The sequence below is a fragment of the Mixophyes fleayi genome, chromosome 1 (genome assembly GCF_038048845.1).
Source record: "Mixophyes fleayi isolate aMixFle1 chromosome 1, aMixFle1.hap1, whole genome shotgun sequence".
Classification (NCBI taxonomy): Eukaryota; Metazoa; Chordata; class Amphibia; order Anura; family Limnodynastidae; genus Mixophyes; species Mixophyes fleayi.
The window spans coordinates 241,936,479-242,153,425 of record NC_134402.1 but is presented as its reverse complement, the minus strand read 5'-3'; the positions used below and the strand labels follow the sequence as shown (position 1 = coordinate 242,153,425).

At 32.7% G+C, this 216,947-nt stretch overlaps 70 non-coding genes across 70 annotated transcripts; all 70 read right to left on the bottom strand.

The window, feature by feature from the left end:
• Positions 1–8,862: 8,862 nt before the first annotated feature.
• On the bottom strand, positions 8,863–8,945 carry TRNAL-CAG (transfer RNA leucine (anticodon CAG)). The gene has a single exon. It is a non-coding gene; the product is annotated as a tRNA-Leu (tRNA).
• Positions 8,946–15,170: 6,225 nt separating this feature from the next.
• Positions 15,171–15,253, bottom strand: TRNAL-CAG (transfer RNA leucine (anticodon CAG)). The gene has a single exon. It is a non-coding gene; the product is annotated as a tRNA-Leu (tRNA).
• An 818-nt stretch (positions 15,254–16,071) lies between these two features.
• Positions 16,072–16,154, bottom strand: TRNAL-CAG (transfer RNA leucine (anticodon CAG)). Its single transcript has one exon. It is a non-coding gene; the product is annotated as a tRNA-Leu (tRNA).
• A 3,522-nt stretch (positions 16,155–19,676) lies between these two features.
• Positions 19,677–19,759, bottom strand: TRNAL-CAG (transfer RNA leucine (anticodon CAG)). The gene has a single exon. It is a non-coding gene; the product is annotated as a tRNA-Leu (tRNA).
• A 1,719-nt stretch (positions 19,760–21,478) lies between these two features.
• On the bottom strand, positions 21,479–21,561 carry TRNAL-CAG (transfer RNA leucine (anticodon CAG)). Its single transcript has one exon. It is a non-coding gene; the product is annotated as a tRNA-Leu (tRNA).
• An 818-nt stretch (positions 21,562–22,379) lies between these two features.
• TRNAL-CAG (transfer RNA leucine (anticodon CAG)) lies at positions 22,380–22,462 on the bottom strand. The gene has a single exon. It is a non-coding gene; the product is annotated as a tRNA-Leu (tRNA).
• Positions 22,463–24,181: 1,719 nt separating this feature from the next.
• Positions 24,182–24,264, bottom strand: TRNAL-CAG (transfer RNA leucine (anticodon CAG)). The gene has a single exon. It is a non-coding gene; the product is annotated as a tRNA-Leu (tRNA).
• Positions 24,265–26,884: 2,620 nt separating this feature from the next.
• Positions 26,885–26,967, bottom strand: TRNAL-CAG (transfer RNA leucine (anticodon CAG)). Its single transcript has one exon. It is a non-coding gene; the product is annotated as a tRNA-Leu (tRNA).
• A 2,620-nt stretch (positions 26,968–29,587) lies between these two features.
• TRNAL-CAG (transfer RNA leucine (anticodon CAG)) lies at positions 29,588–29,670 on the bottom strand. Its single transcript has one exon. It is a non-coding gene; the product is annotated as a tRNA-Leu (tRNA).
• An 818-nt stretch (positions 29,671–30,488) lies between these two features.
• Positions 30,489–30,571, bottom strand: TRNAL-CAG (transfer RNA leucine (anticodon CAG)). Its single transcript has one exon. It is a non-coding gene; the product is annotated as a tRNA-Leu (tRNA).
• Positions 30,572–33,191: 2,620 nt separating this feature from the next.
• TRNAL-UAG (transfer RNA leucine (anticodon UAG)) lies at positions 33,192–33,274 on the bottom strand. The gene has a single exon. It is a non-coding gene; the product is annotated as a tRNA-Leu (tRNA).
• Positions 33,275–34,993: 1,719 nt separating this feature from the next.
• Positions 34,994–35,076, bottom strand: TRNAL-CAG (transfer RNA leucine (anticodon CAG)). Its single transcript has one exon. It is a non-coding gene; the product is annotated as a tRNA-Leu (tRNA).
• Positions 35,077–38,598: 3,522 nt separating this feature from the next.
• On the bottom strand, positions 38,599–38,681 carry TRNAL-CAG (transfer RNA leucine (anticodon CAG)). Its single transcript has one exon. It is a non-coding gene; the product is annotated as a tRNA-Leu (tRNA).
• A 1,719-nt stretch (positions 38,682–40,400) lies between these two features.
• On the bottom strand, positions 40,401–40,483 carry TRNAL-CAG (transfer RNA leucine (anticodon CAG)). Its single transcript has one exon. It is a non-coding gene; the product is annotated as a tRNA-Leu (tRNA).
• An 818-nt stretch (positions 40,484–41,301) lies between these two features.
• On the bottom strand, positions 41,302–41,384 carry TRNAL-CAG (transfer RNA leucine (anticodon CAG)). Its single transcript has one exon. It is a non-coding gene; the product is annotated as a tRNA-Leu (tRNA).
• A 1,719-nt stretch (positions 41,385–43,103) lies between these two features.
• Positions 43,104–43,186, bottom strand: TRNAL-CAG (transfer RNA leucine (anticodon CAG)). Its single transcript has one exon. It is a non-coding gene; the product is annotated as a tRNA-Leu (tRNA).
• Positions 43,187–45,806: 2,620 nt separating this feature from the next.
• On the bottom strand, positions 45,807–45,889 carry TRNAL-CAG (transfer RNA leucine (anticodon CAG)). The gene has a single exon. It is a non-coding gene; the product is annotated as a tRNA-Leu (tRNA).
• A 2,620-nt stretch (positions 45,890–48,509) lies between these two features.
• TRNAL-CAG (transfer RNA leucine (anticodon CAG)) lies at positions 48,510–48,592 on the bottom strand. The gene has a single exon. It is a non-coding gene; the product is annotated as a tRNA-Leu (tRNA).
• Positions 48,593–50,311: 1,719 nt separating this feature from the next.
• On the bottom strand, positions 50,312–50,394 carry TRNAL-CAG (transfer RNA leucine (anticodon CAG)). The gene has a single exon. It is a non-coding gene; the product is annotated as a tRNA-Leu (tRNA).
• Positions 50,395–52,113: 1,719 nt separating this feature from the next.
• Positions 52,114–52,196, bottom strand: TRNAL-CAG (transfer RNA leucine (anticodon CAG)). Its single transcript has one exon. It is a non-coding gene; the product is annotated as a tRNA-Leu (tRNA).
• An 818-nt stretch (positions 52,197–53,014) lies between these two features.
• On the bottom strand, positions 53,015–53,097 carry TRNAL-CAG (transfer RNA leucine (anticodon CAG)). Its single transcript has one exon. It is a non-coding gene; the product is annotated as a tRNA-Leu (tRNA).
• A 2,620-nt stretch (positions 53,098–55,717) lies between these two features.
• On the bottom strand, positions 55,718–55,800 carry TRNAL-UAG (transfer RNA leucine (anticodon UAG)). The gene has a single exon. It is a non-coding gene; the product is annotated as a tRNA-Leu (tRNA).
• Positions 55,801–57,519: 1,719 nt separating this feature from the next.
• TRNAL-CAG (transfer RNA leucine (anticodon CAG)) lies at positions 57,520–57,602 on the bottom strand. Its single transcript has one exon. It is a non-coding gene; the product is annotated as a tRNA-Leu (tRNA).
• A 1,719-nt stretch (positions 57,603–59,321) lies between these two features.
• Positions 59,322–59,404, bottom strand: TRNAL-CAG (transfer RNA leucine (anticodon CAG)). Its single transcript has one exon. It is a non-coding gene; the product is annotated as a tRNA-Leu (tRNA).
• Positions 59,405–60,222: 818 nt separating this feature from the next.
• TRNAL-CAG (transfer RNA leucine (anticodon CAG)) lies at positions 60,223–60,305 on the bottom strand. The gene has a single exon. It is a non-coding gene; the product is annotated as a tRNA-Leu (tRNA).
• A 1,720-nt stretch (positions 60,306–62,025) lies between these two features.
• On the bottom strand, positions 62,026–62,108 carry TRNAL-CAG (transfer RNA leucine (anticodon CAG)). The gene has a single exon. It is a non-coding gene; the product is annotated as a tRNA-Leu (tRNA).
• Positions 62,109–64,729: 2,621 nt separating this feature from the next.
• Positions 64,730–64,812, bottom strand: TRNAL-CAG (transfer RNA leucine (anticodon CAG)). Its single transcript has one exon. It is a non-coding gene; the product is annotated as a tRNA-Leu (tRNA).
• Positions 64,813–67,432: 2,620 nt separating this feature from the next.
• Positions 67,433–67,515, bottom strand: TRNAL-CAG (transfer RNA leucine (anticodon CAG)). Its single transcript has one exon. It is a non-coding gene; the product is annotated as a tRNA-Leu (tRNA).
• An 818-nt stretch (positions 67,516–68,333) lies between these two features.
• Positions 68,334–68,416, bottom strand: TRNAL-CAG (transfer RNA leucine (anticodon CAG)). The gene has a single exon. It is a non-coding gene; the product is annotated as a tRNA-Leu (tRNA).
• A 1,720-nt stretch (positions 68,417–70,136) lies between these two features.
• TRNAL-CAG (transfer RNA leucine (anticodon CAG)) lies at positions 70,137–70,219 on the bottom strand. Its single transcript has one exon. It is a non-coding gene; the product is annotated as a tRNA-Leu (tRNA).
• Positions 70,220–71,038: 819 nt separating this feature from the next.
• TRNAL-CAG (transfer RNA leucine (anticodon CAG)) lies at positions 71,039–71,121 on the bottom strand. Its single transcript has one exon. It is a non-coding gene; the product is annotated as a tRNA-Leu (tRNA).
• A 3,235-nt stretch (positions 71,122–74,356) lies between these two features.
• Positions 74,357–74,439, bottom strand: TRNAL-CAG (transfer RNA leucine (anticodon CAG)). The gene has a single exon. It is a non-coding gene; the product is annotated as a tRNA-Leu (tRNA).
• A 1,720-nt stretch (positions 74,440–76,159) lies between these two features.
• TRNAL-CAG (transfer RNA leucine (anticodon CAG)) lies at positions 76,160–76,242 on the bottom strand. Its single transcript has one exon. It is a non-coding gene; the product is annotated as a tRNA-Leu (tRNA).
• An 818-nt stretch (positions 76,243–77,060) lies between these two features.
• On the bottom strand, positions 77,061–77,143 carry TRNAL-CAG (transfer RNA leucine (anticodon CAG)). Its single transcript has one exon. It is a non-coding gene; the product is annotated as a tRNA-Leu (tRNA).
• An 818-nt stretch (positions 77,144–77,961) lies between these two features.
• TRNAL-CAG (transfer RNA leucine (anticodon CAG)) lies at positions 77,962–78,044 on the bottom strand. The gene has a single exon. It is a non-coding gene; the product is annotated as a tRNA-Leu (tRNA).
• An 819-nt stretch (positions 78,045–78,863) lies between these two features.
• On the bottom strand, positions 78,864–78,946 carry TRNAL-CAG (transfer RNA leucine (anticodon CAG)). Its single transcript has one exon. It is a non-coding gene; the product is annotated as a tRNA-Leu (tRNA).
• Positions 78,947–80,666: 1,720 nt separating this feature from the next.
• TRNAL-CAG (transfer RNA leucine (anticodon CAG)) lies at positions 80,667–80,749 on the bottom strand. The gene has a single exon. It is a non-coding gene; the product is annotated as a tRNA-Leu (tRNA).
• A 1,721-nt stretch (positions 80,750–82,470) lies between these two features.
• TRNAL-CAG (transfer RNA leucine (anticodon CAG)) lies at positions 82,471–82,553 on the bottom strand. Its single transcript has one exon. It is a non-coding gene; the product is annotated as a tRNA-Leu (tRNA).
• An 819-nt stretch (positions 82,554–83,372) lies between these two features.
• On the bottom strand, positions 83,373–83,455 carry TRNAL-CAG (transfer RNA leucine (anticodon CAG)). The gene has a single exon. It is a non-coding gene; the product is annotated as a tRNA-Leu (tRNA).
• Positions 83,456–84,274: 819 nt separating this feature from the next.
• On the bottom strand, positions 84,275–84,357 carry TRNAL-CAG (transfer RNA leucine (anticodon CAG)). The gene has a single exon. It is a non-coding gene; the product is annotated as a tRNA-Leu (tRNA).
• An 805-nt stretch (positions 84,358–85,162) lies between these two features.
• On the bottom strand, positions 85,163–85,245 carry TRNAL-CAG (transfer RNA leucine (anticodon CAG)). The gene has a single exon. It is a non-coding gene; the product is annotated as a tRNA-Leu (tRNA).
• Positions 85,246–87,867: 2,622 nt separating this feature from the next.
• TRNAL-CAG (transfer RNA leucine (anticodon CAG)) lies at positions 87,868–87,950 on the bottom strand. Its single transcript has one exon. It is a non-coding gene; the product is annotated as a tRNA-Leu (tRNA).
• An 819-nt stretch (positions 87,951–88,769) lies between these two features.
• TRNAL-CAG (transfer RNA leucine (anticodon CAG)) lies at positions 88,770–88,852 on the bottom strand. Its single transcript has one exon. It is a non-coding gene; the product is annotated as a tRNA-Leu (tRNA).
• Positions 88,853–89,670: 818 nt separating this feature from the next.
• TRNAL-CAG (transfer RNA leucine (anticodon CAG)) lies at positions 89,671–89,753 on the bottom strand. Its single transcript has one exon. It is a non-coding gene; the product is annotated as a tRNA-Leu (tRNA).
• Positions 89,754–91,473: 1,720 nt separating this feature from the next.
• Positions 91,474–91,556, bottom strand: TRNAL-CAG (transfer RNA leucine (anticodon CAG)). The gene has a single exon. It is a non-coding gene; the product is annotated as a tRNA-Leu (tRNA).
• A 1,719-nt stretch (positions 91,557–93,275) lies between these two features.
• On the bottom strand, positions 93,276–93,358 carry TRNAL-CAG (transfer RNA leucine (anticodon CAG)). Its single transcript has one exon. It is a non-coding gene; the product is annotated as a tRNA-Leu (tRNA).
• A 1,720-nt stretch (positions 93,359–95,078) lies between these two features.
• TRNAL-CAG (transfer RNA leucine (anticodon CAG)) lies at positions 95,079–95,161 on the bottom strand. The gene has a single exon. It is a non-coding gene; the product is annotated as a tRNA-Leu (tRNA).
• Positions 95,162–96,880: 1,719 nt separating this feature from the next.
• Positions 96,881–96,963, bottom strand: TRNAL-CAG (transfer RNA leucine (anticodon CAG)). The gene has a single exon. It is a non-coding gene; the product is annotated as a tRNA-Leu (tRNA).
• Positions 96,964–98,682: 1,719 nt separating this feature from the next.
• On the bottom strand, positions 98,683–98,765 carry TRNAL-CAG (transfer RNA leucine (anticodon CAG)). Its single transcript has one exon. It is a non-coding gene; the product is annotated as a tRNA-Leu (tRNA).
• Positions 98,766–100,484: 1,719 nt separating this feature from the next.
• TRNAL-CAG (transfer RNA leucine (anticodon CAG)) lies at positions 100,485–100,567 on the bottom strand. The gene has a single exon. It is a non-coding gene; the product is annotated as a tRNA-Leu (tRNA).
• An 818-nt stretch (positions 100,568–101,385) lies between these two features.
• Positions 101,386–101,468, bottom strand: TRNAL-CAG (transfer RNA leucine (anticodon CAG)). The gene has a single exon. It is a non-coding gene; the product is annotated as a tRNA-Leu (tRNA).
• Positions 101,469–107,697: 6,229 nt separating this feature from the next.
• Positions 107,698–107,780, bottom strand: TRNAL-CAG (transfer RNA leucine (anticodon CAG)). Its single transcript has one exon. It is a non-coding gene; the product is annotated as a tRNA-Leu (tRNA).
• Positions 107,781–109,501: 1,721 nt separating this feature from the next.
• Positions 109,502–109,584, bottom strand: TRNAL-CAG (transfer RNA leucine (anticodon CAG)). Its single transcript has one exon. It is a non-coding gene; the product is annotated as a tRNA-Leu (tRNA).
• An 819-nt stretch (positions 109,585–110,403) lies between these two features.
• TRNAL-CAG (transfer RNA leucine (anticodon CAG)) lies at positions 110,404–110,486 on the bottom strand. The gene has a single exon. It is a non-coding gene; the product is annotated as a tRNA-Leu (tRNA).
• Positions 110,487–112,206: 1,720 nt separating this feature from the next.
• TRNAL-CAG (transfer RNA leucine (anticodon CAG)) lies at positions 112,207–112,289 on the bottom strand. Its single transcript has one exon. It is a non-coding gene; the product is annotated as a tRNA-Leu (tRNA).
• A 2,622-nt stretch (positions 112,290–114,911) lies between these two features.
• TRNAL-CAG (transfer RNA leucine (anticodon CAG)) lies at positions 114,912–114,994 on the bottom strand. The gene has a single exon. It is a non-coding gene; the product is annotated as a tRNA-Leu (tRNA).
• A 2,622-nt stretch (positions 114,995–117,616) lies between these two features.
• Positions 117,617–117,699, bottom strand: TRNAL-CAG (transfer RNA leucine (anticodon CAG)). Its single transcript has one exon. It is a non-coding gene; the product is annotated as a tRNA-Leu (tRNA).
• Positions 117,700–118,518: 819 nt separating this feature from the next.
• Positions 118,519–118,601, bottom strand: TRNAL-CAG (transfer RNA leucine (anticodon CAG)). The gene has a single exon. It is a non-coding gene; the product is annotated as a tRNA-Leu (tRNA).
• Positions 118,602–119,420: 819 nt separating this feature from the next.
• Positions 119,421–119,503, bottom strand: TRNAL-CAG (transfer RNA leucine (anticodon CAG)). The gene has a single exon. It is a non-coding gene; the product is annotated as a tRNA-Leu (tRNA).
• Positions 119,504–120,322: 819 nt separating this feature from the next.
• Positions 120,323–120,405, bottom strand: TRNAL-CAG (transfer RNA leucine (anticodon CAG)). Its single transcript has one exon. It is a non-coding gene; the product is annotated as a tRNA-Leu (tRNA).
• An 819-nt stretch (positions 120,406–121,224) lies between these two features.
• TRNAL-CAG (transfer RNA leucine (anticodon CAG)) lies at positions 121,225–121,307 on the bottom strand. The gene has a single exon. It is a non-coding gene; the product is annotated as a tRNA-Leu (tRNA).
• Positions 121,308–122,126: 819 nt separating this feature from the next.
• TRNAL-CAG (transfer RNA leucine (anticodon CAG)) lies at positions 122,127–122,209 on the bottom strand. Its single transcript has one exon. It is a non-coding gene; the product is annotated as a tRNA-Leu (tRNA).
• Positions 122,210–123,028: 819 nt separating this feature from the next.
• Positions 123,029–123,111, bottom strand: TRNAL-UAG (transfer RNA leucine (anticodon UAG)). Its single transcript has one exon. It is a non-coding gene; the product is annotated as a tRNA-Leu (tRNA).
• Positions 123,112–124,832: 1,721 nt separating this feature from the next.
• Positions 124,833–124,915, bottom strand: TRNAL-CAG (transfer RNA leucine (anticodon CAG)). Its single transcript has one exon. It is a non-coding gene; the product is annotated as a tRNA-Leu (tRNA).
• Positions 124,916–125,734: 819 nt separating this feature from the next.
• TRNAL-CAG (transfer RNA leucine (anticodon CAG)) lies at positions 125,735–125,817 on the bottom strand. Its single transcript has one exon. It is a non-coding gene; the product is annotated as a tRNA-Leu (tRNA).
• Positions 125,818–126,633: 816 nt separating this feature from the next.
• On the bottom strand, positions 126,634–126,716 carry TRNAL-CAG (transfer RNA leucine (anticodon CAG)). Its single transcript has one exon. It is a non-coding gene; the product is annotated as a tRNA-Leu (tRNA).
• A 3,070-nt stretch (positions 126,717–129,786) lies between these two features.
• On the bottom strand, positions 129,787–129,869 carry TRNAL-CAG (transfer RNA leucine (anticodon CAG)). Its single transcript has one exon. It is a non-coding gene; the product is annotated as a tRNA-Leu (tRNA).
• An 819-nt stretch (positions 129,870–130,688) lies between these two features.
• On the bottom strand, positions 130,689–130,771 carry TRNAL-CAG (transfer RNA leucine (anticodon CAG)). Its single transcript has one exon. It is a non-coding gene; the product is annotated as a tRNA-Leu (tRNA).
• A 1,266-nt stretch (positions 130,772–132,037) lies between these two features.
• Positions 132,038–132,120, bottom strand: TRNAL-CAG (transfer RNA leucine (anticodon CAG)). Its single transcript has one exon. It is a non-coding gene; the product is annotated as a tRNA-Leu (tRNA).
• Positions 132,121–136,994: 4,874 nt separating this feature from the next.
• TRNAL-CAG (transfer RNA leucine (anticodon CAG)) lies at positions 136,995–137,077 on the bottom strand. Its single transcript has one exon. It is a non-coding gene; the product is annotated as a tRNA-Leu (tRNA).
• Positions 137,078–216,947: the final 79,870 nt, after the last annotated feature.

Below are 216,947 nucleotides of genomic sequence, written 5' to 3'. Positions count from 1 at the left end.
AACCCACGCCTCCAGGAGAGACTGCGACCTGAACGCAACGCCTTAGACCGCTCGGCCATCCTGACATACAAAAGCTTAGGTTTTCGAAAAGTTGAATATAACAAAAAAGACAGCATATAGCTCTGCTGTTTATGTTGCTGTTAAGACTTTTGATTTAAAGTATGGGTACAAATTGATTTTACAATCATTTGCACAGAAATATGTTCCTACTTGGCTAAATGACAGACATCTTGTACAAATAACATCGAAAAAGCTTTTTTAGTCATAGTTTAGCTTTTTCTAATTTGAATTTCCAATTGAATTTGGTATATGATGTACTTTTTTTCCCAATTCTTACAATGTCATGGGTTAAGACAGTATAGTTTTCTTTTAATTTTCAGCATTGTGAAGCTTGTGCCAGAGTTTGTTGCTTAATCCATATTCATGCACCATTGAAATAGAATTTGGGAATCTTTAAAGAGCTGGCTAATGAATTTGGCTTATATGCTTGGTAGGATTGCTTTGTGGCGACACCAGTGGGATTTGAGGCCATGAGCTCTGTTTTACAAGAGCAATGCTCTGACCAATAATCATTGGAGCCCTCATTCGTAATGTGGAAGGTATTTTATCTTGCAAGGAAAATATATGAGGAAATGTAGATGATAAAAATGTAATGGAATAGGAGATGGAAATCAGAAGTACGATTGAAGACCTTATTTCCAAGGAAGGCTGCAACCTGAATTGTGGTTTGTTTCAAAGGGGTAATTATGTTGTGAGCGCTCGAGATTTCCGTGGTGGAAATTGAAACTGAGGTGTGAAGTGAGTGTTTGTCCAATTTTTAGGATGTTTTGTTACCTTTAAATTAGTATGAGGATATATAGAAGAAAGATAAAATGTAACCTTACTGTCAGGAGTGGGATTTGAACCCACGCCTCCAGGAGAGACTGCGACCTGAACGCAACGCCTTAGACCGCTCGGCCATCCTGACATACAAAAGCTTAGGTTTTCGAAAAGTTGAATATAACAAAAAAGACAGCATATAGCTCTGCTGTTTATGTTGCTGTTAAGACTTTTGATTTAAAGTATGGGTACAAATTGATTTTACAATCATTTGCACAGAAATATGTTCCTACTTGGCTAAATGACAGACATCTTGTACAAATAACATCGAAAAAGCTTTTTTAGTCATAGTTTAGCTTTTTCTAATTTGAATTTCCAATTGAATTTGGTATATGATGTACTTTTTTCCCAATTCTTACAATGTCATGGGTTAAGACAGTATAGTTTTCTTTTAATTTTCAGCATTGGGAAGCTTGTGCCAGAGTTTGTTGCTTAATCCATATTCATGCACCATTGAAATAGAATTTGGGAATCTTTAAAGAGCTGGCTAATGAATTTGGCTTATATGCTTGGTAGGATTGCTTTGTGGCGACACCAGTGGGATTTGAGGCCATGAGCTCTGCTTTACAAGAGCAATGCTCTGACCAATAATCATTGGAGCCCTCATTCGTAATGTGGAAGGTATTTTATCTTGCAAGGAAAATATATGAGGAAATGTAGATGATAAAAATGTAATGGAATAGGAGATGGAAATCAGAAGTACGATTGAAGACCTTATTTCCAAGGAAGGCTGCAACCTGAATTGTGGTTTGTTTCAAAGGGGTAATTATGTTGTGAGCGCTCGAGATTTCCGTGGTGGAAATTGAAACTGAGGTGTGAAGTGAGTGTTTGTCCAATTTTTAGGATGTTTTGTTACCTTTAAATTAGTATGAGGATATATAGAAGAAAGATAAAATGTAACCTTACTGTCAGGAGTGGGATTTGAACCCACGCCTCCAGGAGAGACTGCGACCTGAACGCAACGCCTTAGACCGCTCGGCCATCCTGACATACAAAAGCTTAGGTTTTCGAAAAGTTGAATATAACAAAAAAGACAGCATATAGCTCTGCTGTTTATGTTGCTGTTAAGACTTTTGATTTAAAGTATGGGTACAAATTGATTTTACAATCATTTGCACAGAAATATGTTCCTACTTGGCTAAATGACAGACATCTTGTACAAATAACATCGAAAAAGCTTTTTTAGTCATAGTTTAGCTTTTTCTAATTTGAATTTCCAATTGAATTTGGTATATGATGTACTTTTTTCCCAATTCTTACAATGTCATGGGTTAAGACAGTATAGTTTTCTTTTAATTTTCAGCATTGGGAAGCTTGTGCCAGAGTTTGTTGCTTAATCCATATTCATGCACCATTGAAATAGAATTTGGGAATCTTTAAAGAGCTGGCTAATGAATTTGGCTTATATGCTTGGTAGGATTGCTTTGTGGCGACACCAGTGGGATTTGAGGCCATGAGCTCTGCTTTACAAGAGCAATGCTCTGACCAATAATCATTGGAGCCCTCATTCGTAATGTGGAAGGTATTTTATCTTGCAAGGAAAATATATGAGGAAATGTAGATGATAAAAATGTAATGGAATAGGAGATGGAAATCAGAAGTACGATTGAAGACCTTATTTCCAAGGAAGGCTGCAACCTGAATTGTGGTTTGTTTCAAAGGGGTAATTATGTTGTGAGCGCTCGAGATTTCCGTGGTGGAAATTGAAACTGAGGTGTGAAGTGAGTGTTTGTCCAATTTTTAGGATGTTTTGTTACCTTTAAATTAGTATGAGGATATATAGAAGAAAGATAAAATGTAACCTTACTGTCAGGAGTGGGATTTGAACCCACGCCTCCAGGAGAGACTGCGACCTGAACGCAGCACCTTAGACCGCTCGGCCATCCTGACATACAAAAGCTTAGGTTTTCGAAAAGTTGAATATAACAAAAAAGACAGCATATAGCTCTGCTGTTTATGTTGCTGTTAAGACTTTTGATTTAAAGTATGGGTACAAATTGATTTTACAATCATTTGCACAGAAATATGTTCCTACTTGGCTAAATGACAGACATCTTGTACAAATAACATCGAAAAAGCTTTTTTAGTCATAGTTTAGCTTTTTCTAATTTGAATTTCCAATTGAATTTGGTATATGATGTACTTTTTTCCCAATTCTTACAATGTCATGGGTTAAGACAGTATAGTTTTCTTTTAATTTTCAGCATTGGGAAGCTTGTGCCAGAGTTTGTTGCTTAATCCATATTCATGCACCATTGAAATAGAATTTGGGAATCTTTAAAGAGCTGGCTAATGAATTTGGCTTATATGCTTGGTAGGATTGCTTTGTGGCGACACCAGTGGGATTTGAGGCCATGAGCTCTGCTTTACAAGAGCAATGCTCTGACCAATAATCATTGGAGCCCTCATTCGTAATGTGGAAGGTATTTTATCTTGCAAGGAAAATATATGAGGAAATGTAGATGATAAAAATGTAATGGAATAGGAGATGGAAATCAGAAGTACGATTGAAGACCTTATTTCCAAGGAAGGCTGCAACCTGAATTGTGGTTTGTTTCAAAGGGGTAATTATGTTGTGAGCGCTCGAGATTTCCGTGGTGGAAATTGAAACTGAGGTGTGAAGTGAGTGTTTGTCCAATTTTTAGGATGTTTTGTTACCTTTAAATTAGTATGAGGATATATAGAAGAAAGATAAAATGTAACCTTACTGTCAGGAGTGGGATTTGAACCCACGCCTCCAGGAGAGACTGCGACCTGAACGCAACGCCTTAGACCGCTCGGCCATCCTGACATACAAAAGCTTAGGTTTTCGAAAAGTTGAATATAACAAAAAAGACAGCATATAGCTCTGCTGTTTATGTTGCTGTTAAGACTTTTGATTTAAAGTATGGGTACAAATTGATTTTACAATCATTTGCACAGAAATATGTTCCTACTTGGCTAAATGACAGACATCTTGTACAAATAACATCGAAAAAGCTTTTTTAGTCATAGTTTAGCTTTTTCTAATTTGAATTTCCAATTGAATTTGGTATATGATGTACTTTTTTCCCAATTCTTACAATGTCATGGGTTAAGACAGTATAGTTTTCTTTTAATTTTCAGCATTGGGAAGCTTGTGCCAGAGTTTGTTGCTTAATCCATATTCATGCACCATTGAAATAGAATTTGGGAATCTTTAAAGAGCTGGCTAATGAATTTGGCTTATATGCTTGGTAGGATTGCTTTGTGGCGACACCAGTGGGATTTGAGGCCATGAGCTCTGCTTTACAAGAGCAATGCTCTGACCAATAATCATTGGAGCCCTCATTCGTAATGTGGAAGGTATTTTATCTTGCAAGGAAAATATATGAGGAAATGTAGATGATAAAAATGTAATGGAATAGGAGATGGAAATCAGAAGTACGATTGAAGACCTTATTTCCAAGGAAGGCTGCAACCTGAATTGTGGTTTGTTTCAAAGGGGTAATTATGTTGTGAGCGCTCGAGATTTCCGTGGTGGAAATTGAAACTGAGGTGTGAAGTGAGTGTTTGTCCAATTTTTAGGATGTTTTGTTACCTTTAAATTAGTATGAGGATATATAGAAGAAAGATAAAATGTAACCTTACTGTCAGGAGTGGGATTTGAACCCACGCCTCCAGGAGAGACTGCGACCTGAACGCAGCACCTTAGACCGCTCGGCCATCCTGACATACAAAAGCTTAGGTTTTCGAAAAGTTGAATATAACAAAAAAGACAGCATATAGCTCTGCTGTTTATGTTGCTGTTAAGACTTTTGATTTAAAGTATGGGTACAAATTGATTTTACAATCATTTGCACAGAAATATGTTCCTACTTGGCTAAATGACAGACATCTTGTACAAATAACATCGAAAAAGCTTTTTTAGTCATAGTTTAGCTTTTTCTAATTTGAATTTCCAATTGAATTTGGTATATGATGTACTTTTTTCCCAATTCTTACAATGTCATGGGTTAAGACAGTATAGTTTTCTTTTAATTTTCAGCATTGGGAAGCTTGTGCCAGAGTTTGTTGCTTAATCCATATTCATGCACCATTGAAATAGAATTTGGGAATCTTTAAAGAGCTGGCTAATGAATTTGGCTTATATGCTTGGTAGGATTGCTTTGTGGCGACACCAGTGGGATTTGAGGCCATGAGCTCTGCTTTACAAGAGCAATGCTCTGACCAATAATCATTGGAGCCCTCATTCGTAATGTGGAAGGTATTTTATCTTGCAAGGAAAATATATGAGGAAATGTAGATGATAAAAATGTAATGGAATAGGAGATGGAAATCAGAAGTACGATTGAAGACCTTATTTCCAAGGAAGGCTGCAACCTGAATTGTGGTTTGTTTCAAAGGGGTAATTATGTTGTGAGCGCTCGAGATTTCCGTGGTGGAAATTGAAACTGAGGTGTGAAGTGAGTGTTTGTCCAATTTTTAGGATGTTTTGTTACCTTTAAATTAGTATGAGGATATATAGAAGAAAGATAAAATGTAACCTTACTGTCAGGAGTGGGATTTGAACCCACGCCTCCAGGAGAGACTGCGACCTGAACGCAACGCCTTAGACCGCTCGGCCATCCTGACATACAAAAGCTTAGGTTTTCGAAAAGTTGAATATAACAAAAAAGACAGCATATAGCTCTGCTGTTTATGTTGCTGTTAAGACTTTTGATTTAAAGTATGGGTACAAATTGATTTTACAATCATTTGCACAGAAATATGTTCCTACTTGGCTAAATGACAGACATCTTGTACAAATAACATCGAAAAAGCTTTTTTAGTCATAGTTTAGCTTTTTCTAATTTGAATTTCCAATTGAATTTGGTATATGATGTACTTTTTTCCCAATTCTTACAATGTCATGGGTTAAGACAGTATAGTTTTCATTTAATTTTCAGCATTGGGAAGCTTGTGCCAGAGTTTGTTGCTTAATCCATATTCATGCACCATTGAAATAGAATTTGGGAATCTTTAAAGAGCTGGCTAATGAATTTGGCTTATATGCTTGGTAGGATTGCTTTGTGGCGACACCAGTGGGATTTGAGGCCATGAGCTCTGCTTTACAAGAGCAATGCTCTGACCAATAATCATTGGAGCCCTCATTCGTAATGTGGAAGGTATTTTATCTTGCAAGGAAAATATATGAGGAAATGTAGATGATAAAAATGTAATGGAATAGGAGATGGAAATCAGAAGTACGATTGAAGACCTTATTTCCAAGGAAGGCTGCAACCTGAATTGTGGTTTGTTTCAAAGGGGTAATTATGTTGTGAGCGCTCGAGATTTCCGTGGTGGAAATTGAAACTGAGGTGTGAAGTGAGTGTTTGTCCAATTTTTAGGATGTTTTGTTACCTTTAAATTAGTATGAGGATATATAGAAGAAAGATAAAATGTAACCTTACTGTCAGGAGTGGGATTTGAACCCACGCCTCCAGGAGAGACTGCGACCTGAACGCAACGCCTTAGACCGCTCGGCCATCCTGACATACAAAAGCTTAGGTTTTCGAAAAGTTGAATATAACAAAAAAGACAGCATATAGCTCTGCTGTTTATGTTGCTGTTAAGACTTTTGATTTAAAGTATGGGTACAAATTGATTTTACAATCATTTGCACAGAAATATGTTCCTACTTGGCTAAATGACAGACATCTTGTACAAATAACATCGAAAAAGCTTTTTTAGTCATAGTTTAGCTTTTTCTAATTTGAATTTCCAATTGAATTTGGTATATGATGTACTTTTTTCCCAATTCTTACAATGTCATGGGTTAAGACAGTATAGTTTTCTTTTAATTTTCAGCATTGGGAAGCTTGTGCCAGAGTTTGTTGCTTAATCCATATTCATGCACCATTGAAATAGAATTTGGGAATCTTTAAAGAGCTGGCTAATGAATTTGGCTTATATGCTTGGTAGGATTGCTTTGTGGCGACACCAGTGGGATTTGAGGCCATGAGCTCTGCTTTACAAGAGCAATGCTCTGACCAATAATCATTGGAGCCCTCATTCGTAATGTGGAAGGTATTTTATCTTGCAAGGAAAATATATGAGGAAATGTAGATGATAAAAATGTAATGGAATAGGAGATGGAAATCAGAAGTACGATTGAAGACCTTATTTCCAAGGAAGGCTGCAACCTGAATTGTGGTTTGTTTCAAAGGGGTAATTATGTTGTGAGCGCTCGAGATTTCCGTGGTGGAAATTGAAACTGAGGTGTGAAGTGAGTGTTTGTCCAATTTTTAGGATGTTTTGTTACCTTTAAATTAGTATGAGGATATATAGAAGAAAGATAAAATGTAACCTTACTGTCAGGAGTGGGATTTGAACCCACGCCTCCAGGAGAGACTGCGACCTGAACGCAGCACCTTAGACCGCTCGGCCATCCTGACATACAAAAGCTTAGGTTTTCGAAAAGTTGAATATAACAAAAAAGACAGCATATAGCTCTGCTGTTTATGTTGCTGTTAAGACTTTTGATTTAAAGTATGGGTACAAATTGATTTTACAATCATTTGCACAGAAATATGTTCCTACTTGGCTAAATGACAGTATAGTTTTCTTTTAATTTTCAGCATTGGGAAGCTTGTGCCAGAGTTTGTTGCTTAATCCATATTCATGCACCATTGAAATAGAATTTGGGAATCTTTAAAGAGCTGGCTAATGAATTTGGCTTATATGCTTGGTAGGATTGCTTTGTGGCGACACCAGTGGGATTTGAGGCCATGAGCTCTGCTTTACAAGAGCAATGCTCTGACCAATAATCATTGGAGCCCTCATTCGTAATGTGGAAGGTATTTTATCTTGCAAGGAAAATATATGAGGAAATGTAGATGATAAAAATGTAATGGAATAGGAGATGGAAATCAGAAGTACGATTGAAGACCTTATTTCCAAGGAAGGCTGCAACCTGAATTGTGGTTTGTTTCAAAGGGGTAATTATGTTGTGAGCGCTCGAGATTTCCGTGGTGGAAATTGAAACTGAGGTGTGAAGTGAGTGTTTGTCCAATTTTTAGGATGTTTTGTTACCTTTAAATTAGTATGAGGATATATAGAAGAAAGATAAAATTTAACCTTACTGTCAGGAGTGGGATTTGAACCCACGCCTCCAGGAGAGACTGCGACCTGAACGCAGCACCTTAGACCGCTCGGCCATCCTGACATACAAAAGCTTAGGTTTTCGAAAAGTTGAATATAACAAAAAAGACAGCATATAGCTCTGCTGTTTATGTTGCTGTTAAGACTTTTGATTTAAAGTATGGGTACAAATTGATTTTACAATCATTTGCACAGAAATATGTTCCTACTTGGCTAAATGACAGACATCTTGTACAAATAACATCGAAAAAGCTTTTTTAGTCATAGTTTAGCTTTTTCTAATTTGAATTTCCAATTGAATTTGGTATATGATGTACTTTTTTCCCAATTCTTACAATGTCATGGGTTAAGACAGTATAGTTTTCTTTTAATTTTCAGCATTGGGAAGCTTGTGCCAGAGTTTGTTGCTTAATCCATATTCATGCACCATTGAAATAGAATTTGGGAATCTTTAAAGAGCTGGCTAATGAATTTGGCTTATATGCTTGGTAGGATTGCTTTGTGGCGACACCAGTGGGATTTGAGGCCATGAGCTCTGCTTTACAAGAGCAATGCTCTGACCAATAATCATTGGAGCCCTCATTCGTAATGTGGAAGGTATTTTATCTTGCAAGGAAAATATATGAGGAAATGTAGATGATAAAAATGTAATGGAATAGGAGATGGAAATCAGAAGTACGATTGAAGACCTTATTTCCAAGGAAGGCTGCAACCTGAATTGTGGTTTGTTTCAAAGGGGTAATTATGTTGTGAGCGCTCGAGATTTCCGTGGTGGAAATTGAAACTGAGGTGTGAAGTGAGTGTTTGTCCAATTTTTAGGATGTTTTGTTACCTTTAAATTAGTATGAGGATATATAGAAGAAAGATAAAATGTAACCTTACTGTCAGGAGTGGGATTTGAACCCACGCCTCCAGGAGAGACTGCGACCTGAACGCAGCGCCTTAGACCGCTCGGCCATCCTGACATACAAAAGCTTAGGTTTTCGAAAAGTTGAATATAACAAAAAAGACAGCATATAGCTCTGCTGTTTATGTTGCTGTTAAGACTTTTGATTTAAAGTATGGGTACAAATTGATTTTACAATCATTTGCACAGAAATATGTTCCTACTTGGCTAAATGACAGACATCTTGTACAAATAACATCGAAAAAGCTTTTTTAGTCATAGTTTAGCTTTTTCTAATTTGAATTTCCAATTGAATTTGGTATATGATGTACTTTTTTTCCCAATTCTTACAATGTCATGGGTTAAGACAGTATAGTTTTCTTTTAATTTTCAGCATTGGGAAGCTTGTGCCAGAGTTTGTTGCTTAATCCATATTCATGCACCATTGAAATAGAATTTGGGAATCTTTAAAGAGCTGGCTAATGAATTTGGCTTATATGCTTGGTAGGATTGCTTTGTGGCGACACCAGTGGGATTTGAGGCCATGAGCTCTGCTTTACAAGAGCAATGCTCTGACCAATAATCATTGGAGCCCTCATTCGTAATGTGGAAGGTATTTTATCTTGCAAGGAAAATATATGAGGAAATGTAGATGATAAAAATGTAATGGAATAGGAGATGGAAATCAGAAGTACGATTGAAGACCTTATTTCCAAGGAAGGCTGCAACCTGAATTGTGGTTTGTTTCAAAGGGGTAATTATGTTGTGAGCGCTCGAGATTTCCGTGGTGGAAATTGAAACTGAGGTGTGAAGTGAGTGTTTGTCCAATTTTTAGGATGTTTTGTTACCTTTAAATTAGTATGAGGATATATAGAAGAAAGATAAAATGTAACCTTACTGTCAGGAGTGGGATTTGAACCCACGCCTCCAGGAGAGACTGCGACCTGAACGCAACGCCTTAGACCGCTCGGCCATCCTGACATACAAAAGCTTAGGTTTTCGAAAAGTTGAATATAACAAAAAAGACAGCATATAGCTCTGCTGTTTATGTTGCTGTTAAGACTTTTGATTTAAAGTATGGGTACAAATTGATTTTACAATCATTTGCACAGAAATATGTTCCTACTTGGCTAAATGACAGACATCTTGTACAAATAACATCGAAAAAGCTTTTTTAGTCATAGTTTAGCTTTTTCTAATTTGAATTTCCAATTGAATTTGGTATATGATGTACTTTTTTCCCAATTCTTACAATGTCATGGGTTAAGACAGTATAGTTTTCTTTTAATTTTCAGCATTGGGAAGCTTGTGCCAGAGTTTGTTGCTTAATCCATATTCATGCACCATTGAAATAGAATTTGGGAATCTTTAAAGAGCTGGCTAATGAATTTGGCTTATATGCTTGGTAGGATTGCTTTGTGGCGACACCAGTGGGATTTGAGGCCATGAGCTCTGCTTTACAAGAGCAATGCTCTGACCAATAATCATTGGAGCCCTCATTCGTAATGTGGAAGGTATTTTATCTTGCAAGGAAAATATATGAGGAAATGTAGATGATAAAAATGTAATGGAATAGGAGATGGAAATCAGAAGTACGATTGAAGACCTTATTTCCAAGGAAGGCTGCAACCTGAATTGTGGTTTGTTTCAAAGGGGTAATTATGTTGTGAGCGCTCGAGATTTCCGTGGTGGAAATTGAAACTGAGGTGTGAAGTGAGTGTTTGTCCAATTTTTAGGATGTTTTGTTACCTTTAAATTAGTATGAGGATATATAGAAGAAAGATAAAATGTAACCTTACTGTCAGGAGTGGGATTTGAACCCACGCCTCCAGGAGAGACTGCGACCTGAACGCAACGCCTTAGACCGCTCGGCCATCCTGACATACAAAAGCTTAGGTTTTCGAAAAGTTGAATATAACAAAAAAGACAGCATATAGCTCTGCTGTTTATGTTGCTGTTAAGACTTTTGATTTAAAGTATGGGTACAAATTGATTTTACAATCATTTGCACAGAAATATGTTCCTACTTGGCTAAATGACAGACATCTTGTACAAATAACATCGAAAAAGCTTTTTTAGTCATAGTTTAGCTTTTTCTAATTTGAATTTCCAATTGAATTTGGTATATGATGTACTTTTTTCCCAATTCTTACAATGTCATGGGTTAAGACAGTATAGTTTTCTTTTAATTTTCAGCATTGGGAAGCTTGTGCCAGAGTTTGTTGCTTAATCCATATTCATGCACCATTGAAATAGAATTTGGGAATCTTTAAAGAGCTGGCTAATGAATTTGGCTTATATGCTTGGTAGGATTGCTTTGTGGCGACACCAGTGGGATTTGAGGCCATGAGCTCTGCTTTACAAGAGCAATGCTCTGACCAATAATCATTGGAGCCCTCATTCGTAATGTGGAAGGTATTTTATCTTGCAAGGAAAATATATGAGGAAATGTAGATGATAAAAATGTAATGGAATAGGAGATGGAAATCAGAAGTACGATTGAAGACCTTATTTCCAAGGAAGGCTGCAACCTGAATTGTGGTTTGTTTCAAAGGGGTAATTATGTTGTGAGCGTTCGAGATTTCCGTGGTGGAAATTGAAACTGAGGTGTGAAGTGAGTGTTTGTCCAATTTTTAGGATGTTTTGTTACCTTTAAATTAGTATGAGGATATATAGAAGAAAGATAAAATGTAACCTTACTGTCAGGAGTGGGATTTGAACCCACGCCTCCAGGAGAGACTGCGACCTGAACGCAACGCCTTAGACCGCTCGGCCATCCTGACATACAAAAGCTTAGGTTTTCGAAAAGTTGAATATAACAAAAAAGACAGCATATAGCTCTGCTGTTTATGTTGCTGTTAAGACTTTTGATTTAAAGTATGGGTACAAATTGATTTTACAATCATTTGCACAGAAATATGTTCATACTTGGCTAAATGACAGACATCTTGTACAAATAACATCGAAAAAGCTTTTTTAGTCATAGTTTAGCTTTTTCTAATTTGAATTTCCAATTGAATTTGGTATATGATGTACTTTTTTCCCAATTCTTACAATGTCATGGGTTAAGACAGTATAGTTTTCTTTTAATTTTCAGCATTGGGAAGCTTGTGCCAGAGTTTGTTGCTTAATCCATATTCATGCACCATTGAAATAGAATTTGGGAATCTTTAAAGAGCTGGCTAATGAATTTGGCTTATATGCTTGGTAGGATTGCTTTGTGGCGACACCAGTGGGATTTGAGGCCATGAGCTCTGCTTTACAAGAGCAATGCTCTGACCAATAATCATTGGAGCCCTCATTCGTAATGTGGAAGGTATTTTATCTTGCAAGGAAAATATATGAGGAAATGTAGATGATAAAAATGTAATGGAATAGGAGATGGAAATCAGAAGTACGATTGAAGACCTTATTTCCAAGGAAGGCTGCAACCTGAATTGTGGTTTGTTTCAAAGGGGTAATTATGTTGTGAGCGCTCGAGATTTCCGTGGTGGAAATTGAAACTGAGGTGTGAAGTGAGTGTTTGTCCAATTTTTAGGATGTTTTGTTACCTTTAAATTAGTATGAGGATATATAGAAGAAAGATAAAATGTAACCTTACTGTCAGGAGTGGGATTTGAACCCACGCCTCCAGGAGAGACTGCAACCTGAACGCAACGCCTTAGACCGCTCGGCCATCCTGACATACAAAAGCTTAGGTTTTCGAAAAGTTGAATATAACAAAAAAGACAGCATATAGCTCTGCTGTTTATGTTGCTGTTAAGACTTTTGATTTAAAGTATGGGTACAAATTGATTTTACAATCATTTGCACAGAAATATGTTCCTACTTGGCTAAATGACAGACATCTTGTATAAATAACATCGAAAAAGCTTTTTTAGTCATAGTTTAGCTTTTTCTAATTTGAATTTCCAATTGAATTTGGTATATGATGTACTTTTTTCCCAATTCTTACAATGTCATGGGTTAAGACAGTATAGTTTTCTTTTAATTTTCAGCATTGGGAAGCTTGTGCCAGAGTTTGTTGCTTAATCCATATTCATGCACCATTGAAATAGAATTTGGGAATCTTTAAAGAGCTGGCTAATGAATTTGGCTTATATGCTTGGTAGGATTGCTTTGTGGCGACACCAGTGGGATTTGAGGCCATGAGCTCTGCTTTACAAGAGCAATGCTCTGACCAATAATCATTGGAGCCCTCATTCGGAATGTGGAAGGTATTTTATCTTGCAAGGAAAATATATGAGGAAATGTAGATGATAAAAATGTAATGGAATAGGAGATGGAAATCAGAAGTACGATTGAAGACCTTATTTCCAAGGAAGGCTGCAACCTGAATTGTGGTTTGTTTCAAAGGGGTAATTATGTTGTGAGCGCTCGAGATTTCCGTGGTGGAAATTGAAACTGAGGTGTGAAGTGAGTGTTTGTCCAATTTTTAGGATGTTTTGTTACCTTTAAATTAGTATGAGGATATATAGAAGAAAGATAAAATGTAACCTTACTGTCAGGAGTGGGATTTGAACCCACGCCTCCAGGAGAGACTGCGACCTGAATGCAGCGCCTTAGACCGCTCGGCCATCTTGACACACAAAAGCTTAGGTTTTCGAAAAGTTGAATATAACAAAAAAGACAGCATATAGCTCTGCTGTTTATGTTGCTGTTAAGACTTTTGATTTAAAGTATGGGTACAAATTGATTTTACAATCATTTGCACAGAAATATGTTCCTACTTGGCTAAATGACAGACATCTTGTACAAATAACATCGAAAAAGCTTTTTTAGTCATAGTTTAGCTTTTTCTAATTTGAATTTCCAATTGAATTTGGTATATGATGTACTTTTTTCCCAATTCTTACAATGTCATGGGTTAAGACAGTATAGTTTTCTTTTAATTTTCAGCATTGGGAAGCTTGTGCCAGAGTTTGTTGCTTAATCCATATTCATGCACCATTGAAATAGAATTTGGGAATCTTTAAAGAGCTGGCTAATGAATTTGGCTTATATGCTTGGTAGGATTGCTTTGTGGCAACACCAGTGGGATTTGAGGCCATGAGCTCTGCTTTACAAGAGCAATGCTCTGACCAATAATCATTGGAGCCCTCATTCGTAATGTGGAAGGTATTTTATCTTGCAAGGAAAATATATGAGGAAATGTAGATGATAAAAATGTAATGGAATAGGAGATGGAAATCAGAAGTACGATTGAAGACCTTATTTCCAAGGAAGGCTGCAACCTGAATTGTGGTTTGTTTCAAAGGGGTAATTATGTTGTGAGCGCTCGAGATTTCCGTGGTGGAAATTGAAACTGAGGTGTGAAGTGAGTGTTTGTCCAATTTTTAGGATGTTTTATTACCTTTAAATTAGTATGAGGATATATAGAAGAAAGATAAAATGTAACCTTACTGTCAGGAGTGGGATTTGAACCCACGCCTCCAGGAGAGACTGCGACCTGAACGCAACGCCTTAGACCGCTCAGCCATCCTGACATACAAAAGCTTAGGTCTTCGAAAAGTTGAATATAACAAAAAAGACAGCATATAGCTCTGCTGTTTATGTTGCTGTTAAGACTTTTGATTTAAAGTATGGGTACAAATTGATTTTACAATCATTTGCACAGAAATATGTTCCTACTTGGCTAAATGACAGACATCTTGTACAAATAACATCGAAAAAGCTTTTTTAGTCATAGTTTACCTTTTTCTAATTTGAATTTCCAATTGAATTTGGTATATGATGTACTTTTTTCCCAATTCTTACAATGTCATGGGTTAAGACAGTATAGTTTTCTTTTAATTTTCAGCATTGGGAAGCTTGTGCCAGAGTTTGTTGCTTAATCCATATTCATGCACCATTGAAATAGAATTTGGGAATCTTTAAAGAGCTGGCTAATGAATTTGGCTTATATGCTTGGTAGGATTGCTTTGTGGCGACACCAGTGGGATTTGAGGCCATGAGCTCTGCTTTACAAGAGCAATGCTCTGACCAATAATCATTGGAGCCCTCATTCGTAATGTGGAAGGTATTTTATCTTGCAAGGAAAATATATGAGGAAATGTAGATGATAAAAATGTAATGGAATAGGAGATGGAAATCAGAAGTACGATTGAAGACCTTATTTCCAAGGAAGGCTGCAACCTGAATTGTGGTTTGTTTCAAAGGGGTAATTATGTTGTGAGCGCTCGAGATTTCCGTGGTGGAAATTGAAACTGAGGTGTGAAGTGAGTGTTTGTCCAATTTTTAGGATGTTTTGTTACCTTTAAATTAGTATGAGGATATATAGAAGAAAGATAAAATGTAACCTTACTGTCAGGAGTGGGATTTGAACCCACGCCTCCAGGAGAGACTGCGACCTGAACGCAGCGCCTTAGACCGCTCGGCCATCCTGACATACAAAAGCTTAGGTTTTCGAAAAGTTGAATATAACAAAAAAGACAGCATATAGCTCTGCTGTTTATGTTGCTGTTAAGACTTTTGATTTAAAGTATGGGTACAAATTGATTTTACAATCATTTGCACAGAAATATGTTCCTACTTGGCTAAATGACAGACATCTTGTACAAATAACATCGAAAAAGCTTTTTTAGTCATAGTTTAGCTTTTTCTAATTTGAATTTCCAATTGAATTTGGTATATGATGTACTTTTTTCCCAATTCTTACAATGTCATGGGTTAAGACAGTATAGTTTTCTTTTAATTTTCAGCATTGGGAAGCTTGTGCCAGAGTTTGTTGCTTAATCCATATTCATGCACCATTGAAATAGAATTTGGGAATCTTTAAAGAGCTGGCTAATGAATTTGGCTTATATGCTTGGTAGGATTGCTTTGTGGCGACACCAGTGGGATTTGAGGCCATGAGCTCTGCTTTACAAGAGCAATGCTCTGACCAATAATCATTGGAGCCCTCATTCGTAATGTGGAAGGTATTTTATCTTGCAAGGAAAATATATGAGGAAATGTAGATGATAAAAATGTAATGGAATAGGAGATGGAAATCAGAAGTACGATTGAAGACCTTATTTCCAAGGAAGGCTGCAACCTGAATTGTGGTTTGTTTCAAAGGGGTAATTATGTTGTGAGCGCTCGAGATTTCCGTGGTGGAAATTGAAACTGAGGTGTGAAGTGAGTGTTTGTCCAATTTTTAGGATGTTTTGTTACCTTTAAATTAGTATGAGGATATATAGAAGAAAGATAAAATGTAACCTTACTGTCAGGAGTGGGATTTGAACCCACGCCTCCAGGAGAGACTGCGACCTGAACGCAGCGCCTTAGACCGCTCGGCCATCCTGACATACAAAAGCTTAGGTTTTCGAAAAGTTGAATATAACAAAAAAGACAGCATATAGCTCTGCTGTTTATGTTGCTGTTAAGACTTTTGATTTAAAGTATGGGTACAAATTGATTTTACAATCATTTGCACAGAAATATGTTCCTACTTGGCTAAATGACAGACATCTTGTACAAATAACATCGAAAAAGCTTTTTTAGTCATAGTTTAGCTTTTTCTAATTTGAATTTCCAATTGAATTTGGTATATGATGTACTTTTTTTCCCAATTCTTACAATGTCATGGGTTAAGACAGTATAGTTTTCTTTTAATTTTCAGCATTGTGAAGCTTGTGCCAGAGTTTGTTGCTTAATCCATATTCATGCACCATTGAAATAGAATTTGGGAATCTTTAAAGAGCTGGCTAATGAATTTGGCTTATATGCTTGGTAGGATTGCTTTGTGGCGACACCAGTGGGATTTGAGGCCATGAGCTCTGCTTTACAAGAGCAATGCTCTGACCAATAATCATTGGAGCCCTCATTCGTAATGTGGAAGGTATTTTATCTTGCAAGGAAAATATATGAGGAAATGTAGATGATAAAAATGTAATGGAATAGGAGATGGAAATCAGAAGTACGATTGAAGACCTTATTTCCAAGGAAGGCTGCAACCTGAATTGTGGTTTGTTTCAAAGGGGTAATTATGTTGTGAGCGCTCGAGATTTCCGTGGTGGAAATTGAAACTGAGGTGTGAAGTGAGTGTTTGTCCAATTTTTAGGATGTTTTGTTACCTTTAAATTAGTATGAGGATATATAGAAGAAAGATAAAATGTAACCTTACTGTCAGGAGTGGGATTTGAACCCACGCCTCCAGGAGAGACTGCGACCTGAACGCAACGCCTTAGACCGCTCGGCCATCCTGACATACAAAAGCTTAGGTTTTCGAAAAGTTGAATATAACAAAAAAGACAGCATATAGCTCTGCTGTTTATGTTGCTGTTAAGACTTTTGATTTAAAGTATGGGTACAAATTGATTTTACAATCATTTGCACAGAAATATGTTCCTACTTGGCTAAATGACAGACATCTTGTACAAATAACATCGAAAAAGCTTTTTTAGTCATAGTTTAGCTTTTTCTAATTTGAATTTCCAATTGAATTTGGTATATGATGTACTTTTTTCCCAATTCTTACAATGTCATGGGTTAAGACAGTATAGTTTTCTTTTAATTTTCAGCATTGGGAAGCTTGTGCCAGAGTTTGTTGCTTAATCCATATTCATGCACCATTGAAATAGAATTTGGGAATCTTTAAAGAGCTGGCTAATGAATTTGGCTTATATGCTTGGTAGGATTGCTTTGTGGCGACACCAGTGGGATTTGAGGCCATGAGCTCTGCTTTACAAGAGCAATGCTCTGACCAATAATCATTGGAGCCCTCATTCGGAATGTGGAAGGTATTTTATCTTGCAAGGAAAATATATGAGGAAATGTAGATGATAAAAATGTAATGGAATAGGAGATGGAAATCAGAAGTACGATTGAAGACCTTATTTCCAAGGAAGGCTGCAACCTGAATTGTGGTTTGTTTCAAAGGGGTAATTATGTTGTGAGCGCTCGAGATTTCCGTGGTGGAAATTGAAACTGAGGTGTGAAGTGAGTGTTTGTCCAATTTTTAGGATGTTTTGTTACCTTTAAATTAGTATGAGGATATATAGAAGAAAGATAAAATGTAACCTTACTGTCAGGAGTGGGATTTGAACCCACGCCTCCAGGAGAGACTGCGACCTGAACGCAACGCCTTAGACCGCTCGGCCATCCTGACATACAAAAGCTTAGGTTTTCGAAAAGTTGAATATAACAAAAAAGACAGCATATAGCTCTGCTGTTTATGTTGCTGTTAAGACTTTTGATTTAAAGTATGGGTACAAATTGATTTTACAATCATTTGCACAGAAATATGTTCCTACTTGGCTAAATGACAGACATCTTGTACAAATAACATCGAAAAAGCTTTTTTAGTCATAGTTTAGCTTTTTCTAATTTGAATTTCCAATTGAATTTGGTATATGATGTACTTTTTTCCCAATTCTTACAATGTCATGGGTTAAGACAGTATAGTTTTCTTTTAATTTTCAGCATTGGGAAGCTTGTGCCAGAGTTTGTTGCTTAATCCATATTCATGCACCATTGAAATAGAATTTGGGAATCTTTAAAGAGCTGGCTAATGAATTTGGCTTATATGCTTGGTAGGATTGCTTTGTGGCGACACCAGTGGGATTTGAGGCCATGAGCTCTGTTTTACAAGAGCAATGCTCTGACCAATAATCATTGGAGCCCTCATTCGTAATGTGGAAGGTATTTTATCTTGCAAGGAAAATATATGAGGAAATGTAGATGATAAAAATGTAATGGAATAGGAGATGGAAATCAGAAGTACGATTGAAGACCTTATTTCCAAGGAAGGCTGCAACCTGAATTGTGGTTTGTTTCAAAGGGGTAATTATGTTGTGAGTGCTCGAGATTTCCGTGGTGGAAATTGAAACTGAGGTGTGAAGTGAGTGTTTGTCCAATTTTTAGGATGTTTTGTTACCTTTAAATTAGTATGAGGATATATAGAAGAAAGATAAAATGTAACCTTACTGTCAGGAGTGGGATTTGAACCCACGCCTCCAGGAGAGACTGCGACCTGAACGCAACGCCTTAGACCGCTCGGCCATCCTGACATACAAAAGCTTAGGTTTTCGAAAAGTTGAATATAACAAAAAAGACAGCATATAGCTCTGCTGTTTATGTTGCTGTTAAGACTTTTGATTTAAAGTATGGGTACAAATTGATTTTACAATCATTTGCACAGAAATATGTTCCTACTTGGCTAAATGACAGACATCTTGTACAAATAACATCGAAAAAGCTTTTTTAGTCATAGTTTAGCTTTTTCTAATTTGAATTTCCAATTGAATTTGGTATATGATGTACTTTTTTCCCAATTCTTACAATGTCATGGGTTAAGACAGTATAGTTTTCTTTTAATTTTCAGCATTGGGAAGCTTGTGCCAGAGTTTGTTGCTTAATCCATATTCATGCACCATTGAAATAGAATTTGGGAATCTTTAAAGAGCTGGCTAATGAATTTGGCTTATATGCTTGGTAGGATTGCTTTGTGGCGACACCAGTGGGATTTGAGGCCATGAGCTCTGCTTTACAAGAGCAATGCTCTGACCAATAATCATTGGAGCCCTCATTCGGAATGTGGAAGGTATTTTATCTTGCAAGGAAAATATATGAGGAAATGTAGATGATAAAAATGTAATGGAATAGGAGATGGAAATCAGAAGTACGATTGAAGACCTTATTTCCAAGGAAGGCTGCAACCTGAATTGTGGTTTGTTTCAAAGGGGTAATTATGTTGTGAGCGCTCGAGATTTCCGTGGTGGAAATTGAAACTGAGGTGTGAAGTGAGTGTTTGTCCAATTTTTAGGATGTTTTGTTACCTTTAAATTAGTATGAGGATATATAGAAGAAAGATAAAATGTAACCTTACTGTCAGGAGTGGGATTTGAACCCACGCCTCCAGGAGAGACTGCGACCTGAACGCAGCGCCTTAGACCGCTCGGCCATCCTGACACACAAAAGCTTAGGTTTTCGAAAAGTTGAATATAACAAAAAAGACAGCATATAGCTCTGCTGTTTATGTTGCTGTTAAGACTTTTGATTTAAAGTATGGGTACAAATTGATTTTACAATCATTTGCACAGAAATATGTTCCTACTTGGCTAAATGACAGACATCTTGTACAAATAACATCGAAAAAGCTTTTTTAGTCATAGTTTAGCTTTTTCTAATTTGAATTTCCAATTGAATTTGGTATATGATGTACTTTTTTCCCAATTCTTACAATGTCATGGGTTAAGACAGTATAGTTTTCTTTTAATTTTCAGCATTGGGAAGCTTGTGCCAGAGTTTGTTGCTTAATCCATATTCATGCACCATTGAAATAGAATTTGGGAATCTTTAAAGAGCTGGCTAATGAATTTGGCTTATATGCTTGGTAGGATTGCTTTGTGGCGACACCAGTGGGATTTGAGGCCATGAGCTCTGCTTTACAAGAGCAATGCTCTGACCAATAATCATTGGAGCCCTCATTCGTAATGTGGAAGGTATTTTATCTTGCAAGGAAAATATATGAGGAAATGTAGATGATAAAAATGTAATGGAATAGGAGATGGAAATCAGAAGTACGATTGAAGACCTTATTTCCAAGGAAGGCTGCAACCTGAATTGTGGTTTGTTTCAAAGGGGTAATTATGTTGTGAGCGCTCGAGATTTCCGTGGTGGAAATTGAAACTGAGGTGTGAAGTGAGTGTTTGTCCAATTTTTAGGATGTTTTATTACCTTTAAATTAGTATGAGGATATATAGAAGAAAGATAAAATGTAACCTTACTGTCAGGAGTGGGATTTGAACCCACGCCTCCAGGAGAGACTGTGACCTGAACGCAACGCCTTAGACCGCTCAGCCATCCTGACATACAAAAGCTTAGGTCTTCGAAAAGTTGAATATAACAAAAAAGACAGCATATAGCTCTGCTGTTTATGTTGCTGTTAAGACTTTTGATTTAAAGTATGGGTACAAATTGATTTTACAATCATTTGCACAGAAATATGTTCCTACTTGGCTAAATGACAGACATCTTGTACAAATAACATCGAAAAAGCTTTTTTAGTCATAGTTTACCTTTTTCTAATTTGAATTTCCAATTGAATTTGGTATATGATGTACTTTTTTCCCAATTCTTACAATGTCATGGGTTAAGACAGTATAGTTTTCTTTTAATTTTCAGCATTGGGAAGCTTGTGCCAGAGTTTGTTGCTTAATCCATATTCATGCACCATTGAAATAGAATTTGGGAATCTTTAAAGAGCTGGCTAATGAATTTGGCTTATATGCTTGGTAGGATTGCTTTGTGGCGACACCAGTGGGATTTGAGGCCATGAGCTCTGCTTTACAAGAGCAATGCTCTGACCAATAATCATTGGAGCCCTCATTCGTAATGTGGAAGGTATTTTATCTTGCAAGGAAAATATATGAGGAAATGTAGATGATAAAAATGTAATGGAATAGGAGATGGAAATCAGAAGTACGATTGAAGACCTTATTTCCAAGGAAGGCTGCAACCTGAATTGTGGTTTGTTTCAAAGGGGTAATTATGTTGTGAGCGCTCGAGATTTCCGTGGTGGAAATTGAAACTGAGGTGTGAAGTGAGTGTTTGTCCAATTTTTAGGATGTTTTGTTACCTTTAAATTAGTATGAGGATATATAGAAGAAAGATAAAATGTAACCTTACTGTCAGGAGTGGGATTTGAACCCACGCCTCCAGGAGAGACTGCGACCTGAACGCAGCGCCTTAGACCGCTCGGCCATCCTGACATACAAAAGCTTAGGTTTTCGAAAAGTTGAATATAACAAAAAAGACAGCATATAGCTCTGCTGTTTATGTTGCTGTTAAGACTTTTGATTTAAAGTATGGGTACAAATTGATTTTACAATCATTTGCACAGAAATATGTTCCTACTTGGCTAAATGACAGACATCTTGTACAAATAACATCGAAAAAGCTTTTTTAGTCATAGTTTAGCTTTTTCTAATTTGAATTTCCAATTGAATTTGGTATATGATGTACTTTTTTCCCAATTCTTACAATGTCATGGGTTAAGACAGTATAGTTTTCTTTTAATTTTCAGCATTGGGAAGCTTGTGCCAGAGTTTGTTGCTTAATCCATATTCATGCACCATTGAAATAGAATTTGGGAATCTTTAAAGAGCTGGCTAATGAATTTGGCTTATATGCTTGGTAGGATTGCTTTGTGGCGACACCAGTGGGATTTGAGGCCATGAGCTCTGCTTTACAAGAGCAATGCTCTGACCAATAATCATTGGAGCCCTCATTCGGAATGTGGAAGGTATTTTATCTTGCAAGGAAAATATATGAGGAAATGTAGATGATAAAAATGTAATGGAATAGGAGATGGAAATCAGAAGTACGATTGAAGACCTTATTTCCAAGGAAGGCTGCAACCTGAATTGTGGTTTGTTTCAAAGGGGTAATTATGTTGTGAGCGCTCGAGATTTCCGTGGTGGAAATTGAAACTGAGGTGTGAAGTGAGTGTTTGTCCAATTTTTAGGATGTTTTGTTACCTTTAAATTAGTATGAGGATATATAGAAGAAAGATAAAATGTAACCTTACTGTCAGGAGTGGGATTTGAACCCACGCCTCCAGGAGAGACTGCGACCTGAACGCAGCGCCTTAGACCGCTCGGCCATCCTGACACACAAAAGCTTAGGTTTTCGAAAAGTTGAATATAACAAAAAAGACAGCATATAGCTCTGCTGTTTATGTTGCTGTTAAGACTTTTGATTTAAAGTATGGGTACAAATTGATTTTACAATCATTTGCACAGAAATATGTTCCTACTTGGCTAAATGACAGACATCTTGTACAAATAACATCGAAAAAGCTTTTTTAGTCATAGTTTAGCTTTTTCTAATTTGAATTTCCAATTGAATTTGGTATATGATGTACTTTTTTCCCAATTCTTACAATGTCATGGGTTAAGACAGTATAGTTTTCTTTTAATTTTCAGCATTGGGAAGCTTGTGCCAGAGTTTGTTGCTTAATCCATATTCATGCACCATTGAAATAGAATTTGGGAATCTTTAAAGAGCTGGCTAATGAATTTGGCTTATATGCTTGGTAGGATTGCTTTGTGGCAACACCAGTGGGATTTGAGGCCATGAGCTCTGCTTTACAAGAGCAATGCTCTGACCAATAATCATTGGAGCCCTCATTCGTAATGTGGAAGGTATTTTATCTTGCAAGGAAAATATATGAGGAAATGTAGATGATAAAAATGTAATGGAATAGGAGATGGAAATCAGAAGTACGATTGAAGACCTTATTTCCAAGGAAGGCTGCAACCTGAATTGTGGTTTGTTTCAAAGGGGTAATTATGTTGTGAGCGCTCGAGATTTCCGTGGTGGAAATTGAAACTGAGGTGTGAAGTGAGTGTTTGTCCAATTTTTAGGATGTTTTATTACCTTTAAATTAGTATGAGGATATATAGAAGAAAGATAAAATGTAACCTTACTGTCAGGAGTGGGATTTGAACCCACGCCTCCAGGAGAGACTGTGACCTGAACGCAACGCCTTAGACCGCTCAGCCATCCTGACATACAAAAGCTTAGGTCTTCGAAAAGTTGAATATAACAAAAAAGACAGCATATAGCTCTGCTGTTTATGTTGCTGTTAAGACTTTTGATTTAAAGTATGGGTACAAATTGATTTTACAATCATTTGCACAGAAATATGTTCCTACTTGGCTAAATGACAGACATCTTGTACAAATAACATCGAAAAAGCTTTTTTAGTCATAGTTTACCTTTTTCTAATTTGAATTTCCAATTGAATTTGGTATATGATGTACTTTTTTCCCAATTCTTACAATGTCATGGGTTAAGACAGTATAGTTTTCTTTTAATTTTCAGCATTGGGAAGCTTGTGCCAGAGTTTGTTGCTTAATCCATATTCATGCACCATTGAAATAGAATTTGGGAATCTTTAAAGAGCTGGCTAATGAATTTGGCTTATATGCTTGGTAGGATTGCTTTGTGGCGACACCAGTGGGATTTGAGGCCATGAGCTCTGCTTTACAAGAGCAATGCTCTGACCAATAATCATTGGAGCCCTCATTCGTAATGTGGAAGGTATTTTATCTTGCAAGGAAAATATATGAGGAAATGTAGATGATAAAAATGTAATGGAATAGGAGATGGAAATCAGAAGTACGATTGAAGACCTTATTTCCAAGGAAGGCTGCAACCTGAATTGTGGTTTGTTTCAAAGGGGTAATTATGTTGTGAGCGCTCGAGATTTCCGTGGTGGAAATTGAAACTGAGGTGTGAAGTGAGTGTTTGTCCAATTTTTAGGATGTTTTGTTACCTTTAAATTAGTATGAGGATATATAGAAGAAAGATAAAATGTAACCTTACTGTCAGGAGTGGGATTTGAACCCACGCCTCCAGGAGAGACTGCGACCTGAACGCAGCGCCTTAGACCGCTCGGCCATCCTGACATACAAAAGCTTAGGTTTTCGAAAAGTTGAATATAACAAAAAAGACAGCATATAGCTCTGCTGTTTATGTTGCTGTTAAGACTTTTGATTTAAAGTATGGGTACAAATTGATTTTACAATCATTTGCACAGAAATATGTTCCTACTTGGCTAAATGACAGACATCTTGTACAAATAACATCGAAAAAGCTTTTTTAGTCATAGTTTAGCTTTTTCTAATTTGAATTTCCAATTGAATTTGGTATATGATGTACTTTTTTCCCAATTCTTACAATGTCATGGGTTAAGACAGTATAGTTTTCTTTTAATTTTCAGCATTGGGAAGCTTGTGCCAGAGTTTGTTGCTTAATCCATATTCATGCACCATTGAAATAGAATTTGGGAATCTTTAAAGAGCTGGCTAATGAATTTGGCTTATATGCTTGGTAGGATTGCTTTGTGGCGACACCAGTGGGATTTGAGGCCATGAGCTCTGCTTTACAAGAGCAATGCTCTGACCAATAATCATTGGAGCCCTCATTCGTAATGTGGAAGGTATTTTATCTTGCAAGGAAAATATATGAGGAAATGTAGATGATAAAAATGTAATGGAATAGGAGATGGAAATCAGAAGTACGATTGAAGACCTTATTTCCAAGGAAGGCTGCAACCTGAATTGTGGTTTGTTTCAAAGGGGTAATTATGTTGTGAGCGCTCGAGATTTCCGTGGTGGAAATTGAAACTGAGGTGTGAAGTGAGTGTTTGTCCAATTTTTAGGATGTTTTGTTACCTTTAAATTAGTATGAGGATATATAGAAGAAAGATAAAATGTAACCTTACTGTCAGGAGTGGGATTTGAACCCACGCCTCCAGGAGAGACTGCGACCTGAACGCAACGCCTTAGACCGCTCGGCCATCCTGACACACAAAAGCTTAGGTTTTCGAAAAGTTGAATATAACAAAAAAGACAGCATATAGCTCTGCTGTTTATGTTGCTGTTAAGACTTTTGATTTAAAGTATGGGTACAAATTGATTTTACAATCATTTGCACAGAAATATGTTCCTACTTGGCTAAATGACAGACATCTTGTACAAATAACATCGAAAAAGCTTTTTTAGTCATAGTTTAGCTTTTTCTAATTTGAATTTCCAATTGAATTTGGTATATGATGTACTTTTTTCCCAATTCTTACAATGTCATGGGTTAAGACAGTATAGTTTTCTTTTAATTTTCAGCATTGGGAAGCTTGTGCCAGAGTTTGTTGCTTAATCCATATTCATGCACCATTGAAATAGAATTTGTGAATCTTTAAAGAGCTGGCTAATGAATTTGGCTTATATGCTTGGTAGGATTGCTTTGTGGCGACACCAGTGGGATTTGAGGCCATGAGCTCTGCTTTACAAGAGCAATGCTCTGACCAATAATCATTGGAGCCCTCATTCGGAATGTGGAAGGTATTTTATCTTGCAAGGAAAATATATGAGGAAATGTAGATGATAAAAATGTAATGGAATAGGAGATGGAAATCAGAAGTACGATTGAAGACCTTATTTCCAAGGAAGGCTGCAACCTGAATTGTGGTTTGTTTCAAAGGGGTAATTATGTTGTGAGCGCTCGAGATTTCCGTGGTGGAAATTGAAACTGAGGTGTGAAGTGAGTGTTTGTCCAATTTTTAGGATGTTTTGTTACCTTTAAATTAGTATGAGGATATATAGAAGAAAGATAAAATGTAACCTTACTGTCAGGAGTGGGATTTGAACCCACGCCTCCAGGAGAGACTGTGACCTGAACGCAACGCCTTAGACCGCTCAGCCATCCTGACATACAAAAGCTTAGGTCTTCGAAAAGTTGAATATAACAAAAAAGACAGCATATAGCTCTGCTGTTTATGTTGCTGTTAAGACTTTTGATTTAAAGTATGGGTACAAATTGATTTTACAATCATTTGCACAGAAATATGTTCCTACTTGGCTAAATGACAGACATCTTGTACAAATAACATCGAAAAAGCTTTTTTAGTCATAGTTTAGCTTTTTCTAATTTGAATTTCCAATTGAATTTGGTATATGATGTACTTTTTTCCCAATTCTTACAATGTCATGGGTTAAGACAGTATAGTTTTCTTTTAATTTTCAGCATTGGGAAGCTTGTGCCAGAGTTTGTTGCTTAATCCATATTCATGCACCATTGAAATAGAATTTGGGAATCTTTAAAGAGCTGGCTAATGAATTTGGCTTATATGCTTGGTAGGATTGCTTTGTGGCGACACCAGTGGGATTTGAGGCCATGAGCTCTGCTTTACAAGAGCAATGCTCTGACCAATAATCATTGGAGCCCTCATTCGTAATGTGGAAGGTATTTTATCTTGCAAGGAAAATATATGAGGAAATGTAGATGATAAAAATGTAATGGAATAGGAGATGGAAATCAGAAGTACGATTGAAGACCTTATTTCCAAGGAAGGCTGCAACCTGAATTGTGGTTTGTTTCAAAGGGGTAATTATGTTGTGAGCGCTCGAGATTTCCGTGGTGGAAATTGAAACTGAGGTGTGAAGTGAGTGTTTGTCCAATTTTTAGGATGTTTTGTTACCTTTAAATTAGTATGAGGATATATAGAAGAAAGATAAAATGTAACCTTACTGTCAGGAGTGGGATTTGAACCCACGCCTCCAGGAGAGACTGCGACCTGAACGCAGCGCCTTAGACCGCTCGGCCATCCTGACATACAAAAGCTTAGGTTTTCGAAAAGTTGAATATAACAAAAAAGACAGCATATAGCTCTGCTGTTTATGTTGCTGTTAAGACTTTTGATTTAAAGTATGGGTACAAATTGATTTTACAATCATTTGCACAGAAATATGTTCCTACTTGGCTAAATGACAGACATCTTGTACAAATAACATCGAAAAAGCTTTTTTAGTCATAGTTTAGCTTTTTCTAATTTGAATTTCCAATTGAATTTGGTATATGATGTACTTTTTTCCCAATTCTTACAATGTCATGGGTTAAGACAGTATAGTTTTCTTTTAATTTTCAGCATTGGGAAGCTTGTGCCAGAGTTTGTTGCTTAATCCATATTCATGCACCATTGAAATAGAATTTGGGAATCTTTAAAGAGCTGGCTAATGAATTTGGCTTATATGCTTGGTAGGATTGCTTTGTGGCGACACCAGTGGGATTTGAGGCCATGAGCTCTGCTTTACAAGAGCAATGCTCTGACCAATAATCATTGGAGCCCTCATTCGGAATGTGGAAGGTATTTTATCTTGCAAGGAAAATATATGAGGAAATGTAGATGATAAAAATGTAATGGAATAGGAGATGGAAATCAGAAGTACGATTGAAGACCTTATTTCCAAGGAAGGCTGCAACCTGAATTGTGGTTTGTTTCAAAGGGGTAATTATGTTGTGAGCGCTCGAGATTTCCGTGGTGGAAATTGAAACTGAGGTGTGAAGTGAGTGTTTGTCCAATTTTTAGGATGTTTTGTTACCTTTAAATTAGTATGAGGATATATAGAAGAAAGATAAAATGTAACCTTACTGTCAGGAGTGGGATTTGAACCCACGCCTCCAGGAGAGCCTGCAACCTGAACGCAGCGCCTTAGACCGCTCGGCCATCCTGACACACAAAAGCTTAGGTTTTCGAAAAGTTGAATATAACAAAAAAGACAGCATATAGCTCTGCTGTTTATGTTGCTGTTAAGACTTTTGATTTAAAGTATGGGTACAAATTGATTTTACAATCATTTGCACAGAAATATGTTCCTACTTGGCTAAATGACAGACATCTTGTACAAATAACATCGAAAAAGCTTTTTTAGTCATAGTTTAGCTTTTTCTAATTTGAATTTCCAATTGAATTTGGTATATGATGTACTTTTTTCCCAATTCTTACAATGTCATGGGTTAAGACAGTATAGTTTTCTTTTAATTTTCAGCATTGGGAAGCTTGTGCCAGAGTTTGTTGCTTAATCCATATTCATGCACCATTGAAATAGAATTTGTGAATCTTTAAAGAGCTGGCTAATGAATTTGGCTTATATGCTTGGTAGGATTGCTTTGTGGCAACACCAGTGGGATTTGAGGCCATGAGCTCTGCTTTACAAGAGCAATGCTCTGACCAATAATCATTGGAGCCCTCATTCGTAATGTGGAAGGTATTTTATCTTGCAAGGAAAATATATGAGGAAATGTAGATGATAAAAATGTAATGGAATAGGAGATGGAAATCAGAAGTACGATTGAAGACCTTATTTCCAAGGAAGGCTGCAACCTGAATTGTGGTTTGTTTCAAAGGGGTAATTATGTTGTGAGCGCTCGAGATTTCCGTGGTGGAAATTGAAACTGAGGTGTGAAGTGAGTGTTTGTCCAATTTTTAGGATGTTTTATTACCTTTAAATTAGTATGAGGATATATAGAAGAAAGATAAAATGTAACCTTACTGTCAGGAGTGGGATTTGAACCCACGCCTCCAGGAGAGACTGTGACCTGAACGCAACGCCTTAGACCGCTCAGCCATCCTGACATACAAAAGCTTAGGTCTTCGAAAAGTTGAATATAACAAAAAAGACAGCATATAGCTCTGCTGTTTATGTTGCTGTTAAGACTTTTGATTTAAAGTATGGGTACAAATTGATTTTACAATCATTTGCACAGAAATATGTTCCTACTTGGCTAAATGACAGACATCTTGTACAAATAACATCGAAAAAGCTTTTTTAGTCATAGTTTACCTTTTTCTAATTTGAATTTCCAATTGAATTTGGTATATGATGTACTTTTTTCCCAATTCTTACAATGTCATGGGTTAAGACAGTATAGTTTTCTTTTAATTTTCAGCATTGGGAAGCTTGTGCCAGAGTTTGTTGCTTAATCCATATTCATGCACCATTGAAATAGAATTTGGGAATCTTTAAAGAGCTGGCTAATGAATTTGGCTTATATGCTTGGTAGGATTGCTTTGTGGCGACACCAGTGGGATTTGAGGCCATGAGCTCTGCTTTACAAGAGCAATGCTCTGACCAATAATCATTGGAGCCCTCATTCGTAATGTGGAAGGTATTTTATCTTGCAAGGAAAATATATGAGGAAATGTAGATGATAAAAATGTAATGGAATAGGAGATGGAAATCAGAAGTACGATTGAAGACCTTATTTCCAAGGAAGGCTGCAACCTGAATTGTGGTTTGTTTCAAAGGGGTAATTATGTTGTGAGCGCTCGAGATTTCCGTGGTGGAAATTGAAACTGAGGTGTGAAGTGAGTGTTTGTCCAATTTTTAGGATGTTTTGTTACCTTTAAATTAGTATGAGGATATATAGAAGAAAGATAAAATGTAACCTTACTGTCAGGAGTGGGATTTGAACCCACGCCTCCAGGAGAGACTGCGACCTGAACGCAGCGCCTTAGACCGCTCGGCCATCCTGACATACAAAAGCTTAGGTTTTCGAAAAGTTGAATATAACAAAAAAGACAGCATATAGCTCTGCTGTTTATGTTGCTGTTAAGACTTTTGATTTAAAGTATGGGTACAAATTGATTTTACAATCATTTGCACAGAAATATGTTCCTACTTGGCTAAATGACAGACATCTTGTACAAATAACATCGAAAAAGCTTTTTTAGTCATAGTTTAGCTTTTTCTAATTTGAATTTCCAATTGAATTTGGTATATGATGTACTTTTTTCCCAATTCTTACAATGTCATGGGTTAAGACAGTATAGTTTTCTTTTAATTTTCAGCATTGGGAAGCTTGTGCCAGAGTTTGTTGCTTAATCCATATTCATGCACCATTGAAATAGAATTTGGGAATCTTTAAAGAGCTGGCTAATGAATTTGGCTTATATGCTTGGTAGGATTGCTTTGTGGCGACACCAGTGGGATTTGAGGCCATGAGCTCTGCTTTACAAGAGCAATGCTCTGACCAATAATCATTGGAGCCCTCATTCGTAATGTGGAAGGTATTTTATCTTGCAAGGAAAATATATGAGGAAATGTAGATGATAAAAATGTAATGGAATAGGAGATGGAAATCAGAAGTACGATTGAAGACCTTATTTCCAAGGAAGGCTGCAACCTGAATTGTGGTTTGTTTCAAAGGGGTAATTATGTTGTGAGCGCTCGAGATTTCCGTGGTGGAAATTGAAACTGAGGTGTGAAGTGAGTGTTTGTCCAATTTTTAGGATGTTTTGTTACCTTTAAATTAGTATGAGGATATATAGAAGAAAGATAAAATGTAACCTTACTGTCAGGAGTGGGATTTGAACCCACGCCTCCAGGAGAGACTGCGACCTGAACGCAGCGCCTTAGACCGCTCGGCCATCCTGACATACAAAAGCTTAGGTTTTCGAAAAGTTGAATATAACAAAAAAGACAGCATATAGCTCTGCTGTTTATGTTGCTGTTAAGACTTTTGATTTAAAGTATGGGTACAAATTGATTTTACAATCATTTGCACAGAAATATGTTCCTACTTGGCTAAATGACAGACATCTTGTACAAATAACATCGAAAAAGCTTTTTTAGTCATAGTTTAGCTTTTTCTAATTTGAATTTCCAATTGAATTTGGTATATGATGTACTTTTTTTCCCAATTCTTACAATGTCATGGGTTAAGACAGTATAGTTTTCTTTTAATTTTCAGCATTGGGAAGCTTGTGCCAGAGTTTGTTGCTTAATCCATATTCATGCACCATTGAAATAGAATTTGGGAATCTTTAAAGAGCTGGCTAATGAATTTGGCTTATATGCTTGGTAGGATTGCTTTGTGGCGACACCAGTGGGATTTGAGGCCATGAGCTCTGCTTTACAAGAGCAATGCTCTGACCAATAATCATTGGAGCCCTCATTCGTAATGTGGAAGGTATTTTATCTTGCAAGGAAAATATATGAGGAAATGTAGATGATAAAAATGTAATGGAATAGGAGATGGAAATCAGAAGTACGATTGAAGACCTTATTTCCAAGGAAGGCTGCAACCTGAATTGTGGTTTGTTTCAAAGGGGTAATTATGTTGTGAGCGCTCGAGATTTCCGTGGTGGAAATTGAAACTGAGGTGTGAAGTGAGTGTTTGTCCAATTTTTAGGATGTTTTGTTACCTTTAAATTAGTATGAGGATATATAGAAGAAAGATAAAATGTAACCTTACTGTCAGGAGTGGGATTTGAACCCACGCCTCCAGGAGAGACTGCGACCTGAACGCAACGCCTTAGACCGCTCGGCCATCCTGACATACAAAAGCTTAGGTTTTCGAAAAGTTGAATATAACAAAAAAGACAGCATATAGCTCTGCTGTTTTTGTTGCTGTTAAGACTTTTGATTTAAAGTATGGGTACAAATTGATTTTACAAACATTTGCACAGAAATATGTTCCTACTTGGCTAAATGACAGACATCTTGTACAAATAACATCGAAAAAGCTTTTTTAGTCATAGTTTAGCTTTTTCTAATTTGAATTTCCAATTGAATTTGGTATATGATGTACTTTTTTCCCAATTCTTACAATGTCATGGGTTAAGACAGTATAGTTTTCTTTTAATTTTCAGCATTGGGAAGCTTGTGCCAGAGTTTGTTGCTTAATCCATATTCATGCACCATTGAAATAGAATTTGGGAATCTTTAAAGAGCTGGCTAATGAATTTGGCTTATATGCTTGGTAGGATTGCTTTGTGGCGACACCAGTGGGATTTGAGGCCATGAGCTCTGCTTTACAAGAGCAATGCTCTGACCAATAATCATTGGAGCCCTCATTCGTAATGTGGAAGGTATTTTATCTTGCAAGGAAAATATATGAGGAAATGTAGATGATAAAAATGTAATGGAATAGGAGATGGAAATCAGAAGTACGATTGAAGACCTTATTTCCAAGGAAGGCTGCAACCTGAATTGTGGTTTGTTTCAAAGGGGTAATTATGTTGTGAGCGCTCGAGATTTCCGTGGTGGAAATTGAAACTGAGGTGTGAAGTGAGTGTTTGTCCAATTTTTAGGATGTTTTGTTACCTTTAAATTAGTATGAGGATATATAGAAGAAAGATAAAATGTAACCTTACTGTCAGGAGTGGGATTTGAACCCACGCCTCCAGGAGAGACTGCGACCTGAACGCAACGCCTTAGACCGCTCGGCCATCCTGACATACAAAAGCTTAGGTTTTCGAAAAGTTGAATATAACAAAAAAGACAGCATATAGCTCTGCTGTTTATGTTGCTGTTAAGACTTTTGATTTAAGTATGGGTACAAATTGATTTTACAATCATTTGCACAGAAATATGTTCCTACTTGGCTAAATGACAGACATCTTGTACAAATAACATCGAAAAAGCTTTTTTAGTCATAGTTTAGCTTTTTCTAATTTGAATTTCCAATTGAATTTGGTATATGATGTACTTTTTTCCCAATTCTTACAATGTCATGGGTTAAGACAGTATAGTTTTCTTTTAATTTTCAGCATTGGGAAGCTTGTGCCAGAGTTTGTTGCTTAATCCATATTCATGCACCATTGAAATAGAATTTGGGAATCTTTAAAGAGCTGGCTAATGAATTTGGCTTATATGCTTGGTAGGATTGCTTTGTGGCGACACCAGTGGGATTTGAGGCCATGAGCTCTGCTTTACAAGAGCAATGCTCTGACCAATAATCATTGGAGCCCTCATTCGGAATGTGGAAGGTATTTTATCTTGCAAGGAAAATATATGAGGAAATGTAGATGATAAAAATGTAATGGAATAGGAGATGGAAATCAGAAGTACGATTGAAGACCTTATTTCCAAGGAAGGCTGCAACCTGAATTGTGGTTTGTTTCAAAGGGGTAATTATGTTGTGAGCGCTCGAGATTTCCGTGGTGGAAATTGAAACTGAGGTGTGAAGTGAGTGTTTGTCCAATTTTTAGGATGTTTTGTTACCTTTAAATTAGTATGAGGATATATAAAAGAAAGATAAAATGTAACCTTACTGTCAGGAGTGGGATTTGAACCCACGCCTCCAGGAGAGACTGCGACCTAAACGCAGCGCCTTAGACCGCTCGGCCATCCTGACACACAAAAGCTTAGGTTTTCGAAAAGTTGAATATAACAAAAAAGACAGCATATAGCTCTGCTGTTTATGTTGCTGTTAAGACTTTTGATTTAAAGTATGGGTACAAATTGATTTTACAATCATTTGCACAGAAATATGTTCCTACTTGGCTAAATGACAGACATCTTGTACAAATAACATCGAAAAAGCTTTTTTAGTCATAGTTTAGCTTTTTCTAATTTGAATTTCCAATTGAATTTGGTATATGATGTACTTTTTTCCCAATTCTTACAATGTCATGGGTTAAGACAGTATAGTTTTCTTTTAATTTTCAGCATTGGGAAGCTTGTGCCAGAGTTTGTTGCTTAATCCATATTCATGCACCATTGAAATAGAATTTGGGAATCTTTAAAGAGCTGGCTAATGAATTTGGCTTATATGCTTGGTAGGATTGCTTTGTGGCAACACCAGTGGGATTTGAGGCCATGAGCTCTGCTTTACAAGAGCAATGCTCTGACCAATAATCATTGGAGCCCTCATTCGTAATGTGGAAGGTATTTTATCTTGCAAGGAAAATATATGAGGAAATGTAGATGATAAAAATGTAATGGAATAGGAGATGGAAATCAGAAGTACGATTGAAGACCTTATTTCCAAGGAAGGCTGCAACCTGAATTGTGGTTTGTTTCAAAGGGGTAATTATGTTGTGAGCGCTCGAGATTTCCGTGGTGGAAATTGAAACTGAGGTGTGAAGTGAGTGTTTGTCCAATTTTTAGGATGTTTTATTACCTTTAAATTAGTATGAGGATATATAGAAGAAAGATAAAATGTAACCTTACTGTCAGGAGTGGGATTTGAACCCACGCCTCCAGGAGAGACTGTGACCTGAACGCAACGCCTTAGACCGCTCAGCCATCCTGACATACAAAAGCTTAGGTCTTCGAAAAGTTGAATATAACAAAAAAGACAGCATATAGCTCTGCTGTTTATGTTGCTGTTAAGACTTTTGATTTAAAGTATGGGTACAAATTGATTTTACAATCATTTGCACAGAAATATGTTCCTACTTGGCTAAATGACAGACATCTTGTACAAATAACATCGAAAAAGCTTTTTTAGTCATAGTTTACCTTTTTCTAATTTGAATTTCCAATTGAATTTGGTATATGATGTACTTTTTTCCCAATTCTTACAATGTCATGGGTTAAGACAGTATAGTTTTCTTTTAATTTTCAGCATTGGGAAGCTTGTGCCAGAGTTTGTTGCTTAATCCATATTCATGCACCATTGAAATAGAATTTGGGAATCTTTAAAGAGCTGGCTAATGAATTTGGCTTATATGCTTGGTAGGATTGCTTTGTGGCGACACCAGTGGGATTTGAGGCCATGAGCTCTGCTTTACAAGAGCAATGCTCTGACCAATAATCATTGGAGCCCTCATTCGTAATGTGGAAGGTATTTTATCTTGCAAGGAAAATATATGAGGAAATGTAGATGATAAAAATGTAATGGAATAGGAGATGGAAATCAGAAGTACGATTGAAGACCTTATTTCCAAGGAAGGCTGCAACCTGAATTGTGGTTTGTTTCAAAGGGGTAATTATGTTGTGAGCGCTCGAGATTTCCGTGGTGGAAATTGAAACTGAGGTGTGAAGTGAGTGTTTGTCCAATTTTTAGGATGTTTTGTTACCTTTAAATTAGTATGAGGATATATAGAAGAAAGATAAAATGTAACCTTACTGTCAGGAGTGGGATTTGAACCCACGCCTCCAGGAGAGACTGCGACCTGAACGCAGCGCCTTAGACCGCTCGGCCATCCTGACATACAAAAGCTTAGGTTTTCGAAAAGTTGAATATAACAAAAAAGACAGCATATAGCTCTGCTGTTTATGTTGCTGTTAAGACTTTTGATTTAAAGTATGGGTACAAATTGATTTTACAATCATTTGCACAGAAATATGTTCCTACTTGGCTAAATGACAGACATCTTGTACAAATAACATCGAAAAAGCTTTTTTAGTCATAGTTTAGCTTTTTCTAATTTGAATTTCCAATTGAATTTGGTATATGATGTACTTTTTTTCCCAATTCTTACAATGTCATGGGTTAAGACAGTATAGTTTTCTTTTAATTTTCAGCATTGTGAAGCTTGTGCCAGAGTTTGTTGCTTAATCCATATTCATGCACCATTGAAATAGAATTTGGGAATCTTTAAAGAGCTGGCTAATGAATTTGGCTTATATGCTTGGTAGGATTGCTTTGTGGCGACACCAGTGGGATTTGAGGCCATGAGCTCTGCTTTACAAGAGCAATGCTCTGACCAATAATCATTGGAGCCCTCATTCGTAATGTGGAAGGTATTTTATCTTGCAAGGAAAATATATGAGGAAATGTAGATGATAAAAATGTAATGGAATAGGAGATGGAAATCAGAAGTACGATTGAAGACCTTATTTCCAAGGAAGGCTGCAACCTGAATTGTGGTTTGTTTCAAAGGGGTAATTATGTTGTGAGCGCTCGAGATTTCCGTGGTGGAAATTGAAACTGAGGTGTGAAGTGAGTGTTTGTCCAATTTTTAGGATGTTTTGTTACCTTTAAATTAGTATGAGGATATATAGAAGAAAGATAAAATGTAACCTTACTGTCAGGAGTGGGATTTGAACCCACGCCTCCAGGAGAGACTGCGACCTGAACGCAACGCCTTAGACCGCTCGGCCATCCTGACATACAAAAGCTTAGGTTTTCGAAAAGTTGAATATAACAAAAAAGACAGCATATAGCTCTGCTGTTTATGTTGCTGTTAAGACTTTTGATTTAAAGTATGGGTACAAATTGATTTTACAATCATTTGCACAGAAATATGTTCCTACTTGGCTAAATGACAGACATCTTGTACAAATAACATCGAAAAAGCTTTTTTAGTCATAGTTTAGCTTTTTCTAATTTGAATTTCCAATTGAATTTGGTATATGATGTACTTTTTTCCCAATTCTTACAATGTCATGGGTTAAGACAGTATAGTTTTCTTTTAATTTTCAGCATTGGGAAGCTTGTGCCAGAGTTTGTTGCTTAATCCATATTCATGCACCATTGAAATAGAATTTGGGAATCTTTAAAGAGCTGGCTAATGAATTTGGCTTATATGCTTGGTAGGATTGCTTTGTGGCGACACCAGTGGGATTTGAGGCCATGAGCTCTGCTTTACAAGAGCAATGCTCTGACCAATAATCATTGGAGCCCTCATTCGGAATGTGGAAGGTATTTTATCTTGCAAGGAAAATATATGAGGAAATGTAGATGATAAAAATGTAATGGAATAGGAGATGGAAATCAGAAGTACGATTGAAGACCTTATTTCCAAGGAAGGCTGCAACCTGAATTGTGGTTTGTTTCAAAGGGGTAATTATGTTGTGAGCGCTCGAGATTTCCGTGGTGGAAATTGAAACTGAGGTGTGAAGTGAGTGTTTGTCCAATTTTTAGGATGTTTTGTTACCTTTAAATTAGTATGAGGATATATAGAAGAAAGATAAAATGTAACCTTACTGTCAGGAGTGGGATTTGAACCCACGCCTCCAGGAGAGACTGCGACCTGAACGCAACGCCTTAGACCGCTCGGCCATCCTGACATACAAAAGCTTAGGTTTTCGAAAAGTTGAATATAACAAAAAAGACAGCATATAGCTCTGCTGTTTATGTTGCTGTTAAGACTTTTGATTTAAAGTATGGGTACAAATTGATTTTACAATCATTTGCACAGAAATATGTTCCTACTTGGCTAAATGACAGACATCTTGTACAAATAACATCGAAAAAGCTTTTTTAGTCATAGTTTAGCTTTTTCTAATTTGAATTTCCAATTGAATTTGGTATATGATGTACTTTTTTCCCAATTCTTACAATGTCATGGGTTAAGACAGTATAGTTTTCTTTTAATTTTCAGCATTGGGAAGCTTGTGCCAGAGTTTGTTGCTTAATCCATATTCATGCACCATTGAAATAGAATTTGGGAATCTTTAAAGAGCTGGCTAATGAATTTGGCTTATATGCTTGGTAGGATTGCTTTGTGGCGACACCAGTGGGATTTGAGGCCATGAGCTCTGTTTTACAAGAGCAATGCTCTGACCAATAATCATTGGAGCCCTCATTCGTAATGTGGAAGGTATTTTATCTTGCAAGGAAAATATATGAGGAAATGTAGATGATAAAAATGTAATGGAATAGGAGATGGAAATCAGAAGTACGATTGAAGACCTTATTTCCAAGGAAGGCTGCAACCTGAATTGTGGTTTGTTTCAAAGGGGTAATTATGTTGTGAGTGCTCGAGATTTCCGTGGTGGAAATTGAAACTGAGGTGTGAAGTGAGTGTTTGTCCAATTTTTAGGATGTTTTGTTACCTTTAAATTAGTATGAGGATATATAGAAGAAAGATAAAATGTAACCTTACTGTCAGGAGTGGGATTTGAACCCACGCCTCCAGGAGAGACTGCGACCTGAACGCAACGCCTTAGACCGCTCGGCCATCCTGACATACAAAAGCTTAGGTTTTCGAAAAGTTGAATATAACAAAAAAGACAGCATATAGCTCTGCTGTTTATGTTGCTGTTAAGACTTTTGATTTAAAGTATGGGTACAAATTGATTTTACAATCATTTGCACAGAAATATGTTCCTACTTGGCTAAATGACAGACATCTTGTACAAATAACATCGAAAAAGCTTTTTTAGTCATAGTTTAGCTTTTTCTAATTTGAATTTCCAATTGAATTTGGTATATGATGTACTTTTTTCCCAATTCTTACAATGTCATGGGTTAAGACAGTATAGTTTTCTTTTAATTTTCAGCATTGGGAAGCTTGTGCCAGAGTTTGTTGCTTAATCCATATTCATGCACCATTGAAATAGAATTTGGGAATCTTTAAAGAGCTGGCTAATGAATTTGGCTTATATGCTTGGTAGGATTGCTTTGTGGCGACACCAGTGGGATTTGAGGCCATGAGCTCTGCTTTACAAGAGCAATGCTCTGACCAATAATCATTGGAGCCCTCATTCGGAATGTGGAAGGTATTTTATCTTGCAAGGAAAATATATGAGGAAATGTAGATGATAAAAATGTAATGGAATAGGAGATGGAAATCAGAAGTACGATTGAAGACCTTATTTCCAAGGAAGGCTGCAACCTGAATTGTGGTTTGTTTCAAAGGGGTAATTATGTTGTGAGCGCTCGAGATTTCCGTGGTGGAAATTGAAACTGAGGTGTGAAGTGAGTGTTTGTCCAATTTTTAGGATGTTTTGTTACCTTTAAATTAGTATGAGGATATATAGAAGAAAGATAAAATGTAACCTTACTGTCAGGAGTGGGATTTGAACCCACGCCTCCAGGAGAGACTGCGACCTGAACGCAGCGCCTTAGACCGCTCGGCCATCCTGACACACAAAAGCTTAGGTTTTCGAAAAGTTGAATATAACAAAAAAGACAGCATATAGCTCTGCTGTTTATGTTGCTGTTAAGACTTTTGATTTAAAGTATGGGTACAAATTGATTTTACAATCATTTGCACAGAAATATGTTCCTACTTGGCTAAATGACAGACATCTTGTACAAATAACATCGAAAAAGCTTTTTTAGTCATAGTTTAGCTTTTTCTAATTTGAATTTCCAATTGAATTTGGTATATGATGTACTTTTTTCCCAATTCTTACAATGTCATGGGTTAAGACAGTATAGTTTTCTTTTAATTTTCAGCATTGGGAAGCTTGTGCCAGAGTTTGTTGCTTAATCCATATTCATGCACCATTGAAATAGAATTTGGGAATCTTTAAAGAGCTGGCTAATGAATTTGGCTTATATGCTTGGTAGGATTGCTTTGTGGCGACACCAGTGGGATTTGAGGCCATGAGCTCTGCTTTACAAGAGCAATGCTCTGACCAATAATCATTGGAGCCCTCATTCGTAATGTGGAAGGTATTTTATCTTGCAAGGAAAATATATGAGGAAATGTAGATGATAAAAATGTAATGGAATAGGAGATGGAAATCAGAAGTACGATTGAAGACCTTATTTCCAAGGAAGGCTGCAACCTGAATTGTGGTTTGTTTCAAAGGGGTAATTATGTTGTGAGCGCTCGAGATTTCCGTGGTGGAAATTGAAACTGAGGTGTGAAGTGAGTGTTTGTCCAATTTTTAGGATGTTTTATTACCTTTAAATTAGTATGAGGATATATAGAAGAAAGATAAAATGTAACCTTACTGTCAGGAGTGGGATTTGAACCCACGCCTCCAGGAGAGACTGTGACCTGAACGCAACGCCTTAGACCGCTCAGCCATCCTGACATACAAAAGCTTAGGTCTTCGAAAAGTTGAATATAACAAAAAAGACAGCATATAGCTCTGCTGTTTATGTTGCTGTTAAGACTTTTGATTTAAAGTATGGGTACAAATTGATTTTACAATCATTTGCACAGAAATATGTTCCTACTTGGCTAAATGACAGACATCTTGTACAAATAACATCGAAAAAGCTTTTTTAGTCATAGTTTACCTTTTTCTAATTTGAATTTCCAATTGAATTTGGTATATGATGTACTTTTTTCCCAATTCTTACAATGTCATGGGTTAAGACAGTATAGTTTTCTTTTAATTTTCAGCATTGGGAAGCTTGTGCCAGAGTTTGTTGCTTAATCCATATTCATGCACCATTGAAATAGAATTTGGGAATCTTTAAAGAGCTGGCTAATGAATTTGGCTTATATGCTTGGTAGGATTGCTTTGTGGCGACACCAGTGGGATTTGAGGCCATGAGCTCTGCTTTACAAGAGCAATGCTCTGACCAATAATCATTGGAGCCCTCATTCGTAATGTGGAAGGTATTTTATCTTGCAAGGAAAATATATGAGGAAATGTAGATGATAAAAATGTAATGGAATAGGAGATGGAAATCAGAAGTACGATTGAAGACCTTATTTCCAAGGAAGGCTGCAACCTGAATTGTGGTTTGTTTCAAAGGGGTAATTATGTTGTGAGCGCTCGAGATTTCCGTGGTGGAAATTGAAACTGAGGTGTGAAGTGAGTGTTTGTCCAATTTTTAGGATGTTTTGTTACCTTTAAATTAGTATGAGGATATATAGAAGAAAGATAAAATGTAACCTTACTGTCAGGAGTGGGATTTGAACCCACGCCTCCAGGAGAGACTGCGACCTGAACGCAGCGCCTTAGACCGCTCGGCCATCCTGACATACAAAAGCTTAGGTTTTCGAAAAGTTGAATATAACAAAAAAGACAGCATATAGCTCTGCTGTTTATGTTGCTGTTAAGACTTTTGATTTAAAGTATGGGTACAAATTGATTTTACAATCATTTGCACAGAAATATGTTCCTACTTGGCTAAATGACAGACATCTTGTACAAATAACATCGAAAAAGCTTTTTTAGTCATAGTTTAGCTTTTTCTAATTTGAATTTCCAATTGAATTTGGTATATGATGTACTTTTTTCCCAATTCTTACAATGTCATGGGTTAAGACAGTATAGTTTTCTTTTAATTTTCAGCATTGGGAAGCTTGTGCCAGAGTTTGTTGCTTAATCCATATTCATGCACCATTGAAATAGAATTTGGGAATCTTTAAAGAGCTGGCTAATGAATTTGGCTTATATGCTTGGTAGGATTGCTTTGTGGCGACACCAGTGGGATTTGAGGCCATGAGCTCTGCTTTACAAGAGCAATGCTCTGACCAATAATCATTGGAGCCCTCATTCGGAATGTGGAAGGTATTTTATCTTGCAAGGAAAATATATGAGGAAATGTAGATGATAAAAATGTAATGGAATAGGAGATGGAAATCAGAAGTACGATTGAAGACCTTATTTCCAAGGAAGGCTGCAACCTGAATTGTGGTTTGTTTCAAAGGGGTAATTATGTTGTGAGCGCTCGAGATTTCCGTGGTGGAAATTGAAACTGAGGTGTGAAGTGAGTGTTTGTCCAATTTTTAGGATGTTTTGTTACCTTTAAATTAGTATGAGGATATATAGAAGAAAGATAAAATGTAACCTTACTGTCAGGAGTGGGATTTGAACCCACGCCTCCAGGAGAGACTGCGACCTGAACGCAGCGCCTTAGACCGCTCGGCCATCCTGACACACAAAAGCTTAGGTTTTCGAAAAGTTGAATATAACAAAAAAGACAGCATATAGCTCTGCTGTTTATGTTGCTGTTAAGACTTTTGATTTAAAGTATGGGTACAAATTGATTTTACAATCATTTGCACAGAAATATGTTCCTACTTGGCTAAATGACAGACATCTTGTACAAATAACATCGAAAAAGCTTTTTTAGTCATAGTTTAGCTTTTTCTAATTTGAATTTCCAATTGAATTTGGTATATGATGTACTTTTTTCCCAATTCTTACAATGTCATGGGTTAAGACAGTATAGTTTTCTTTTAATTTTCAGCATTGGGAAGCTTGTGCCAGAGTTTGTTGCTTAATCCATATTCATGCACCATTGAAATAGAATTTGGGAATCTTTAAAGAGCTGGCTAATGAATTTGGCTTATATGCTTGGTAGGATTGCTTTGTGGCAACACCAGTGGGATTTGAGGCCATGAGCTCTGCTTTACAAGAGCAATGCTCTGACCAATAATCATTGGAGCCCTCATTCGTAATGTGGAAGGTATTTTATCTTGCAAGGAAAATATATGAGGAAATGTAGATGATAAAAATGTAATGGAATAGGAGATGGAAATCAGAAGTACGATTGAAGACCTTATTTCCAAGGAAGGCTGCAACCTGAATTGTGGTTTGTTTCAAAGGGGTAATTATGTTGTGAGCGCTCGAGATTTCCGTGGTGGAAATTGAAACTGAGGTGTGAAGTGAGTGTTTGTCCAATTTTTAGGATGTTTTATTACCTTTAAATTAGTATGAGGATATATAGAAGAAAGATAAAATGTAACCTTACTGTCAGGAGTGGGATTTGAACCCACGCCTCCAGGAGAGACTGTGACCTGAACGCAACGCCTTAGACCGCTCAGCCATCCTGACATACAAAAGCTTAGGTCTTCGAAAAGTTGAATATAACAAAAAAGACAGCATATAGCTCTGCTGTTTATGTTGCTGTTAAGACTTTTGATTTAAAGTATGGGTACAAATTGATTTTACAATCATTTGCACAGAAATATGTTCCTACTTGGCTAAATGACAGACATCTTGTACAAATAACATCGAAAAAGCTTTTTTAGTCATAGTTTACCTTTTTCTAATTTGAATTTCCAATTGAATTTGGTATATGATGTACTTTTTTCCCAATTCTTACAATGTCATGGGTTAAGACAGTATAGTTTTCTTTTAATTTTCAGCATTGGGAAGCTTGTGCCAGAGTTTGTTGCTTAATCCATATTCATGCACCATTGAAATAGAATTTGGGAATCTTTAAAGAGCTGGCTAATGAATTTGGCTTATATGCTTGGTAGGATTGCTTTGTGGCGACACCAGTGGGATTTGAGGCCATGAGCTCTGCTTTACAAGAGCAATGCTCTGACCAATAATCATTGGAGCCCTCATTCGTAATGTGGAAGGTATTTTATCTTGCAAGGAAAATATATGAGGAAATGTAGATGATAAAAATGTAATGGAATAGGAGATGGAAATCAGAAGTACGATTGAAGACCTTATTTCCAAGGAAGGCTGCAACCTGAATTGTGGTTTGTTTCAAAGGGGTAATTATGTTGTGAGCGCTCGAGATTTCCGTGGTGGAAATTGAAACTGAGGTGTGAAGTGAGTGTTTGTCCAATTTTTAGGATGTTTTGTTACCTTTAAATTAGTATGAGGATATATAGAAGAAAGATAAAATGTAACCTTACTGTCAGGAGTGGGATTTGAACCCACGCCTCCAGGAGAGACTGCGACCTGAACGCAGCGCCTTAGACCGCTCGGCCATCCTGACATACAAAAGCTTAGGTTTTCGAAAAGTTGAATATAACAAAAAAGACAGCATATAGCTCTGCTGTTTATGTTGCTGTTAAGACTTTTGATTTAAAGTATGGGTACAAATTGATTTTACAATCATTTGCACAGAAATATGTTCCTACTTGGCTAAATGACAGACATCTTGTACAAATAACATCGAAAAAGCTTTTTTAGTCATAGTTTAGCTTTTTCTAATTTGAATTTCCAATTGAATTTGGTATATGATGTACTTTTTTCCCAATTCTTACAATGTCATGGGTTAAGACAGTATAGTTTTCTTTTAATTTTCAGCATTGGGAAGCTTGTGCCAGAGTTTGTTGCTTAATCCATATTCATGCACCATTGAAATAGAATTTGGGAATCTTTAAAGAGCTGGCTAATGAATTTGGCTTATATGCTTGGTAGGATTGCTTTGTGGCGACACCAGTGGGATTTGAGGCCATGAGCTCTGCTTTACAAGAGCAATGCTCTGACCAATAATCATTGGAGCCCTCATTCGTAATGTGGAAGGTATTTTATCTTGCAAGGAAAATATATGAGGAAATGTAGATGATAAAAATGTAATGGAATAGGAGATGGAAATCAGAAGTACGATTGAAGACCTTATTTCCAAGGAAGGCTGCAACCTGAATTGTGGTTTGTTTCAAAGGGGTAATTATGTTGTGAGCGCTCGAGATTTCCGTGGTGGAAATTGAAACTGAGGTGTGAAGTGAGTGTTTGTCCAATTTTTAGGATGTTTTGTTACCTTTAAATTAGTATGAGGATATATAGAAGAAAGATAAAATGTAACCTTACTGTCAGGAGTGGGATTTGAACCCACGCCTCCAGGAGAGACTGCGACCTGAACGCAACGCCTTAGACCGCTCGGCCATCCTGACACACAAAAGCTTAGGTTTTCGAAAAGTTGAATATAACAAAAAAGACAGCATATAGCTCTGCTGTTTATGTTGCTGTTAAGACTTTTGATTTAAAGTATGGGTACAAATTGATTTTACAATCATTTGCACAGAAATATGTTCCTACTTGGCTAAATGACAGACATCTTGTACAAATAACATCGAAAAAGCTTTTTTAGTCATAGTTTAGCTTTTTCTAATTTGAATTTCCAATTGAATTTGGTATATGATGTACTTTTTTCCCAATTCTTACAATGTCATGGGTTAAGACAGTATAGTTTTCTTTTAATTTTCAGCATTGGGAAGCTTGTGCCAGAGTTTGTTGCTTAATCCATATTCATGCACCATTGAAATAGAATTTGTGAATCTTTAAAGAGCTGGCTAATGAATTTGGCTTATATGCTTGGTAGGATTGCTTTGTGGCGACACCAGTGGGATTTGAGGCCATGAGCTCTGCTTTACAAGAGCAATGCTCTGACCAATAATCATTGGAGCCCTCATTCGGAATGTGGAAGGTATTTTATCTTGCAAGGAAAATATATGAGGAAATGTAGATGATAAAAATGTAATGGAATAGGAGATGGAAATCAGAAGTACGATTGAAGACCTTATTTCCAAGGAAGGCTGCAACCTGAATTGTGGTTTGTTTCAAAGGGGTAATTATGTTGTGAGCGCTCGAGATTTCCGTGGTGGAAATTGAAACTGAGGTGTGAAGTGAGTGTTTGTCCAATTTTTAGGATGTTTTGTTACCTTTAAATTAGTATGAGGATATATAGAAGAAAGATAAAATGTAACCTTACTGTCAGGAGTGGGATTTGAACCCACGCCTCCAGGAGAGACTGTGACCTGAACGCAACGCCTTAGACCGCTCAGCCATCCTGACATACAAAAGCTTAGGTCTTCGAAAAGTTGAATATAACAAAAAAGACAGCATATAGCTCTGCTGTTTATGTTGCTGTTAAGACTTTTGATTTAAAGTATGGGTACAAATTGATTTTACAATCATTTGCACAGAAATATGTTCCTACTTGGCTAAATGACAGACATCTTGTACAAATAACATCGAAAAAGCTTTTTTAGTCATAGTTTAGCTTTTTCTAATTTGAATTTCCAATTGAATTTGGTATATGATGTACTTTTTTCCCAATTCTTACAATGTCATGGGTTAAGACAGTATAGTTTTCTTTTAATTTTCAGCATTGGGAAGCTTGTGCCAGAGTTTGTTGCTTAATCCATATTCATGCACCATTGAAATAGAATTTGGGAATCTTTAAAGAGCTGGCTAATGAATTTGGCTTATATGCTTGGTAGGATTGCTTTGTGGCGACACCAGTGGGATTTGAGGCCATGAGCTCTGCTTTACAAGAGCAATGCTCTGACCAATAATCATTGGAGCCCTCATTCGTAATGTGGAAGGTATTTTATCTTGCAAGGAAAATATATGAGGAAATGTAGATGATAAAAATGTAATGGAATAGGAGATGGAAATCAGAAGTACGATTGAAGACCTTATTTCCAAGGAAGGCTGCAACCTGAATTGTGGTTTGTTTCAAAGGGGTAATTATGTTGTGAGCGCTCGAGATTTCCGTGGTGGAAATTGAAACTGAGGTGTGAAGTGAGTGTTTGTCCAATTTTTAGGATGTTTTGTTACCTTTAAATTAGTATGAGGATATATAGAAGAAAGATAAAATGTAACCTTACTGTCAGGAGTGGGATTTGAACCCACGCCTCCAGGAGAGACTGCGACCTGAACGCAGCGCCTTAGACCGCTCGGCCATCCTGACATACAAAAGCTTAGGTTTTCGAAAAGTTGAATATAACAAAAAAGACAGCATATAGCTCTGCTGTTTATGTTGCTGTTAAGACTTTTGATTTAAAGTATGGGTACAAATTGATTTTACAATCATTTGCACAGAAATATGTTCCTACTTGGCTAAATGACAGACATCTTGTACAAATAACATCGAAAAAGCTTTTTTAGTCATAGTTTAGCTTTTTCTAATTTGAATTTCCAATTGAATTTGGTATATGATGTACTTTTTTCCCAATTCTTACAATGTCATGGGTTAAGACAGTATAGTTTTCTTTTAATTTTCAGCATTGGGAAGCTTGTGCCAGAGTTTGTTGCTTAATCCATATTCATGCACCATTGAAATAGAATTTGGGAATCTTTAAAGAGCTGGCTAATGAATTTGGCTTATATGCTTGGTAGGATTGCTTTGTGGCGACACCAGTGGGATTTGAGGCCATGAGCTCTGCTTTACAAGAGCAATGCTCTGACCAATAATCATTGGAGCCCTCATTCGGAATGTGGAAGGTATTTTATCTTGCAAGGAAAATATATGAGGAAATGTAGATGATAAAAATGTAATGGAATAGGAGATGGAAATCAGAAGTACGATTGAAGACCTTATTTCCAAGGAAGGCTGCAACCTGAATTGTGGTTTGTTTCAAAGGGGTAATTATGTTGTGAGCGCTCGAGATTTCCGTGGTGGAAATTGAAACTGAGGTGTGAAGTGAGTGTTTGTCCAATTTTTAGGATGTTTTGTTACCTTTAAATTAGTATGAGGATATATAGAAGAAAGATAAAATGTAACCTTACTGTCAGGAGTGGGATTTGAACCCACGCCTCCAGGAGAGCCTGCAACCTGAACGCAGCGCCTTAGACCGCTCGGCCATCCTGACACACAAAAGCTTAGGTTTTCGAAAAGTTGAATATAACAAAAAAGACAGCATATAGCTCTGCTGTTTATGTTGCTGTTAAGACTTTTGATTTAAAGTATGGGTACAAATTGATTTTACAATCATTTGCACAGAAATATGTTCCTACTTGGCTAAATGACAGACATCTTGTACAAATAACATCGAAAAAGCTTTTTTAGTCATAGTTTAGCTTTTTCTAATTTGAATTTCCAATTGAATTTGGTATATGATGTACTTTTTTCCCAATTCTTACAATGTCATGGGTTAAGACAGTATAGTTTTCTTTTAATTTTCAGCATTGGGAAGCTTGTGCCAGAGTTTGTTGCTTAATCCATATTCATGCACCATTGAAATAGAATTTGTGAATCTTTAAAGAGCTGGCTAATGAATTTGGCTTATATGCTTGGTAGGATTGCTTTGTGGCAACACCAGTGGGATTTGAGGCCATGAGCTCTGCTTTACAAGAGCAATGCTCTGACCAATAATCATTGGAGCCCTCATTCGTAATGTGGAAGGTATTTTATCTTGCAAGGAAAATATATGAGGAAATGTAGATGATAAAAATGTAATGGAATAGGAGATGGAAATCAGAAGTACGATTGAAGACCTTATTTCCAAGGAAGGCTGCAACCTGAATTGTGGTTTGTTTCAAAGGGGTAATTATGTTGTGAGCGCTCGAGATTTCCGTGGTGGAAATTGAAACTGAGGTGTGAAGTGAGTGTTTGTCCAATTTTTAGGATGTTTTATTACCTTTAAATTAGTATGAGGATATATAGAAGAAAGATAAAATGTAACCTTACTGTCAGGAGTGGGATTTGAACCCACGCCTCCAGGAGAGACTGTGACCTGAACGCAACGCCTTAGACCGCTCAGCCATCCTGACATACAAAAGCTTAGGTCTTCGAAAAGTTGAATATAACAAAAAAGACAGCATATAGCTCTGCTGTTTATGTTGCTGTTAAGACTTTTGATTTAAAGTATGGGTACAAATTGATTTTACAATCATTTGCACAGAAATATGTTCCTACTTGGCTAAATGACAGACATCTTGTACAAATAACATCGAAAAAGCTTTTTTAGTCATAGTTTACCTTTTTCTAATTTGAATTTCCAATTGAATTTGGTATATGATGTACTTTTTTCCCAATTCTTACAATGTCATGGGTTAAGACAGTATAGTTTTCTTTTAATTTTCAGCATTGGGAAGCTTGTGCCAGAGTTTGTTGCTTAATCCATATTCATGCACCATTGAAATAGAATTTGGGAATCTTTAAAGAGCTGGCTAATGAATTTGGCTTATATGCTTGGTAGGATTGCTTTGTGGCGACACCAGTGGGATTTGAGGCCATGAGCTCTGCTTTACAAGAGCAATGCTCTGACCAATAATCATTGGAGCCCTCATTCGTAATGTGGAAGGTATTTTATCTTGCAAGGAAAATATATGAGGAAATGTAGATGATAAAAATGTAATGGAATAGGAGATGGAAATCAGAAGTACGATTGAAGACCTTATTTCCAAGGAAGGCTGCAACCTGAATTGTGGTTTGTTTCAAAGGGGTAATTATGTTGTGAGCGCTCGAGATTTCCGTGGTGGAAATTGAAACTGAGGTGTGAAGTGAGTGTTTGTCCAATTTTTAGGATGTTTTGTTACCTTTAAATTAGTATGAGGATATATAGAAGAAAGATAAAATGTAACCTTACTGTCAGGAGTGGGATTTGAACCCACGCCTCCAGGAGAGACTGCGACCTGAACGCAGCGCCTTAGACCGCTCGGCCATCCTGACATACAAAAGCTTAGGTTTTCGAAAAGTTGAATATAACAAAAAAGACAGCATATAGCTCTGCTGTTTATGTTGCTGTTAAGACTTTTGATTTAAAGTATGGGTACAAATTGATTTTACAATCATTTGCACAGAAATATGTTCCTACTTGGCTAAATGACAGACATCTTGTACAAATAACATCGAAAAAGCTTTTTTAGTCATAGTTTAGCTTTTTCTAATTTGAATTTCCAATTGAATTTGGTATATGATGTACTTTTTTCCCAATTCTTACAATGTCATGGGTTAAGACAGTATAGTTTTCTTTTAATTTTCAGCATTGGGAAGCTTGTGCCAGAGTTTGTTGCTTAATCCATATTCATGCACCATTGAAATAGAATTTGGGAATCTTTAAAGAGCTGGCTAATGAATTTGGCTTATATGCTTGGTAGGATTGCTTTGTGGCGACACCAGTGGGATTTGAGGCCATGAGCTCTGCTTTACAAGAGCAATGCTCTGACCAATAATCATTGGAGCCCTCATTCGGAATGTGGAAGGTATTTTATCTTGCAAGGAAAATATATGAGGAAATGTAGATGATAAAAATGTAATGGAATAGGAGATGGAAATCAGAAGTACGATTGAAGACCTTATTTCCAAGGAAGGCTGCAACCTGAATTGTGGTTTGTTTCAAAGGGGTAATTATGTTGTGAGCGCTCGAGATTTCCGTGGTGGAAATTGAAACTGAGGTGTGAAGTGAGTGTTTGTCCAATTTTTAGGATGTTTTGTTACCTTTAAATTAGTATGAGGATATATAGAAGAAAGATAAAATGTAACCTTACTGTCAGGAGTGGGATTTGAACCCACGCCTCCAGGAGAGCCTGCAACCTGAACGCAGCGCCTTAGACCGCTCGGCCATCCTGACACACAAAAGCTTAGGTTTTCGAAAAGTTGAATATAACAAAAAAGACAGCATATAGCTCTGCTGTTTATGTTGCTGTTAAGACTTTTGATTTAAAGTATGGGTACAAATTGATTTTACAATCATTTGCACAGAAATATGTTCCTACTTGGCTAAATGACAGACATCTTGTACAAATAACATCGAAAAAGCTTTTTTAGTCATAGTTTAGCTTTTTCTAATTTGAATTTCCAATTGAATTTGGTATATGATGTACTTTTTTCCCAATTCTTACAATGTCATGGGTTAAGACAGTATAGTTTTCAATTAATTTTCAGCATTGGGAAGCTTGTGCCAGAGTTTGTTGCTTAATCCATATTCATGCACCATTGAAATAGAATTTGGGAATCTTTAAAGAGCTGGCTAATGAATTTGGCTTATATGCTTGGTAGGATTGCTTTGTGGCAACACCAGTGGGATTTGAGGCCATGAGCTCTGCTTTACAAGAGCAATGCTCTGACCAATAATCATTGGAGCCCTCATTCGTAATGTGGAAGGTATTTTATCTTGCAAGGAAAATATATGAGGAAATGTAGATGATAAAAATGTAATGGAATAGGAGATGGAAATCAGAAGTACGATTGAAGACCTTATTTCCAAGGAAGGCTGCAACCTGAATTGTGGTTTGTTTCAAAGGGGTAATTATGTTGTGAGCGCTCGAGATTTCCGTGGTGGAAATTGAAACTGAGGTGTGAAGTGAGTGTTTGTCCAATTTTTAGGATGTTTTGTTACCTTTAAATTAGTATGAGGATATATAGAAGAAAGATAAAATGTAACCTTACTGTCAGGAGTGGGATTTGAACCCACGCCTCCAGGAGAGACTGCGACCTGAACGCAGCGCCTTAGACCGCTCGGCCATCCTGACACACAAAAGCTTAGGTTTTCGAAAAGTTGAATATAACAAAAAAGACAGCATATAGCTCTGCTGTTTATGTTGCTGTTAAGACTTTTGATTTAAAGTATGGGTACAAATTGATTTTACAATCATTTGCACAGAAATATGTTCCTACTTGGCTAAATGACAGACATCTTGTACAAATAACATCGAAAAAGCTTTTTTAGTCATAGTTTAGCTTTTTCTAATTTGAATTTCCAATTGAATTTGGTATATGATGTACTTTTTTCCCAATTCTTACAATGTCATGGGTTAAGACAGTATAGTTTTCTTTTAATTTTCAGCATTGGGAAGCTTGTGCCAGAGTTTGTTGCTTAATCCATATTCATGCACCATTGAAATAGAATTTGGGAATCTTTAAAGAGCTGGCTAATGAATTTGGCTTATATGCTTGGTAGGATTGCTTTGTGGCAACACCAGTGGGATTTGAGGCCATGAGCTCTGCTTTACAAGAGCAATGCTCTGACCAATAATCATTGGAGCCCTCATTCGTAATGTGGAAGGTATTTTATCTTGCAAGGAAAATATATGAGGAAATGTAGATGATAAAAATGTAATGGAATAGGAGATGGAAATCAGAAGTACGATTGAAGACCTTATTTCCAAGGAAGGCTGCAACCTGAATTGTGGTTTGTTTCAAAGGGGTAATTATGTTGTGAGCGCTCGAGATTTCCGTGGTGGAAATTGAAACTGAGGTGTGAAGTGAGTGTTTGTCCAATTTTTAGGATGTTTTATTACCTTTAAATTAGTATGAGGATATATAGAAGAAAGATAAAATGTAACCTTACTGTCAGGAGTGGGATTTGAACCCACGCCTCCAGGAGAGACTGTGACCTGAACGCAACGCCTTAGACCGCTCAGCCATCCTGACATACAAAAGCTTAGGTCTTCGAAAAGTTGAATATAACAAAAAAGACAGCATATAGCTCTGCTGTTTATGTTGCTGTTAAGACTTTTGATTTAAAGTATGGGTACAAATTGATTTTACAATCATTTGCACAGAAATATGTTCCTACTTGGCTAAATGACAGACATCTTGTACAAATAACATCGAAAAAGCTTTTTTAGTCATAGTTTACCTTTTTCTAATTTGAATTTCCAATTGAATTTGGTATATGATGTACTTTTTTCCCAATTCTTACAATGTCATGGGTTAAGACAGTATAGTTTTCTTTTAATTTTCAGCATTGGGAAGCTTGTGCCAGAGTTTGTTGCTTAATCCATATTCATGCACCATTGAAATAGAATTTGGGAATCTTTAAAGAGCTGGCTAATGAATTTGGCTTATATGCTTGGTAGGATTGCTTTGTGGCGACACCAGTGGGATTTGAGGCCATGAGCTCTGCTTTACAAGAGCAATGCTCTGACCAATAATCATTGGAGCCCTCATTCGTAATGTGGAAGGTATTTTATCTTGCAAGGAAAATATATGAGGAAATGTAGATGATAAAAATGTAATGGAATAGGAGATGGAAATCAGAAGTACGATTGAAGACCTTATTTCCAAGGAAGGCTGCAACCTGAATTGTGGTTTGTTTCAAAGGGGTAATTATGTTGTGAGCGCTCGAGATTTCCGTGGTGGAAATTGAAACTGAGGTGTGAAGTGAGTGTTTGTCCAATTTTTAGGATGTTTTGTTACCTTTAAATTAGTATGAGGATATATAGAAGAAAGATAAAATGTAACCTTACTGTCAGGAGTGGGATTTGAACCCACGCCTCCAGGAGAGACTGCGACCTGAACGCAGCGCCTTAGACCGCTCGGCCATCCTGACATACAAAAGCTTAGGTTTTCGAAAAGTTGAATATAACAAAAAAGACAGCATATAGCTCTGCTGTTTATGTTGCTGTTAAGACTTTTGATTTAAAGTATGGGTACAAATTGATTTTACAATCATTTGCACAGAAATATGTTCCTACTTGGCTAAATGACAGACATCTTGTACAAATAACATCGAAAAAGCTTTTTTAGTCATAGTTTAGCTTTTTCTAATTTGAATTTCCAATTGAATTTGGTATATGATGTACTTTTTTCCCAATTCTTACAATGTCATGGGTTAAGACAGTATAGTTTTCTTTTAATTTTCAGCATTGGGAAGCTTGTGCCAGAGTTTGTTGCTTAATCCATATTCATGCACCATTGAAATAGAATTTGGGAATCTTTAAAGAGCTGGCTAATGAATTTGGCTTATATGCTTGGTAGGATTGCTTTGTGGCGACACCAGTGGGATTTGAGGCCATGAGCTCTGCTTTACAAGAGCAATGCTCTGACCAATAATCATTGGAGCCCTCATTCGTAATGTGGAAGGTATTTTATCTTGCAAGGAAAATATATGAGGAAATGTAGATGATAAAAATGTAATGGAATAGGAGATGGAAATCAGAAGTACGATTGAAGACCTTATTTCCAAGGAAGGCTGCAACCTGAATTGTGGTTTGTTTCAAAGGGGTAATTATGTTGTGAGCGCTCGAGATTTCCGTGGTGGAAATTGAAACTGAGGTGTGAAGTGAGTGTTTGTCCAATTTTTAGGATGTTTTGTTACCTTTAAATTAGTATGAGGATATATAGAAGAAAGATAAAATGTAACCTTACTGTCAGGAGTGGGATTTGAACCCACGCCTCCAGGAGAGACTGCGACCTGAACGCAGCGCCTTAGACCGCTCGGCCATCCTGACATACAAAAGCTTAGGTTTTCGAAAAGTTGAATATAACAAAAAAGACAGCATATAGCTCTGCTGTTTATGTTGCTGTTAAGACTTTTGATTTAAAGTATGGGTACAAATTGATTTTACAATCATTTGCACAGAAATATGTTCCTACTTGGCTAAATGACAGACATCTTGTACAAATAACATCGAAAAAGCTTTTTTAGTCATAGTTTAGCTTTTTCTAATTTGAATTTCCAATTGAATTTGGTATATGATGTACTTTTTTTCCCAATTCTTACAATGTCATGGGTTAAGACAGTATAGTTTTCTTTTAATTTTCAGCATTGGGAAGCTTGTGCCAGAGTTTGTTGCTTAATCCATATTCATGCACCATTGAAATAGAATTTGGGAATCTTTAAAGAGCTGGCTAATGAATTTGGCTTATATGCTTGGTAGGATTGCTTTGTGGCGACACCAGTGGGATTTGAGGCCATGAGCTCTGCTTTACAAGAGCAATGCTCTGACCAATAATCATTGGAGCCCTCATTCGTAATGTGGAAGGTATTTTATCTTGCAAGGAAAATATATGAGGAAATGTAGATGATAAAAATGTAATGGAATAGGAGATGGAAATCAGAAGTACGATTGAAGACCTTATTTCCAAGGAAGGCTGCAACCTGAATTGTGGTTTGTTTCAAAGGGGTAATTATGTTGTGAGCGCTCGAGATTTCCGTGGTGGAAATTGAAACTGAGGTGTGAAGTGAGTGTTTGTCCAATTTTTAGGATGTTTTGTTACCTTTAAATTAGTATGAGGATATATAGAAGAAAGATAAAATGTAACCTTACTGTCAGGAGTGGGATTTGAACCCACGCCTCCAGGAGAGACTGCGACCTGAACGCAACGCCTTAGACCGCTCGGCCATCCTGACATACAAAAGCTTAGGTTTTCGAAAAGTTGAATATAACAAAAAAGACAGCATATAGCTCTGCTGTTTTTGTTGCTGTTAAGACTTTTGATTTAAAGTATGGGTACAAATTGATTTTACAAACATTTGCACAGAAATATGTTCCTACTTGGCTAAATGACAGACATCTTGTACAAATAACATCGAAAAAGCTTTTTTAGTCATAGTTTAGCTTTTTCTAATTTGAATTTCCAATTGAATTTGGTATATGATGTACTTTTTTCCCAATTCTTACAATGTCATGGGTTAAGACAGTATAGTTTTCTTTTAATTTTCAGCATTGGGAAGCTTGTGCCAGAGTTTGTTGCTTAATCCATATTCATGCACCATTGAAATAGAATTTGGGAATCTTTAAAGAGCTGGCTAATGAATTTGGCTTATATGCTTGGTAGGATTGCTTTGTGGCGACACCAGTGGGATTTGAGGCCATGAGCTCTGCTTTACAAGAGCAATGCTCTGACCAATAATCATTGGAGCCCTCATTCGTAATGTGGAAGGTATTTTATCTTGCAAGGAAAATATATGAGGAAATGTAGATGATAAAAATGTAATGGAATAGGAGATGGAAATCAGAAGTACGATTGAAGACCTTATTTCCAAGGAAGGCTGCAACCTGAATTGTGGTTTGTTTCAAAGGGGTAATTATGTTGTGAGCGCTCGAGATTTCCGTGGTGGAAATTGAAACTGAGGTGTGAAGTGAGTGTTTGTCCAATTTTTAGGATGTTTTGTTACCTTTAAATTAGTATGAGGATATATAGAAGAAAGATAAAATGTAACCTTACTGTCAGGAGTGGGATTTGAACCCACGCCTCCAGGAGAGACTGCGACCTGAACGCAACGCCTTAGACCGCTCGGCCATCCTGACATACAAAAGCTTAGGTTTTCGAAAAGTTGAATATAACAAAAAAGACAGCATATAGCTCTGCTGTTTATGTTGCTGTTAAGACTTTTGATTTAAGTATGGGTACAAATTGATTTTACAATCATTTGCACAGAAATATGTTCCTACTTGGCTAAATGACAGACATCTTGTACAAATAACATCGAAAAAGCTTTTTTAGTCATAGTTTAGCTTTTTCTAATTTGAATTTCCAATTGAATTTGGTATATGATGTACTTTTTTCCCAATTCTTACAATGTCATGGGTTAAGACAGTATAGTTTTCTTTTAATTTTCAGCATTGGGAAGCTTGTGCCAGAGTTTGTTGCTTAATCCATATTCATGCACCATTGAAATAGAATTTGGGAATCTTTAAAGAGCTGGCTAATGAATTTGGCTTATATGCTTGGTAGGATTGCTTTGTGGCGACACCAGTGGGATTTGAGGCCATGAGCTCTGCTTTACAAGAGCAATGCTCTGACCAATAATCATTGGAGCCCTCATTCGGAATGTGGAAGGTATTTTATCTTGCAAGGAAAATATATGAGGAAATGTAGATGATAAAAATGTAATGGAATAGGAGATGGAAATCAGAAGTACGATTGAAGACCTTATTTCCAAGGAAGGCTGCAACCTGAATTGTGGTTTGTTTCAAAGGGGTAATTATGTTGTGAGCGCTCGAGATTTCCGTGGTGGAAATTGAAACTGAGGTGTGAAGTGAGTGTTTGTCCAATTTTTAGGATGTTTTGTTACCTTTAAATTAGTATGAGGATATATAAAAGAAAGATAAAATGTAACCTTACTGTCAGGAGTGGGATTTGAACCCACGCCTCCAGGAGAGACTGCGACCTAAACGCAGCGCCTTAGACCGCTCGGCCATCCTGACACACAAAAGCTTAGGTTTTCGAAAAGTTGAATATAACAAAAAAGACAGCATATAGCTCTGCTGTTTATGTTGCTGTTAAGACTTTTGATTTAAAGTATGGGTACAAATTGATTTTACAATCATTTGCACAGAAATATGTTCCTACTTGGCTAAATGACAGACATCTTGTACAAATAACATCGAAAAAGCTTTTTTAGTCATAGTTTAGCTTTTTCTAATTTGAATTTCCAATTGAATTTGGTATATGATGTACTTTTTTCCCAATTCTTACAATGTCATGGGTTAAGACAGTATAGTTTTCTTTTAATTTTCAGCATTGGGAAGCTTGTGCCAGAGTTTGTTGCTTAATCCATATTCATGCACCATTGAAATAGAATTTGGGAATCTTTAAAGAGCTGGCTAATGAATTTGGCTTATATGCTTGGTAGGATTGCTTTGTGGCAACACCAGTGGGATTTGAGGCCATGAGCTCTGCTTTACAAGAGCAATGCTCTGACCAATAATCATTGGAGCCCTCATTCGTAATGTGGAAGGTATTTTATCTTGCAAGGAAAATATATGAGGAAATGTAGATGATAAAAATGTAATGGAATAGGAGATGGAAATCAGAAGTACGATTGAAGACCTTATTTCCAAGGAAGGCTGCAACCTGAATTGTGGTTTGTTTCAAAGGGGTAATTATGTTGTGAGCGCTCGAGATTTCCGTGGTGGAAATTGAAACTGAGGTGTGAAGTGAGTGTTTGTCCAATTTTTAGGATGTTTTATTACCTTTAAATTAGTATGAGGATATATAGAAGAAAGATAAAATGTAACCTTACTGTCAGGAGTGGGATTTGAACCCACGCCTCCAGGAGAGACTGTGACCTGAACGCAACGCCTTAGACCGCTCAGCCATCCTGACATACAAAAGCTTAGGTCTTCGAAAAGTTGAATATAACAAAAAAGACAGCATATAGCTCTGCTGTTTATGTTGCTGTTAAGACTTTTGATTTAAAGTATGGGTACAAATTGATTTTACAATCATTTGCACAGAAATATGTTCCTACTTGGCTAAATGACAGACATCTTGTACAAATAACATCGAAAAAGCTTTTTTAGTCATAGTTTACCTTTTTCTAATTTGAATTTCCAATTGAATTTGGTATATGATGTACTTTTTTCCCAATTCTTACAATGTCATGGGTTAAGACAGTATAGTTTTCTTTTAATTTTCAGCATTGGGAAGCTTGTGCCAGAGTTTGTTGCTTAATCCATATTCATGCACCATTGAAATAGAATTTGGGAATCTTTAAAGAGCTGGCTAATGAATTTGGCTTATATGCTTGGTAGGATTGCTTTGTGGCGACACCAGTGGGATTTGAGGCCATGAGCTCTGCTTTACAAGAGCAATGCTCTGACCAATAATCATTGGAGCCCTCATTCGTAATGTGGAAGGTATTTTATCTTGCAAGGAAAATATATGAGGAAATGTAGATGATAAAAATGTAATGGAATAGGAGATGGAAATCAGAAGTACGATTGAAGACCTTATTTCCAAGGAAGGCTGCAACCTGAATTGTGGTTTGTTTCAAAGGGGTAATTATGTTGTGAGCGCTCGAGATTTCCGTGGTGGAAATTGAAACTGAGGTGTGAAGTGAGTGTTTGTCCAATTTTTAGGATGTTTTGTTACCTTTAAATTAGTATGAGGATATATAGAAGAAAGATAAAATGTAACCTTACTGTCAGGAGTGGGATTTGAACCCACGCCTCCAGGAGAGACTGCGACCTGAACGCAGCGCCTTAGACCGCTCGGCCATCCTGACACACAAAAGCTTAGGTTTTCGAAAAGTTGAATATAACAAAAAAGACAGCATATAGCTCTGCTGTTTATGTTGCTGTTAAGACTTTTGATTTAAAGTATGGGTACAAATTGATTTTACAATCATTTGCACAGAAATATGTTCCTACTTGGCTAAATGACAGACATCTTGTACAAATAACATCGAAAAAGCTTTTTTAGTCATAGTTTAGCTTTTTCTAATTTGAATTTCCAATTGAATTTGGTATATGATGTACTTTTTTCCCAATTCTTACAATGTCATGGGTTAAGACAGTATAGTTTTCTTTTAATTTTCAGCATTGGGAAGCTTGTGCCAGAGTTTGTTGCTTAATCCATATTCATGCACCATTGAAATAGAATTTGGGAATCTTTAAAGAGCTGGCTAATGAATTTGGCTTATATGCTTGGTAGGATTGCTTTGTGGCAACACCAGTGGGATTTGAGGCCATGAGCTCTGCTTTACAAGAGCAATGCTCTGACCAATAATCATTGGAGCCCTCATTCGTAATGTGGAAGGTATTTTATCTTGCAAGGAAAATATATGAGGAAATGTAGATGATAAAAATGTAATGGAATAGGAGATGGAAATCAGAAGTACGATTGAAGACCTTATTTCCAAGGAAGGCTGCAACCTGAATTGTGGTTTGTTTCAAAGGGGTAATTATGTTGTGAGCGCTCGAGATTTCCGTGGTGGAAATTGAAACTGAGGTGTGAAGTGAGTGTTTGTCCAATTTTTAGGATGTTTTATTACCTTTAAATTAGTATGAGGATATATAGAAGAAAGATAAAATGTAACCTTACTGTCAGGAGTGGGATTTGAACCCACGCCTCCAGGAGAGACTGTGACCTGAACGCAACGCCTTAGACCGCTCAGCCATCCTGACATACAAAAGCTTAGGTCTTCGAAAAGTTGAATATAACAAAAAAGACAGCATATAGCTCTGCTGTTTATGTTGCTGTTAAGACTTTTGATTTAAAGTATGGGTACAAATTGATTTTACAATCATTTGCACAGAAATATGTTCCTACTTGGCTAAATGACAGACATCTTGTACAAATAACATCGAAAAAGCTTTTTTAGTCATAGTTTACCTTTTTCTAATTTGAATTTCCAATTGAATTTGGTATATGATGTACTTTTTTCCCAATTCTTACAATGTCATGGGTTAAGACAGTATAGTTTTCTTTTAATTTTCAGCATTGGGAAGCTTGTGCCAGAGTTTGTTGCTTAATCCATATTCATGCACCATTGAAATAGAATTTGGGAATCTTTAAAGAGCTGGCTAATGAATTTGGCTTATATGCTTGGTAGGATTGCTTTGTGGCGACACCAGTGGGATTTGAGGCCATGAGCTCTGCTTTACAAGAGCAATGCTCTGACCAATAATCATTGGAGCCCTCATTCGTAATGTGGAAGGTATTTTATCTTGCAAGGAAAATATATGAGGAAATGTAGATGATAAAAATGTAATGGAATAGGAGATGGAAATCAGAAGTACGATTGAAGACCTTATTTCCAAGGAAGGCTGCAACCTGAATTGTGGTTTGTTTCAAAGGGGTAATTATGTTGTGAGCGCTCGAGATTTCCGTGGTGGAAATTGAAACTGAGGTGTGAAGTGAGTGTTTGTCCAATTTTTAGGATGTTTTGTTACCTTTAAATTAGTATGAGGATATATAGAAGAAAGATAAAATGTAACCTTACTGTCAGGAGTGGGATTTGAACCCACGCCTCCAGGAGAGACTGCGACCTGAACGCAGCGCCTTAGACCGCTCGGCCATCCTGACATACAAAAGCTTAGGTTTTCGAAAAGTTGAATATAACAAAAAAGACAGCATATAGCTCTGCTGTTTATGTTGCTGTTAAGACTTTTGATTTAAAGTATGGGTACAAATTGATTTTACAATCATTTGCACAGAAATATGTTCCTACTTGGCTAAATGACAGACATCTTGTACAAATAACATCGAAAAAGCTTTTTTAGTCATAGTTTAGCTTTTTCTAATTTGAATTTCCAATTGAATTTGGTATATGATGTACTTTTTTCCCAATTCTTACAATGTCATGGGTTAAGACAGTATAGTTTTCTTTTAATTTTCAGCATTGGGAAGCTTGTGCCAGAGTTTGTTGCTTAATCCATATTCATGCACCATTGAAATAGAATTTGGGAATCTTTAAAGAGCTGGCTAATGAATTTGGCTTATATGCTTGGTAGGATTGCTTTGTGGCGACACCAGTGGGATTTGAGGCCATGAGCTCTGCTTTACAAGAGCAATGCTCTGACCAATAATCATTGGAGCCCTCATTCGTAATGTGGAAGGTATTTTATCTTGCAAGGAAAATATATGAGGAAATGTAGATGATAAAAATGTAATGGAATAGGAGATGGAAATCAGAAGTACGATTGAAGACCTTATTTCCAAGGAAGGCTGCAACCTGAATTGTGGTTTGTTTCAAAGGGGTAATTATGTTGTGAGCGCTCGAGATTTCCGTGGTGGAAATTGAAACTGAGGTGTGAAGTGAGTGTTTGTCCAATTTTTAGGATGTTTTGTTACCTTTAAATTAGTATGAGGATATATAGAAGAAAGATAAAATGTAACCTTACTGTCAGGAGTGGGATTTGAACCCACGCCTCCAGGAGAGACTGCGACCTGAACGCAGCGCCTTAGACCGCTCGGCCATCCTGACATACAAAAGCTTAGGTTTTCGAAAAGTTGAATATAACAAAAAAGACAGCATATAGCTCTGCTGTTTATGTTGCTGTTAAGACTTTTGATTTAAAGTATGGGTACAAATTGATTTTACAATCATTTGCACAGAAATATGTTCCTACTTGGCTAAATGACAGACATCTTGTACAAATAACATCGAAAAAGCTTTTTTAGTCATAGTTTAGCTTTTTCTAATTTGAATTTCCAATTGAATTTGGTATATGATGTACTTTTTTTCCCAATTCTTACAATGTCATGGGTTAAGACAGTATAGTTTTCTTTTAATTTTCAGCATTGTGAAGCTTGTGCCAGAGTTTGTTGCTTAATCCATATTCATGCACCATTGAAATAGAATTTGGGAATCTTTAAAGAGCTGGCTAATGAATTTGGCTTATATGCTTGGTAGGATTGCTTTGTGGCGACACCAGTGGGATTTGAGGCCATGAGCTCTGCTTTACAAGAGCAATGCTCTGACCAATAATCATTGGAGCCCTCATTCGTAATGTGGAAGGTATTTTATCTTGCAAGGAAAATATATGAGGAAATGTAGATGATAAAAATGTAATGGAATAGGAGATGGAAATCAGAAGTACGATTGAAGACCTTATTTCCAAGGAAGGCTGCAACCTGAATTGTGGTTTGTTTCAAAGGGGTAATTATGTTGTGAGCGCTCGAGATTTCCGTGGTGGAAATTGAAACTGAGGTGTGAAGTGAGTGTTTGTCCAATTTTTAGGATGTTTTGTTACCTTTAAATTAGTATGAGGATATATAGAAGAAAGATAAAATGTAACCTTACTGTCAGGAGTGGGATTTGAACCCACGCCTCCAGGAGAGACTGCGACCTGAACGCAACGCCTTAGACCGCTCGGCCATCCTGACATACAAAAGCTTAGGTTTTCGAAAAGTTGAATATAACAAAAAAGACAGCATATAGCTCTGCTGTTTATGTTGCTGTTAAGACTTTTGATTTAAAGTATGGGTACAAATTGATTTTACAATCATTTGCACAGAAATATGTTCCTACTTGGCTAAATGACAGACATCTTGTACAAATAACATCGAAAAAGCTTTTTTAGTCATAGTTTAGCTTTTTCTAATTTGAATTTCCAATTGAATTTGGTATATGATGTACTTTTTTCCCAATTCTTACAATGTCATGGGTTAAGACAGTATAGTTTTCTTTTAATTTTCAGCATTGGGAAGCTTGTGCCAGAGTTTATTGCTTAATCCATATTCATGCACCATTGAAATAGAATTTGGGAATCTTTAAAGAGCTGGCTAATGAATTTGGCTTATATGCTTGGTAGGATTGCTTTGTGGCGACACCAGTGGGATTTGAGGCCATGAGCTCTGCTTTACAAGAGCAATGCTCTGACCAATAATCATTGGAGCCCTCATTCGTAATGTGGAAGGTATTTTATCTTGCAAGGAAAATATATGAGGAAATGTAGATGATAAAAATGTAATGGAATAGGAGATGGAAATCAGAAGTACGATTGAAGACCTTATTTCCAAGGAAGGCTGCAACCTGAATTGTGGTTTGTTTCAAAGGGGTAATTATGTTGTGAGCGCTCGAGATTTCCGTGGTGGAAATTGAAACTGAGGTGTGAAGTGAGTGTTTGTCCAATTTTTAGGATGTTTTGTTACCTTTAAATTAGTATGAGGATATATAGAAGAAAGATAAAATGTAACCTTACTGTCAGGAGTGGGATTTGAACCCACGCCTCCAGGAGAGACTGCGACCTGAACGCAGCGCCTTAGACCGCTCGGCCATCCTGACATACAAAAGCTTAGGTTTTCGAAAAGTTGAATATAACAAAAAAGACAGCATATAGCTCTGCTGTTTATGTTGCTGTTAAGACTTTTGATTTAAAGTATGGGTACAAATTGATTTTACAATCATTTGCACAGAAATATGTTCCTACTTGGCTAAATGACAGACATCTTGTACAAATAACATCGAAAAAGCTTTTTTAGTCATAGTTTAGCTTTTTCTAATTTGAATTTCCAATTGAATTTGGTATATGATGTACTTTTTTTCCCAATTCTTACAATGTCATGGGTTAAGACAGTATAGTTTTCTTTTAATTTTCAGCATTGTGAAGCTTGTGCCAGAGTTTGTTGCTTAATCCATATTCATGCACCATTGAAATAGAATTTGGGAATCTTTAAAGAGCTGGCTAATGAATTTGGCTTATATGCTTGGTAGGATTGCTTTGTGGCGACACCAGTGGGATTTGAGGCCATGAGCTCTGCTTTACAAGAGCAATGCTCTGACCAATAATCATTGGAGCCCTCATTCGTAATGTGGAAGGTATTTTATCTTGCAAGGAAAATATATGAGGAAATGTAGATGATAAAAATGTAATGGAATAGGAGATGGAAATCAGAAGTACGATTGAAGACCTTATTTCCAAGGAAGGCTGCAACCTGAATTGTGGTTTGTTTCAAAGGGGTAATTATGTTGTGAGCGCTCGAGATTTCCGTGGTGGAAATTGAAACTGAGGTGTGAAGTGAGTGTTTGTCCAATTTTTAGGATGTTTTGTTACCTTTAAATTAGTATGAGGATATATAGAAGAAAGATAAAATGTAACCTTACTGTCAGGAGTGGGATTTGAACCCACGCCTCCAGGAGAGACTGCGACCTGAACGCAACGCCTTAGACCGCTCGGCCATCCTGACATACAAAAGCTTAGGTTTTCGAAAAGTTGAATATAACAAAAAAGACAGCATATAGCTCTGCTGTTTATGTTGCTGTTAAGACTTTTGATTTAAAGTATGGGTACAAATTGATTTTACAATCATTTGCACAGAAATATGTTCCTACTTGGCTAAATGACAGACATCTTGTACAAATAACATCGAAAAAGCTTTTTTAGTCATAGTTTAGCTTTTTCTAATTTGAATTTCCAATTGAATTTGGTATATGATGTACTTTTTTCCCAATTCTTACAATGTCATGGGTTAAGACAGTATAGTTTTCTTTTAATTTTCAGCATTGGGAAGCTTGTGCCAGAGTTTGTTGCTTAATCCATATTCATGCACCATTGAAATAGAATTTGGGAATCTTTAAAGAGCTGGCTAATGAATTTGGCTTATATGCTTGGTAGGATTGCTTTGTGGCGACACCAGTGGGATTTGAGGCCATGAGCTCTGCTTTACAAGAGCAATGCTCTGACCAATAATCATTGGAGCCCTCATTCGGAATGTGGAAGGTATTTTATCTTGCAAGGAAAATATATGAGGAAATGTAGATGATAAAAATGTAATGGAATAGGAGATGGAAATCAGAAGTACGATTGAAGACCTTATTTCCAAGGAAGGCTGCAACCTGAATTGTGGTTTGTTTCAAAGGGGTAATTATGTTGTGAGCGCTCGAGATTTCCGTGGTGGAAATTGAAACTGAGGTGTGAAGTGAGTGTTTGTCCAATTTTTAGGATGTTTTGTTACCTTTAAATTAGTATGAGGATATATAGAAGAAAGATAAAATGTAACCTTACTGTCAGGAGTGGGATTTGAACCCACGCCTCCAGGAGAGACTGCAACCTGAACGCAGCGCCTTAGACCGCTCGGCCATCCTGACACACAAAAGCTTAGGTTTTCGAAAAGTTGAATATAACAAAAAAGACAGCATATAGCTCTGCTGTTTATGTTGCTGTTAAGACTTTTGATTTAAAGTATGGGTACAAATTGATTTTACAATCATTTGCACAGAAATATGTTCCTACTTGGCTAAATGACAGACATCTTGTACAAATAACATCGAAAAAGCTTTTTTAGTCATAGTTTAGCTTTTTCTAATTTGAATTTCCAATTGAATTTGGTATATGATGTACTTTTTTCCCAATTCTTACAATGTCATGGGTTAAGACAGTATAGTTTTCTTTTAATTTTCAGCATTGGGAAGCTTGTGCCAGAGTTTGTTGCTTAATCCATATTCATGCACCATTGAAATAGAATTTGGGAATCTTTAAAGAGCTGGCTAATGAATTTGGCTTATATGCTTGGTAGGATTGCTTTGTGGCAACACCAGTGGGATTTGAGGCCATGAGCTCTGCTTTACAAGAGCAATGCTCTGACCAATAATCATTGGAGCCCTCATTCGTAATGTGGAAGGTATTTTATCTTGCAAGGAAAATATATGAGGAAATGTAGATGATAAAAATGTAATGGAATAGGAGATGGAAATCAGAAGTACGATTGAAGACCTTATTTCCAAGGAAGGCTGCAACCTGAATTGTGGTTTGTTTCAAAGGGGTAATTATGTTGTGAGCGCTCGAGATTTCCGTGGTGGAAATTGAAACTGAGGTGTGAAGTGAGTGTTTGTCCAATTTTTAGGATGTTTTGTTACCTTTAAATTAGTATGAGGATATATAGAAGAAAGATAAAATGTAACCTTACTGTCAGGAGTGGGATTTGAACCCACGCCTCCAGGAGAGACTGCGACCTGAACGCAGCGCCTTAGACCGCTCGGCCATCCTGACACACAAAAGCTTAGGTTTTCGAAAAGTTGAATATAACAAAAAAGACAGCATATAGCTCTGCTGTTTATGTTGCTGTTAAGACTTTTGATTTAAAGTATGGGTACAAATTGATTTTACAATCATTTGCACAGAAATATGTTCCTACTTGGCTAAATGACAGACATCTTGTACAAATAACATCGAAAAAGCTTTTTTAGTCATAGTTTACCTTTTTCTAATTTGAATTTCCAATTGAATTTGGTATATGATGTACTTTTTTCCCAATTCTTACAATGTCATGGGTTAAGACAGTATAGTTTTCTTTTAATTTTCAGCATTGGGAAGCTTGTGCCAGAGTTTGTTGCTTAATCCATATTCATGCACCATTGAAATAGAATTTGGGAATCTTTAAAGAGCTGGCTAATGAATTTGGCTTATATGCTTGGTAGGATTGCTTTGTGGCGACACCAGTGGGATTTGAGGCCATGAGCTCTGCTTTACAAGAGCAATGCTCTGACCAATAATCATTGGAGCCCTCATTCGTAATGTGGAAGGTATTTTATCTTGCAAGGAAAATATATGAGGAAATGTAGATGATAAAAATGTAATGGAATAGGAGATGGAAATCAGAAGTACGATTGAAGACCTTATTTCCAAGGAAGGCTGCAACCTGAATTGTGGTTTGTTTCAAAGGGGTAATTATGTTGTGAGCGCTCGAGATTTCCGTGGTGGAAATTGAAACTGAGGTGTGAAGTGAGTGTTTGTCCAATTTTTAGGATGTTTTATTACCTTTAAATTAGTATGAGGATATATAGAAGAAAGATAAAATGTAACCTTACTGTCAGGAGTGGGATTTGAACCCACGCCTCCAGGAGAGACTGTGACCTGAACGCAACGCCTTAGACCGCTCAGCCATCCTGACATACAAAAGCTTAGGTCTTCGAAAAGTTGAATATAACAAAAAAGACAGCATATAGCTCTGCTGTTTATGTTGCTGTTAAGACTTTTGATTTAAAGTATGGGTACAAATTGATTTTACAATCATTTGCACAGAAATATGTTCCTACTTGGCTAAATGACAGACATCTTGTACAAATAACATCGAAAAAGCTTTTTTAGTCATAGTTTACCTTTTTCTAATTTGAATTTCCAATTGAATTTGGTATATGATGTACTTTTTTCCCAATTCTTACAATGTCATGGGTTAAGACAGTATAGTTTTCTTTTAATTTTCAGCATTGGGAAGCTTGTGCCAGAGTTTGTTGCTTAATCCATATTCATGCACCATTGAAATAGAATTTGGGAATCTTTAAAGAGCTGGCTAATGAATTTGGCTTATATGCTTGGTAGGATTGCTTTGTGGCGACACCAGTGGGATTTGAGGCCATGAGCTCTGCTTTACAAGAGCAATGCTCTGACCAATAATCATTGGAGCCCTCATTCGTAATGTGGAAGGTATTTTATCTTGCAAGGAAAATATATGAGGAAATGTAGATGATAAAAATGTAATGAAATAGGAGATGGAAATCAGAAGTACGATTGAAGACCTTATTTCCAAGGAAGGCTGCAACCTGAATTGTGGTTTGTTTCAAAGGGGTAATTATGTTGTGAGCGCTCGAGATTTCCGTGGTGGAAATTGAAACTGAGGTGTGAAGTGAGTGTTTGTCCAATTTTTAGGATGTTTTGTTACCTTTAAATTAGTATGAGGATATATAGAAGAAAGATAAAATGTAACCTTACTGTCAGGAGTGGGATTTGAACCCACGCCTCCAGGAGAGACTGTGACCTGAACGCAACGCCTTAGACCGCTCAGCCATCCTGACATACAAAAGCTTAGGTCTTCGAAAAGTTGAATATAACAAAAAAGACAGCATATAGCTCTGCTGTTTATGTTGCTGTTAAGACTTTTGATTTAAAGTATGGGTACAAATTGATTTTACAATCATTTGCACAGAAATATGTTCCTACTTGGCTAAATGACAGACATCTTGTACAAATAACATCGAAAAAGCTTTTTTAGTCATAGTTTACCTTTTTCTAATTTGAATTTCCAATTGAATTTGGTATATGATGTACTTTTTTCCCAATTCTTACAATGTCATGGGTTAAGACAGTATAGTTTTCTTTTAATTTTCAGCATTGGGAAGCTTGTGCCAGAGTTTGTTGCTTAATCCATATTCATGCACCATTGAAATAGAATTTGGGAATCTTTAAAGAGCTGGCTAATGAATTTGGCTTATATGCTTGGTAGGATTGCTTTGTGGCGACACCAGTGGGATTTGAGGCCATGAGCTCTGCTTTACAAGAGCAATGCTCTGACCAATAATCATTGGAGCCCTCATTCGTAATGTGGAAGGTATTTTATCTTGCAAGGAAAATATATGAGGAAATGTAGATGATAAAAATGTAATGGAATAGGAGATGGAAATCAGAAGTACGATTGAAGACCTTATTTCCAAGGAAGGCTGCAACCTGAATTGTGGTTTGTTTCAAAGGGGTAATTATGTTGTGAGCGCTCGAGATTTCCGTGGTGGAAATTGAAACTGAGGTGTGAAGTGAGTGTTTGTCCAATTTTTAGGATGTTTTGTTACCTTTAAATTAGTATGAGGATATATAGAAGAAAGATAAAATGTAACCTTACTGTCAGGAGTGGGATTTGAACCCACGCCTCCAGGAGAGACTGCGACCTGAACGCAGCGCCTTAGACCGCTCGGCCATCCTGACATACAAAAGCTTAGGTTTTCGAAAAGTTGAATATAACAAAAAAGACAGCATATAGCTCTGCTGTTTATGTTGCTGTTAAGACTTTTGATTTAAAGTATGGGTACAAATTGATTTTACAATCATTTGCACAGAAATATGTTCCTACTTGGCTAAATGACAGACATCTTGTACAAATAACATCGAAAAAGCTTTTTTAGTCATAGTTTAGCTTTTTCTAATTTGAATTTCCAATTGAATTTGGTATATGATGTACTTTTTTCCCAATTCTTACAATGTCATAGGTTAAGACAGTATAGTTTTCTTTTAATTTTCAGCATTGGGAAGCTTGTGCCAGAGTTTGTTGCTTAATCCATATTCATGCACCATTGAAATAGAATTTGGGAATCTTTAAAGAGCTGGCTAATGAATTTGGCTTATATGCTTGGTAGGATTGCTTTGTGGCGACACCAGTGGGATTTGAGGCCATGAGCTCTGCTTTACAAGAGCAATGCTCTGACCAATAATCATTGGAGCCCTCATTCGTAATGTGGAAGGTATTTTATCTTGCAAGGAAAATATATGAGGAAATGTAGATGATAAAAATGTAATGGAATAGGAGATGGAAATCAGAAGTACGATTGAAGACCTTATTTCCAAGGAAGGCTGCAACCTGAATTGTGGTTTGTTTCAAAGGGGTAATTATGTTGTGAGCGCTCGAGATTTCCGTGGTGGAAATTGAAACTGAGGTGTGAAGTGAGTGTTTGTCCAATTTTTAGGATGTTTTGTTACCTTTAAATTAGTATGAGGATATATAGAAGAAAGATAAAATGTAACCTTACTGTCAGGAGTGGGATTTGAACCCACGCCTCCAGGAGAGACTGCGACCTGAACGCAGCGCCTTAGACCGCTCGGCCATCCTGACATACAAAAGCTTAGGTTTTCGAAAAGTTGAATATAACAAAAAAGACAGCATATAGCTCTGCTGTTTATGTTTCTGTTAAGACTTTTGATTTAAAGTATGGGTACAAATTGATTTTACAATCATTTGCACAGAAATATGTTCCTACTTGGCTAAATGACAGACATCTTGTACAAATAACATCGAAAAAGCTTTTTTAGTCATAGTTTAGCTTTTTCTAATTTGAATTTCCAATTGAATTTGGTATATGATGTACTTTTTTTCCCAATTCTTACAATGTCATGGGTTAAGACAGTATAGTTTTCTTTTAATTTTCAGCATTGGGAAGCTTGTGCCAGAGTTTGTTGCTTAATCCATATTCATGCACCATTGAAATAGAATTTGGGAATCTTTAAAGAGCTGGCTAATGAATTTGGCTTATATGCTTGGTAGGATTGCTTTGTGGCGACACCAGTGGGATTTGAGGCCATGAGCTCTGCTTTACAAGAGCAATGCTCTGACCAATAATCATTGGAGCCCTCATTCGTAATGTGGAAGGTATTTTATCTTGCAAGGAAAATATATGAGGAAATGTAGATGATAAAAATGTAATGGAATAGGAGATGGAAATCAGAAGTACGATTAAAGACCTTATTTCCAAGGAAGGCTGCAACCTGAATTGTGGTTTGTTTCAAAGGGGTAATTATGTTGTGAGCGCTCGAGATTTCCGTGGTGGAAATTGAAACTGAGGTGTGAAGTGAGTGTTTGTCCAATTTTTAGGATGTTTTGTTACCTTTAAATTAGTATGAGGATATATAGAAGAAAGATAAAATGTAACCTTACTGTCAGGAGTGGGATTTGAACCCACGCCTCCAGGAGAGACTGCGACCTGAACGCAACGCCTTAGACCGCTCGGCCATCCTGACATACAAAAGCTTAGGTTTTCGAAAAGTTGAATATAACAAAAAAGACAGCATATAGCTCTGCTGTTTTTGTTGCTGTTAAGACTTTTGATTTAAAGTATGGGTACAAATTGATTTTACAAACATTTGCACAGAAATATGTTCCTACTTGGCTAAATGACAGACATCTTGTACAAATAACATCGAAAAAGCTTTTTTAGTCATAGTTTAGCTTTTTCTAATTTGAATTTCCAATTGAATTTGGTATATGATGTACTTTTTTCCCAATTCTTACAATGTCATGGGTTAAGACAGTATAGTTTTCTTTTAATTTTCAGCATTGGGAAGCTTGTGCCAGAGTTTGTTGCTTAATCCATATTCATGCACCATTGAAATAGAATTTGGGAATCTTTAAAGAGCTGGCTAATGAATTTGGCTTATATGCTTGGTAGGATTGCTTTGTGGCGACACCAGTGGGATTTGAGGCCATGAGCTCTGCTTTACAAGAGCAATGCTCTGACCAATAATCATTGGAGCCCTCATTCGTAATGTGGAAGGTATTTTATCTTGCAAGGAAAATATATGAGGAAATGTAGATGATAAAAATGTAATGGAATAGGAGATGGAAATCAGAAGTACGATTGAAGACCTTATTTCCAAGGAAGGCTGCAACCTGAATTGTGGTTTGTTTCAAAGGGGTAATTATGTTGTGAGCGCTCGAGATTTCCGTGGTGGAAATTGAAACTGAGGTGTGAAGTGAGTGTTTGTCCAATTTTTAGGATGTTTTGTTACCTTTAAATTAGTATGAGGATATATAGAAGAAAGATAAAATGTAACCTTACTGTCAGGAGTGGGATTTGAACCCACGCCTCCAGGAGAGACTGCGACCTGAACGCAGCGCCTTAGACCGCTCGGCCATCCTGACATACAAAAGCTTAGGTTTTCGAAAAGTTGAATATAACAAAAAAGACAGCATATAGCTCTGCTGTTTATGTTGCTGTTAAGACTTTTGATTTAAAGTATGGGTACAAATTGATTTTACAATCATTTGCACAGAAATATGTTCCTACTTGGCTAAATGACAGACATCTTGTACAAATAACATCGAAAAAGCTTTTTTAGTCATAGTTTAGCTTTTTCTAATTTGAATTTCCAATTGAATTTGGTATATGATGTACTTTTTTTCCCAATTCTTACAATGTCATGGGTTAAGACAGTATAGTTTTCTTTTAATTTTCAGCATTGGGAAGCTTGTGCCAGAGTTTGTTGCTTAATCCATATTCATGCACCATTGAAATAGAATTTGGGAATCTTTAAAGAGCTGGCTAATGAATTTGGCTTATATGCTTGGTAGGATTGCTTTGTGGCGACACCAGTGGGATTTGAGGCCATGAGCTCTGTTTTACAAGAGCAATGCTCTGACCAATAATCATTGGAGCCCTCATTCGTAATGTGGAAGGTATTTTATCTTGCAAGGAAAATATATGAGGAAATGTAGATGATAAAAATGTAATGGAATAGGAGATGGAAATCAGAAGTACGATTGAAGACCTTATTTCCAAGGAAGGCTGCAACCTGAATTGTGGTTTGTTTCAAAGGGGTAATTATGTTGTGAGCGCTCGAGATTTCCGTGGTGGAAATTGAAACTGAGGTGTGAAGTGAGTGTTTGTCAAATTTTTAGGATGTTTTGTTACCTTTAAATTAGTATGAGGATATATAGAAGAAAGATAAAATGTAACCTTACTGTCAGGAGTGGGATTTGAACCCACGCCTCCAGGAGAGACTGCGACCTGAACGCAGCGCCTTAGACCGCTCGGCCATCCTGACATACAAAAGCTTAGGTTTTCGAAAAGTTGAATATAACAAAAAAGACAGCATATAGCTCTGCTGTTTATGTTGCTGTTAAGACTTTTGATTTAAAGTATGGGTACAAATTGATTTTACAATCATTTGCACAGAAATATGTTCCTACTTGGCTAAATGACAGACATCTTGTACAAATAACATCGAAAAAGCTTTTTTAGTCATAGTTTAGCTTTTTCTAATTTGAATTTCCAATTGAATTTGGTATATGATGTACTTTTTTTCCCAATTCTTACAATGTCATGGGTTAAGACAGTATAGTTTTCTTTTAATTTTCAGCATTGGGAAGCTTGTGCCAGAGTTTGTTGCTTAATCCATATTCATGCACCATTGAAATAGAATTTGGGAATCTTTAAAGAGCTGGCTAATGAATTTGGCTTATATGCTTGGTAGGATTGCTTTGTGGCGACACCAGTGGGATTTGAGGCCATGAGCTCTGTTTTACAAGAGCAATGCTCTGACCAATAATCATTGGAGCCCTCATTCGTAATGTGGAAGGTATTTTATCTTGCAAGGAAAATATATGAGGAAATGTAGATGATAAAAATGTAATGGAATAGGAGATGGAAATCAGAAGTACGATTGAAGACCTTATTTCCAAGGAAGGCTGCAACCTGAACTGTGGTTTGTTTCAAAGGGGTAATTATGTTGTGAGCGCTCGAGATTTCCGTGGTGGAAATTGAAACTGAGGTGTGAAGTGAGTGTTTGTCCAATTTTTAGGATGTTTTGTTACCTTTAAATTAGTATGAGGATATATAGAAGAAAGATAAAATGTAACCTTACTGTCAGGAGTGGGATTTGAACCCACGCCTCCAGGAGAGACTGCGACCTGAACGCAACGCCTTAGACCGCTCGGCCATCCTGACATACAAAAGCTTAGGTTTTCGAAAAGTTGAATATAACAAAAAAGACAGCATATAGCTCTGCTGTTTATGTTGCTGTTAAGACTTTTGATTTAAAGTATGGGTACAAATTGATTTTACAATCATTTGCACAGAAATATGTTCCTACTTGGCTAAATGACAGACATCTTGTACAAATAACATCGAAAAAGCTTTTTTAGTCATAGTTTAGCTTTTTCTAATTTGAATTTCCAATTGAATTTGGTATATGATGTACTTTTTTCCCAATTCTTACAATGTCATGGGTTAAGACAGTATAGTTTTCTTTTAATTTTCAGCATTGGGAAGCTTGTGCCAGAGTTTGTTGCTTAATCCATATTCATGCACCATTGAAATAGAATTTGGGAATCTTTAAAGAGCTGGCTAATGAATTTGGCTTATATGCTTGGTAGGATTGCTTTGTGGCGACACCAGTGGGATTTGAGGCCATGAGCTCTGCTTTACAAGAGCAATGCTCTGACCAATAATCATTGGAGCCCTCATTCGTAATGTGGAAGGTATTTTATCTTGCAAGGAAAATATATGAGGAAATGTAGATGATAAAAATGTAATGGAATAGGAGATGGAAATCAGAAGTACGATTGAAGACCTTATTTCCAAGGAAGGCTGCAACCTGAATTGTGGTTTGTTTCAAAGGGGTAATTATGTTGTGAGCGCTCGAGATTTCCGTGGTGGAAATTGAAACTGAGGTGTGAAGTGAGTGTTTGTCCAATTTTTAGGATGTTTTGTTACCTTTAAATTAGTATGAGGATATATAGAAGAAAGATAAAATGTAACCTTACTGTCAGGAGTGGGATTTGAACCCACGCCTCCAGGAGAGACTGCGACCTGAACGCAACGCCTTAGACCGCTCGGCCATCCTGACATACAAAAGCTTAGGTTTTCGAAAAGTTGAATATAACAAAAAAGACAGCATATAGCTCTGCTGTTTATGTTGCTGTTAAGACTTTTGATTTAAAGTATGGGTACAAATTGATTTTACAATCATTTGCACAGAAATATGTTCCTACTTGGCTAAATGACAGACATCTTGTACAAATAACATCGAAAAAGCTTTTTTAGTCATAGTTTAGCTTTTTCTAATTTGAATTTCCAATTGAATTTGGTATATGATGTACTTTTTTCCCAATTCTTACAATGTCATGGGTTAAGACAGTATAGTTTTCTTTTAATTTTCAGCATTGGGAAGCTTGTGCCAGAGTTTGTTGCTTAATCCATATTCATGCACCATTGAAATAGAATTTGGGAATCTTTAAAGAGCTGGCTAATGAATTTGGCTTATATGCTTGGTAGGATTGCTTTGTGGCGACACCAGTGGGATTTGAGGCCATGAGCTCTGCTTTACAAGAGCAATGCTCTGACCAATAATCATTGGAGCCCTCATTCGTAATGTGGAAGGTATTTTATCTTGCAAGGAAAATATATGAGGAAATGTAGATGATAAAAATGTAATGGAATAGGAGATGGAAATCAGAAGTACGATTGAAGACCTTATTTCCAAGGAAGGCTGCAACCTGAATTGTGGTTTGTTTCAAAGGGGTAATTATGTTGCTGTTAAGACTTTTGATTTAAAGTATGGGTACAAATTGATTTTACAATCATTTGCACAGAAATATGTTCCTACTTGGCTAAATGACAGACATCTTGTACAAATAACATCGAAAAAGCTTTTTTAGTCATAGTTTAGCTTTTTCTAATTTGAATTTCCAATTGAATTTGGTATATGATGTACTTTTTTCCCAATTCTTACAATGTCATGGGTTAAGACAGTATAGTTTTCTTTTAATTGTCAGCATTGGGAAGCTTGTGCCAGAGTTTGTTGCTTAATCCATATTCATGCACCATTGAAATAGAATTTGGGAATCTTTAAAGAGCTGGCTAATGAATTTGGCTTATATGCTTGGTAGGATTGCTTTGTGGCAACACCAGTGGGATTTGAGGCCATGAGCTCTGCTTTACAAGAGCAATGCTCTGACCAATAATCATTGGAGCCCTCATTCGTAATGTGGAAGGTATTTTATCTTGCAAGGAAAATATATGAGGAAATGTAGATGATAAAAATGTAATGGAATAGGAGATGGAAATCAGAAGTACGATTGAAGACCTTATTTCCAAGGAAGGCTGCAACCTGAATTGTGGTTTGTTTCAAAGGGGTAATTATGTTGTGAGCGCTCGAGATTTCCGTGGTGGAAATTGAAACTGAGGTGTGAAGTGAGTGTTTGTCCAATTTTTAGGATGTTTTGTTACCTTTAAATTAGTATGAGGATATATAGAAGAAAGATAAAATGTAACCTTACTGTCAGGAGTGGGATTTGAACCCACGCCTCCAGGAGAGACTGCGACCTGAACGCAGCGCCTTAGACCGCTCGGCCATCCTGACATACAAAAGCTTAGGTTTTCGAAAAGTTGAATATAACAAAAAAGACAGCATATAGCTCTGCTGTTTATGTTGCTGTTAAGACTTTTGATTTAAAGTATGGGTACAAATTGATGTTACAATCATTTGCACAGAAATATGTTCCTACTTGGCTAAATGACAGACATCTTGTACAAATAACATCGAAAAAGCTTTTTTAGTCATAGTTTAGCTTTTTCTAATTTGAATTTCCAATTGAATTTGGTATATGATGTACTTTTTTCCCAATTCTTACAATGTCATGGGTTAAGACAGTATAGTTTTCTTTTAATTTTCAGCATTGGGAAGCTTGTGCCAGAGTTTGTTGCTTAATCCATATTCATGCACCATTGAAATAGAATTTGGGAATCTTTAAAGAGCTGGCTAATGAATTTGGCTTATATGCTTGGTAGGATTGCTTTGTGGCGACACCAGTGGGATTTGAGGCCATGAGCTCTGCTTTACAAGAGCAATGCTCTGACCAATAATCATTTAAGCCCTCATTCGTAATGTGGAAGGTATTTTATCTTGCAAGGAAAATATATGAGGAAATGTAGATGATAAAAATGTAATGGAATAGGAGATGGAAATCAGAAGTACGATTGAAGACCTTATTTCCAAGGAAGGCTGCAACCTGAATTGTGGTTTGTTACAAAGGGGTAATTATGTTGTGAGCGCTCGAGATTTCCGTGGTGGAAATTGAAACTGAGGTGTGAAGTGAGTGTTTGTCCAATTTTTAGGATGTTTTGTTACCTTTAAATTAGTATGAGGATATATAGAAGAAAGATAAAATGTAACCTTACTGTGAGGAGTGGGATTTGAACCCACGCCTCCAGGAGAGACTGCGACCTGAACGCAGCGCCTTAGACCGCTCGGCCATCCTGACATACAAAAGCTTAGGTTTTCGAAAAGTTGAATATAACAAAAAAGACAGCATATAGCTCTGCTGTTTATGTTGCTGTTAAGACTTTTGATTTAAAGTATGGGTACAAATTGATTTTACAATCATTTGCACAGAAATATGTTCCTACTTGGCTAAATGACAGACATCTTGTACAAATAACATCGAAAAAGCTTTTTTAGTCATAGTTTACCTTTTTCTAATTTGAATTTCCAATTGAATTTGGTATTTGATGTACTTTTTTTCCCAATTCTTACAATGTCATGGGTTAAGACAGTATAGTTTTCTTTTAATTTTCAGCATTGGGAAGCTTGTGTCAGAGTTTGTTGCTTAATCCATATTCATGCACCATTGAAATAGAATTTGGGAATCTTTAAAGAGCTGGCTAATGAATTTGGCTTATATGCTTGGTAGGATTGCTTTGTGGCAACACCAGTGGGATTTGAGGCCATGAGCTCTGCTTTACAAGAGCAATGCTCTGACCAATAATCATTGGAGCCCTCATTCGTAATGTGGAAGGTATTTTATCTTGCAAGGAAAATATATGAGGAAATGTAGATGATAAAAATGTAATGGAATAGGAGATGGAAATCAGAAGTACGATTGAAGACCTTATTTCCAAGGAAGGCTGCAACCTGAATTGTGGTTTGTTTCAAAGGGGTAATTATGTTGTGAGCGCTCGAGATTTCCGTGGTGGAAATTGAAACTGAGGTGTGAAGTGAGTGTTTGTCCAATTTTTAGGATGTTTTGTTACCTTTAAATTAGTATGAGGATATATAGAAGAAAGATAAAATGTAACCTTACTGTCAGGAGTGGGATTTGAACCCACGCCTCCAGGAGAGACTGCGACCTGAACGCAGCGCCTTAGACCGCTCGGCCATCCTGACATACAAAAGCTTAGGTTTTCGAAAAGTTGAATATAACAAAAAAGACAGCATATAGCTCTGCTGTTTATGTTGCTGTTAAGACTTTTGATTTAAAGTATGGGTACAAATTGATGTTACAATCATTTGCACAGAAATATGTTCCTACTTGGCTAAATGACAGACATCTTGTACAAATAACATCGAAAAAGCTTTTTTAGTCATAGTTTAGCTTTTTCTAATTTGAATTTCCAATTGAATTTGGTATATGATGTACTTTTTTCCCAATTCTTACAATGTCATGGGTTAAGACAGTATAGTTTTCTTTTAATTTTCAGCATTGGGAAGCTTGTGCCAGAGTTTGTTGCTTAATCCATATTCATGCACCATTGAAATAGAATTTGGGAATCTTTAAAGAGCTGGCTAATGAATTTGGCTTATATGCTTGGTAGGATTGCTTTGTGGCGACACCAGTGGGATTTGAGGCCATGAGCTCTGCTTTACAAGAGCAATGCTCTGACCAATAATCATTTAAGCCCTCATTCGTAATGTGGAAGGTATTTTATCTTGCAAGGAAAATATATGAGGAAATGTAGATGATAAAAATGTAATGGAATAGGAGATGGAAATCAGAAGTACGATTGAAGACCTTATTTCCAAGGAAGGCTGCAACCTGAATTGTGGTTTGTTACAAAGGGGTAATTATGTTGTGAGCGCTCGAGATTTCCGTGGTGGAAATTGAAACTGAGGTGTGAAGTGAGTGTTTGTCCAATTTTTAGGATGTTTTGTTACCTTTAAATTAGTATGAGGATATATAGAAGAAAGATAAAATGTAACCTTACTGTCAGGAGTGGGATTTGAACCCACGCCTCCAGGAGAGACTGCGACCTGAACGCAGCGCCTTAGACCGCTCGGCCATCCTGACATACAAAAGCTTAGGTTTTCGAAAAGTTGAATATAACAAAAAAGACAGCATATAGCTCTGCTGTTTATGTTGCTGTTAAGACTTTTGATTTAAAGTATGGGTACAAATTGATTTTACAATCATTTGCACAGAAATATGTTCCTACTTGGCTAAATGACAGACATCTTGTACAAATAACATCGAAAAAGCTTTTTTAGTCATAGTTTAGCTTTTTCTAATTTGAATTTCCAATTGAATTTGGTATATGATGTACTTTTTTCCCAATTCTTACAATGTCATGGGTTAAGACAGTATAGTTTTCTTTTAATTTTCAGCATTGGGAAGCTTGTGCCAGAGTTTGTTGCTTAATCCATATTCATGCACCATTGAAATAGAATTTGGGAATCTTTAAAGAGCTGGCTAATGAATTTGGCTTATATGCTTGGTAGGATTGCTTTGTGGCGACACCAGTGGGATTTGAGGCCATGAGCTCTGCTTTACAAGAGCAATGCTCTGACCAATAATCATTGGAGCCCTCATTCGTAATGTGGAAGGTATTTTATCTTGCAAGGAAAATATATGAGGAAATGTAGATGATAAAAATGTAATGGAATAGGAGATGGAAATCAGAAGTACGATTGAAGACCTTATTTCCAAGGAAGGCTGCAACCTGAATTGTGGTTTGTTTCAAAGGGGTAATTATGTTGTGAGCGCTCGAGATTTCCGTGGTGGAAATTGAAACTGAGGTGTGAAGTGAGTGTTTGTCCAATTTTTAGGATGTTTTGTTACCTTTAAATTAGTATGAGGATATATAGAAGAAAGATAAAATGTAACCTTACTGTCAGGAGTGGGATTTGAACCCACGCCTCCAGGAGAGACTGCGACCTGAACGCAGCGCCTTAGACCGCTCGGCCATCCTGACATACAAAAGCTTAGGTTTTCGAAAAGTTGAATATAACAAAAAAGACAGCATATAGCTCTGCTGTTTATGTTGCTGTTAAGACTTTTGATTTAAAGTATGGGTACAAATTGATTTTACAATCATTTGCACAGAAATATGTTCCTACTTGGCTAAATGACAGACATCTTGTACAAATAACATCGAAAAAGCTTTTTTAGTCATAGTTTACCTTTTTCTAATTTGAATTTCCAATTGAATTTGGTATTTGATGTACTTTTTTTCCCAATTCTTACAATGTCATGGGTTAAGACAGTATAGTTTTCTTTTAATTTTCAGCATTGGGAAGCTTGTGTCAGAGTTTGTTGCTTAATCCATATTCATGCACCATTGAAATAGAATTTGGGAATCTTTAAAGAGCTGGCTAATGAATTTGGCTTATATGCTTGGTAGGATTGCTTTGTGGCGACACCAGTGGGATTTGAGGCCATGAGCTCTGCTTTACAAGAGCAATGCTCTGACCAATAATCATTGGAGCCCTCATTCGTAATGTGGAAGGTATTTTATCTTGCAAGGAAAATATATGAGGAAATGTAGATGATAAAAATGTAATGGAATAGGAGATGGAAATCAGAAGTACGATTGAAGACCTTATTTCCAAGGAAGGCTGCAACCTGAATTGTGGTTTGTTTCAAAGGGGTAATTATGTTGTGAGCGCTCGAGATTTCCGTGGTGGAAATTGAAACTGAGGTGTGAAGTGAGTGTTTGTCCAATTTTTAGGATGTTTTGTTACCTTTAAATTAGTATGAGGATATATAGAAGAAAGATAAAATGTAACCTTACTGTCAGGAGTGGGATTTGAACCCACGCCTCCAGGAGAGACTGCGACCTGAACGCAGCGCCTTAGACCGCTCGGCCATCCTGACATACAAAAGCTTAGGTTTTCGAAAAGTTGAATATAACAAAAAAGACAGCATATAGCTCTGCTGTTTATGTTGCTGTTAAGACTTTTGATTTAAAGTATGGGTACAAATTGATTTTACAATCATTTGCACAGAAATATGTTCCTACTTGGCTAAATGACAGACATCTTGTACAAATAACATCGAAAAAGCTTTTTTAGTCATAGTTTACCTTTTTCTAATTTGAATTTCCAATTGAATTTGGTATTTGATGTACTTTTTTTCCCAATTCTTACAATGTCATGGGTTAAGACAGTATAGTTTTCTTTTAATTTTCAGCATTGGGAAGCTTGTGTCAGAGTTTGTTGCTTAATCCATATTCATGCACCATTGAAATAGAATTTGGGAATCTTTAAAGAGCTGGCTAATGAATTTGGCTTATATGCTTGGTAGGATTGCTTTGTGGCGACACCAGTGGGATTTGAGGCCATGAGCTCTGCTTTACAAGAGCAATGCTCTGACCAATAATCATTGGAGCCCTCATTCGTAATGTGGAAGGTATTTTATCTTGCAAGGAAAATATATGAGGAAATGTAGATGATAAAAATGTAATGGAATAGGAGATGGAAATCAGAAGTACGATTGAAGACCTTATTTCCAAGGAAGGCTGCAACCTGAATTGTGGTTTGTTTCAAAGGGGTAATTATGTTGTGAGCGCTCGAGATTTCCGTGGTGGAAATTGAAACTGAGGTGTGAAGTGAGTGTTTGTCCAATTTTTAGGATGTTTTGTTACCTTTAAATTAGTATGAGGATATATAGAAGAAAGATAAAATGTAACCTTACTGTCAGGAGTGGGATTTGAACCCACGCCTCCAGGAGAGACTGCGACCTGAACGCAGCGCTTTAGACCGCTTGGCCATCCTGACATACAAAAGCTTAGGTTTTCGAAAAGTTGAATATAACAAAAAAGACAGCATATAGCTCTGCTGTTTATGTTGCTGTTAAGACTTTTGATTTAAAGTATGGGTACAAATTGATTTTACAATCATTTGCACAGAAATATGTTCCTACTTGGCTAAATGACAGACATCTTGTACAAATAACATCGAAAAAGCTTTTTTAGTCATAGTTTAGCTTTTTCTAATTTGAATTTCCAATTGAATTTGGTATATGATGTACTTTTTTCCCAATTCTTACAATGTCATGGGTTAAGACAGTATAGTTTTCTTTTAATTTTCAGCATTGGGAAGCTTGTGCCAGAGTTTGTTGCTTAATCCATATTCATGCACCATTGAAATAGAATTTGGGAATCTTTAAAGAGCTGGCTAATGAATTTGGCTTATATGCTTGGTAGGATTGCTTTGTGGCGACACCAGTGGGATTTGAGGCCATGAGCTCTGCTTTACAAGAGCAATGCTCTGACCAATAATCATTGGAGCCCTCATTCGTAATGTGGAAGGTATTTTATCTTGCAAGGAAAATATATGAGGAAATGTAGATGATAAAAATGTAATGGAATAGGAGATGGAAATCAGAAGTACGATTGAAGACCTTATTTCCAAGGAAGGCTGCAACCTGAATTGTGGTTTGTTTCAAAGGGGTAATTATGTTGTGAGCGCTCGAGATTTCCGTGGTGGAAATTGAAACTGAGGTGTGAAGTGAGTGTTTGTCCAATTTTTAGGATGTTTTGTTACCTTTAAATTAGTATGAGGATATATAGAAGAAAGATAAAATGTAACCTTACTGTCAGGAGTGGGATTTGAACCCACGCCTCCAGGAGAGACTGCGACCTGAACGCAGCGCCTTAGACCGCTCGGCCATCCTGACATACAAAAGCTTAGGTTTTCGAAAAGTTGAATATAACAAAAAAGACAGCATATAGCTCTGCTGTTTATGTTGCTGTTAAGACTTTTGATTTAAAGTATGGGTACAAATTGATTTTACAATCATTTGCACAGAAATATGTTCCTACTTGGCTAAATGACAGACATCTTGTACAAATAACATCGAAAAAGCTTTTTTAGTCATAGTTTACCTTTTTCTAATTTGAATTTCCAATTGAATTTGGTATTTGATGTACTTTTTTTCCCAATTCTTACAATGTCATGGGTTAAGACAGTATAGTTTTCTTTTAATTTTCAGCATTGGGAAGCTTGTGTCAGAGTTTGTTGCTTAATCCATATTCATGCACCATTGAAATAGAATTTGGGAATCTTTAAAGAGCTGGCTAATGAATTTGGCTTATATGCTTGGTAGGATTGCTTTGTGGCGACACCAGTGGGATTTGAGGCCATGAGCTCTGCTTTACAAGAGCAATGCTCTGACCAATAATCATTGGAGCCCTCATTCGTAATGTGGAAGGTATTTTATCTTGCAAGGAAAATATATGAGGAAATGTAGATGATAAAAATGTAATGGAATAGGAGATGGAAATCAGAAGTACGATTGAAGACCTTATTTCCAAGGAAGGCTGCAACCTGAATTGTGGTTTGTTTCAAAGGGGTAATTATGTTGTGAGCGCTCGAGATTTCCGTGGTGGAAATTGAAACTGAGGTGTGAAGTGAGTGTTTGTCCAATTTTTAGGATGTTTTGTTACCTTTAAATTAGTATGAGGATATATAGAAGAAAGATAAAATGTAACCTTACTGTCAGGAGTGGGATTTGAACCCACGCCTCCAGGAGAGACTGCGACCTGAACGCAGCGCTTTAGACCGCTTGGCCATCCTGACATACAAAAGCTTAGGTTTTCGAAAAGTTGAATATAACAAAAAAGACAGCATATAGCTCTGCTGTTTATGTTGCTGTTAAGACTTTTGATTTAAAGTATGGGTACAAATTGATTTTACAATCATTTGCACAGAAATATGTTCCTACTTGGCTAAATGACAGACATCTTGTACAAATAACATCGAAAAAGCTTTTTTAGTCATAGTTTACCTTTTTCTAATTTGAATTTCCAATTGAATTTGGTATTTGATGTACTTTTTTTCCCAATTCTTACAATGTCATGGGTTAAGACAGTATAGTTTTCTTTTAATTTTCAGCATTGGGAAGCTTGTGTCAGAGTTTGTTGCTTAATCCATATTCATGCACCATTGAAATAGAATTTGGGAATCTTTAAAGAGCTGGCTAATGAATTTGGCTTATATGCTTGGTAGGATTGCTTTGTGGCGACACCAGTGGGATTTGAGGCCATGAGCTCTGCTTTACAAGAGCAATGCTCTGACCAATAATCATTGGAGCCCTCATTCGTAATGTGGAAGGTATTTTATCTTGCAAGGAAAATATATGAGGAAATGTAGATGATAAAAATGTAATGGAATAGGAGATGGAAATCAGAAGTACGATTGAAGACCTTATTTCCAAGGAAGGCTGCAACCTGAATTGTGGTTTGTTTCAAAGGGGTAATTATGTTGTGAGCGCTCGAGATTTCCGTGGTGGAAATTGAAACTGAGGTGTGAAGTGAGTGTTTGTCCAATTTTTAGGATGTTTTGTTACCTTTAAATTAGTATGAGGATATATAGAAGAAAGATAAAATGTAACCTTACTGTCAGGAGTGGGATTTGAACCCACGCCTCCAGGAGAGACTGCGACCTGAACGCAGCGCCTTAGACCGCTCGGCCATCCTGACATACAAAAGCTTAGGTTTTCGAAAAGTTGAATATAACAAAAAAGACAACATATAGCTCTGCTGTTTATGTTGCTGTTAAGACTTTTGATTTAAAGTATGGGTACAAATTGATGTTACAATCATTTGCACAGAAATATGTTCCTACTTGGCTAAATGACAGACATCTTGTACAAATAACATCGAAAAAGCTTTTTTAGTCATAGTTTAGCTTTTTCTAATTTGAATTTCCAATTGAATTTGGTATATGATGTACTTTTTTTCCCAATTCTTACAATGTCATGGGTTAAGACAGTATAGTTTTCTTTTAATTTTCAGCATTGGGAAGCTTGTGCCAGAGTTTGTTGCTTAATCCATATTCATGCACCATTGAAATAGAATTTGGGAATCTTTAAAGAGCTGGCTAATGAATTTGGCTTATATGCTTGGTAGGATTGCTTTGTGGCGACACCAGTGGGATTTGAGGCCATGAGCTCTGCTTTACAAGAGCAATGCTCTGACCAATAATCATTGGAGCCCTCATTCGTAATGTGGAAGGTATTTTATCTTGCAAGGAAAATATATGAGGAAATGTAGATGATAAAAATGTAATGGAATAGGAGATGGAAATCAGAAGTACGATTGAAGACCTTATTTCCAAGGAAGGCTGCAACCTGAATTGTGGTTTGTTTCAAAGGGGTAATTATGTTGTGAGCGCTCGAGATTTCCGTGGTGGAAATTGAAACTGAGGTGTGAAGTGAGTGTTTGTCCAATTTTTAGGATGTTTTGTTACCTTTAAATTAGTATGAGGATATATAGAAGAAAGATAAAATGTAACCTTACTGTCAGGAGTGGGATTTGAACCCACGCCTCCAGGAGAGACTGCGACCTGAACGCAGCGCCTTAGACCGCTCGGCCATCCTGACATACAAAAGCTTAGGTTTTCGAAAAGTTGAATATAACAAAAAAGACAGCATATAGCTCTGCTGTTTATGTTGCTGTTAAGACTTTTGATTTAAAGTATGGCTACAAATTGATGTTACAATCATTTGCACAGAAATATGTTCCTACTTGGCTAAATGACAGACATCTTGTACAAATAACATCGAAAAAGCTTTTTTAGTCATAGTTTAGCTTTTTCTAATTTGAATTTCCAATTGAATTTGGTATATGATGTACTTTTTTTCCCAATTCTTACAATGTCATGGGTTAAGACAGTATAGTTTTCTTTTAATTTTCAGCATTGGGAAGCTTGTGCCAGAGTTTGTTGCTTAATCCATATTCATGCACCATTGAAATAGAATTTGGGAATCTTTAAAGAGCTGGCTAATGAATTTGGCTTATATGCTTGGTAGGATTGCTTTGTGGCGACACCAGTGGGATTTGAGGCCATGAGCTCTGCTTAACAAGAGCAATGCTCTGACCAATAATCATTGGAGCCCTCATTCGTAATGTGGAAGGTATTTTATCTTGCAAGGAAAATATATGAGGAAATGTAGATGATAAAAATGTAATGGAATAGGAGATGGAAATCAGAAGTACGATTGAAGACCTTATTTCCAAGGAAGGCTGCAACCTGAATTGTGGTTTGTTACAAAGGGGTAATTATGTTGTGAGCGCTCGAGATTTCCGTGGTGGAAATTGAAACTGAGGTGTGAAGTGAGTGTTTGTCCAATTTTTAGGATGTTTTGTTACCTTTAAATTAGTATGAGGATATATAGAAGAAAGATAAAATGTAACCTTACTGTCAGGAGTGGGATTTGAACCCACGCCTCCAGGAGAGACTGCGACCTGAACGCAGCGCCTTAGACCGCTCGGCCATCCTGACATACAAAAGCTTAGGTTTTCGAAAAGTTGAACAGCATATAGCTCTGCTGTTTATGTTGCTGTTAAGACTTTTGATTTAAAGTATGGGTACAAATTGATGTTACAATCATTTGCACAGAAATATGTTCCTACTTGGCTAAATGACAGACATCTTGTACAAATAACATCGAAAAAGCTTTTTTAGTCATAGTTTAGCTTTTTCTAATTTGAATTTCCAATTGAATTTGGTATATGATGTACTTTTTTTCCCAATTCTTACAATGTCATGGGTTAAGACAGTATAGTTTTCTTTTAATTTTCAGCATTGGGAAGCTTGTGCCAGAGTTTGTTGCTTAATCCATATTCATGCACCATTGAAATAGAATTTGGGAATCTTTAAAGAGCTGGCTAATGAATTTGGCTTATATGCTTGGTAGGATTGCTTTGTGGCGACACCAGTGGGATTTGAGGCCATGAGCTCTGCTTTACAAGAGCAATGCTCTGACCAATAATCATTGGAGCCCTCATTCGTAATGTGGAAGGTATTTTATCTTGCAAGGAAAATATATGAGGAAATGTAGATGATAAAAATGTAATGGAATAGGAGATGGAAATCAGAAGTACGATTGAAGACCTTATTTCCAAGGAAGGCTGCAACCTGAATTGTGGTTTGTTTCAAAGGGGTAATTATGTTGTGAGCGCTCGAGATTTCCGTGGTGGAAATTGAAACTGAGGTGTGAAGTGAGTGTTTGTCCAATTTTTAGGATGTTTTGTTACCTTTAAATTAGTATGAGGATATATAGAAGAAAGATAAAATGTAACCTTACTGTCAGGAGTGGGATTTGAACCCACGCCTCCAGGAGAGACTGCGACCTGAACGCAGCGCCTTAGACCGCTCGGCCATCCTGACATACAAAAGCTTAGGTTTTCGAAAAGTTGAATATAACAAAAAAGACAGCATATAGCTCTGCTGTTTATGTTGCTGTTAAGACTTTTGATTTAAAGTATGGCTACAAATTGATGTTACAATCATTTGCACAGAAATATGTTCCTACTTGGCTAAATGACAGACATCTTGTACAAATAACATCGAAAAAGCTTTTTTAGTCATAGTTTAGCTTTTTCTAATTTGAATTTCCAATTGAATTTGGTATATGATGTACTTTTTTTCCCAATTCTTACAATGTCATGGGTTAAGACAGTATAGTTTTCTTTTAATTTTCAGCATTGGGAAGCTTGTGCCAGAGTTTGTTGCTTAATCCATATTCATGCACCATTGAAATAGAATTTGGGAATCTTTAAAGAGCTGGCTAATGAATTTGGCTTATATGCTTGGTAGGATTGCTTTGTGGCGACACCAGTGGGATTTGAGGCCATGAGCTCTGCTTAACAAGAGCAATGCTCTGACCAATAATCATTGGAGCCCTCATTCGTAATGTGGAAGGTATTTTATCTTGCAAGGAAAATATATGAGGAAATGTAGATGATAAAAATGTAATGGAATAGGAGATGGAAATCAGAAGTACGATTGAAGACCTTATTTCCAAGGAAGGCTGCAACCTGAATTGTGGTTTGTTACAAAGGGGTAATTATGTTGTGAGCGCTCGAGATTTCCGTGGTGGAAATTGAAACTGAGGTGTGAAGTGAGTGTTTGTCCAATTTTTAGGATGTTTTGTTACCTTTAAATTAGTATGAGGATATATAGAAGAAAGATAAAATGTAACCTTACTTTCAGGAGTGGGATTTGAACCCACGCCTCCAGGAGAGACTGCGACCTGAACGCAGCGCCTTAGACCGCTCGGCCATCCTGACATACAAAACCTTAGGTTTTCGAAAAGTTGAATATAACAAAAAAGACAGCATATAGCTCTGCTGTTTATGTTGCTGTTAAGACTTTTGATTTAAAGTATGGGTATAAATTGATTTTACAATCATTTGCACAGAAATATGTTCCTACTTGGCTAAATGACAGACATCTTGTACAAATAACATCGAAAAAGCTTTTTTAGTCATAGTTTAGCTTTTTCTAATTTGAATTTCCAATTGAATTTGGTATATGATGTACTTTTTTCCCAATTCTTACAATGTCATGGGTTAAGACAGTATAGTTTTCTTTTAATTTTCAGCATTGGGAAGCTTGTGCCAGAGTTTGTTGCTTAATCCATATTCATGCACCATTGAAATAGAATTTGGGAATCTTTAAAGAGCTGGCTAATGAATTTGGCTTATATGCTTGGTAGGATTGCTTTGTGGCGACACCAGTGGGATTTGAGGCCATGAGCTCTGCTTTACAAGAGCAATGCTCTGACCAATAATCATTGGAGCCCTCATTCGTAATGTGGAAGGTATTTTATCTTGCAAGGAAAATATATGAGGAAATGTAGATGATAAAAATGTAATGGAATAGGAGATGGAAATCAGAAGTACGATTGAAGACCTTATTTCCAAGGAAGGCTGCAACCTGAATTGTGGTTTGTTTCAAAGGGGTAATTATGTTGTGAGCGCTCGAGATTTCCGTGGTGGAAATTGAAACTGAGGTGTGAAGTGAGTGTTTGTCCAATTTTTAGGATGTTTTGTTACCTTTAAATTAGTATGAGGATATATAGAAGAAAGATAAAATGTAACCTTACTGTCAGGAGTGGGATTTGAACCCCCGCCTCCAGGAGAGACTGCGACCTGAACGCAGCGCCTTAGACCGCTCGGCCATCCTGACATACAAAAGCTTAGGTTTTCGAAAAGTTGAATATAACAAAAAAGACAGCATATAGCTCTGCTGTTTATGTTGCTGTTAAGACTTTTGATTTAAAGTATGGGTACAAATTGATTTTACAATCATTTGCACAGAAATATGTTCCTACTTGGCTAAATGACAGACATCTTGTACAAATAACATCGAAAAAGCTTTTTTAGTCATAGTTTACCTTTTTCTAATTTGAATTTCCAATTGAATTTGGTATTTGATGTACTTTTTTTCCCAATTCTTACAATGTCATGGGTTAAGACAGTATAGTTTTCTTTTAATTTTCAGCATTGGGAAGCTTGTGCCAGAGTTTGTTGCTTAATCCATATTCATGCACCATTGAAATAGAATTTGGGAATCTTTAAAGAGCTGGCTAATGAATTTGGCTTATATGCTTGGTAGGATTGCTTTGTGGCGACACCAGTGGGATTTGAGGCCATGAGCTCTGCTTTACAAGAGCAATGCTCTGACCAATAATCATTGGAGCCCTCATTCGTAATGTGGAAGGTATTTTATCTTGCAAGGAAAATATATGAGGAAATGTAGATGATAAAAATGTAATGGAATAGGAGATGGAAATCAGAAGTACGATTGAAGACCTTATTTCCAAGGAAGGCTGCAACCTGAATTGTGGTTTGTTTCAAAGGGGTAATTATGTTGTGAGCGCTCGAGATTTCCGTGGTGGAAATTGAAACTGAGGTGTGAAGTGAGTGTTTGTCCAATTTTTAGGATGTTTTGTTACCTTTAAATTAGTATGAGGATATATAGAAGAAAGATAAAATGTAACCTTACTGTCAGGAGTGGGATTTGAACCCACGCCTCCAGGAGAGACTGCGACCTGAACGCAGCGCCTTAGACCGCTCGGCCATCCTGACATACAAAAGCTTAGGTTTTCGAAAAGTTGAATATAACAAAAAAGACAGCATATAGCTCTGCTGTTTATGTTGCTGTTAAGACTTTTGATTTAAAGTATGGGTACAAATTGATTTTACAATCATTTGCACAGAAATATGTTCCTACTTGGCTAAATGACAGACATCTTGTACAAATAACATCGAAAAAGCTTTTTTAGTCATAGTTTACCTTTTTCTAATTTGAATTTCCAATTGAATTTGGTATTTGATGTACTTTTTTTCCCAATTCTTACAATGTCATGGGTTAAGACAGTATAGTTTTCTTTTAATTTTCAGCATTGGGAAGCTTGTGTCAGAGTTTGTTGCTTAATCCATATTCATGCACCATTGAAATAGAATTTGGGAATCTTTAAAGAGCTGGCTAATGAATTTGGCTTATATGCTTGGTAGGATTGCTTTGTGGCGACACCAGTGGGATTTGAGGCCATGAGCTCTGCTTTACAAGAGCAATGCTCTGACCAATAATCATTGGAGCCCTCATTCGTAATGTGGAAGGTATTTTATCTTGCAAGGAAAATATATGAGGAAATGTAGATGATAAAAATGTAATGGAATAGGAGATGGAAATCAGAAGTACGATTGAAGACCTTATTTCCAAGGAAGGCTGCAACCTGAATTGTGGTTTGTTTCAAAGGGGTAATTATGTTGTGAGCGCTCGAGATTTCCGTGGTGGAAATTGAAACTGAGGTGTGAAGTGAGTGTTTGTCCAATTTTTAGGATGTTTTGTTACCTTTAAATTAGTATGAGGATATATAGAAGAAAGATAAAATGTAACCTTACTGTCAGGAGTGGGATTTGAACCCACGCCTCCAGGAGAGACTGCGACCTGAGCGCAGCGCCTTAGACCGCTCGGCCATCCTGACATACAAAAGCTTAGGTTTTCGAAAAGTTGAATATAACAAAAAAGACAGCATATAGCTCTGCTGTTTATGTTGCTGTTAAGACTTTTGATTTAAAGTATGGGTATAAATTGATTTTACAATCATTTGCACAGAAATATGTTCCTACTTGGCTAAATGACAGACATCTTGTACAAATAACATCGAAAAAGCTTTTTTAGTCATAGTTTAGCTTTTTCTAATTTGAATTTCCAATTGAATTTGGTATATGATGTACTTTTTTCCCAATTCTTACAATGTCATGGGTTAAGACAGTATAGTTTTCTTTTAATTTTCAGCATTGGGAAGCTTGTGCCAGAGTTTGTTGCTTAATCCATATTCATGCACCATTGAAATAGAATTTGGGAATCTTTAAAGAGCTGGCTAATGAATTTGGCTTATATGCTTGGTAGGATTGCTTTGTGGCGACACCAGTGGGATTTGAGGCCATGAGCTCTGCTTTACAAGAGCAATGCTCTGACCAATAATCATTGGAGCCCTCATTCGTAATGTGGAAGGTATTTTATCTTGCAAGGAAAATATATGAGGAAATGTAGATGATAAAAATGTAATGGAATAGGAGATGGAAATCAGAAGTACGATTGAAGACCTTATTTCCAAGGAAGGCTGCAACCTGAATTGTGGTTTGTTTCAAAGGGGTAATTATGTTGTGAGCGCTCGAGATTTCCGTGGTGGAAATTGAAACTGAGGTGTGAAGTGAGTGTTTGTCCAATTTTTAGGATGTTTTGTTACCTTTAAATTAGTATGAGGATATATAGAAGAAAGATAAAATGTAACCTTACTGTCAGGAGTGGGATTTGAACCCACGCCTCCAGGAGAGACTGCGACCTGAACGCAGCGCCTTAGACCGCTCGGCCATCCTGACATACAAAAGCTTAGGTTTTCGAAAAGTTGAATATAACAAAAAAGACAGCATATAGCTCTGCTGTTTATGTTGCTGTTAAGACTTTTGATTTAAAGTATGGGTACAAATTGATTTTACAATCATTTGCACAGAAATATGTTCCTACTTGGCTAAATGACAGACATCTTGTACAAATAACATCGAAAAAGCTTTTTTAGTCATAGTTTACCTTTTTCTAATTTGAATTTCCAATTGAATTTGGTATTTGATGTACTTTTTTTCCCAATTCTTACAATGTCATGGGTTAAGACAGTATAGTTTTCTTTTAATTTTCAGCATTGGGAAGCTTGTGTCAGAGTTTGTTGCTTAATCCATATTCATGCACCATTGAAATAGAATTTGGGAATCTTTAAAGAGCTGGCTAATGAATTTGGCTTATATGCTTGGTAGGATTGCTTTGTGGCGACACCAGTGGGATTTGAGGCCATGAGCTCTGCTTTACAAGAGCAATGCTCTGACCAATAATCATTGGAGCCCTCATTCGTAATGTGGAAGGTATTTTATCTTGCAAGGAAAATATATGAGGAAATGTAGATGATAAAAATGTAATGGAATAGGAGATGGAAATCAGAAGTACGATTGAAGACCTTATTTCCAAGGAAGGCTGCAACCTGAATTGTGGTTTGTTTCAAAGGGGTAATTATGTTGTGAGCGCTCGAGATTTCCGTGGTGGAAATTGAAACTGAGGTGTGAAGTGAGTGTTTGTCCAATTTTTAGGATGTTTTGTTACCTTTAAATTAGTATGAGGATATATAGAAGAAAGATAAAATGTAACCTTACTGTCAGGAGGGGGATTTGAACCCACGCCTCCAGGAGAGACTGCGACCTGAACGCAGCGCCTTAGACCGCTCGGCCATCCTGACATACAAAAGCTTAGGTTTTCGAAAAGTTGAATATAACAAAAAAGACAGCATATAGCTCTGCTGTTTATGTTGCTGTTAAGACTTTTGATTTAAAGTATGGGTACAAATTGATTTTACAATCATTTGCACAGAAATATGTTCCTACTTGGCTAAATGACAGACATCTTGTACAAATAACATCGAAAAAGCTTTTTTAGTCATAGTTTAGCTTTTTCTAATTTGAATTTCCAATTGAATTTGGTATATGATGTACTTTTTTCCCAATTCTTACAATGTCATGGGTTAAGACAGTATAGTTTTCTTTTAATTTTCAGCATTGGGAAGCTTGTGCCAGAGTTTGTTGCTTAATCCATATCCATGCACCATTGAAATAGAATTTGGGAATCTTTAAAGAGCTGGCTAATGAATTTGGCTTATATGCTTGGTAGGATTGCTTTGTGGCGACACCAGTGGGATTTGAGGCCATGAGCTCTGCTTTACAAGAGTAATGCTCTGACCAATAATCATTGGAGCCCTCATTCGTAATGTGGAAGGTATTTTATCTTGCAAGGAAAATATATGAGGAAATGTAGATGATAAAAATGTAATGGAATAGGAGATGGAAATCAGAAGTACGATTGAAGACCTTATTTCCAAGGAAGGCTGCAACCTGAATTGTGGTTTGTTTCAAAGGGGTAATTATGTTGTGAGCGCTCGAGATTTCCGTGGTGGAAATTGAAACTGAGGTGTGAAGTGAGTGTTTGTCCAATTTTTAGGATGTTTTGTTACCTTTAAATTAGTATGAGGATATATAGAAGAAAGATAAAATGTAACCTTACTGTCAGGAGTGGGATTTGAACCCACGCCTCCAGGAGAGACTGCGACCTGAACGCAGCGCCTTAGACCGCTCGGCCATCCTGACATACAAAAGCTTAGGTTTTCGAAAAGTTGAATATAACAAAAAAGACAGCATATAGCTCTGCTGTTTATGTTGCTGTTAAGACTTTTGATTTAAAGTATGGGTACAAATTGATTTTACAATCATTTGCACAGAAATATGTTCCTACTTGGCTAAATGACAGACATCTTGTACAAATAACATCGAAAAAGCTTTTTTAGTCATAGTTTACCTTTTTCTAATTTGAATTTCCAATTGAATTTGGTATTTGATGTACTTTTTTTCCCAATTCTTACAATGTCATGGGTTAAGACAGTATAGTTTTCTTTTAATTTTCAGCATTGGGAAGCTTGTGTCAGAGTTTGTTGCTTAATCCATATTCATGCACCATTGAAATAGAATTTGGGAATCTTTAAAGAGCTGGCTAATGAATTTGGCTTATATGCTTGGTAGGATTGCTTTGTGGCGACACCAGTGGGATTTGAGGCCATGAGCTCTGCTTTAAGGAGAAATGCTCTGACCAATAATCATTGGAGCCCTCATTCGTAATGTGGAAGGTATTTTATCTTGCAAGGAAAATATATGAGGAAATGTAGATGATAAAAATGTAATGGAATAGGAGATGGAAATCAGAAGTACGATTGAAGACCTTATTTCCAAGGAAGGCTGCAACCTGAATTGTGGTTTGTTTCAAAGGGGTAATTATGTTGTGAGCGCTCGAGATTTCCGTGGTGGAAATTGAAACTGAGGTGTGAAGTGAGTGTTTGTCCAATTTTTAGGATGTTTTGTTACCTTTAAATTAGTATGAGGATATATAGAAGAAAGATAAAATGTAACCTTACTGTCAGGAGGGGGATTTGAACCCACGCCTCCAGGAGAGACTGCGACCTGAACGCAGCGCCTTAGACCGCTCGGCCATCCTGACATACAAAAGCTTAGGTTTTCGAAAAGTTGAATATAACAAAAAAGACAGCATATAGCTCTGCTGTTTATGTTGCTGTTAAGACTTTTGATTTAAAGTATGGGTACAAATTGATTTTACAATCATTTGCACAGAAATATGTTCCTACTTGGCTAAATGACAGACATCTTGTACAAATAACATCGAAAAAGCTTTTTTAGTCATAGTTTAGCTTTTTCTAATTTGAATTTCCAATTGAATTTGGTATATGATGTACTTTTTTCCCAATTCTTACAATGTCATGGGTTAAGACAGTATAGTTTTCTTTTAATTTTCAGCATTGGGAAGCTTGTGCCAGAGTTTGTTGCTTAATCCATATCCATGCACCATTGAAATAGAATTTGGGAATCTTTAAAGAGCTGGCTAATGAATTTGGCTTATATGCTTGGTAGGATTGCTTTGTGGCGACACCAGTGGGATTTGAGGCCATGAGCTCTGCTTTACAAGAGTAATGCTCTGACCAATAATCATTGGAGCCCTCATTCGTAATGTGGAAGGTATTTTATCTTGCAAGGAAAATATATGAGGAAATGTAGATGATAAAAATGTAATGGAATAGGAGATGGAAATCAGAAGTACGATTGAAGACCTTATTTCCAAGGAAGGCTGCAACCTGAATTGTGGTTTGTTTCAAAGGGGTAATTATGTTGTGAGCGCTCGAGATTTCCGTGGTGGAAATTGAAACTGAGGTGTGAAGTGAGTGTTTGTCCAATTTTTAGGATGTTTTGTTACCTTTAAATTAGTATGAGGATATATAGAAGAAAGATAAAATGTAACCTTACTGTCAGGAGTGGGATTTGAACCCACGCCTCCAGGAGAGACTGCGACCTGAACGCAGCGCCTTAGACCGCTCGGCCATCCTGACATACAAAAGCTTAGGTTTTCGAAAAGTTGAATATAACAAAAAAGACAGCATATAGCTCTGCTGTTTATGTTGCTGTTAAGACTTTTGATTTAAAGTATGGGTACAAATTGATTTTACAATCATTTGCACAGAAATATGTTCCTACTTGGCTAAATGACAGACATCTTGTACAAATAACATCGAAAAAGCTTTTTTAGTCATAGTTTACCTTTTTCTAATTTGAATTTCCAATTGAATTTGGTATTTGATGTACTTTTTTTCCCAATTCTTACAATGTCATGGGTTAAGACAGTATAGTTTTCTTTTAATTTTCAGCATTGGGAAGCTTGTGTCAGAGTTTGTTGCTTAATCCATATTCATGCACCATTGAAATAGAATTTGGGAATCTTTAAAGAGCTGGCTAATGAATTTGGCTTATATGCTTGGTAGGATTGCTTTGTGGCGACACCAGTGGGATTTGAGGCCATGAGCTCTGCTTTACAAGAGCAATGCTCTGACCAATAATCATTGGAGCCCTCATTCGTAATGTGGAAGGTATTTTATCTTGCAAGGAAAATATATGAGGAAATGTAGATGATAAAAATGTAATGGAATAGGAGATGGAAATCAGAAGTACGATTGAAGACCTTATTTCCAAGGAAGGCTGCAACCTGAATTGTGGTTTGTTTCAAAGGGGTAATTATGTTGTGAGCGCTCGAGATTTCCGTGGTGGAAATTGAAACTGAGGTGTGAAGTGAGTGTTTGTCCAATTTTTAGGATGTTTTGTTACCTTTAAATTAGTATGAGGATATATAGAAGAAAGATAAAATGTAACCTTACTGTCAGGAGGGGGATTTGAACCCACGCCTCCAGGAGAGACTGCGACCTGAACGCAGCGCCTTAGACCGCTCGGCCATCCTGACATACAAAAGCTTAGGTTTTCGAAAAGTTGAATATAACAAAAAAGACAGCATATAGCTCTGCTGTTTATGTTGCTGTTAAGACTTTTGATTTAAAGTATGGGTACAAATTGATTTTACAATCATTTGCACAGAAATATGTTCCTACTTGGCTAAATGACAGACATCTTGTACAAATAACATCGAAAAAGCTTTTTTAGTCATAGTTTAGCTTTTTCTAATTTGAATTTCCAATTGAATTTGGTATATGATGTACTTTTTTCCCAATTCTTACAATGTCATGGGTTAAGACAGTATAGTTTTCTTTTAATTTTCAGCATTGGGAAGCTTGTGCCAGAGTTTGTTGCTTAATCCATATCCATGCACCATTGAAATAGAATTTGGGAATCTTTAAAGAGCTGGCTAATGAATTTGGCTTATATGCTTGGTAGGATTGCTTTGTGGCGACACCAGTGGGATTTGAGGCCATGAGCTCTGCTTTACAAGAGCAATGCTCTGACCAATAATCATTGGAGCCCTCATTCGTAATGTGGAAGGTATTTTATCTTGCAAGGAAAATATATGAGGAAATGTAGATGATAAAAATGTAATGGAATAGGAGATGGAAATCAGAAGTACGATTGAAGACCTTATTTCCAAGGAAGGCTGCAACCTGAATTGTGGTTTGTTTCAAAGGGGTAATTATGTTGTGAGCGCTCGAGATTTCCGTGGTGGAAATTGAAACTGAGGTGTGAAGTGAGTGTTTGTCCAATTTTTAGGATGTTTTGTTACCTTTAAATTAGTATGAGGATATATAGAAGAAAGATAAAATGTAACCTTACTGTCAGGAGTGGGATTTGAACCCACGCCTCCAGGAGAGACTGCGACCTGAACGCAGCGCCTTAGACCGCTCGGCCATCCTGACATACAAAAGCTTAGGTTTTCGAAAAGTTGAATATAACAAAAAAGACAGCATATAGCTCTGCTGTTTATGTTGCTGTTAAGACTTTTGATTTAAAGTATGGGTACAAATTGATTTTACAATCATTTGCACAGAAATATGTTCCTACTTGGCTAAATGACAGACATCTTGTACAAATAACATCGAAAAAGCTTTTTTAGTCATAGTTTAGCTTTTTCTAATTTGAATTTCCAATTGAATTTGGTATATGATGTACTTTTTTCCCAATTCTTACAATGTCATGGGTTAAGACAGTATAGTTTTCTTTTAATTTTCCGCATTGGGAAGCTTGTGCCAGAGTTTGTTGCTTAATCCATATTCATGCACCATTGAAATAGAATTTGGGAATCTTTAAAGAGCTGGCTAATGAATTTGGCTTATATGCTTGGTAGGATTGCTTTGTGGCGACACCAGTGGGATTTGAGGCCATGAGCTCTGCTTTACAAGAGCAATGCTCTGACCAATAATCATTGGAGCCCTCATTCGTAATGTGGAAGGTATTTTATCTTGCAAGGAAAATATATGAGGAAATGTAGATGATAAAAATGTAATGGAATAGGAGATGGAAATCAGAAGTACGATTGAAGACCTTATTTCCAAGGAAGGCTGCAACCTGAATTTTGGTTTGTTTCAAAGGGGTAATTATGTTGTGAGCGCTCGAGATTTCCGTGGTGGAAATTGAAACTGAGGTGTGAAGTGAGTGTTTGTCCAATTTTTAGGATGTTTTGTTACCTTTAAATTAGTATGAGGATATATAGAAGAAAGATAAAATGTAACCTTACTGTCAAGAGTGGGATTTGAACCCACGCCTCCAGGAGAGACTGCGACCTGAACGCAACGCCTTAGACCGCTCGGCCATCCTGACATACAAAAGCTTAGGTTTTCGAAAAGTTGAATATAACAAAAAAGACAGCATATAGCTCTGCTGTTTATGTTGCTGTTAAGACTTTTGATTTAAAGTATGGGTACAAATTGATTTTACAATCATTTGCACAGAAATATGTTCCTACTTGGCTAAATGACAGACATCTTGTACAAATAACATCGAAAAAGCTTTTTTAGTCATAGTTTAGCTTTTTCTAATTTGAATTTCCAATTGAATTTGGTATATGATGTACTTTTTTCCCAATTCTTACAATGTCATGGGTTAAGACAGTATAGTTTTCTTTTAATTTTCAGCATTGGGAAGCTTGTGCCAGAGTTTGTTGCTTAATCCATATTCATGCACCATTGAAATAGAATTTGGGAATCTTTAAAGAGCTGGCTAATGAATTTGGCTTATATGCTTGGTAGGATTGCTTTGTGGCGACACCAGTGGGATTTGAGGCCATGAGCTCTGCTTTACAAGAGCAATGCTCTGACCAATAATCATTGGAGCCCTCATTCGTAATGTGGAAGGTATTTTATCTTGCAAGGAAAATATATAAGGAAATGTAGATGATAAAAATGTAATGGAATAGGAGATGGAAATCAGAAGTACGATTGAAGACCTTATTTCCAAGGAAGGCTGCAACCTGAATTGTGGTTTGTTTCAAAGGGGTAATTATTTTGTGAGCGCTCGAGATTTCCGTGGTGGAAATTGAAACTGAGGTGTGAAGTGAGTGTTTGTCCAATTTTTAGGATGTTTTGTTACCTTTAAATTAGTATGAGGATATATAGAAGAAAGATAAAATGTAACCTTACTGTCAGGAGTGGGATTTGAACCCACGCCTCCAGGAGAGACTGCGACCTGAACGCAGCGCCTTAGACCGCTCGGCCATCCTGACATACAAAAGCTTAGGTTTTCGAAAAGTTGAATATAACAAAAAAGACAGCATATAGCTCTGCTGTTTATGTTGCTGTTAAGACTTTTGATTTAAAGTATGGGTACAAATTGATTTTACAATCATTTGCATAGAAATATGTTCCTACTTATCTAAATGACAGACATCTTGTACAAATAACATCGAAAAAGCTTTTTTAGTCATAGTTTAGCTTTTTCTAATTTGAATTTCCAATTGAATTTGGTATATGATGTACTTTTTTCCCAATTCTTACAATGTCATGGGTTAAGACAGTATAGTTTTCTTTTAATTTTCAGCATTGGGAAGCTTGTGCCAGAGTTTGTTGCTTAATCCATATTCATGCACCATTGAAATAGAATTTGGGAATCTTTAAAGAGCTGGCTAATGAATTTGGCTTATATGCTTGGTAGGATTGCTTTGTGGCGACACCAGTGGGATTTGAGGCCATGAGCTCTGCTTTACAAGAGCAATGCTCTGACCAATAATCATTGGAGCCCTCATTCGTAATGTGGAAGGTATTTTATCTTGCAAGGAAAATATATGAGGAAATGTAGATGATAAAAATGTAATGGAATAGGAGATGGAAATCAGAAGTACGATTGAAGACCTTATTTCCAAGGAAGGCTGCAACCTGAATTGTGGTTTGTTTCAAAGGGGTAATTATGTTGTGAGCGCTCGAGATTTCCGTGGTGGAAATTGAAACTGAGGTGTGAAGTGAGTGTTTGTCCAATTTTTAGGATGTTTTGTTACCTTTAAATTAGTATGAGGATATATAGAAGAAAGATAAAATGTAACCTTACTGTCAGGAGGGGGATTTGAACCCACGCCTCCAGGAGAGACTGCGACCTGAACGCAGCGCCTTAGACCGCTCGGCCATCCTGACATACGAAAGCTTAGGTTTTCGAAAAGTTGAATATAACAAAAAAGACAGCATATAGCTCTGCTGTTTATGTTGCTGTTAAGACTTTTGATTTAAAGTATGGGTACAAATTGATTTTACAATCATTTGCACAGAAATATGTTCCTACTTGGCTAAATGACAGACATCTTGTACAAATAACATCGAAAAAGCTTTTTTAGTCATAGTTTAGCTTTTTCTAATTTGAATTTCCAATTGAATTTGGTATATGATGTACTTTTTTCCCAATTCTTACAATGTCATGGGTTAAGACAGTATAGTTTTCTTTTAATTTTCAGCATTGGGAAGCTTGTGCCAGAGTTTGTTGCTTAATCCATATCCATGCACCATTGAAATAGAATTTGGGAATCTTTAAAGAGCTGGCTAATGAATTTGGCTTATATGCTTGGTAGGATTGCTTTGTGGCGACACCAGTGGGATTTGAGGCCATGAGCTCTGCTTTACAAGAGCAATGCTCTGACCAATAATCATTGGAGCCCTCATTCGTAATGTGGAAGGTATTTTATCTTGCAAGGAAAATATATGAGGAAATGTAGATGATAAAAATGTAATGGAATAGGAGATGGAAATCAGAAGTACGATTGAAGACCTTATTTCCAAGGAAGGCTGCAACCTGAATTGTGGTTTGTTTCAAAGGGGTAATTATGTTGTGAGCGCTCGAGATTTCCGTGGTGGAAATTGAAACTGAGGTGTGAAGTGAGTGTTTGTCCAATTTTTAGGATGTTTTGTTACCTTTAAATTAGTATGAGGATATATAGAAGAAAGATAAAATGTAACCTTACTGTCAGGAGTGGGATTTGAACCCACGCCTCCAGGAGAGACTGCGACCTGAACGCAGCGCCTTAGACCGCTCGGCCATCCTGACATACAAAAGCTTAGGTTTTCGAAAAGTTGAATATAACAAAAAAGACAGCATATAGCTCTGCTGTTTATGTTGCTGTTAAGACTTTTGATTTAAAGTATGGGTACAAATTGATTTTACAATCATTTGCACAGAAATATGTTCCTACTTGGCTAAATGACAGACATCTTGTACAAATAACATCGAAAAAGCTTTTTTAGTCATAGTTTAGCTTTTTCTAATTTGAATTTCCAATTGAATTTGGTATATGATGTACTTTTTTCCCAATTCTTACAATGTCATGGGTTAAGACAGTATAGTTTTCTTTTAATTTTCCGCATTGGGAAGCTTGTGCCAGAGTTTGTTGCTTAATCCATATTCATGCACCATTGAAATAGAATTTGGGAATCTTTAAAGAGCTGGCTAATGAATTTGGCTTATATGCTTGGTAGGATTGCTTTGTGGCGACACCAGTGGGATTTGAGGCCATGAGCTCTGCTTTACAAGAGCAATGCTCTGACCAATAATCATTGGAGCCCTCATTCGTAATGTGGAAGGTATTTTATCTTGCAAGGAAAATATATGAGGAAATGTAGATGATAAAAATGTAATGGAATAGGAGATGGAAATCAGAAGTACGATTGAAGACCTTATTTCCAAGGAAGGCTGCAACCTGAATTTTGGTTTGTTTCAAAGGGGTAATTATGTTGTGAGCGCTCGAGATTTCCGTGGTGGAAATTGAAACTGAGGTGTGAAGTGAGTGTTTGTCCAATTTTTAGGATGTTTTGTTACCTTTAAATTAGTATGAGGATATATAGAAGAAAGATAAAATGTAACCTTACTGTCAGGAGTGGGATTTGAACCCACGCCTCCAGGAGAGACTGCGACCTGAACGCAACGCCTTAGACCGCTCGGCCATCCTGACATACAAAAGCTTAGGTTTTCGAAAAGTTGAATATAACAAAAAAGACAGCATATAGCTCTGCTGTTTATGTTGCTGTTAAGACTTTTGATTTAAAGTATGGGTACAAATTGATTTTACAATCATTTGCACAGAAATATGTTCCTACTTGGCTAAATGACAGACATCTTGTACAAATAACATCGAAAAAGCTTTTTTAGTCATAGTTTAGCTTTTTCTAATTTGAATTTCCAATTGAATTTGGTATATGATGTACTTTTTTCCCAATTCTTACAATGTCATGGGTTAAGACAGTATAGTTTTCTTTTAATTTTCAGCATTGGGAAGCTTGTGCCAGAGTTTGTTGCTTAATCCATATTCATGCACCATTGAAATAGAATTTGGGAATCTTTAAAGAGCTGGCTAATGAATTTGGCTTATATGCTTGGTAGGATTGCTTTGTGGCGACACCAGTGGGATTTGAGGCCATGAGCTCTGCTTTACAAGAGCAATGCTCTGACCAATAATCATTGGAGCCCTCATTCGTAATGTGGAAGGTATTTTATCTTGCAAGGAAAATATATAAGGAAATGTAGATGATAAAAATGTAATGGAATAGGAGATGGAAATCAGAAGTACGATTGAAGACCTTATTTCCAAGGAAGGCTGCAACCTGAATTGTGGTTTGTTTCAAAGGGGTAATTATTTTGTGAGCGCTCGAGATTTCCGTGGTGGAAATTGAAACTGAGGTGTGAAGTGAGTGTTTGTCCAATTTTTAGGATGTTTTGTTACCTTTAAATTAGTATGAGGATATATAGAAGAAAGATAAAATGTAACCTTACTGTCAGGAGTGGGATTTGAACCCACGCCTCCAGGAGAGACTGCGACCTGAACGCAGCGCCTTAGACCGCTCGGCCATCCTGACATACAAAAGCTTAGGTTTTCGAAAAGTTGAATATAACAAAAAAGACAGCATATAGCTCTGCTGTTTATGTTGCTGTTAAGACTTTTGATTTAAAGTATGGGTACAAATTGATTTTACAATCATTTGCATAGAAATATGTTCCTACTTGGCTAAATGACAGACATCTTGTACAAATAACATCGAAAAAGCTTTTTTAGTCATAGTTTAGCTTTTTCTAATTTGAATTTCCAATTGAATTTGGTATATGATGTACTTTTTTCCCAATTCTTACAATGTCATGGGTTAAGACAGTATAGTTTTCTTTTAATTTTCAGCATTGGGAAGCTTGTGCCAGAGTTTGTTGCTTAATCCATATTCATGCACCATTGAAATAGAATTTGGGAATCTTTAAAGAGCTGGCTAATGAATTTGGCTTATATGCTTGGTAGGATTGCTTTGTGGCGACACCAGTGGGATTTGAGGCCATGAGCTCTGCTTTACAAGAGCAATGCTCTGACCAATAATCATTGGAGCCCTCATTCGTAATGTGGAAGGTATTTTATCTTGCAAGGAAAATATATGAGGAAATGTAGATGATAAAAATGTAATGGAATAGGAGATGGAAATCAGAAGTACGATTGAAGACCTTATTTCCAAGGAAGGCTGCAACCTGAATTGTGGTTTGTTACAAAGGGGTAATTATGTTGTGAGCGCTCGAGATTTCCGTGGTGGAAATTGAAACTGAGGTGTGAAGTGAGTGTTTGTCCAATTTTTAGGATGTTTTGTTACCTTTAAATTAGTATGAGGATATATAGAAGAAAGATAAAATGTAACCTTACTGTCAGGAGTGGGATTTGAACCCACGCCTCCAGGAGAGACTGCGACCTGAACGCAGCGCCTTAGACCGCTCGGCCATCCTGACATACAAAAGCTTAGGTTTTCGAAAAGTTGAATATAACAAAAAAGACAGCATATAGCTCTGCTGTTTATGTTGCTGTTAAGACTTTTGATTTAAAGTATGGGTACAAATTGATTTTACAATCATTTGCACAGAAATATGTTCCTACTTGGCTAAATGACAGACATCTTGTACAAATAACATCGAAAAAGCTTTTTTAGTCATAGTTTAGCTTTTTCTAATTTGAATTTCCAATTGAATTTGGTATATGATGTACTTTTTTTCCCAATTCTTACAATGTCATGGGTTAAGACAGTATAGTTTTCTTTTAATTTTCAGCATTGGGAAGCTTGTGCCAGAGTTTGTTGCTTAATCCATATTCATGCACCATTGAAATAGAATTTGGGAATCTTTAAAGAGCTGGCTAATGAATTTGGCTTATATGCTTGGTAGGATTGCTTTGTGGCGACACCAGTGGGATTTGAGGCCATGAGCTCTGCTTTACAAGAGCAATGCTCTGACCAATAATCATTGGAGCCCTCATTCGTAATGTGGAAGGTATTTTATCTTGCAAGGAAAATATATGAGGAAATGTAGATGATAAAAATGTAATGGAATAGGAGATGGAAATCAGAAGTACGATTGAAGACCTTATTTCCAAGGAAGGCTGCAACCTGAATTGTGGTTTGTTTCAAAGGGGTAATTATGTTGTGAGCGCTCGAGATTTCCGTGGTGGAAATTGAAACTGAGGTGTGAAGTGAGTGTTTGTCCAATTTTTAGGATGTTTTGTTACCTTTAAATTAGTATGAGGATATATAGAAGAAAGATAAAATGTAACCTTACTGTCAGGAGTGGGATTTGAACCCACGCCTCCAGGAGAGACTGCGACCTGAACGCAACGCCTTAGACCGCTAGGCCATCCTGACATACAAAAGTTTAGGTTTTCGAAAAGTTGAATATAACAAAAAAGACAGCATATAGCTCTGCTGTTTATGTTGCTGTTAAGACTTTTGATTTAAAGTATGGGTACAAATTGATTTTACAATCATTTGCACAGAAATATGTTCCTACTTGGCTAAATGACAGACATCTTGTACAAATAACATCGAAAAAGCTTTTTTAGTCATAGTTTACCTTTTTCTAATTTGAATTTCCAATTGAATTTGGTATATGATGTACTTTTTTCCCAATTCTTACAATGTCATGGGTTAAGACAGTATAGTTTTCTTTTAATTTTCAGCATTGGGAAGCTTGTGCCAGAGTTTGTTGCTTAATCCATATTCATGCACCATTGAAATAGAATTTGGGAATCTTTAAAGAGCTGGCTAATGAATTTGGCTTATATGCTTGGTAGGATTGCTTTGTGGCGACACCAGTGGGATTTGAGGCCATGAGCTCTGCTTTACAAGAGCAATGCTCTGACCAATAATCATTGGAGCCCTCATTCGTAATGTGGAAGGTATTTTATCTTGCAAGGAAAATATATGAGGAAATGTAGATGATAAAAATGTAATGGAATAGGAGATGGAAATCAGAAGTACGATTGAAGACCTTATTTCCAAGGAAGGCTGCAACCTGAATTGTGGTTTGTTTCAAAGGGGTAATTATGTTGTGAGCGCTCGAGATTTCCGTGGTGGAAATTGAAACTGAGGTGTGAAGTGAGTGTTTGTCCAATTTTTAGGATGTTTTGTTACCTTTAAATTAGTATGAGGATATATAGAAGAAAGATAAAATGTAACCTTACTTTCAGGAGTGGGATTTGAACCCACGCCTCCAGGAGAGACTGCGACCTGAACGCAGCGCCTTAGACCGCTCGGCCATCCTGACATACAAAAGCTTAGGTTTTCGAAAAGTTGAATATAACAAAAAAGACAGCATATAGCTCTGCTGTTTATGTTGCTGTTAAGACTTTTGATTTAAAGTATGGGTACAAATTGATTTTACAATCATTTGCACAGAAATATGTTCCTACTTGGCTAAATGACAGACATCTTGTACAAATAACATCGAAAAAAGCTTTTTTAGTCATAGTTTAGCTTTTTCTAATTTGAATTTCCAATTGAATTTGGTATTTGATGTACTTTTTTTCCCAATTCTTACAATGTCATGGGTTAAGACAGTATAGTTTTCTTTTAATTTTCAGCATTGGGAAGCTTGTGCCAGAGTTTGTTGCTTAATCCATATTCATGCACCATTGAAATAGAATTTGGGAATCTTTAAAGAGCTGGCTAATGAATTTGGCTTATATGCTTGGTAGGATTGCTTTGTGGCGACACCAGTGGGATTTGAGGCCATGAGCTCTGCTTTACAAGAGCAATGCTCTGACCAATAATCATTGGAGCCCTCATTCGTAATGTGGAAGGTATTTTATCTTGCAAGGAAAATATATGAGGAAATGTAGATGATAAAAATGTAATGGAATAGGAGATGGAAATCAGAAGTACGATTGAAGACCTTATTTCCAAGGAAGGCTGCAACCTGAATTGTGGTTTGTTTCAAAGGGGTAATTATGTTGTGAGCGCTCGAGATTTCCGTGGTGGAAATTGAAACTGAGGTGTGAAGTGAGTGTTTGTCCAATTTTTAGGATGTTTTGTTACCTTTAAATTAGTATGAGGATATATAGAAGAAAGATAAAATGTAACCTTACTGTCAGGAGTGGGATTTGAACCCTCGCCTCCAGGAGAGACTGCGACCTGAACGCAACGCCTTAGACCGCTCGGCCATCCTGACATACAAAAGCTTAGGTTTTCGAAAAGTTGAATATAACAAAAAAGACAGCATATAGCTCTGCTGTTTATGTTGCTGTTAAGACTTTTGATTTAAAGTATGGGTACAAATTGATTTTACAATCATTTGCACAGAAATATGTTCCTACTTGGCTAAATGACAGACATCTTGTACAAATAACATCGAAAAAGCTTTTTTAGTCATAGTTTAGCTTTTTCTAATTTGAATTTCCAATTGAATTTGGTATATGATGTACTTTTTTCCCAATTCTTACAATGTCATGGGTTAAGACAGTATAGTTTTCTTTTAATTTTCAGCATTGGGAAGCTTGTGCCAGAGTTTGTTGCTTAATCCATATTCATGCACCATTGAAATAGAATTTGGGAATCTTTAAAGAGCTGGCTAATGAATTTGGCTTATATGCTTGGTAGGATTGCTTTGTGGCGACACCAGTGGGATTTGAGGCCATGAGCTCTGCTTTACAAGAGCAATGCTCTGACCAATAATCATTGGAGCCCTCATTCGTAATGTGGAAGGTATTTTATCTTGCAAGGAAAATATATGAGGAAATGTGGATGATAAAAATGTAATGGAATAGGAGATGGAAATCAGAAGTACGATTGAAGACCTTATTTCCAAGGAAGGCTGCAACCTGAATTGTGGTTTGTTTCAAATGGGTAATTATGTTGTGAGCGCTCGAGATTTCCGTGGTGGAAATTGAAACTGAGGTGTGAAGTGAGTGTTTGTCCAATTTTTAGGATGTTTTGTTACCTTTAAATTAGTATGAGGATATATAGAAGAAAGATAAAATGTAACCTTACTGTCAGGAGTGGGATTTGAACCCACGCCTCCAGGAGAGACTGCGACCTGAACGCAACGCCTTAGACCGCTCGGCCATCCTGACATACAAAAGCTTAGGTTTTCGAAAAGTTGAATACAACAAAAAAGACAGCATATAGCTCTGCTGTTTATGTTGCTGTTAAGACTTTTGATTTAAAGTATGGGTACAAATTGATTTTACAATCATTTGCACAGAAATATGTTCCTACTTGGCTAAATGACAGACATCTTGTACAAATAACATCGAAAAAGCTTTTTTAGTCATAGTTTAGCTTTTTCTAATTTGAATTTCCAATTGAATTTGGTATATGATGTACTTTTTTCCCAATTCTTACAATGTCATGGGTTAAGACAGTATAGTTTTCTTTTAATTTTCCGCATTGGGAAGCTTGTGCCAGAGTTTGTTGCTTAATCCATATTCATGCACCATTGAAATAGAATTTGGGAATCTTTAAAGAGCTGGCTAATGAATTTGGCTTATATGCTTGGTAGGATTGCTTTGTGGCGACACCAGTGGGATTTGAGGCCATGAGCTCTGCTTTACAAGAGCAATGCTCTGACCAATAATCATTGGAGCCCTCATTCGTAATGTGGAAGGTATTTTATCTTGCAAGGAAAATATATGAGGAAATGTAGATGATAAAAATGTAATGGAATAGGAGATGGAAATCAGAAGTACGATTGAAGACCTTATTTCCAAGGAAGGCTGCAACCTGAATTTTGGTTTGTTTCAAAGGGGTAATTATGTTGTGAGCGCTCGAGATTTCCGTGGTGGAAATTGAAACTGAGGTGTGAAGTGAGTGTTTGTCCAATTTTTAGGATGTTTTGTTACCTTTAAATTAGTATGAGGATATATAGAAGAAAGATAAAATGTAACCTTACTGTCAGGAGTGGGATTTGAACCCACGCCTCCAGGAGAGACTGCGACCTGAACGCAACGCCTTAGACCGCTCGGCCATCCTGACATACAAAAGCTTAGGTTTTCGAAAAGTTGAATATAACAAAAAAGACAGCATATAGCTCTGCTGTTTATGTTGCTGTTAAGACTTTTGATTTAAAGTATGGGTACAAATTGATTTTACAATCATTTGCACAGAAATATGTTCCTACTTGGCTAAATGACAGACATCTTGTACAAATAACATCGAAAAAGCTTTTTTAGTCATAGTTTAGCTTTTTCTAATTTGAATTTCCAATTGAATTTGGTATATGATGTACTTTTTTTCCCAATTCTTACAATGTCATGGGTTAAGACAGTATAGTTTTCTTTTAATTTTCAGCATTGGGAAGCTTGTGCCAGAGTTTGTTGCTTAATCCATATTCATGCACCATTGAAATAGAATTTGGGAATCTTTAAAGAGCTGGCTAATGAATTTGGCTTATATGCTTGGTAGGATTGCTTTGTGGCGACACCAGTGGGATTTGAGGCCATGAGCTCTGCTTTACAAGAGCAATGCTCTGACCAATAATCATTGGAGCCCTCATTCGTAATGTGGAAGGTATTTTATCTTGCAAGGAAAATATATGAGGAAATGTAGATGATAAAAATGTAATGGAATAGGAGATGGAAATCAGAAGTACGATTGAAGACCTTATTTCCAAGGAAGGCTGCAACCTGAATTGTGGTTTGTTTCAAAGGGGTAATTATGTTGTGAGCGCTCGAGATTTCCGTGGTGGAAATTGAAACTGAGGTGTGAAGTGAGTGTTTGTCCAATTTTTAGGATGTTTTGTTACCTTTAAATTAGTATGAGGATATATAGAAGAAAGATAAAATGTAACCTTACTGTCAGGAGTGGGATTTGAACCCACGCCTCCAGGAGAGACTGCGACCTGAACGCAGCGCCTTAGACCGCTTGGCCATCCTGACATACAAAAGCTTAGGTTTTCGAAAAGTTGAATATAACAAAAAAGACAGCATATAGCTCTGCTGTTTATGTTGCTGTTAAGACTTTTGATTTAAAGTATGGGTACAAATTGATTTTACAATCATTTGCACAGAAATATGTTCCTACTTGGCTAAATGACAGACATCTTGTACAAATAACATCGAAAAAGCTTTTTTAGTCATAGTTTACCTTTTTCTAATTTGAATTTCCAATTGAATTTGGTATTTGATGTACTTTTTTTCCCAATTCTTACAATGTCATGGGTTAAGACAGTATAGTTTTCTTTTAATTTTCAGCATTGGGAAGCTTGTGTCAGAGTTTGTTGCTTAATCCATATTCATGCACCATTGAAATAGAATTTGGGAATCTTTAAAGAGCTGGCTAATGAATTTGGCTTATATGCTTGGTAGGATTGCTTTGTGGCGACACCAGTGGGATTTGAGGCCATGAGCTCTGCTTTACAAGAGCAATGCTCTGACCAATAATCATTGGAGCCCTCATTCGTAATGTGGAAGGTATTTTATCTTGCAAGGAAAATATATGAGGAAATGTAGATGATAAAAATGTAATGGAATAGGAGATGGAAATCAGAAGTACGATTGAAGACCTTATTTCCAAGGAAGGCTGCAACCTGAATTGTGGTTTGTTTCAAAGGGGTAATTATGTTGTCAGCGCTCGAGATTTCCGTGGTGGAAATTGAAACTGAGGTGTGAAGTGAGTGTTTGTCCAATTTTTAGGATGTTTTGTTACCTTTAAATTAGTATGAGGATATATAGAAGAAAGATAAAATGTAACCTTACTGTCAGGAGTGGGATTTGAACCCACGCCTCCAGGAGAGACTGCGACCTGAACGCAGCGCCTTAGACCGCTCGGCCATCCTGACATACAAAAGCTTAGGTTTTCGAAAAGTTGAATATAACAAAAAAGACAGCATATAGCTCTGCTGTTTATGTTGCTGTTAAGACTTTTGATTTAAAGTATGGGTACAAATTGATTTTACAATCATTTGCACAGAAATATGTTCCTACTTGGCTAAATGACAGACATCTTGTACAAATAACATTGAAAAAGCTTTTTTAGTCATAGTTTAGCTTTTTCTAATTTGAATTTCCAATTGAATTTGGTATATGATGTACTTTTTTTCCCAATTCTTACAATGTCATGGGTTAAGACAGTATAGTTTTCTTTTAATTTTCAGCATTGGGAAGCTTGTGCCAGAGTTTGTTGCTTAATCCATATTCATGCACCATTGAAATAGAATTTGGGAATCTTTAAAGAGCTGGCTAATGAATTTGGCTTATATGCTTGGTAGGATTGCTTTGTGGCGACACCAGTGGGATTTGAGGCCATGAGCTCTGCTTTACAAGAGCAATGCTCTGACCAATAATCATTGGAGCCCTCATTCGTAATGTGGAAGGTATTTTATCTTGCAAGGAAAATATATGAGGAAATGTAGATGATAAAAATGTAATGGAATAGGAGATGGAAATCAGAAGTACGATTGAAGACCTTATTTCCAAGGAAGGCTGCAACCTGAATTGTGGTTTGTTTCAAAGGGGTAATTATGTTGTCAGCGCTCGAGATTTCCGTGGTGGAAATTGAAACTGAGGTGTGAAGTGAGTGTTTGTCCAATTTTTAGGATGTTTTGTTACCTTTAAATTAGTATGAGGATATATAGAAGAAAGATAAAATGTAACCTTACTGTCAGGAGTGGGATTTGAACCCACGCCTCCAGGAGAGACTGCGACCTGAATGCAGCGCCTTAGACCGCTCGGCCATCCTGACATACAAAAGCTTAGGTTTTCGAAAAGTTGAATATAACAAAAAAGACAGCATATAGCTCTGCTGTTTATGTTGCTGTTAAGACTTTTGATTTAAAGTATGGGTACAAATTGATTTTACAATCATTTGCACAGAAATATGTTCCTACTTGGCTAAATGACAGACATCTTGTACAAATAACATTGAAAAAGCTTTTTTAGTCATAGTTTAGCTTTTTCTAATTTGAATTTCCAATTGAATTTGGTATATGATGTACTTTTTTTCCCAATTCTTACAATGTCATGGGTTAAGACAGTATAGTTTTCTTTTAATTTTCAGCATTGGGAAGCTTGTGCCAGAGTTTGTTGCTTAATCCATATTCATGCACCATTGAAATAGAATTTGGGAATCTTTAAAGAGCTGGCTAATGAATTTGGCTTATATGCTTGGTAGGATTGCTTTGTGGCGACACCAGTGGGATTTGAGGCCATGAGCTCTGCTTTACAAGAGCAATGCTCTGACCAATAATCATTGGAGCCCTCATTCGGAATGTGGAAGGTATTTTATCTTGCAAGGAAAATATATGAGGAAATGTAGATGATAAAAATGTAATGGAATAGGAGATGGAAATCAGAAGTACGATTGAAGACCTTATTTCCAAGGAAGGCTGCAACCTGAATTGTGGTTTGTTTCAAAGGGGTAATTATGTTGTGAGCGCTCGAGATTTCCGTGGTGGAAATTGAAACTGAGGTGTGAAGTGAGTGTTTGTCCAATTTTTAGGATGTTTTGTTACCTTTAAATTAGTATGAGGATATATAGAAGAAAGATAAAATGTAACCTTACTGTCAGGAGTGGGATTTGAACCCACGCCTCCAGGAGAGACTGCGACCTGAACGCAGCGCCTTAGACCGCTCGGCCATCCTGACATACAAAAGCTTAGGTTTTCGAAAAGTTGAATATAACAAAAAAGACAGCATATAGCTCTGCTGTTTATGTTGCTGTTAAGACTTTTGATTTAAAGTATGGGTACAAATTGATTTTACAATCATTTGCACAGAAATATGTTCCTACTTGGCTAAATGACAGACATCTTGTACAAATAACATTGAAAAAGCTTTTTTAGTCATAGTTTAGCTTTTTCTAATTTGAATTTCCAATTGAATTTGGTATATGATGTACTTTTTTTCCCAATTCTTACAATGTCATGGGTTAAGACAGTATAGTTTTCTTTTAATTTTCAGCATTGGGAAGCTTGTGCCAGAGTTTGTTGCTTAATCCATATTCATGCACCATTGAAATAGAATTTGGGAATCTTTAAAGAGCTGGCTAATGAATTTGGCTTATATGCTTGGTAGGATTGCTTTGTGGCGACACCAGTGGGATTTGAGGCCATGAGCTCTGCTTTACAAGAGCAATGCTCTGACCAATAATCATTGGAGCCCTCATTCGTAATGTGGAAGGTATTTTATCTTGCAAGGAAAATATATGAGGAAATGTAGATGATAAAAATGTAATGGAATAGGAGATGGAAATCAGAAGTACGATTGAAGACCTTATTTCCAAGGAAGGCTGCAACCTGAATTGTGGTTTGTTTCAAAGGGGTAATTATGTTGTGAGCGCTCGAGATTTCCGTGGTGGAAATTGAAACTGAGGTGTGAAGTGAGTGTTTGTCCAATTTTTAGGATGTTTTGTTACCTTTAAATTAGTATGAGGATATATAGAAGAAAGATAAAATGTAACCTTACTGTCAGGAGTGGGATTTGAACCCACGCCTCCAGGAGAGACTGCGACCTGAACGCAGCGCCTTAGACCGCTCGGCCATCCTGACATACAAAAGCTTAGGTTTTCGAAAAGTTGAATATAACAAAAAAGACAGCATATAGCTCTGCTGTTTATGTTGCTGTTAAGACTTTTGATTTAAAGTATGGGTACAAATTGATTTTACAATCATTTGCACAGAAATATGTTCCTACTTGGCTAAATGACAGACATCTTGTACAAATAACATTGAAAAAGCTTTTTTAGTCATAGTTTAGCTTTTTCTAATTTGAATTTCCAATTGAATTTGGTATATGATGTACTTTTTTTCCCAATTCTTACAATGTCATGGGTTAAGACAGTATAGTTTTCTTTTAATTTTCAGCATTGGGAAGCTTGTGCCAGAGTTTGTTGCTTAATCCATATTCATGCACCATTGAAATAGAATTTGGGAATCTTTAAAGAGCTGGCTAATGAATTTGGCTTATATGCTTGGTAGGATTGCTTTGTGGCGACACCAGTGGGATTTGAGGCCATGAGCTCTGCTTTACAAGAGCAATGCTCTGACCAATAATCATTGGAGCCCTCATTCGGAATGTGGAAGGTATTTTATCTTGCAAGGAAAATATATGAGGAAATGTAGATGATAAAAATGTAATGGAATAGGAGATGGAAATCAGAAGTACGATTGAAGACCTTATTTCCAAGGAAGGCTGCAACCTGAATTGTGGTTTGTTACAAAGGGGTAATTATGTTGTGAGCGCTCGAGATTTCCGTGGTGGAAATTGAAACTGAGGTGTGAAGTGAGTGTTTGTCCAATTTTTAGGATGTTTTGTTACCTTTAAATTAGTATGAGGATATATAGAAGAAAGATAAAATGTAACCTTACTGTCAGGAGTGGGATTTGAACCCACGCCTCCAGGAGAGACTGCGACCTGAACGCAGCGCTTTAGACCGCTCGGCCATCCTGACATACAAAAGCTTAGGTTTTCGAAAAGTTGAATATAACAAAAAAGACAGCATATAGCTCTGCTGTTTATGTTGCTGTTAAGACTTTTGATTTAAAGTATGGGTACAAATTGATTTTACAATCATTTGCACAGAAATATGTTCCTACTTGGCTAAATGACAGACATCTTGTACAAATAACATCGAAAAAGCTTTTTTAGTCATAGTTTAGCTTTTTCTAATTTGAATTTCCAATTGAATTTGGTATATGATGTACTTTTTTCCCAATTCTTACAATGTCATGGGTTAAGACAGTATAGTTTTCTTTTAATTTTCAGCATTGGGAAGCTTGTGCCAGAGTTTGTTGCTTAATCCATATTCATGCACCATTGAAATAGAATTTGGGAATCTTTAAAGAGCTGGCTAATGAATTTGGCTTATATGCTTGGTAGGATTGCTTTGTGGCGACACCAGTGGGATTTGAGGCCATGAGCTCTGCTTTACAAGAGCAATGCTCTGACCAATAATCATTGGAGCCCTCATTCGTAATGTGGAAGGTATTTTATCTTGCAAGGAAAATATATGAGGAAATGTAGATGATAAAAATGTAATGGAATAGGAGATGGAAATCAGAAGTACGATTGAAGACCTTATTTCCAAGGAAGGCTGCAACCTGAATTTTGGTTTGTTTCAAAGGGGTAATTATGTTGTGAGCGCTCGAGATTTCCGTGGTGGAAATTGAAACTGAGGTGTGAAGTGAGTGTTTGTCCAATTTTTAGGATGTTTTGTTACCTTTAAATTAGTATGAGGATATATAGAAGAAAGATAAAATGTAACCTTACTGTCAGGAGTGGGATTTGAACCCACGCCTCCAGGAGAGACTGCGACCTGAACGCAGCGCCTTAGACCGCTCGGCCATCCTGACATACAAAAGCTTAGGTTTTCGAAAAGTTGAATATAACAAAAAAGACAGCATATAGCTCTGCTGTTTATGTTGCTGTTAAGACTTTTGATTTAAAGTATGGGTACAAATTGATTTTACAATCATTTGCACAGAAATATGTTCCTACTTGGCTAAATGACAGACATCTTGTACAAATAACATCGAAAAAGCTTTTTTAGTCATAGTTTAGCTTTTTCTAATTTGAATTTCCAATTGAATTTGGTATATGATGTACTTTTTTTCCCAATTCTTACAATGTCATGGGTTAAGACAGTATAGTTTTCTTTTAATTTTCAGCATTGGGAAGCTTGTGCCAGAGTTTGTTGCTTAATCCATATTCATGCACCATTGAAATAGAATTTGGGATTCTTTAAAGAGCTGGCTAATGAATTTGGCTTATATGCTTGGTAGGATTGCTTTGTGGCGACACCAGTGGGATTTGAGGCCATGAGCTCTGCTTTACAAGAGCAATGCTCTGACCAATAATCATTGGAGCCCTCATTCGTAATGTGGAAGGTATTTTATCTTGCAAGGAAAATATATAAGGAAATGTAGATGATAAAAATGTAATGGAATAGGAGATGGAAATCAGAAGTACGATTGAAGACCTTATTTCCAAGGAAGGCTGCAACCTGAATTGTGGTTTGTTTCAAAGGGGTAATTATGTTGTGAGCGCTCGAGATTTCCGTGGTGGAAATTGAAACTGAGGTGTGAAGTGAGTGTTTGTCCAATTTTTAGGATGTTTTGTTACCTTTAAATTAGTATGAGGATATATAGAAGAAAGATAAAATGTAACCTTACTGTCAGGAGTGGGATTTGAACCCACGCCTCCAGGAGAGACTGCGACCTGAACGCAACGCCTTAGACCGCTCGGCCATCCTGACATACAAAAGCTTAGGTTTTCGAAAAGTTGAATATAACAAAAAAGACAGCATATAGCTCTGCTGTTTATGTTGCTGTTAAGACTTTTGATTTAAAGTATGGGTACAAATTGATTTTACAATCATTTGCACAGAAATATGTTCCTACTTGGCTAAATGACAGACATCTTGTACAAATAACATCGAAAAAGCTTTTTTAGTCATAGTTGAGCTTTTTCTAATTTGAATTTCCAATTGAATTTGGTATATGATGTACTTTTTTTCCCAATTCTTACAATGTCATGGGTTAAGACAGTATAGTTTTCTTTTAATTTTCAGCATTGGGAAGCTTGTGCCAGAGTTTGTTGCTTAATCCATATTCATGCACCATTGAAATAGAATTTGGGATTCTTTAAAGAGCTGGCTAATGAATTTGGCTTATATGCTTGGTAGGATTGCTTTGTGGCGACACCAGTGGGATTTGAGGCCATGAGCTCTGCTTTACAAGAGCAATGCTCTGACCAATAATCATTGGAGCCCTCATTCGTAATGTGGAAGGTATTTTATCTTGCAAGGAAAATATATAAGGAAATGTAGATGATAAAAATGTAATGGAATAGGAGATGGAAATCAGAAGTACGATTGAAGACCTTATTTCCAAGGAAGGCTGCAACCTGAATTGTGGTTTGTTTCAAAGGGGTAATTATGTTGTGAGCGCTCGAGATTTCCGTGGTGGAAATTGAAACTGAGGTGTGAAGTGAGTGTTTGTCCAATTTTTAGGATGTTTTGTTACCTTTAAATTAGTATGAGGATATATAGAAGAAAGATAAAATGTAACCTTACTGTCAGGAGTGGGATTTGAACCCACGCCTCCAGGAGAGACTGCGACCTGAACGCAACGCCTTAGACCGCTCGGCCATCCTGACATACAAAAGCTTAGGTTTTCGAAAAGTTGAATATAACAAAAAAGACAGCATATAGCTCTGCTGTTTATGTTGCTGTTAAGACTTTTGATTTAAAGTATGGGTACAAATTGATTTTACAATCATTTGCACAGAAATATGTTCCTACTTGGCTAAATGACAGACATCTTGTACAAATAACATCGAAAAAGCTTTTTTAGTCATAGTTTAGCTTTTTCTAATTTGAATTTCCAATTGAATTTGGTATATGATGTACTTTTTTCCCAATTCTTACAATGTCATGGGTTAAGACAGTATAGTTTTCTTTTAATTTTCAGCATTGGGAAGCTTGTGCCAGAGTTTGTTGCTTAATCCATATTCATGCACCATTGAAATAGAATTTGGGAATCTTTAAAGAGCTGGCTAATGAATTTGGCTTATATGCTTGGTAGGATTGCTTTGTGGCGACACCAGTGGGATTTGAGGCCATGAGCTCTGCTTTACAAGAGCAATGCTCTGACCAATAATCATTGGAGCCCTCATTCGTAATGTGGAAGGTATTTTATCTTGCAAGGAAAATATATGAGGAAATGTAGATGATAAAAATGTAATGGAATAGGAGATGGAAATCAGAAGTACGATTGAAGACCTTATTTCCAAGGAAGGCTGCAACCTGAATTTTGGTTTGTTTCAAAGGGGTAATTATGTTGTGAGCGCTCGAGATTTCCGTGGTGGAAATTGAAACTGAGGTGTGAAGTGAGTGTTTGTCCAATTTTTAGGATGTTTTGTTACCTTTAAATTAGTATGAGGATATATAGAAGAAAGATAAAATGTAACCTTACTGTCAGGAGTGGGATTTGAACCCACGCCTCCAGGAGAGACTGCGACCTGAACGCAGCGCCTTAGACCGCTCGGCCATCCTGACATACAAAAGCTTAGGTTTTCGAAAAGTTGAATATAACAAAAAAGACAGCATATAGCTCTGCTGTTTATGTTGCTGTTAAGACTTTTGATTTAAAGTATGGGTACAAATTGATTTTACAATCATTTGCACAGAAATATGTTCCTACTTGGCTAAATGACAGACATCTTGTACAAATAACATCGAAAAAGCTTTTTTAGTCATAGTTTAGCTTTTTCTAATTTGAATTTCCAATTGAATTTGGTATATGATGTACTTTTTTTCCCAATTCTTACAATGTCATGGGTTAAGACAGTATAGTTTTCTTTTAATTTTCAGCATTGGGAAGCTTGTGCCAGAGTTTGTTGCTTAATCCATATTCATGCACCATTGAAATAGAATTTGGGATTCTTTAAAGAGCTGGCTAATGAATTTGGCTTATATGCTTGGTAGGATTGCTTTGTGGCGACACCAGTGGGATTTGAGGCCATGAGCTCTGCTTTACAAGAGCAATGCTCTGACCAATAATCATTGGAGCCCTCATTCGTAATGTGGAAGGTATTTTATCTTGCAAGGAAAATATATAAGGAAATGTAGATGATAAAAATGTAATGGAATAGGAGATGGAAATCAGAAGTACGATTGAAGACCTTATTTCCAAGGAAGGCTGCAACCTGAATTGTGGTTTGTTTCAAAGGGGTAATTATGTTGTGAGCGCTCGAGATTTCCGTGGTGGAAATTGAAACTGAGGTGTGAAGTGAGTGTTTGTCCAATTTTTAGGATGTTTTGTTACCTTTAAATTAGTATGAGGATATATAGAAGAAAGATAAAATGTAACCTTACTGTCAGGAGTGGGATTTGAACCCACGCCTCCAGGAGAGACTGCGACCTGAACGCAACGCCTTAGACCGCTCGGCCATCCTGACATACAAAAGCTTAGGTTTTCGAAAAGTTGAATATAACAAAAAAGACAGCATATAGCTCTGCTGTTTATGTTGCTGTTAAGACTTTTGATTTAAAGTATGGGTACAAATTGATTTTACAATCATTTGCACAGAAATATGTTCCTACTTGGCTAAATGACAGACATCTTGTACAAATAACATCGAAAAAGCTTTTTTAGTCATAGTTTAGCTTTTTCTAATTTGAATTTCCAATTGAATTTGGTATATGATGTACTTTTTTCCCAATTCTTACAATGTCATGGGTTAAGACAGTATAGTTTTCTTTTAATTTTCAGCATTGGGAAGCTTGTGCCAGAGTTTGTTGCTTAATCCATATTCATGCACCATTGAAATAGAATTTGGGAATCTTTAAAGAGCTGGCTAATGAATTTGGCTTATATGCTTGGTAGGATTGCTTTGTGGCGACACCAGTGGAATTTGAGGCCATGAGCTCTGCTTTACAAGAGCAATGCTCTGACCAATAATCATTGGAGCCCTCATTCGGAATGTGGAAGGTATTTTATCTTGCAAGGAAAATATATGAGGAAATGTAGATGATAAAAATGTAATGGAATAGGAGATGGAAATCAGAAGTACGATTGAAGACCTTATTTCCAAGGAAGGCTGCAACCTGAATTGTGGTTTGTTACAAAGGGGTAATTATGTTGTGAGCGCTCGAGATTTCCGTGGTGGAAATTGAAACTGAGGTGTGAAGTGAGTGTTTGTCCAATTTTTAGGATGTTTTGTTACCTTTAAATTAGTATGAGGATATATAGAAGAAAGATAAAATGTAACCTTACTGTCAGGAGTGGGATTTGAACCCACGCCTCCAGGAGAGATTGCGACCTGAACGCAGCGCCTTAGACCGCTCGGCCATCCTGACACACAAAAACTTAGGTTTTCGAAAAGTTGAATATAACAAAAAAGACAGCATATAGCTCTGCTGTTTATGTTGCTGTTAAGACTTTTGATTTAAAGTATGGGTACAAATTGATTTTACAATCATTTGCACAGCAATATGTTCCTACTTGGCTAAATGACAGACATCTTGTACAAATAACATCGAAAAAGCTTTTTTAGTCATAGTTTAGCTTTTTCCAATTTGAATTTCCAATTGAATTTGGTATATGATGTACTTTTTTTCCCAATTCTTACAATGTCATGGGTTAAGACAGTATAGTTTTCTTTTAATTTTCAGCATTGGGAAGCTTGTGCCAGAGTTTGTTGCTTAATCCATATTCATGCACCATTGAAATAGAATTTGGGAATCTTTAAAGAGCTGGCTAATGAATTTGGCTTATATGCTTGGTAGGGTTGCTTTGTGGCAACACCAGTGGAATTTGAGGCCATGAGCTCTGCTTTACAAGAGCAATGCTCTGACCAATAATCATTGGAGCCCTCATTCGGAATGTGGAAGGTATTTTATCTTGCAAGGAAAATATATGAGGAAATGTAGATGATAAAAATGTAATGGAATAGGAGATGGAAATCAGAAGTACGATTGAAGACCTTATTTCCAAGGAAGGCTGCAACCTGAATTGTGGTTTGTTACAAAGGGGTAATTATGTTGTGAGCGCTCGAGATTTCCGTGGTGGAAATTGAAACTGAGGTGTGAAGTGAGTGTTTGTCCAATTTTTAGGATGTTATGTTACCTTTAAATTAGTATGAGGATATATAGAAGAAAGATAAAATGTAACCTTACTGTCAGGAGTGGGATTTGAACCCACGCCTCCAGGAGAGACTGCGACCTGAACGCAGCGCCTTAGACCGCTCGGCCATCCTGACACACAAAAACTTAGGTTTTCGAAAAGTTGAATATAACAAAAAAGACAGCATATAGCTCTGCTGTTTATGTTGCTGTTAAGACTTTTGATTTAAAGTATGGGTACAAATTGATTTTACAATCATTTGCACAGCAATATGTTCCTACTTGGCTAAATGACAGACATCTTGTACAAATAACATCGAAAAAGCTTTTTTAGTCATAGTTTAGCTTTTTCCAATTTGAATTTCCAATTGAATTTGGTATATGATGTACTTTTTTTCCCAATTCTTACAATGTCATGGGTTAAGACAGTATAGTTTTCTTTTAATTTTCAGCATTGGGAAGCTTGTGCCAGAGTTTGTTGCTTAATCCATATTCATGCACCATTGAAATAGAATTTGGGAATCTTTAAAGAGCTGGCTAATGAATTTGGCTTATATGCTTGGTAGGATTGCTTTGTGGCAACACCAGTGGAATTTGAGGCCATGAGCTCTGCTTTACAAGAGCAATGCTCTGACCAATAATCATTGGAGCCCTCATTCGGAATGTGGAAGGTATTTTATCTTGCAAGGAAAATATATGAGGAAATGTAGATGATAAAAATGTAATGGAATAGGAGATGGAAATCAGAAGTACGATTGAAGACCTTATTTCCAAGGAAGGCTGCAACCTGAATTGTGGTTTGTTACAAAGGGGTAATTATGTTGTGAGCGCTCGAGATTTCCGTGGTGGAAATTGAAACTGAGGTGTGAAGTGAGTGTTTGTCCAATTTTTAGGATGTTATGTTACCTTTAAATTAGTATGAGGATATATAGAAGAAAGATAAAATGTAACCTTACTGTCAGGAGTGGGATTTGAACCCACGCCTCCAGGAGAGACTGCGACCTGAACGCAGCGCCTTAGACCGCTCGGCCATCCTGACACACAAAAACTTAGGTTTTCGAAAAGTTGAATATAACAAAAAAGACAGCATATAGCTCTGCTGTTTATGTTGCTGTTAAGACTTTTGATTTAAAGTATGGGTACAAATTGATTTTACAATCATTTGCACAGCAATATGTTCCTACTTGGCTAAATGACAGACATCTTGTACAAATAACATCGAAAAAGCTTTTTTAGTCATAGTTTAGCTTTTTCCAATTTGAATTTCCAATTGAATTTGGTATATGATGTACTTTTTTTCCCAATTCTTACAATGTCATGGGTTAAGACAGTATAGTTTTCTTTTAATTTTCAGCATTGGGAAGCTTGTGCCAGAGTTTGTTGCTTAATCCATATTCATGCACCATTGAAATAGAATTTGGGAATCTTTAAAGAGCTGGCTAATGAATTTGGCTTATATGCTTGGTAGGATTGCTTTGTGGCGACACCAGTGGAATTTGAGGCCATGAGCTCTGCTTTACAAGAGCAATGCTCTGACCAATAATCATTGGAGCCCTCATTCGGAATGTGGAAGGTATTTTATCTTGCAAGGAAAATATATGAGGAAATGTAGATGATAAAAATGTAATGGAATAGGAGATGGAAATCAGAAGTACGATTGAAGACCTTATTTCCAAGGAAGGCTGCAACCTGAATTGTGGTTTGTTACAAAGGGGTAATTATGTTGTGAGCGCTCGAGATTTCCGTGGTGGAAATTGAAACTGAGGTGTGAAGTGAGTGTTTGTCCAATTTTTAGGATGTTTTGTTACCTTTAAATTAGTATGAGGATATATAGAAGAAAGATAAAATGTAACCTTACTGTCAGGAGTGGGATTTGAACCCACGCCTCCAGGAGAGACTGCGACCTGAACGCAGCGCCTTAGACCGCTCGGCCATCCTGACACACAAAAACTAAGGTTTTCGAAAAGTTGAATATAACAAAAAAGACAGCATATAGCTCTGCTGTTTATGTTGCTGTTAAGACTTTTGATTTAAAGTATGGGTACAAATTGATTTTACAATCATTTGCACAGCAATATGTTCCTACTTGGCTAAATGACAGACATCTTGTACAAATAACATCGAAAAAGCTTTTTTAGTCATAGTTTAGCTTTTTCCAATTTGAATTTCCAATTGAATTTGGTATATGATGTACTTTTTTTCCCAATTCTTACAATGTCATGGGTTAAGACAGTATAGTTTTCTTTTAATTTTCAGCATTGGGAAGCTTGTGCCAGAGTTTGTTGCTTAATCCATATTCATGCACCATTGAAATAGAATTTGGGAATCTTTAAAGAGCTGGCTAATGAATTTGGCTTATATGCTTGGTAGGATTGCTTTGTGGCGACACCAGTGGAATTTGAGGCCATGAGCTCTGCTTTACAAGAGCAATGCTCTGACCAATAATCATTGGAGCCCTCATTCGGAATGTGGAAGGTATTTTATCTTGCAAGGAAAATATATGAGGAAATGTAGATGATAAAAATGTAATGGAATAGGAGATGGAAATCAGAAGTACGATTGAAGACCTTATTTCCAAGGAAGGCTGCAACCTGAATTGTGGTTTGTTACAAAGGGGTAATTATGTTGTGAGCGCTCGAGATTTCCGTGGTGGAAATTGAAACTGAGGTGTGAAGTGAGTGTTTGTCCAATTTTTAGGATGTTTTGTTACCTTTAAATTAGTATGAGGATATATAGAAGAAAGATAAAATGTAACCTTACTGTCAGGAGTGGGATTTGAACCCACGCCTCCAGGAGAGACTGCGACCTGAACGCAGCGCCTTAGACCGCTCGGCCATCCTGACACACAAAAACTTAGGTTTTCGAAAAGTTGAATATAACAAAAAAGACAGCATATAGCTCTGCTGTTTATGTTGCTGTTAAGACTTTTGATTTAAAGTATGGGTACAAATTGATTTTACAATCATTTGCACAGCAATATGTTCCTACTTGGCTAAATGACAGACATCTTGTACAAATAACATCGAAAAAGCTTTTTTAGTCATAGTTTAGCTTTTTCCAATTTGAATTTCCAATTGAATTTGGTATATGATGTACTTTTTTTCCCAATTCTTACAATGTCATGGGTTAAGACAGTATAGTTTTCTTTTAATTTTCAGCATTGGGAAGCTTGTGCCAGAGTTTGTTGCTTAATCCATATTCATGCACCATTGAAATAGAATTTGGGAATCTTTAAAGAGCTGGCTAATGAATTTGGCTTATATGCTTGGTAGGATTGCTTTGTGGCAACACCAGTGGAATTTGAGGCCATGAGCTCTGCTTTACAAGAGCAATGCTCTGACCAATAATCATTGGAGCCCTCATTCGGAATGTGGAAGGTATTTTATCTTGCAAGGAAAATATATGAGGAAATGTAGATGATAAAAATGTAATGGAATAGGAGATGGAAATCAGAAGTACGATTGAAGACCTTATTTCCAAGGAAGGCTGCAACCTGAATTGTGGTTTGTTACAAAGGGGTAATTATGTTGTGAGCGCTCGAGATTTCCGTGGTGGAAATTGAAACTGAGGTGTGAAGTGAGTGTTTGTCCAATTTTTAGGATGTTTTGTTACCTTTAAATTAGTATGAGGATATATAGAAGAAAGATAAAATGTAACCTTACTGTCAGGAGTGGGATTTGAACCCACGCCTCCAGGAGAGACTGCGACCTGAACGCAGCGCCTTAGACCGCTCGGCCATCCTGACACACAAAAACTTAGGTTTTCGAAAAGTTGAATATAACAAAAAAGACAGCATATAGCTCTGCTGTTTATGTTGCTGTTAAGACTTTTGATTTAAAGTATGGGTACAAATTGATTTTACAATCATTTGCACAGCAATATGTTCCTACTTGGCTAAATGACAGACATCTTGTACAAATAACATCGAAAAAGCTTTTTTAGTCATAGTTTAGCTTTTTCCAATTTGAATTTCCAATTGAATTTGGTATATGATGTACTTTTTTTCCCAATTCTTACAATGTCATGGGTTAAGACAGTATAGTTTTCTTTTAATTTTCAGCATTGGGAAGCTTGTGCCAGAGTTTGTTGCTTAATCCATATTCATGCACCATTGAAATAGAATTTGGGAATCTTTAAAGAGCTGGCTAATGAATTTGGCTTATATGCTTGGTAGGATTGCTTTGTGGCGACACCAGTGGAATTTGAGGCCATGAGCTCTGCTTTACAAGAGCAATGCTCTGACCAATAATCATTGGAGCCCTCATTCGGAATGTGGAAGGTATTTTATCTTGCAAGGAAAATATATGAGGAAATGTAGATGATAAAAATGTAATGGAATAGGAGATGGAAATCAGAAGTACGATTGAAGACCTTATTTCCAAGGAAGGCTGCAACCTGAATTGTGGTTTGTTACAAAGGGGTAATTATGTTGTGAGCGCTCGAGATTTCCGTGGTGGAAATTGAAACTGAGGTGTGAAGTGAGTGTTTGTCCAATTTTTAGGATGTTTTGTTACCTTTAAATTAGTATGAGGATATATAGAAGAAAGATAAAATGTAACCTTACTGTCAGGAGTGGGATTTGAACCCACGCCTCCAGGAGAGACTGCGACCTGAACGCAGCGCCTTAGACCGCTCGGCCATCCTGACACACAAAAACTTAGGTTTTCGAAAAGTTGAATATAACAAAAAAGACAGCATATAGCTCTGTTGTTTATGTTGCTGTTAAGACTTTTGATTTAAAGTATGGGTACAAATTGATTTTACAATCATTTGCACAGCAATATGTTCCTACTTGGCTAAATGACAGACATCTTGTACAAATAACATCGAAAAAGCTTTTTTAGTCATAGTTTAGCTTTTTCCAATTTGAATTTCCAATTGAATTTGGTATATGATGTACTTTTTTTCCCAATTCTTACAATGTCATGGGTTAAGACAGTATAGTTTTCTTTTAATTTTCAGCATTGGGAAGCTTGTGCCAGAGTTTGTTGCTTAATCCATATTCATGCACCATTGAAATAGAATTTGGGAATCTTTAAAGAGCTGGCTAATGAATTTGGCTTATATGCTTGGTAGGATTGCTTTGTGGCGACACCAGTGGGATTTGAGGCCATGAGCTCTGCTTTACAAGAGCAATGCTCTGACCAATAATCATTGGAGCCCTCATTCGGAATGTGGAAGGTATTTTATCTTGCAAGGAAAATATATGAGGAAATGTAGATGATAAAAATGTAATGGAATAGGAGATGGAAATCAGAAGTACGATTGAAGACCTTATTTCCAAGGAAGGCTGCAACCTGAATTGTGGTTTGTTACAAAGGGGTAATTATGTTGTGAGCGCTCGAGATTTCCGTGGTGGAAATTGAAACTGAGGTGTGAAGTGAGTGTTTGTCCAATTTTTAGGATGTTTTGTTACCTTTAAATTAGTATGAGGATATATAGAAGAAAGATAAAATGTAACCTTACTGTCAGGAGTGGGATTTGAACCCACGCCTCCAGGAGAGACTGCGACCTAAACGCAGCGCCTTAGACCGCTCGGCCATCCTGACACACAAAAACTTAGGTTTTCGAAAAGTTGAATATAACAAAAAAGACAGCATATAGCTCTGCTGTTTATGTTGCTGTTAAGACTTTTGATTTAAAGTATGGGTACAAATTGATTTTACAATCATTTGCACAGCAATATGTTCCTACTTGGCTAAATGACAGACATTTTGTACAAATAACATCGAAAAAGCTTTTTTAGTCATAGTTTAGCTTTTTCCAATTTGAATTTCCAATTGAATTTGGTATATGATGTACTTTTTTTCCCAATTCTTACAATGTCATGGGTTAAGACAGTATAGTTTTCTTTTAATTTTCAGCATTGGGAAGCTTGTGCCAGAGTTTGTTGCTTAATCCATATTCATGCACCATTGAAATAGAATTTGGGAATCTTTAAAGAGCTGGCTAATGAATTTGGCTTATATGCTTGGTAGGATTGCTTTGTGGCGACACCAGTGGGATTTGAGGCCATGAGCTCTGCTTTACAAGAGCAATGCTCTGACCAATAATCATTGGAGCCCTCATTCGGAATGTGGAAGGTATTTTATCTTGCAAGGAAAATATATGAGGAAATGTAGATGATAAAAATGTAATGGAATAGGAGATGGAAATCAGAAGTACGATTGAAGACCTTATTTCCAAGGAAGGCTGCAACCTGAATTGTGGTTTGTTACAAAGGGGTAATTATGTTGTGAGCGCTCGAGATTTCCGTGGTGGAAATTGAAACTGAGGTGTGAAGTGAGTGTTTGTCCAATTTTTAGGATGTTTTGTTACCTTTAAATTAGTATGAGGATATATAGAAGAAAGATAAAATGTAACCTTACTGTCAGGAGTGGGATTTGAACCCACGCCTCCAGGAGAGACTGCTACCTGAACGCAGCGCCTTAGACCGCTCGGCCATCCTGACACACAAAAACTTAGGTTTTCGAAAAGTTGAATATAACAAAAAAGACAGCATATAGCTCTGCTGTTTATGTTGCTGTTAAGACTTTTGATTTAAAGTATGGGTACAAATTGATTTTACAATCATTTGCACAGCAATATGTTCCTACTTGGCTAAATGACAGACATCTTGTACAAATAACATCGAAAAAGCTTTTTTAGTGATAGTTTAGCTTTTTCCAATTTGAATTTCCAATTGAATTTGGTATATGATGTACTTTTTTTCCCAATTCTTACAATGTCATGGGTTAAGACAGTATAGTTTTCTTTTAATTTTCAGCATTGGGAAGCTTGTGCCAGAGTTTGTTGCTTAATCCATATTCATGCACCATTGAAATAGAATTTGGGAATCTTTAAAGAGCTGGCTAATGAATTTGGCTTATATGCTTGGTAGGATTGCTTTGTGGCGACACCAGTGGGATTTGAGGCCATGAGCTCTGCTTTACAAGAGCAATGCTCTGACCAATAATCATTGGAGCCCTCATTCGGAATGTGGAAGGTATTTTATCTTGCAAGGAAAATATATGAGGAAATGTAGATGATAAAAATGTAATGGAATAGGAGATGGAAATCAGAAGTACGATTGAAGACCTTATTTCCAAGGAAGGCTGCAACCTGAATTGTGGTTTGTTACAAAGGGGTAATTATGTTGTGAGCGCTCGAGATTTCCGTGGTGGAAATTGAAACTGAGGTGTGAAGTGAGTGTTTGTCCAATTTTTAGGATGTTTTGTTACCTTTAAATTAGTATGAGGATATATAGAAGAAAGATAAAATGTAACCTTACTGTCAGGAGTGGGATTTGAACCCACGCCTCCAGGAGAGACTGCGACCTGAACGCAGCGCCTTAGACCGCTCGGCCATCCTGACACACAAAAACTTAGGTTTTCGAAAAGTTGAATATAACAAAAAAGACAGCATATAGCTCTGCTGTTTATGTTGCTGTTAAGACTTTTGATTTAAAGTATGGGTACAAATTGATTTTACAATCATTTGCACAGCAATATGTTCCTACTTGGCTAAATGACAGACATCTTGTACAAATAACATCGAAAAAGCTTTTTTAGTCATAGTTTAGCTTTTTCCAATTTGAATTTCCAATTGAATTTGGTATATGATGTACTTTTTTTCCCAATTCTTACAATGTCATGGGTTAAGACAGTATAGTTTTCTTTTAATTTTCAGCATTGGGAAGCTTGTGCCAGAGTTTGTTGCTTAATCCATATTCATGCACCATTGAAATAGAATTTGGGAATCTTTAAAGAGCTGGCTAATGAATTTGGCTTATATGCTTGGTAGGATTGCTTTGTGGCGACACCAGTGGGATTTGAGGCCATGAGCTCTGCTTTACAAGAGCAATGCTCTGACCAATAATCATTGGAGCCCTCATTCGGAATGTGGAAGGTATTTTATCTTGCAAGGAAAATATATGAGGAAATGTAGATGATAAAAATGTAATGGAATAGGAGATGGAAATCAGAAGTACGATTGAAGACCTTATTTCCAAGGAAGGCTGCAACCTGAATTGTGGTTTGTTACAAAGGGGTAATTATGTTGTGAGCGCTCGAGATTTCCGTGGTGGAAATTGAAACTGAGGTGTGAAGTGAGTGTTTGTCCAATTTTTAGGATGTTTTGTTACCTTTAAATTAGTATGAGGATATATAGAAGAAAGATAAAATGTAACCTTACTGTCAGGAGTGGGATTTGAACCCACGCCTCCAGGAGAGACTGCGACCTGAACGCAGCGCCTTAGACCGCTCGGCCATCCTGACATAAAAACTTAGGTTTTCGAAAAGTTGAATATAACAAAAAAGACAGCATATAGCTCTGCTGTTTATGTTGCTGTTAAGACTTTTGATTTAAAGTATGGGTACAAATTGATTTTACAATCATTTGCACAGAAATATGTTCCTACTTGGCTAAATGACAGACATCTTGTACAAATAACATCGAAAAAGCTTTTTTAGTCATAGTTTAGCTTTTTCCAATTTGAATTTCCAATTGAATTTGGTATATGATGTACTTTTTTTCCAATTCTTACAATGTCATGGGTTAAGACAGTATAGTTTTCTTTTAATTTTCAGCATTGGGAAGCTTGTGCCAGAGTTTGTTGCTTAATCCATATTCATGCACCATTGAAATAGAATTTGGGAATCTTTAAAGAGCTGGCTAATGAATTTGGCTTATATGCTTGGTAGGATTGCTTTGTGGCGACACCAGTGGGATTTGAGGCCATGAGCTCTGCTTTACAAGAGCAATGCTCTGACCAATAATCATTGGAGCCCTCATTCGTAATGTGGAAGGTATTTTATCTTGCAAGGAAAATATATGAGGAAATGTAGATGATAAAAATGTAATGGAATAGGAGATGGAAATCAGAAGTACGATTGAAGACCTTATTTCCAAGGAAGGCTGCAACCTGAATTGTGGTTTGTTACAAAGGGGTAATTATGTTGTGAGCGCTCGAGATTTCTGTGGTGGAAATTGAAACTGAGGTGTGAAGTGAGTGTTTGTCCAATTTTTAGGATGTTTTGTTACCTTTAAATTAGTATGAGGATATATAGAAGAAAGATAAAATGTAACCTTACTGTCAGGAGTGGGATTTGAACCCACGCCTCCAGGAGAGACTGCGACCTGAACGCAGCGCCTTAGACCGCTCGGCCATCCTGACACACAAAAGCTTAGGTTTTCGAAAAGTTGAATATAACAAAAAAGACAGCAGATAGCTCTGCTGTTTATGTTGCTGTTAAGACTTTTGATTTAAAGTATGGGTACAAATTGATTTTACAATCATTTGCACAGAAATATGTTCCTACTTGGCTAAATGACAGACATCTTATACAAATAACATCGAAAAAGCTTTTTTAGTCATAGTTTAGCTTTTTCCAATTTGAATTTCCAACTGAATTTGGTATATGATGTACTTTTTTTCCCAATTCTTACAATGTCATGGGTTAAGACAGTATAGTTTTCTTTTAATTTTCAGCATTGGGAAGCTTGTGCCAGAGTTTGTTGCTTAATCCATATTCATGCACCATTGAAATAGAATTTGGGAATCTTTAAAGAGCTGGCTAATGAATTTGGCTTATATGCTTGGTAGGATTGCTTTGTGGCGACACCAGTGGGATTTGAGGCCATGAGCTCTGCTTTACAAGAGCAATGCTCTGACCAATAATCATTGGAGCCCTCATTCGTAATGTGGAAGGTATTTTATCTTGCAAGGAAAATATATGAGGAAATGTAGATGATAAAAATGTAATGGAATAGGAGATGGAAATCAGAAGTACGATTGAAGACCTTATTTCCAAGGAAGGCTGCAACCTGAATTGTGGTTTGTTACAAAGGGGTAATTATGTTGTGAGCGCTCGAGATTTCCGTGGTGGAAATTGAAACTGAGGTGTGAAGTGAGTGTTTGTCCAATTTTTAGGATGTTTTGTTACCTTTAAATTAGTATGAGGATATATAGAAGAAAGATAAAATGTAACCTTACTGTCAGTAGTGGGATTTGAACCCACGCCTCCAGGAGAGACTGCGACCTGAACGCAGCGCCTTAGACCGCTCGGCCATCCTGACACAGAAAAGCTTAGGTTTTCGAAAAGTTGAATATAACAAAAAAGACAGCATATAGCTCTGCTGTTTATGTTGCTGTTAAAACTTTTGATTTAAAGTATGGGTACAAATTGATTTTACAATCATTTGCACAGAAATATGTTCCTACTTGGCTAAATGACAGACATCTTGTACAAATAACATCGAAAAAGCTTTTTTAGTCATAGTTTAGCTTTTTCCAATTTGAATTTCCAATTGAATTTGGTATATGATGTACTTTTTTTCCCAATTCTTACAATGTCATGGGTTAAGACAGTATAGTTTTCTTTTAATTTTCAGCATTGGGAAGCTTGTGCCAGAGTTTGTTGCTTAATCCATATTCATGCACCATTGAAATAGAATTTGGGAATCTTTAAAGAGCTGGCTAATGAATTTGGCTTATATGCTTGGTAGGATTGCTTTGTGGCGACACCAGTGGGATTTGAGGCCATGAGCTCTGCTTTACAAGAGCAATGCTCTGACCAATAATCATTGGAGCCCTCATTCGGAATGTGGAAGGTATTTTATCTTGCAAGGAAAATATATGAGGAAATGTAGATGATAAAAATGTAATGGAATAGGAGATGGAAATCAGAAGTACGATTGAAGACCTTATTTCCAAGGAAGGCTGCAACCTGAATTGTGGTTTGTTACAAAGGGGTAATTATGTTGTGAGCGCTCGAGTATTCCGTGGTGGAAATTGAAACTGAGGTATGAAGTGAGTGTTTGTCCAATTTTTAGGATGTTTTGTTACCTTTAAATTAGTATGAGGATATATAGAAGAAAGATAAAATGTAACCTTACTGTCAGGAGTGGGATTTGAACCCTCGCCTCCAGGAGAGACTGCGACCTGAACGCAGCGCCTTAGACTGCTCGGCCATCCTGACACACAAAAGCTTAGGTTTTCGAAAAGTTGAATATAACAAAAAAGACAGCATATAGCTCTGCTGTTTATGTTGCTGTTAAGACTTTTGATTTAAAGTATGGGTACAAATTGATTTTACAATCATTTGCAAAGAAATATGTTCCTACTTGGCTAAATGACAGACATCTTGTACAAATAACATTGAAAAAGCTTTTTTAGTCATAGTTTAGCTTTTTCCAATTTGAATTTCCAATTGAATTTGGTATATGATGTACTTTTTTTCCCAATTCTTACAAGTCATGGGTTAAGACAGTATAGTTTTCTTTTAATTTTCAGCATTGGGAAGTATGGGTACAAATTTATTTTACAATCATTTGCACAGAAATATGTTCCTACTTGGCTAAATGACAGACATCTTGTACAAATAACATCGAAAAAGCTTTTTTAGTCATAGTTTAGCTTTTTCCAATTTGAATTTCCAATTGAATTTGGTATATGATGTACTTTTTTTCCCAATTCTTACAATGTCATGGGTTAAGACAGTATAGTTTTCTTTTAATTTTCAGCATTGGGAAGCTTGTGCCAGAGTTTGTTGCTTAATCCATATTCATGCACCATTGAAATAGCATTTGGGAATCTTTAAAGAGCTGGCTAATGAATTTGGCTTATATGCTTGGTAGGATTGCTTTGTGGCGACACCAGTGGAATTTGAGGCCATGAGCTTTTGATTGAAAGTATGGGTACAAATTGATTTTATAATCATTTGCACAGAAATATGTTCCTACTTGGCTAAATGACAGACATCTTGTACAAATAACATCGAAAAAGCTTTTTTAGTCATAGTTTAGCTTTTTCCAATTTGAATTTCCAATTGAATTTGGTATATGATGTACTTTTTTTCCCAATTCTTACAATGTCATGGGTTAATACAGTATAGTTTTCTTTTAATTTTCAGCAATGCTCTGACCAATAATCATTGGAGCCCTCATTCGGAATGTGGAAGGTATTTTATCTTGCAAGGAAAATATATGAGGAAATGTAGATGATAAAAATGTAATGGAATAGGAGATGGAAATCAGAAGTACGATTGAAGACCTTATTTCCAAGGAAGGCTGCAACCTGAATTGTGGTTTGTTACAAAGGGGTAATTATGTTGTGAGCGCTCGAGATTTCCGTGGTGGAAATTGAAACTGAGGTGTGAAGTGAGTGTTTGTCCAATTTTTAGGATGTTTTGTTACCTTTAAATTAGTATGTGGATATATAGAAGAAAGATAAAATGTAACCTTACTGTCAGGAGTGGGATTTGAACCCACGCCTCCAGGAGAGACTGCGACCTGAACGCAGCGCCTTAGACCGCTCGGCCATCCTGACACACAAAAGCTTAGGTTTTCGAAAAGTTGAATATAACAAAAAAGACAGCATATAGCTCTGCTGTTTATGTTGCTGTTAAGACTTTTGATTTAAAGTATGGGTACAAATTGATTTTACAATCATTTGCACAGAAATATGTTTCTACTTGGCTAAATGACAGACATCTTGTACAAATAACATCGAAAAAGCTTTTTTAGTCATAGTTTAGCTTTTTCCAATTTGAATTTCCAATTGAATTTGGTATATGATGTACTTTTTTTCCCAATTCTTACAATGTCATGGGTTAAGACAGTATAGTTTTCTTTTAATTTTCAGCATTGGGAAGCTTGTGCCAGAGTTTGTTGCTTAATCCATATTCATGCACCATTGAAATAGAATTTGGGAATCTTTAAAGAGCTGGCTAATGAATTTGGCTTATATGCTTGGTAGGATTGCTTTGTGGCGACACCAGTGGGATTTGAGGCCATGAGCTCTGCTTTACAAGAACAATGCTCTGACCAATAATCATTGGAGCCCTCATTCGGAATGTGGAAGGTATTTTATCTTGCAAGGAAAATATATGAGGAAATGTAGATGATAAAAATGTAATGGAATAGGAGATGGAAATCAGAAGTACGATTGAAGACCTTATTTCCAAGGAAGGCTGCAACCTGAATTGTGGTTTGTTACAAAGGGGTAATTATGTTGTGAGCGCTCGAGTATTCCGTGGTGGAAATTGAAACTGAGGTATGAAGTGAGTGTTTGTCCAATTTTTAGGATGTTTTGTTACCTTTAAATTAGTATGAGGATATATAGAAGAAAGATAAAATGTAACCTTACTGTCAGGAGTGGGATTTGAACCCACGCCTCCAGGAGAGACTGCGACCTGAACGCAGTGCCTTAGACCGCTCGGCCATCCTGACACACAAATGCTTAGGTTTTCGAAAAGTTGAATATAACAAAAAAGACAGCATATAGCTCTGCTGTTTATGTTGCTGTTAAGACTTTTGATTTAAAGTATGGGTACAAACTGATTTTACAATCATTTGCACAGAAATATGTTCCTACTTGGCTAAATGACAGACATCTTGTACAAATAACATCGAAAAAGCTTTTTTAGTCATAGTTTAGCTTTTTCCAATTTGAATTTCCAATTGAATTTGGTATATGATGTACTTTTTTTCCCAATTCTTACAAGTCATGGGTTAAGACAGTATAGTTTTCTTTTAATTTTCAGCATTGGGAAGTATGGGTACAAATTTATTTTACAATCATTTGCACAGAAATATGTTCCTACTTGGCTAAATGACAGACATCTTGTACAAATAACATCGAAAAAGCTTTTTTAGTCATAGTTTAGCTTTTTCCAATTTGAATTTCCAATTGAATTTGGTATATGATGTACTTTTTTTCCCAATTCTTACAATGTCATGGGTTAAGACAGTATAGTTTTCTTTTAATTTTCAGCATTGGGAAGCTTGTGCCAGAGTTTGTTGCTTAATCCATATTCATGCACCATTGAAATAGCATTTGGGAATCTTTAAAGAGCTGGCTAATGAATTTGGCTTATATGCTTGGTAGGATTGCTTTGTGGCGACACCAGTGGAATTTGAGGCCATGAGCTTTTGATTGAAAGTATGGGTACAAATTGATTTTATAATCATTTGCACAGAAATATGTTCCTACTTGGCTAAATGACAGACATCTTGTACAAATAACATCGAAAAAGCTTTTTTAGTCATAGTTTAGCTTTTTCCAATTTGAATTTCCAATTGAATTTGGTATATGATGTACTTTTTTTCCCAATTCTTACAATGTCATGGGTTAATACAGTATAGTTTTCTTTTAATTTTCAGCAATGCTCTGACCAATAATCATTGGAGCCCTCATTCGGAATGTGGAAGGTATTTTATCTTGCAAGGAAAATATATGAGGAAATGTAGATGATAAAAATGTAATGGAATAGGAGATGGAAATCAGAAGTACGATTGAAGACCTTATTTCCAAGGAAGGCTGCAACCTGAATTGTGGTTTGTTACAAAGGGGTAATTATGTTGTGAGCGCTCGAGATTTCCGTGGTGGAAATTGAAACTGAGGTGTGAAGTGAGTGTTTGTCCAATTTTTAGGATGTTTTGTTACCTTTAAATTAGTATGTGGATATATAGAAGAAAGATAAAATGTAACCTTACTGTCAGGAGTGGGATTTGAACCCACGCCTCCAGGAGAGACTGCGACCTGAACGCAGCGCCTTAGACCGCTCGGCCATCCTGACACACAAAAGCTTAGGTTTTCGAAAAGTTGAATATAACAAAAAAGACAGCATATAGCTCTGCTGTTTATGTTGCTGTTAAGACTTTTGATTTAAAGTATGGGTACAAATTGATTTTACAATCATTTGCACAGAAATATGTTTCTACTTGGCTAAATGACAGACATCTTGTACAAATAACATCGAAAAAGCTTTTTTAGTCATAGTTTAGCTTTTTCCAATTTGAATTTCCAATTGAATTTGGTATATGATGTACTTTTTTTCCCAATTCTTACAATGTCATGGGTTAAGACAGTATAGTTTTCTTTTAATTTTCAGCATTGGGAAGCTTGTGCCAGAGTTTGTTGCTTAATCCATATTCATGCACCATTGAAATAGAATTTGGGAATCTTTAAAGAGCTGGCTAATGAATTTGGCTTATATGCTTGGTAGGATTGCTTTGTGGCGACACCAGTGGGATTTGAGGCCATGAGCTCTGCTTTACAAGAACAATGCTCTGACCAATAATCATTGGAGCCCTCATTCGGAATGTGGAAGGTATTTTATCTTGCAAGGAAAATATATGAGGAAATGTAGATGATAAAAATGTAATGGAATAGGAGATGGAAATCAGAAGTACGATTGAAGACCTTATTTCCAAGGAAGGCTGCAACCTGAATTGTGGTTTGTTACAAAGGGGTAATTATGTTGTGAGCGCTCGAGTATTCCGTGGTGGAAATTGAAACTGAGGTATGAAGTGAGTGTTTGTCCAATTTTTAGGATGTTTTGTTACCTTTAAATTAGTATGAGGATATATAGAAGAAAGATAAAATGTAACCTTACTGTCAGGAGTGGGATTTGAACTCACGCCTCCAGGAGAGACTGCGACCTGAACGCAGTGCCTTAGACCGCTCGGCCATCCTGACACACAAATGCTTAGGTTTTCGAAAAGTTGAATATAACAAAAAAGACAGCATATAGCTCTGCTGTTTATGTTGCTGTTAAGACTTTTGATTTAAAGTATGGGTACAAACTGATTTTACAATCATTTGCACAGAAATATGTTCCTACTTGGCTAAATGACAGACATCTTGTACAAATAACATCGAAAAAGCTTTTTTAGTCATAGTTTAGCTTTTTCCAATTTGAATTTCCAATTGAATTTGGTATATGATGTACTTTTTTTCCCAATTCTTACAATGTCATGGGTTAAGACAGTATAGTTTTCTTTTAATTTTCAGCATTGGGAAGCTTGTGCCAGAGTTTGTTGCTTAATCCATATTCATGCACCATTGAAATAGAATTTGGGAATCTTTAAAGAGCTGGCTAATGAATTTGGCTTATATGCTTGGTAGGATTGCTTTGTGGCGACACCAGTGGGATTTGAGGCCATGAGCTCTGCTTTACAAGAGCAATGCTCTGACCAATAATCATTGGAGCCCTCATTCGGAATGTGGAAGGTATTTTATCTTGCAAGGAAAATATATGAGGAAATGTAGATGATAAAAATGTAATGGAATAGGAGATGGAAATCAGAAGTACGATTGAAGACCTTATTTCCAAGGAAGGCTGCAACCTGAATTGTGGTTTGTTACAAAGGGGTAATTATGTTGTGAGCGCTCGAGATTTCCGTGGTGGAAATTGAAACTGAGGTGTGAAGTGAGTGTTTGTCCAATTTTTAGGATGTTTTGTTACCTTTAAATTAGTATGAGGATATATAGAAGAAAGATAAAATGTAACCTTACTGTCAGGAGTGGGATTTGAACCCTCGCCTCCAGGAGAGACTGCGACCTGAACGCAGCGCCTTAGACTGCTCGGCCATCCTGACACACAAAAGCTTAGGTTTTCGAAAAGTTGAATATAACAAAAAAGACAGCATATAGCTCTGCTGTTTATGTTGCTGTTAAGACTTTTGATTTAAAGTATGGGTACAAATTGATTTTACAATCATTTGCAAAGAAATATGTTCCTACTTGGCTAAATGACAGACATCTTGTACAAATAACATTGAAAAAGCTTTTTTAGTCATAGTTTAGCTTTTTCCAATTTGAATTTCCAATTGAATTTGGTATATGATGTACTTTTTTTCCCAATTCTTACAAGTCATGGGTTAAGACAGTATAGTTTTCTTTTAATTTTCAGCATTGGGAAGTATGGGTACAAATTTATTTTACAATCATTTGCACAGAAATATGTTCCTACTTGGCTAAATGACAGACATCTTGTACAAATAACATCGAAAAAGCTTTTTTAGTCATAGTTTAGCTTTTTCCAATTTGAATTTCCAATTGAATTTGGTATATGATGTACTTTTTTTCCCAATTCTTACAATGTCATGGGTTAAGACAGTATAGTTTTCTTTTAATTTTCAGCATTGGGAAGCTTGTGCCAGAGTTTGTTGCTTAATCCATATTCATGCACCATTGAAATAGCATTTGGGAATCTTTAAAGAGCTGGCTAATGAATTTGGCTTATATGCTTGGTAGGATTGCTTTGTGGCGACACCAGTGGGATTTGAGGCCATGAGCTCTGCTTTACAAGAGCAATGCTCTGACCAATAATCATTGGAGCCCTCATTCGGAATGTGGAAGGTATTTTATCTTGCAAGGAAAATATATGAGGAAATGTAGATGATAAAAATGTAATGGAATAGGAGATGGAAATCAGAAGTACGATTGAAGACCTTATTTCCAAGGAAGGCTGCAACCTGAATTGTGGTTTGTTACAAAGGGGTAATTATGTTGTGAGCGCTCGAGATTTCCGTGGTGGAAATTGAAACTGAGGTGTGAAGTGAGTGTTTGTCCAATTTTTAGGATGTTTTGTTACCTTTAAATTAGTATGAGGATATATAGAAGAAAGATAAAATGTAACCTTACTGTCAGGAGTGGGATTTGAACCCACGCCTCCAGGAGAGACTGCGACCTGAACGCAGCGCCTTAGACCGCTCGGCCATCCTGCCACACAAAAATTTAGGTTTTCGAAAAGTTGAATATAACCAAAAAGACAGCATATAGCTCTGCTGTTTATGTTGCTGTTAAGACTTTTGATTTAAAGTATGGGTACAAATTGATTTTACAATCATTTGCACAGCAATATGTTCCTACTTGGCTAAATGACAGACATCTTGTACAAATAACATCGAAAAAGCTTTTTTAGTCATAGTTTAGCTTTTTCCAATTTGAATTTCCAATTGAATTTGGTATATGATGTACTTTTTTTCCCAATTCTTACAATGTCATGGGTTAAGACAGTATAGTTTTCTTTTAATTTTCAGCATTGGGAAGCTTGTGCCAGAGTTTGTTGCTTAATCCATATTCATGCACCATTGAAATAGAATTTGGGAATCTTTAAAGAGCTGGCTAATGAATTTGGCTTATATGCTTGGTAGGATTGCTTTGTGGCGACACCAGTGGGATTTGAGGCCATGAGCTCTGCTTTACAAGAGCAATGCTCTGACCAATAATCATTGGAGCCCTCATTCGGAATGTGGAAGGTATTTTATCTTGCAAGGAAAATATATGAGGAAATGTAGATGATAAAAATGTAATGGAATAGGAGATGGAAATCAGAAGTACGATTGAAGACCTTATTTCCAAGGAAGGCTGCAACCTGAATTGTGGTTTGTTACAAAGGGGTAATTATGTTGTGAGCGCTCGAGATTTCCGTGGTGGAAATTGAAACTGAGGTGTGAAGTGAGTGTTTGTCCAATTTTTAGGATGTTTTGTTACCTTTAAATTAGTATGAGGATATATAGAAGAAAGATAAAATGTAACCTTACTGTCAGGAGTGGGATTTGAACCCACGCCTCCAGGAGAGACTGCGACCTGAATGCAGCGCCTTAGACCGCTCGGCCATCCTGCCACACAAAAATTTAGGATTTCGAAAAGTTGAATATAACCAAAAAGACAGCATATAGCTCTGCTGTTTATGTTGCTGTTAAGACTTTTGATTTAAAGTATGGGTACAAATTGATTTTACAATCATTTGCACAGCAATATGTTCCTACTTGGCTAAATGACAGACATCTTGTACAAATAACATCGAAAAAGCTTTTTTAGTCATAGTTTAGCTTTTTCCAATTTGAATTTCCAATTGAATTTGGTATATGATGTACTTTTTTTCCCAATTCTTACAATGTCATGGGTTAAGACAGTATAGTTTTCTTTTAATTTTCAGCATTGGGAAGCTTGTGCCAGAGTTTGTTGCTTAATCCATATTCATGCACCATTGAAATAGAATTTGGGAATCTTTAAAGAGCTGGCTAATGAATTTGGCTTATATGCTTGGTAGGATTGCTTTGTGGCGACACCAGTGGAATTTGAGGCCATGAGCTTTTGATTGAAAGTATGGGTACAAATTGATTTTATAATCATTTGCACAGAAATATGTTCCTACTTGGCTAAATGACAGACATCTTGTACAAATAACATCAAAAAAGCTTTTTTAGTCATAGTTTAGCTTTTTCCAATTTGAATTTCCAATTGAATTTGGTATATGATGTACTTTTTTTCCCAATTCTTACAATGTCATGGGTTAAGACAGTATAGTTTTCTTTTAATTTTCAGCAATGCTCTGACCAATAATCATTGGAGCCCTCATTCGGAATGTGGAAGGTATTTTATCTTGCAAGGAAAATATATGAGGAAATGTAGATGATAAAAATGTAATGGAATAGGAGATGGAAATCAGAAGTACGATTGAAGACCTTATTTCCAAGGAAGGCTGCAACCTGAATTGTGGTTTGTTACAAAGGGGTAATTATGTTGTGAGCGCTCGAGATTTCCGTGGTGGAAATTGAAACTGAGGTGTGAAGTGAGTGTTTGTCCAATTTTTAGGATGTTTTGTTACCTTTAAATTAGTATGTGGATATATAGAAGAAAGATAAAATGTAACCTTACTGTCAGGAGTGGGATTTGAACCCACGCCTCCAGGAGAGACTGCGACCTGAACGCAGCGCCTTAGACCGCTCGGCCATCCTGACACACAAAAGCTTAGGTTTTCGAAAAGTTGAATATAACAAAAAAGACAGCATATAGCTCTGCTGTTTATGTTGCTGTTAAGACTTTTGATTTAAAGTATGGGTACAAATTGATTTTACAATCATTTGCACAGAAATATGTTTCTACTTGGCTAAATGACAGACATCTTGTACAAATAACATCGAAAAAGCTTTTTTAGTCATAGTTTAGCTTTTTCCAATTTGAATTTCCAATTGAATTTGGTATATGATGTACTTTTTTTCCCAATTCTTACAATGTCATGGGTTAAGACAGTATAGTTTTCTTTTAATTTTCAGCATTGGGAAGCTTGTGCCAGAGTTTGTTGCTTAATCCATATTCATGCACCATTGAAATAGAATTTGGGAATCTTTAAAGAGCTGGCTAATGAATTTGGCTTATATGCTTGGTAGGATTGCTTTGTGGCGACACCAGTGGAATTTGAGGCCATGAGCTTTTGATTGAAAGTATGGGTACAAATTGATTTTATAATCATTTGCACAGAAATATGTTCCTACTTGGCTACGAATCATGAATCATGAATCGAATAATGAATCATGAATCATGAATCGAATCAAGAATCATGAAATGAATCATGAATCTTGAATCATGAATCATGAATTGAATCATGAATCATAAATTGAATCATAAATCATGAATTGAATCATGAAATGAATCATGAATTGAATCATGAATCATGAATTGAATCATGAATCAAGAATTGAATCATGAATCAAATCATGAATCGAATCATGAATCATGAAATGAATCATGATTTAAATGATGACTCATGAATTGAATCATGAATCATGAATTGAATCATGAATCATGAATTGAATTATGAATTGAATCATAAAATGAATCATGAATTGAATCATGAATTGAATCATGAATCATGAATCGAATCATGAATCATGAATTATGAATCAAATTAGGAATCATGAATCATGAATTAAATCATGAATCATGAATCATGAATTGAATCATGAATCATGAATCATGCATTGAATCATGAATAGAATCATGAATCATGAATCGAATCTTTAATCATGATTCATGAATCGAATCATAAATCATGAATTGAATCATGAATTCAATCATGAATCATGAAATGAATCATGAATTGAATCATGAATCATTAATTGAATCATGAATCATGAATTGAATCATGAATCATAAATTAAATCATGAATCATAAATTAAATCATGAATCTTGAATCATGATTCGTGAATCGAATCATGAATCATAAATTGAATCATGAATCATGAATTGAATCATGAAATGAATCATGAATTGAATCATGAATCATGAATCATGATTTGAATCATGAATTGAATCATGAATCATGAATCGAATCATAATTCATGAATCATGATCTGAATCATGAATCATGAATCATGAATTGAATTATGAATCATGAATTGAATTATGAATTGAATCATGAATCATGAATCAAATAATGAATCGAATCATGAATTATGAAATGAATCATGAAATGAATCATGATTTGAATCATGAATCATGAATTATGAGTCGAATCATGAATCATGAAATGAATCATGAATCATAAACTAAATCAAGAAGCGAATCATGAATCTTGAATCATGAATCATGAATCGAATCATGAATCATGAATTGAATTATGAATCATGAACTGAATCCTAAATTGAATCATGAATTATGAATTAAATCATGAATCGAATCATTAATCATGAATTGAATCATGAATCATGAATCATGAATTGAATCATGAATCATGAATTGAATCATGATTTTAATCATGAATCATGAATCGAATCATGAATCATGAATTATGAATCGAATCATGAATCATGAAATGAATCATGAATCATAAATTAAATCAAGAAGCGAATCATGAATCTTGAATCATGAATCTTGAATCGAATCATGAATTATGAATTGATTCATGAATCATGAACTGAATCCTAAATTGAATCATGAATTATGAAATAAATCATGAATCGAATCATTAATCATGAATTGAATCATGAATCATGAATCATGAATTGAATCATGAATCATGAATTGAATCATGAATTGAATCATGAATTGAATCCTGAATCATGAATCCTATCATGAATCATGAATTGAATCATTAATCATGAATTGAATCATGAATCATGAATTAAATCATGAATCATAAATCGAATAATGAATCATGAATCATGAATCGAATCATGAATCATGAATTGAATAATGAATCATGAATCATGAATCGAATCATGAATCATGAAATGAATCATGAATCGTATCATGAATCTTGAATCATGAATCATGAATCGAATCATGAATCATAAATTGAATCATGAATCATGAATTGAATCATGAAATGAATCATGAATTGAATCATGAATCATGATTTGAATCATGAATTGAGTCATGAATCATGAATCGAATCATAATTCATGAATCATGAATTAAATCATGAATCATGAATCATTAATTGAATCATGAATCATGAATTGAATCATGAATTGAATCATGAATCATGAATCAAATAATGAATCATGAATCATTAATTGAATCATGAATCATGAAATGATTCATGAATCGAATCATGAATCTTGAATCATGAATAATGAATCGAATCATGAATCATGAATCAGGAATCGAATCATAAATCTTGAATCATGAATCGAATCATGAATCATGAATCAGGAATCGAATCATGAATCTTGAATCATGAACTGAATCATGAATCAGGAATCGAATCATGAATCATGAATTGAATCATGAATCATGAATTGAATCATGAATCATGAATTGAATCATGAATTGAATCATGAATCATGAATCATAAATTGAATCATGAATCATGAATTGAATCATGAATTTAATCATGAATCATTAATCAAATAATGAATCATGAATCGAATCATGAATCATGAAATGAATCATGTATCGAATAATGAATCTTTAATCTTGAATAATGAATCAAATCATGAATCATGAATTGAATAATTAATCTTGAATCATGAATTGAATCATGAATCATGAATAATGAATCGGAATAGGAATCATGAATCATGAATTTAATCATGAATCATGAATTGAATCATGAATCATGAATCATGCATTGAATCATGAATTGAATCATGAATTGAATCATGAATCGAATCATGAATCATGAATCATGAATCATGAATTGAATCATGAATCATGAATTGAATCATGAATCATGAATTGAATCATGAATTGAATCATGAATAATGAATCGAATTATGAATCGAATCATGAGTCATAAATTGAATCATGAATTGAATCATGAATCATGAAATGAATCATGAATTGAATCATGAATTGAATTATGAATTATGAATTGAATCATGAATTGAATCATGAACTGAATCATGAATCATGAATTGAATCATGAATTGAATCATGAATCATGAAATATGGATCATGACTCATGAATTGAATCATGAATCATGAATCATGAATCATGAATTGAATCATGAATCATGAATCATATCATTAATCATGAATTCAATCATGAATCATGTTTCATGAATCGATTCATGAATCAAATTATGAATCATGAATTGAATCATGAATCATGAATTGAATCATGAATTGAATGATGAATCATGAATTGAATGATGAATCATGAATTGAATCATGAATCATATATTGAATCATGAATCATGAATCATGAATTGAATCATGAATCATGAATCATGAATTGAATCATGAAACAAGAAATAAATCATGAATCATGATTTAAATCATGAATCATGAATTGAATGATGAATCATGAATTGAATGATGAATCATGAATTGAATCATGAATCATGAAATATGGATCATGACTCATGAATTGAATCATGAATCATGAATCATGAATTGAATCATGAATCATGAATCATATCATTAATCATGAATTCAATCATGAATCATGTTTCATGAATCGATTCATGAATCAAATTATGAATCATGAATCATGAATTGAATCATGAATTGAATAAGGAATCATGAATTGAATGATGAATCATGAATTGAATCATGAATCATATATTGAATCATGAATCATGAATCATAAATTGAATCATGAATCATGAATCATGAATTGAATCATGAAACAAGAAATAAATCATGAATCATGATTTAAATCATGAATCATGAATTGAATGATGAATCATGAATTGAATCATGAATCATGAATTGAATGATGAATCATGAATTGAATCATGAATCATATATTGAATCATGAATCATGAATCATGAATCGAATCATGAATCATGAATTGAATCATGAATCATGAATCATAAATCGAATCATGAATCATGAATCATAAATTGAATCATGGATCATGAATCATGAAATGAATCATGAATTATGAAATAAATCATGAAATGAATCATAAATTGAATCATGAATCATGATTTAAATCATGACTCATGAATTAAATCATGAATCATGAATTGAATCATGAATAATGAATCGAAATATGAATCGAATCATGAGTCATAAATTGAATCATGAATTGAATCATGAATCATGAAATGAATCATGAATTGAATCATGAATTGAATCATGAATCATGAATTGAATCATGAATCATGAATTGAATCATGAATTGAATCATGAATCATGAATTGAATCATGAATTGAATCATGAATCATGAATTATGGATCATGAATCATGAATTGAATCATGAATTGAATCATGAATCATGAATTATGGATCATGAATCATGAATTGAATCATGAATCATGAATCATGAATCATGAATTGAATCATGAATCATGAATCATATCATGAATCATGAATTCAATCATGAATCATGTATTATGAATCAAATCATGAATCGAATTATGAATCATGAATCGAATCATGAATCATGAATTGAATGATGAATTGAATGATGATTCATGAATTGAATGATGAATCATGAATTGAATCATGAATCATATATTGAATCATGAATCATGAAACAAAATCATGAATCATATATCATGAATTGAATCATGAATCATGAATCGAATCATGAATCATGAAATAAATCATGAATCATGATTTAAATAATGAATCATGAATTGAATGATGAATCATGAATTGAATCATGAATCGAATCATGAATTATGAATTGAATTATGAATTGAATGATGAACCATGAATTGAATGATGAATCATGAATTGAATCATGAATCATATATTGAATCATGAATCATGAAACAAAATCATGAATCATATATCATGAATTGAATCATGAATCATGAATCGAATCATGAATCATGAATCATGAATCGAATCATGAATCAAGAATTGAATCATGAATCATGAAATGAATCATGAATCATGAAATGAATCATGAATCATGAAATAAATCATGAAATGAATCATAAATTGAATCATGAATCATGATTTAAATCATGACTCATGAATTAAATCATGAATCATGAATTGAATCATGAATAATGAATCGAAATATGAATCGAATCATGAGTCATAAATTGAATCATGAATTGAATCATGAATCATGAAATGAATCATGAATTGAATCATGAATTGAATCATGAATCATGAATTGAATCATGAATTGAATCATGAATCATGAATTGAATCATGAATTGAATCATGAATCATGAATTATGGATCATGAATCATGAATCGAATCATGAGTCATGAATCATGAATCGAATCATGAATCATGAATTGAATCATGAATCATAAATCATGAAATGAATCATGAATCATGAAATGAATCATGAATCATGAAATAAATCATGAAATGAATCATAAATTAAATCATGAATCATGATTTAAATCATGACTCATGAATTAAATTATGAATCATGAATTGAATCATAAATCATGAATTGAATCATGAATCATGAATTGAATCATGAATTGAATCATGAGTCATGAAATGAATCATGAATTGAATTATGAATTGAATCATGAATCATTAATCATGAATCATGAATCGAATCATGAATCATGAATCATGATTTCAATCATGAATCATGAATCGAATCATGAATCATGAATCATGAATTCAATCATGAATCGAATCATGAAAAAAATTTCTGAATTGAATCATAAATCAAGAATCAAATCATGAATCATGAATTGAATCATGAATCATGAATCATGAATTGAATCATGAATCATGAATTGAATCATGAATCATGAATCGAATAATGAATCATGAATCATGAATCGAATCATGAATCATGAAATGAATCATGAATCTTGAATCATGAATCATAAATTGAATCATGAATCATGAATTGAATCATGAATCATGAAATGAATCATGAATCGAATCATGAATCTTGAATCATGAATCATGAATCGAATCATGAATCATAAATTGAATCATGAATCATGAATTTAATCATGAAATGAATCATGAATTGAATCATTAATCATGAATCATGATTTGAATCATGAATTGAATCATAATTCATGAATTGAATTATGAATTGAATCATAAATCATGAATTGAATCATGAATCATGAATCAAATAATGAATCATGAAATGAATCATGAATCGAATCATGAATCTTGAATCATGAATAATGAATTGAATCATGAATCTTGAATCATGAATTAAATCATGAATCATGAATAATGAATCGAATTAGGAATCATGAATCATGAATTAAATCATGAATCATGAATCATGATTTGAATCATGAATCATGAATCATGCATTGAATCATGAATAGAATAATGAACCATGAATCGAATCTTTAATCATGATTCATGAATCGAATCATAAATCATGAATTGAATCATGAATTGAATCATGAATCATGAAATGAATCATGAATTGAATCATGAATCATGAATTGAATCATGAATCATAAATTAAATCATGAATCATAAATGAAATCATGAATCTTGAATCATGAATCGTGAATCGAATCATGAATCATAAATTGAATCATGAATCATGAATTGAATCATGAAATGATTCATGAATTGAATCATGAATCATGAATCATGAATTCAATCATGAATCATGAATTGAATTATGAATTGAATCATGAATCATGAATCAAATCATAATTCATGTATCATGAATTGAATCATGAATCATGAATCATGAATTCAATCATGAATCATGAATTGAATTATGAATTGAATCATGAATCATGAATCAAATAATGAATCGAATCATGAATCATGAAATGAATCATGAAATGAATCATGATTTGAATAATGAATCATGAATTGAATCATGAATCATGAATTGAATTATGAATTTAATCATAAAATGAATCATGAATTGAATCATGAATTGATTCATGAATCATGAATCTTGAATCATGAATCATGAATTGAATCATGATTTGAATCATGAATCATGAATCGAATCATGAATCATTAATCGAATTAGGAATCTTGAATCATGAATTGAATCATGAATCATGAATCATGCATTGAATCATGAATAGGATCATGAATCATGAATCGAATCTTTAATCATGATTCATGAATCGAATCATAAATCATGAATTGAATCATGAATTGAATCATGAATCATGAATTGAATCATGAATAATAAATTAAATCACGAATCATAAATTAAATTAGGAATCTTGAATCATGAATCGTGAATCGAATCATGAATCATAAATTGAATCATGAATCATGAATTGAATCATGAAATGAATCATAAATTGAATAATAAATCATGATTTGAATCATGAATTGAATCATGAATCATGATTCAAATCATAATTCATGAATCATGAATTGAATCATGATTCATGAATCATGAATTGAATCATGAATCATGAAATGAATCATGATTTGAATGATGAATCATGAATTGAATCATGAATCATGAAGTGAATTATGAATTGAATCATAAAATGAATCATGAATTGAATCATGAATTGAATCATGAATCATGAATCTTGAATCATGAATCATGAATTGAATCATGATTTGAATCATGAATCATGAATGGAATCATGAATCATGAATTATGAATCGAATCATGAATCATGAAATGAATCATGAATCATAAATTAAATCAAGAAGCGAATCATGAATCTTGAATCATGAATCATGAATTGAATCATGAATCATGAATTCAATCATGAATCATGAATTGAATCATGAATTGAATCATGAATTGAATCATGAATCATGAATCGAATCATGAATCATGAATCATGAATCGAATCATGAATCATGAAATGAATCATGAATCTTGAATCCTAAATTGAATCATGAATTATGAATTAAATCATGAATCGAATCATTAATCATGAATTGAATCATGAATCATGAATTGAATCATGAATCATGAATCATGAATTGAATCATGAATTGAATCATGAATCATGAATCATGAATTGAATCATGAATTGAATCATGAATCATGAATCCAATCATGAATCATGAATTGAATCATAATTCATGAATTGAATCATGAATCATGAATTGAATCATGAATCATGAATCGAATCATGAATCATGAAATGAATCATGAATCGTATCATGAATCTTGAATCATGAATCATGAATCGAATCATGAATCATAAATTGAATCATGAATCATAAATTGAATCATGAAATGAATCATGAATTGAATCATGAATCATGATTTGAATCATGAATTGAGTCATGAATCATGAATCAAATCATGAATCATGAATCATGAATAATGAATCGAATCATGAATCAGGATTCGAATCATGAATCTTGAATTGAATGATGAATTGAATCATAAAATGAATCATGAATTGAATCATGAATTGAATCATGAATCATGAGTCATTAATATTGAATTATGAATCATGAATAGAATCATGAATCATGAATTTAATCATGAATCATGAATTGAATCATCAATTGTATCATGAATCATGAATCATGAATCATGAATAATGAATTAAATCATCAAGCATGAATCAAATCATGAGTCATGTATTCAATCATGAATCATGTATCATGAGGCAAATCATGAATTGAATAATGAATCATGAATCGTGAATCGAATCATAAATCATGAATTGAACGATGAATTGAATGATGAATCATGAATTTAATGATGAATCATGAATTGAATGATGAATCATTTATTAAATCATGAATCATGAATCATGAATCAAATCATGAATCATGAATCATGAATTGAATCATGTGTCATGAATTAAATAATAAATCATGAACTGAATCATGAATCATGAATTGAATCATGAATCGAATCATAAATCATGAATAATGAATCAAATCATAAATCATGAATCGAATCATGAATCATGAATTGAATGATAAACTGAATGATGAATCATGAATTGAATCATGAATCATATATTGAATCATGAATCATGAATCGAATCATGAATCATGAATCGAATCATGAATCATGAATCATGAATTGAATCATGAATCATGAATTGAATCATGAATCATGAATTAAATCGTAAGTCATGAATTGAATCATGAATCGAATCAGGAATCATGAAATGAATCATGAATTGAATCATGAATTAAATCATGAATCATGAATCGAATCATGAATCATGAATCATGTATTCAATCATGAATCAGGAATCATGAATCAAATCATGAATCATGAATCATGAATTCAATCATGAATCATGAATCGAATCATGAATCATGAAATGAATCATGAATTGAATCATGTATCGAATCATGAATCATGAATCATTAATTGAATCATGAATTATGAATCAAATCATTAATCATGAATCATGAATCATTAATTGAATCATGAATCATGAATTGAATCATGAATCATGAATCATGAATCGAATTAGGAATCATGAATCATGAATTGAATCATGAATCATGAATCATAAATCGAATTAGGAATCATGAATCATGAATTAAATCATGAATCACGAATCATAAATTGAATCATGAATCATGAATCATGAATTAAATCATGAATAGAATCATGAATCATGAATCGAATCTTTAATCATAATTTATGAATCAAATCTTAAATCATGAATTGAATCATGAATTGAATCATGAATCATGAAATGAATCATGAATTGAATCATGAATCATGAAATGAATCATGAATTGAATCATGTATCATAAATTAAATCATGAATCATGAATTAAATCATGAATCGAATCATGAATCATGAATCATGAATGATGAATTGAATCATGAATTATGAATTGAATCATGAATCGAATCATGAATCATGAATGAAATCATGAATCATGAATTGAATCAAGAATCATGAATTGAATCATGAATTGAATCATGAATTGAATCATGAATCATGAATTGAATCATAAATCATAAATTGAATCATGAATTGAATCATGAATCATGAATTATGAATCGTAAATCATGAATTGAATCATGAATTGAATCATGAATTGAATCATGAATCATGAATCTTGAATCATGAATCATGAATTGAATCATGATTTGAATCATGAATCATGAATCGAATCATGAATCATGAATCGAATTAGGAATCATGAATCATGAATTGAATCATGAATCATGAATCATGCATTGAATCATGAATAGGATCATGAATCATGAATCGAATCTTTAATCATGATTCATGAATCGAATCATAAATCATGAATTGAATCATGAATTGAATCATGAATCATGAAATGAATCATGAATTGAATCATGAATCATGAATTGAATCATGAATAATAAATTAAATCATGAATCATAAATTAAATCATGATTCTTGAATCATGAATCGTGAATCGAATCATGAATCCTAAATTGAATCATGAATCATGAATTGAATCATGAAATGAATCATGAATTGAATCATGAATCATGATTTGAATCATGAATTGAATCATGAATCATGATTCAAATCATAATTCATGAATCATGAATTGAATCATGAATCATGAATCATGAATTGAATCATGAATCATGAAATGAATCATGATTTGAATGATGAATCATGAATTGAATCATGAATAATGAATCGAATCATGAATCAGGATTCGAATCATGAATCTTGAATTGAATGATGAATTGAATCATAAAATGAATCATGAATTGAATCATGAATTGAATCATGAATCATGAGTCATTAATATTGAATTATGAATCATGAATAGAATCATGAATCATGAATTTAATCATGAATCATGAATTGAATCATCAATTGTATCATGAATCATGAATCATGAATCATGAATTAAATCATCAAGCATGAATCAAATCATGAGTCATGTATTCAATCATGAATCATGTATCATGAGGCGAATCATGAATTGAAAAATGAATCATGAATCGTGAATCGAATCATAAATCATGAATTGAATGATGAATTGAATGATGAATCATGAATTGAATGATGAATCATGAATTGAATGATGAATCATTTATTAAATCATGAATCATGAATCATGAATCAAATCATGAATCATGAATCATGAATTGAATCATGTATCATGAATTAAATAATAAATCATTAACTGAATCATGAATCATGAATTGAATCATGAATTGAATCATGAATCATGTATTATGAATCGAGTCATGAATTAAATAATGAATCATGAATCATGAATCGAATCATAAATCATGAATCATGAATCGAATCATAAATCATGAATCGAATCATGAATCATGAATTGAATGATAAACTGAATGATGAATCATGAATTGAATCATGAATCATATATTGAATCATGAATCATGAATCATGAATCATGAATCGAATCATGAATCATGAATCATGAATCATGAATCATGAATCGAATCATGAATCATGAATCAAATCATGAATCATGAATCATGAATTGAATCATGAATCATGAATTGAATCATGAATCATGAATTAAATCGTAAGTCATGAATTGAATCATGAATCATGAATTGAATCATGAATCGAATCAGGAATCATGAAATGAATCATGAATTGAATCATGAATTAAATCATGAATCATGAATCGAATCATGAATCATGAATCATGTATTCAATCATGAATCAGGAATCATGAATCGAATCATGAATCATGAATCATGAATTCAATTATGAATCATGAATCGAATCATGAATCATGAAATGAATCATGAATTGAATCATGTATCGAATCATGAATCATGAATCATTAATTGAATCATGAATTATGAATCGAATCATTAATCATGAATCATGAATCATTAATTGAATCATGAATCATGAATTGAATCATGAATCATGAATCATGAATCGAATTAGGAATCATGAATCATGAATTTAATCATGAATCATGAATCGAATTAGGAATCATGAATCATGAATTAAATCATGAATCATTAATCATGAATTGAATCATGAATAGAATCATGAATCATGAATCGAATCTTTAATCATAATTTATGAATCAAATCTTAAATCATGAATTGAATCATGAATTGAGTCATGAATCATGAAATGAATCATGAATTGAATCATGAATCATGAAATGAATCATGAATTGAATCATGAATTATAAATTAAATCATGAATCATGAATTAAATCATGAATCGAATCATGAATCTTGAATCATGAATCATGAATCGAATCATGAAACATGAATTGACTCATGAATCATGAATTGAATCATGAAATGAATCATGAATCATGAATTGAATCATGAATCATAAATTGAATCATGAATTGAATCATGAAATTAATCATGAAATGAATCATGAAATGAATCATGAACTGCATCATGAATCATGAATAATGAATTGAATCATGAATCATGAATCATGAATCATAAATCATGAATCATGAATCATGAATCATGAATTGAATCATGAATTATGAATTGAATCATGAATCGAATCATGAATCATGAATGAAATCATGAATCATGAATTGAATCAAGAATCATGAATTGAATCATGAATTGAATCATGAATCATGAATTTAATCATGAATCATGAATTGAATCATGAATTGAATCATGAATCATGAATTATGAATCATGAATCATGAATTGAATCATGAATTGAATCATGAATCATGAATCTTGAATCATGAATCATGAATTGAATCATGATTTGAATCATGAATCATGAATCGAATCATGAATCATGAATCATGAATCGAATTAGGAATCATGAATCATGAATTGAATCATGAATCATGAATCATGCATTGAATCATGAATAGGATCATGAATCATGAATCGAATCTTTAATCATGATTCATGAATCGAATCATAAATCATAAATTGAATCATGAATCATGAAATGAATCATGAATTGAATCATGAATCATGAATTGAATCATGAATCATAAATTAAATCATGAATCATAAATTAAATCATGAATCTTGAATCATGAATCGTGAATCGAATCATGAATCCTAAATTGAATCATGAATCATGAATTGAATCATGAAATGAATCATGAATTGAATCATGAATCATGATTTGAATCATGAATTGAATCATGAATCATGATTCAAATCATAATTCATGAATCATGAATTGAATCATGAATCATGAATCATGAATCATGAATCATGAATTGAATCATGAATCATGAAATGAATCATGATTTGAATGATGAATCATGAATTGAATCATGAATCATGAAGTGAATTATGAATTGAATCATAAAATGAATCATGAATTGAATCATGAATTGAATCATGAGTCATGAATCTTGAATCATGAATCATGAATTGAATCATGATTTGAATCATGAATCATGAATCGAATCATGAATCGAATCATGAATCATGAATTATGAATCGAATCATGAATCATGAAATGAATCATGAATCATAAATTAAATCAAGAAGTGAATCATGAATCTTGAATCATGAATCATGAATTGAATCATGAATAATGAATTGAATCATGAATTGAATCATGAATCATGAATCGAATCATGAATCATGAATCATGAATCGAATCATGAATCATGAAATGAATCATGAACTGAATCCTAAATTGAATCATGAATTATGAATTAAATCATGAATCATGAATTGAATCATGAATCATGAATTGAATCATGAATTGAATCATGAATTGAATCATGAATCATGAATCATGAATTGAATCATGAATTGAATCATGAATCATGAATCCATTCATGAATTGAATCATGAATCATGAATCATGAATTGAATCATGAATCATGAATTGAATCATGAATCATGAATCGAATCATGAATCATGAAATGAATCATGAATCGTATCATGAATCTTGAATCATGAATCATGAATGGAATCATGAATCATAAATTGAATCATGAATCATGAATTGAATCATGAAATGAATCATGAATTGAATCATGAATCATGATTTGAATCATGAATTGAGTCATGAATCATGAATCGAATCATAATTCATGAATCATGAATTAAATCATGAATCATGAATCATTAATTGAATCATGAATCATGAATTGAATCATGAATTGAATCATGAATCATGAATCAAATAATGAATCATGAATTGAATCATGAATAATGAAATGATTCATGAATCGAATCATGAATCTTGAATCATGAATAATGAATCGAATCATGAATCAGGATTCAAATCATGAATCTTGAATTGAATGATGAATTGAATCATAAAATGAATCATGAATTAAGTCATGAATTGAATCTTGAATTATGAGTCATTAATATTGAATCATGAATCATGAATAGAATCATGAATCATGAATCATGAATCATGAATCATGAATCATGAATTAAATCATCAAGCATGAATCAAATCATGAGTCATGTATTCAATCATGTATCATGTATCATGAATTGAATCAAGAATCATGAATTGAATCATGAATTGAATCATGAATTGAATCATGAATCATGAATTGAATCATGAATCATGAATTGAATCATGAATTGTATCATGAATCATGAATTATGAATCATGAATCGAATCATGAATTGAATCATGAATCATGAATCTTGAATCATGAATCATGAATTGAATCATGATTTGAATCATGAATCATGAATCGAATCATGAATCATGAATCATGAATCGAATTAGGAATCATGAATCATGAATTGAATCATGAATCATGAATCATGCATTGAATCATGAATAGGATCATGAATCATGAATCGAATCTTTAATCATGATTCATGAATCGAATCATAAATCATGAATTGAATCATGAATTGAATCATGAATCATGAAATGAATCATGAATTGAATCATAAATCATGAATTGAATCATGAATCATAAATTAAATCATGAATCATAAATTAAATCATGAATCTTGAATCATGAATCGTGAATCGAATCATGAATCCTAAATTGAATCATGAATCATGAATTGAATCATGAAATGAATCATGAATTGAATCATGAATCATGATTTGAATCATGAATAATGATTCAAATCATAATTCATGAATCATGAATTGAATCATGAATCATGAATCATGAATTGAATCATGAATCATGAAATGAATCATGATTTGAATGATGAATCATGAATTGAATCATGAATCATGAAGTGAATTATGAATTGAATCATAAAATGAATCATGAATTGAATCATGAATTGAATCATGAGTCATGAATCTTGAATCGTGAATCATGAATTGAATCATGATTTGAATCATGAATCATGAATCGAATCATGAATCATGAATTATGAATCGAATCATGAATCATGAAATGAATCATGAATCATAAATTAAATCAAGAAGTGAATCATGAATCTTGAATCATGAATCATGAATTGAATCATGAATAATGAATTGAATCATGAATTGAATCATGAATCATGAATCGAATCATGAATCATGAATCATGAATCGAATCATGAATCATGAAATGAATCATGAACTGAATCCTAAATTGAATCATGAATTATGAATTAAATCATGAATCGAATCATTAATCATGAATTGAATCATGAATCAGGAATTGAATCATGAATCATGAATTGAATCATGAATCATGAATTGAATCATGAATCATGAATTGAATCATGAATCATGAATCATGAATTGAATCATGAACTGAATCATGAATCATGAATCCAATCATGAATCATGAATTGAATCATGAATCATGAATTGAATCATGAATCATGAATTGAATCATGAATCATGAATCCAATCATGAATCATGAAATGAATCATGAATCGTATCATGAATCTTGAATCATGAATCATGAATCGAATCATGAATCATAAATTGAATCATGAATCATGAATTGAATCATGAAATGAATCATGAATTGAATCATGAATCATGATTTGAATCATGAATTGAGTCATGAATCATGAATCAAATCATAATTCATGAATCATGAATTAAATCATGAATCATGAATCATTAATTGAATCATGAATCATGAATTGAATCATGAATTGATTCATGAATCATGAATCAAATAATGAATCATGAATTGAATCATGAATCATGAAATGATTCATGAATCGAATCATGAATCTTGAATCATGAATAATGAATTGAATCATGAATCAGGATTCAAATCATGAATCTTGAATTGAATGATGAATTGAATCATAAAATGAATCATGAATTAAATCATGAATTGAATCATGAATCATGAGTCATTAATATTGAATCATGAATCATGAATAGAATCATGAATCATGAATTATGAATCATGAATCAAGAATTGAATCATGAATCATGAATCATGAATCATGAATCATGAATTAAATCATCAAGCATGAATCAAATCACGAGTCATGTATTCAATCATGAATCATGTATCATGAGGCGAATCATGAATCGAATCATAAATCATGAATCATGAATCAAATCATAAATCATGAATCGAATCATGAATCATGAATTGAATGATAAACTGAATGATGAATCATGAATTGAATCATGAATCATATATTGAATCATGAATCATGAATCATGAATCATGAATCGAATCATGAATCGAATCAGGAATCATGAATTGAATCATGAATTGAATCATGAATTAAATCATGAATCATGAATCATGAATCGAATCATGAATCATGAATCATGTATTCAATCATGAATCAGGAATCATGAATCGAATCATGAATCATGAATCATGAATTCAATCATGAATCATGAATCGAATCATGAATCATGAAATGAATCATGAATCATGAATCATGAATCATGAATTGAATCATGAATCATGAATCATATCATGAATCATGAATTCAATCATGAATCATGTATCATGAATCGAATCATGAATCGAATTATGAATCATGAATCGAATCATGAATCATGAATTGAATGATGAATTGAATGATGATTCATGAATTAAATGATGAATCATGAATTGAATCATTAATCATATATTGAATCATGAATCATGAATCATGAATTAAATCATGTATCATGAATCGAATCATGAATCGAATTATGAATCATGAATTAAATCATGAATCATGATTTAAATCATGAATCATGAATTGAATGATGAATCATGAATTGAATCATGAATCATGAATTGAATCATGAATCGAACCATGAATCATGAATTCAATTATGAATTGAATCATGAATCATGAATGGAATCATGAATCATGAATTAAATCATGAATCATATATTGAATCATGAATCATGAATCATGAATCGAATCATGAATCATGAATTGAATCATGAATCATGAATCATGAATCGAATCATGAATCATTAATCATGAATCGAATCATGAATCATGAATTGAATCATGAATCATAAATCATGAATCATGAATTGAATCATGAATCATGAATCATGAAATGAATCATGAATCATGAAATGAATCATGAATCATGAAATAAATCATGAAATGAATTATAAATTGAATCATGAATCATGATTTAAATCATGACTCATGAATTAAATCATGAATCATGAATTGAATCATAAATCATGAATTGAATCATGAATCATGAATTGAATCATAAATTGAATCATGAATCATGAAATGAATCATGAATCATGAATTGAATCATGAATCATGAATCATGAATCGAATCATGAATCATGAATCATGAATCAAATCATGAATCATGAATTCAATCATGAATCGAATCACGAATCATGAAATAAATCATGAATTGAATCATGAATCATGAATCAAATCATGAATCATGAATCATGAATTGAATCATGAATTATGAATCGAATCATGAATCATGAATCGAATCATGATTCATGAATTAAATCATGAATCATGAATCATGAAATGAATCATGAATCATGAATTGAATCATGAATTGAATCATGAATCATGAATTGAGTCATTAATCATGAATCATGAATCATTAATCATAAATCATGAATCGAATCATGAATCATGAATTGAATCCTGAATCATAAATCATGAATCATGAATCATGAATTGAATCATGAATCATGAATCGAATTAGGAATCATGAATCATGAATTAAATCATGAATCATGAACCATGAATTGAATCCTGAATCATGAATCATGAATCATGAATTGAATCATGAATCATGAATCGAATTAGGAATCATGAATCATGAATTAAATCATGAATCATGAACCATGAATTGAATCATGAATCATGATTTATGAATTGAATCATGAATAGAATCATGAATCATGAATCAAATCTTTAATCATGATTGATGAATCGAATCATAAATCATGAATTGAATCATGAATTGAATCATGAATCATGAAATGAATCATGAATTGAATCATGAATAGAATCATGAATCATGAATCGAATTTTTACTAATGATTGATGAATTGAATCATAAATCATGAATTGAATAATGAATTGAATCATGAATCATGAAATGAATCATGAATTGAATCATGAATCATAAATTAAATTTTGAATCATGAATTAAATCATGAATCGAATCATGAATCTTGAATCATGAATCATGAATCGAATCATGAAACATGAATTGACTCATGAATCATAAATTGAATCATGAAATGAATTATGAATTGAATCATGAATAGAGTCATGAATCATGAATCGAATCTTTAATCATGATTGAATAATCGAATCATAAATCATGAATTGAATCATGAATCGAGTCATGAATCATGAAATGAATCATGAACTGAATCATAAATCATAAATTAAATCATGAATCGAATCACGAATCTTGAATCATGAATCATGAATTGAATTATAAATCATGAATCATGAATCATCAAATGAATCATGAATTGAATCATGAATCATGAATCATGAATCATTAATTAAATCATGAATCATGAATTAAATCATGAATTATGAATCGAATCATGAATCATGAATCGAATCATGAATCATGAATTGAATCATGAATCATAAATTAAATCATGAATCTTGAATCATGAATCGTGAATCGAATCATGAATCATAAATTGAATCATGAATCATGAATTGAATCATGAAATGAATCATGAATTGAATCATGAATCATGATTTGAATCATGAATTGAATCATGAATCATGATTCAAATCATAATTCATGAATCATGAATTGAATCATGAATCATGAATCATGAATTGAATCATGAATCATGAAATGAATCATGATTTGAATGATGAATCATGAATTGAATCATGAATCATGAAGTGAATTATGAATTGAATCATAAAATTAATCATGAATTGAATCATGAATTGAATCATGAGTCATGAATCTTGAATCATGAATCATGAATTGAATCATGATTTGAATCATGAATCATGAATCGAATCATGAATCATGAATTATGAATCGAATCATGAATCATGAAATGAATCATGAATCATAAATTAAATCAAGAAGCGAATCATGAATCTTGAATCATGAATCATGAATTGAATCATGAATAATGAATTGAATCATGAATTAAATCATGAATCATGAATCGAATCATGAATCATGAATCATAAATCGAATCATGAATCATGAAATGAATCATGAACTGAATCCTAAATTGAATCATGAATTATGAATTAAAACATGAATCGAATCATTAATCATGAATTGAATCATGAATCATGAATTGAATCATGAATCATGAATTTAATCATGAATCATGAATTGAATCATGAATTGAATCATGAATCGTGAATCATGAATTGAATCATGAATTGAATCATGAATCATGAATCCAATCATGAATCATGAATCATGAATTGAATCATGAATCATAAATTGAATCATGAATCATGAATTGAATCATAAGTCATGAATCGAATCATGAATCATGAAATGAATCATGAATCGTATCATGAATCTTGAATCATGAATCATGAATCGAATCATGAATCATAAATTGAATCATGAATCATGAATTGAATCATGAAATGAATCATGAATTGAATCATGAATCATGATTTGAATCATGAATTGAGTCATGAATCATGAATCGAATCATAATTCATGAATCATGAATTAAATCATGAATCATGAATCATTAATTGAATCATGAATCATGAATTGAATCATGAATTGAATCATGAATCATGAATCAAATAATGAATCATGAATTGAATCATGAATCATGAAATGATTCATGAATCGAATCATGAATCTTGAATCATGAATAATGAATCGAATCTTGAATCAGGATTCAAATCATGAATCTTGAATTGAATGATGAATTGAATCATAAAATGAATCATGAATTAAATCATGAATTGAATCATGAATCATGAGTCATTAATATTGAATCATGAATCATGAATAGAATCATGAATCATGAATTTAATCATGAATCATGAATTGAATCATCAATTGTATCATGAATTATGAATCATGAATCAAGAATTGAATCATGAATCATGAATCATGAATCATGCATCATGAATTAAATCATCAAGCATGAATCAAATCATGAGTCATGTATTCAATCATGAATCATGTATCATGAGGCGAATCATGAATTGAATAATGAATCATGAATCATGAATCGAATCATAAATCATGAATTGAATGATGAATTGAATGATGAATCATGAATTGAATGATGAATCATGAATTGAATCATGAATCATTTATTAAATCATGAATCATAAATCATGAATCAAATCATGAATCATGAATCATGAATTGAATTATGTATCATGAATTAAATCATAAATCATGAACTGAATCATGAATCATGAATTGAATCATGAATCATGAATTGAATGATGAATTGAATCATAAATCATGAATCATGAATCGAATCATAAATCATGAATCGAATCATGAATCATGAATTGAATGATAAACTGAATGATGAATCATGAATCGAATCATGAATCATGAATCGAATCATGAATCATGAATCATGAATTGAACCATGAATCATGAATTGAATCATGAATCATGAATTAAATCATAAGTCATGAATTAAATCATGAATCATGAATTGAATCATGAATCGAATCAGGAATCATGAAATGAATCATGAATTGAATCATGAATTAAATCATGAATCATGAATCATGAATCGAATCATGAATCATGAATCATGTATTCAATCATGAATCAGGAATCATGAATCGAATCATGAATCATGAATCATGAATTCAATCATGAATCATGAATCGAATCATGAATCATGAAATGAATCATGAATCATGAATCATGAATCATGAATTGAATCATGAATCATGAATCATATCATGAATCATGAATTCAATCATGAATCATGTATCATGAATCGAATCATGAATCGAATCATGAATCTTGAATCGAATCATGAATCATGAATTGAATGATGAATTGAATGATGATTCATGAATTAAATGATGAATCATGAATTGAATCATGAATCATGAATTGAATTATGAATTGAATCATAAAATGAATCATGAATTGAATCATGAATTGAATCATGAATCATGAATCTTGAATCATGAATCATGAATTGAATCATGATTTGAATTATGAATCATGAATCGAATCATGAATCATGAATCATGAATCGAATTAGGAATCATGAATCATGAATTAAATCATGAATCATGAATCATGAATTGAATCATGAATCATGAATCATGCATTGAATCATGAATCATGAATTGAATCATGAATCAGGAATCGAATCATGAATCATGAATCATGAATTGAATCATGAATCATGAATTGAATCATGAATCATGAATTGAATTATGAATTGAATCATGAATCATGAATCGAATAATGAATCATGAATCATGAATTGAATCAAGAATCATGAAATGAATCATGAATCGAATCATGAATCTTGAATCATGAATCATGAATTGAATCATAAATCATAAATTGAATCATGAATCATGAATTGAATCATGAAATGAATCATGAATTGAATCATGAATCATGAATCAAATCATGAATCATGAATCATGAATCAAATCATGAATCGAATCATGAATCATGAAATGAATCATGAAATGAATCATGATTTGAATGATGAATCATGAATTGAATCATGAATCGTGAATTGAATTATGAATTGAATCATAAAATGAATCATGAATTGAATCATGAATCATGAATTGAATCATGATTTAAATCATGATTCATGAATCGAATCATGAATCATGAATCGAATTAGGAATCATGAATCATGAATCATGAATTGAATCATGAATCATGAATCATGCATTGAATCATGAATAGAATCATGAATCATGAATCGAATCTTTAATCATGATTCATGAATCGAATCATAAATCATGAATTGAATCATGAATCATGAAATGAATCATGAATTGAATCATGAATCATGAATTGAATCATGAATCATGAATTGAATCATGAATCATAAATTAAATCATGAATCATAAATTAAATCATGAATCTTAAATCATGAATCGTAAATCGAATCATGAATCATAAATTGAATCATGAATCATGAATTGAATCATGAAATGAATCATGAATTGAATCATGAATCATGAATCATGATTTGAATCATGAATTGAATCATGAATCGAATCATAATTCATTAATCATGATCTGAATCATGAATCCTGAATCATGAATTGAATCATGAATCATGAATTGAATTATGAATTGAATCATAAAATGAATCATAAATTGAATCATGAATCATGAATCTTGAATCATGAATCATGAATTGAATCATGATTTGAATCATGAATCATGAATCAAATCATGAATCATGAATTATGAATCGAATCATGAATCATGAAATGAATCATGAATCATAAATTAAATCAAGAAGCGAATCATGAATCTTGAATCATGAATCATGAATCGAATCATGAATCATGAATTGAATCATGAATTGAATCATAAATCATGAATCGAATCATGAATCATGAATCATGAATCGAATCATGAAATGAATCATGAATTGAATCATGAATCATGAATCAAATCATGAATCATGAATCATGAATCAAATCATGAATCGAATCATGAATCATGAAATGAATCATGAAATGAATCATGATTTGAATGATGAATCATGAATTGAATCATGAATCGTGAATTGAATTATGAATTGAATCATAAAATGAATCATGAATTGAATCATGAATCATGAATTGAATCATGATTTAAATCATGATTCATGAATCGAATCATGAATCATGAATCGAATTAGGAATCATGAATCATGAATTAAATCATGAATCATGAATCATGAATTGAATCATGAATCATGAATCATGCATTGAATCATGAATAGAATCATGAATCATGAATCGAATCTTTAATCATGATTCATGAATCGAATCATAAATCATGAATTGAATCATGAATCATGAAATGAATCATGAATTGAATCATGAATCATGAATTGAATCATGAATCATAAATTAAATCATGAATCATAAATTAAATCATGATTCTTAAATCATGAATCGTAAATCGAATCATGAATCATAAATTGAATCATGAATCATGAATTGAATCATGAAATGAATCATGAATTGAATCATGAATCATGAATCATGATTTGAATCATGAATTGAATCATGAATCGAATCATAATTCATTAATCATGATCTGAATCATGAATCCTGAATCATGAATTGAATCATGAATCATGAATTGAATTATGAATTGAATCATAAAATGAATCATAAATTGAATCATGAATTGAATCATGAATCATGAATCTTGAATCATGAATCATGAATTGAATCATGATTTGAATCATGAATCATGAATCAAATCATGAATCATGAATTATGAATCGAATCATGAATCATGAAATGAATCATGAATCATAAATTAAATTAAGAAGCGAATCATGAATCTTGAATCATGAATCATGAATCGAATCATGAATCATGAATTGAATCATGAATTGAATCATAAATCATGAATCGAATCATGAATCATGAATCATGAATCGAATCATGAAATGAATCATGAATTGAATCATGAATCATGAATCAAATCATGAATCATGAATCATGAATCAAATCATGAATCGAATCATGAATCATGAAATGAATCATGAAATGAATCATGATTTGAATGATGAATCATGAATTGAATCATGAATCGTGAATTGAATTATGAATTGAATCATAAAATGAATCATGAATTGAATCATGAATCATGAATTGAATCATGATTTAAATCATGATTCATGAATCGAATCATGAATCGAATTAGGAATCATGAATCATGAATTAAATCATGAATCATGAATCATGAATTGAATCATGAATCATGAATCATGCATTGAATCATGAATAGAATCATGAATCATGAATCGAATCTTTAATCATGATTCATGAATCGAATCATAAATCATGAATTGAATCATGAATCATGAAATGAATCATGAATTGAATCATGAATCATGAATTGAATCATGAATCATAAATTAAATCATGAATCATAAATTAAATCATGATTCTTAAATCATGAATCGTAAATCGAATCATGAATCATAAATTGAATCATGAATCATGAATTGAATCATGAAATGAATCATGAATTGAATCATGAATCATGAATCATGATTTGAATCATGAATTGAATCATGAATCGAATCATAATTCATTAATCATGATCTGAATCATGAATCCTGAATCATGAATTGAATCATGAATCATGAATTGAATTATGAATTGAATCATAAAATGAATCATAAATTGAATCATGAATTGAATCATGAATCATGAATCTTGAATCATGAATCATGAATTGAATCATGATTTGAATCATGAATCATGAATCAAATCATGAATCATGAATTATGAATCGAATCATGAATCATGAAATGAATCATGAATCATAAATTAAATCAAGAAGCGAATCATGAATCTTGAATCATGAATCATGAATCGAATCATGAATCATGAATTGAATCATGAATTGAATCATAAATCATGAATCGAATCATGAATCATGAATCATGAATCGAATCATGAATCATGAAATGAATCATGAACTGAATCCTAAATTGAATCATGAATTATGAATTAAATCATGAATCGAAACATTAATCATGAATTGAATCATGAATCATGAATCATGAATCATGAATTATGAATTGAATCATGAATTGAATCATGAATCATGAATTGAATCATGAATTGAATCATAAATCATGAATCGAATCATGAATCATGAATCATGAATCGAATCATGAATCATGAAATGAATCATGAACTGAATCCTAAATTGAATCATGAATTATGAATTAAATCATGAATCGAAACATTAATCATGAATTGAATCATGAATCATGAATCATGAATCATGAATCATGAATCATGAATTATGAATTGAATCATGAATTGAATCATGAATCATGAATTGAATCATGAATTGAATCATGAATCATGAATCCAATCATGAATCATGAATTGAATCATGAATCATGAATTGAATCATGAATCTTGAATTGAATCACGAATCATGAATCGAATAATGAATCATGAATCATGAATCGAATCATGAATCATGAAATGAATCATGAATCGTATCATGAATCTTGAATCATGAATCATGAATTGAATCATGAATCTTGAATTGAATCACGAATCATGAATTGAATCATGAATCATGATTTGAATCATGAATTGAGTCATGAATCATGAATCGAATCATAATTCATGAATCATGAATTAAATCATGAATCATGAATCATTAATTGAATCATGAATCATGAATTGAATCATGAATCATGAATCAAATAATGAATCATGAATCGAATCATGAATCATGAAATGATTCATGAATCGAATCATGAATCTTGAATCATGAATAATGAATCGAATCATGAATCATGAATCAGGAATCGAATCATGAATCTTGAATCATGAATTGAATCATGAATCAGGAATCGAATCATGAATCATGAATTGAATCATGAATCATGAATTGAATAATGAATCATGAAACATGAATCGAATCAAGAATCATGAAATGAATCATGAATCGAATCATGAATCTTGAATCATGAATCATGAATTGAATCATGAATCATAAATTGAATCATGAATCATGAATTGAATCAAGAAATGAATCATGAATTGAATCATGAATCATGATTTGAATCATGAATTGAATCATGAATCATGAATCGAATCATAATTCATGAATCATGAATTGAATCATGAATCATGAATTGAATCATGATTTGAATCATGAATTGAATCATGAATCATGAATTGAATCATGAATCATGATTTGAATCATGAATTGAATCATGAATCATGAATTGAATCATGAATCATGAATCATGAATTGAATCATGAATCATGAATTGAATCATGAATTGAATCATGAATCATGAATCGAATAATGAATCATGAATCATGAATCAAATCATGAATCATGAAATGAATCATGAATCGAATCATGAATCTTGAATCATGAATCATGAATCGAATCATGAATCATAAATTGAATCATGAATCATGAATTGAATCATGAAATGAATCATGAATTGAATCATGAATCATGATTTGAATCATGAATTGAATCATGAATCATGAATCGAATCATAATTCATGAATCATGAATTGAATCATGAATCATGAATCATAAATTGAATCATGAATCATGAATTGAATCATGAATTGAATCATTAATCATTAATCAAATAATGAATCATGAATCGAATCATGAATCATGAAATGAATCAAGTATCGAATCATGAATTGAATCATGAATCATGAATTGAATCATGAAATGAATCATGAATCATGAATTGAATCATGAATTGAATCATGAATCATGAAATGAATCATGAATTGAATCATGAATTGAATCAAGAATCATGAATTAAATCATGAATTGAATCATGAATCATGAATTGAATCATGAATTGAATCATGAATCATGAATTATGGATCATGAATCATGAATTGAATCATGAATCATGAATCATGAATTGAATCATGAATCATGAATCATATCATGAATCATGAATTCAATCATGAATCATGTATCATGAATCGAATCATGAATAGAATTATGAATCATAAATCGAATCATGAATCATGAATTGAATCATGAATTGAATCATAAATCATGAATCGAATCATGAATCATGAATCATGAATCGAATCATGAATCATGAAATGAATCATGAACTGAATCCTAAATTGAATCATGAATTATGAATTAAATCATGAATCGAAACATTAATCATGAATTGAATCATGAATCATGAATCATGAATCATGAATCATGAATCATGAATTATGAATTGAATCATGAATTGAATCATGAATCATGAATTGAATCATGAATTGAATCATGAATCATGAATCCAATCATGAATCATGAATTGAATCATGAATCATGAATTGAATCATAATTCATGAATCATGAATTAAATCATGAATCATGAATCATTAATTGAATCATGAATCATGAATTGAATCATGAATTGAATCATGAATCATGAATCAAATAATGAATCATGAATCGAATCATGAATCATGAAATGATTCATGAATCGAGTCATGAATCTTGAATCATGAATAATGAATCGAATCATGAATCATGAATCAGGAATCGAATCATGAATCTTGAATCATGAATTGAATCATGAATCAGGAATCGAATCATGAATCATGAATCATGAATTGAATCATGAATCATGAATTGAATAATGAATCATGAAACATGAATCGAATCAAGAATCATGAAATGAATCATGAATCGAATCATGAATCTTGAATCATGAATCATGAATTGAATCATGAATCATAAATTGAATCATGAATCATGAATTGAATCAAGAAATGAATCATGAATTGAATCATGAATCATGATTTGAATCATGAATCGAATCATAATTCATGAATCATGAATTGAATCATGAATCATGAATTGAATCATGATTTGAATCATGAATTGAATCATGAATCATGAATCCAATCATGAATCATGAATTGAATCATGAATCATGAATTGAATCATGAATCTTGAATTGAATCACGAATCATGAATCGAATAATGAATCATGAATCATGAATCGAATCATGAATCATGAAATGAATCGTATCATGAATCTTGAATCATGAATCATGAATTGAATTATGAATCATAAATTGAATCATGAATCATGAATTGAATCATGAATCATGATTTGAATCATGAATTGAGTCATGAATCATGAATCGAATCATAATTCATGAATCATGAATTAAATCATGAATCATGAATCATTAATTGAATCATGAATCATGAATTGAATCATGAATTGAATCATGAATCATGAATCAAATAATGAATCATGAATCGAATCATGAATCATGAAATGATTCATGAATCGAATCATGAATCATGAAATGATTCATGAATCGAATCATGAATCTTGAATCATGAATAATGAATCGAATCATGAATCATGAATCAGGAATCGAATCATGAATCTTGAATCATGAATTGAATCATGAATTAGGAATCGAATCATGAATCATGAATTGAATCATGAATCATGAATTGAATAATGAATCATGAAACATGAATCGAATCATGAATCATGAAATGAATCATGAATCGAATCATGAATCTTGAATCATGAATCATGAATTGAATCATGAATCATAAATTGAATTATGAATCCTGAATTGAATCAAGAAATGAATCATGAATTGAATCATGAATCATGATTTGAATCATGAATTGAATCATGAATCATGAATCGAATCATAATTCATGAATCATGAATTGAATCATGAATCATGAATTGAATCATGATTTGAATCATGAATTGAATCATGAATCATGAATTGAATCATGAATCATGAATCGAATCATGAATCATGAATTGAATCATGAATCATGAATTGAATCATGAATCATGAATTGAATCATGAATTGAATCATGAATCATGAATCAAATAATGAATCATGAATCATGAATCAAATCATGAATCATGAAATGAATCATGAATCGAATCATGAATCTTGAATCATGAATCATGAATCGAATCATGAATCATAAATTGAATCATGAATCATGAATTGAATCATGAAATGAATCATGAATTGAATCATGAATCATGATTTGAATCATGAATTGAATCATGAATCATGAATCGAATCATAATTCATGAATCATGAATTGAATCATGAATCATGAATCATAAATTGAATCATGAATCATGAATTGAATCATGAATTGAATCATTAATCATTAATCAAATAATGAATCATGAATCGAATCATGAATCATGAAATGAATCAAGTATCGAATCATGAATTGAATCATGAATCATGAATTGAATCATGAATTGAATCATGAATCATGAATTGAATCATGAATTGAATCATGAATCATGAAATGAATCATGAATTGAATCATGAATTGAATCATGAATCATGAATTGAATCATGAATTGAATCATGAATCATGAATTGAATCATGAATTGAATCATGAATCATGAATTATGGATCATGAATCATGAATTGAATCATGAATCATGAATCATGAATTGAATCATGAATCATGAATCATATCATGAATCATGAATTCAATCATGAATCATGTATCATGAATCGAATCATGAATAGAATTATGAATCATAAATCGAATCATGAATCATGAATTCAATGATGAATTGAATGATGAATCATGAATTGAATGATGAATCATGAATTGAATCATGAATCGTATATTGAATCATGGATCACAAAATAAATCATGAATCATGAATTGAATAATGAATCATGAAATAAATCATGAATCATGATTTAAATCATGAATCATGAATTGAATGATGAATCATGAATTGAATCATGAATCGAATCATGAATCATGAATTGAATTATAAATTGAATGATGAATCATGAATTGAATGATGAATCATGAATTGAATCATGAATCATATATTGAATCATGAATCATGAATCGAATCATGAATCATGAATCATGAATTGAATTATGAATCATGAATCGAATCATGAATCATGAATTGAATCATGAATCATGAATCATGAATCGAATCATGAATCATAAATTGAATCATGAATCATGAATCATGAAATGAATCATGAATCATGAATTAAATCATGATTCATGAATTGAATCATAAATCATGAATTCAATCATAAATCATGAATTGAATCATGAATTGAATCATGAATCATGAAATGAATCATGAATTGAATCATGAATTGAATCATGAATCATTAATCATGAATCATGAATCGAATCATGAATCATGAATCATGATTTCAATCATGAATCATGAATCGAATCATGAATCTTGAATTCAATCATGAATCATGAATCGAATCATGTAATAAATCATGAATTGAATCATAAATCAAGAATCAAATCATGAATCATGAATCATGACTTGAATCATGAATCATGAATTGAATCATGAATTGAATCATGAATCATGAATCGAATAATGAATAATGAAATGAATCATGAATCGAATCATGAATCATAAATTGAATCATGAATCATGAATTGAATCATGAATCATGAATCATGCATTGAATCATGAATAGAATAATGAATCATGAATCGAATCTTTAATCATGATTCATGAATCGAATCATAAATCATGAATTGAATCATGAATTGAATCATGAATCATGAAATGAATCATGAATTGAATCATTAATCATGAATTGAATCATGAATCATAAATTAAATCATGAATCATAAATTAAATCATGAATCATAAATTAAATCATGAATCTTGAATCATGAATCGTGAATCGAATCATGAATCATAAATTGAATCATGAATCATGAATTGAATCATGAAATGATTCATGAATTGAATCATGAATCATGATTTGAATCATGAATTGAATCATGAATCATGAATCAAATCATAATTCATGTATCATGAATTGAATCATGAATCATGAATCATGAATTCAATCATGAATCATGAATTGAATTATGAATTGAATCATGAATCATGAATCAAATAATGAATCGAATCATGAATCATGAAATGAATCATGAAATGAATCATGATTTGAATTATGAATCATGAATTGAATCATGAATCATGAATTGAATTATGAATTTAATCATAAAATGAATCATGAATTGAATCATGAATTGATTCATGAATCATGAATCTTGAATCATGAATCATGAATTGAATCATGATTTGAATCATGAATCGAATCATGAATCATGAATCATGAATCGAATTAGGAATCATGAATCATGAATTGAATCATGAATCATGAATCATGCATTGAATCATGAATAGGATCATGAATCATGAATCGAATCTTTAATCATGATTCATGAATCGAATCATAAATCATGAATTGAATCATGAATTGAATCATGAATCATGAAATGAATCATGAATTGAATCATGAATCATGAATTGAATCATGAATCATAAATTAAATCATGAATCATAAATTAAATCATGAATCTTGAATCATGAATCGTGAATCGAATCATGAATCATAAATTGAATCATGAATCATGAATTGAATCATGAAATGAATCATGAATTGAATCATAAATCATGATTTGAATCATGAATTGAATCATGAATCATGATTCAAATCATAATTCATGAATCATGAATTGAATCATTAATCATGAATTGAATCATGAATCATAAATTAAATCATGAATCATAAATTAAATCATGAATCATAAATTAAATCATGAATCTTGAATCATGAATCGTGAATCGAATCATGAATCATAAATTGAATCATGAATCATGAATTGAATCATGAAATGATTCATGAATTGAATCATGAATCATGATTTGAATCATGAATTGAATCATGAATCATGAATCAAATCATAATTCATGTATCATGAATTGAATCATGAATCATGAATCATGAATTCAATCATGAATCATGAATTGAATTATGAATTGAATCATGAATCATGAATCAAATAATGAATCGAATCATGAATCATGAAATGAATCATGATTTGAATTATGAATCATGAATTGAATCATGAATCATGAATTGAATTATGAATTTAATCATAAAATGAATCATGAATTGAATCATGAATTGATTCATGAATCATGAATCTTGAATCATGAATCATGAATTGAATCATGATTTGAATCATGAATCGAATCATGAATCATGAATCATGAATCGAATTAGGAATCATGAATCATGAATTGAATCATGAATCATGCATTGAATCATGAATAGGATCATGAATCATGAATCGAATCTTTAATCATGATTCATGAATCGAATCATAAATCATGAATTGAATCATGAATTGAATCATGAATCATGAAATGAATCATGAATTGAATCATGAATCATGAATTGAATCATGAATCATAAATTAAATCATGAATCATAAATTAAATCATGAATCTCGAATCATGAATCGTGAATCAAATCATGAATCATAAATTGAATCATGAATCATGAATTGAATCATGAAATGAATCATGAATTGAATCATAAATCATGATTTGAATCATGAATTGAATCATGAATCATGATTCAAATCATAATTCATGAATCATGAATTGAATCATGAATCATGAATCATAATTTGAATCATGAATCATGAAATGAATCATGATTTGAATGATGAATCATGAATTGAATCATGAATCATGAAGTGAATTATGAATTGATTCATAAAATGAATCATGAATTGAATCATGAATTGAATCATGAATCATGAATCTTGAATCATGAATCATGAATTGAATCATGATTTGAATCATGAATCATGAATCGAATCATGAATCATGAATTATGAATCGAATCATGAATCATGAAATAAATCATGAATCATAAATTAAATCAAGAAGCGAATCATGAATCTTGAATCATGAATCATGAATTGAATCATGAATCATGAATTCAATCATGAATCATGAATTGAATCATGAATTGAATCATGAATCATGAATCGAATCATGAATCATGAATCATGAATCGAATCATGAATCATGAAATGAATCATGAATCTTGAATCCTAAATTGAATCATGAATTATGAATTAAATCATGAATCGAATCATTAATCATAAATTGAATCATGAATCATGAATTGAATCATGAATCATGAATCATGAATTGAATCATGAATTGAATCATGAATCATGAATCATGAATTGAATCATGAATCATGAATTCAATCATGAATCATGAATTGAATCATGAATTGAATCATGAATCATGAATCGAATCATGAATCATGAATCATGAATCGAATCATGAATCATGAAATGAATCATGAATCTTGAATCCTAAATTGAATCATGAATTATGAATTAAATCATGAATCGAATCATTAATCATGAATTGAATCATGAATCATGAATTGAATCATGAATCATGAATTGAATCATGAATTGAATCATGAATCATGAATCATGAATTGAATCATGAATTGAATCATGAATCATGAATCCAATCATAAATCATGAATTGAATCATGAATCATGAATTGAATCATGAATCATGAATCGAATCATGAATCATGAATCGTATCATGAATCTTGAATCATGAATCATGAATCGAATCATGAATCATAAATTGAATCATGAATCATAAATTGAATCATGAAATGAATCATGAATTGAATCATGAATCATGATTTGAATCATGAATTGAGTCATGAATCATGAATCGAATCATAATTCATGAATCATGAATTAAATCATGAATCATGAATCATTAATTAAATCAGGAATCAAGAATTGAATCATGAATTAAATCATGAATCATGAATCAAATAATGAATCATGGATTGAATCATGAAATGATTCATGAATCGAATCATGAATCTTGAATCATGAATAATGAATCGAATCATGAATCAGGATTCGAATCATGAATCTTGAATTGAATGATGAATTGAATCATAAAATGAATCATGAATTGAATCATGAATTGAATCATGAATCATGAGTCATTAATATTGAATTATGAATCATGAATAGAATCATGAATCATAAATTTAATCATGAATCATGAATTGAATCATCAATTGTATCATGAATCATGAATCATGAATTAAATAATCAAGCATGAATCAAATCATGAGTCATGTATTCAATCATGAATCATGTATCATGAGGTGAATCATGAATTGAATAATGAATCATGAATCGTGAATCGAATCATAAATCATGAATTGAATGATGAATTGAATGATGAATCATGAATTGAATGATGAATGATGAATTGAATGATGAATCATTTATTAAATCATGAATCATGAATCAAATCATGAATCATGAATCATGAATTGAATCATGTATCATGAATTAAATAATAAATCATGAACTGAATCATGAATCATGAATTGAATCATGAATTGAATCATGAATCTTGTATTATGAATCGAATCATGAATTAAATAATGAATCATGAATCGAATCATAAATCATGAATCATGAATCGAATTATAAATCATGAATCGAATCATGAATCATGAATTGAATGATAAACTGAATGATGAATCATGAATTGAATCATGAATCATATATTGAATCATGAATCATGAATCATGAATCGAATCATGAATCATGAATCGAATCATGAATCATGAATCATGAATTGAATCATGAATCATGAATTGAATCATGAATCATGAATTAAATCGTAACTCATGAATTGAATCATGAATCATGAATTGAATCATGAATCGAATCAGGAATCATGAAATGAATCATGAATTGAATCATGAATTAAATCATGAATCATGAATCGAATCATGAATCATGAATCATGTATTCAATCATGAATCAGGAATCATGAATCGAATCATGAATCATGAATCATGAATTCAATCATGAATCATGAATCGAATCATGAATCATGAAATGAATCATGAATTCAATCATGTATCAAATCATGAATCATGAATCATGAATCATTAATTGAATCATGAATTATGAATCGTATCATTAATCATGAATCATGAATCATTAATTGAATCATGAATCATGAATTGAATCATGAATCATGAATCATGAATCGAATTAGGAATCATGAATCATGAATTGAATCATGAATCATGAATCATGAATCGAATTAGGAATCATGAATCATGAATTAAATCATGAATCATGAATCATAAATTGAATCATGAATCATGAATCATGAATTGAATCATGAATAGAATCATGAATCATGAATCGAATCTTTAATCATAATTTATGAATCAAATCTTAAATCATGAATTGAATCATGAATTGAATCATGAATCATGAAATGAATCATGAATTGAATCATGAATCATGAAATGAATCATGAATTGAATCATGAATCATAAATTAAATCATGAATCATGAAATAAATCATGAATTGAATCATGAATCATAAATTAAATCATGAATCATGAATTAAATCATGAATCGAATCATGAATCTTGAATCATGAATCATGAATCGAATCATGAAACATGAATTGACTCATGAATCATGAATTGAATCATGACATGAATCATGAATCATGAATTGAATCATGAATCATAAATTGAATCATGAATTGAATCATGAAATTAATCATGAAATGAATCATGAAATGAATCATGAACTGCATCATGAATCATGAATAATGAATTGAATCATGAATCATGAATCATGAATCATAAATCATGAATCATGAATCATGAATCATGAATTGAATAATGAATTATGAATTGAATCATGAATCGAATCATGAATCATGAATGAAATCATGAATCATGAATTGAATCAAGAATCATGAATTGAATCATGAATTGAATCATGAATTGAATCATGAATCATGAATTGAATCATGAATTGAATCATGAATCATGAATTATGAATCATGAATTGAATCATGAATTGAATCATGAATCATGAATCTTGAATCATGAATCATGAATTGAATCATGATTTGAATCATGAATCATGAATCGAATCATGAATCATGAATCATGAATCGAATTAGGAATCAGGAATCATGAATTGAATCATGAATCATGAATCATGCATTAAATCATGAATAGGATCATGAATCATGAATCGAATCTTTAATCATGATTCATGAATCGAATCATAAATCATGAATTGAATCATGAATTGAATCATGAATCATGAAATGAATCATGAATTGAATCATGAATCATGAATTGAATCATGAATCATAAATTAAATCATGAATCATAAATTAAATCATGAATCTTGAATCATGAATCGTGAATCGAATCATGAATCCTAAATTGAATCATGAATCATGAATTGAATCATGAAATGAATCATGAATTGAATCATGAATCATGATTTGAATCATGAATCATGATTTGAATCATGAATTGAATCATGAATCATGATTCAAATCATAATTCATGAATCATGAATTGAATCATGAATCATGAATAATGAATTGAATCATGAATCATGAAATGAATCATGATTTGAATGATGAATCATGAAATGAATCATGAATCATGAAGTGAATTATGAATTGAATCATAAAATGAATCATGAATTGAATCATGAATTGAATCATGAGTCATGAATCTTGAATCATGAATCATGAATTGAATCATGATTTGAATCATGAATCGAATCATGAATCATGAACTATGAATCGAATCATGAATCATGAATTGAATCATGAATCATAAATTAAATCATGAATCTTGAATCATGAATCGTAAATCGAATCATGAATCATAAATTGAATCATGAATCTTGAATTGAATTATGAAATGAATCATGAATTGAATCATGAATCATGAATCATGATTTGAATCATGAATTGAATCATGAATCGAATCATAATTCATTAATCATGATCTGAATCATGAATCATGAATCATGAATTGAATCATGAATCATGAATTGAATTATGAATTGAATCATAAAATGAATCATAAATTGAAACATGAATTGAATCATGAATCATGAATCGAATCATGAATCATGAATTATGAATCGAATCATGAATCATGAAATGAATCATGAATCATAAAATAAATCAAGAAGCGAATCATGAATCTTGAATCATGAATCATGAATCGAATCATGATCATGAATTGAATCATGAATCATGAATTGAATCATGAATTGAATCATGAATCATGAATCGAATCATGAATCATGAATCATGAATCGAATCATGAATCATGAAATGAATCATGAACTGAATCCTAAATTGAATCATGAATAATGAATTAAATCATGAATCGAAACATTAATCATGAATTGAATCATGAATCATGAATCATGAATCATGAATCATGAATTGAATCATGAATCATGAATTATGAATTGAATCATGAATTGAATCATAAATCATGAATTGAATCATGAATTGAATCATGAATCATGAATCCAATCATGAATCATGAATTGAATCATGAATCATGAATTGAATCATGAATCTTGAATTGAATCATGAATCATGAATCGAATAATGAATCATGAATCATGAATCGAATCATGAATCATGAAATGAATCATGAATCGTATCATGAATCTTGAATCATGAATCATGAATCGAATCATGAATCATAAATTGAATCATGAATCATGAATTGACATCATGAAATATGATTTTGAATCATGAATTGAGTCATGAATCATGAATCGAATCATAATTCATGAATCATGAATTAAATCATAATTCATGAATCATGAATTAAATCATGAATCATTAATCATTAATTGAATCATGAATCATGAATTGAATCATGAATTGAATCATGAATCATGAATCAAATAATGAATCATGAATCGAATCATGAATCATGAAATGATTCATGAATCGAATCATGAATCTTGAATCATGAATAATGAATCGAATCATGAATCATGAATCAGGAATCGAATCATGAATCTTGAATCATGAATTGAATCATGAATCAGGAATCGAATCATGAATCATGAATCATGAATTGAATCATGAATCATGAATTGAATCATGAATCATGAATTGAATCATGAATTGAATCATGAATCATGAATCGATTCATGAATCATGAAACATGAATCGAATCAAGAATCATGAAATGAATCATGAATCGAATCATGAATCTTGAATCATGAATCATGAATTGAATCATGAATCATAAATTGAATCATGAATCATGAATTGAATCAAGAAATGAATCATGAATTGAATCCTGAATCATGATTTGAATCATGAATTGAATCATGAATCATAAATCGAATCATAATTCATGAATCATGAATTGAATCATGAATCATGAATTGAATCATGATTTGAATCATGAATTGAATCATGAATCATGAATTGAATCATGAATCATGAATCGAATCATTAATCATGAATCATGAATTGAATCATGAATCATGAATCATGAATTGAATCATGAATCATGAATTGAATCATGAATTGAATCATGAATCATGAATCGAATAATGAATCATGAATCATGAATCAAATCATGAATCATGAAATGAATCATGAATCGAATCATGAATCTTGAATCATGAATCATGAATCGAATCATGAATCATAAATTGAATCATGAATCATGAATTGAATCATGAAATGAATCATGAATTGAATCATGAATCATGATTTGAATCATGAATTGAATCATGAATCATGAATCGAATCATAATTCATGAATCATGAATTGAATCATGAATCATGAATCATAAATTGAATCATGAATCATGAATTGAATCATGAATTGAATCATTAATCATTAATCAAATAATGAATCATGAATCGAATCATGAATCATAAATTGAATCATGAATCATGAATTGAATCATGAAATGAATCATGAATTGAATCATGAATCATGATTTGAATCATGAATTGAATCATGAATCATGAATCGAATCATAATTCATGAATCATGAATTGAATCATGAATCATGAATCATAAATTGAATCATGAATCATGAATTGAATCATGAATTGAATCATTAATCATTAATCAAATAATGAATCAAGTATCGAATCATGAATCTTTAATCATGAATAATGAATCGAATCATGAATCATGAATTTGAATCATGAATCTTGAATCATGAATTGAATCATGAATCATGAATAATGAATCGAATTAGGAATCATGAATCATGAACTTAATCATGAATCATGAATCATGAATTGAATCATGAATCATGAATCATGCATTGAATCATGAATCATGAATTGAATCATGAATTGAATCATGAATCATGAATCGAATCATGAATCATGAATCATGAATCATGAATTGAATCATGAATCATGAATTGAATCATGAATCATGAATTGAATCATGAATTGAATCATGAATAATGAATCGAATTATGAATCGAATCATGAGTCATAAATTGAATCATGAATTGAATCATGAATCATGAAATGAATCATGAATTGAATCATGAATTGAATTATGAATCATGAATTGAATCATGAATTGAATCATGAACTGAATCATGAATCATGAATTGAATCATGAATTGAATCATGAATCATGAAATATGGATCATGAATCATGAATTGAATCATGAATTGAATCATGAATCATGAAATATGGATCATGAATCATGAATTGAATCATGAATCATGAATCATGAATCATGAATTGAATCATGAATCATGAATCATATCATGAATCATGAATTCAATCATGAATCATGTATCATGAATCGAATCATGAATCGAATTATGAATCATGAATCGAATCATGAATCATGAATTGAATGATGAATTGAATGATGAATCATGAATTGAATCATGAATCATGAAATAAATCATGAATCATGATTTAAATCATGAATCATGAATTGAATGATTAATCATGAATTGAATGATGAATCATGAATTGAATCATGATTCGATTAATGAATCATGAATTGAATTATGAATTGAATGATGAATCATGAATTGAATGATGAATCGTGAATTGAATCATGAATCATATATTGAATCATGAATCATGAATCATGAATCGAATCATGAATCGTGAATCATGAATTGAATCATGAATCATGAATCATAAATCGAATCATGAATCATGAATCATAAATTGAATAATGAATCATGAATCATGAAATGAATCATGAATCATGAAATAAATCATGAAATGAATCATAAATTGAATCAAGAATCATGATTTAAATCATGACTCATGAATTAAATCATGAGTCATAAATTGAATCATGAATTGAATCATGAATCATGAAATTAATCATGAATTGAATCATGAATTGAATCATGAATCATGAATTGAATCATGAATTGAATCATGAATCATGAAATGAATCATGAATTATGAATTATGGATCATGAATCATGAATTGAATCATGAATCATGAATTGAATCATGAATCATGAATCATATCATGAATCATGAATTCAATCATAAATCATGTATCATGAATCGAATCATGAATAGAATTATGAATCATGAATCGAATCATGAATCATGAATTCAATGATGAATTGAATCATGAATCATGAATTGAATGATGAATCATGAATTGAATCATGAATCGTATATTGAATCATGGATCACAAATAAATCATGAATCATGAATTGAATCATGAATCATGAAATAAATCATGAATCATTATTTAAATCATGAATCATGAATTGAATGATGAATCATGAATTGAATCATGAATCGAATCATGAATCATGAATTGAATTATAAATTGAATGATGAATCATGAATTGAATGATGAATCATGAATTGAATCATGAATCATATATTGAATCATGAATCATGAATCGAATCATGAATCATGAATCATGAATTGAATTATGAATCATGAATCGAATCATGAATCATGAATTGAATCATGATTCATGAATCATGAATCGAATCATGAATCATAAATTGAATCATGAATCATGAATCATGAATCATGAAATGAATCATGAATCATGAAATGAATCATGAATCATGAATTAAATCATGAATCATGAATTGAATCATAAATCATGAATTGAATCATGAATCATGAATTGAATCATGAATTGAATCATGAATCATGAATGAATCATGAATTGAATCATGAATTGAATCATGAATCATTAATCATGAATCATGAATCGAATCATGAATCATGAATCATGATTTCAATCATGAATCATGAATCGAATCTTGAATCATGAATCTTGAATTCAATCATGAATCATGAATCGAATCATGAAATAAATCATGAATTGAATCATAAATCAAGAATCAAATCATGAATCATGAATCATGAATTGAATCATGAATCATGAATTGAATCATGAATTGAATCATGAATCATGAATCGAATAATGAATCATGAATCATGAATCGAATCATGAATCATGAAATGAATCATGAATCGAATCATGAATCATAAATTGAATCATGAATCATGAATTGAATCATGAATCATGAAATGAATCATGAATCATGAATTTAATCATGAAATGAATCATGAATTGAATCATGAATTATGAATTGAATCATGATTCGATTAATGAATCATGAATTGAATTATGAATTGAATGATGAATCATGAATTGAATGATGAATTATGAATTGAATCATGAATCATATATTGAATCATGAATCATGAATCATGAATCGAATCATGAATCATAAATCATGAATTGAATCATGAATCATGAATCATAATTCGAATCATGAATCATGAATCATAAATTGAATAATGAATCATGAATCATGAAATGAATCATGAATCATGAAATAAATCATGAAATGAATCATAAATTGAATCAAGAATCATGATTTAAATCATGACTCATGAATTAAATCATGAGTCATAAATTGAATCATGAATTGAATCATGAATCATGAAATGAATCATGAATTGAATCATGAATTGAATCATGAATCATGAAATGAATCATGAATCGAATCATGAATCATGAATATTGAATTGAATCATGAATCTTGAATCATGAATCGTGAATCGAATCATGAATCATAAATTGAATCATGAATCATGATTTGAATCATGAATTGAATCATGAATCATGAATCAAATCATAATTCATGAATCATGAATTGAATCATGAATCATGAAATATGAATTGAATCATGAATCATGAATTGAATCATGAAATGATTCATGAATTGAATCATGAATCATGATTTGAATCATGAATTGAATCATGAATCAAATCATAATTCATGAATCATGAATTGAATCATGAATCATGAAATATGAATTGAATCATGAATCATGAATTGAATTATGAAATGATTCATGAATTGAATCATGAATCATGATTTGAATCATGAATTGAATCATGAATCATGAATCAAATCATAATTCATGAATCATGAATTGAATCATGAATCATGAAATATGAATTGAATCATGAATCATGAATTGAATTATGAATTGAATCATGAATTATGAATCAAATAATGATTTGAATCATGAATCATGTAATGAATCATGAAATGAATCATGATTTGAATGATGAATCATGAATTGAATCATGAATCATGAATTGAATTATGAATTGAATCATGAATCTTGAATCATGAATCATGAATTGAATCATGATTTGAATCATGAATCAAGAATCAAATCATGAATCATGAATTGAATTAGGAATCATGAATCATGAATTAAATCATGAATCATGAATCATGAATTGAATCATGAATCATGAGTCATGCATTGAATCATGAATTGAATCATGAATCATGAGTCATGCATTGAATCATGAATAGAATCATGAATCATGAATCGAATCTTTAATCATGATTCATGAATCGAATCATAAATCATGAATTGAATCATGAAATGAATCATGAATTGAATCATGAATCATGAATTGAATCATGAATCATGAATTAAATCAGGAATCATGAATTGAATCATGAATCATGAATTGAATCATGAATCATGAATTGAATCATGAATTGAATCATGAATCATGAAATGAATCATGAATCATGAATTGAATCATGAATCATGAATTAAATCAGGAATCATGAATTGAATCATGAATCATGAATTGAATCATGAATCATGAATTGAATCATGAATTGAATCATGAATCATGAAATGAATCATGAATTGAATCATGAATTGAATCATGAATCATTAATCATGAATCATGAATCGAATCATGAATCATGAATCATGAATCGCATCATGAATCATGAATCTTGAATTCAATCATGAATCATGAATCGAATCATGAAATAAATCATGAATTGAATCATAAATCAAGAATCAAATCATGAATCATGAATCATGAATTGAATCATGAATCATGAATTGAATCATGAATTGAATCATGAATCATGAATCGAATAATGAATCATGAATCATGAATCGAATCATGAATCATAAATTGAATCATGAATCATGAATTGAATCATGAATTATGAATTGAATCATGAATCATGAAATGAATCATGAATCGAATCATGAATCTTGAATCCTGAATCATGAATCGAATCATGAATCATAAATTGAATCATGAATCATGAATTTAATCATGAAATGAATCATGAATTGAATCATGAATCATGAATTGAATCATGATTCGATTAATGAATCATGAATTGAATTATGAATTGAATGATGAATCATGAATTGAATGATGAATCATGAATTGAATCATGAATCATATATTGAATCATGAATCATGAATCATGAATCGAATCATGAATCATGAATCATGAATTGAATCATGAATCATGAATCATAATTCGAATCATGAATCATGAATCATAAATTGAATAATGAATCATGAATCATGAAATGAATCATGAATCATGAAATAAATCATGAAATGAATCATAAATTGAATCAAGAATCATGATTTAAATCATGACTCATGAATTAAATCATGAGTCATAAATTGAATCATAAATTGAATCATGAATCATGAAATGAATCATGAATTGAATCATGAATTGAATCATGAATCATGAATTAAATCATAAATTGAATCATGAATCATGAATTGAATCATGAATTGAATCATAAATCATGAATTATGGATCATGAATCATGAATTGAATCATGAATCATGAATCATGAATTGAATCATGAATCATGAATTATATGAATCATGAATTCAATCATGAATCATGAATTCAATGATGAATTGAATCATGAATCATGAATTGAATGATGAATCATGAATTGAATCATGAATCGTATATTGAATCATGGATCACAAAATAAATCATGAATCATGAATTGAATCATAAATCATGAAATAAATCATGAATCATGATTTAAATCATGAATCATGAATTGAATGATGAATCATGAATTGAATCATGAATCGAATCATAAATTGAATTATGAATTGAATGATGAATCATGAATTGAATCATGAATCATATATTGAATCATGAATCATGAATCGAATCATGAATCATGAATCGAATCATGAATCATGAATTGAATTATGAATCATGAATCGAATCATGAATCATGAATTGAATTATAAATCATGAATCGAATCATGAATCATGAATTGAATCATGAATCCTGAATCATGAATCGAATCATGAATCATAAATTGAATCATGAATCATGAATCATGAAATGAATCATGAATCATGAAATGAATCATGAATCATGAATTAAATCATGAATCATGAATTGAATCATAAATTATGAATTCAATCATGAATCATGAATTGAATCATGAATTGAATCATGAATCATGAAATGAATCATGAATTGAATCATGAATCATTAATCATGAATCATGAATCGAATCATGACTCATGAATCATGATTTCAATCATGAATCATGAATCGAATCATGAATCATGAATCTTGAATTCAATCATGAATCATGAATCGAATCATGAAATAAATCATGAATTGAATCATAAATCAAGAATCAAATCATGAATCATGAATCATGAATTGAATCATGAATCATGAATCATGAATTAAATCATGAATTGAATCATGAATCATGAATCGAATAATGAATCATGAATCATGAATCGAATCATGAATCATGAAATAAATCATGAATCGAATCATGAATCATAAATTGAATCATGAATCATGAATTGAATCATGAATCATGAAATGAATCATGAATCGAATCATGAATCTTAAATCATGAATCATGAATCAAATCATGAATCATAAATTGAATCATGAATCATGAATTTAATCATGAAATGAATCATGAATTGAATCATGAATCATGAATCATGATTTGAATCATGAATTGAGTCATGAATCATGAATCGAATCATAATTCATTAATCATGAATTGAATTATGAATTGAATCATGAATCATGAATCAAATAATGAATCATGAAATGAATCATGAATCGAATCATGAATCTTGAATCATGAATAATGAATTGAATCATGAATCTTGAATCATGAATCGTGAATCGAATCATGAATCATAAATTGAATCATGAATCATGAATTGAATCATGAATAATGATTTGAATCATGAATTGAATCATGAATCATGAATCAAATCATAATTCATAAATCGTGAATTGAATCATGAATCATGAAATATGAATTGAATCATGAATCATGAATTGAATTATGAAATGATTCATGAATTGAATCATGAATCATGATTTGAATCATGAATTGAATCATGAATCATGAATCAAATCATAATTCATGAATCATGAATTGAATCATGAATCATGAATATGAATTGAATCATGAATCATGAATTGAATTATGAATTGAATCATGAATTATGAATCAAATCATGATTTGAATCATGAATCATGAAATGAATCATGAAATGAATCATGATTTGAATGATGAATCATGAATTGAATCATGAATCATGAATTGAATTATGAATTGAATCATGAATCTTGAATCATGAATCATGAATTGAATCATGATTTGAATCATGAATCATGAATCAAATCATGAATCACGAATCATGAATCGAATAAGGAATCATGAATTATGAATTAAATCATGAATCATGAATCATGAATTGAATCATGAATCATGAGTCATGCATTGAATCATGAATAGAATCATGAATCATGAATCGAATCTTTAATCATGATTCATGAATCGAATCATAAATCATGAATTGAATCATGAATTGAATCATGAATCATGAATTGAATAATGAATCATGAATTAAATCAGGAATCATGAATTGAATCATGAATCATGATTTGAATCATGAATTGAATCATGAATCATGAATTGAATCATGAATTGAATCATGAATCTTTAATCAAATAATGAATCATGAATTAAATCAGGAATCATGAATTGAATCATGAATCATGAATTGAATCATGAATCATGATTTGAATCATGAATTGAATCATGAATCATGAATTAAATCAGGAATCATGAATTGAATCATGAATCATGAATTGAATCATGAATCATGAATTAAATCAGGAATCATGAATTAAATCATGAATCATGAATTGAATCATGAATCATGATTTGAATCATGAATTGAATCATGAATCATTAATCGAATCATAATTCATGAATCATGAATTGAATCATGAATCATAAATTGAATCACGAATCATGAATTGAATCATGAATTGAATCATGAATCTTTAATCAAATAATGAATCATGAATCGAATCATGAATCATGAAATGAATCATGTATCGAATCATGAATCTTTAATCATGAATAATGTATCGAATCATGAATCATGAATTGAATCATGAATCTTGAATCATGAATTGAATCATGAATCATGAATAATGATCGAATTAGGAATCATGAATCATGAATTTAATCATGAATCATGAATCATGAATTGAATCATGAATCATGAATCATGCATTGAATCATGAATTGAATCATGATTTGAATCATGAATCATGAATCAAATCATGAATACTGAATCATGAATCGAATTAGGAATCATGAATCATGAATTGAATCATGAATAGAATCATGAATCATGAATCGAATCTTTAATCATGATTCATGAATCGAATCATAAATCATGAATTGAATCATGAATTGAATCATGAATCATGAAATGAATCATGAATTGAATCATGAATCATGAATTGAATCATGAATCATAAATTAAATCATGAATCATAAATTAAATCATAAATCTTGAATCATGAATCTTTAATCATGAATAATGAATCGAATCATGCATCATGAATTGAATCATGATTCTTGAATCATGAATTGAATCATGAATAATGAATCGAATTAGGTATCATGAATCATGAATTTAATCATGAATCATGAATCATGAATTGAATCATGAATCATGAATCATGCATTGAATCATGAATCATGAATTGAATCATGATTTGAATCATGAATCATGAATCGAATCATGAATACTGAATAATGAATCGAATTAGGTATCATGAATCATGAATTTAATCATGAATCATGAATCATGAATTGAATCATGAATCATGAATCATGAATTGAATCATGAATTATGAATCAAATCATGATTTGAATCATGAATCATGAAATGAATCATGAAATGAATCATGATTTGAATGATGAATCATGAATTGAATCATGAATCATGAATTGAATTATGAATTGAATCATGAATCTTGAATCATGAATCATGAATTGAATCATGATTTGAATCATGAATCATGAATCAAATCATGAATCACGAATCATGAATTGAATAAGGAATCATGAATTATGAATTAAATCATGAATCATGAATCATGAATTGAATCATGAATCATGAGTCATGCATTGAATCATGAATAGAATCATGAATCATGAATCGAATCTTTAATCATGATTCATGAATCGAATCATAAATCATGAATTGAATCATGAATTGAATCATGAATCATGAATTGAATAATGAATCATGAATTAAATCAGGAATCATGAATTGAATCATGAATCATGATTTGAATCATGAATTGAATCATGAATCATGAATTGAATCATGAATTGAATCATGAATCTTTAATCAAATAATGAATCATGAATTAAATCAGGAATCATGAATTGAATCATGAATCATGAATTGAATCATGAATCATGATTTGAATCATGAATTGAATCATGAATCATGAATTAAATCAGGAATCATGAATTGAATCATGAATCATGAATTGAATCATGAATCATGAATTAAATCAGGAATCATGAATTAAATCATGAATCATGAATTGAATCATGAATCATGATTTGAATCATGAATTGAATCATGAATCATTAATCGAATCATAATTCATGAATCATGAATTGAATCATGAATCATAAATTGAATCACGAATCATGAATTGAATCATGAATTGAATCATGAATCTTTAATCAAATAATGAATCATGAATCGAATCATGAATCATGAAATGAATCATGTATCGAATCATGAATCTTTAATCATGAATAATGAATCGAATCATGAATCATGAATTGAATCATGAATCTTGAATCATGAATTGAATCATGAATCATGAATAATGAATCGAATTAGGAATCATGAATCATGAATTTAATCATGAATCATGAATCATGAATTGAATCATGAATCATGAATCATGCATTGAATCATGAATTGAATCATGATTTGAATCATGAATCATGAATCAAATCATGAATACTGAATCATGAATCGAATTAGGAATCATGAATCATGAATTGAATCATGAATAGAATCATGAATCATGAATCGAATCTTTAATCATGATTCATGAATCGAATCATAAATCATGAATTGAATCATGAATTGAATCATGAATCATGAAATGAATCATGAATTGAATCATGAATCATGAATTGAATCATGAATCATAAATTAAATCATGAATCATAAATTAAATCATAAATCTTGAATCATGAATCTTTAATCATGAATAATGAATCGAATCATGCATCATGAATTGAATCATAATTCTTGAATCATGAATTGAATCATGAATAATGAATCGAATTAGGTATCATGAATCATGAATTTAATCATGAATCATGAATCATGAATTGAATCATGAATCATGAATCATGCATTGAATCATGAATCATGAATTGAATCATGATTTGAATCATGAATCATGAATCGAATCATGAATACTGAATCATGAATCGAATTAGGAATCATGAATCATGCATTGAATCATCAATAGAATCATGAATCATGAATCGAATCTTTAATCATGATTCATGAATTGAATCATAAATCATGAATTGAATCATGAATTTAATCATGAATCATGAAATGAATCATGAATTGAATCATGAATCATAAATTAAATCATGAATCATAAATTAAATCATGAATCTTGAATCATGAATCGTGAGTCAAATCATGAATCATAAATTGAATCATAAATCATGAATTGAATCATGAAATGAATCATGAATTGAATCATGAATCATGATTTGAATCATGAATTGAATCATGAATCATGATTCAAATCATAATTTATGAATCATGAATTGAATCATGAATCATGAATCGAATCATGAATCATGAATTGAATTATGAATTGAATCATGAATCATGAATCAAATAATGAATCGAATCATGAATCATGAAATGAATCATGAAATAAATCATGAAATGAATCATGATTTGAATGATGAATCATGAATTGAATCATGAATCATGAATTGAATTATGAATTGAATCATAAAATGAATCATGAATTGAATCATGAATTGAATCATGAATCATGAATCTTGAATCATGAATCATGAATTGAATCATGATTTGAATCATAATTCATGATTCAAATCATGAATCATGAATCATGAATCGAATTAGGAATCATGAATCATGAATTAAATCTTGAATCATGAATCATGAATTGAATCATGAATCATGAGTCATGCATTGAATCATGAATAGAATTATGAATCATGAATCGAATCTTTAATCATGATTTATGAATCAAATCATAAATCATAAATTGAATCATGAATTGAATCATGAATCATGAAATGAATCATGAATTGAATCATGAATCATGAATTGAATCATGAATCATGAATTGAATCATGAATCATGAATTGAATCATGAATCATGAATTGAATCATGAATTGAATCATGAATCATGAATCGAATCATAATTCATGAATCATGAATTGAATCATGAATCATGAATCATAAATTGAATCATGAATCATGAATTGAATCATGAATTGAATCATGAATCATTAATCAAATAATGAATCATGAATCGAATCATGAATCATGAAATGAATCATGTATCGAATCATGAATCTTTAATCATGAATAATGAATCGAATCAGGAATCTTTAATCATGAATAATGAATCGAATCATGAATCATGAATAATGAATCGAATTAGGAATCATGAATCATGAATTTAATCATGAATCATGAATCATGAATTAAATCATGAATCATGAATCATGCATTGAATCATGAATCATGAATCGAATCATGAATCATGAATCATGAATCATGAATTGAATCATGAATCATGAATTGAATCATGAATCATGAATTGAATCATGAATTGAATCATGAATTGAATCATGAGTCATAAATTGAATCATGAATTGAATCATGAATAATGAAATGAATCATGAATTGAATCATGAATTGAATAATGAATCATGAATTGAATCATGAATTGAATCATGAACTGAATCATGAATCATGAATTGAATCATGAATCATGAAATATGGATCATGAATCATGAAATGAATCATGAATTGAATCATGAATCATGAATTGAATCATGAATCATGATTTGAATTATGAATTGAATCATGAATCATGAATCGAATCATAATTCATGAATCATGAATTGAATCATGAATCATGAATCATAAATTGAATCATGAATCATGAATTGAATCATGAATTGAATCATGAATCATTAATCAAATAATGAATCATGAATCGAATCATGAATCATGAAATGAATCATGTATCGAATCATGAATCTTTAATCATGAATAATGAATCGAATTATGAATCATGAATTGAATCATGAATCTTGAATCATGAATTGAATCATGAATCATGAATAATGAATCGAATTAGGAATCATGAATCATGAATTTAATCATGAATCATGAATCATGAATTAAATCATGAATCATGAATCATGCATTGAATCATGAATCATGAATCGAATCATGAATCATGAATCATGAATCATGAATTGAATCATGAATCATGAATTGAATCATGAATCATGAATTGAATCATGAATTGAATCATGAATTGAATCATGAATTGAATCATGAATCATATCATGAATCATGAATTCAATCATAAATCATGTATCATGAATCGAATCATGAATCGAATTATGAATCATAAATTGAATCATGAATCATGAATTGAATGATGAATTGAATGATGAATGATGAATTGAATGATGAATCATGAATTGAATCATGAATCATATATTGAATCATGAATCATGAATCATGAATCGAATCATGAATCATGAATCATGAATTGAATCATGAATCATGAATCATAAATCGAATCATGAATCATGAATCATAAATTGAATCATGAATCATGAATCATAAAATGAATCATGAATCATGAAATAAATCATGAAATGAATCATAAATTGAATCATGAATCATGATTTAAATCATGACTCATGAATTAAATCATGAATCATGAATTGAATCATGAATAATGAATCGAAATATGAATCGAATCATGAGTCATAAATTGAATCATGAATTGAATCATGAATCATGAAATGAATCATGAATTGAATCATGAATTGAATCATGAATCATGAATTGAATCATGAATTGAATCATGAATCATGAATTATGGATCATGAATCATGAATTGAATCATGAATCATAAATTATGGATCATGAATCATGAATTATGGATCATGAATCATGAATTGAATCATGAATCATGAATCATGAATTGAATCATGAATCATGAATCATATCATGAATCATGAATTCAATCATGAATCATGTATCATGAATCGACTCATGAATCGAATTATGAATCATGAATCGAATCATGAATCATAAATTGAATGATGAATTGAATGATGAATCATGAATTGAATGATGAATCATGAATTGAATCATGAATCGTATATTGAATCATGGATCACAAATTAAATCATGAATCATGAATCATGAATTGAATCATGAATCATGAAATAAATCATGAATCATGATTTAAATCATGAATCATGAATTGAATGATGAATCATGAATTGAATCATGAATCGAATCATGAATCATGAATTGAATTATGAATTGAATGATGAATCATGAATTGAATGATGAATCATGATTTGAATCATGAATCGAATCATGAATCATGAATTGAATCATGAGTCATGAATCATGAATCAAATCATGAATCATGAATCATGATTTCAATCATGAATCATGAATTCAATCATGAATTCAATCATGAATCATGAATCGAATCATGAATCATGAATCGAATCATGAATCATGAAATAAATCATGAATTGAATCATGAATCAAGAATCAAATCATGAATCATGAATCATGAATTGAATCATGAATCATGAATCATGAATTGAATCATGAATCATGAATTGAATCATGAATTGAATCATGAATCATGAATCGAATAATGAATCATGAATCATGAATCGAATCATGAATCATGAAATGAATCATGAATCGAATCATGAATCTTGAATCATGAATCATGAATCGAATCATGAATCATAAATTGAATCATGAATCATGAATTGAATCATGAAATGAATCATGAATTGAATCATGAATCATGAATCATGATTTGAATCATGAATTGAATCATGAATCATGAATCAAATCATAATTCATGAATCATAAATTGAATCATGAATCATGAATTGAATCATGAATCATGAATCATAAATTGAATCATGAATCATGAATCGAATAATGAATCATGAATCATGAATCGAATCATGAATCATGAAATGAATCATGAATCGAATTATGAATCTTGAATAATGAATCATGAATCGAATCATGAATCATGAATCGAATCATGAATCATGAAATGAATCATGAATCGAATCATTAATCTTGAATCATGAATCATGAATCGAATCATGAATCATAAATTCAATCATGAATCATGAATTTAATCATGAAATGAATCATGAATTGAATTATGAATTGAATCATGAATCATGATTTGAATCATGAATTGAGTCATGAATCATGAATCGAATCAGAATTCATGAATCATGAATTGAATTATGAATTGAATCATGAATCATTAATTAAATCATGAATTGAATCATGAATCATGAATCAAATAATGAATCATGAATCGAATCATGAATCATGAAATGAATCATGAATCGAATCTTGAATCATGAATAATGAATTGAATCATTAATCTTGAATCATGAATTAAATCATGAATAATGAATCGAATTAGGAATCATGAATCAAATTATGAATCATGAATCATGATTTGAATCATAAATCATGAATCATGCATTGAATCATGAATAGAATCATGAATCATGAATCGAATCTTTAATCATGATTCATGAATCGAATCATAAATCATGAATCATGAAATGAATCATGAATTGAATCATGAATCATGAATTGAATCATGAATCATAAGTTAAATCATGAATCTTGAATCATGAATCATGAATCGAATCATGAATCATAAATTGAATCATGAATTATGAATTGAATCATGAATCATAAATTAAATCATGAATCATAAATTAAATCATGAATCTTGAATCATGAATCATGAATCGAATTATGAATCATAAATTGAATCATGAATCATGAATTGAATCATGAAATGATTCATGAATTGAATCATGAATCATGATTTGAATCATGAATTGAATCATGAATCATGAATCAAATCATAATTCATGAATCATGAATTGAATCATGAATCATGAATCATGCATTGAATCATGAATCATGAATTGAAATATGAATTGAATCATGAATCATGAATCAAATAATGAATCGAATCATGAATCATGAAATGAATCATGAAATGAATCATGATTTGAATGATGAATCATGAATTGAATCATAAATCATGAATTGAATTATGAATTGAATCATAAAATGAATCATGAATTGAATCATGAATTGAATCATGAATCATGAATCTTGAATCATGAATCATGAATTGAATCATGATTTGAATCATGAATTGAATCATGAATCATGATTTGAATCATGAATTGAATCATGAATCATGAATCGAATCATAATTCATGAATCATGAATTGAATCATGAATCATGAATCATGAATTGAATCATGAATCATGAATTGAATTATGAATTGAATCATGAATCATGAATCAAATAATGAATCGAATCATGAATCATGAATCATGATTTGAATCATGAATTGAGTCATGAATCATGAATCGAATCATGAATGAATTTAATCATGAAATGAATCATGAATTGAATCATAAATCATGAATTGAATCATAAACCATGAATTGAATCATGAATTGAATCATGAATCTGGAAATGAATCATGAATTGAATCATGAATCATTAATCATGAATCATGAATCAAATCATGAATCATGAATCATGATTTCAATCATGAATCATGAATTGAATCATGAATTCAATCATAAATCATGAATCGAATCATGAATCATGAAATAAATCATGAATTGAATCATGAATCAAGAATCAAATCATGAATCATGAATTGAATCATGAATCATGAATTGAATCATGAATTGAATCATGAATCATGAATCGAATAATGAATCATGAATCATGAATCGAATCATGAATCATGAAATGAATCATGAATCGAATCATGAATCTTGAATCATGAATCATGAATCGAATCATGAATCATAAATTGAATCATGAATCATGAATTGAATCATGAAATGAAGCATGAATTGAATCATGAATCATGAATCATGATTTGAATCATGAATTGAATCATGAATCATGAATCGAATCATAATTCATGAATCATAAATTGAATCATGAATCATGAATTGAATCATGAATCATGAATCATAAATTGAATCATGAATCATGAATCGAATAATGAATCATGAATCATGAATCGAATCATGAATCATGAAATGAATCATGAATCGAATTATGAATCTTGAATAATGAATCATGAATCGAATCATGAATCATGAATTGAATCATGAATCATGAAATGAATCATGAATCGAATCATGAATCTTGAATCATGAATCGAATCATGAATCATAAATTCAATCATGAATCATGAATTTAATCATGAAATGAATCATGAATTGAATCATGAATCATGAATCATGATTTGAATCATGAATTGAGTCATGAATCATGAATCGAATCATAATTCATGAATCATGAATTGAATTATGAATTGAATCATGAATCATTATTTAAATCATGAATTGAATCATGAATCATGAATCAAATAATGAATCATGAATCGAATCATGAATCATGAAATGAATCATGAATCGAATCTTGAATCATGAATAATGAATTGAATCATTAATCTTGAATCATGAATTGAATTATGAATTGAATCATGAATCATTATTTAAATCATGAATTGAATCATGAATAATGAATCGAATTAGGAATCATGAATCAAATTATGAATCATGAATCATGATTTGAATCATGAATCATGCATTGAATCATGAATAGAATCATGAATCATGAATCGAATCTTTAATCATGATTCATGAATCGAATCATAAATCATGAATCATCAAATGAATCATGAATTGAATCATGAATCATGAATTGAATCATGAATCATAAGTTAAATCATGAATCTTGAATCATGAATCATGAATTGAATCATGAATCATAAATTGAATCATGAATCATGAATTGAATCATGAATCATGAATTGAATCATGAATCATAAGTTAAATCATGAATCTTGAATCATGAATCATGAATCGAATCATGAATCATAAATTGAATCATGAATCATGAATTGAATCATGAATCATAAATTAAATCATGAATCATAAATTTAATCATGAATCTTGAATCATGAATCATGAATCGAATTATGAATCATAAATTGAATCATGAATCATGAATTGAATCATGAAATGATTCATGAATTGAATCATGAATCATGATTTGAATCATGAATTGAATCATGAATCATGAATCAAATCATAATTCATGAATCATGAATTGAATCATGAATCATGAATCATGCATTGAATCATGAATCATGAATTGAAATATGAATTGAATCATGAATCATGAATCAAATAATGAATCGAATCATGAATCATGAAATGAATCATGAAATGAATCATGATTTGAATGATGAATCATGAATTGAATCATAAATCATGAATTGAATTATGAATTGAATCATAAAATGAATCATGAATTGAATCATGAATTGAATCATGAATCATGAATCTTGAATCATGAATCATGAATTGAATCATGATTTGAATCATGAATTGAATCATGAATCATGATTTGAATCATGAATTGAATCATGAATCATGAATCGAATCATAATTCATGAATCATGAATTGAATCATGAATTGAATCATGAATCATGAATTGAATCATGAATCATGAATTGAATTATGGATTGAATCATGAATCATGAATCAAATAATGAATCGAATCATGAATCATGAATCATGATTTGAATCATGAATTGAATCATGAATGAATTTAATCATGAAATGAATCATGAATTGAATCATGAATCATGATTTGAATCATGAATTGAGTCATGAATCATGAATCGAGTCATAATTCATGAATCATGAATTGAGTCATGAATCATGAATCAAATCATAATTCATGAATCATGAATTGAATCATGAATTGAATTATGAATTGAATCATGAATCATGAATTAAATAATGAATCATGAAATGAATCATGAATCGAATCATGAATCTTGAATCATGAATAATGAATTGAATTATGAATTGAATCATAAAATGAATCATGAATTGAATCATAAAATGAATCATGAATTGAATCATGAATTGAATCATGAATCATGAATCTTGAATCATGAATCATGAATTGAATCATGATTTGAATCATGAATCATGAATCGAATCATGAATCATGAATCATGAATCGAATAAGGAATCATGAATCATGAATTGAATCATGAATCATGAATCATGCATTGAATCATGAATAGAATCATGAATCATGAATCAAATCTTTAATCATGATTCATGAATCGAATCATAAATAATGAATTAAATCATGAATTGAATCATGAATCATGAACTGACTCATGAATTGAATCATGAATCATGAATTGAATCATGAATCATAAATTAAATCATGAATCATAAATTAAATCATGAATCTTGAATCATGAATCGTGAATCGAATCATGAATTATAAATTGAATCATGAATCATGAATTGAATCATAAAATGAATCATGAATTGAATCATGAATCATGATTTGAATCATTAATTGAATCATGAATCATGAATCGAATCATAATTCATGAATCATGAATTGAATTATGAATCATGAATCATGAATTAAATCATGAATCATGAATTGAATTATGAATTGAATCATGAATCATGAATCAAATAATGAATTGAATCATGAATCATGAAATGAATCATGATTTGAATGATGAATCATGAATTGAATCATGAATCATGAATTATGAATCGAATCATAAATCATGAATTGAATCATGAATCATAAATTAAATCAAGAAGCGAATCATGAATCTTGACTCATGAATCATGAATCAAATCATAAATCATGAATTGAATCATGAATCATGAATTGAATCATGAATTGAATCATGAATTGAATCATGAATCATAAATCATGAATTATGAATTGAATCATGAATCATGAATCATTTCATGAATCATGAATTCAATCATGAATCATGTATCATGAATCGAATCATGAATCGAATTATGAATCATGAATCGAATCATGAATCATGAATTGAATGATGAATTGAATGATGAATCATGAATTGAATGATGAATCACGAATTGAATCATGAATCGTATATTGAATCATGGATCATGAATTAAATCATGAATCATGAATCATGAATTGAATCATGAATCATGAAATAAATCATGAATAATGATTTAAATCATGAATCATGAATTGAATGATGAATCATGAATTGAATCATGAATCGTGAATTGAATCATGAATCATATATTGAATCATGAATCATGAATCGAATCATGAATCATGAATCATGAATTGAATCATGAATCATGAATCATGAATCGAATCATGAATCATGAATTGTATCATGAATCATGAATCATGAATCATGAAATGATTCATGAATCATGAAATAAATCATGAAATGAATAATAAATTGAATCATGAATCATGATTTAAATCATGACTCATGAATTAAATCATAAATCATGAATTGAATCATGAATCATGAATTGAATCATGAATTGAATCATGAATCATGAAATGAATCATGAATTGAATCATGAATTGAATCATGAATCATTAATCATGAATCATGAATCGAATCATTAACCATGAATCATGATTTCAATCATGAATCATGAATCGAATCATGAATCATGAATCATGAATTCAATCATGAATCATGAATCGAATCATGAATTATGAAATAAATCATGAATTGAATCATGAATCAAGAATCAAATCATGAATCATGAATCATGAATTGAATCATGAATCATGAATTGAATCATGAATCATGAATCAAATCATGAATCATAAATTGAATCATGAATCATGAATTGAATCATGAAATGAATCATGAATTGAATCATGAATCATGAATCATGATTTGAATCATGAATTGAATCATGAATCATGAATCGAATCATAATTCATGAATCATGAATTGAATTATGAATTGAATCATGAATCATGAATTGAATCATGAATTGAATCATGAATCATGAATCAAATAATGAATCATGAATCGAATCATGAATTGAGAAATGAATCATGAATCGAATCTTGAATCATGAATAATAAATTGAATCATTAATCTTGAATCATGAATTGAATCATGAATCATGAATAATGAATCGAATTAGGAATCATGAATCATGAATTAAATTATGAATCATGAATCATGAATCGAATCTTTAATCATGATTCATGAATCGAATCATAAATCATGAATTGAATCATGAATTGAATCATGAATCATGAAATGTATCATGAATTGAATCATGAATCATGAATTGAATCATGAATCATAAATTAAATCATGAATCATAAATTAAATCATGAATCTTGAATCATGAATCGTGAATCGAATCATGAATCATAAATTGAATCATGAATCATGAATTGAATCATGAAATGAATCATGAATTGAATCATGAATCATGATTTGAATCATGAATTGAATCATGAATCATGAATCAAATCATAATTCATGAATCATGAATTGAATCATGAATCATGAATCATGAATTGAATCATGAATCATGAATTGAATTATGAATTGAATCATGAATCATGAATCAAATAATGAATCGAATCATGAATCATGAAATGAATCATGAAATGAATCATGATTTGAATGATGAATCATGAATTGAATCATGAATCATGAATTGAATTATGAATTGAATCATAAAATGAATCATGAATTGAATCATGAATCATGAATCTTGAATCATGAATCATGAATTGAATCATGAATCATGAATTGAAATATGAATTGAATCATAAAATGAATCATGAATTGAATCATGAATTGAATCATGAATCATGAATCTTGAATCATGAATCATGAATTGAATCATGATTTTAATCATGAATCATGAATCGAATCATGAATCATGAATCGAATTAGGAATCATGAATCATGAATTGAATCATGAATCATGAATCATGCATTGAATTATGAATAGAATCATGAATCATGAATCGAATCTTTAATCATGATTCATGAATCGAATCATAAATCATGAATTGAATCATAAATTGAATCATGAATCATGAAATGAATCATGAATTGAATCATGAATCATGAATTGAATCATGAATCATGAAATGAATCATGAATTGAATCATGAATCATAAATTAAATCATGAATCATAAATTAAATCATGAATCTTGAATCATGAATCGTGAATCGAATCATGAATCATAAATTGAATCATGAATCATGAATTGAATCATGAAATGAATCATGAATTGAATCATGAATCATGATTTGAATCATGAATTGAATCATGAATCATGAATCAAATCATAATTCATGAATCATGAATTGAATCATGAATCATGAATCATGAATTGAATCATGAATCATGAATTGAATTATGAATTGAATCATGAATCATGAATCAAATAATGAATCGAATCATGAATCATGAAATGAATCATGAAATGAATCATGATTTGAATGATGAATCATGAATTGAATCATGAATCATGAATTGAATTATGAATTGAATCATAAAATGAATCATGAATTGAATCATGAATCATGAATCTTGAATCATGAATCATGAATTGAATCATGAATCATGAATCATGAATTGAATCATAAATCATGAATTGAATCATGAATCATAAATTAAATCAAGAAGCGAATCATGAATCTTGAATCATGAATCATGAATCGAATCATTAATCATGAATTGAATCATGAATCATGAATTGAATCATGAATTGAATCATGAATCATAAATCATGAATCATGAATTGAATCATGAATCATGAATCATTTCATGAATCATGAATTCAATCATGAATCATATATCATGGATTGAATCATGAATCGAATTATGAATCATGAATCGAATTATGAATCATGAATCGAATCATGAATCATGAATTGAATGATGAATTGAATGATGAATCATGAATTGAATGATGAATCATGAATTGAATCATGAATCGTATATTGAATCATGGATCATGAATTAAATCATAAATCATGAATCATGAATTAAATGATGAATCATGAATTGAATCATGAATCGTGAATTGAATCATGAATCATATATTGAATCATGAATCATAAATCGAATCATGAATCATGAATTGAATCATGAATCATGAATCATGAATCGAATCATGAATCATGAATCGAATCATGAATCATGAATTGAATCATGAATCATGAATCATGAATCATGAAATGAATCATTAATCATGAAATAAATCATGAAATGAATCATAAATTGAATCATGATTTAAATTATGACTCATGAATTAAATCATAAATCATGAATTGAATCATGAATCATGAATTGAATCATGAATTGAATCATGAATCATGAAATGAATCATGAATTGAATCATGAATTGAATCATGAATCATTAATCATGAATCATGAATCGAATCATTAACCATGAATCATGATTTCAATCATGAATCATGAATCGAATCATGAATCATGAATCATGAATTCAATCATGAATCATGAATCGAATCATGAATCATGAAATAAATCATGAATTGAATCATGAATCAAGAATCAAATCATGAATCATGAATCATGAATTGAATCATGAATCATGAATCATGAATTGAATCATGAATCATGAATCGAATCATGAATCATAAATAGAATCATGAATCATGAATTGAATCTTGAAATGAATCATGAATTGAATCATGAATCATGAATCATGATTTGAATCATGAATTGAATCATGAATCATGAATCGAATCATAATTCATGAATCATGAATTGAATTATGAATTGAATCATGAATCATGAATTGAATCATGAATTGAATCATGAATCATGAATCAAATAATGAATCATGAATCGAATCATGAATTGAGAAATGAATCATGAATCGAATCTTGAATCATGAATAATAAATTGAATCATTAATCTTGAATCATGAATTGAATCATGAATCATGAATAATGAATTGAATTAGGAATCATGAATCATGAATTAAATTATGAATCATGAATCATGATTTGAATCATGAATCATGAATCATGCATTGAATCATGAATAGAATCATGAATCATGAATCAAATCTTTAATCATGATTCATGAATCGAATCATAAATCATGAATTGAATCATGAATTGAATCATGAATCATGAAATGTATCATGAATTGAATCATGAATCATGAATTGAATCATGAATCATAAATTAAATCATGAATCATAAATTAAATCATGAATCTTGAATCATGAATCGTGAATCGAATCATGAATCATAAATTGAATCATGAATCATGAATTGAATCATGAAATGATTCATGAATTGAATCATGAATCATGATTTGAATCATGAATTAAATCATGAATCATGAATCAAATCATAATTCATGAATCATGAATTGAATCATGAATCATGAATTATGCATTGAATCATGAATCATGAATTGAATTATGAATTGAATCATGAATCATGAATCAAATAATGAATCGAATCATGAATCATGAAATGAATCATGATTTCAATGATAAATCATGAATTGAATCATGAATCATGAATTGAATTATGAATTGAATCATAAAATGAATCATGAATTGAATCATGAATTGAATCATGAATCATGAATCTTGAATCATGAATCATGAATTGAATCATGATTTGAATCATGAATCATGAATTGAATCATGAATCATGAATCGAATTAGGAATCATGAATCATGAATTGAATCATGAATCATGCATTGAATTATGAATAGAATCATGAATCATGAATCGAATCTTTAATCATGATTCATGAATCGAATCATAAATCATGAATTGAATCATAAATTGAATCATGAATCATGAAATGAATCATGAATTGAATCATGAATCATGAATTGAATCATGAATCATGAATTGAATCATGAATCATGAAATGAATCATGAATTGAATCATGAATCATAAATTAAATCATGAATCATAAATTAAATCATGAATCTTGAATCATGAATCGTGAATCGAATCATGAATCATAAATTGAATCATGAATCATGAATTGAATCATGAAATGAATCATGAATTGAATCATGAATCATGATTTGAATCATGAATTGAATCATGAATCATGAATTAAATCATAATTCATGAATCATGAATTGAATCATGAATCATGAATTGAATTATGAATTGAATCATGAATCATGAATTAAATAATGAATCGAATCATGAATCATGAAATGAATCATGAAATGAATCATGATTTGAATGATGAATCATGAATTGAATCATGAATCATGAATTGAATTATGAATTGAATCATAAAATGAATCATGAATTGAATCATGAATCATGAATCTTGAATCATGAATCATGAATTGAATCATGAATCATGAATCATGAATTGAATCATAAATCATGAATTGAATCATGAATCATAAATTAAATCAAGAAGCGAATCATGAATCTTGAATCATGAATCATAAATTAAATCAAGAAGCGAATCATGAATCTTGAATCATGAATCATGAATCGAATCATAAATCATGAATTGAATCATGAATCATGAATTGAATCATGAATTGAATCATGAATTGAATCATGAATCATAAATCATGAATCATTTCATGAATCATGAATCATGAATCATTTCATGAATCATGAATTCAATCATGAATCATGTATCATGAATCGAATCATGAATCGAATTATGAATCATGAATCGAATCATGAATCATGAATTGAATGATGAATTGAATGATGAATCATGAATTGAATGATGAATCATGAATTGAATCATGAATCGTATATTAAATCATGGATCATGAATTAAATCATGAATCATGAATCATGAATTGAATCATGAATCATGAAATAAATCATGAATAATGATTTAAATCATGAATCATGAATTGAATGATGAATCATGAATTGAATCATGAATCGTGAATTGAATCATGAATCATATATTGAATCATGAATCATGAATCGAATCATGAATCATGAATCATGAATTGAATCATGAATCATGAATGATGAATCGAATCATGAATCATGAATTGAATCATGAATCATGAATCATGAAATGAATCATGAATCATGAAATAAATCATGAAATGAATCATAAATTGAATCATGAATCATGATTTAAATCATGACACATGAATTAAATCATAAATCATGAATTGAATCATGAATCATGAATTGAATCATGAATTGAATCATGAATCATGAAATGAATCATGAATTGAATCATGAATTGAATCATGAATCATTAATCATGAATCATGAATTGAATCATGAATCATGAATTGAATCATGAATCATGAAATGAATCATGAATTGAATCATGAATCATAAATTAAATCATGAATCATAAATTAAATCATGAATCTTGAATCATGAATCGTGAATCGAATCATGAATCATAAATTGAATCATGAATCATGAATTGAATCATGAAATGAATCATGAATTGAATCATGAATCATGATTTGAATCATGAATTGAATCATGAATCATGAATCAAATCATATTTCATGAATCATGAATTGAATCATGAATCATGAATCATGAATTGAATCATGAATCATGAATTGAATTATGAATTGAATCATGAATCATGAATCAAATAATGAATCGAATCATGAATCATGAAATGAATCATGAAATGAATCATGATTTGAATGATGAATCATGAATTGAATCATGAATCATGAATTGAATTATGAATTGAATCATAAAATGAATCATGAATTGAATCATGAATCATGAATCTTGAATCATGAATCATGAATTGAATCATGAATCATGAATCATGAATTGAATCATAAATCATGAATTGAATCATGAATCATAAATTAAATCAAGAAGCGAATCATGAATCTTGAATCATGAATCATGAATCGAATCATTAATCATGAATCATTTCATGAATCATGAATTCAATCATGAATCATGTATCATGAATTGAATCATGAATCGAATTATGAATCATGAATCGAATTATGAATCATGAATCGAACCATGAATCATGAATTGAATGATGAATTGAATGATGAATCATGAATTGAATGATGAATCATGAATTGAATCATGAATCGTATATTGAATCATGGATCATGAATTAAATCATAAATCATGAATCATGAATTAAATGATGAATCATGAATTGAATCATGAATCGTGAATTGAATCATGAATCATATATTGAATCATGAATCATAAATCGAATCATGAATCATGAATCATGAATTGAATCATGAATCATGAATCATGAATCATGAAATGAATCATGAATCGAATCATGAATCATGAATTGAATCATGAATCATGAATCATGAATCATGAAATGAATCATGAATCATGAAATAAATCATGAAATGAATCATAAATTGAATCATGAATCATGATTTAAATCATGACTCATGAATTAAATCATAAATCATGAATTGAATCATGAATCATGAATTGAATCATGAATTGAATCATGAATCATAAAATGAATCATGAATTGAATCATGAATTGAATCATGAATCATTAATCATGAATCATGAATCGAATCACTAACCATGAATCATGATTTCAATCATGAATCATGAATCGAATCATGAATCATGAATCATGAATTCAATCATGAATCATGAATCGAATCATGAATCATGAAATAAATCATGAATTGAATCATGAATCAAGAATCAAATCATGAATCATGAATCATGAATTGAATCATGAATCATGAATCGAATCATGAATCATAAATTGAATCATGAATCATGAATTGAATCTTGAAATGAATCATGAATTGAATCATGAATCATGAATCATGATTTGAATCATGAATTGAATCATGAATCATGAATCGAATCATAATTCATGAATCATGAATTGAATTATGAATTGAATCATGAATCATGAATTGAATCATGAATTGAATCATGAATCATGAATCAAATAATGAATCATGAATCGAATCATGAATTGAGAAATGAATCATGAATCGAATCTTGAATCATGTATAATAAATTGAATCATTAATCTTGAATCATGAATTGAATCATGAATCATGAATAATGAATTGAATTAGGAATCATGAATCATGAATTAAAATTATGAATCATGAATCATGATTTGAATCATGAATCATGAATCATGCATTGAATCATGAATAGAATCATGAATCATGAATCGAATCTTTAATCATGATTCATGAATCGAATCATAAATCATGAATTGAATCATGAATTGAATAATGAATCATGAAATGTATCATGAATTGAATCATGAATCATGAATTGAATCATGAATCATAAATTAAATCATGAATCATAAATTAAATCATGAATCTTGAATCATGAATCGTGAATCGAATCATGAATCATAAATTGAATCATGAATCATGAATTGAATCATGAAATGATTCATGAATTGAATCATGAATCATGATTTGAATCATGAATTGAATCATGAATCATGAATCAAATCATAATTCATGAATCATGAATTGAATCATGAATCATGAATTATGCATTGAATCATGAATCATGAATTGAATTATGAATTGAATCATGAATCATGAATCAAATAATGAATCGAATCATGAATGATGAAATGAATCATGATTTCAATGATAAATCATGAATTGAATCATGAATCATGAATTGAATTATGAATTGAATCATAAAATGAATCATGAATTGAATCATGAATTGAATCATGAATCATGAATCTTGAATCATGAATCATGAATTGAATCATGATTTGAATCATGAATCATGAATCGAATCATGAATCATGAATCGAATTAGGAATCATGAATCATGAATTGAATCATGAATCATGCATTGAATTATGAATAGAATCATGAATCATGAATCGAATCTTTAATCATGATTCATGAATCGAATCATAAATCATGAATTGAATCATAAATTGAATCATGAATCATGAAATGAATCATGAATTGAATCATGAATCATGAATTGAATCATGAATCATGAAATGAATCATGAATTGAATCATGAATCATAAATTAAATCATGAATCATAAATTAAATCATGAATCTTGAATCATGAATCGTGAATCGAATCATGAATCATAAATTGAATCATGAATCATGATTTGAATCATGAATTGAATCATGAATCATGAATCAAATCATAATTCATGAATCATGAATTGAATCATGAATCATGAATTGAATTATGAATTGAATCATGAATCATGAATCAAATAATGAATCGAATCATGAATCATGAAATGAATCATGAAATGAATCATGATTTGAATGATGAATCATGAATTGAATCATGAATCATGAATTGAATTATGAATTGAATCATAAAATGAATCATGAATTGAATCATGAATCATGAATCTTGAATCATGAATCATGAATTGAATCATGAATCATGAATCTTGAATCATGATTCATGAATTGAATCATGAATCATGAATCATGAATTGAATCATAAATCATGAATTGAATCATGAATCATAAATAAAATCAAGAAGCGAATCATGAATCTTGAATCATGAATCATGAATCGAATCATTAATCATGAATTGAATCATGAATCATGAATTGAATCATGAATTGAATCATGAATCATAAATCATGAATCATGAATTGAATCATGAATCATGAATCATTTCATGAATCATGAATTCAATCATGAATCATATATCATGAATTGAATCATGAATCGAATTATGAATCATGAATCGAATTATGAATCATGAATCGAATCATGAATCATGAATTGAATGATGAATTGAATGATGAATCATGAATTGAATGATGAATCATGAATTGAATCATGAATCGTATATTGAATCATGGATCATGAATTAAATCATAAATCATGAATCATGAATTAAATGATGAATCATGAATTGAATCATGAATCGTGAATTGAATCATGAATCATATATTGAATCATGAATCATAAATCGAATCATGAATCATGAATTGAATCATGAATCATGAATTATGAATCGAATCATGAATCATGAATCGAATCATGAATCATGAATTGAATCATGAATCATGAATCATGAATCATGAAATGAATCATTAATCATGAAATAAATCATGAAATGAATCATAAATTGAATCATGATTTAAATTATGACTCATGAATTAAATCATAAATCATGAATTGAATCATGAATCATGAATTGAATCATGAATTGAATCATGAATCATGAAATGAATCATGAATTGAATCATGAATTGAATCATGAATCATTAATCATGAATCATGAATCGAATCATTAACCATGAATCATGATTTCAATCATGAATCATGAATCGAATCATGAATCATGAATCATGAATTCAATCATGAATCATGAATCGAATCATGAATCATGAAATAAATCATGAATTGAATCATGAATCAAGAATCAAATCATGAATCATGAATCATGAATTGAATCATGAATCATGAATCATGAATTGAATCATGAATCATGAATCGAATCATGAATCATAAATAGAATCATGAATCATGAATTGAATCTTGAAATGAATCATGAATTGAATCATGAATCATGAATCATGATTTGAATCATGAATTGAATCATGAATCATGAATCGAATCATAATTCATGAATCATGAATTGAATTATGAATTGAATCATGAATCATGAATTGAATCATGAATTGAATCATGAATCATGAATCAAATAATGAATCATGAATCGAATCATGAATTGAGAAATGAATCATGAATCGAATCTTGAATCATGAATAATAAATTGAATCATTAATCTTGAATCATGAATTGAATCATGAATCATGAATAATGAATTGAATTAGGAATCATGAATCATGAATTAAATTATGAATCATGAATCATGATTTGAATCATGAATCATGAATCATGCATTGAATCATGAATAGAATCATGAATCATGAATCAAATCTTTAATCATGATTCATGAATCGAATCATAAATCATGAATTGAATCATGAATTGAATCATGAATCATGAAATGTATCATGAATTGAATCATGAATCATGAATTGAATCATGAATCATAAATTAAATCATGAATCATAAATTAAATCATGAATCTTGAATCATGAATCGTGAATCGAATCATGAATCATAAATTGAATCATGAATCATGAATTGAATCATGAAATGATTCATGAATTGAATCATGAATCATGATTTGAATCATGAATTAAATCATGAATCATGAATCAAATCATAATTCATGAATCATGAATTGAATCATGAATCATGAATTATGCATTGAATCATGAATCATGAATTGAATTATGAATTGAATCATGAATCATGAATCAAATAATGAATCGAATCATGAATCATGAAATGAATCATGATTTCAATGATAAATCATGAATTGAATCATGAATCATGAATTGAATTATGAATTGAATCATAAAATGAATCATGAATTGAATCATGAATTGAATCATGAATCATGAATCTTGAATCATGAATCATGAATTGAATCATGATTTGAATCATGAATCATGAATTGAATCATGAATCATGAATCGAATTAGGAATCATGAATCATGAATTGAATCATGAATCATGCATTGAATTATGAATAGAATCATGAATCATGAATCGAATCTTTAATCATGATTCATGAATCGAATCATAAATCATGAATTGAATCATAAATTGAATCATGAATCATGAAATGAATCATGAATTGAATCATGAATCATGAATTGAATCATGAATCATGAATTGAATCATGAATCATGAAATGAATCATGAATTGAATCATGAATCATAAATTAAATCATGAATCATAAATTAAATCATGAATCTTGAATCATGAATCGTGAATCGAATCATGAATCATAAATTGAATCATGAATCATGAATTGAATCATGAAATGAATCATGAATTGAATCATGAATCATGATTTGAATCATGAATTGAATCATGAATCATGAATCAAATCATAATTCATGAATCATGAATTGAATCATGAATCATGAATTGAATTATGAATTGAATCATGAATCATGAATTAAATAATGAATCGAATCATGAATCATGAAATGAATCATGAAATGAATCATGATTTGAATGATGAATCATGAATTGAATCATGAATCATGAATTGAATTATGAATTGAATCATAAAATGAATCATGAATTGAATCATGAATCATGAATCTTGAATCATGAATCATGAATTGAATCATGAATCATGAATCATGAATTGAATCATAAATCATGAATTGAATCATGAATCATAAATTAAATCAAGAAGCGAATCATGAATCTTGAATCATGAATCATAAATTAAATCAAGAAGCGAATCATGAATCTTGAATCATGAATCATGAATCGAATCATAAATCATGAATTGAATCATGAATCATGAATTGAATCATGAATTGAATCATGAATTGAATCATGAATCATAAATCATGAATCATTTCATGAATCATGAATCATGAATCATTTCATGAATCATGAATTCAATCATGAATCATGTATCATGAATCGAATCATGAATCGAATTATGAATCATGAATCGAATCATGAATCATGAATTGAATGATGAATTGAATGATGAATCATGAATTGAATGATGAATCATGAATTGAATCATGAATCGTATATTAAATCATGGATCATGAATTAAATCATGAATCATGAATCATGAATTGAATCATGAATCATGAAATAAATCATGAATAATGATTTAAATCATGAATCATGAATTGAATGATGAATCATGAATTGAATCATGAATCGTGAATTGAATCATGAATCATATATTGAATCATGAATCATGAATCGAATCATGAATCATGAATCATGAATTGAATCATGAATCATGAATGATGAATCGAATCATGAATCATGAATTGAATCATGAATCATGAATCATGAAATGAATCATGAATCATGAAATAAATCATGAAATGAATCATAAATTGAATCATGAATCATGATTTAAATCATGACACATGAATTAAATCATAAATCATGAATTGAATCATGAATCATGAATTGAATCATGAATTGAATCATGAATCATGAAATGAATCATGAATTGAATCATGAATTGAATCATGAATCATTAATCATGAATCATGAATTGAATCATGAATCATGAATTGAATCATGAATCATGAAATGAATCATGAATTGAATCATGAATCATAAATTAAATCATGAATCATAAATTAAATCATGAATCTTGAATCATGAATCGTGAATCGAATCATGAATCATAAATTGAATCATGAATCATGAATTGAATCATGAAATGAATCATGAATTGAATCATGAATCATGATTTGAATCATGAATTGAATCATGAATCATGAATCAAATCATATTTCATGAATCATGAATTGAATCATGAATCATGAATCATGAATTGAATCATGAATCATGAATTGAATTATGAATTGAATCATGAATCATGAATCAAATAATGAATCGAATCATGAATCATGAAATGAATCATGAAATGAATCATGATTTGAATGATGAATCATGAATTGAATCATGAATCATGAATTGAATTATGAATTGAATCATAAAATGAATCATGAATTGAATCATGAATCATGAATCTTGAATCATGAATCATGAATTGAATCATGAATCATGAATCATGAATTGAATCATAAATCATGAATTGAATCATGAATCATAAATTAAATCAAGAAGCGAATCATGAATCTTGAATCATGAATCATGAATCGAATCATTAATCATGAATCATTTCATGAATCATGAATTCAATCATGAATCATGTATCATGAATTGAATCATGAATCGAATTATGAATCATGAATCGAATTATGAATCATGAATCGAATCATGAATCATGAATTGAATGATGAATTGAATGATGAATCATGAATTGAATGATGAATCATGAATTGAATCATGAATCGTATATTGAATCATGGATCATGAATTAAATCATAAATCATGAATCATGAATTAAATGATGAATCATGAATTGAATCATGAATCGTGAATTGAATCATGAATCATATATTGAATCATGAATCATAAATCGAATCATGAATCATGAATCATGAATTGAATCATGAATCATGAATCATGAATCATGAAATGAATCATGAATCGAATCATGAATCATGAATTGAATCATGAATCATGAATCATGAATCATGAAATGAATCATGAATCATGAAATAAATCATGAAATGAATCATAAATTGAATCATGAATCATGATTTAAATCATGACTCATGAATTAAATCATAAATCATGAATTGAATCATGAATCATGAATTGAATCATGAATTGAATCATGAATCATAAAATGAATCATGAATTGAATCATGAATTGAATCATGAATCATTAATCATGAATCATGAATCGAATCACTAACCATGAATCATGATTTCAATCATGAATCATGAATCGAATCATGAATCATGAATCATGAATTCAATCATGAATCATGAATCGAATCATGAATCATGAAATAAATCATGAATTGAATCATGAATCAAGAATCAAATCATGAATCATGAATCATGAATTGAATCATGAATCATGAATCGAATCATGAATCATAAATTGAATCATGAATCATGAATTGAATCTTGAAATGAATCATGAATTGAATCATGAATCATGAATCATGATTTGAATCATGAATTGAATCATGAATCATGAATCGAATCATAATTCATGAATCATGAATTGAATTATGAATTGAATCATGAATCATGAATTGAATCATGAATTGAATCATGAATCATGAATCAAATAATGAATCATGAATCGAATCATGAATTGAGAAATGAATCATGAATCGAATCTTGAATCATGTATAATAAATTGAATCATTAATCTTGAATCATGAATTGAATCATGAATCATGAATAATGAATTGAATTAGGAATCATGAATCATGAATTAAAATTATGAATCATGAATCATGATTTGAATCATGAATCATGAATCATGCATTGAATCATGAATAGAATCATGAATCATGAATCGAATCTTTAATCATGATTCATGAATCGAATCATAAATCATGAATTGAATCATGAATTGAATAATGAATCATGAAATGTATCATGAATTGAATCATGAATCATGAATTGAATCATGAATCATAAATTAAATCATGAATCATAAATTAAATCATGAATCTTGAATCATGAATCGTGAATCGAATCATGAATCATAAATTGAATCATGAATCATGAATTGAATCATGAAATGATTCATGAATTGAATCATGAATCATGATTTGAATCATGAATTGAATCATGAATCATGAATCAAATCATAATTCATGAATCATGAATTGAATCATGAATCATGAATTATGCATTGAATCATGAATCATGAATTGAATTATGAATTGAATCATGAATCATGAATCAAATAATGAATCGAATCATGAATGATGAAATGAATCATGATTTCAATGATAAATCATGAATTGAATCATGAATCATGAATTGAATTATGAATTGAATCATAAAATGAATCATGAATTGAATCATGAATTGAATCATGAATCATGAATCTTGAATCATGAATCATGAATTGAATCATGATTTGAATCATGAATCATGAATCGAATCATGAATCATGAATCGAATTAGGAATCATGAATCATGAATTGAATCATGAATCATGCATTGAATTATGAATAGAATCATGAATCATGAATCGAATCTTTAATCATGATTCATGAATCGAATCATAAATCATGAATTGAATCATAAATTGAATCATGAATCATGAAATGAATCATGAATTGAATCATGAATCATGAATTGAATCATGAATCATGAAATGAATCATGAATTGAATCATGAATCATAAATTAAATCATGAATCATAAATTAAATCATGAATCTTGAATCATGAATCGTGAATCGAATCATGAATCATAAATTGAATCATGAATCATGATTTGAATCATGAATTGAATCATGAATCATGAATCAAATCATAATTCATGAATCATGAATTGAATCATGAATCATGAATTGAATTATGAATTGAATCATGAATCATGAATCAAATAATGAATCGAATCATGAATCATGAAATGAATCATGAAATGAATCATGATTTGAATGATGAATCATGAATTGAATCATGAATCATGAATTGAATTATGAATTGAATCATAAAATGAATCATGAATTGAATCATGAATCATGAATCTTGAATCATGAATCATGAATTGAATCATGAATCATGAATCATGAATTGAATCATAAATCATGAATTGAATCATGAATCATAAATTAAATCAAGAAGCGAATCATGAATCTTGAATCATGAATCATAAATTAAATCAAGAAGCGAATCATGAATCTTGAATCATGAATCATGAATCGAATCATAAATCATGAATTGAATCATGAATCATGAATTGAATCATGAATTGAATCATGAATTGAATCATGAATCATAAATCATGAATCATTTCATGAATCATGAATCATGAATCATTTCATGAATCATGAATTCAATCATGAATCATGTATCATGAATCAAATCATGAATCGAATTATGAATCATGAATCGAATCATGAATCATGAATTGAATGATGAATTGAATGATGAATCACGAATTGAATGATGAATCATGAATTGAATCATGAATCGTATATTAAATCATGGATCATGAATTAAATCATGAATCATGAATCATGAATTGAATCATGAATCATGAAATAAATCATGAATAATGATTTAAATCATGAATCATGAATTGAATGATGAATCATGAATTGAATCATGAATCGTGAATTGAATCATGAATCATATATTGAATCATGAATCATGAATCGAATCATGAATCATGAATCATGAATTGAATCATGAATCATGAATGATGAATCGAATCATGAATCATGAATTGAATCATGAATCATGAATCATGAAATGAATCATGAATCATGAAATAAATCATGAAATGAATCATAAATTGAATCATGAATCATTAATCATGAATCATGAATTGAATCATTAACCATGAATCATGATTTCAATCATGAATCATGAATCAAATCATGAATCATGAATTCAATCATGAATCATGAATCGAATCATGAATCATGAAATAAATCATGAATTGAATCATGAATCAAGAATCAAATCATGAATCATGAATCATGAATTGAATCATGAATCATGAATTGAATCATGAATCATGAATCGAATCATGAATCATAAATTGAATCATAAATCATGAATTGAATCATGAAATGAATCATAAATTGAATCATGAATCATGAATCATGATTTGAATCATGAATTTTATCATGATTAATGAATTGAATCATAATTCATGAATCATGAATTGAATTATGAATTGAATCATGAATCATGAATTGAATCATGAATTGAATCATGAATCATGAATCAAATAATGAATCATGAATCGAATCATGAATTGAGAAATGAATCATGAATCGAATCTTGAATCATGAATAATAAATTGAATCATTAATCTTGAATCAAGAATTGAATAATGAATCATGAATAATGAATCGAATTAGGAATCATGAATCATGAATTAAATTATGAATCATGAATCATGATTTGAATCATGAATCATGAATCATGCATTGAATCATGAATAGAATCATGAATCATGAATAGAATCTTTAATCATGATTCATGAATCGAATCATAAATCATGAATTGAATCATGAATTGAATCATGAATCATGAAATGTATCATGAATTGAATCATGAATCATGAATTGAATCATGAATCATGAATTGAATCATGAATCATAAATTAAATCATGAATCATAAATTAAATCATGAATCTTGAATCATGAATCGTGAATCGAATCATGAATCATAAATTGAATCATGGATCCTGAATTGAATCATGAAATGATTCATGAATTGAATCATGAATCATGATTTGAATCATGAATTGAATCATGAATCATGAATCAAATCATAATTCATGAATCATGAATTGAATCATGAATCATGAATTATGCATTGAATCATGAATCATGAATTGAATTATGAATTGAATCATGAATCATGAATCAAATAATGAATCGAATCATGAATCATGAAATGAATCATGAAATGAATCATGATTTCAATGATGAATCATGAATTGAATCATGAATCATGAATTGAATTATGAATTGAATCATAAAATCAATCATGAATTGAATCATGAATTGAATCATGAATCATAATTCTTGAATAATGAATCATGAATTGAATCATGATTTTTAATCATGAATCGAATCATGAATCATAAATCGAATTAGGAATCATGAATCATGAATTGAATCATGAATCATGAATCATGCATTGAATTATGAATAGAATCATGAATCATGAATCGAATCTTTAATCATGATTCATGAATCGAATCATAAATCATGAATTGAATCATAAATTGAATCATGAATCATGAAATGAATCATGAATTGAATCATGAATCATGAATTGAATCATGAATCATGAAATGAATCATGAATTGAATCATGAATCATAAATTAAATCATGAATCATAAATTAAATCATGAATCTTGAATCATGAATCGTGAATCTAATCATGAATCATAAATTGAATCATGAATCATGAATTGAATCATGAAATGAATCATGAATTGAATCATGAATCATGATTTGAATCATGAATCATGATTTGAATCATGAATTGAATCATGAATCATGAATCAAATCATAATTCATGAATCATGAATTGAATCATGAATCATGAATTGAATCATGAATCATGAATTGAATTATGAATTGAATCATGAATCATGAATCAAATAATGAATCGAATCATGAATCATGAAATGAATCATGATTTGAATGATGAATCATGAATTGAATCATGAATCATGAATTGAATTATGAATTGAATCATAAAATGAATCATGAATTGAATCATGAATCATGAATCTTGAATCATGAATCATGAATTGAATCATGAATCATGAATCATGAATTGAATCATGAATCATGAATTGAATTATGAATTGAATCATGAATCATGAATCAAATAATGAATCGAATCATGAATCATGAAATGAATCATGAAATGAATCATGATTTGAATGATGAATCATGAATTGAATCATGAATCATGAATTATGAATCGAATCATGAATCATGACTTGAATCATGAATCATAAATTAAATCAAGAAGCGAATCATGAATCTTGAATCATGAATCATGAATCGAATCATGAATCATGAATTGAATCATGAATCATGAATTGAATCATGAATTGAATCATGAATCATAAATCGAATCATGAATCATAAATCATGAATCGAATCATTAATCATGAATTGAATCATGAATCATTAACCAAATCATGAATCTTGAATCATGAATTGAATCATGAATCATGAATCATGAATTGAATCATGAATTGAATCATGAATCATGAATCATGAATTGAATCATGAATCATGAATTGAATCATGAATCATGAATCGAATAATGAATCATGAATCATGAATCGAATCATGAATCATGAAATGAATCATGAATCATGAATTAAATCATGAATCATAAATTGAATCATGAATCATGAATTGAATCATGAAATGAATCATGAATTGAATCATGAATCATGATTTGAATCATGAATTGAGTCATGAATCATGAATCGAATCATAATTCATGAATCATGAATTGAATCATGAATCATGAATCATGAATTGAATCATGAATCATTAATTGAATCATGAATTGAATCATGAATCATGAATCAAATAATGAATCATGAATCGAATCATGAATCATGAATCATGAATCAGGAATCGAATCATGAATCATGAATCGAATCATGAATCATGAATCATGAATTGAATCATGAATCATGAATTCAATCATGAATCATGAATTGAATCATGAATTGAATCATGAATTATGAATCGAATAATGAATCATGAATCGTATCAAGAATCATGAAATGAATCATGAATTGAACGATGAATCATGAATTGAATCATGAATCATGAAATGAATCATGAAATGAATCATGATTTCAATGATGAATCATGAATTGAATCATGAATCATGAGTTGAATTATGAATTGAATCATGAATTGAATCATGAATTGAATAAAAAATCATGAATCTAATCATGAATCATGAATCGAATTAGGAATCATGAATCATGAATTAAATCATGAATCATGAATTGAATCATGAATCATGAGTCATGCATTGAATCATGAATAGAATCATGAATCATGAATTGAATCATGAATCATGAATTGAATCATGAATCATGAATTAAATCATGAATCATAAATTAAATCATGAATCATAAATTAAATCATGAATCTTGAATCATGAATCGTGAATCGAATCATAAATCATAAATTGAATCATGAATCATGAATTGAATCATGAAATGAATCATGAATTGAATCATGAATCATGATTTGAATCATGAATTGAATCATGAATCATGAATCGAATCATAATTCATGAATCTTGAATTGAATCATGAATCATGAATCATGAATTGAATCATGAATCATGAATTGAATTATGAATTGAATCATGAATCATGAATCAAATAATGAATTGAATCATGAATCATGAAATGAATCATGAAATGAATCATGATTTGAATGATGAATCATCAATTGAATCATGAATCATGAATTATGAATCGAATCATGAATCATGAACCATAAATTAAATCAAGAAGCGAATCGTGAATCTTGAATCATGAATCATGAATTAAATCATGAATTGAATCATGAATCATGAATCGAATCATGAATCATGAATCATGATCGAATCATGAATCATGAAATGAATCATGAACTGAAGCCTAAATTGAATAATGAATTATGAATTAAATCATGAATCGAATCATTAATCATGAATTGAGTCATGAATCATGAACCAAATCATGAATCATGAATTGAATCATGAATCATGAATCATGAATTGAATCATGAATTGAATCATGAATTGAATCATGAATCATGAATCATGAATTGAATTATGAATCATGAATCATGAATTGAATCATGAATCATGAATCGAATAATGAATCATGAATCGAATCATGAATCATGAATTGAATCATGAATCATGAATCTAATCTTGAATCATGAATCATGAATTGAATCATGAATCATGAATCATGAATTGAATCATGAATCATGAATTGAATCATGAATCATGAATCATGAATCGAATCATGAATCATGAAATGAATCATGAATCGAATCATGAATCTTGAATCATGAATCATGAATCGAATCATGAATCATAAATTGAATCAGAATCATGAATTGAATCATGAAATGAATCATGAATTGAATCATGAATCATGATTTGAATCATGAATTGAGTCATGAATCATGAATCGAATCATAATTCATGAATCATGAATTGAATCATGAATCATGAATTGAATCATGATTTGAATCATGAATCATGAAATGAATCATGAATTGAATCATGAATCATGAATTGAATCATGAATCATGAATTGAATCATGAATCATGAATCATGAATTGAATCATGAATCATAAATTAAATCATGAATCATAAATTAAATCATGAATCTTGAATCATGAATTGTGAATCGAATCATAAATCATAAATTGAATCATGAATCATGAATTGAATCATGAAATGAATCATGAATTGAATCATGAATCATGATTTGAATCATGAATTGAATCATGAATCATGAATGAAATAATGAATCAAATCATGAATCATGAAATGAATCATGATTTGAATGATGAATCATGAATCAAATCATGAATCATGAATTGAGTCATGAATCATGAATTGAATCATGAATTGAATCATGAATCATGAATCGAATCATGAACTGAATCCTAAATTGAATCATGAATATGAATTAAATCATGAA